General features: G+C 39.2%; 12 protein-coding genes and 1 long non-coding RNA gene across 22 annotated transcripts in view; 9 read left to right on the top strand and 4 right to left on the bottom strand.

Moving 5' to 3' along the window:
- casp7 (caspase 7, apoptosis-related cysteine peptidase) overlaps window positions 1–5740 on the top strand; it is a 9688-nt gene extending 3948 nt beyond the window's left edge. For all 4 annotated transcript variants that reach the window (XM_023268294.3, XM_035947262.2, XM_035947261.2 and 1 more), the window contains 5 exons: window positions 1–37; window positions 130–258; window positions 2209–2384; window positions 2726–2864; window positions 3049–5740. The exon at window positions 1–37 is cut by the window's left edge and continues 115 nt beyond it. In XM_023268294.3, the coding sequence (XP_023124062.1) occupies window positions 1–37; window positions 130–258; window positions 2209–2384; window positions 2726–2864; window positions 3049–3275 (708 nt within the window). In that variant the 3' untranslated portion in view covers window positions 3276–5740. The remainder of the gene's footprint in view (window positions 38–129; window positions 259–2208; window positions 2385–2725; window positions 2865–3048) is intronic.
- A 210-nt stretch (window positions 5741–5950) lies between these two features.
- On the bottom strand, window positions 5951–9619 carry si:ch211-28p3.4 (E3 ubiquitin-protein ligase TRIM39). Its single transcript, XM_035947260.2, has 6 exons — window positions 9443–9619; window positions 9216–9311; window positions 8164–8391; window positions 8032–8051; window positions 7382–7524; window positions 5951–7292 (listed from the first exon to the last, which is right to left on the bottom strand). Exons 1-6 carry the CDS (start codon window positions 9476–9478, stop codon window positions 6715–6717), a joined length of 1101 nt encoding a protein of 366 aa, XP_035803153.2. The 5' UTR covers window positions 9479–9619; the 3' UTR covers window positions 5951–6714.
- A 1635-nt stretch (window positions 9620–11254) lies between these two features.
- On the top strand, window positions 11255–20671 carry LOC111567304 (pleckstrin homology domain-containing family S member 1). 2 transcript variants are annotated; one of them, XM_055004208.1, is made up of 17 exons: window positions 11255–11361; window positions 11782–11819; window positions 12194–12297; window positions 12389–12507; window positions 12752–12886; window positions 13453–13528; window positions 13628–13657; window positions 14421–14474; window positions 15151–15222; window positions 15328–15423; window positions 15539–15564; window positions 15707–15754; window positions 15868–15993; window positions 17748–17870; window positions 18674–18760; window positions 19496–19631; window positions 19736–20671. In XM_055004208.1, exons 2-17 carry the CDS (start codon window positions 11795–11797, stop codon window positions 19805–19807), a joined length of 1329 nt encoding a protein of 442 aa, XP_054860183.1. In that variant the 5' UTR covers window positions 11255–11361; window positions 11782–11794; the 3' UTR covers window positions 19808–20671. The 2 variants fall into 2 exon arrangements, with proteins under 2 accessions (XP_054860183.1, XP_023124082.2); XM_023268314.3 differs by lacking the exon at window positions 14421–14474.
- A 469-nt stretch (window positions 20672–21140) lies between these two features.
- On the bottom strand, window positions 21141–32488 carry dclre1a (DNA cross-link repair 1A (PSO2 homolog, S. cerevisiae)). Its single transcript, XM_023268308.3, has 9 exons — window positions 31782–32488; window positions 29882–31285; window positions 29566–29699; window positions 28261–28379; window positions 27520–27663; window positions 27148–27293; window positions 25245–25399; window positions 23965–24106; window positions 21141–21702 (listed from the first exon to the last, which is right to left on the bottom strand). The coding sequence occupies exons 1-9, from the start codon at window positions 32203–32205 to the stop codon at window positions 21536–21538; spliced, it is 2835 nt and encodes a 944-aa protein (XP_023124076.2). The 5' UTR covers window positions 32206–32488; the 3' UTR covers window positions 21141–21535.
- Window positions 32489–32712: 224 nt separating this feature from the next.
- On the top strand, window positions 32713–60671 carry nhlrc2 (NHL repeat containing 2). The gene is made up of 12 exons (XM_023268315.3): window positions 32713–32895; window positions 36084–36236; window positions 41562–41611; window positions 42962–43367; window positions 44351–44472; window positions 44558–44687; window positions 48900–48993; window positions 49365–49596; window positions 53320–53442; window positions 53652–53861; window positions 54077–54290; window positions 58245–60671. Exons 1-12 carry the CDS (start codon window positions 32733–32735, stop codon window positions 58505–58507), a joined length of 2160 nt encoding a protein of 719 aa, XP_023124083.2. The 5' UTR covers window positions 32713–32732; the 3' UTR covers window positions 58508–60671.
- A 6498-nt stretch (window positions 60672–67169) lies between these two features.
- Window positions 67170–69306, top strand: adrb1 (adrenoceptor beta 1). Its single transcript, XM_023268303.3, has one exon. The coding sequence runs from the start codon at window positions 67835–67837 to the stop codon at window positions 69023–69025; it is 1191 nt and encodes a 396-aa protein (XP_023124071.2). The 5' UTR covers window positions 67170–67834; the 3' UTR covers window positions 69026–69306.
- A 4616-nt stretch (window positions 69307–73922) lies between these two features.
- LOC129347438 (uncharacterized) lies at window positions 73923–87140 on the top strand. Of its 3 annotated transcripts, none has more exons than XR_008599553.1 (4): window positions 77758–79867; window positions 80495–80653; window positions 81615–81911; window positions 83889–84071. It is a non-coding gene; the product is annotated as an uncharacterized LOC129347438 (long non-coding RNA). The 3 variants fall into 3 exon arrangements; XR_008599552.1 differs by lacking the exon at window positions 83889–84071 and adding an exon at window positions 86554–87140 and having other exon boundaries at window positions 77762–79867; XR_008599554.1 differs by lacking the exon at window positions 83889–84071 and having other exon boundaries at window positions 73923–79867; window positions 81615–83804.
- Window positions 87141–92214: 5074 nt separating this feature from the next.
- ccdc186 (coiled-coil domain-containing protein 186) lies at window positions 92215–121859 on the bottom strand. 3 transcript variants are annotated; one of them, XM_023276998.3, is made up of 16 exons: window positions 121721–121859; window positions 118986–119958; window positions 118484–118610; window positions 116844–116972; window positions 114519–114731; window positions 113555–113674; window positions 112564–112668; window positions 111978–112076; window positions 109901–109987; window positions 109675–109817; window positions 107368–107623; window positions 106738–106927; window positions 105104–105202; window positions 104637–104865; window positions 98866–99085; window positions 92215–95206 (listed from the first exon to the last, which is right to left on the bottom strand). In XM_023276998.3, exons 2-16 carry the CDS (start codon window positions 119936–119938, stop codon window positions 95123–95125), a joined length of 3054 nt encoding a protein of 1017 aa, XP_023132766.2. In that variant the 5' UTR covers window positions 119939–119958; window positions 121721–121859; the 3' UTR covers window positions 92215–95122. The 3 variants fall into 3 exon arrangements, 2 of the variants coding, with proteins under 2 accessions (XP_023132766.2, XP_023132767.2); XM_023276999.3 differs by having other exon boundaries at window positions 105122–105202; XR_004847903.2 differs by lacking the exon at window positions 92215–95206 and adding an exon at window positions 101707–103440 and having other exon boundaries at window positions 98956–99085.
- A 2057-nt stretch (window positions 121860–123916) lies between these two features.
- On the top strand, window positions 123917–134528 carry tdrd1 (tudor domain containing 1). The gene is made up of 25 exons (XM_055004327.1): window positions 123917–123979; window positions 124294–124458; window positions 124662–124699; window positions 124794–124854; window positions 125201–125315; window positions 125463–125529; window positions 125657–125737; window positions 125995–126174; window positions 126269–126412; window positions 126603–126768; window positions 126866–126946; window positions 127342–127518; window positions 127615–127722; window positions 128061–128231; window positions 128494–128985; window positions 129458–129589; window positions 129963–130070; window positions 130229–130396; window positions 130747–131073; window positions 131163–131279; window positions 131381–131506; window positions 132543–132707; window positions 132827–133231; window positions 133571–133614; window positions 133955–134528. Exons 2-25 carry the CDS (start codon window positions 124302–124304, stop codon window positions 134024–134026), a joined length of 3702 nt encoding a protein of 1233 aa, XP_054860302.1. The 5' UTR covers window positions 123917–123979; window positions 124294–124301; the 3' UTR covers window positions 134027–134528.
- Window positions 134529–135575: 1047 nt separating this feature from the next.
- Window positions 135576–153986, top strand: vwa2 (von Willebrand factor A domain containing 2). Its single transcript, XM_023276997.3, has 14 exons — window positions 135576–135736; window positions 139107–139168; window positions 142785–142859; window positions 143615–143748; window positions 143845–143954; window positions 147286–147483; window positions 147587–147720; window positions 147874–148003; window positions 148648–148703; window positions 149382–149489; window positions 149572–150153; window positions 151451–152002; window positions 152201–152323; window positions 152876–153986. Exons 1-14 carry the CDS (start codon window positions 135591–135593, stop codon window positions 153004–153006), a joined length of 2541 nt encoding a protein of 846 aa, XP_023132765.3. The 5' UTR covers window positions 135576–135590; the 3' UTR covers window positions 153007–153986.
- afap1l2 (actin filament associated protein 1-like 2) lies at window positions 153978–196400 on the bottom strand. Of its 2 annotated transcripts, XM_055004739.1 has the most exons (20): window positions 196223–196400; window positions 182052–182180; window positions 177963–178028; window positions 174536–174627; window positions 165759–165870; window positions 164802–164885; window positions 164170–164381; window positions 161802–161981; window positions 161603–161689; window positions 161346–161430; window positions 161073–161177; window positions 159699–159910; window positions 156592–156737; window positions 156380–156491; window positions 156031–156285; window positions 155630–155918; window positions 155121–155294; window positions 154853–155040; window positions 154568–154750; window positions 153978–154476 (listed from the first exon to the last, which is right to left on the bottom strand). In XM_055004739.1, the coding sequence occupies exons 1-20, from the start codon at window positions 196236–196238 to the stop codon at window positions 154450–154452; spliced, it is 2754 nt and encodes a 917-aa protein (XP_054860714.1). In that variant the 5' UTR covers window positions 196239–196400; the 3' UTR covers window positions 153978–154449. The 2 variants fall into 2 exon arrangements, with proteins under 2 accessions (XP_054860714.1, XP_023132748.1); XM_023276980.3 differs by lacking the exon at window positions 164802–164885 and having other exon boundaries at window positions 196223–196398.
- On the top strand, window positions 171245–175985 carry LOC111573036 (kelch repeat and BTB domain-containing protein 13). The gene has a single exon (XM_035951327.2). The coding sequence runs from the start codon at window positions 171448–171450 to the stop codon at window positions 172909–172911; it is 1464 nt and encodes a 487-aa protein (XP_035807220.2). The 5' UTR covers window positions 171245–171447; the 3' UTR covers window positions 172912–175985.
- Window positions 196401–204971: 8571 nt separating the features above from the next.
- On the top strand, window positions 204972–275980 carry atrnl1b (attractin-like 1b). The gene is made up of 29 exons (XM_023276985.3): window positions 204972–206151; window positions 209532–209615; window positions 210211–210324; window positions 210890–211018; window positions 211400–211608; window positions 212454–212628; window positions 213529–213616; window positions 214126–214387; window positions 215067–215244; window positions 215371–215525; window positions 216445–216529; window positions 217033–217247; window positions 217388–217506; window positions 217776–217908; window positions 218994–219181; window positions 220541–220754; window positions 220849–221040; window positions 227021–227263; window positions 228253–228390; window positions 230478–230571; window positions 237264–237316; window positions 239795–239889; window positions 240216–240294; window positions 242413–242570; window positions 246328–246389; window positions 250415–250493; window positions 262048–262155; window positions 271129–271243; window positions 272648–275980. Exons 1-29 carry the CDS (start codon window positions 205895–205897, stop codon window positions 272770–272772), a joined length of 4146 nt encoding a protein of 1381 aa, XP_023132753.2. The 5' UTR covers window positions 204972–205894; the 3' UTR covers window positions 272773–275980.
- The last annotated feature ends 12378 nt before the right edge of the window (window positions 275981–288358 follow it).

Genomic DNA, 288358 nt, shown 5'->3' with positions numbered 1-288358 from the left:
ATCATCATCAACAACAAAAACTTTGATGAAAAGACAGGTATAGTAGCCACGTTTCAAATACAACGTTCTTTCATTTTACTTGTTTTTATTGCATAAAGAGTGCGTATTCTAAATAAACTGTCTTGACAGGGATGAATGTACGCAATGGCACAGACCGAGATGCAGGTGAGCTGTTCAAATGCTTCAAGAGCCTGGGCTTCGATGTTTGCATCTACAATGATCAGACATGTGAGAAGATGGAGCGTCTTCTCAAAGAGGGTGAGTAGTGCTGCCCTCTGTTGTTTCGTTTTGGTGTCTGAGCCAATTTTCCACATTTTTTTCTTGTTCTTTCATACTGGAACTTCATGAAACACTGCGTTCTTTAATAGTGGGTAAGGTTTGTACCTAATTGGAGACTGAGTTCCTTAGCTAGTGCACTTATTCTAGCATGTGGGACCTTTTAAAATCTGTTGAATTCTAACAAAATGACAGAATGAAGTCATAGTATTTGGAACAGCATCTAGTGTGGGTATTTCGTGAGAGAGAGCTTCTTGTATTTTAAGATATTTTAAGGGCAGATTTTTTCTTAATTTGCTAACAGGTTGGTTTAGGTAAGTGTTATCAGCTCAATGTGCTGTTAGTAAACTGGTGAACTAAGTTGCAGCGTCACATACATGCATAAGCTCACATTGATAGTGATTGTTTCTTAAAACAGTCAGACAGCAGGTGGTGCTGGTGCTTAAAAGAAATTGCATTAATCTCACGAAAGTTGCACTTGCAGGGCCATTGATCAGATTTTCATATCAGATAAGAACATATGACCCTCTCAGTTCATATACTCAGGCCTATGCAGAGTCGTTCACTGGGGATTTCTGTACAATCCAGTACAACTTGCTCTGATGTCGTAGAAGGGGTATGACGGGAAAGACCTGACCCTTATCTGATTTGCAGCTGATTGGTTTAAATGTTGACTCAACAATGTGATGTTTCACAGAAAGTTTTCTCATTTTTTAAATAGGAAATTCTGATGTGATCTGTCTGTTTCAAAAGATTTATTCTGTTAACAGAGTAAATGTGTTGCTGATGGTGGTTTTTGTCAGTAAGAGAGGCTGTTAAAATGTATATTTTCATTGGACTGATTCAGTTCTGTAAGTATTTAACAACTCAGAAACTTCTGGTAAGGGATGTGAGGATCTATACAGATGTGAAACCCTGACATGCTAAGTATCTGGCGGATCAGTAATGAAAGATATTGTGTTGTATTTCAGTCTACTGTCTTCGAATGTATTCATATCCTCAATTTATTCTGGGCAGTTTGAGAAGAATACATCTGCTCAGCTAGTTTCTATACAGTGGCTAACTCATACAACAATGATTTACATAGAAATTCATTAAAAATAGAGGTTGAACCATGATTAGAGATCACAGGTCTCCTGTGTAGTATTTTAATAGGCTACACTGTCAAGATTTAAACATTTGTAGACTGTACAAACACATGTGTAGGGTCTTATGGCATTTTATCAAATTGTAATCAGATCTAACGGGATACAGGTGTTTCTCCAACATTCTGTACATACTGAGGGATGCTGGAAACTGTCAACTTCACAGCATCGTTTTCTCTCTACTGCTGCTACTTGCTTTCAGGCAGCTTTTCTGAAATTTAATGAGGTTTTTTATTCTTTTTTTTGACACTGCAAGAACTTCTTCTCTAATGCATTCTCTGGATAAAATGTCAAGTCTGGAAACATCTAATATTGTATTAGAAAGTTATTAAATAAACTAAACTAATTAAAATTTAAATAAGTGAATGTAATATAATATAGCTGGGATAGGCTCCAGCCCCCCCGCGACCCTAGTGAGGATTAAGCGGTGTATAGATAATGGATGGATGTAATATAATATACAATAATAAACACAAATTAAGGTTGTTTATGGCCCTTTAACATTCCCCGAAGGAAGCTATCTAGATGCTGTATGATTTTTGAGTACATTCTTTGTAATTTTCTTACCAGAATGCCTCATATTGTCCCTCAGAACTAACTTTAGAACTTAGGTGCTGGATTTCAGATTCTCTAGAAATCCATTAAAAAAAAAAAAAAAAAAAAAGCTTTAAAGGCTTAATAAACACCACACTGGAGCATTAAAGCAGTGAGATTACTCATTAGAGCGGTTTAATGAGGCCTGAGCTGAGCTAAGAGTTCAGTATTTGTTTGTGTGTGTATGGGTCAGCCTCGGAGGAAGACCATAGTGACAGCTCGTGTTTCGCCTGTATCCTGCTAAGCCATGGTGAGGAGGGCATGATCTACGGCACAGACGGAGCCATGCCCATCAAGACCATGACCTCGCTGTTCAGGGGGGACATGTGCAAAAGCTTAGTCGGGAAGCCAAAACTCTTCTTCATCCAGGTGTGTAAGACTTCCATGTGTAAACGATGGTGTGATAAAAATCTGTTTGTGTGACAGTTATATTGTTTCAGTTATAGATTTGTGCTAATGTTTTACCACTTTTGACCTAAATGGGCAACTTAGGGTTTAAGTCTTTTAAGAAGACGTTTAGATATAAAGGTATTTGTTGAGAACAGATTAGAATGGTTTTCAATTTCTCCCCACAGACAAATGATAGTTATTTTATAAAATGTTGCTCCTCCCAGCTTTTAAAAACAGTTAATTTTTAATTGCTTCACCAGGTCTTCGTTGAGAAAGCTACTCAGGATCACAATGAAATGTCATTTCATTTACTCCACCAGGCTTGTCGGGGTTCTGAATTTGATGATGGTATACAGACAGATTCGGGTCCGCCAAACGACACCTTGGAGACAGATGCTAATCCAAGACATAAGATCCCTGTAGAGGCAGACTTCCTCTTTGCCTACTCCACTGTGCCAGGTAAACCACAGTTTTGAATTCAAAGTCTAATTTGAAACTGTTTTTTTATTTATTGCTGAATTAAACGAATACCTAAAGTGACAATGTTTGGGGGCACCTGTAGCAATGCCTGCCTATTATACATCAGTGCACAGGCACATACTGAAGGTCGCAGTTTCTCTGTTGACTCATGATGATTTTCCAGGATATTACTCATGGAGGAACCCTGGACGCGGATCCTGGTTTGTCCAGGCACTCTGCAATGTCCTCAACGAGTTTGGCAAGCAGCTGGAGATCATGCAGATCCTCACACGGGTCAACTACATGGTGGCCACCAGCTTTGAGTCCTGGTCCGAGGACCCGCGCTTCAGCGAGAAGAAGCAGATTCCCTGCGTGGTCTCTATGCTGACAAAAGAACTGTATTTCAACTGACCGCCCACCTAACCGACTGCACTGCACGATGCCGCAGACTGACTGATTGACTGACTGGACCGACTGTTTCAGGTAGTGACTAAGCGGTCAAAGCATTCAGGGATGATTCAGGCCCGGCAGGACACTGCACGGTTGGAGCACAGACGACACTTTGCATGTGTAGTTGGGCCCGAGAATGAGCACTCTGTGAGAAAAAAAAAAAAAAAAAAAGATTACAGTGGCACTCCGCGTTCATGTGTTGATGGTGAAACTTCTTTCTCTTCTTCAGGTTCTTCCTCTTCTACAGAATAATGGCGTCACATTTCATCCGATCTTTGTCGACAGGCGTTGTGAAATATCCATGTTATTCTACCGACCCGGAAAATTCGCTGCCAGTTTCTGTGGGTTTGGGGAATCATATCTGAATATGTGTCTCTCCATTTTCTGGCATTTGCAACAGATGTTGAAAGGGACTGCTGAAAGCTTGTTCTACCGTTCATTACCTGGAATTGGATTCATAATATATTCAATGAATTGAGAGAGTCTCTCCGAGAACAGATCATTATCCTGTCCAACAGTGAGTGTACTCACTATTATACTGTAAAATAAATTGGGAACAAGGTGAGAGTTGAATGATTTAAAAGCTTGAATGGATTAATCTTGTCATTTTGATTTATCTTATGTGATTTCACCTCACCTAAACTTGTCAGTTTATTAAAATCTGCATTGGGGAAACTGAAAAACGGTATCCCAAACCTTTTAATTACTGTAGTAGAGTGCCTTGATTACGGTCCCTCTGGAATGAGTCGTTTAAAGGGGGTGAAAAAAGCAGCTGGAAAATGGATGAGACCATTTTCAGCTATCTGTGTTTTCATGTTTTCAGCTGTCAGTCGTCCAAAAAAAAAAAAAATAGAAGAAAATGACAACACTCCTCTGAGCAGAAACATGTCATGATGCTCTTGCCAAAGGCTCAGTGTCTCAGCCTTCCTAGCAAGTTTAAGTTGGTAGCAGCATGCTGGCATCCTCAGGTTCTTTAATGTCCCATGAAGTGGGTAAATGTCGTGTTAAACACTTTACGTAGTGGCTAGGAAGGTGTGAATCTTTTGCTGTGTAGTGATTAGTTCTATGAGATTTTGGGTCAAGTGAATAGTATATAGTCCACTCCCATAAAAACATTAAGGATCATTTGCAGTTTTACAATAAGGCTTCACTTGCTTGTTCTCAAAGCCCAAATAAGTGAACCTAATGTACATGCATATGATCAAAATTATGCACTTATTTATTAGTCAGGGTAAAAAGTCAGTTTCATGAATTTCCCTTTTCTTATATTCAAAGTTAGACATTCCTCTTTAATATCGTCACTAAGTGACAAAATACATGCTGTATGATTTTTACACCAGATAGATAACTAACGAATGTCTAAAACTGTTACAAATTTAGGAAATATATTGTAAAGCTGAACTGGAGCCCAAAGCACAAATACTACATCATTTCACTGTATATTAGTGTTGTACATTGTCTTAACATACACTAAACTGTAGTTAAGTTTCCAAGCAGTGTCTTACAATTTTTACTTGAAAGATTGCGCTTTGCTTTAGAATGATTAAAAAACCCAAATCATAAAAAAATACATTTATTTATATATTATTTTTAAGCACTGAGTGCACCCTTTGAATTTAATTGTGCACAATTTGGTAAATTAATATTATTATTGAGTTATATGGTTAAATTTTTTATTTTTTTTTCAAAAATCAGATTTTTTTTTTTTAGCACATAAATGACATTTGCCGATAGTTATTAGATCTGAAATAAAATTTGTTGTTGTCCCAAAGTCTGTCAATCACAGAGGCAGCTATTACTGGCAGTTACAAGTCTGAACATACACAATCCACATGTCTGCAGTACACACTCTGTTTCTGCATTGTTTTTACATTCTTCACATGATTGCACGTCAGTAGCTTTACGGGAAAAGTTCTACAATAGATTTCACTTATTGTTATGCTTTCCCCTTCTTCACACTTTGTATTTTTATCAGTCATTTTTAATTATTTTAATACCATTTACATGATATATCTAAGTGCCAGGAGTGTGATCAATACTGGCATTCCCAGTTCTTGTCCAGTGCAGCCACAACTCTTGAATCCTCTCGACACATGGATCTCTGATCAGTGATGTGGTGCCCGACCTGTGCTGAAAGGAGTGTTTGCTCCACTTGTTTTGGAATGAAATTGAAGGAGGGAAAAAGAAATATCTTTAGGGGTAAAAATTTTTTCAATGCTTTCCGGTGTTAAATGCTGTTGTCCTCAGGAATATATTTGCAAAGATTTTGGAAAAATGAATGAATGAATTTTATAAGAAATATAATCTGGCCCACTTCTTTCTTTATTTTTTTTTTAAATTTGGGGCGATACCTTGTTTAAATAACTACAAACAGAGGAATGCTTATGTAAACTTTTTATTGTATTAAACATGAAGAATTTATTGTGTATTGAAGTGTGTGTTATTTTCTTGTAAACAGTTTTTACACGGTGTTTGACACATGCACTCAAATACCAAAGACACTAAGAAATTAAAAAGATTTGGAAATATTTTCCTAAGTTATACTCAGTGTTTGGTTTAAATTTGATGAATTCATGCGTTACATGGTCAAAAAACTTCTTCTTACTCTTTACACTTTAAAGATTAGGCTCATGATATTCTTTACTTGTCTCTTGATTACATTTATTCCTTTATTACCACAATCACAGGCACATTATTATGCATCATTTTTCCACATATTGCACATTGACCTGCTGCCATGAACAGCCACTAGCACCAGTTGTGTACCAATCCACGGCAAAAAATAGATCCCAGCACATGCACAATTTAGCCATGTTTTTGTAACATCTAATAAAAACTACTACAGCCAATTGTTTTTGGTGATGACTTAGCATTTTTTAAGAGTGAAAATAAAAATGTGCTTTGTAAAGATTGGCTTGAGGCTGAGAACCACAGACAGAAAGATAGTTGAGAAATGTTGCCAGACAGGCTAAGGTGGCTTAATTGTCTTTTCGTGGGATTTGTTATTAGTGTTAATGACAGATAAACCCAAATAATTAATTCAGTGTTACGCTATACATTTCTCTGTGCCATTCTTACATCTGTTTTTTGCAGTTTTTCATCTCTATATGTTGGTTAATCACAGCAGTAAGAATAAACATTTAAAAATAACCACCATGCTATATTTTGATAGCGCTCAAGTCTGCATGTTAAGTTTGGCGTATTCACTATAAAGGAAAGTCTGCAACCGAACTACATGACCTGTGACTCTAAAATAGAGACGCTTTAAAATTTCCCTCAAGCAAATTTAGACTTGCCTAACGCGCTCAGCATCCAGAGCCGAGGCTGTGTCAGGACTTAAGAATGTCAGATGAGGCGGCTGATGCCCCCCCGTTTAGACACACTCCTTCCTTCTGCTCCGTCAGAGAACAGGAGCCGAGCGGGAAGCATCACAGATTTTAAGGGACTTCCAGTTTGTGCCTTCATTGTCGTGCCCAGGGCACAGAGCTTGATGCAGGATGTCAGTGAAGGTCCCTGCACAGAAGCAGTGGAGGGGCGTCATGGTGTCGGCTCCCAGGAAGCACACCAGACCCCCAGGGAAGCTGCAGTACACCCCGATACGGGCGAACTGTCTTCCTGCCAGCAGAGGCAGCTCATGCTGAACACCATTATGCCACGCAGTGTAGTCTCCATTAAAGTATTCCACACACCATGACTCCTTGCCTCGGCCCAGCCAGCTCTCCTCCTCGTGGCCCTGGCGTGGGATGCTGGGATAGGTGAGGCCCAGCTCCCAGTAGGTCTTCCCGCTCACCTCAACCTCCCAGTAGTGACGGCCTTCACTGAAGCCTTCCTGGCTGATTACGTTCAGGGTGTTGTCAAAGCGAGAGGGGATCTCTCGGACGTCCTGCCAGGTTTCTGTGTATGTAGCTGAATCGCCTTTGGGAGAGATGATCAGCTTGGGGTGGGCAGTGTCAGCGTCAAGGATGACATCTGCTGCATCTGTGCAAGACCAGACAAACCATGAAGATCATGTCCTGTTTGACAGCAACTGTAACCTATAATGTGTCTGTGTTTTTGGTTGAACTCACAGCTCTGAAACAGCTTCTTGGTGACAGGGACCTGGGATCTGATGAACAGCAGCAGATTAATAGTAAGACTCAGCAGTTGTTCGTTCTTGAACTCATCCGTCTGAATCAGGTCAGGGTCGGTTTGTTTCAACATCTCAGATATTCTGATTTCAAGCAAAAGAAAGAAGAGAGATTCACAGAGCTCCAAACATTCCTGTCAATAAAGTTACTGTTTAAATTACAGGACATATAAATAAATACATTTCTGCTAATGCTAATATAATGTGGAAGAACAAATACTAATCACAATAACTGTGTAACAAACAAGAATCATAATGAAATTTTATCCTGAGTCTTTTTAAACTAAAAGACGTTAGTTAATCAGCTGAGATAATCAGCTGGATAAGGAAGTATAATTGTTTATTTTCAGCAAGTAAAAACTGACTATGAGCGGTAAGTACAGTGAACTAGATACTTGGGAAATATATTTGCACTTGAATTTCCAGGTACTTTCCGCACTCTTGTTTCTCGCTTCTTGCAAGATAAAATGTTTGGTATGTGTGACTGATACTGATGCACTCAGGTCTGTTATAGCATTGACTGTAACTCCCTGATCCCGCACACGTCCCTCAGACAAAGAGCGGGAAGTAGTTCCAGCAATGTCAACATACCTCTTTTCTGTTTCTGCATTCTGTAAAAGGTGCAAAAAATTATTTTGTTAGGGTTCTTTTAATGACAAAACAGCTTGAGACATGCACTAAAATTCAATATGTCCAATGAGCTGCAATCACAATTGTGTTTACCTGGATGTCACTTTCTTGTGTTTTCACCTCAGTGCTAATCTTAGCCAGTTCCTGGTCCAGTTCCAGTGTGAGGTGGTAGCAGTCCTCTATCTTCTCCTCCACCAGCCTCTCTGCGGCCTCATGTTCTGTGTCCAGCTGGGTCAGCGTGATCCGAAGATCCTCATCCAAAACCCGCTTCATGTCCTCGTACTTCTTCCTGATTTTCTCCTTCACCGTCTCGGTCTTTTTCTGAAGTCAGAAGACAATGAGGGGTGAGAATGTTAGCTGTAACATGATGCTTTTGGATGGATGTTGTTCAGGGAAGAGGAGGCTCTTTTCAGAAGTTCAAAACCACAGTTATCACATTCGGTGAAGAAAAACTGAGCTGGAATGAGGAAATGTTTGATATTTTTGCTCGAAATGTTAAGCTAAGCAATTATTTATTAAAAAAGATGGAGATTAATTATTATGCCCCAACACCCAGTTGTTAATTTACTACTCATATCATCTAGAGCAAACAGTAAGCAAAAACAAGCTATTATTTGTGGGGAAACAAAGTGTTTAGTTGATGGATCTGCACAGAAAAATGGTAAGCTAGGAGGATTACAAAAGTGAACAGATATACGAAAGTGCATTTCAAAATCCTTAACTTATTTAACCTTCAGGTGAATGTGCAACAGCAGAACAAGGACAGACTCCACTTAGTCAGCTGCAATCAAGAAAACAAGCCACTGAAGAATGAAAAAAAAAAGAAAAAGCATGATCCGACAAATTCTATCTCTTCAGGCCAGGCATTGTGATTTGAGTAATATGACAGTGAGCCCTGGGATGTTTTGGAACACCTTGTTTCCAGACAGTAAAACTGACGTAACGACATGGACCAGAATCACTGCTGGTCTCCTCACTAACCTTTCAAAGTCAAAACGTGCACCGTGCGCTCCCAGCATGTGTGATTAAGCCTGCAGGCTAATACCAGCAACAGTGAGAAGTCAACTAAGAAACTACTGTCAGGTGTCCTTTGTATTTCTACTGACAGCCAAACACATGCAAGTCAAACAGTGGAACAGACTTACAGTGATCTCCACCTGCTTAGCTGCCAGTTTCTTCATCCTGTAGGCGATGGCATCTCTTTGTCTCTGCAAGTGCTGCTGATGTTTCAGGAGCTTTTCCTTTGAAGACATGAGGGAAATCAAACGAAACAGCACTGCAGGTAAAAAGAAGTAAAAACTAAAGGGCGGCAAGTCATCAACAGTGTCGCGGATTTTTCCTCTTGAAAAGCAACCAAAGTGGAAGTGCTTACTTTGCTCGCGGCCTTAAAGTCTGCCTTACTGTTCATTTTGTTTGCAGAAGTGCAGATTAAACTCCACTAAGCAGTGACAGCTCGACCACAAGGGCTTTTATAGGCCCGTAGATGTGAAGGCTTTGTTGACAGGGAGGGGGGAGAACAGGGTGGAAATGTGCCTCCACTGTGCTGCTGCTCTTGCCACCATGTGTCTTGTTATATTAAGATGAGAATATGAATCTAAACTTAGGAGACAAGAGGAAGAAAATGAGGCTTTAGGCAGAGAGAGGTCACAGATCGGGCAAATCATCAGCCTTGTGGAAGAGTTATTTCATGTCCTACTAAACATGAAGCCCATAAGAGGTCTATAAATACCAGCCTGGCACTGACCTTGATGTATGTATGTGTGTGTGTTTGTGACCCACATGCGCTTCTGAAGGAGTCTGAATGGTGTTTTGAAGCTCACAGACAATGCAGTGATTTTTGTGAGTTGCAGCTCTGCCCCGAGGAAGTTAAATTAGTACCACTGCTGGTGCCTGTTTAAAATGCTTGTCATGACCCGGGACCTCTTTACAAATAGTTCCCACGCACGAGCATGGGGACATCAAACGCAGCTGACTCCTTTACATCTAATGACAAATAACAGGCATGTTAACATCGCGGCATATAGAATACCCCAAAAATCGAACCTGTCTCCTCCTCCTGACACATTTCTAATCAGAGGACATGGAAGAAGAGCAGCACAGCAGGGCCTTGTCCTCTATCTGAGCGCTGCGATCACTCTGCTGCCCATTTACAAGATCATTTCTTAATCAGGGATGGCCAGTGCAGCTGCTGTAGAGACATTTGTTTTGGAACATTTCATTTTACCCCGATCCAGCCTTCCACCTTCAATTAGCTTTTATGAAGCACTTCATGAATGGTTTGGAACACTATGAAACAGTTGCAGCCACATATATGTGTTTATTGATGCATTTGATGCTGGTGTAAAAACAGGTGATGAATCACAATATAGTGCAGTAACAGTGTCATGTTGTGAATTATACCTTCATAGGAAGACAACTATTACAGGCGTGTTATATGTGTTAAGATTTGCTTTTTAAAAATCCTGTCCAGTGTGTATCAGGTCATACTAGTGAGGTTTTTTTTCTACAGTTCTGCCATCAATTTTGAAATTTCTGAAGACTGCTGCAGCTGCATGATACTCACTGATGACATTATTTACTAACACACAGACAGCTATGTGGTTCAGATCAACATTTAATTCCATGTTAATGTGGTATGCCTCTATTTTGTTTCTGACTTCTGTCCAAACTCTGACCTCTCCTTGAAAACTGCGATCACCTCCTTTGTTATGTCGGCTTGCCAGTTACAGTCATCACTTTTAATGACACATCCAGCTGTAGATCAGTGCACGTCAAAATGTTGTCATCAGTCACTTTCTTTTGTGCTGCGTTTTAATTTCAAATCGCATTCTCACAGAGCATGTAGGGCCACAGCAAATTAAATACAACATAATCCATTTTTGTAGAGCTTTTGTGCATGAATGTTTTTGATTTTTTTAATGTTCTTCACCCACCCGTCAACTTGTTGGAGGCTAAAACTAGTGCATGTGTCTTCCTTCTGATTTAGATAAACCATGAAAATCATTTCTAATTATGACTGTAAAACTGTCATTTTAGCATGTGAAAAAAATTATTTTCTGATTTTTTTGTAAAGGAAAAAGGATCCCAAGGAACCCTGCATGCCTTCTGAGTAATAACAACAAGACAGGAGGACCTTAAGAGAAGATTGAAGCAAGGAACCTGAAACTCCAGTTCCTATTATGAAAATCTTGTCACTGTTTGTCAGGCACAAGAAAACATCCAGCTTCCTCATGCAGCCACATTATTGTCACAGACAGCGAGGTGAGCAGGATCTGAACAGGTGCTCCACAGGTAAGAATATTTTCTTTTCTTTTATACGTGTTGATTAGTTTTCCCTATTATGTTGTCTGTAATGTGGCATGTGCACCGAAGAGGGAGTGAGTGTTTAATTTTGAATTTTACTTTTGTTCATACTTGCTATTGACTTTTTTAATCTTATTTCCTTACATACTTATTTCATACAAAGTAGATGACCAATATCAAGTGTAGTCATTATTTTTTAGTGTTAAAATACAAGAATATGTTCTTTTAAAAAGCCGTCTTGCACTTTAACATGGCTTTTGTATGTGAACAGACCCCTGATGTATGTTTTTGCTTTTACAGAGCGAGTAAATGAGTCTATTTTTAACATCTTTTGTTGAAAAGGTTAACTATTTTTACATTGTTTTTCAATGACACGGACTGATAGTTTCCTTTGTTGTTTTTGTTCAGGTGTGGTGTCACAATGCAAAAGAACCAGAAGCGCACAGGTATTGCATCTAGAAATCTGACTTTATTCACTGTTTGTACTGTATTTACTGACTTCTATTTTTAGCCTTATTTTGAAACCGCTTACAGTGTATCAGAAAACCTGTTTTTACAGTCATTCTCGTCAAGATGCAAAAGACACATTTGACAAAGATCACTGGAATGTGCAAATAAACCAACATGTTAACACACATATTAATAGTTTTTTGTTTTTTTATTTTAAAAAAAGTGTAATTTCCTTCTTTAGTCTTCAGTCCTAAATCCTTGGTTGTTTTTCCCTAATAGCAACAACAGGAAACTAAAGTTGTCCATTCTCTAAATAAAGCAAGCACACAAGCAATGATCCCTGAACAATAGACTTTTCTTTTGCCCTCAGGCTCAGGCGGAAATACAGTGTTCTACAAACAAGTCACAGATGTGAAAGAAATAAGATCTGGATACTTGTTTAAGTCGCCTCCCCAAAAACGGTTGACGACAGAGGTGACAGACTTGATCCAGTGGGTGCAATACATCCTAGGTCTTCACAGATTTTGCCTTTCTTATTTTATTTCTTATTAATCTCATTGTGCAGACATCATGGAAGAAGCGTTATTTTGTCCTGTTCAAAACCACTGAGCAACAATGTCACCTCATGTACTTCAAGAGTCCAGAGGAGAAGCACCATCCACTCGGAAACATTGACTTGTCGAGGTGTGTTCTGACAAATGCACATCACCTTTTAGCATAAAAATCACGAAGAATATAAACCTACATGCTATTTTCTTTAATTTTCTCTCACGTTTCTTTTCTCTTTTGTATCGCTGAATTAGTTCTACCAACAGAAACATTTCAATAGTCCTTCAGTGGTGTGATGCAAATCTAGGAGTTTGTTTTGTTTGTTGCCTCTAACCTCAAAATATTCTTATCAGTGTCTGTCTTTGCGTTTTTCTATCAGAATCTCACTGTTACACATGAGCCCTCAGCATCACCATAGATGGGCTTGGATCCAGAAGAGCTTCAAGTGCTCCCCGTCCTGTGTGCTGTACATCAGGGCTGCAAATCGGGAGTACTTTCTTGTCGGAGAAAACAGGTCCGTCGAGTGGTCTTTTGCTGGTGGCATAAAGCTGAGACGGAATTTATGGCTCTAGTACCAACTTTCATGCATTTTACTACACTCTACTGTAAAAACATTGAACATACCACAGTGGGAACAGACACAGGAATGTCTTTTTGTCTGCAGACAAGCAATAATTGGCATTAAAGAAAGTCTGTAAAAGCTGCTTATCAATCCTAGAATATTTTATTTTGAAAGTCAGTTATGGTGTTACCTGGATTCAGGTCACAGCTGGGTAGACCAGTCCTCGTCTTAAGGCCTCCACTGACACTTTCACAGCTCCTCATAAAACCCGTCCTGCTGCCCTTTGAATCATTTACTATTCTGGGAGTGCAAACAATCAAAAAAGAAATTATGCTGCTGCTCTCCCTGTTAGTAAGAGCCGATCATTCAATAATGGCTTTGCTCTTGAAAATTGTGTTAAATGTTACTATTTCCGCTTTTGGTTTCAGTTTGGTTATTGAATTTTAAATTAAATGCAGGAACCGTAATTTGCCAAGTCTAAAAATGACCTTTTTAAGTGGCCTCTTTATTTTCTCTAGCGATGATGTGGACGGCTGGTTCTCTGTTCTGTTTGAAGCCCTGAAAAACCGTCCACATAAATTTCTCAGTACAGAGGTACATTAAGATTTTACTTCTTGGTTGCTTTATTTTTTTTGTATCTTTCTCGTATGCTTACTGTCACTTAAGAATTATTTCTCTGCCTTTCGTCTGCAGGATCTGACACAGAAGCCGATGACAATCGAGGTGAATATTTGAAGGCCATTCTGTATTAATCATCTGTTCACTGAAAACTGTAAGTTTGACATTTTGTAAAATATACAAGCAAGAGTTTGATGAGAAGATCAGTACCACTCTCATTTAGGTGACTTGTAGATTTGCTAGCTGATCAGAAAGACTGGAAACAGCTAATCTATCTATGATCAATGGGGAAAAAAATCCACCTAGCAGCACATATAAAATTCAATAATTAAACAAAACCCATATCTTGTTTAAGAGATCTGTAAAAAAAACAAAATGCGAGACAGTTTATCTATCATCTGTCAAAGTATTTCTTGGTTGGGAGCGCAATGCCCCAGGCTAACCCTGTAAATCAGGATTTTTTACCTTTTTATCAGAGCCATGCCAGCTGTTTCCCCGTGTTTCCAGCCTGCTAAGCTAAGCAGACTACCAGAGACTATTACTGTACATTTTCTGGAAAAGAAAGCAAATTAAAATACTTTGCAAATGTCAAACAATTCCTTTAACTCCTAATGTTCATGTTTCTATCTAACTTATTACTCAAAACAAAGCTTTATCAGCTAATAAGTTGCTTTTTTTGTCTTTAACTGACACTGGAAATCTAGAACATGCACTTTAATAACACTGCTTCCATTTTCCCAGCGCTTGACTCTCAGTCAAAATTCCCTCAGTGTCCCTGGCAAATCCAGCAAGCAACCACCGAATCCTTTAGCCGGTCATCTATTAACTGTGCTTATCGAGAGGTTTTCTATCTCCCTGTTTTTGCTAGGTAATATCAAAACCCATAATGCGGAAAAAGAGTTCACCCGCTGTGCTTGAAAAGGTTGGTTGACGATGTTGGCAGTGAAACTCTGCATGGATTTGGTGTAAACCTGATACTGATTCAGCTCAAATCAATCAGCCTCCACATTGCTTTGGGTGAATTTTTTGCTCTTTGTTGAGGGGATTCTTTTCATTCCAAGTGTGGAACCATGTTCTTACTTTTTTCTCCAACTGCAAATGCATGTACAGAGATTTTAGAAATAAATGCTGTTACTGCAATCCCCTCTATATTTCTGCATGTTAAGTTTTGCTGTGTGTGTTTTTAGTCAAACATAACTCAATGTGAAAGCTTTGGAGCTTCAGTATTTTTTTTGTTTTGTGATATTACTCTGAATGGTGAACTGAAGAATGATGAAGTCTCTTGAGATAGCAACTCAAATGAACCTATGACACCTTTGTTATACTAGTGAAATTTGGATCAGTTTTAGTAAAATGTCCGAATAATGTTTTTTTCCCCCTTTTTCTTCCTGGATCCCTGTAAGATCACTTTTTCTAAACTAGTTTACAGCTAGGAGTTTAACTAGCAGGTCCGACCCAGGGACACTGACACGAATGGGCTGAAAATAACACATGCACTGTACATCTTTCTTGGAATTGTGGCATTTCTCTACAAAGAAAGCTAACAACCACCACATAAATGTAGGTGTTTTAATACATATGTGTGGGTTTTTTTTTAGCCAGCCCTGAAATTACGCTCCATGTCTGATCCATCTTCAGATGCTTTGGATAATGATGTGGAAAAATCAAAGGTACAACATCTTCACTTGACTATTTGCAACCAATACGTAATATTAGCCCAATGAATTTGAGAATTATTTTACCAAATGTGGTTTTGCTTTTTGGTTTGCTGGCAGGAAGAAGATTATAACAAAAGACGTGCATCTGCGCCTGTGAATTCAGAATCAGTCTATGACTATCCGAGATCTTTCTTTGAATCGCCAGTGTACAAGGTGACACCTTAAACAGATATTCAAAATATTATCATATAACAAAGCATCAAATGCAAGTATTAAAATATACTAGTCATTTTTACCCATTTTTTCTTTCCTATATGATGTGACTAAGGTCACAGAAAACAGCGAGGACTCACTGTGAGTATTAAATATTGTTTGTTTTTTTTTTTGTCCCACAAATGCAAAACTTCACACCCACTCAGTTTTGTTCCAGTGATGCATGCTGGGATTGTGGTCTTGAGTGCTACAGGATGTAATGCTGTCTGTTTGTCTCTTGTAGATATGAAACAATGACACCTATCTACGATGAAGGAGTAGCTGAGGAAGTGTAAGTTTTCATTAAATTATAGAATGACAGCTGACCGGAATACAAATGAAATCATGGTTAGTAATAGTGATAAGTGAGTTCTGATTAATGTTTTTTGTGCCAATTGCTTCCAGGGACCATAAAGTCGAGGAACATAACACCAGCACCATTATGAGGTCTGTCTTTCGGGTCTATGAAGAAAGCAAGGCCCAGGTTTTTCCACTGTCCCTGCCTCCAGAGGAAAAAGCGTCTGAAGACAGGTAGATCTCAGATTAATTGTTTTTTTGATGGTCCTGTGTCTACAGTTGACTTTTTCATTTTGCCTTTGGTGTCGCTGCCTCTTTGCTCTCTGTGCAGCTCTTTGCAACATGTTTTGTCAGTGCCCTAGATACAGAAATAGCTCAATCAACAAGCCTCATTGGCTCAAATAATTCACAACAACAGAAGTGTTGACACACTCCGGACCAGGGAAGAATCTAAAAAAAGGCTGCACCTCAGAGCCTGTTTAGCAACTTGTGTGCTTGGCCAGACAAATCATATCTTAGTGCTGTATGTTTCACTGCTCATCTGTATTGTTTGTAATATAGTTGGACCATGGACATGTGTGTTGTGATGCAGATTTCTGATGAAGATCTTCTATAAACTCAGTCTCACAGCTCAGATGTAACTGATTGAATAATTACATGTTAGCTGCATTTATTTATTTATCAGAACCTTACACTCTGCTGTGCTGTATGTTTTGTATCCATGCAGAATACTGTATTAAATATTTAAAGTGAAATTACATAACTTTTGCTACAAAGGGCAGCTATTACCTTTACTATATATAACATTTGTTAACATTAGCCTCCGTAAATTACTGGCTTTGTGCAGTAGCTGCAAAAGTTTTGCATGTTTAGAAATTGATTCCGAATCAACTTTACATTTGTGAGGAGGAATAATGTGCTATTCCTTTTTTCTAAAACTTACATTGGCTCAATTTAATGCGCATTAAAAAGTAAATTAAAGCAGTTTTTATAGCTTTATCATGTTTAAATCATTCACGAATAACTTGATTTTAATGCATCAAAGCTTAGAACAGTTTTTGCTTGTTCTGCTTCCTGGAGTTGCTTAAGGGAACTATCTTGAAGCATTAAGGCTGCAATGCCAGCAGTTTTAGGTGTGTAAATCTGACTCTCAATCTATGTAGCACTCTGTTTCCTAAGAAGACCAGGGTTTAGCCCTTCAGTTCGGCCTTCATGTTTACCAAAAGCATCGCATTAATCAACAGATGATCACTTGTTCTGGTCTGTTTCACCTTTTCTGTTACCATCTCCTGCTGCTGTCTGCTTTATTAAATCTGCTACGATGCAAACTGTGCTGTGGTTCTTCATTTCACACTATTTGATGTTTGATTTCCGGCCAAGTGTGGCCAACTGCTGTGCTGCCACTCGGAACAGCATCTTCTACGCTGCATTTGGCATATGGGTCAAAGGACTCCTTTGTAAAGTGCCTCTTAATTAGAATTCCTCCAGTGCCTCTGCGCTGATTTGGGAATTATTCGTGCTGCTTTTTTGAACTATTTTGATTAATCTCAAGACATTTGATCCCCTTTTTGTGTAACTGAAAGTAACTTGTTTGAGTTTTGGGCATGTACAATGTTCTTGACCTTCCATCAACCCTTCGTTTATTGGTGTCACTATCTGCCAAAAGGGCAGTTGAGGACTTCTGTCCACCTAAGGCTTTTATAAAAGTGCCAAAATCTGTTGTTACTCGCTGTCTGCCTGTGATTCATCCCACCACAGGGTGTTCAGATTCAGATGGTTTTCTTCCGTTGTATCATTTTTCAGCTTTTGTGTGTATATTTAGCAAAAAGCGTTACGTGATACATGACATCCTCTTTGTAATTTATTCCCTCTGTGTCTTGGAGCTGTCTCGTGGTCTTTTGTTAGACATCAATCAAGAATACACCAGCAACTATTAACTGACAGAGATCAGATGTTACAATCCCTCGTGCTGTTTCTTGGTTTTACAGAGAACAAACTCCGCCGCCTTCAGATTTCAGCAGCAGCTCCAGTGACAACGGTGCCACCTCCCCCGTTGCGATGCTGGAGACAAGAAGTGGGTTCACACTGGAGAAACACAGCTCCGCTGAGTGGTGAGATTAGCTGCAATCTTCTGACCCTCAGTCAAAGACATTACCCTGGGAACTTCATTTGAATTTGGGTTGGGTTTTTTTCTAATTAAACACACTGACTGCACCACAGAAAAGGACATTTTATGTGGGATTTGATAATCAGAGAGTCAAGAGTGAGACATGAGCACCCTCATTCAACAGTTCTTCTACTTGTAAACACCACGAGGAGACATTTGAAACCCCCACTGGGGCACCGTCTGCTCTATTGCCAGTCAAACAGCTTTGTAATGGTGACAGAGAACAAATAAAAAAAGACATCGCAGCATTTAGCATGACTCAATAAAAGAGGAATGCTCTCACTGACGCTGACATGCTGCCCGACCGGTTGGAGTCGTTTCTGGAGGTCCTTGCAAGCTGAGGGTGGCATAAAAATAGCCAATTTATAATAAGCAGTAGCCCAACATTAAACCACTTTGCTGCCAGAATTGAAAAGAGTCATCCAAAGAAATTGGAAGACCTTGTCTGTGCAGACACGCAGCTTTGTGTAATAGAGAATGGAAACAATAATAACAACAAACTGGTGTGCTTTTGTGCTTTTGCTGACCATATCCTGAGAATTGTAATTTAATCCAGAGAGTCAAAACTTCAGTATTTTCCTACCAGAATTCTATGTTATTCTCTGAGAATTTATTCACTTTAAATTCTATGAGAACAGTTAGGCTAATATACTATTTAAACTGTGCTGAAAGGGAGGTTTTTATGTATTTCTCCCCTTCTTTTCAAAATAAAATGAAGGTTTTGTTGTCTTTTATTTTTCTTTCAAGCCTGGAAACCATGGAGAGAGATATTGAGGTGAAGCAGGCAGATTTGAAAAAACACCTTTCAGTAACAGAAGTGGACGGGAGGCCAAGGTATGTTCGTCAAAAAAAGTAGGACTCTATAATTATATAAGTTGCCTATGTCTGACTGTCATTCAGATATGTATCTGAAAAGGCTCATCTGAAAAGGAACATATGGGTACAAATGCAGACTCGCATTGTTTAAATCCACAGTACACATCTGGCTCAGCCGGTCGAAATGTCCTTACTTGCTCTTTTTGCTGTTGAGAAAAATCGTAACTCTGAATCAGGCTTCATGCTGTTGCTGCAGCAGCTGTCTGATCAGTTTTACTGGATGATTTAGACCATTCAGCCGCATTGTGTGCAAGTTTATGTATTCATGCTGGGATTTAGTAACTGCATTAATTAGTTGAAATGCACAAAATTCTTAAGCCCTTTGAAATGCAGATAAAACGTACACAGATTTTGTGACTAAGCATGCACCATTTGTAACAATTAGGCCTTTTCTCATGCTAATATGGTATAAACTGAGTTAATATTATTATTTTGGCTCTTTCTGTAATACAGTATTTGACTATATTAAGACTTTGTTGATGCAGCAGTAGCTGTAAGGCTCTTTTTCGTGTTGAGCCTACAACATACATTATCTGTACAGGCCATGTAACATTTCGATGTGACCTCAAACTTTTGAATGTATATTTGTAATGTTCCAGAAAGAAAACTGAAAGTTATAGGAGACTATGAAAACTCAAGATTGCGATGATTTCTGCTACAGTGTGTATCTAAACATACGTATGTGTGTGACAGTGTGTCTGGATGGACGGGGCAGCCGAAGACCGTTTGCCTGTTCCACAAAGGAGATCAAATTCTGGCTATTAATGACCTGCATGCCAGCAGCTTGGAGGAGTTCAACATATACCTCAGCAGGTTGCTAAAGAATGAGGTACATTTACACACAAATGCCGAGACACAGACATGTTATCAAGGTGGATGATTTATGTTTATATGCGTGCATGCGGTTTAGCTAAAAGTTTTATCTATTTGTAGGTGAAAGTAACCATCCTGCGTCAGCCTGGACATCCACCTCTGCATTCACCAGACTGCCCCTGCACTGAGTGACTGCACACTCATGAGACTTTTACCTCTTCTACATGTCTGCATTAATGTACAGTGTTTTAATCTCTTTTTAAAATGAAAACATTTTTATTTTACTTCTCTTAAATGTGAAAATGATTCAAATTAGAACTGAACAGTATGTAAGGGTTAATGATTATTGATTTATTGTTATATTTACTGAAGCATTACATAAAAGTCGAACGGCTCTGAGAACTCGGCATCATGATCAGCAGGATGATAGCCTGCAGGTGCCAGGACTTCAAGTTGTGAGACGATGTGTACATATTGAAAGAGAACTGTAAAATCAATTATATTTAGCATATTTTAGCCACATTTTTTGCACGAGATTTTAATAAGCGCAAATTCTTTGCTCCTACGTGCAATCTGTTTACTTGGAGGTTACTTCAACTGATGTATTCTTCTGATGCAGAATATTGCTTAAGAATGCCTGATTTTCTGTTACTATAACAGCCCTTTTTTTTGTAAATCATACGACAGATTCCTATATATTTCTTCTCCAAAATCAGTGAGAAGTCAATCCAATTTCAGTTTGGAACTCATCCCTGAGAGAATACATTAGAAATGGTGCAGTGCAGACACAGGTAGTAATACAGTGTGTGATAAGTATGATAACACGTACATGATGTAAAATAGGAAGAGAAAGGTGCCAAGAGGTGTAATGAAATGCCTGGAGATGGTTTTAAAACAGCAGTTTCCAATGTTTTTAATGATTAACACCAAGTCAGAAATGATAGACTCACAAGTGATGGAAGTGGAGGAGTGCTTATGTATATAAATATGCCGTTCAGCCCTAATGGTCCTTTTTTGCATGTGGAACCAAATTGTGAGAATAAAATGTTTGAATCACTGGTTGTGTGTTTCACACTCTGCAATACATGATGGGAATCTACAGATACAAACCTTTTTAATGTGTGGAATCCAGATTTTATGACATTTTTTTCCTACTGAGACGGAAGACACACACATTAGTCAGGTGTGAAGGGTTGAATTTGACATGAAAGAATTCATGCTGCGACTCTGAAAAGCCTGTTTTACAGAGACAGAGAGCCACATCCGCGGTGCACGTCTCTGCTGCCTCAGAGATAAACTCCTGAAAGATCTGACGGCACACTTCAAAATAAGTGTGCACTTTCAAAGCCTCTACACAACAGCGGCAATCCTCCTCAGCACTTTATGCGCCATGATGGGGCTGCACAAACCCACTGAATTAGCTGATCTGCAGAGATGCAATTTGATGCCTTGTAACCTTGAAAACAGACCAACTAAATAGGATAATGTTGCAAAGAAAGAAAGAAAATGAAGTAAAACTTCTAAAAATGTTTAAAACATTTATTTTTCAGCATAAAAATTTTGATTACATACAAAAACAGACCTTTGAAATGATAACTGCACAGTTTCAAGAGCAGCATTTGCAGCAAGTAGCACAACCAGTTCAGTTCCAATGTGTTACAATGTCTGGAGGACACATGTTTAAATGTAAACACTTTTGTTACAGATGTGAATATTCCTGGGTGCATTTCATGTTTGCTTACTTCATCGCAACCCTTTCCTCTAGATTTAAGTGCTATTGCCATCAATAAAAAGGAATAGACTGAGTAGTGGTAAAATAGATGGCCCAAGGTCATACAGCACTTGTGAATTAATTGGCTTTGCTTTTACGATCAACAAGCGGCAGGTGAGTTCCTGAAATACATTTTACTGGAAAACAGGTTACAGTTTAGCTTTAGTTTCCGTCATCCACTCTCTGAAACACTTCTCCATGGCCTTCCTGCTGGCCCAGCTGCCAACGTTGACCGTAGGGATGATCTTTAGAGGCTGAAGCCACTGGACAAATCGCTTCATCTCCAGAAAGCTGCTGTGTTCACTGTACGGAATTCCTATCAAAGACACAGAAGGGATCATGTAGCCACAGTTTGGAACTCACAGACCTTTGCTTTAATCCTCTGAAACTCAAAACTTACAAGCAGGTTTAAAAGGCACATTAAAAACAGCAAAACAGAAAGAATTATTGGTTTTCTATATTTCAGATGGTATTTGAATTACTCATCTGTGATGTGCCAGTTTGTTGGAAAACTTAACTAAAGCAAAGCCTAAAATTGTGATATTTCATCAAAATCCCTTTATAACATCAACAAGTATAATTAAAAAAATAATAAAAAATCCTCTCCAAATAAACAATTTTTGCAAGCCAGATTCCATAGAAAAGCAAAAATTCTGCACTCTTTGGTGCGATTGTAATGTTAATGATGATTCATCTACAACCAACAGTCACGTGAGAAAAATTCAGAATTTTTTCAGCTGAACTGCAGGATGTGCACATAGCAGAAATTAAGTAAAATCAAAATAGTAATATATTGACAGTATGTAGTGTAGCCATTTTCTCCCTAGTATCAGTGACATCTGTGGGCATTTGGGAAATGTTACACATGTTGATTCCAGGTTTCTTCCATTTTTGTAACTTAAAAAAATAAAAATTTTGTTTTTCTTCTTTTTTATATATATATAATTTGACATTATAGCATTGTTGGGTTCTTTCTACTTCTATCCATGGTTATGTTGTTTCCTTAGAAGTGCAGGACTTCATATTGCAGTAAAAATGAGTCCACACTGAGGAAAAATGTGACAAAAACTGTTCACAAATGGCTTAGGGTTCATTAAAAATTAGTTTAAAAAAATAAATAAATAAATTAAAAAGCAGCCAAGCTGAAACCATTTATAAGGCTGCAGATAACCCACATTTTGTTTTTCCTCACAGGGTTCCTGCAAGTGCAGGTTGTAATTAATCGTCTCAATTTTCTGTTTATTATGGAGACACATCCTGTAGGAAAAGAGGCCAGCAGCGGTTTAGAAATGGACCACAGGGACTTCCAGACATGCTTTTTCAATTAACTCATTTGCTTTGATATTTTTAGTCCTAATTTCTCCATTAAGAAACATCGAGCTCAGTGAATACAGAGGGGGTTTGGTTTGAGACAAAAATTTGACATGGACCCAGATGTTTAAAATTATGGGAGAGTCAGTCAGACAAGCAACAGGGCAAAGTCTTACAAGAGGCTCCAAAGGCTCAATGAAGAGACCAACAGGCTCAGAGTGCTTCCCTCTGACGGGACAAGAGAAATTTCAAAATGCTGAAACATGTCTGTTGTTTCAAAAAGAAAATACAAACTGCTGCCTCTTGTTTGTCCTCACTTAATGTCACCCCAAGTTTGGTTAATTCGGCAGCTTTAAACAGATCCATGTAAAACTGAGTCTGCTCAAGTATACAGTCAGTCCTCCCACATGCAGAGAACAATAGCAGTAGTAGCATATGGCTGGGAAGAGCAAGGAGGAGGAGATAAACACAAGGCACAGAGTGAGGGAGCACAAATTGGCTTCCGCCTGAGTGACACACAAACTGCTGAGGAGGAAGAAATTATATGCGAGTGTGCATCGCAAAAGGCTCTCACTGGTGATTGTAGGTTACAAGCCAGATGGCTGATGCTGCTGATGGATCTATTCAGAACATGAAAAGGGGGCCAGGAAGGAAAACTGGCTAAATCTGCAATTGTAAATCAAGTCATGACCTGTTTCGGTGCCGGGTTTAGTGCTAGACTACTGTCCAGCAGAGCAGCAAAGCAAGATACAAGACAGAGCATTCTCCTGATTATTTATTCCATCATCACCGAGTCGAATTAACCTGAAACCGAGCCATGGTCTTTTGTGTATTCTCACGCTGCTTTTCTGATTCACTCTTCTCTTGTGCTCCATTTGTCAAAGGAAGGCGAAATTCGATGAGAGCAACATTCACAGTTTTGGCAAAAAAAAAAAAAAAAAAAAAAAGGTGCTTTTGTGATTAAGTCTTAGCGTGGGGCGTGATGACAACATGATCTACCTTTATTAGGTTCTGGTTTTGGTCAGTAAAAAAGAAATTCAATACTTTTAAGCTTGCAAAGGTCTTATAAAAGCAGCTACAACTGTTATTTTTGCAACTCTAGTTGGTAGTATGGAGAATGATTAACTCCTCGCTCACAATTCAATATAAGATTATGGACCTTACTTCATCGTTTCTGTTGACGCTCTCAGTGTGAATTGGCTTTCTGGTTTCCTCTGGCAGAAAACACGAAACTCTAAAATCTGTCAGGAAAATTGCTTTTTCATACCGTAGATAGAGACGTTGCCGCTGATCTGAGGCTGAATGTCCTCCACTGATTCCACCTGCTGGCTGAAGGTCCAACCTGTGGGCTTGAAGGCCACCAGCTGATCGTACTGTTGTGAAAAGCGCACCAGGTGATCCCGCAGTTTCTGCCCAGCAGATGAGGTTAAACAAGGGGAAATTGGAATTAAAATTTCATATTTTGACCTTCAAAAGGAGCCGCATTATAAAAAAGTAAGGAAATTGGGAGATCGGCACTGGGTCAAGAACACGAGTGGTGGTAGAATAAAAATGAGAAAATACAAAATGAGGTGCTCTTCAAGGATACGGTCAGTGGTCAGAGATGAAAAAGTAATGACTGTTCCACTTCTTATTAATGGAAGTCTTAGTATTGGTTGCCAGTTCACAAAATGTCAGGGACACACTGACTTTAAATATAAAATCCTTCATTAATTATTGGTTCATCCATGTATTAATGAAGGACTTTCATATTTAAAATTAGATTGTCTGACACTTTATGGACTGTCGACTAATATTAAGGACTTCTATTACTAAGAAAGTGGGACAGTCGTTATGTTTTCCGTCTCTGGGAGCTGCATTGTGCTCTGAGCATGCAGTAAACCAAAGTGAGAAAAGATATTTTCTACAATGTCAACTAGAATCATTGAGTATGTAAACTAAACCACAGTACAGATTCCTTGCTTATTTTGTATTTCTAAATCACCAACTTCCAAACTTGAAAAGCATGATAACATTATTTCATCTATTTCTTGTTGCAAATATAATTATTAATGTTATTTTCTGTGAATGTTTTGTCCATGTTACAGTAGCTCTTGTTGATTACGCTGCTGAAGGAGTCACACATGAAAACCTTAACCGCTGCATCCATTTCCCCCAGTTCAGCTCTTCTATGCTTAGCGATGCATGAATTATACCAACTCTGGGACTTATCTGTGGCTATACAGATGGCAAATTTAAATAGCTCAGTTCTTCTAGAGACACTATTTCCCCCCATTATAATTAGCATTTCTCAATTATTTTGAATCCTTTCCTTTTCAACTACAAGAATCCATCTCACTCTTTATTACCATCAGAGTACATGGACTTGCAGGCAGTGAATAAATAAACAGTGTGTTGGATTCAAGTCTCATGCGATATAATTGCTTGAATTTTTACTCTAGTTACTGATGCACCTAATCACATGCACTTCAAATAATAAGCATCGAGGGCCCTTGTTCTTTTTTTGATTCCGGTTTATTTAATGATAAACGGTACTGCTGCACCTACATTGAAGGAGAGCTGCATCATGGGCAGCACGTGGACCTGGGCTGCCTTCCAGTCGGTGGTTATACGTTCTCTGACTTGCTCCGACTCCAGACAGCACATTGTGTTGTATTTGTCTCTAGAGAGGCACACTTTAGACCCCAGGGCCTCTGCCAGGGCTACAAAGGAAACACAAGGTCTGTGTGAGAACCTGGACTACAGACAAATAACAACAAAGTTTACTTTACACCAACTTCGCTGGAACACAGTGTTTAAATTCGACAGGCTACAAATGCATTTATAGAGAAATACTGAACGACCCAGGTTAAAAACAAAGATTACCTGCATATATTGAGTCATGTATAATGCGTGCATCTAAGTGTACAAATGCTCTTGTGACATAACAGGGAAACAAAGTGGAGGACTACAGTAGTACAGTCACCTGAATTAGCCGTCGGCAGTAGTCACTGCAGAATGAACGCATGCTATTCTTATTCTCTCAATACAATGCTGGTTTTTGAGTGCTTCACTTTCCGATTATTCATGCGTGACACCAGAGGACAGTTTGCCTCCACATGAGGACAACGCATACTGAGCAGGTTTTTTCTCACAAACAAACTAATGTACAGATTCTCCACGCCGCTCTGCTCGCATTTCAATACAGATAATATGAGATGACCTTTTGGTGGGAGGAAAGGTCAGGTATAGATGTAAGGCGACAGAAAAACCCACTTATCTCACTGTTAGGTTTAGAAACAGCCTTAGTCTGTGTTGGCAGTAATGCCTTACTCCCATATCATCACAGTAATATTGCTATACCCAGAATTAAATAAATGCATTAGAGTGTCCTAATTGTCAGGTTTATATGGAATTATGTGAAAGCTACATCAGCTCCATACACATATTTATTTTCAGTATAATAACTCTGTTATCACAGCTGAAATGGGTAAAAAGAAGCAGTACACAAGTTTAGTTATTTATTTACTCTCTAAACTCCAACCAGTTTCTAGCATTATTTTTGCTCTGGTTACCCTTTTACTATTTTTTTTACTGCGATATAAAGTGCTGCACCTCTATAGAAACAGCACCCTATGGCTAGAAAAAAAAAAGATTTAAAAAAAAATAAATAAAAAATATATATATATATTTGTGCAGTAATGACATGTATAATACCAAAAATCATACAAAAGAAAAAAGTTGTATTGCCGTAGTTTACAAAAAAAGGTGTACAACATTTTTAAAGCGCCCACAAACACTATGGACAAACAGTGACTCAGCATTTACTTGGTTTCCATATTTATCTCCTCCCTGCTCTGTAAGCACAACCTGCAGTTCAGCCCAGTTCAAGGTTCAATATAATCTTTATTACCTACTACCTTTATTCAGTTCAGCTAAAAAAAAGCCCTGAATTTTTGTCACATTATAGTTGAGCACAGCAGAGTCAAACATGGATTCATGGCTGCAGCAAGAAGTAGAGAAGTTTTTGCAGAATCTAGTTACTGCTGGTGCTAGAAACATACAATAACAGTGATTGTGACAAAACCTCAAGATTTTAAGCTGAAATTTGGTTTCCTGACAGAACATCACATCAGTTTAGTAGTTCAAGGACTGTTGGGGGAAAAAAAAAATCCAACAATTCTGTTTTTACAGTTTCCTGCTCTTGTAAATGGAGTGAGTTCGGTACATTTTAACATGCCTTTCAAGCCTGCAGGCAGGTTTTGGAGTTCAGAGGGTGAAGTCTGCCATCTTTCACTTTACGCTTCAAATCTATGTTGTGTGCCGTCTGTGGGTCAAACTAACATCCCCAATTATTTGGTAACTGACTTCTCCTGTTTTTAAGGAGGTAACATTTTGATCATTACACGAAAAGCTCAATGGATTGTTTGAAATAGTGTGATGACAAAACTCCTCTCCTCCAAATACATACCCAAAAACACCTTCTCCTTCCCCACAGAGTAGGATCCACACACCACAAGTGTTCGTGGGTTGAGCGTCACTAATTCAAAGGCCATGCTTGCTGCAAAGTTGATGACCTCTTGCTGTCTGGGGAATGTGTACTCAGGGCTGCAGTAACTATAGGAATAAGAAAAGTCAGACAGAAAATATAAAAAAGTTAATTACTCAGTACACTAAAGGCATAGAACTGCGCATAAACTGGAAGTAAACCTTGATTGGGAATTTGAGGAAGAATTTTCAGGCACTGGTTGTAGCTAAAAGTTTAGCCAATACAGATTCTTGGTTACTGAGTAGGGTTATTTACACTAACAACTCAAAAATGATCAAACCGAGAGCTACTTACGTGGTGTCCAAGTAGAGCGTTTGCACCCTACAGCTGAGGAGCTCTGGGTAGGTCTCCATTGAGGGATCAGCTCTGAAGTCCCCGGTGTGGAGGACTGTCTGTCCATCAGGTAAGAAGAACAGCAGCATGGCAGCTCCTGGACAACTGAAAGGACAAACAGGGACTGTAGGTGAAGCTGAAATACAGCAGAAAGAAAAACTCCAGCTGAACAATAACTGAGGACACTGATGACTCAAACATAGGAAACTGTCAAAAGAAAAGACGGAAAGATTTATGGTATTATAATTACAGTTATTGAGTATCGACCTGGCCATCACAACTTAATAATCAGGCCTGAAATTTTTTTAAAAAGTTATAAATTTACAATAAAAGCTTACTGACTTTCTCTAAAAATGACAGTATCCCTCAATGACAAACTAATGGGTTCTAAGCTCGGGGCTATCTGAATTTGAAATGTTAATTTTATTATAACGCTGACAGTAAAATCTTTATTCTCTTCTCATTTATGGATCAGTTGTACATAAATGCATATTTTTATGGTCTGGCTATTTGTGGTACATCTGCTCAAAGTCTCTTCTCTGTGTCCTCTTTACCAGCTGTTTACAAGCAATCAAACGGCTAAATCTGATCAACATAATATTAGTGGCCGGTCCAGCTTTCTCACAATGAAGCTTGCATGGTGAACAAACAGTCTGACCAGTACTAAGCAGCTGATTCCTCATGATGTCATGGATGACTCACTGGTTTGCATCCACAAGGATGACCCTGACGCCCTCCACGGTGACCTCAGTGTTCATGGGGAGGATGTGGACGTACTGCTCTGCCACCTTCAGTTTGCTCTTCACCAGGTTCCCTGTGATCTGATCAGGAGAAGCAGCTGTCAGTCAACGCAAATCTTTCTGGTTTACTTATATACAAACATCTAAGTGAGGAAAAAAAAAACAATCTAATCTACTTGGAAATTTCCTCAGTGTTTCTGACCAAACTTTTCTAGGCTATGACCCATCTAGTGGCCATGCTGATTTTCTGTGACCTACCAAATAAACAAAACCCCCATGGAGCCCCAATAAGTCCATGCAAGTCTGTTTTTAGTTGTAATCCCCAGAAAACACACCCCTTTGTGATAAATCTGTCCCATTTGACAGAAGAACTTAAAAATCTTGTGTCTTTCCCCAATATGTTTTATTCAAATGATCTTTTCTGTTCAGAAAATAAGACAAATAGAAAATGCAGAATACCTAATGCTACATAATGTAAACCACTTCTGTCTATTCGCACTTGAAAGAAGAACTGTAAGGTTTAAATTAAAAATGTATACATCAATACATTTAATTGCTTTTACACACCTTAATCGGTGCTGCATTTGCACAATGACAATGAAGTGAAATAGAAAGACCACCTGAGAGCGAGACAAACTATGTTTTCTGCACATCAAGCATTTTTTTCCCCACACAACTGTATCAAAAAGCCCACAAAGGTCTTCAGATTTTAATTGACTCAGGTCCTTTGGCAAATTTGCATTCATAGCTGCCAACTGCAGGCTAATTTTTCATTACTCTGAGTCAATGGAATGAGATAAATGGATCAGGTAACTCCTCTATGAATTCTGTGGGATGAGGGCAGTCAGGAAGGTTTTTAATGTGGAGTTTGTGTTATATCACTTTCAAATAAATGAATCTCGTCCATAGTGTTGAAGGACTCAGAGGCCTTTGGACATTTATTTATTAAAAGACTGCAGGCTTGTATAAAATGACAAAGTTTCTTGTTTGAATTAGTAACGTTGAGTTTCAGCAGTGGATTCAAATTAAAATGGAGTAAAATCCACCAACTTTAGCCTTATAGAATAGCCAAAAATGCACCTGTCTTGTGCACACAGATTCATAAAAAAGGCAACACTGTAAAGCAGCCGATTACTACTTCACAATAAAATAGTGTAACTTTACATATGGCTCACTTATGCACGGCCTAGAAGGTTAAATACATTAAACACCTTGAATGAACACCATATAAAAACAGAATGAAACAATGCAGAAAAACTTCACTTACTCTGTTGCAGTAGATTGGAAATGTTGAGTTTTTGGTCAACCCTCCATAGTGGTCTGAGTGGAAATGTGTTAGGAAGTAGGCAGTGATGCCATCGATCTCTCCGTACCGAAAAGCGTCTATGACAAACTTGGTACCTGAACACAAATTTTGCATATCTTAATTACAGAACACAAATTCATTTTATATAGCGCCACATACATATATATTAGATTCAGCTTTATCAATGCACAGAGTACAAGTACTAAGATAATGAAAAGCAGTTTAGTATCTAACCAGAAATGCAAAAGTGCAGATATATACACAGTAACTGACTAACCTGGAATTTTCTTATAAAACGGACAGCGGCGTGGTAACTCAGCTTCTCCACCAGCATTCCCTCTATTCCACCTGCTTCTCCTCCATCCTCTGGTCCCACCTCTCCCTGCTCCTCCTTGACCATCCACTAAATTGTTGCTACTGACAGTTTCTGTGGCCTGTGAGGCACCTGCGGTTGCATCAGTCCTACTTCTTCTCTGCCTTTCCCTCCTTTGTCTTCCCCGTCCAGAGTTCTCACCAGCTGTTGGAATAGAGGAGTTGTTGAGGTCATCTGGTCCACTCTGAGCTGGTTTCTCCTTCTCCTTCAGCGGTTTGAGGCCAAAAAACACCCCTATGTCCGTCTGCTTGAGACCAGAGGCCTGACCCGCCTTGCTTTGACCCCTCTGAGGCGGCATAGTTTGAGATCTTGAGACAATGGAGGTTTGTGATGAAGGTGGCTGAGGAGAAGCTGTGTGTTGTTGCTCTGTTTGAACACTACTGTTTAAGTTTCTTAAAGGTAGGTTATCTGAGCTTAGAAGAGTCTCTCTGAGGCGCTCTAAAACGATACTCTGCGGCGACTGGATGCTAGTCTTACTGATTTCATTAGATTCACCGTGGGCTGCTCTTCCTCCTGAGGAATCAACCCTGCTTTCTGCCACTGTGGAGGCAGCTAACTGATTAGTGGGTGCTAATGAGGAAATTGAACCTAGCTGGGAGTTTGAGGAGGATGGATCATTTACGGGCATATTATTGGGTTCCAAATTATTTTCTATGAATTCAGCAAGGAGCTCATCATCACTTGAGAAGCTGTCGCTGAAGAGTGTCCTTGAGTCTTCATCTTCCTTTTTAAATGTATTATTATTATTAAAAAGAGCTTTTCTACAGTCATTATTATCGACTTCAGTTTCTGCAGGCAACTCTGAAAGAGGAGAGTAAGATATTGCATCACCATGGAAAGGGGAAGGTTCACTTTTGGTGACACATTCACCGTCTTCCTTGACAGGAGTGGATAAAAGTTCTTTTTTACTTTCTTGAGAAGAAGAGACTGACTTTCGACCTTTATTAGACAACCAGCCTTTCTTTTTCTTAAAATCCTCTGGACCAGGAGAGCGCAGTAACAGAAGGCCATTTGCTGATTTCGACTGAGGTGTTCCAGTGTGATTACTTTGAGGGGAAACACTGTGACTAGATGAGGCAGAAAGACTGAAAGCACTATCCTGTGATGTCTCCAACATACAGCCATCTCCCTCATTGTCTAGCAGTTGTGGGACACCACTGAGGCTGGTGTCCCCGCTGCTCTCCACCTGCTGGGACAGACTGAGGATGGCTGTGTCGCTGTTTGCTCGACTGTGGGCCAAGAGTGTGTGGTTGAACTTTTTGTAATGGTTTGGAATGGTGGAGGAGCACCGAAGGCCATCTGGACATTCTGCATGAACAGAAACACAACATTCAAGCTTCAGAGCAAAGTATAAGCTTATGGTGAAGCAAAAGCACTTTCTAAACAGATATTCAATGAAGCACTATGTAACTTTATTAAGTAAGGTTCTATATATGATTAATAATATTACTCCTATTTAAGTTGTCTAAAATATTACAAAAGACATCTTACGTTATATAAAATCTGTACAATTTTTTTGAAAACTGCAGAAAGAATTTTTAACGCCACTGAGAATCAAATTTAATGATTTTTAATGCCATTTAAGGCCTTAATTTTCAAAAAATCAATTTAATGATTATTAATGCTTTTTAATGCCCTGCAGAAAGCCTGTTTTTATACAGTACAAATACACTATATAGCTGCCATTCTCATAAAACCACACTATACTGCTGATATGAAATTCAATGGAATACTCATAACAAAATGTATTAAGTGTGATGCATTAAATATAACTTGAAGGACTGATACTTATGAATGTCTGTACCTTTCCAGGTATCCCTTGGAGTGTCAAGACATTCAGCAACATGCCATCGTGAAGACTGCACAACCAGGATGAAGAACGGCATCTGACAGATGGGACAAAAGTCTCCAGAGGATGAACCCTCGGCTGCATTGTCACTTTGGCTTGTCTCTTCAGTGGGAGATGGTTCTGAGGTTAAATTATGCACGTCTAAGCAACTGTAGTCGTCTGTTTGACCAACTGCAGAACAATCTCCACTTTCAGCTGCTTTGATATTCTCGTCATGTGACTTTACTGGAAGAGAAGTGTCTTTTTTGGATGTTTTCCTGGCGGTGCATCTTCTTTTAGTCACACTTGGAGCTGCATTCGGTGACTGACGTCTCTTCTTTTTCTTCCCAAGAGGTTTATAATTCCAAATGTCATTTTCACTGTCGTCTTTCTGTGACATTTGGACCAAAACAAACGCGCCTGACGTTATCCAACGACCTCCTCAACACTCTCGGTATTACACAAGGACTGGTGTTTACCAACATCCCGCGGTAATACTAAATGTTACAGTAGATTCGGAGACAACAGCTGGACTCCTTAAGATTCTGTGGATAAATGTCACTTCAAAAGCCGTTTGTTATAATCAGTAATTACGATACTGAGCAATTTTTCTTCTCCACTTACAGTTTAGTCCCGCACGAACATGTCAGTGCTTACCGCCACAGTGCGACAATGAATGTGGTAAAAACAGCCAGAGAAACCTAGCAGCACTTTCGACACATTTAGTAAAATGTAATTACTTATTTTTTCGAGTTTAAGGCTGGCAAAATACAGTATGTGTTCACTGTTTGTTATTAGCTGAAACCAAATTAGAAATCCTTAACAAAGCCCTCAAGCAAATAATATTTTTTTTTTACTCTTGTGTCGAAACCAGCGGTGAGAATCTCCGTTATTAGTTTACGTAAGTGGCTTGTTGTTGCAGGAAACATGGCGTCCCAGTGCAGCCTCTCTACGCTGTTTCCCATCCAGAGTCAGCTGGATTTCGCACGAGACGACGCTACGACACAAGAAGAAAAGGAGCAACTTGTCTACCAATATTTGACAAAGTTAGACGAGAAGGAGGACCTGAAGATACCCGATTTCCAAACAGGTTAGAGCGTATTTTAGCTTTAGCTTGCGTTAGCACCTAGTCTCTTTCCGGAGTAGTTTGAGTGGACTTTGAGAACTCAACAAGACTGGACATGCCCACTCAGCATACCACATTGACGGCTTTTTTTAACGAAGCATCTCCTATTTTGGTATTTAAACACGTTTTATAAAGCTAACTGATATTTTCGTCATGTGTTTCTCACAGTATTACATTCATTTTAACCACAAATGAACTCTGTAGATGGGCTAGTTAGCTTATCTACGCCCAAAACAGCTGGCGATAATGTCAGCGAGGCAATCAGCAACACCTGCTGAGCTCTGACTAAATTAAGAGCAGATACTTTGTACGGCAGGGTTTCTGCAGGGCAACCAAAAGAATTAATAGTCATTAAGTTGATTTTGCGAAATTAAGGGCTTAAAAAGCATTAAATTTGACTGGCTGATTTGTGCAGAAACCCTGGTACAGGTCTGACTTTTCGAAAGTGACAATTTTGTATTTGCTAGTTTTGTGTTAGCTCTGCGTTTAACAGTTTTTTTTTTTTTTTAAAGAAGATGTCAGTCACCTTCCCCTGTTTTTAGTTTTTTCTTGTTTCCTTTTCTTTACATCTGATTTCTCAAGACTGCACCACCATACTTTATTGTATAAGTACTGTGTCTTTAAAAAGGTGTCACATGAAGAATTAGTTGTATGCAATTTAACATGCAGAAAAAATGAAATAGTGCAATATACGCCTTTTCTTAGATAGCAACACATATATAAACCTTAGCTTAACTTAGTTTGTCTCTCTCATTTATTTTATTATTTGCTTTGCTATCACACTAAGATTACTTACTGTTTTTTCAGTTATCTTTAAATTGGATGCATTGCTAAATGCTTTTCCTTTCTTTAAACAAGACCCTCCTCAGCATAAGCATGACAATTGCAAATCTAGCAGTTGTCTTCTCAAGCTACTGTAACTGCATCAAATTATGATTGAAAATAGAGCTAAACAATTAATTGATTTCAAATTAAAATTGCAATTGAAACAGTTGAGGTTAGAAAATTCCAAAAGATGCAGGGTTTAAATTGTCATGTCAGTAGTTTAATAAATGCAACCTGTCTTTCTTGTGTGAAAACACACTTTTGATTGTGTCTCATGCGACAATACTCCATCATGTTTTAAATCTAGTGCGCAGTCAATATTGAAGTGAAGCTTCATTTTAGAAAATTACATTGGAAATCAAATTGCAGTCGCAGTCACAAAGTTCCCCCAAGTTGTTCAGCCCTAATTGATAATTTAAAAAGAAATTGTTGCCACTGTATACAATTTAAGTGGTGGTGTTTTTTTTGTTTTTTTTTTTTTGATAGTGGTGGAAATCCATTCCTGTGGGATGCAACATGTTGGCAATATCTGTTCACACCAGTAGATGGGGATCTTCAGTAGAACATCTAATAGAAGAATAAACAGGGCTTTTTGGGACCATATTTAGGCTCTCAATCCCTCAAGATTTTTTCTTTATTAGCATACAAGGCAGATGTTACTTTTTTTTTTTTTTTTTTTTTGTATGATTTTACTCAAGGAGTGAGAGCAAAGAAAGGATGTAAGAATAAGAAGAACCTTTAGGATATATGGTGCTGAGCAAAAGTTTAAGGCGCTTTAGATGTTTAGATTATTAGTCATCACGCAGTACTGTCAGGGAGGCGTCTCAGATTCATTCTGTGGGCATGACTCCGACCTCAGATAGTCATAAAGAATCATCTCCACTGGCAAGAAGAACAAAGTCCTGAAACAGATGGTCTGACCCCCACAGAGCCCTGATCTCGACATGAAATCAGTCTGGGTTTGCATGAAAGAAGCAACTGAGATAACCTCAATCCACAGAAGAACTGTGGCAAGTTCTTGAAAATGCTATCTTGTACCTTTGAAACTGTGTGCAAGTGGACATAGAAAAGTGGTGCTGTTAAAAGAAAAATAGCGAACACAACAAAGAATGATTGGATTTAGCTTTTGAGAGTTAGCTTCAAACTGCAAAACTGAGGACTTTTGACTTGTATGTCACATGACTAAACTTACTTGAATGTCTAAGGACTGAAATACACTTGATTTAGTGACCAAACTAAACATTTTACTGGTTAGCAATGTGTCTCTTGGAGCTCTGCCAAACTGGCATGAATAAATGATGACATAACTAAGAGTTGCAGCTACTGACACCAGAATCACTTGAAGAAAACTCTAAATTTAGATGAGAGAAATTAGCCTTTCTTTATGCAAGTCATTCATATATACACATAAAGGAGCAGCTTGTAGTTTACAGTGTATTAACATGTTTCCAAGCTTTTATTTTCTAAAAAGGTAAAATATTTGTATGCCACTGCCCTGTTTTATATAGAACTTCCGAGCAGTGGCTGCCTGTTTTCTGTGGACTTTGTGGTAAAAATATGGAAAATTGCAATAATCTTTCGTGATTTAACTAATGGAAGCATTTACAATTACAGACACATGGTTTTTATTCATGCATAATGGTGCATGTGTCTTGTAAAGGCTAGTCGGACATTGCAATCCCTAATCCTTACAGTGTGATGTAACTGAAACTCACACTTTTTAGTGATGTAAGAAAATCTGCTTCTTTCTCCTCTCTGGTTTGTGCTTTTGTCACATCATTCTGTGTAATAGAATGAGAGGAATAACTCCTTTTTGATCTAAACTTTACACAACCAAATCAAGTGCTACTGAAATTAACAATCACTGTGTCGCTGGATACATTGACAAGTTATGCAGAAGCACAGGTAGAACAGAGATTATGAAAACAAATTTCACGTGTAAGGGTTGGGTTTGTACTGGGTGCTGCGTGCAGGATGTCCTCGTTAAGCATGCTGTGAAATAAAGGAAATGTATAAAGCATGTGCGAGTTAAGTGTGACTAATGTTATCAGACACAAGCCAGAGTGCATGTGAAGTAAGTGTGTCAAAACTTATGAGAGTTGATCTAGATTTCCAAAAAGTCCTTTACAGTATTTAATAGAACACTCAGGCTGCTCAAGTCAATGCTTTGATCCATCAAACTCTCCAACTGTGTCCCCCATATGACATAAAAATGCTGTCAGGTCCAAGACGGATACACCCCTTAGGTGTTTTGTGATGCTTAAACTGTGACTAAACATAATTAAAAGAAATGACAACATCATTTTCCGCTCTGTGATTCGCTCCAGGCTTAGAATGGCTGAACACGGAGGGGCCTCTGTCTTTGAACAAGGAACTGGCTGGGAAAGTGGTTCTGCTGGACTTCTTCACTTACTGCTGCATCAACTGCATTCACATCCTGCCGGACCTGCACCAGCTAGAGAAGAAACACCCTGTTAAAGGTTTGTGTAGATGTTTGCTTGTAGAGCAGCTGTCACCATGAGTGTCTTGATGCTAAATGGTTGTGACATTGATGAAAGGTGCAGGGTAACAATGGCAAGTTCACACAACTAATTGAATCTACATAAAGAAATGCTGACAGTGTGTGAAGAAATATTCTATTTTACATAATATAAGAAAAAACACAGACAAAAAGTGTTTAGTGTACTGATAAAAACCACTTCCCATTATCCTCCCTGCTACCATAATGAATAGTGGGACAATAAATTAATTATGGTAAGAAATTACTTGATGTTTATGTAAATTACCTTGTATTAATGCAACCAAGGAAAGCATGTTTTATCAGTCGTCTCTCAGTCGTATGTTTGTCTTGCTGGTTTAAAATAATTATCACACAATTAACTGTGCATGCTTTAATTCAGAGTTGTTCTCCTAAAATATAGGGGTAAAATTGAATTGTCACACATGACGGCAGAGACCGTCTTATCAGTGAAATGGTTTGTCTCTGCGACAGGCAATGACAGATTGGAATGAAATGATAAGCCCTATGAGGAGAAGAAAAACAACAGTGTGTTCTTCCATCTCCCAGTACTTTCCGACTTCCTTGCACAGCGGCACTGAAGCCCAGAGCTCTGTCACTCCTGCTGAAGACCTAAATCTTTGAAAATGGTTCACAAATACATTACGTCTTCTGTGTAAAAGCAATGAAAGGCTGGAAAAAAAATCTGGGCACTTTAGTTTCTAGGAAATGTTAACAAAACAGGAATAAATAGTGTATTTTTTGGGCCCATTTTCACCTGTGGAGTAAAACACTTTTGGTGCTCCTGTGGATAATTATGGCACTAGAACAGTGTTTGTGTTTGCAGTTAGGATGTGGGTCATGTGAGGCTCAATTATGCGTTTGTAATTGTTTTTGGCAACAACAGATCAATAGTACAGAGAAATTTGGTCTATACAAGCATGTGGCTCTGGTTAGTTACCATAAACTTGCTCCCTGTTAAAAGGGTGCGAGATAAAATTAAATACGTAAAACAAATCAAGCAACATGCTAATTAGTATAAGTTTCAATTCTACCCTCCATCATCCCTTGCTACATTATTGCATTTTAAACATACTTCCAAAAAGCAGCACTGACCTGCATTTGGAATCTATTCCTTCAAGTCAGACTACAGCTAAGTGAGCCTCGCAGGAGGCAGCAGCGGTCTGGCAGGCTTTTGCAGAGGAAACCCAGTTTAAGTGCTACTGTGTTACGTGTCATGCTGCATCACAGGAACATGTGTAAGTTCACTGGGCCAGTTAAACTGTAGTACATCATTCTACTTCTTTTCCACCAGCATGAAGGTCCTTATCTGAGCTGTCAAGAGACAGTAACTAAAAATAATTACAAGCTGCAGAGTAAGTGAGCACAGGGCCCATAACTGTACTGTGTGGAACTTCACCATACTGTGCTTAATATAGCCAACCCATGTAAAGCATAGTCTCTGACATCCTGCTGGCCCTTCAACAGAATAAAAGTATTAAAAAGTCTGTTTTCTTTATGAAAAATAGTTTCAATTATTTTTTAAGTCTTAAATCTAATGTCTAGGGAGTAGAGATAGTTTAAAATATTTCTGTGTGACCTGTATCTCAAATGCTGGTTGTTTTAATAGTGGATCATACATGGAGGAGGGTATTTAATCATATTTTTTACAGTGTCAGTCAGCACCATCATATTTGCAGCAAAGACAATGTAGATAAATGAGCTGACTGAGTGGGACTGTTATTCCTCATGCTTTGGTGTGCGTCAGGTTCATTGAAAAGGAGCAACTGCATGTTTAAACGAGGTTAAAATGTAAGCATCAAACATCTGAAGGGTTGTCTGAGATCATAAGATGAATTTATGTTAAGAGTTTCGGTAAAATCAAATGATTTTTTTTCTTTCTGGTCGCTTCAGAAATGCTGAAGGCTGCATGCCAAGCACAGCTGTAGCATTTGTGGGTCAACAGTCCCCTTGGGTCGTATTCAGGGGCCTCAGGTGTTCGGTGCCTCAGACACAGCTCCAAAAAAAAGGAAGTAATAGATCAAGGCTGGGTAGCTGCAGGTTATGACATACAAAAGAAGCAGCTCTTTCTATGACTTCAAGCAAATATTGGTTGGATAATCAGCAGTGCTTTCTTTTGAGAGCTCAGACATCCTGCAAAATGAATATATTGACTTCCATAATTAGTTATTTCTAATTCATTAATCAGTCCATCTGTTCATCCACTTCCTCTAGTTTTTCCAGATTGTTTTTTGATGGTCAGTTAAACAGATGAGAAGCTTGGAACTGCTAATCAAATGCATGAAAACCAACAATAATCACTGAAAGCCACATTTTTTTATTCCGATTTGCCCATGAAATGGGTATTAAACTGAATTCCCTGTTACATTACAGCTACATTAACTTTATGAGTCCTGCAGAGCCTTTATTCAAAGGATCATCTGAGGAAGCTGCGCAGGTCGGAAATCTCGTTGCGGGCCTGACAGAACACACACATCACCGCAGTACCACCGCACATTATCATACTTGCCTTATCTCTGGCACTGTTACGGGTACATTCTGTTTGCTGCTCTGGTCAGTGAGGTGTGGGAGCCACCCAGTCCAGTTACTCCCACAGTCCACCCACCACCCACCCATCGTCACTGCAATCTGTGCCGCTGTTACACTGCTTGGCAGAGGCTCGGGGTGACGAAATCTACTGTAGACTGTTGAGTTGACGGGTTTGGGATTGTGTTTTTACATCAGTTTAGGACGTGAACTATAGGGTTCAGTCACAGAGGATGGTGTTTTTTTTTTCTCTGACAAAGAACAGGCTAACTTGAGCTCATGTGAACGAATGCCTCCTATGCATCTTATAAGCTGTTGGTTTATTCCTGTCCCTGAAATCAAAACTAAGCACACGGGAGGCACACAGTTTTTGTGCCACATATCTGGAACACACTATCACAAAAAACTTGTGGTCTGCTTTAACTCTCATGTCTTTTAAATCAGTGGTCTCAGCTTGTTTGCTCACTGTTTCATAACTGAAATATTAGTAATTCTTAACACCTCTTGTTCCGTTTTATTTCAGTTTTTTCTATTACTTTGTTTTAGTCCTTTTCAATCATAAATGTGCCTTTTTATATAGACTTTTCATATTGCCTTATGTTATTTTCTATCAAGAGCTCAGCCACAACAAGAAACCACCTGACTAATATTGTGTAATTCCCCTGCTTGCTGCCAAAACAGCTCTGAAGATTTTTTGTGGTATCAGACCCCAAGACATTAGCAGCAGATCCGGGACATTGTGACTTGAGTCCTCCATGAATTTGTGCTTTGTAGCCCAGCTCAACACATTGAGCTCTTTGTCATGTTCAAACCCTTTTTGAACAGTTTTGCAACGTGGCAGGACACGTTATCCTGCTGAAAGAGTAGCACTCTCTTCAGGGAGTACTATTCAGTTCAGTTCAATTTTATTTATATAGCGCCAATTCACAGCATATGTAATCTTATAGCATTTAACATAGTAAGCTGAAGACCTTCTAGATTTTCAGCGGAGAAACCAACAATCCAAATATATTAGCTGGAATGAAGGGTCGTATATGGTCTGCAGCAATGTTTAGGTGTGTTAAAGTAAAATCCTTCAAGAGCCATGAACATTTCCCACAGCGTCACACTGCTTCCAACAGCTTGTTTTATTCCCATTATTGGTGCTTTCATTGGTGGACAGGACTCAGGATGGGCACTCTGACCAATCGGCCGTTCTACATGCCCATCCGCAGCAAGCTGGGATGCATTCTGAAAGCCTTTTGTCACAGCTGCTGGAGGTGATCAACGCTGATTGCAAGCAGCTGGTGGCAGGCTGCAGCTGCTTGCCATCAGCGCTGATCACCTCCTGTATAAAGACCGTCTCCCCACACAGTTAGGTGTGGGATTCTACTGTGTGTCAGAGAGACAACGGTGCGTGGTTCAGCCTGTTCTGGTCGATCCGGCCCCGTTCCTGAGAAAGGACTTGCTGTAGTGAGTTTTGGCCTTTGTTGGCATTTATAGTTTTGTTGGTTTTTGGTGAATAAAACCCAGTAAAAACGTCCAGTCTGCCTGCTGTCCACTCTGTGCGGTTCTCATTTTGGGTTCTAACCCCACACGCACCATGACACCTTTCTATCATAGCAGCATTAAGGTTTTCAGCTGATTGTGCTCCAGTAGCTCTTCTGTGGGATCAGGCCACTGAGTTCAGCCTTCACTACTGTATCATTGAGCTTGGAGCGCCTGTGACCCTGCCGACAGTTTATTGGTGTTCCTTCCTTGAACCACTTTTCGTACATGGTAATCATTGTATACCAAAAGCACTGTACAAAATGTGATGGTTTGGAGAGACTCTGGTCCAGTCATCTAGCCATAACAAAGTCACTCAGATCCTCATGCTGCCCATTCTTCCTGCTTCCAACACATTACTGTCAAGAACTGAAACTGCCTTCTATATCCCACATCTGGGCAGATGCCATTGTAACAAGATGATCGATGCGCTTCACTTCACCTGTTTTTAATGTTTAAGCTGGTCGGTACATGTGGTTACATATAATTTAACTCTAAACAGGAAGGAAACTTACTGAAATATCTGCTATGCAAGTTCCCTTTTGTGGAAATTTTAGCTCTATGAAAGGCTCTGTTCAAAAAAGCATCACAAACATGCATCTTCCACAGTTTTTCGCAGTTCAGTTACATAACATTTGAATGTTTTTTCGCAGGAAGTTATAAATTGTAATTAGTTGCTTTCAGTGTCTGTACAATAAAAATAGTGTTGATAGTCTTAGGTTACTGAGAAAAGATAAACATGTACAGCCTTGAGGTATGAAAACATTTCTAGGAACCTCACATAGACAAAGGTTATAACATGCTTCAGGGTTATAAGCTTGTTAACAAAGAAAGGCCTTTAAAGTTTTCAGTGGACCATCAAATCCGTACATCTCAGTGCTTTCTGATATGAGGGTTTGTGTGTGATGTTTGTGAACTTGTTCTTGATCAGGATTCTGAACCTTCTAGAACAGTCATTTATTGTAAAGAATTTACAGAGATGTGAATGAGTTCGCGACTGTAGCTGGACATGAGTTTAACACTGCTTGTACATCTTTTCATTACTGTCACACTCAAACTGACAGTCATGTCCTGAAGTTGTAGAATGAGGTTGTTGTTTTTATATTTTTCTATAAACAAGACAAATAAATCTAAAAAGACAGCCTTTTGTGCGTTTATTTTGTTTGCAGTTCTGATTTTTGACACCCTTCTGCAAAACCACTTATTGGTTTATGTATTTGTCTCTATCTCCCAGATGGGTTGGTAATTGTTGGTGTGCACTCTGCCAAATTCCCCAATGAAAAGGTAAGTGTTTTTGCTTTAGTGTTAGTGCTTTTTTTTGTGTGTTTTCATAACTGTTAAGTGTCAACCTTTTTTTTTCATTTTGGGAATGTTGTTAAATTTGATGCATGACAATCTTATGTCACATGAACAACTCTCTAGTCAAGCAAGAAATCTAGGAACCTGTGCTGAAGCAAACATGACAATTAGATTTTAAAAGCTTACACAATTATCAGAGTTACCACAACTAAAGTAATGTTTATATATTGTGCCATTGACAGCCATGTCTAGAAGTGTATATATGTGTATTTTTGGATAGTTTTTCCTTCCCATTCTTGTGAATGAAAGAAATGCCCTGAGAGAACTGTTTCAACTTCACTGCGACTGTTTACTTGGTCTTTGGGATGAACTGATAAGATTTTTTATGGTCAAAGGCCCCTGTGACCTTAGAAAACACGTTTGGCAGAAACTCAAGAGTTCATGCGCTAATAATGATAAAATTGCACACAAATGTCTATTGGAGTAAAATGATAAAGTGGTGAAATTTAATATCTAAAAGGTCAAATGTCTGGCAAGGGAAGAATAATCTCCGATACTCTCCTACTGTCAATGGAAAGATGCTCGATATGCACAAAACTTTTCTTACTGCATTGCCAAACAATACTCTTTAAAAGAAAAAAAGAAGAAAACTAACTACAGATTACTTAAGGTGCATTAGTACATTTCCACTTAAGCTTAGGTTCTGTAAAATTAGATTTTTTTTGTAGTTTTTATGTCTACAATTAAAGATCGAATTAATAAACTCCAAAGAAGAGAAATAACAAAGAAACCAAGGCAGAAATTGTTGTCATTTTAAATAGAGTTAGAGTGATTATCAGCACGATTAACAACAGTTAGTAATGACTGAAGATATGGATTGTAGTGGGACATAAAAGTGATAGAACAGTGAAAGATTAAGAAAATAGATATCTGACAAAACAGCTTGAGACAAAGACATCAATCTCAGTCAATCGCACATAAACAGAGGAGATCATCCTAATTTACTCACTCCTGTCATATATTTAGTTTTCGTCACCCTTATTAATGAAGAAGTCTAGTTATGAATGACGTTCTCGCTGTTAAAGCGTGACATTTAACGTATATCAGTTCCAAATATCGGTTATTGGTCTTTCTTCATTACCGATATTGAACATCAGTATCAACCTTAAAACAACAATAACAACAAATAAAGCACATCGGTCATCCTTAATTTTAAACATCAGTTAATCATATAAATGTGACTCTAAATCCTGAGGTGAGGGGTTTATTCAAGTGTAGCGAATAAATTCACCAACAGATTCTCATTGGACTGCTTTTGTCTCCGAACCTTCACAGGTCCTGGACAACATTCGCAGCGCAATTCTCCGCTACGACATCATCCACCCTGTGGTGAACGACAGCGAGGCACGTCTTTGGCATGAACTGGAGGTCTCCTGCTGGCCCACGTTGGTCCTGCTGGGACCACGTGGCAATCTGCTCTTCTCCCTGGTGGGTGAAGGCCACCGTGACAGGCTGATGCTCTTCACTGAGATCGCCCTCCAGTATTATGGGGTGAAGGGCTTGCTGAAGAGTCACGCTGTCGGGATCAAGCTATACAGAGACTCCCTGCCTCCCAGCATCCTTTCCTTCCCTGGAAAGGTGGCCATAGACAACAATAAGAAAAGACTGGCCATAGCAGACACTGGACATCACAGAATCCTGGTAGTTACTTCTACTGGACTCCTGCTTCATGCCATAGGAGGTAAGAAGTGAGATAGGATGTTGGCATTCACTGCTAATATATCCCTCCTTGGCATTTTGGGGAAAAAAAAAGAAATCTTTGTGTTCCTCTGTGTTCTAATTTAAATGAGTTATCTCTGAAAAAACAAGTACCGTTCGTATTTTTTAAAAAGTAGGTACAAGTCAGTACAAGTTAAACAACATTATTTAGGCAACGTAGGTATTTTAGGATTACACAAATGCCTCAACAACCCTCAGAGGAGCCACATGGTAGCCTGTGTTGTCCCCAGATCAACAGAGAGGCTGGCAACAGCACCGACTAGTACATGCTGGGAACTGGCACCGACCTGAGTGTGGACGAACGAGGAGAAAAAAAATGAAAGATCGGTTTATTTTGGTGTCGCTGACCTCATCTCTGTGCACAAACATCATAGGAACTGATTATATGAATGTTCTGTTGAATGCAAAGTGCGGCACCCATCTTAAGTGGGAATTGTTTTGTTCCGTCTTTATCAATTACAGGAACAGAAATAAATCCAATTGAAAGATATAAAAATTCAACCTCAGCTGCTGTTTAAAAAAAAAAAATTATTTTTAGTGTCAGTGATTCATAATTTCACATTAATGAAGTTTTAATTTTATGAGCATTAAGCATGCAAAACATGTGACAATGGTGATAGAGAGAATTTGTAAGAAATGTAATTCAGTTCTTTATTCTTGGTCAAAGAATTAGACAGTAATCACACTTGAACCTGTTTTATGACACTTATCCAGGTTGTTTTCTCCTCACTAGATCCTTGCTTGTGTTGCATCTACTCTCACATGTACGTTGCTTTTGATAAATGCATCTGCTAAATGAAATGGATTTTAAAATTAGTCACTTAAAGGACTTTGGTACATTTAGTGTGCAGAAAAAATAATTTCCACACTTAATATGCGCCGTAAATGAGGTATTGTGGCACGTCTAGAACTGTAGTGCTCACTGGATTATCACTTTTACCACAGGGCCTGAAAGCGGGCGACAGGATGGCGACTTGTCCGAAGCGTCCTTTAACTCCCCTCAAGGTGTTGCCATTAAAGGAGACACTCTGTTCGTGGCCGACACCGAAAACCACCTGATTCGAAAGGTAACACCAATGTTTTTTTTTTTTTTTTATTTCAATTAATGTCTGTATGTATGTTTCTGTCTGAATACCTGTGTCTGTGTGTCAGATTGACCTGTTAGAGGGAAAGGTCAGCACACTAGCCGGAGTTGGTGTTCAGGGCACAGACAAAGAGGGCGGAGCCATGGGACCTCAGCAGCCAATCAGCTCTCCTTGGGATGTGACGCTTGGAACTGCCGGTGAGTTTCGCAGTGTGGTCATACTGGATCTTGACCAGCTTTTTATTGCGCCGCCAGCCACTGTCACTGCATGCCTTGCAGAATCGCCTCTGTTCTGCTTTTTGCATTCTTCCTACATCCTGCTATACCATAAATAATTCCTGAGAGGCAGTCCTACCTCTTATATTACCTGGACATTGTTGGAACTTATTTTGGAGTTCAGATAGATTGAGGTGACATTAAAGGAGTGGAGGTGAGTTAACAGAAAGTGACTACAGTGGAATTTATGGTCCGTCCCGACTGCATGGCAGATGGCCAGATGACCCCCTTCGCTCCAGATCTTTCTTACATCAGACAGTAGAATGTCTGAGTCGCCCATTATGTGCAACTTCCCGAAACCGATGCTCCAACTTTTACACCCCTTCATGCCACGATCGAGAGGTGACAGAGGACAGAGGGGACTGTTACTCCTCTTTCTACCTCTATTTTTTTATTTTATACTCCTCTGTTTGTGACACTTTTAATCAGTGTAATGCAGTGCAACACAATAAATGGATAGATTGTGTGAAAATGAACCCCATTGTTCCTGTTTGTAAGCAATATTACGACTCCTTTCACCTCTGTGTGATCTGGATTTGACACAGAAAGACTCTGATGTGTTCCCAGAAAGAGGTGAAAACCCTCCGCAGACATCACCACAAGACACGGTGAAATAAATGAATAAGTAGCACATTCAGTGAGACAGTAACTCAGAACTGACAGTGTCTCATTCACAAAAGTTTTTTGCCTTTTCCTGAAATCCAAACAGACTCTCCATCAATCTTTACGCAGGTCAAAAAAGATCCCATTGGGAGGTACTATCTGTCAAACTGCCCTTCTAATTTATTAAGCTCAGGCTCACAGGATGCAGCATCTACCATCACACTGACCCCAGTCTTTCAAGAGCGGAGCTTTAGCAGTTTCATTCTGTGGAATCTTACTGGAGTATGATGATATCTATATAGTTATGTAAACTTCCCTTTTCCCTCCCTTTACATATTTTCCACATTCTGCCAAGTTATTTAACCATGCCCTTCATTCAGAATATCTCAGCCACAAGAGAGCTATTATCATGGCTACATAGAGTAGTACATACAGTAGTTATGAGGTATGTTTTAAAATTAGCTTCTCGGTTTACAGTGACAACACATTCCTGCAGCAAATCCTCATAATCCAAAACGTGGCTGTCTGCAATCACTATTGAATCTAGATGATTTTTTTTTTTCTTCTTCCAAATTCATTTTTTGTATAGAGATCTCCAGTTGTGCGTGTTCCAGTAGCACTCTACGGATGATGTTTCAATTTAAATAGCTAGAATCTGCGGTAATGGAGAATATTCCTGTGTGTAATGCAATGAATTTAAATGAACAAGAATTGGATTTGCTGTGTTATCAGATTGTGGTGAAAATAGCTCATTAGATTTTAAATGGCATTACTTTATCTTGTCATTTGACTCAGTCTTCTCCTACTTTCCAGTATTTGACCACTTTAGCCATTTCAATTGATTAGTTGTATAGTGTTATGTTTGCTTCTTTTAAGGGCTGCACTGTTGACTTAGTTTAACTCCATGTTTTTTTCTTGTCCCATAGTAATAGGATATTTTCAGCTATCCAAAAAAAAAGATGGGTAGTCTTGTGATTGGCAGCATCACAGTACTGGCTTTAAATATTTTCTTGTTTCATTGTATTGACAAAATTTTTATGTGAGAAATTTTCAAAACCAGACCTTTGAATTTATAATTTAAAGGATAGTCTGGAAGCAAGTTGCCTTTACCATCTAAGTCTTTAGCTTTTCTGTCCTCTTTGTGAATTAAGTAGGCATGTTTAGAGATAGAACCATCTAATTAAGTTGTTGGAAGAGGCCTTTTAATCTGTGTAATCTAGTTCCAAAGGGATACAGTACAGCCTAGCTCTTTGCCAGTTCCTTATTTTGGTCCTACTGAATCATTTGATGACAAGAAATCAACAATAAATGGAAACTATGCAAACTACACAAACTATCTGACAAGGTCTTTTATTTTCTCACAAAGTAATCTAACCTCCATTTCACCTCAAAGCACAGTCCCTACTAATGCCTTTTATTATTTTTGCCTTCAGCATTCAGAGTCCCTTTATTATTAATCTCTTTTAATATGTGACACAATGTTTTGTGTTGTTTTTTTTTTTTTTTAATCAAAGTGAAAAGCTTTTTTTAACTCAGCTTTTGGAACTCTCAGACCTTTTATCTCTAAATAGTGTATGTCTTGTTTTGGAATGAGGTCCCATATTTGGCCATTTAGTGTGCAGATAAAATTAGATAGAAAAGAGCTGTTATACGTAGAATTGTCAGACCAGCACATCCCTCAAGTACACTTATGTATACAGTATATAGATTTTTTTAATTGGTACTGTATGTGGCTATTAAATTTCACAGAACTGTTTTATTCTCCTGCTTGGAATGCTGTCATTCATAAATGATGAATAAAAAGTTATTTGTCATTGAGTTTGCATTACCCATGAATACATTATAGATTTTTACATTTTTAAAAAGTCTATTAGTTTCCTTGTGTCACTTTAGGAGCATTATATAATCCATTATTAGCAATTTATGTATTTGTTTCTAAATGCAGTTTTAAAATATATCCAAGTAATGACTTTACTACAATTATCACACATGAATTTATTATTTCTTGTAGAATTTTAGAAAAGAATAATAACTAAGGAAAAAATCTAAATATAAAAACGGAATTTCAATCAAACATTTACTTTAAGATATTGTGTTTAAGTTTGTATATTTATAGCCAAAGTTGTCTGTTTTTCTTACAACTTTCTTGTCTCAGATTAACATTGTTTACTATTAGCTTTGTACACGCTTCCTCAGTTCAAGGAATATTGAAGTACCTGTTGGACTGTCCCTGTAGCACTGTGTACTTAAATGCATCCGACAAAGGATGACAGTATTTGGCCTCAACAGATGCTTAAAATGCGGTTTTAAAATATACACAATTAATGACTTTATTAGCAATTAACACACATGAATTGCTTCATTTTTTTTAAAGAATTTTAGAATCCAGGAAAAGCAGAGTAGTTTATAAAGGGATTCTAATCAAACTTTTGCTTTTAGTATATATTTAAATGTGTATATTTATTAAGTTGTCTGTTTTTCTTTCAGCTTTCTTGCCTCAGGTTATCATTGTTTACTTTTAACTTTGTACATGCTCCCTTAGGTCAAGGAAAGTTGAAGTACATGTTGGACGGCATTGTGCACTTTAATACATCAAAGAAAGGATGACAGCATGTGTCTTGACAGAGTTGTTTATTCTACCTTTGGCAAGTGCTGTACTCCTCAGCAGTCAGTTTATATTGTAGTCTGTTATGACTGATTGATTGACTGGTTATTATCATGACAATTTAAAGTATTAAAACCATAAGATTTCAGGATGTTGGCACCATTATTTTCTCATTATATACAGGCCACTGCGAGAGGTAATCAGTCATAGTCACATGTTGGGCTCATGCTGACGGATGACTGCTGCTTTGAAGCGTCACCACATGGTCTGAGGATGTGCTACTAGACCTTTAACTCCTCTAACATTGTCCTTTGAGAGTTCATCCAAACACTCATTGCATATTCATGGTTTTATTCACTGTGCGGATGAATAATTAACTCCCCCAAATAAACAGGATTCTACACCTTTTGAACTATAAAGTGCGACACTGACATTGATGCTGTGAGTCAGATCCATATGCCTGACAGTCCAGCAGATGTGATCAAAAAGGGCTGAACTCGGCACCGCATTAAAAATACAACTGTACGTCTGTATGGGTTGTGTATGTTGCTGACAGTGTTGCCTCTGTTGAGTGTGTCTGAGGTGGGATGTGACCTTTATCGGACAAGTTGCAGTCGCTTAAACCTGCATAGCTGCTTTTCTAACTTAATCCTGACACTCGGCATTCACCAGACGCTCAAAGCATCTTTAAAACAGACGATTTTTAAAAATAAATTCAGTTTTCTGTTGCTCAGTTTTTCGTGTCTCACATATAACTTTCAAATCAAACCTGAAAGAGCACTTGACCTCAAGGACAAATAATAGTTTCTGAACGATATTGAGGATTTCTGGTCGACAGCCAGAAGCAGTGACACAAGTTTCCTCCATCTGAATTTGTAGTGTTTTCAATTTTTTAAATAATATTTGTGTCTCATGTGTTTGTGTAGGCGGTGCTGAGGACAATGTGCTGTGGATAGCCATGGCAGGGACGCACCAGATCTGGGCTTTGTTCCTAGCAGATGGAAAACTGCCCAAAGGAAGGTGAGAGACTGGTACACGACCATCACGGCCACCTGGCAACCACAACACTGAAAATCCACGAATAACATTTTCTAAGAATATTAGGGGACACTGTTGTACTGCAGCTTTCCTCCTGTCACATCCATTTTTAGATATATGTGGCAGGAAATATCACAGGAAATCAATTTATTAAAAAATGTAATAATGTGTCCTAGTTCAGCACAAGTAAACACTTCCGATAGAGGAGATTTCCATCTTGAAAAATGATGGGTAGCTTCAACAAATAACCATGTTGATAATAAATAAAAAGTTAGATTCTGCTTTATTTGAAGTCACATCCAGAAAAGCATTCCAGTTTTTTGTCATTATGTTCCTTTGTACAACTTGAACAGTGAGTCCAAGGCTGGTATGTGCGTTCGATGGGCAGGCAGCGGCAACGAAGAGAACCGAAATAACGCCTACCCCCACAAGGCAGGCTTTGCTCAGCCTTCAGGCCTGGCTGTAGCCCCCGAGGAACCCTGGAGCTGCATGTACATAGCAGATAGCGAAAGCAGCACCATCCGGACGCTGACACTGAAAGACGGAGCCGTCAAGTTGCTGGTCGGGGGAGAGAGGGATCCACTGGTGGGTATACAACAGATGATGGATGGATTAATGGTAGTGGTGGACGAGTTTTTTCTTTATCTGCCATGTATCTTTTCCACTCTAATGCTAGAAACTGTTTACATTATTTTTGTCCATTTCTTATACGGTGATTTTACAGACTATACAGCCAACAGCAGCTTGAAAACAAGGAGGCAGAAATTAAATATGCATTTCTGAAGTCTACTGTAAGAACTGCATAACCTTGTGCAGTATCTCAATGATAATATGTCCTGTACCTGGCTGTGCCTCCATACATCAGCAGAAAACACACTCTGTAATTCCTGCTCATTAATCTACCACGTTTCCAGCCATAGTAAACATTTTGACAATTAGGAAGAAAAATGTTGTACAATTCTTAACCAGTCTCAAGGCCTCGGGGCTGTTTTTCCATAGACAGAAAATATTTACTCAAAAAAGCCACAAATGCATGTCAGCTCTCTTGTTAGCTCTAGAAGCAAAGCCTGGAAGCAAATTTTGGTAGTACTTTTTTGTCCTCACATGTCCCCTCTGCTGAAGATTTCTTGCCACACTGGGTTATTTTTGAAACGTCCCAAAAGCTCTAAAGTAGTTGCCCACAAGAACAAGGAGTAATTAACTGGAGAGTCATATACAGTTTATTCAATGTGGCCAAGAGCCAACAAAAAACCATTAATACACAGTCTGCTGCCCACAGACATTGTAGCTATTAAAGGGAGACAATGAAACATAAAACCTTAAAGAGGATTTAAACTGCTACACTTAAATGTCCATCTGAAGTGAGACTTCTTAGATTTGCACTTTTTTTTGTCACTATATTTGTATCACAGCACTGTATCTGGCAATTACTTGAATTTGAATATTTAGGTTATTTTTCTCTCTTACTGAGCTCTCATAAGACTTTTTAAGCCATCTTACTTTTGAGATTTAAACCATGAGATCTTGCCAAACTCCCCGTTTTGATTTCAGTATCCCGAAATGCTTCAGAAGAATCTGTAATTCGATTATATGCAGCTGACAGTATTGCAGCAAAAACATTAATTGGCCACTTTAATGGAGTCAGCTGAGCGTCATTCACTGAACAAGACAGTGTTCAAAGCATTTAAAGGGAAAACCAAATTCATTAGTACTCTGATTCAGCAAGAGTTGGATCAGAAGACTGTCACTGTCAAATTCGTCTAAAATTGTAGGTAGCAGCTCATTTGTTTTGCTAGACACGATGGCTGGAATTTGGGGAACAGCTAGCCTATCTCTGACCAAAGGTAAGCACATCTGGCTTCCATTAAAGCATACAAACTCACTGTTTGTATGAATTTAAGAACAAGATATAATCCGTTGCCGCTTCATATTTACTGTAAGAGTGATACTGATCATTTTAACTTTTGGCAAGAAGGTATTTCTAATAATGTCAAACTGTTCCCTGAACCCCAACACATTTTAGTAAACGTTTCTGTGTTAAAACCTGCATTTAAAATGACAGTTTTTTGCCTTTTTATGCGAGTGACAGCCATAGCCAGAGGCTTTGTTTCCAGGTTGTCCTTTCATCCTGCTGTCATGAATGCATATGAATAGTGAATAAATAGTTATAGGGAATTTTTTCAAATTTGACCCAAATGTTCCCGTCGACTAAAAAATTAACTGATTAGAAAACGGAAGAATTCATGCTCCTATTATGACAAAATATCACACAAAATATCTGGTAGGATAAAATAATGAAGTGATGCCATTTTAACGTCAAAAAGCGTCAAAGGTTAACTCATGTTAAAATGTCTGTATCAAATTTGATACTCCAGGATTATAACGTGCTTTTTTCCTGAATTGTCATGTACCATTTTTGTAATGTAGTCTACATTATACCTATGAAAATACAAACACGCACAATTTTAATTACTTAATTAACTTAATTAATCAACGAAATGCCATCTTCAAGTGCATTTTTGAGTATTTTTACAATAACAATTCCTCTAAAATCATAATCGCTATACAGTATTGATCTATTTTTAAATGTCAAAAAGACTAGAGGAAGAACAGAGAAAAAAATTCATAGAAAATGTCATCAACGCACTACTTTTGATGACTTAATTGATGAATGAAATGCCATCTTCAAATGCATTTTGAGTATTTTTTACAATAACAATTCCTCTGAAATCATAATAGCTATATTATATTGACCAATTTTTAGATGTCAAAAAGTCAAGAAGAAAAGTGAAAAAGAAAGTACACTGAAAATAACATCAAGATACTGGATGGAAACACAAGTGACATGTAGCAGTTAGCAGAAGAGGATGAGGAGGAGCAGGTTCTAGGCATGTACATGTATATGGGATTAGTACATATGTCCAGTGTGAGAACCTACTGGGAGATGGAGACAACACTCCCTGCAGGCTGTTTTGTTCTTTCTTTTAATTTTATTTTATTATTATATCAGTTTTTTGTTATGAAGTGTGTCAGCTCACTCAATGCTGACCAGTCGACTGGAGCAAGTGGAGTTTTGCTTTAGATTGTTGTGAGCAAAAAGTTGGCAAAAACGCCTAATGTCACAAATTTGATGCAAAAAATATGTCATAAACAAAATGATATGGCAAAATTTTTCTTTTGCATTTTGTTGAAAGGGGTAAAAAACATCTCAATTCCAAAAAATATGAATTTTCCGGCTATTTTTTAATGGGTCAGACTTTACAGGATTAACATCACCGTGACATCATAATAATGTGCTAAAACACTTTTCTAGCAGTTTTTCGACACAGTTACTCGGGAACAGAAGATTAGATGTAAACTGCAACCTGACTGGCTGCAAAGTAAAAGATAATGTAAAAAAATATTCCCACCAAATCAGTTTTCTTCACTGTTCAGATTTCATTCACTTTGCACTGTAGAGGAAATTCATATTTCTGCTTGCAGCCACGTCACCATCTGATACAGAGGTCACACTCATGTGGTGATGGGTAGTATCTGAGCACATGTAAACCCGCTGGCATTTGGAACGAGCCTACTGGTGCACACTAGCAGATTTTCCCAAGGATTTCTTTCTTTTTCAGCTGCTCCTCAGTGCATTCTTCAGCTGTGGAGAGTCGGTGAACCGGACAGAATCATGAGACTTTACAGAAGATTGTTATCTCACTTTTTTGTTTGTTGATCTGAGTGATGCAGGAGGAAAAGCTATTTCAATTCTTCCCAATTTTTTCTTTACAAATTGGTTGCTGATTGGCTATAATAGTGATTTATCGAGTTGTCAATGCGCAATTTCTTCCACATAATTATAATTACCTGCTCATCTGTAATATTCTAATATTAATGTTGTTGTACTTTTCTTGAAAACGTCTCAAGAATGACTCATCTCCTTTCTGCACTGTAACTAATGCGTTTGGAAGTAACAGCCGCCGTTTATTACAAATGCGGCTTATTAGTTCTTGTTACTGTTTGAATTGTGGCGCTGCATGAATTATTCAAGAGACCCAGAAATAATGAAGCCAATGTTGCTTCCATGTTTTTATTTCAAGGGTTCTTCTAATGGAAATTGATCATTTATAGCACAAGGAAACTTTTTTCTCCTTTTTGCAAAAATGATCATACTTAGTTAGAGGCAGTTTAGAATGATTGCTTGGATATACTGTTTTCTGATCGCTGTTAAGCTTGAAATAAGGGTCATAAGCTGCAGTTTGGGCATTTGTATTTATTCATATCTTCATTTGATCTCTTCTGAATGTTTTGTTTACCTCAAACCAGAACCTTTTTGCTTTTGGGGATGTAGACGGGAAAGGAGTGGATGCCAAACTGCAGCATCCTCTGGGTGTTGCTTGGGCGCCTGAACAAAGCCTGCTCTATGTGGCCGACTCCTACAACCACAAGGTAACTGATGCACTGTCACAAGGCTGCTATTCAAAGGTGTATTGTGTCGTAACAGGTTCCCGTAGATGATTAAGTGGATACCCACAGGGGTTAAATCTCTTTTTTCATCTAAAACCATCCGTACATAGCAGTGTGACCTTTTCTTTTTCATAATACCCCTTATTTTGTCTTTCACATGTTTGTGCCTGTGTGCCTGTGATTATGCTCAGATCAAGGTGGTGGATCCAAAGACGAAGCAGTGTAGCACATTAGCAGGAACAGGGGAGGCTGGAGACACTCTGGGCCCTGAATTTAATAAATCCTGCTTCAGTGAACCTGGAGGAATCTGTGTCGGTGACGGCGGGAAGCTTCTTTATGTGGCCGATACCAACAACCACCGAGTCAAAGTGCTGGATCTGGCATCCAAGACTGTCTCACTGGTCAGATCTGTGTTTGTGTGTGTTTGAGAAAAGTGCACTTCCAACCTTGAGAATGTACTTTACATTTTGTCCACGTTAATGCAATTAATCTGTCCTAAAAGCTTTTGTGCAAGGAGAGGTTGGATAAAAGGTGATGAAGAAAGGACATTTTAATTGTCGTCAGCTTTCTCCTTGCTCTTCTTTGATCTAAAGATCCAAATCTCTCTCCTATCCAGTTCCCCATCTCCACTGAGTGCACCGACTCAAGACCTGTTAAGCCTTCGGGTCCAACCAAAGCCCCAACGTTGCCTAAGTCAGCTGCCAGGAAGGAAATGCCGCCAGTAGCTGTTTCTGTGGGCCAGACTGTCGTCCTGACGGTCACAATATCACTTCCAGAAGGAACCAAACTCACTGAAGAGGCACCCAGCTGCTGGGTTCTCACAGCTGAGGGTGAGGCAACATGCAGTCATTGCTACAAGGGCAAGGTGCATGTAAATATTCCATTCCAATTGATCCCACATGTACATTTAAATTTATACCCATGAAAGGCATCTTGACTGTTGGTTAAGTCTCACCTTGTCGTTGCACTGCTGCGCAAAGTGTAGCAGCTAAGAAAAATAGGAAGTTCAGACAGTTCAGTTAGCAAGACATGCTAATGTTTGCATTTTATTGTAAGACCAGACAAACATCTTTTGTAAAGATTAAATTAGTTCCAGGTTTAGCCTCATGAATCCCAGCTCAACATGTGGAGAAACCCAAAGCTTGACTGACCTGCTGTGTCTAGTTGCAAACGCTAAGCTCTGATTGGACATTTCGTTGTTCAGGGGAGGGCTTTAGGCAGCAGACAATGCTGAAAATTCCAAGGAATTACAAATATATGCTGGAAAACTGGAAGGAACAGCTGGGAATATTGAAAAATAGAGAGATTCTGAAGGACTCATTTCACCGTTAAGCCAAAATTTAAGTTTAGACAAACCTAAAAGTAAGCAAACACTCAGAAAACACACAAAATATTAATAGAAGAGCCATCACGTCACATTCTTCAATCACCAAATCAAGTTTTAAATGCTATTCATGCATTAATAGTAACATTTTAAACACGTTTTTTACATGTTAACATCCACATGTCCATGTTGAATGTAGTAAGGCATTGCACCGGTCAAGAGGTTTTCACACACAGCCTTCATGCAACCTTGTTTTCATTTTCTAGATTAAAATACTGCACTGGTTTTACAAGCCTGCGTCCCACTTTCCACCTTGCTGGTTTGTAACACCAAGGCATTAGTGAGGGCAGAGCGAGTGTGCAGAATGTGGCAACATTTAACCATTTAGTCAAAGTTAAAACAGAAAAAATCATTCATCCACACTTAAGGAATTGCCTGTTTCTGTGAAAGGACGAAGCATGATATAATCGTATTTAGGATAGATCTACTATTGTTTTCATCAAGTTTCAAAAGGGGGAGAAAAAAACCCTTGAATTTCATGTTATGCTGAAGTTTTGTTGTTTGCCTCTTGTGGTAACTAGAGTGACAACCTACACTGGTTCTCTACATTTGTAATGACCTTGCTGTAGAAGTGAACCTCTCGTTCTCTCCTACTAGGCTTTATTTTGGTCTGTGATCCATGATTCTGTCAAAAAATAATGGCAGTGAATGATGCTTAACCTTGATGTCATTTTCACTGTACAACAAGCAGATTCTCTCTCAGGCAGGCAGCCCACGCCTGGGATTTATAGTTCACAGCTAAAGGATGGAGGAATACTTAAATCACTCAGGGACTCTTTTAAACCACCAGTGAGGTTGTATGTGGCAGGAACAATTTAATCTATGATTTTTTTTTTTTGTCCGTGTTATTGTTCAAATGGCTTTGTTTAATTTTGCCAAAGTGTAATCAATCTCAGCATGACTCTAAGATCGAGTGTGAGGTGATTTTTAGATATGCAGTCAGTAACGGTCAATGGTTCGTTCATTAGGTTTGGAACAAAAGTGTTTCTATCATTCTGAGCGATGCAGCATGCAGTCACCGATATCAGCAGGCTATTTTTAGAACATTTCGATAAGACGACATGCCTTGGTTCACATAATTAGCTACCAGGCTATGTTACGTGATCCGCCGCTGTCCCATTATGCCCAGTCTAGACTCATACTGATCTGATCAGAGCAGAGGCAAGAATTTTAATGGATAAACTTCCAAGTGCACGGCGAATCTAAATTGTTTTTTAGTGGCTTTTTAGAAATGGCTTCCCTGGGACCTTATGTTAGGCATCAGCTTCATTAATCACTGCTGGCATGGATTTCGTTCTCTCTCTAGCGTGAAATTTTCTCACAGTTGAAAGTCTAGGCTTTTCTTTTTCGACTTTCATTTATCTTTCAGTAGTCATGTCTCTTTAGATGTGAGTTTGCGTCTAAAAATATCCCAATTGTTTTAGAAAATGAATGTCCTCACCCTGACTTCATCTGATTTACAATAGTATGGTGGGACTACTGTTTCAGAGGACACCGTTTGCTGATGCTGTGTAACGCTCACGCTTGAGGCCATCTAGCACGGAGGGTGCACTATGCCACTCTCAGCAATAAATCTGGATGTCAGGCAAACATTCTCATACAAACTCTTCTGCTCTTTCAGAGTGTAGCAGAAATGAGATGGATATGGTTCCAAACTATGCACTGATCTTGTTTTCATCCATGCTGGCAGTGAATCTCTGGGGACGGGTCTGTCGCTGGGTTCACAACTTTGTTTTTAGAAAGGAATATTTATTCTACTTTATATAACTTTTGGCCACACTGCCATGACATTTATCATGCCCTGAGGTTGTATCCTGCTGACTTTGATGATTTGATTTTTCATCTAGTAGCTTAATTCTGGTGGCTTTGATTGAAATGTCTGGACAACAGTTGGTTTAGGTATCAATGACTCAGGATGAACTGCAGTAACTTTGTTGATCCCTTAAACCTTTTTTCTTCTTTTATTTCTCAGCTCAGATGACTTTGCCCAGTACTTTGGTTTATGGCCAAATACTTGCAAAATTAATAACAATCCCACCTGCCTTTACTGTACATTTTGGTTAGTGCTAATAAGCAAATGTTGACCTGCATTTGTACATGATGAATGTGGTAAACATTATACTTGCCTAGCATGAGCATGGTCATAGTTAGCATATTAGCATGCAGGCATTAGTACGGAGCCCCGTGAAGGTGGTAGCGAGAATTTTTTATTTGCTTTACCTTCCAGTGTGCTTTACAGTCCTTCTAATTCATATGAGCACTTGGTGCATTGGTCCAGTCATGATAAGCAGCCACTTTAGTGAAACACTCTGCAGACACTGCAGAGAGGAGAGATTATGTTTACATGATTCATTTATGGCTTGATATCAATTTTTCTTCTCTGACGGTATCCAGCTGCTGATGTGTGGCTGATCTGAAAGGCTGTGATGGTGTACCTGGGGCTAGATATGGTTATTGTATTGACTTTGGCTGCTGTTGGGGTTCATATGATGCTGTAGAGAATATTCCAGAAAATATAGCAAAAATTATTGTGAGATAATGCAAAAGTATTGCACGGTAACGCACAATTTATTGCAAATGAATGTAAAACGTATTGCAAAATAAGTGGAATGTGAATGGTTAATTGGTAATTGATTAATTGCTGTTGGTAATTTAATCAGTTAAAAATACATTAACTGATCAGGCAGAAGATGAAAGACATCAGATGTCAGAAAACACATTGTAGATTACCTGCAGTACCTGGTTGGCTCTTAATGTTTATCATTGTAGCGACCATAGGAGGCAGTAATCAAACTAATCACAGTTCCTTTTGGCAAGCAGAGAGCATTGTGGGAGGTAGTCTAGTAAAGTGCCAGCATGAGAACGTGTTAATGACCACCGGCCAGTGCTCTCGTCTTATTGGTGAGCTGAAGTGGGCTATGACAGTGTTCCTATGAGCTAGTGGCTGATCAGTCCATTGAGCATATGACTGCATTCAAAGCAGTTCATTCAGAAAATAGAATGATGTCAACTGAGTTCATTTTGTGTTATTGATTAATTGATAACTTGCCAAGAAAACTGTTCAAAATTTGTATCCTTAGAGGCAAACCAAAAGTATTGTGAGGTAAGAGAAATGTATTGCAAGGTAATGCACAACATATTGCAAGTGACAACAAATCTTCATGCAAGGTAACGCAAAAATAATCCTCAGAAAATTCTTGCTGTAAACTTTAGGGACTCCGTACGTTAGCTGTTAGCTCAAACTGAACCTAAGTCAAAGTACAGCCTCATGCAGCAGCTAGGACCACTTTAGTGTCTTGTTTATGAGTCTTAGGATTGTAGAGCCCCGTTTCAGACTTTGTTTCCAGTTCATTTTGTCCCTTTGACAGTGCTTTTTTTTTTTGTTTTTGTTTTTTCATAGGTAACGAGTGGTTGCTAGACGGTCAGGTGATCACTGGTGAGATTGTGGATCTGTCGCAGCCCATCAGCGTCTCAGCCAAACTTCCGGCTGTTATGAAGGAGTCAAACGGCAGTCCAAACCTCACTTTAGGTATATGGGTTTACTACTGTACGGAAGCAGGTAAAGCCTGTATGATGAAAGCAGCCTCGATTTCCCAGCCTCTTCAAATAAGCGCAGATCCTGGAAAGGGCGAGATCACTGTGGCGTTGTCTCATGCCTTCTAAAACCACCTATTTGTCCTATTTGTCTTATAACAGCCTCAGAATCCACGCTTTGCTTTGCGTTGAGACGTCAGTGTAGCTTCCAATCTCGGATAAATGCAGCACCTGTTTTGTTCCGAAAGAAAGAGGCAGATTGTTTCTGACGGAGCTGTCACTTCTGACTAAAATACAATTCAAGCAAAGCAGATTTTCAGGAGAATTTCATTTCAAACTACTAAGATGCCCCTTCCATAAAACAAAATGCATCAGCGCTGTAATGTTCTTGACTGTGTGCGACATTTATTGACAGGAATGCAAATAGTGGCATCACTAAGCATCTTGTAAAGCTGTGCAGCAAACACAGCAGCAGCCTAATAACTTGCGTCTGTATCATGGTATATTTATGTAACAAACTCTTCTGAGGACAAGCTGCACAAACAGTAAGAAAATGCCCTCATTAGTAATGGACCAGTGTTTTGTTGATGAAAAATTTGCACTCCAAGGTACACTCTTACTTAAAAAACACTGCCACAAGTCTAAATGAATGCAGAAAATAAAAGAGAATCTTTGTTTTTAATGAGAAACCGAAGAAATTATGATTATTTAATTGACTGGTAGGGGTTTTTGTGTGAGTGATTGACGGAAATAAACAGATTTTCTGTCATTTAAATTATGTTTTGGGAAACTTAGCTTACTTTGAAACACTGAATAAACCAAAACCTCTGATCAGCTTTATATTTTTACCTCGACTGCCAGACGACTGTGAATTTCACAGACATGATTTACATCTGAATGATACAATCACAACTCAACTTAGTTAAAGTTTCTGCATCCTCTGAATCCAGTTCTCATTAAAATATTAGAATGAGTAACAATATTAGGAATTAAGAAAATGGGCATTTAACAGCACTGATGTGTAATTCAGTTTTAGTCTGTCGATAATCATGTATTAAGTTACGTCCAGTTTCTCTGAAGAAATGTTATCACAAGAGGCTTTCATGGGGATTAGTGGGATCGGAAATAACAATGTCCAGTCGTTCACTTAATCTCAGCCCATTGAAAGAGCTAGTGGAAAATGAAAGCTTATGACTTTATGCCATAATAGAGTTATGAGAACTTATCTATGCATTATTTAACCTTTTCACTCTGTATTTTGTGTATTTCTTTGTATACATGTGGGGTTTATTTTTATGGTGCACTGTAATCAGTTTTCCATTGATTATTTGTCTAAAGACTGAAGCGTCTCAACCCGCTAAAGAGTTCCAGTCGTAGCCCGAGTCTTAGCTCCGTCTCTGCTCTCTTTATGACTGATTGTGCTTCTGATTATAATTATTCATGACTCAAGGAGCCCTTTTGATTTAGCCCCTAAAATATAGCTGTTATCTTAGTAATGAATAAAGTGCCTGTTTTGATGAGGAGCAGCAGCCTCTCACGAACTGACGGCACCACCGCTGCTTTGCTCTGAACACTGTGGGATATTGTGTTAAGAAAACAAAGTCTCATTAAAACCCCTCTATCGCGCATTTATACACTTCCTATCTGCTCCACAAAGGGAACATAATATGAAAGAGCTGCTCTAATAATGATCTAATGCACCACGTTGCGGGTTTCTGATGTGTAATACAATACGATAATGTGGACGCTGTTATTGTCATTTTCCCTTATTGGTTTTCAAAGTTATGAGCTGTTGTCAGAGACGGACCAGTGAGTGTTTTGATTATCGCCGCTGCCATCATGTCTCCTAACGTAATTGCGTCCGTCAGATTGTTTTATTTGGTTTCGATCTCTCGGCCCAAGTGCCTTGGAAAGAGGCTGTCGTACTGTACGGATGGTGTAAATTGATGACACTTTAACTGTATCAGAAGCAATAACAATATAGTTGTGAGATTTTTCTTTCTATTCCCACAAGTTATTTATTTCAAATGAACTGCAGAAGTAATGCCTGCGTGTTTCCTCAGCTCTGTTATCCCTCTGGCATTTCTTAATGAGCAGTAATAGGCTTGAGTGGCTGCTGGCGGGCATTAAGTTCTTGATATTGTTTTCCAAATCTCACTTGATTTCTTGTTGGAGTGCTTTTTCAGAGCCCTTTTACTAATGCTGTTCTCTTCAAGAGGACCTTCTCGATGCTTAATGCTGCACTTTAAGATGCAGCAGAGCGAGGAAGAACTAATAAAGCATTTTTATCTAGTCTGGTTTGTGTGCGTGCAGTGTGTTGAAGGATAGGTATTCTACAGAGACCTTAACTGCATAGCTGCCATTCCTTGAAACATTTCTCCGTCTGTCTTTACATATTTCCAGCCTTTGCAGATCAGCTAATTTAACATACACTGTAAAAAAAAAAAAAAAAAAAAAAAGAAGCTATTTTTACGGTAAAATTCCGGCAGCTGTTATTGAATGCTACCGTACAATCATGGTAAAACATTTTCTTCATTTACGGTAAAGAAATGTCTTGATACTGTTGATTTTATTTTAAAAAAATGTGCTTCATTCCACATTTTGCTATAAAACTTTCACCTTTTTAAAATTTTAGTTTTACATGGAAATTTACACGAAACCACAGTATAAAATGAAGTTTGTGTGATCTGTTCTATATATTGCAGCATTTTTCCATTATCAGCACAATAGTGTATTTAACTTTTAGTATGTGTATTTCTAGCAAACATTCCGGTTATAGCTGTCATAAATATTAAACCATATGTGCATTAATCAATTTGACAGGTCCAAACAGTTTTTTTTTTTTACATGAAATAAATGCAAAAATCACCACATTGTTTGTTATAAATATTACGTGTTTCCATTATCAGTAGAAACTGTGATAACTGGTATTCTTTTTGAGAAATAAATGCAAAAATTCCAGTGTTGATGATATATATATTATGGAATCAGTGTCAGTAAATCACATGAAAAGTTAACGATGAAAAAGATTAAAAGCAGTAATGTTTTAGTGTTTCTGTGTGTGGCTCATTCAGCCCCGAGCTTTATGCTGAAAGTATAAATGGTAAGTCACAAATAATCCATTTGACTTCTCTGAAAAGGCTGACTTATTTTTAAATTGTGGTTTTAGGCAAATATTTTTCTAAAAGGAGTAAATGCTGCTTTTGTTGTGGATGATTTTTAACTGTGAAATACAGTCTGTACTTGGAGCAGTGGGAATGGCGTGTCTAGGAATGATATTTTTTTTTCTTTTTTGATATATTTGGACAAGCAAACATTTCATCCCAAAACAGTAACCGCTCATAAATGTGATGTACTTTAATAACACCACAAGGAATTCTGATTTTCAGTCATTTATTGGACAAAAATATTAATAGATGTAATGTTCTTCTGTGGACAGAAGTCCTGGGTTCAAATTTCGGCCTGGGATCTTTCTGTGTGGAGTTTGCATCTTATGCCTGTGTCTGCATAGTTTCCCACCAGGTTCTCTGACTTCCTCCCACAGTCCAAAGACATGCTGAGGTGAGACTGCTTTGTTATTTGACTGTGTGTGTGTAGCCCTGCGTTAGACTGCCAACCAGCTGGTCAGTAAGTCAACTGGGATAGGATCAAGCAGTGTAGAGCCAATGGATGGACGTTCTACTGTGGACAATGTAAGTACACCTTTGGCTTCTGAAGCTAACGTTGCCCCATTTAGCAGCAATAACTTCTTATATATCTTTACATAATTATCCACGAGTCTTTGATGCAGGATGTTCTTGACAACTCCTCTATGCGGACTACCTTCAGTTCCAAGATGTTTCAGGGTTTTCTTGCATGAACTGCCTATTGTCAGGGGATTTGAAATGGAATTCAAATCTGACCTTTGACTAGCCTATTCCATAACCCCACATTTCTTTTTAATCAGGAAAAAATCTGAGTTTAATCACTGATGCAAGGTTCCCAGTCCCTGAGGCAGCAAAGCAACCCCAAACCATCACATCCACCACCATGCTTCACAGGTGATATGACATTCTTCTCCTGAAAAGCTGTTTTTGGTATCCACCGAACATGTCTGCTGTTATTGTGGGTAAACAGCTCTGTCTTTTATTGGTCTGCTCTTTGTGTATAACCTCACTGGCAAACTGTAGTTTTGCTCTAATGTTCTTTTTGGACTGCAGCGGCTTTTTCCTGGCTCTCCTTCCATGCAGGTCAAATTTGTGCGATAAATGCATGCACTTTAACACCAGCTGTTACAAGAGTCACATACAGTTCCTGTGACGAAATTCTGGGGTTCTCTGAGACTTCTCAAATTGTCTGCTCTTGAGCTGAATTTGCTGGGGTGGTAAGTGCTGGACAAACTGGCAGTCTATCTGTAGATGATGTTCCTCACAGTGGAATGATGTACTTCAAACAATTGGAAGATCTTTTAAAATTCCTTGCCAGAGTCATTGGCATCCACTGCCTTTTTTTCTGAAGGACTTCGGAGAGCTTTTAAGGTCTTGGCATAATGGCAAACAGAGTCTAGATGTGAGAGGTTTAAACAAGACAGCTTTCACATGTCACTCCCAAAGGAGGCTCTAATCCTTTCCACCTAATCTGAGACCCCTAATTCTAATTTTATGAATCTAAAGGTGTGATAACTATAGGACTGTATTGATCAAATGGCTGTTTTCTGCATCCTTTATGCGCTGTTTCAAACAGAATCAAATGTTTGAGTGTCCAAATAAGTCAGAAAAAGCCCAAAATTTCCAGGATCAAAAAACAAGATCAGACATTTATACCAAGAAAGTTGCTAGAGAACATCTTAGAATAACTTAAATGAAACTCACTGTATGAATCCAGATTTAAAGTGGTTAACTTCTCTCGAAACATCCTGCAAGTGTCACCAAATCATATTGTTAATTCATGAATCCGTGTTTACACACATGAAGAATATTTAACATTAACTGTGAGACAATAAATCTAGCAACTGTATAATCACTTAAGAAAAATCATTAGAGGAATGCAGGCAGCAGAAGTGTGGCTATTTTTGGCGTCCGTCTCCCTCTTTTTTCCTTTTCTTCGCCTGCTGTCTTATCCCTCCGTCGCCTCGGCCGCTTCCCTCGGCGTCGCTCTGACAGCATCATTAACCCTGCATGATTCTGGCTCCTGTGTACGCTGCCAGAGGCCAGCCGCACTCAAAGCATCACCACGGAGCAGCACATGAACAGAGATAAAATACTAAAGGTTATAGGCTACATGGGAGGTCTTCTGACACCCTGTGTGGTGTTGCAGCACATTTAAGTGAGTGGTAATTTAAAAATAAGTAAAGCCCCCCCAAGTAAGCCATGAGGATTGTGAATCTGAGTGATCAGATAAGAGCCTCCATGAGCTCCTTTCAGCAGCACAAAAAAGCTTTTCAATGCTATTTTAGGGGCTTTGTGCCTCTTATGACATTCATATGATGCATGAAGTTGACACTGGTTAATTGTTGCTGGATTAATTGCTCATAAAAAGGTGTTTTTAAAGCAAGATAATTTAATTGGAAGCGGAGTTATGAAATCATGCGAAAAAGCATTTGGGAGTTTAGTGAAGGAGAAAATCGCAGCTTTTTCCACCACTTTAATTTGCAGAAACATTTATTCACTGTTCATCCTGGCAGAGTGGGCTTCATTAAGATCGTATCACTGTGAGAGAAAAGTTATTACCGGTATTCCCAGCCTGTGTGACAGCGTAAGATGAATGCAAAATGATGAATCGAGCTGCTGAAGCTTCACGTGAGCACATGGAACCAGTTTGTCTGCCCCTGCTGGGATACCTGCCTTTAAACAGGGGCTTGACTCAAAATAATGAAATCAACTTTGACGTTTGACCTCTGCGCCGGCGCTGACGTACGAGGTCAAGCTGTTAAGTCAAGTTGAACCTCCTCTGCTTCTCTTTATTCGGGCACACAAAAGCCTACATGAAGATATGTGGGAGGCAGCTGCTGTTCAGTGGTCAAGAGCTCTTTGCTTTTGTTAAAGTAAGTGAACAACTGCGCACAAAAAAAAGCTGAATTACAACAAAGAGGTGCAAATGCTATAAATGTGGCCTTGAAGAGACACCAGTACATCAGCAAAGTTGAAAACTAGTTTTGAAGTGTTTGAGAGCAGCTTCTAAAAATGAGTATTTTCTATTTCAGAGTTAACATCCTGAAGGGTCACTCCACCCAAATTCAGAAACTTATGTTAATGCAAGTTTCTGTGCTAGATATTGAGATCTGTCACAGCCATGGTGAGTGAAATTTAATTTGAGATGGTCTCAGTGTTGAAAATTGTGACCGAACATAATAAATTTGTAAAACCAATGGCAAACAGTGTCCCTGTTGTGCTGGTAAAACTCCACATCCTTCACTGTGACCAGAGTTCACTGGAACTAATCTCTACCAAAGAATCAATTCCTGTATAACTTTGAAGAAATTCTCAAAGAAGCCTTTACCATTTACAAATACTGATTCACTGCACACTGCCCTTAATTAGTCCTTACTATATTGAACCTCCAGTTACTCAGCTTTTTGCAGTCCTATTATTAAATGAACAGTGTGTCACTTTAAGTTGCACAGTGTAACTGCTGCCACTTTGTTAAAACCACACATTTCCAGAAAATAATACAGGACACGACTTTATGAATTAATACTGGCTACAGACTTGGAAATAAACATGTCTGTTGTCTCTTTTTAAAATGTATGTGAGGTCTGTAGCACTACTGAATAAAACATTGTAGAGCAGCTACAACACAAAGTCTGCGTTGCCCAGTTGTGAAGGATTCCTTAAGCTGATTCCCATCTTTCTATGTTGTGATTAAAATGCTGGTATTTTATTAATACATGTTGTAGTTGTTAATGATGGGATTTTGGCCCCGATCCTCTGTAGTTCCTTTTCCATGAGGTACTTTTAATTATGTTTTATTTATGTAGTGCCAATTCACGACATAAGTCATCTCAAGGCACCTCACATAGTAAAGTAAATGAATTAGTAAAATAAATAGCAATCATACTCATGTAATATAATCATGGGAAGTCGCCCAGCAGCCTGAGCTTGTAACAGCATAAGTAAAAGATGGTTCAGAGTTACCTGAGTCAGCCCCAATTATAAGATTAATCTAAAAGCAAAGTTTTAAGCCACATTTTGAAGTAGAGAGGGTGTCTGCCTCCAAAACCTAAACTGGAAACTGGTTCCACAGCAGAGGAGCCTCTTGTTCTGCTTTTGGAAACTCAAGGAACCGCAAGTAAATCTGAACGAGCAAAGTGGGATAATCCAGTAGAAAAAGCAACCTCTTCTTATTCCTTATTAATGGCCAATATCTGATCCATGACTAAATTATTATTATTATGAAAATGGGTTTGGTTTTGAAGGCTGGTTTTAAAATTGGTACCCTACTAACACAGTTTTCAACTCCTCGTGATTGAAATTACAACCTCAAGCAGAGAACATGTGGTGGTGTCAGGAAAAACCTCCAAGGTGCCTCCTGGGCAACACGCTCAACCCAAAACCACTAAATTTGGATGTAGGTTAAGATTATTGTTAAAGTAGGGCAGTGGTTCCCAACATTTTTCATCTGATGCTTCTCCACGTGCATGTCAGACGGCCTCAGGAACACCTTTATCAACACCATGTAGGTATAATGTTCAAATATGTTCATCTAAACTGTTTTTAAACAAGATATTACTTAACTTTGGTGGGTCTTCGTTCTGTTGAATTATTACTATCAATAGGTTGGTTTGGTTGGAGCTATTTATTTGAATTGTATTCACCTTTCAGCTGTTTCCACAGTACATCCACACTGTTCAACACCTGTAAGTAGCTTTTTCACCCATTTATTCACTTTTTAAAAATTTATTATTAAGAAAATTATTTATCTGTTTTAATAATCGATTCCTTTCTCTTGGTGGTTTGTTTCTGCTGCTTATCCATTACTTTTACCTAACTGTGAGCTTTTCTGGTCAATTTTGTTCAGGTCCCCTCAATTCTTTAGATGTGTTGAGCTAATTTTTACACATACCTCTCTGCTAAGATGCAAAAGTGAACCCTGTGGGTGTTTGCACCACATCACTGCAGCAGGGAGCTACCGATTCCTAAAAGAAAAAACTTGCTAAAAAGCTATTGTTTCAGCTTCCGAAGTGCTAAAGGCTGAGTGACCCTGCTGCTGCTTCCAGCACGAAGGTGCTTTGAGTGCCGGAGGTATAAATCCACACAGTGATGTTGACACAAAGATGGGTTTTGTCATGTTGGGTCAAGTTGTGTCACAGCCTCAGGCGTCGGGTCATCGGGTTCATGAAGCAGCAACAGGACAGCAAAACGAGCACGACGTTATCCATCTTATTGTGTCGTCTGTCTGTCACAAGGCCGGTCCAAATGCTTTCACTTACTGATCATCAAGACGGTCTCTGTTTTTTAAAGGCTGCTTTTCAGTTGTAGACAGTAAACTCTTTGAAAATGTGTGGAATTTGCACACATACTGACAGCGTTTTGACTTTGCCAGATCAGATTCTGTGGCATCTTTCCATTCAATGTGTAATACGGTTTAATGTAACAAAGTTTCCTCAGCCCCAGTGCTGGCTTTGTGTAGCCCTTCTTTTCTTGTGTAAGTTTGATTTGTTTCAACTATAAGCTGTGTGTTTTTTATCAGCCAGTTTACACCTGATGTTCCTCTGCCTCAGTAGCTGCTTTGTTCAGTCGGTGTTTCAGTATCCTAATGACTCACAACTGACCCGGAATCCTTCTTCCTGCATAATGCACATAACAAATAGCTTGGCTGTGAGTCAAACACTGTTTTCTAGCTTTCTCGGCTTATAACTCGAGATAAGAAGTTTCATGTAATACAGCTGCTGTGAAGCAAAGTGCAGATCTGTGGTTGGGCCTGATCTCATGCCCGGGGAATGTATTCTTAGAGATAAAAATATAAAATGGAAAAACAAATCCTGTTTTGGATGGCAAGTGATGAAAACAGGGAAATCCCTGTAGTTCTTGATGTCCTGGTAGATTCTGGGCCTTCCATTTTTGACTCAACATGTTCCCAAAGACTGGGCAGATAAAAGAAACGAACAGTTTCAGGTAGGAGGCTGGAGAGCTGCTTTCCAAAACTGTCCTCCTCTCTCTTTTAATTAAAGTGTTTTTCAGCTTATTCATCAAAACATAAGGGGAAAATTAGACTTTTAAGTGTATTTTCTGAGCTTCAGGTGCCTCCTCAGTTGGGACCGTTTGCCTCTGTATGCTGCCTGATTGGTGGAGAAGGAGCAGTGATGTCACCGCCCGCTCTGCCGCCCCGGCCGGTGCAGCAGTCAGAGCAGGCTGACGGCTCGGCAGCAGCTTCAGATGGAGTTGGCGCGCAACGGGAGTAGAGCTGTGGACTGCATCGGCTGCTCTGCGCTGCCTTGATGAACTCGTCCTGGTTCCGCACACAGCGCAGCAGCCCGTCATGGGGGACGGTGGCGCGTCCTCGCCGGTGAACATCCAGAATGGCACGTGGAGCGAGGCGTCTGACGCGCCGGGCTCCGCAGCCGCGTCCGAGCAGTGGATGGCGGGCATGAGCCTGTTGATGGGTTTGATCGTCCTGTGCATCGTTTTCGGGAATATCCTGGTCATCGTGGCCATAGCCAAGACGCAGAGGCTGCAGACGCTCACCAACGTGTTCATCGTGTCGCTGGCGAGCGCGGACCTCATCATGGGGCTGTTGGTGGTGCCGTTCGGTGCCGCGCTCGAGGTGCGCGGCTCGTGGCTGTACGGCTCCTTTTTCTGCGAGTTCTGGATCTCCGTGGATGTGCTCTGCGTCACGGCCAGCATCGAGACCCTGTGCGTAATCGCCATAGACAGGTACGTGGCCATCACATCACCTTTCCGCTACCAAAGCTTGTTAACCAAAGCTCGGGCCAAGGCGATGGTGTGCGTAGTGTGGGCCATCTCTGCGCTGGTCTCCTTCCTGCCTATCCTCATGCACTGGTCCCGGGACAGCGTGGACACAGCCTGCTACGAGGATCCGGAATGTTGCGACTTTGTCACCAACAGAGCATATGCCATCTCGTCATCCGTCATTTCTTTTTACATTCCTCTCCTGGTTATGATATTCGTTTACGCGCGCGTGTACAGGGAGGCGAAAATGCAGCTGAGGAAGATCGACAAGTGCGAGGGCAGGTTCCACAACACTTTAACCGGACTGACTTCCAAGTGCAAGAAGAGGCCGTCCAAGATCCTTGCGCTCAGGGAGCAGAAGGCGCTCAAAACTCTGGGCATCATCATGGGGACGTTCACTCTGTGCTGGCTGCCCTTCTTCATCGTCAACGTGGTGCGGGTGTTTTGCGCAGAGGTGGTGGACAAGAATCTGTTCGTGTTCCTGAACTGGTTGGGGTACGTGAACTCGGCGTTCAATCCCATTATTTACTGCCGGAGCCCGGACTTCAGGAAAGCTTTCAAGAGGCTGCTGTGCTGCCCGAGGCAAGCCGACCGCAGGCTGCACATCAGCTCCTGCGACCTGTCGCGATGCTCCGGCGGGTTCGTGTCCCCTCTGGAGCCCGGCACGTTGGGGATGTGGACGGACTGCGCCGGTTTGGACAACAGTGACAGCAGTCTGGTGGGGACTGCGAAGGTGTCTCACTCTGAATCACAACTGTGATGGTAAAAAAAACAACAAAAAAAAAGCAAAAGACAAAAGTTTGGATAAAGAGGATTATGGCACAATGGGCACAAACCCGGACGTTTGCGCAAGAGCCATAGGACCTTATAGTGGGTGTTTTTTTACTGTTGTATTTTTTCTGCACCAGTGAACTCCAACACCAGGCGACATTATCAGAAATATATTTAAAAGCCATACTTTTAAAAACCGGCTTATGGAACAGTGCTTTTATGGTTTTTTTTGCGCACATCTCTCCAGGACTCCAATTTTCCAAACTGGCTGATATCTGTAATGTTCTGTCTTCTGTTATTCAAGAAGTCATGCATGAACATTTGTGCTGCTAGCTTCTACGAGCAGCAAGCTATTTATTTTTAACCGTCAACAACGTAGTCTCAGCTCCACAACAAAGCATTCTTGTTCGTCTATCTAACTCATAACACACTTAAGGCTATACTGCCAACTAGTGGTCACTTGATAGTACTGCTATCATTACATCTCCCTTCCAAAGTTTTAACAATACATATTTTATAACAATGTTTTAACTCATTCATTTTACTTTGTTTTACATCTTCATGTTTTTCCTTTTTTTTTTTTTTTTTTTTAACAAATAAACACTTTTACCAAAATGCATAACAAATAACAAGGTACCCTTTTTTCATAACAAACATTAAGCATTTTCAATAAGTCTGTCAGGTGGTTTTCTAGCTCTTGTCGACCTCCTAACAGGTTCAGTCATTCGAGAAGTTGCTTGAGGTTCTGTTGGGTGTGCAACTGGTGTATCTTTTTGTTCTTCAGGTTCTTCCTCAGCAGAATGTTTGTCAGTGTCCTCTTGAGTCTTTAACAGACTCCTCCTATTTCTCCTCACTGTCCGTCCATCCTCGGTTTCCACAATGTAAGACCTAGGTCCAACTTCACTGAGCACAGTTGCTTTTCTGCCCCAGCAGTCAGGTCCTTCGATCCTCACAGTGTCCTTTTCACAAAGAGGTTCAAGATATTTTGTAGCTCTGTCATAAGCCATTTTCTGTTTGAGTTTGAGCCTCTTCTTGTTGTCCATCCAGATGTTGTTATCATGTCCTTGTTGTACTTGTGGAAGTGTAGTGCGGAGTTTACGACACATGAGTAGCTCAGCAGGTGATGCTCCACACTCCAGAGGTGCAGCTCTGTAACTTAGCAAAGCAAGGTGAGGATCAGTCTTACCATCTTTGGCTTTCTTCAGCAGTCTCTTAACGATTTGTACTCCCTTTTCAGCCTGACCATTTGCTTGTGGGTACAAAGGGCTCGATGTGATGTGCTTGAATCCATATTGCCTTGCAAATTCCTTAAACTCTTCACAGGCATATTGTGGACCGTTGTCACTCACAACACTCTGTGGGATTCCGTGTCTTGCAAAGAATCCTTTCATGTGCACAATAACAGACTGTGCAGAGGTGCTGGAGAGTTGGGCAATCTCAGGATAGTTAGAGTAATAGTCTATAACAAGAAGATAGTCTTTGCCATGCAGATGAAATAAATCTGTGCCCACCTTTTGCCAGGGTGCTGAGGGAAGGTCGGCTACCAGCATTGGCTCTTTGACTTGTTTGTAGTGATGTTTCTGGCAGATTTGGCATTTTTGAATCATTTCCTCAATGTCCTTGTTAATGCCTGGCCAGTAGATGGCTTCTCGCGCTCTTCTCTTGCATTTCTCTACTCCCAGGTGTCCTTCATGAAGACGTTGAAGCATGTCTTTGTGCATAGTTTGTGGAATAACAATCCTGTCCTTTCTCAGCAGGATGCTATTAGACATACATAACTCTGCCCGCACAGGAAAAAACTGTGGGCAGACTCCTTTTGACCAGCCATTGCTTATACACTGTGTCACTTTGTTCAGTACAGGGTCCATTGCTGTCTCTTTGACAATCTTTTGCAGCATATTGTCTGTTGCTGGCAGTGAGGCTGTGATCATGTTGATGTGAGCCTCAGCCTCCTCTGTTGTGATGCACTTAGTCTCACTGACAGGTGCTGGTGCTCGGGAAAGTGTGTCAGCTAGCACTATGTATTTTCCCGGCGTGTATATCAGATCAAAATCATAGCGCTGCAATGTCATCATCATACGCTGGATTCTGGGCGACATGTCGTTGAGATTCTTTTTTCTAATTGAAATGAGTGGTTTATGATCAGTCTCTGCTATGAACGTGGGCAGTCCATAAACATAAGTGTGAAACTTACCACACCCAAACACTAGGCCCAGTGACTCCTTCTCAATCTGAGCATAGCGTTTCTCAGTCTCTGACATTGATCTAGATGCATAGGCTACAGGTTGCCATGTTTCTTTGTTCATTTGCAGCAATACGGCACCTAGCCCGTCTTTTGATGCATCAGTGGAAACTTTGGTCGGTTTTGTTGGATCAAAGTAGGTAAGGACTGGCTCAGCTGTCACAGTTCTCTTTAGTTCTTTCCACTCCTTCTCATGTCTTGTTGTCCACTCGAAAGCTATGTTGTGATGCAGCAACTCTCTCAGGCACTTTGTCTTTGAGGAGAGGTTGGGAATGAACTTGCCCAGAAAGTTTATCATTCCCATGGCTCGCAGAACTCCTTTTTTATCAATTGGAGCTGGCATGTCCAGTATGGCTTGCACTTTGGTTTCATCTGGGACTACTCCGTCTGCTGTGAGCTTGTCTCCCAGGAACGTCATTTCTGTAACTCCAAAAAGACATTTCTCTCTCTTTAGTTTGAGTCCGTACTTTTTCACTCTTCGTAACAGTTTCTCTAGTCTCTCATCATGTTGTTGTTTTGTGTTTCCCCAGACTATTAAGTCATCAATGTAAACACGTGTTCCTTCCAGACCTTCTATGATCGACTCCATGGCTCTGTGAAAGATCTCGGGCGCTGACTTGATGCCAAATGGGAGCCTCAGAAAACAGTAACGTCCAAATGGTGTGTTAAAGGTGGTGTACCTGCTGCTTTCTGGGTCCAATTTCAGCTGCCAAAATCCGTGCGAGGCATCTAGTTTGCTGAAGAACTTTGCGCCTGCCATGTCACTCAGGATCTCTTCACGCTTGGGAATTTGATAATGTTCTCTTTTTATGTTTTCATTTAGATCTTTAGGATCTAGGCAGACACGTAATTCAGGGGAATTTCTCTTTTTAACACATGTGATGGAATTAACCCAGTCTGTGGGCTCTACCACTCTCTCAATGACTCCCATCTGTGTCATTCTGTTTAGTTCCTTTTTTAATCCGGCTTTGAGAGGTGCTGGTACTCTTCTTGGGGCATGCACTACAGGTTTAGCATCATCCTTGAGCTGTATTTTGTAAGTGTAAGGCAGTGTACCATGTCCTTTAAAGACAGACGTGTATTTGTTTAATATACTTGTACTACCTTCACTTTGTGACAGTCTTTTGTTCAATTTGTCCATATTGACGTTGTCACTGTTGATTTGGTAGATTCTTTTCACCAGCCCAAGGTCCTCAGATGCCTTGTCTCCCAGGATTGACTCATGTCCACTTGGCACTATTGTGAACATTATGTTGTGTTGTTTTCCTTTTGCTGTCACAATCAGCCTGCAAACTCCCATAGTTTTTATTGGCTGGTTGTTGTACGCTTTTAATGACATAGCCTTGCCTGCGACTCTTTTTGGTTTCTCTGCAAGTGCTTTCACATCATTTTCATTGATTAGGTTTGCTTTGGCTCCGGTGTCAATTTTGAAGGTTATTATTGTCCCATTGACTATCAGAGGTGCAGTCCATTTATCTTCTTTTACTGCACATATAACATGTTCAGTGTCTCTTGTGTTTTGGGGCTGCTTGAAGTTGTCCTCTCCAGACACCATTTTGATGAAAAATGTCTCACTTAAATCATCACTATCATCTGTGTCTTCCTGCACTGTGTGTATGTTCTTTCTAGTGTGGCACATTTTCGCATAGTGATTTTGCTTTTTACACTTTGCACATGTTCTCCCAAATGCAGGGCACTGTTTCGGCTTGTGCATTTCGCCACACTTTTTGCAGCTAAACTGTGTTTGATCATTGTCTCTGCTTTTGTCTTTATGCTTAAACTTGAATCGTGACTTTCCTTTCATTGCCACTGTTTTCACAGACTCATTTTCTTCTTCACATGGCGTTGCTTTGAATGTAAGAGCGTGTTGCTTTGCTAGCTCATTAGCTTGGCACGTTTTTATTGCACTGTCCAATGTGAGGTCCGCATCTCTCAACAACTTTTCTCTAAGTTTCTTTTCATTCGTCCCAAATACAATCTGATCCCTTATCATTGAGTTTTTGAGATCACCAAAGTTACAGGACTGAGCTTTTATTTTGAGATCGGTGAGAAAATTATCAAACGACTCACCAGGCTGTTGGAGCCTCGACCGAAACACGTATCGTTCATAAGTTTCATTTTTCTTGGCAAGACAGTGTTCATCAAATTTCTGTAGGACCTTTTCAAACTTGTCTTTGTCCTCGGGTGCTTCATATACAAACGTGTTGAAAACTTCAATAGCCTCCGCTCCGGCGATGGTTAGCAAAAGGGCTATTTTTCTTGCTTCCGCCCTACTATCCACTCCTATGGCGGCAAGGTAGAGCAGGAACTGTTGCTTGAAAGTCCGCCAGTTAGCATCCACATTACCCGTCATTTTCAGCGGAGTTGGTGGCTTTACGGCGTCCATCTTGCTTCAGTTTCTTTTTCTTTCTCGACCCGCGACCTGGTACCATGTAATGTTCTGTCTTCTGTTATTCAAGAAGTCATGCATGAACATTTGTGCTGCTAGCTTCTACGAGCAGCAAGCTATTTATTTTTAACCGTCAACAACGTAGTCTCAGCTCCACAACAAAGCATTCTTGTTCGTCTATCTAACTCATAACACACTTAAGGCTATACTGCCAACTAGTGGTCACTTGATAGTACTGCTATCATTACAATATCGACCATTAGACTTTGGTGGACAGCAGCAAAACGTCGGTAATAAATCACGCTGAGGAACAGGATTCAGTGGATTTTACGCATCTAAAGAGCGCATCCCAACTCTTGTGCTTTATCCCTTTTATCTTTTCATTTCTAACTTTCTTGGATAAGCAGTCTATGTGAATGAGAATAATGGGGAAATCGGTATCCCATAAGTTAAAAAGGTAAAAATGAAGCATTTGTCGGAGTGACTGTACTGTAGTTATATAGCTCACCATGATTTTTTTTTACCTCACAGCCATCGGCAAGTGCAATTTGTAAAACAGGTATTTGTTTATATTAAACATTAATGTAAAATAGCCGTAGAGCCTATTTATTCCGCGCTGTCTTTTTACTACTAAGCGAGCAGCCCCTTTGTACATAGTATGTGGTGATTAGTACCGAAGTGAGGAATTTGAGCCTCTCTCTCTGTCTCTGGCTTTACATGCTATTGTGAGGTGGTGTGTTGACGTCTGTGACAATAAAAGGAAGTTTCACTGTTAACTATTGATTTATTATTTGCATTATTTTATTTTAGAAAGAGTTTTCTTTCATATTCTGTACTCCATTCCATTTTTTGCACAAGTAATTTACCAAGAGGGACATAAAACCTTTTGGTGATGCTAAAAAGTAAGATTTTTTTCCTAACACTGGATTTGCATGTCAGGTAAATGAATAAGGTGCCAAAGTGTTTTTATTTTTAACCTGCTTCATTATGGGGTATATTCATGCAGGACATTAGTGTTTTTAAGCAACATGCATTGAGGCTGGAGTATTTCACATCAGATGAAAAACACAGGTGCCATTGTGCTCAATGGACACTCTTCTATTCAGATTTTCCCAGCAAGCCATGACAGTGTGGCAGGAAGCCAACATGCACAACAACACGACTCTGAAACTGAAGCGTCTGAATCAAATTCAACCATTATTTGACACCTGCAACCCTAACCCGTGCTTCACCTGCTCTAGCATGGTTTTTGTTGGGGTATAGACCTGTTTAATTAATCAGTTTGTTCAAAGAATCTGAATTCAAATGTGATGATATTCAATTTAAATTGCACTATTACATGCATGTCTTTGTTGGCAGACCTTTCAACTCCATTTGGCCCCATCTGTTTTGTAGGTCTTGATGTAATTTATAAGCTGCACAGAAATACAAGTTGCAGCTCGCTGTGGTTTTCACATTACAAGTCACTGTGCTGATTTAAAATTCTAGAAATGCATAATGTGACTCATACGAGACAGATTGTCTGAGTAATGGTCAAAATCAAAGCAGCAGAGATCCTCAATGTTTAGACTTTCTTGCAAATCTCCCCTTTTGAGCCTAATTTCAAAAACTAGCTGAAATAACCCTGATGACATCACGGTGGCGTCATCAGAGTTACTTCCTTGGACTTTGGAAATCTACTCCTAAAGACAGAAAAAAGAACTTTTGGTATAAAATTAGCTGAGTGCATCTTCAAGAAGGGAAAGGTTTTTTTTCAGGTACAAATATGCTAAAATAGCGTAATATATATATAATATAATAATATTAATGTGTTTTCATGTTTAGCATTTTTTTAAAGGTCACCTATGCTCACTGATTTAACCCCTAAAAACTCACCTTTGTGTCAAAGTTAGATATCTAGAAGTTATTTTCAACAAAAATAATCATTTACTGGTTTAAAATGGCTTGGATCTTTGAAGTCCTTGGATCTTTCTCCACTCAACCTTTCTCACTCACTGCAGCTGGAACACACCTGCTCGCCTACAATACTCTGTAAAACTACTCTATAGTATACATAGGTTTGTTAAGTTACTGAATGTCTAAATAGGTGTGTTTTTGAGACTGATTTGTATACTGTGGGGTCAAGAAAAAGCTTATTTTGCTCACAATATGTCTTCCAATATATAAAAGGACACCATGTTAACCAAGTAAAAAGAACAAACTTGATTTCCACTATTTATCTTAGTGCTGCCTTTGATCTGCAATCAAGCTAAGCCCAAATGTTCTTAAGCTCTCACCTGCAAACAGTTGCACTCAGAAGGTTAATTTCCTCTTGAGTATGCCGTTTGATGGTTGCATTTTCCTCAAGCCGTACTCAGAGAGCCTATGGAGAACGTTTCAGTAAACATCATGACAGCTGGTGTTATGAAGTGGCTCTTACAGCGGAGATTTGCGCCTCTTTCTGGGGAATATTAATTAGCCCTTAAGCTGGACGTCTTTAAAATGCATTAGCATGATGTGTTTTGCTAATGAAGCTCTCCCAAAAGGGCCGAGGCAGTACATTTCAATTAGAGCAGAAAAACTGAATGGACCTGAGCTCAGCTGTTTTGTCTAATGAACATTGTTTAGATATGATTGGCCGAGCTAATGGGTGTGAATGAAACTCAGTTTTTGGAGGAAAAAAAAAAAAAACTAAACAAAAATCACACCGTCAGTGGAACCAGTACCATTGATGGCCTCCTGGCAAAGCCTCACTTCATTATTAAGCATTGTTTGTTTTGGCAGGAAGTTTGCGTTTTGGGCAGATTAGCTGTGAGCTCACAGATGGAGAGACTAATCAGTGGCTTGAAGAATAATTGCTTCAAATTGTCTGTGTATCAGTCGATATTTTGGCTGCTCCACAGTCAGAGCACATGAATTATCAACATGGCCTTTGCCTTAACAGAGGTTACTGGTGGTCTGCATTGAGTTTAGATTCAAAAATATGTCTGGTTCTTGATTTATTTATTTATTTTAACCAACAATGTATTATTGGTAATGCACCTCCAGAGCATTTTACAATCCAGTCAAGGAAATTAGACCAAGATAGATGTTAAATACTGAATCACATTCCTATTCTTTATTGAATGTGATTTATATAGCTTATACACAATATATGGAGAAGGAGGACATTGTCTTTTGCAAAGGAGTGAATCATTGTTCATCGTTTTTGAAATGCAGTTATCCGGTTTCTTGCTGAGACTGAGCTGAGTCTACCTTTTCATTGTTTTGCAAATTATATGCAAATCTGTCTGCTTGTAAAAAGAAAAAGAAAAGACTCAGTGCAGCTCATACTGGACTGTTTCAAATGTGTCCAAACGTGAATGGATTTCAACTTTCTCAGCATTAAAGAAAGTAAGACTGTTGTGTTTGGTCTGAAGGACTTGTTGGATGATCTGGAGTCACTTTTGGCTCTTTGGCTTCATAAAATGGATCTTTTGTGACAACATTTTCCTCCACATTTTATAGACAGATCAGCTCAGTTGTCGAAAGAAGCGTTTTTCAAGACTTTTAGCCAAGATGAAGGCCTATATTTGACTTTATTACTGTGTGTATAGACTCTTGTAAGTCTTTGTATGTGGATGTAGATCAGTCGTTTCTTCATCGTCTGCAGCTGATACAAAATGTGGCTGCTCATCTTCTAACAAGGAATAGAAAGCGTGATCACATCACACCAGCATTGGCCTCCCTCCACTGACTTCCTGTCTGTTTCAGGATTGACTTTAATTTAATTAATTTAATTGTGTGGTTTTTATGGTTTCAAATGGGTTGAAGCCTCCTTATTGAGCAGAACTCTTACATCACCATAACCCAGTTAGAGCACTGAGGTCGACCAACCAGATGCTCCAAGATGCTCTGAGATCCAGCCTCAAAAATAGAGGCTCAAATGTGAGAAACTTAAAGACCCACCTCTTCTCGTTGACTCAGTTATTAAGGTTTAAGGAGAATTTCATACTTAATCTTTAAAAAAACATTTTTTATTGTATTTCCATGCAAATTTGTTTTGCTGCTTTCATTGTACAAAACTTTTGGTTCAACTCTTGTTTTCAAATGTGTTTCGTGAATAAATTTGACTTTGAGAAGCTCAAAACTGAACAGCGAACATGTGGCTACAGTCAAGAGATGGTTTGGTCCAACTGGAACAAAATCTGCCTACCAGCACCTTTAAATTTCGCTCACTATCTTCATTTGAAAAGCCTAAAATGCAAAGTTTTGATTTTATGGAGGAGGTACTGAGCTTGACCAGGGCATGATTGGGTAGATATCCCAAAATTATGCTCAAGTTCATATTTATTTATGGCCTAAAGAACCTGGAGAAATTTTAGGAAACCAGCTGCAACTCATGAAGTAATCAGTCCCGCTATTAAATTCCCACATTCCCAGACGTTAATGCGCCCATAAAATAATAAAAAAAGTCAGGTTTCATAGCTGAATGAAGTTCGACATCTTCCATGACCTCCGGTGACAGGACTCACACTGTGCTGAAGCTTTAAGCGAGTGTCTGGATTCCTTCTGATCCTCTCCGGCGACAGGTGTAAAGTTTCATCCAGTTATTACATTTACTTCACCTCCTCTCATCCAGATCATGAATATTATCTCTGCCAACCACCTACTGCCATCTGCACTTGATTAACAACCAACACAAACATCATCAAAGATAATTAAAAACATTCTGATTGTAAGGCTCCTTTGTGAATCTTAATGATAATCTCCTTCTCCCTAAGTGCTACTGTCATATTGGTGCTAAGAGACATTTGCTTTGTGATATTTGGTCAGTGGTCAAGCGTTTAAATAATTGATTCTGCAGAAAACGAGATTATGAAACACAATACTGTATTGTGTATTGTCATTTTCTGCAGGGATTGTAACTGCAGGGGAGGCTGGTACGAGTACGAGAGCAAAAAAACGAAAAAAGAAATGACTGAAGGCAAGAAATGCCAGCACCTGGAGATAATTATAGCTGATTGCTAATTATTAGAACCTTATCAAACCCCAACAGAGGTGCTAAATTGTTGCTATGGGAACATAAAAGTCGACCTTTTGCACCCCTTATCTACTTTAAAATCATTTGTTTCACCACATCGAATGCAATTGTTTTGTTAGTCTCTCAAGCTCAAAAATTTGAACCACATGATAGATTCTGTGGACATACTTAAATAAATGTAGCTAATAGAGAAACAAAATATTATTTATGAATGTGAGAGAAGGCAGAATGACAAGTATGACCTCATGGAGACCCTGCAGCTGGCACACCTCTCTCTGATGCAGAAACACTGATAAAGCTCGACTTCCATTGGCTGAAGAATGCCTTGTAACCCTGTAAGATCTAATTCCCCTGTGATTTTTCCACTCTAAGTCACGCTGTGAGTGTCGAGGTGCAGCGCCAGAAGCAGGTGCTACACTTCATGTGTCCATCTGTTTGGATTCTCGTGTGAACTTGGCGCTTTGTGGTCTCCATCTGTTGGGCTTTGGCTCGCTCTGACTGTGGCTCATGTAAAGATTGATCGGATGCGGTCAGTCATGTTTAACATTAATGTTCAGTTTTTGCAATGACAACTTGACTCATTTGTGAGAACATGAACAAAGAGACTAAATATAGCATGAGCACATATCCGCTTTTAGAAACATTTGCAGCAGGACTATAAAACATGACTGAGGTACCCTTTTCCTGTTTATATCAAACATATACATCAGCACTGTTCCCTCTAAGCTGCGCGCGTGCGCGATTGCGCACTGCTGACACGGTCTCCGCGCACAGAAAATCTGCGCTGCGCACAAAAAAAAAATCCAACCTAAATTGTAAATAAAATAAACACGTAACAATTCATTCTGTGCTATTTTTCAATGTGAGTTAGTGAGTGACCGGTGACTGGCTGCTGCAGCCAATGATGCGATTCACTTACCATAGACTGTATATAATGGTATTTACGCAGCTAATCAACGTCAGGCATCCTTATGTACAGCCATCGTTGTTCTCATAGATATGAATGAGTAGATAGGACACGCCCCTTTGAGCTGCGGCTACAGCGAGGCTAAGCTAGTGGGGGCAAAGTTTCAGTGCATTCCGTTGATGTAGACGGCGTGAAAACGGAAACAACAAGTATGCCGGCTCACTGTGCTGCATACAATTACACACTACGTTGTACGATTGAGACAAGGAAACTTGGAATGACTTTTCATAGGTAAGAATAGTTTTTGGCTCTTTTTTCATTATGAAATCTTGTTGAGAGCTTCCAGTCTATGAGAGCTAACTAGTTAGCCACTAGCAAAACGCTAAGGCGAGCTAGCAGCTTGACAACCAAATACCAGACGATTAATAGTAGCTGTAGTATAGTTGTACAAGCAGTAGTAGTAATACTAAAAGTACAAGCAGCAGCAGTATAAACAGCTGTTAGAGTCGTAGAAGTAGTATCAGCATTTGTAATAGTATTACAAGTTGTAGTAGCAGTGCCAGTATCAGCAGCAGTAGTTAGTGTACTACCACTACTACTAGTAGTAGTCACATTGCTATTACTACCACCAATACTACCAATAGTAGTTATAAAGCCTAACTCATGTATATCCAGATTAACGTCTATGTTCTTCCTCCAAACCCATTTTATGATTGGGATTACAGGCAGTTCTTTAGGACTGCTCTCAAATAATTGAAATGTTACTAAACAAGGTTATACTTATCAAATTAAATAGCTCTGGTCTCCAGTATATTGGCGAATTCGGTTCTTTGTACTTAATTTATTAGCATGATTTCTTTTTAATATGTTGTGTACAGACTTAATTACTTCTCTGTCTACTTTTCTTACTCCATGTAGGTTTCCCAGAGACTATGGGTTGAGGAGGAATTGGAAGTTTGTCGGCTTAGACCTGGTGTCATTCCATCAGTGTTAAACTTCCCAGCTCATCTTGGAAGAGTACGTACCAGAAAGACCACGACCAAGCAGCCTTGAGATCTTAGGCAGCGTCTCCCTGAGGTGGGTGTCAACAGTGTTCACAGTCAGGTCTATGGTAATCCCTTCAAAAAACAAAACAGAAAAAAATCTACATTGTAAATCAACATGTAACCAAAGCACTCTGTGTATAACGCCATAGTATAGGATGTAGTTCAGAAAATGTCAAAGTATAGTAAGCTTTACTCAAGAATAACATAGTATGGCCTGTAGTTCATAGTACAGCATGTTGGCAAGAAAAAAACAAACAAAACATAGATTATTATGTGGTTCAAAAAGTGAAAAATGATAGGATGTTGCCTAAAATTGTCATGTATGATATGTGGTTCAAAAAATGTCATAGTGCAGTATATTGTCAAAATGGTATGTAATTCAAGAAAACATCAGAGTATAATATGTCATCTAAAAAATGCCATAGAATAATAATTTCATTGCACAAGTAAAAGTATAGTAACTTTTAAACTGTTCGAATTCTTATATGTTGCTTAAAAAACAAAAAAAAACTAAAACAAAAAAAAGTCACAGTAATATGTCAATTAAAAAAGCCTATAGTATAGCGTGTCGCCCAACAAACATCATAGTTTAGCATGTTGCTCTAAAATCGTCATAGTGTAGCCTTTAGTCCACAAAACGTTGTTATGTCCTGGCTGTCTGAAGTAGGTGAGGAGCAACACAAAAACAGTCCAAACGCTGGTTTCCAGAGGGTTAGACGTTTATTTATTTGAAAGAGTAAGTTTACAACAACACAACATGTGAGGGGGTTAAAAGCAAATGGGTGTTAGTAAAATAAAAATAAATAAACAGAACTAAAAGTGAACTTCCTGTTGACATTGATGGGCATTCCAACCAGGAACAAAGTAAAAGATCATCAATACGAAAAAAAACTCTTCCTGTTCACCTCTTAAAAGACAAAAACACACCGCAGTAGCACCTTAAACTAAAACTACCAATGGGTTCCCTGTTTTCCTTTGTGAACAATTCAAAGGTCCCTCTCTATCTCCCCACACATCCACCAACCACTGGAACACATCTCCAAAGTTCTGCCGGGCCAGCTCAGCTTCCCCTCAGAAGAAGTGCTGCCACCTGCCAGATGAAGGAGCCTTTTGAGAGGCAGCTGGCATCGTGATTGGACTGTACTTTGGTCTGTTCCAATCCAGCTTCAGCTCCAGAGACGGCAGGCGGGACGAGTCAACGGAGGCCGGGTGGACGAAGGCATGCAGCTGAGTACAATCCAGAAAACAACAGAGGAGGAGTGCAGGGCCAGAACAAACAGAGTAGCATGGTATGTCTCTTAGAAAACATCATAGTATAGCCTTTGGTATGAAAAAACGCCATCAAATACATCGTATATTGTACAAATAACAAGTCAAAGCAAAGAGACATACATTGTAGAATTGTAGTAATTGTGGACTGACTGATTTACTGATTATCAGTATTTTATTTTTTACTGATCTACGGTAATAAATACATTTAAAAATGGCGCTACTTTGGCTCTGAACCTTTATCTACCTGGTCGCTCTGTCTTCTGGAGTGATTTGATTGGTTATATGTCACGAATAAAACTCCTTTAACTTAACATCTGTAAACAAAACAAAAACATATCAACAAAGTCTTCTGTTAGAGTTTGTGTTCTTCTAAGTTTAACTCCAAGATTTTAAATACTTTCATTTACTGCAAATGAATATCTACTCCAAATGTCTCACTAATAATCATTATCAGCCTTAAAAACCCACAAAACACCCCTCTATACTCGACCACACTTAGTACAGTCCAGTTCCCCCTTCTATAAATCTTCTTGGAATCTTCCACTTCCTGTTTGTCAAAGTGGCCTTCTACCTGGACAGGTTTTGTTGGAGCTCATGCAACAAACATTTTGGGTAACTGCACTTTAATATGGATGGATGACACTGAATTAGAGTCTGTTTTAATGAGACTGAGTTAAGATGTGTAGCTCTGTCATTAAATAGGAAATTATTTCTCAGAATTCACAGAGAAAAGTCTGAAATGTTTGCTAGATTACTATCCCACATGTTCTTTGGCTCAGCTAAAGCTAACTCTCGCCAACTTCTGGATCTCTTGAGTTGCTTGTTAAAATATCTTGCTAGAGGTGCTGAAGCTCAGAAAGTCTGAGATGTTTGTTCAAAATTAGCTCATTCTCAAGTCTTATCTGAACTGTCCTCTTTTGTTTGAACTTTCTCTAAACTTAGGAGTTAATGACAGAGCAGCACATCCAGACTCAGTCTCATTTATGTAGAGATTAAACTTCAGTGTCATTCATTGATGTTAAAGTGCAGTTTTTCAAATGTTTGTTGCACATGCTCCCGACCAAAGCAGTCCAGGTGGAAGACGATGTGAAGAGAAAGCTCCAGAGGATGAATATCACACATTTACATTGTAAATAAATGTCCTTTAATTAGACATTGTTATGCAAAAGTTGGATTTCCCTTTAATGATGTTCAAATCTTTGAGTGTTGTTGATGGTGGTTTCTAAATGTTTTCTGACACTCGGCCCCAAAGATTAAAACCTTTTACGGCTCACAAGCTGCAACAATTCACACATTGTCAACTATCTTTCTGACTAAACTGAGATAAAAAGTGAAAAACTGCCTGATTCCTGCATCATGAACGTAAATCTTTTTGGTTTTTATGACAGTAAACTGAATATATTTGGGTTTGACATTTTATAAACCAAAACAAGAAATGAATTATTGGAGTAAACAATCAACAGATTAGTGGACAAAGAAAATGTGTTTTCCAACATGTATGGCTGAATTACTCCAACATTACAAGATACATACAATTTTAATTCAGTTTTATTTATATTTTGCCAATTACAGGTCAAATTGTCTCAAGACGCTTTATTTTTATAGTAAGAAATTTAAACCTCTTGACTAATCCAATTTATAATTTGGTTTTTAAGAGAGTAATGGACAATCAAAATAACTTTCTCCACTAAAACTCCTAAACATGAGGTCAAATAGAAGGAACAGTTTTAAATACTGCAGTCCCACGACGACAAGAATAAAGTTTCTCAACAAAAACTAAATCTGCTGATGGATTCCATTAAAGTCCTAATAAATGATAATAAAGTGTGATACTAAAGGTTTGTGGTGCTAAAAATGTCAAAGTAAAGATATCGAGTTGAACATCTGGATGGAGGTTGATAAAAGTTGACCTCCCTTCATTATTCTGTGGAGCGACTCCATGGATTTTATGGATGGTGGTTAAAGACCTGCTCTTCTAGTGGTCTTCCTTCTAGTCGCTGTAAAAAGTCAGTCCATCCTGGCCGACTTCAACACCTCTTCATGACAACTTGTTCTGCCTCCGACCTGGTGGAAACTCCAGAAACTCGGGAAAACCTGTGGAGACTCGAAGAACTCGTGGAGACTCGAAAAACTCGTCGGGCGGGGGAAGGTGTGGTGGGCCGTGGGGGGAGTCAGGGCGGAGAGTAGGCGGGGAGGTGGGTGGTGGCCTCCCCGCCTACTCCTCCACCCACCTCCCCGCCTACTCTCCGCCCTGACTCCACCCAGACTCCGCCTTGGCTCCGCCCATGTGGTCACACAGAAACTACGATGCCAAAGGGACGACGAATGTATTTCTTTTTATCTGATCTGTAGCTCAGTGAGTTAAGGATTTGCCTGTGGAGCTGCAGGTCGCTGGTTCAAGACCAGACACTTCTTAAGTTTTCTCAAAATTCTGACAAAGACAAAGAAAGAAAAAGGCCAGTGGTGGGTCTTGAACCTGCGACCCTCCAGTCCGCAGACTCTCTTCTTATCCCCCTGAGCTATTCGCTCAGATACTAATTCTTCTTTTTTTTGCGCATTTATCATCTATTTTTTGTCGTTTTCGAGTTTTTTTTTAACTCGAGTCTCGACTCGACCGTTTTTCTCAGGAGGTGGGACTTCAGCCTTTGTGCTGGAGGGTGGAACCCTCAGTTCCAAGGCTTTCCAAAGCCTCCACACCTCTCGAGTCCTCAGGACCTGAGCTTTCACACAGTCTGAGGGCTGAAATTTTCTAAGTCCCACAGTAGTTCTCTGTTAGTTTGAACCTTCAGACAGTCTGAGGGCTGAAGTTTTAAAGGTTTCTCAGTACTTCTCTGTTAGTTTGAACCTTTCGACAGCCTGAGGACTGAAATCTTAGAAGTTCTTGACTAGTTCTCTGTTAGTTTGAACCTTTCGACAGTCTGAGGACTGAAATCTTAAAGGTTTCTCAGTACTTCTCTGTTAGTTTGAACCTTTCGACAGTCTGAGGACTGAAATTTTAAAAGTTTCTCAGTACTTCTGTTAGTTTGAACTTTCTGGTTAACAGAAGCCTTAAAACTTGTGACCATGAGTCTTGATTTCACATTTAGATCATCCATCTGAGTTCTTCTCAGACCTTCACCTGTGGGTTTTTTAGAAATCCTCAACAAACTTTGATTTTCTTCACTGAACAGTAAAGTTTGTGGAGATCAGAAGGTAACATTAGTTTGATCAATGCCTTCAACTACTAGTAGACTTTATCTGGAAAGCAGTTTTCTGAAATGAGTTCTTAGTAAATCTGTCCACAATCAAACCAAGAACATAGAAAGAGGAAATGTTTGAAGAAACAACTTGATGTTTTCATTTCAGACTAGAAAACGCTTGAAGACCTTTATCTTTTCTTGCTCTTTTTGATCGTTTTATTGTCTCTTCTGTTGAATTTGATCTTCTAAAGTCTAACTGGTGTCTTTTTAAATGTTTTGTCTTTAGTTTGATTCTTCTTAAACGTTTAGTTTTGCTCTTTTCTCACCTTTTATTCTTTTCTAATGTCTGATTTGATTTCCAAATGTTTTGTCTTTTTAATGTTTAACTGTTTTTTCAAATGTTTTATCGGCTTGTTTGAGTTTCTTTTTCTTTCCCAATATTTAATGTTTCGATTAAATCTTTAAGGTTTTTCTTTTTAAATGTTTTAACACCTTTTAATGTTTAATTTTCTTTTTAAATGCTTCATTGTATTTTCTGTGTAATGCCTATTTGAAGTGTTATTGTCTTTAAGATGTAATTTTCTAATTAAACATTTAATTTTTTTAATTAAATGTTTTGTCTTTTTAAAGGTTTAATAATCTAATTAAATGTTTTGCATTTTTTAATAGAGTTAAACATTAAATACAATTAAATTATATTAAACAGACAAAATATTGAATTAGATAATTCACCAAGATACAATACATGTCATTATGAAATAATTTTTTTTTAAATACAAATATTAAAAATTACAGATAAAATATTTTCCATAATTAAACATTTAGAAAATACAATTAAACAAGAACATCAAACATTTTTTAAAAAATGCAAAACATTTAATTAGATTATTAAACCTTTAAAAAGACAAAACATTTAATTAAAAATTAAACATTTAATTAGAAACTTACATCTTAAATTTCTTAAATCTTTTTAATAATAAAACTTCTTAAAAGTTTTATTGTATTACCTTTTTTTCCTTTGATTTAATTGCTTTTTGTTATGTTGTTTATTTCTTTAATTTTCTTTTTCTGTCAAGATTTTAACCGCAACCTTGAAAATGAAATAAACCCTTATATCACAATGAAAATACTTCTGTTGTCACAATCATGAGTTAGTCAATTATTCAGTTTATCAATTCAACTTTATTTGTTTAGCACCTTTTACACAGATGACAAAACTAAACAAGCAAAGAGAAAAAACTATGCTAAAACTATGATTAAAACTCAAAAACATTAAAAAAAAAAAAAAGATTTAACATGGTAATAAAATCTGTTGTGTCCAGGGGATGGAGGGAGTTTATCGAAGTCTTCTTGGGCTCACATGGGAAATCATTTAAAATATAAACTTGATATTCAGTCTAAGGAAACTGCAGAGCGACAGAAGAACCAACAATATCTCCTGTTTTCTCCTTTAATGAGTCGACTCTTCTTGTGCTTTCAGACCAAAGAACTACAGACTCTTCACAACCTGCTCAAACTCTTGGTACAGGACCTCACCACACGGGTCAAGAAGGTTTCCATCTCATTTCTACTCTGAAGCTCACCTTCTCCTGCTCAAACTGCTGACAAATGTTTCTGCTGCTCTAAAGTCTGCTCTCCAGAACTTCCTAAAAACTCTCAAAGTCTCTTCTGCTGCAGGTTGCTTTGTAGAACTGTTCCAGAAAACCTCACTAAACCACATGGAGGAGCCTCAAGATAGTCGTCCAAATGAAACCGTACAAAAACCAAACTAACACAACCCAAATGCTAAAGTCTCCTGCAGCCTACCAGAGAACCTCTGAGAACAGAGAATCAGGACAGGAACTCTTACCTTCTGGACAACCAACGTGGGTTCACAAACAAGAATACAGAATGTGTCTGAGCAAAAACCTCTAAAGACTCACTACAGCCAAGATAAAGACACAACGCAGCTGCACCAAATCCACTAATCACTGCACACATTAGCACCATGTGCTAACTGTGGCTAAAGAACCACATTTACCAAGACAACTTATCCGGTACAAAGCCCTGAAACACACCAAGAAACACATTAAAGATGATCTTACTGCTGGAAGCTGCAAGCCAACGCCTAAAGAACAAACTAAAGCAACGAAGCCAAACCCGATTCAGTGGTGAAGAGAAACAGAGGAAATGTTTGTCTGCAGCTAAATAAAGCAGGAAGACACTGAGCTGCTCAGGTGTTCCTGATAGCACCAAGCAGCCACCTGGACAGCCAATAGGAACACAGCTTACTGGAAGTCCAGAGGGCTGGGTTAGTGAAGTAAATTTAGTTGAAAGTTGAAGCAGAAACTTAACAAAGAAAGTTGAAAACCACCTTCTGATACCTGAAATCTCTGAGTTTTCACACAAAGAACACCTGAACATGTCAAACTGGTTCCATAGTAGAACCGTCATTGTAAAAACGTCATAGTATGGTGTGTTGCTCAAAAAACATTAGGACCCGGCTGTCAGGGGACAAACATGTAAGAAACATGAGAACAGAGAGAACCCAACCAGTAGGTCACAGTTTATCATCCCCCAGTCATCTCCTGAAGTCCATATGGTGAGAGACATCAGTATCTGGTTGTTCATTTACCAGAGGATGCTTATAATCATGCTGATGTGGTCTGTACTCTACAGTACTTTAGTGACTCAATAAATGCCTAAGTTTTTTTTTTTAAATGCTTTTTAGTTTTTAATAAACATTTAATAGCCTTTATGTAATCAATAAATGGCCTTTGCCTATCTTAAAAACTTCCAAAACTTTTGCATCAGTGAAGCTGGAACGATGGTGCTTTAACTGACTGCACAGGTTGGAACACATGGAGATGCACTTACACAGAGGACGCTCATGAATAAACCATTTTGCCAAAAACTTTTGATGAACAACTGCTTAAAAATGCAGAACTGATGTTGAGGAAAGCAGCTGGATGTGCAGTATTCCTCGATATTTTCTCTCCTCCTCACTGGTTTGTCGCTCTAAACGAGAAACTTTTGGCACAGCTGCTGTTTGGGGTTTTGTAGCTCCTAAAATCTACTTTGACTTTCTTTCTGAGTCGTTCGTTGGAGTGCCAGCTCTACGTTTCTTGACCTTTTACTAAATCCTACTCTGGAATCCCAATAAGCCGATGATTCAGCGTCTGATGGTCCAGGGTCCTTCTGGATATCTTTCAGTTTAGTTTTCCGGATAAGTATGTGTGCAAACAGAAATCGCTATTAAAGGAATATTTGGACTTAACTCACTTAGAGTTGGAATAGAAGATGCTTCTCCCAAGTCTGACTCTTTAATAAGAAGCTACAGTCAGAGGATGGTTAGCTTAGGGTTATGTGGAGCTCATTGACTGCTGCTGGCACCAGCTTACTATTCAACAGACTAAATGGTATCAATCTTCTTGTCTAACTCTCAGCAAGTAAAGGAAAAAAGTGCATTTTATGACATGTTAAACTATTCTAAGTCGAAAACCTTAAAACTCAAAGGTTGACTATTGACTATAACAAACATCTCTTTCTAAATTCTCATCAAAGTCCTGGGTCTTTAAAGAAATGTGTTATTCCAGCAGTTGGCCAAGACAGTAAGCTCCTATTGCCAGATCTGCAGCAATCTTACCACCATCGCCGTGCATGCAAACCTTTCTAAAAAGAGATGTTTGGTCTTTGTGCTGCCTTTAATCCTCCTGAAAGCCCCATCAGTGCTGTCTGGATGGATGGACCATCACAATAACATCCCTGTTTATGAGCTGGACTGTGCACACCCATGATGAGTGGCTTCACAGAGCGTTCAAAGCCTTCTGAGAGGCCAGCCTAAACCTGAAAGGCTGAAAGCGCCCTTTTGCAAGACCACCGACTGACTTCAAGGTTTTTACCCCCTCACAGTAAATGCCACAGTGTCTCATCAGTAAAACATCGCAGTGGTGCATCGGACCCTGGAGTCGTCCTCCTCCATTGTTCATCGGAGCTTCTGCTGACCAACTTAGATTCCTGCTCCCTGAGAGGTTCTTAACAAGGAGGTGGAGCAAAAATGGTGAAAGGAGTCTTTTACCAACACAATGGCGTAAAAATCCTTCATGCAACGTCCTACTTAAGGAAAGAACTACACTACAAAATGAACTTAAATACTCGGATGGATGGATAATCCAAGGTATTCAGTAGCTCACACATTCCATTCAGGAAAAATAAGGAAACTAATGGTCAAAAGAATGTGCAAATAGTGCTAGTTGAAGAAATAAAGTGCTAAAATTTCTGACATTTACAGTAAAGGTGCAAATTGTTAATATATATATAAAAATAGGTGCAAAATCACTGGCATTTACAGTAAAAATGAATATAAAAAAGTCTAAGTAAATAGAAAAAACAACTAATAATAAGCATAAACATAAAGGGAGTTGCTTGGTCCTGGTGGCTTGTAGTTGTTTTTTTTTTTTTTTTTTTTTTTTTTAAACAATATCACAAAAAGAAGACATCCTTTTGCAGAAATATGGCATCTGTGACCAAATATTCTATTATTAGATTGTTTGAAACTTGGTAACCCGAGCATTGTCATTGCTTGAGTAATATTTTACTGTTGTAGCTGGAAAAGTAGAGCTAAAAGTGAAGGTTCTGGCCCCTACAAAGGGTCACAAGATAAATCTGTGGGGGCTGTGAGAGTAATGAAAGTGGACAGAGGAATAGATAAAGTTCTGCTATGCAAATCTTATTTGTGGATTTTTTTCTTTCATGTTTCCTTCTGCAGTGAAACACTGTATAAATGCTTATTTAGCCCTCAAACTGTTAATCAGATGAGAAGCCTAGATGATAAAACACTTCAGTGGACCCACAAACACCTGAAAGACATGTTAAAAAGACCAAATGCAACTTTTTTTTGCAGACAGTCGCAAGGCAAACATTTAGGGACCCACTGGTTTGTTCTTCAGTAACACATTTTGTGATTTTATTAATGTCTCAATGGATCTTAGCTGTGTGGAAAAAGAAACAACATTTCCATCTGAAATGTAAAGAATCTGAAGTATCAAGTACCTTTAAATGGAAATACTGAAGGGAAAAAACAAGTAAACGTTCACTAAACGGCAGCACTTCAAATGCATTTAGTCACCTTCAACCACTGCTGCTGAGCAATGAAACCCAACTCCAGCCTGTTTAAAAGCCTTCATCACAATCAAGGCTCCGGCGCCACCTTTCTTGCTGACTCTTTGCAGTCAGCACTGACCCAAGGCTCTGACTCTGCCCCCAGCAAAAAAAGACAGACAATATCCGGCCGCACACACTGCAAGCATGTTACATTTTTGTGTTTTCAACCCGACACAACACAACCTTCACTGACGGACTGTACTTGGACATTGGAGCCAACAAAAACTTGCAGCTCTGCACCTTTTTGTCAACCACAAATACAGATGAACAACATTTTAGGGTTTGATAATGTGCTGCAGCTCCGTTGGAGAAATATAATTGTCTCAATTTCCATCTTAGAGGCTGCAGGGAAGCGTCTGAAGAGGCAGAGAGTGGCACACAATCAAAGCAACACTGAGAGGTTCCACACGAGAGGGCAGGTTTTCTCTAATGGGATAGACCAGATGGATACATGAATATTCCCAATTAAAAGGTCTATTTTTGAGCACAGAATTACATAACAGTGAAGTTAAAAGACAATAAGTGGAATGTAATGGAGCCCCATTCATATTCAGATGGTATTTATCTTAATGTTGCTGCTGCTGTTACTGTGCTTGGATTATTGTAAACTATATTAGGCTAAAAAAAAACAACTGACAAGGACAGGACAAGCTTATTATCTGCACACCTTGAGAGCTACTATCATGGTTGCAGCTTTCCCCTAAAGGACACAAGCAATGCTTTATGAATTCAAGGGTGGTCATCTAAGCTGATAGGAGAATCCGCTATCTGCAGGCTAAAAATAGCCTGTCAGTAACCAGTGGCCTGAATTGGATGTTTGAACCTGCCGCATGTTGCTGCGCCTGCAGAGAAAATGGGAACTTTCACCCATACGTGACGAGAATGTCTCAAGAGGCTAATGTCTTATTTCCCTGCTAAATGATGAATCCTTCTGATGACAGATGCAATCAGTTGGTCTGTGGGCGTCGTTTCAGTGTGTGAACATGTGCACACGTGGGTAAGAGTGATGTAAAATCACACGCATGATGCTTGTGAGCAGACAGAAAGGGTGACTAAGGGTATTGTTCAACAGAAGAGCTGATTTTGATGGAAAACAAAAGACACGGTGACTGCCTCGGTCCCTGCTAGACCAGGGGTCCGATAAGCTCACAGTTTTTTCCAGATTCTTTTCATTTTAAGACCTGTAGTTTTTCAACCCCAGCTGACTCAAATGGCATCACTTGAAGCGGTTTATCAGATTTTGCACAGTGCCCTCTGGAGACACAAAAGCTGTAAACAGGCTTTGATGAATGAAAGCGATGTCCTTCAATGCGGTTTAAGTCTTTTTGTGTAAAAACAACAAATGTTATGGTTTTCAAAAGTTACAGGTTTTAATTTTTGTTCATTGGACCTGTAAATTTAAACTCAGTTTTTGTATTTTTATTGATAGTTTTTGTGTAGAAAAAAAAGTCATTGAAGACAATAGAAAAATTCCAAACATTTTTTACTTTTTTTTTTTTTTAAATGTGGCTGCCATTTTCAATAAATGCTCATTTTTCCACTATTTTTTAGATTTATTATTAATTCATGTGAAGGTAACTGTTAGCTGCAGCTGCACTGTGAAGCTTTTACATTTGTTTTTGAATGAACATTTTAGTTTGTGTATTTCCTGAATCCTTCATACAACTTGGTCCTACAAGAACGCTGCTGTCAGTTACAGCAAAATGAATGAATGAGTGGTTGTAGAGGACGGGTGACCCCGGAGCGTTTGGACTTTGGGAGCTGCTCTGGGTTTTAAATCATTTGAAAAGCTGCTTGGTTTGACAGACAGTGTCGCAGCGATGTTATGACCTCCAGCACTGCTGACACTGCTGCTTTTGGAGTGGGCCTTAAAGCTGCAACCAACACCAGTGAATGTGTGAGACGTTATGTGTGCAACATGAATTACACTAAATTCCAGTGTACCTGAAAAACAACCAAAAAAAAACCATGAAGTAAAACAGCTGCAGAACATTCAAGATGAAGTTAAGACTCATCTCCTTTTATTCCTCCGAAACACCATATGTACACACATCATCCGGAATCAATATTTTTTTTTAAAAAACATCTCATCATAATTTTACAGAATGGCGTATCTACAAATGTATATTATAATCACAGTTTGAATATTCCACACAACAGGGCAAAGGGAATCATTGCACAGCAGGAAAACAACAGACAACTAACTTCTCATTTCGTTTTACAGATCGGCACTCGCACAAACTGAAACACCATTTCTTCATATTCATAGAGAAACATGAGGTTCAATTCATTTGTCCACACAAAGCTACGGCATGGCTACGTTTCAAGGCTGCGGAAACGCGTAAAATCTCGGATCAGCAATCGTCTCTCTTGGGTGACCGAATCAGAAGAAACGTATTAACGTGCCTCAGATAATTATGAGGACGTAATCAGAAAATCCCATGCGAGGCTATTGCATAGGTTGTGTTTTACTTCTGCACCTGAAACAAACTGCAAAACAACAAAACGCTTCTTCAGCAGCAAAGCACCTGATTTTTGCCTTATAGATGAAATCATTTTGGCATTATCTACAGGCTTTACAGAAAAACAAAGCTTGCTGCAATGTGAGACAATGCTATAAAGATGCTACCTTGCTGAATCTGTGGAGTTTAAAAGGTTAACAACACCAAGGAGAATCTAGAGGTAATCTCCAGGTTCGCTGCCTGTACATTTACATACTGATCCCACGTCACAAAGAAAAATCAGTTTGAATGAAATTAAAGCAGAGTTACTTCAAACGCAAGAGCATTCGGTGCAGGGAGGCTTTCAGGACTCTGTGACCTCGATCCTGGAAACTTTCATCTTTATTCACATAGTGGTCCATTTCAACACAGCCTCGGGGTGTACGGGGAGGGGATCGGCCTGTAGCCATTCATGACCCGTCAAAGCCTGTTTCTGACTGCGAGAAGAAGGGAAAAAAAAGATGGACGCTTACCTTTTGTGACAGCAATCAGATCAAATCAAGTGAAAGGAGACGTGGGCATTGCGGAAATGGAGCCGGTTCCTTCTCTCCCTATCCCTCATCCTGAAGTGTGTGTGTGTGAGTGTGTGTGTGTGTGTGTGTGTACGCTTGTGGGATAAACAGGTGTCAGTGAGAGACAAAAGCATTACTGTGTATAGCTGACAGTTACTGAGCTGCACGTAGTGAGTGTGAGTGTGTGTGTGTGTGTGTGTGTCTGACAGACTCTGGTCTAAATGCAAATTGTGTTTACCCCTCTGGATGGTACAAACTGTGGTCAATCTAGTGGACAAAAAAAAAGAAAAAGAATAAAAGAAGACAAACCCATAAGCCCCGACAGCTGAAGCATGTAGACAAGGTGTAAACATGAAAGCTCGATAGGTTAAAAAGGCACACATGCAGCCATGCACACAGTTTTAAATGCTCAACCACCGGCACAGTTGCATGTTGCACAGACACTATACTGGCACACAAACGCATTCGGATCAAAGAAAGAGCGAATAAAAACATAAAGGAACAACATTGCACTTTGTCCCTGGACATATTTCTGTAGGTTCCATTGGCTTTCCTGAGCTACAGCTACAGATCCGCTGTTCTCCCTTTGATTTTTCTACACTTGACTTCCATTTTTAATGGACTCAGTCATACTAGAAAAAAAAAAAAAGAAAATAAAGAGGAGTGTGACATGAATGCCTTCAAATATTAGTCCTTTCCCCACTAAACCACTTGGATATGCTGCAAAAACTTTGAGAAATGCCAACGATGCAAATAAACCACTTTAAAGGAAGCATGATCATCTTCAAACGCTTGTGTCTGATTAAGATAAGTTGTTGGAAGTTGGCACTAATGAAGTGGCCACAATAAAGTAAGGAAAAGACAAAAATATTTGAGGTACTCATTATTTTAAATTAAAAGAAAAAAATCGAAGAGAAAGCTTTCTCCTGTGAAACACGTAACACTAAAAACAAAAAAGGATCAGGTACTAAAATAGAAACTCTCTATTAAGTCAACTTAGAAAAAAAAAAATCACATTCAGAACGGCCAAACTAAAGACCAGCTCTATATTTCAACCTTCGCGTGATTTTATATTTGTCATAGATTTTTTTTTGATGTTCCACAGCTGTAGTGGGATGTTTCCACAGTGCCGCTGGCTCCAAAGAACACTGCAAAGATTGTAGTCTGCTTCTGTAAGTCTAGCACCGGTGTCGCACAGATGGGTGCTGATGTGAGGCACCAGCTCGGACTAGTGCTGTGCAGAGCAAAAGCAGGATGAAAAAATGCACAGGTGGCACGCAAGGTGCCTGCAAGCCAAGGCTGATCTGTTCTTCACTTTTGCTTGCAATATGGGAGTCGAGCAGAAGAAGCAGTCTTTTCAAAAAGTACATTTGGCGTATTGGCAGATGGAGACAAATGGAGAGAGCATGCTGGCAATGATCATCGCAGCGTACGTACGCTACGGTGGACAGAGCTGCAAGGAGGCTAATGCACCAGAAGACAGTCCTTTTTTTTAATAGGATGAAATCACTGGCAACTCAGAATTAGTCATTTTTCAACTATTTTCCAGGTAGAATTTGCTATACATTCATAACGATGGCATCCTCAGTCAATTACTGTACAAGGCAATCAGAGCTTTAAGCTCGAAGCCACTGGCCCGAAGAGTTCTCTTGGCAAGGCTCTGGGGGGACGGACGTGATCCAGAGGAAGATTTGTTGTATCAGAGGCGAAAACGGAGGCGGACGGAATAGCGACAAGTTCAAGTAAGTTCAGACATCTTCTCCAAACGGACAGAATCAGAGATCAAGGGCCTGAGATCCTGCTGGCACTTCCAACATTCAATTTTGCTCCTTCACGTGTTGCAAGAACGAGTGTGTGTCAGATGGAGATTCATCAAGTTCTTTCTCTTCCCTGATCACTTTCTCCTCACTCCGTCCTCGGGATCTCTCTGCTGCTTTATGAGCCTTTCAATCTCAGCGCCCAGTGTCTGCAGATTCTCCTGAGAAACACAACAAGCAACATTTAACCCCCTGAATTCTGAGCATCCTGTCACATGTTTAACTGTGGGTTCATTTTTACTGCAATGTTAAGTCAGAATTATAGTTATAATGCCATAAATAATTAAAAAAAGACAAAACATAAGTTGAATTTCTTTGATCATTTCCTTTTTAAAAGTTGAAAAAAACCTGGAATTAACATGTAAAACACTTTCCCAAGCAATCCCAAATGGCACCATACTAGAAAAAGTGGTTGCTCTACATACTATAGATAATTTACTAATGTTTTAATGTGATTATATACTTGTCTCCTATCAGTTTTGGGTAAACACTGCCTGCAGTTAAGGCGAAAAGTCCTTGAATTTGTCACTGATAGCTTCTCAGTTGCACGGAGGAGCAGAATTTCTTTCTTTCTGTACTGGATCCAGTTACTGCAAAAGATGTATTTTGGGTGACTTTTAAAATGATACATGTAGAATAAAGCGACTTTGATGAACTATTACGATCTTAAGCTTTGATTTGGTTAGGTTTTCTGACGCACAATTTGTTCAAAAAGTTGGAAATCAGGTTTTTGTTTCTCTTTTTAAAAGTTCTGACAAATGGTGCCAAGAAACAAGGGCCTGTAGTGCTGTTTATCATTCATCAACCGAGCATTAAAGAGTAAAAACACACAGAAACAAAATGATTCCAAGTACTGATAAAGTTCGACTCTGCCTCAACTATTTTCTTGATGTTTTCTGTGCAGTATGGTTGAACATAGCAGATAACTTTGTAATTCCCTCTGCAGAAACCCCCTGCTGCCACATATTCTTATTCAGCATGAAAAACAGCCCTAACAGAGCCAAAGATTGAAAAAGTTATATTTACCATCGCAGTAAATTTGAAGCCTTGATTTGCCTTTTGCCAGAATATTTTTGTTTTACTGTCATTTTATTGTGCCCATGGTGAGTGTTTTTATATCATTACTTCCTGCTTACTGCCAATCATCTTTCATCTGCAGAAAGAAAACTCTCTGCCAGTAAATACTCCCACATTTTAACACAATTTATTGTCCCATTCAGTTTTTTTCTTTCAACACGGGCAACTTTTCATATAAATTTGACAGTACAGAAAGACAATAGGAAGTTGATGGGTTGCAAAATATGAAAATATTTATCAAAGCGTGTGCCCACATAAACAAAAGGGCAAACAGAGCAAAAAGACAAAAATCAAAGAGGCTGTAACAATACATGTCAGCAGTTTGGGAACATGTTGTAAGACTTCGATTATGTGGGTGTCTTGCAGGCTTAAAGAAATTCTTTCTTCCTCTGGTTTTTTTACACTGTGTCACCCTGCCCCTGTTTGGAAGGAGTGTTTCGCCCACTGTATTTGACATGGATTTAAGATACATTTGACATTCTCTAATATGTAAAATGGTGAAAAGTAGGGCAGCTGTTTTGCAGCACGTGTGTCGCACAATGACTGTAGAAAAAGCCTCCGTGGTGAATTGGTTGTAATCAGCATTGATTGTAGCCACAGCAGGCAGCATTATATAAAAATAACTATCACTGTTAGCCACCTCAGCACCAATTTAGCAGCTAAAGGGAGATATTTCCCTCAGGAGTTGGTGCAGAGCAAATGAGAGAGTGAATACTGGACTTACATTCACCAGGTGGCTAACAGACTCCAAGTCGATGCCAATGTTGCTTTGTGTTTATAATCTTTAGGACTGCTGGTTCCATCCATTACATAAAACTGAGACATGCTTTATATTCAACTGACATACAGTGACAACATAGACTATTTATATATATATATATATATAAAAATCCCACACACACATATGAGGGACATCATGGGACAAATGGACCTCTGTTCTAAACGTATCCACACTCCAGCTGGGTGGTTAATGTAAACTTTTAACCAGATTAATGCGGGAAATGTCTGTGCATTTTTCATTGAGTGGAAACAAACTCGTCATAACCGGCTGCCGCCATCCAGGCGCCACCTTTTCTTATGGGTCTGACGTACCAGCTGGTCAAACCACGTCTCGACTGTGGCTGGTGTTGCAAACTGAAGAGCTGAGACGCGGAACGGATTTATTCATTTAATACCAGCGCATCGGGAAATTGGTTCAATCGAAATCTTAATTCAATTAAACTCATCAAAAGGCCCTCAGGTGCAGATGCTGGACACAGCTCATATACATACAGATTAAATGAAGATGGACACCGAACGTAGAATTGAATCCACTATTTCTGATGAACTAGTAAGGAGGAAAACATGTCTCAGTTGCAGAAGTGAACGAATTAGAGCGTTTTCAACATGCCAGGTCAGGCTGACATGCTGACGAGGACACTGTCAGCTTGTCAAATCGCATGCAGACAATGTCACACATGCTACAGCTGACTTTGAAGACTTGAAAGATATGACCTAAATATCAGAAAACCTGAACTGATAAAGGCAGAGGGTGGTCTGACACCCACCTATACCCAGATTAAACTGTCCTTTTTATCCACACTTACAATCTCATCATGTCAGCGCACTATTTCAACTGCTGTTTATGTGTAACTGTTAATATTGTCACTTCGGATTATCTCATTTGAACTGAATAAGAGAGAAGTAATGAAACACAGCGGTTTGTTGCAGTTGATGTATAAAGCTGAAAGAATTTGTTTTAGAGACTGAAAACATGTTATTGAAAATGTATCTGAAATAAAAAACCCAGTGACATTAAATGTGTCTGATCCCTGGTTAACAGCACATACAGTATTTTCATGTGGAAGTTTAATAGTAAGTACTTCAGCATGGTAATCTGTAAAATGAATTTGAAGCTTTGCTCTCTGGCATGAATGGATTTGAGAGAGAGATTAGCAGCTGCTACTGCACAAAGGTAGGTTGGCTGTGACACCTGAGCCAGGTCTCTTTGGAGGACTGAGGAACTAAAAGAGGTTCACCATCAGTATTCTGCATGTATAGGTCACAGTCTATAGTAGCGTGCTATATAGTATCTGCTCCAGTGAAAGGATCCTGCAGTTTCCGCAGCTTGTGTAGGTGTGAGGGCTGAATGGGACTGAGTTTAAATGATCGTTTCAAACGTATACATTTAAATCTTATACCTGCTTAAAAAAACAGAACATCCCTCTATAAACAGAGACATGATGTATGCAATAAGAGCAAATTTGCTGACTTGAGGAATTCTGCAATGAGTTAAAGGTACTGTTGTGTTTCAAATTCATGGATGTCTGTGTAGATTATACAGGTCACGCTAATCCTAAGAGCTTCAGGAAAAAGCAAGGTGACATGTCCTTAAGAACCAAAAAGATCAGTTTTAGTTGCTTTTAACTGAAGGTCTTTTAATTTAAATTCATGTTGGGTTTTTTTGTGAATCCATTTCTATATTTAGATCTGACTGAATGTGTTTGTGATGGCAGCGTCTGCACACTTTAAGAACTCAGTCACATCAGGCAGCGTGGCTCCAAAGGTGGAGCATGACACTGACACAGCCAATTAATTATCCACTCAGGTCATGTAAGCCTCAGCAATCACACAGTCACGGCAAATTAAAAGCCCGTGAAGGAAACTGCTCACATCATCAGTGTTTCCGATGAATTTAAATGAGTTTTTCTGCATTTATAGTTGAATGCGTCAGTGGCATGATGCCTGCTGGGAGAGAAGTTACCTTCAGAGTGATGTTTTTCAGCAGCGTGTCCTCCAACACGGCCTGCAGCTTCCGGTTGATCTCCAGCGACAGGTCCAGGGTCAGCCCGCTGTCCGCCGGGTGGGAGGTGTAAAGTGAAGCCATGATGCCTCCCCGCCGGCTGAGGTGGGCCTTGTTAATGTCTGACGCCTCTGATGAGAGGGCCCCTGACTCCTCTCTCAGCACATAGCTCTGGATAATTCTGTCGGGAGAAAGGGGAGGAGATGAGTCAAACTGTGCGCTTCAAAAGGAGTGAAAACGAAGTGAATGCGCGGCATTGGCTGGAGACTGTCGAGCAAAGAAAATTGAGAAAGTGAGATTTCATAGTTAGGGACCACGGAGAGCTCCTACAGAGCAACAGACCATTTGCAGCAGCAAAAGCAGCAGACGTTACAAGAACAGTAATTCCAGTGGGATGTCTTATTTGACTTGTGTACATGGGATACATTCAGTCATAGTTGGGAAGACGATTATTATTGTGCCAGTCAGAGAAGGAAAGGCAAAGGCTTTAAAATGGGCTGCCAGAATTCAATTAATCAACTGCATGCCTGTGCGTGTGTGAGAAAGTGAGATAAATCATGCTCATAATACATTTTCATCTCCAAAAGAATACAGTGTTGAGGTTAAGCTATGTTTGTGTCAGAGCGAGGGAGAGAAGAAAATTCATTATCTTAACAGCTCTAAACTTCCTGTTGTTCAATTTTCCCATCGCAGTCCGGAGAACACTGACAAGCAAGTGTTTCTATTTAGAGGAAACCGGCCCCGGAGAGAGCAGTCATTGTGATTCAAATTCATTACTGCCTCCTACATTATCATATGTTTCTTAACATGCGACCAAAGAGAAGGAAAAATAGCGCAAAGCACTAATCAAGCCAAAGACACTCGTTAAGCAAATTAGTGAGATTAAGAAACACTGTGTCAAACGGTTTTCTGTGCACGTCTTGTACTGCCGTAAGAATGAGGATATTTGTGCTACACTTCAAGGATAATGGCATAGCTCTTACAATCGGAACTGAAGTCTTTAATTTTACTTAGGAAACGAGTGAGGACGGTTGAAGAGGGCCGTGTATTGTCCTACAGAAAAGGTCAACAGCCTCCTGTTCTGAAAGACGGGTCAGTAATCAATATCTTGAACCTGCTCTCAACCCAAACGTATAGCCTGGAGCACTAACCTGAAAAAAAAACTCCTGCCTCCTCCTGGCATTGTGCAGTTGAAATTCAGGGTGAGGATGAGGATTCTCAAGAAGATAACTGGGGTGTAGATTCATTGGAGGTGAATACTCAAATGCTGGAGATTCTACCACTCTACAACTATTACAGCTACTTCTACTGTTGCACCACCACGACTTAATATTTATCTATGACAAGATAGGAATGAAAACAAGAACAAACAGTTTGTGCGCTACATTCTTGCTACAAGTACTGTAAGCAAATATCTAATACTTCAGACTACAGCCAGTCAATAACTAGAAAAGATCCAATCTAGACAATGACACTGACTTTAGGTAGTGCCTTTCAATGGTAAAGCTGAGGTAAGCAGTATTTTTTTGGCGTCATTAGGTAAAAAAAAGGATAACTTTTCAGCATATTGTTATTTAAGGAGTCTGAATCAATCTATCTTTAGAAAATCGAGGCTATGACATGAGACTTTGTTTTGTTTTTACAGAGAGGGTGTCATCCCTGTTATTATAAGCTGTTTTACAAAGACAGATGCGCTGCTGTACAGATTTGGAATTCAATAGCAGAAACCCTGCAGGAAAGACTGCCAATCCAGCAGTGGCAAAAAAAAAAAAAAAAAAAAAAGCCTACACTGCGAAGCAACCCTTTCAAAAAGAGAGTCTGACATTTAATCCATACAAATACATGTCCATATCAGCAAAATATATTCACCAAACTACTGTATTCTGAGCTTGCTGTTCTCCTCCTGGACATGTACGCTGCTAACTTCCTTTTCCTGTAATATCTATAGGCCTCATTGTGGTTGGTTTGGTTGTGGAGGTGGATTTGCTGTACCAGTTGTCGAATGTTGGCTGATAGACGGCTGCCGCTAATTAAATGTCATGTTCATGTTTGATCAAGCTTGTGCTGCCATTTCTTATGAAGCGCAGGTATATACCTGTAATGTCTGGTGGGAAAGTATATAGACATCTGGTGGCTTTTTGTTGTCTTTTTTTTTCATATTTCCAGATTCTTGCCTACCCCAGCTTAAAGCACCAAGATTTTACTTGGGATTGTCCTTCTTCGGACACTAAGTTATTGCTGTTTAATATTCTTGGGAAGCATTTTAATTACATGAATATGCTATGAAGAGGTCTTAGAAGGATTGAAAACATGCTACTGATATTTTCATCAGCCCTCCATGCATTAATTGCAGTTGCAATTGCTAAAGTAAAACAACTGTGTAGTACCTACTGGTCACGCAGCTGCAGCTTCAAACTCTTGTGAAATGCAAAAATATTTATCAGCATTTTACCTGGAATAATGTGCCACATATAGATTTTCTCTGAAGGTTAAAGAGTTTGACTGATAATGTTCCTTTTAAGGACTCATACTAGTACTCGTTATTAGCTCTTGAAATCTGTGTGAGGACAAAAAAACTTGTGTACTGTGTATCGTGTACTTCATATCTAGCACTACATAAGCCTAAAACTATGCTGCAGTGTATCCCATTATGAACTAACAAAGCAAGTCTGTGGTGCAAAAGAAAAAAAAAATACAATAGCTAGGTAAGCACTACAAAAAACCACCACCATAAATTATCCTCATCCACTCACACAGAGACACACACCACCTGGGCTATCACAGACATAAAATGAAACTTACCTCTGACTAACCTCGCAAGGGTCCATATTTGGACCCCAGTTCCATCACGATAGTGTTTAGTAAAAAACAAAAAAGTGACAGAAATTAAAGATGTGACCGCATGGTGTGGATGCTGAATGGCATGCACAGGTCGGCGGAGGGGCACAGATGTAAGCAACACGTCAGAAACAAGTAAGACAATGACTTATTTTTGGAATTTGTGACTAATATGTCCTTTTGTTTCTGGCAATGAGGGCAGCAAGTCAAGCATGCACACAGTGAAAGCGGCAATTTTCAGTGACAGTTCCTTTAAGAAAGCCTCTTAAAGTGACAAAACCCTGGACCCAGAAAGTAGCAAAGAAAGAAAGATAACATACAGAGAAAGTAAGCAATGTTTTATCTGAAAAATATTCGGAACTACACAGGCTATAACTTATAATGTGATCATAATCAATCTAAATATAAATATTCTGTGTTATTTACAGAACACCAGAGGTATGTGTTTACATGGCAGCTACTATCAAAAAGCATCAAGTAGCTTCAAGCCTGGCTGGTAAAGGGAGAGAAATCCCAGATACACTTGAAATGATCCATTACACTATATTTAAAACATTTGACAGGTGTGGATCCACAAAAGCCTACAACAGAACTCACATTGCTCTGATTACTTTTTTTTTTTACACTGATTACAACTTCAGCAGATTGAAAAGGATGCTCTCCAGATAAACAGGCATCTATAGCACCTGAATAGAAGGCCTCATCCTGCTTTAATTCCCATCTGCTCTGCAACAGCATCCTTTTAATTCAAGTCACATGAGCAGACCATTTAGACTTAATAGTCATAATAACCAGGTGTGGAGCCTGAAGGACAGACATCATTGCCCTTGAGGGATGATACCGCTGTTTATGCATGTTTTAGCCCATTTCCTGCAATTCACGTATACTGTACTCTACACTTTGCAGCCAAGGACCTGTGTTTGACTTCATAGCACATGAAAATGCCCCTCGGAAAACATAATGAATGGTTGCGTGATGGGTGAAAAAAAAAAAAAGAGAATTACGTGGCAATAAAGTTGCAAAGTGGAGGAGACTGGTTGTGGTTGCAGATGTATTTTCCACTATCCCCATGATAGTTTCATGAATAATGTAACGGTCATATAGTTTGAACTGTGACTACTGGCTTCAGTCATTCTCACCACTTAGCTTCCGCTAAATCAGTGTTTTATTTTGTCAATTAGGCATGACAAAGGGTTAGTATTCTCATGGGTATGCTAAGTACTAGCATACCCATGAGCCTCAGCCACTGTTGCTATGGATAACAGGCAAGTCAAAAGCATGAAGCAGAGCACAGTCTTAATACTTTGGCATTGCAGGTCCATGCCAAATCCATGCAGCGTTCACCCAAACTCCATGTATTAATTGAATCTTTATTGCTCACCCATAGAAACAGAGTAAAGAAATGCACCGTTAAACATTTACTTCTGGAACCAGTGATAGCCTAAAATAGCTCCTCCCTCTTTGCAACTCTACATTCTTTAGAAAAAAAGAGGACATGCATGAGTAGTGAATGAGAATAAAGATGTAGAATCACAGCTATGATCATACATGGTGTGGATGTGGTAAAGTAAATCAAAAATCAGCCGCTTTCTTCACTTTCTTCCTCTAACTGCCCCTCATCTGAGACCCTCAAAACTTCTGTTTACTCATCACCTGCTTCAGGCCTACAGTTCGCTTGTCAGTGTTCACCAGGCTGTCCTGGAGGGATAAGGACAGAAAGGCAAAAAGGACAAATTCACATCCATACTCTGGGTAGTGTAACACCCCCCGTGCTTAGCTGAGATTTTACAGAGCTAAATTTAGCCCTGCAACCGTGGGATTCGTCCTCAATTTTAACTCTTAAATGTAGGTTGAGGCTAATGGATTCAATCCGTGTTTCTAGCTGGGAAACAAATTAGAAGTGGGAAAGAAGAGATGATCCAAGTAGAATCAAATAGGAAGGCTGGATGACTCAGAGGACTATAAATGGTGAGAGCTGTACTAATCAATCAACATTCAATCGACTCATTTTACTTTGGGAGAAATCTTTCCATGCCCTAAGTCTCTTTGGCTCGTTGAGGTTATATTATATGGGAAACTCATATCCACACCCCATGTTATCCAGGCGTAGATCCACAATTCACTTTGAGATCTAAAATTTATGTTAAATGACTATGTGATTGAGACACGTCCTCTACGCCGTCTCTTTTATTTCAGGTGATGGCTATGAATATGGAAGGAGCATCATTAAGGATCCATACTAAGGCGCACCCCCTGCTAATCACCTAGACTATAAATAGTTCTGGCTGAAGTTTGTCACGAATAATAATTGCAGTGTGTGGATGAATTAGTATCTAAAGCTAAGAAGGAGAGACGATGAAGGATGCAGGGGGCCATAAACTGTGTGTGTAAGCATATATTGTCTATCAAGGTCAGCCGGAGAACTGGAACGCCGACAAATGAGGAACGTTGTGCATAAAGTATTGTGTTCATGTATATATGTATGGAAATTAATACGTAATAAATTCAGTTGTCATTACCGGTTCTGTATTATCACAACACTAAAACAGAATTCCAAGTGCTGTGTTTAAAGGTGCAACTAAAAATAATACACTTTGCACAGAGAAGTTTTTATAACAGCTGCAAGAAGCTGTTCTCAGTTCTCTGCTACACTGTAGTGATGACTGATGTGAGGTGTTACTAGCTTTTTTTTTTTTTTAAAGCTAGATCACACTGATTGTTCCCACAGTGTTTGTATTGGGAGGAAAATTTTATCTGTCCATCAGTATGAGTTGAATATATTACACCCTGCATTCTATGGTCAAACTGATCCCAGTGCATTAAAAAAAACACACACACAAAAAGTTCTCCAGATCTCTTTCTCTGCTCCCCATACTTAGTTCCATGCCACTCACTTGGTCTTTTTGCGGATCTCTTCCACCAGCTGCTTGATATGGTCTTCCATGAACTCAATTTTTTCCTGCTTCCGAGCCAGGGCCTTCTGCAGACGGACAATACGCTCCACAAGCACAGCCTTGTCAACCTCTGGGAAGCTGTCCACAACCACCACTGAAGGACCTGATTGGCTCTCTGGTGACCGCTCTTCAACGCTGCCGCTCCCACCGTGGCGTGCATTCAAGGAGCCTGGGAATTGGAGGGGATGCAGAGAGATTAACTTAGAAAGCTGTTTATTGGCGCAGCTCTGGTCATGTTACAACTAGCTTTGAGCTATTACTTTCTGTAAACAAAAGAACCAATATGTTTTATACTGTATTTGTACTGTTTTGTTATTTCTCTGAGAGACTTTTATCCCAACAGATCAAAATATATATATATTTTAAAAAGTTCCATGATATTACTACTGTATGTGTTAAATACTAACCAAATCCTGCAGTAGTACCTGAGGAACTGGAGCGACTGCCCATACTGCTGGCATCCCGGTCACACCCTCCATTCTCAACCTGCTCCAGCTTCTTACGCGCTGTACAGAAACAGGAAATTAACCATCAAAACTAGACACTAATACAACTTTTGTTCTAGGTTTTGCTTTTGCTTTTGCTGGCGTATACTGTGCATGTGATTTTCTTCCTTTGAAACTACCTCCCTCCCCGTGATTATAAAGAAACTAAGAGGCTGTGGCTTAATTATTTTCAGTTGGCTATCATGTACACAACCGTTCTGGTTGTAAATTAAACTGAAAGAGGGATGGCGGTGTGGACAACGTGCCTGTATGTTTGGTCTGTGATGCTGGTGCTTAGTGCGACATCTCATGGCTGTCAATGTTACATACAGCACTCGTGCCATAATAATTGACGGAGTTCAGCTATACGTCATTGCTTGACTAAACTCAAGGAGTTTTACTCAATAAAGGTGTCTACCTGAACAAATGTGACACAGGTTACTTTTGACGAACAGTGTCCACTCAGCAAACCCTCCATGCTAAACACAAAGGCCTAAAATGACTATGCTGATAAAGTACAGCTGCAACACTGATGAAGAATCGCCTAAAGAAAATGTCATCTCGGCCCCAGGACGCAAGTGAAAATGAAAAACGTGTGCATAAAAGATAAAAGTGCTGAACTTTAAGCATTAAGGTTACTCTATGTGCCCAGAGAACCAAACAGGGGAAGCTGGCTCACTCGATTAAGTATAATCCTGCCATGATAGGAAAGTTAGCTCTTGACACTGCACCCATCTGTGCACTCTCGTCTGGTTTTTAATCACCCTGCACATTCTCCTCTTTAAGCATATGTGCCACCTTACATTAACATAGGCATGTATATACAAAGATGAGCACAATGGTCAATTTAGCAGGGCAGAAAAGCAACAGAAATGATACAATGCTTTTTGAAAATCTAATTGACAGTTATACTGTGAAATTACATCTTCTTTGTTTTATATGAACACAAAAAAGCCACGTCATGTTTGAAATATCATCTACTTTTTTTAAAAATAGAAAGACGAAGTAATTCTGACGCTACATAAACCAGGACTTAAGTAAATATTTTATCAGGTTTCCGACTACTCTGTTAACTTTATGCACTGTAGCATCTCTTTAATAGTGACATGACTGATGTTTGTAAAAAGCAACTGGCTAAAGACATTGATGTGTGTATCTGCTCAGTATTGTAGCATTGATGCTTCAACATCAGCTGTATTCTAACTAGTTTTGGTGATGACTTGATAAGAGTCAACAGATTACAAGAGTTTTGCTGTCTCATACTCATACACTTTAACCAAAGTGCTCCACACACTAAGGACAAGTCTTTCAACAAAAACTGATCTATTTCAATTGTAAAAATGCATCAGGGGGCTTGTTTCTTTCTACAATGTCAGGCACAGAATTGTACAATAAATGCACACTAGCATGGTTTTGAATTTGGGTGAAAAATGGCAGGTGGTTCTGAAGCTTTTGACTAAAAAATGTTAATGTAACACCACGTCATCGCTGTGCTAACACGTGAAAAACATGTCAAAAAACCCCAAGATTTACCATAATGCAATGTCATATCTAACCTTGTGTTAGCTGTTTCGTGAGATCCTTGATGTTTGCAGCCTGTTTCCTTTTCTGTGTCACCAGCTCATCCCTCAGCTCTTCCACTCTGGTTTTTAGTTGGGCCACCTCTACCTGCAGTGCTGCCCGCTCCTCCTGCAGACCCTGCACCTCCTGCTGCCTCAGCACCTCTTCCTGTTTCAGCTGTCGTGACTGCAGGAGAAACGGAATTAGGAAAATAATAGGTTAACAATGCAATAATGGTCATCATTGAGCGGTAACGTAATGTGGCAACGGCTGTTTGTCTAGACACAAATGACTGGACTAAAAATAAAGAAATAGGTAGGGCAGACACTATTTTATGAATTTATTCTGAATGTCCTGCCACACTACATCAATACAAAAGGACACTGTATGTTCTAGGTCAGTCAATTCAGCAGACAAGAATCACTCTATGGAGGATTTGTGACTGTTTGATTAATCAACAATCTATAAATAGGGAATGGCTGCAGACACTAGAAGCAAACACTGTGATCATGATGGAGAAATTTGATGAATATTTTTTTGTCAACTGTGTTTAGCCATTGACATCAGATTATCTGAACCCTATCAAGACCACACTGGACTTCACTGCGCACTCAGAGAACCCTGACCTTGTCTTCTAGTTGCCTGTTGGTCTCCTCCAGCTTCGCTTGGTGCTCTGTGAATCTGCTGGTGAGCTGATCCAGCTGAGACTGTAGTGCGTTGCTCTCTGACTGCAGCTGGGCGTTCTTGCTGCTCAACTTCTCGGTGAAGCCCAGTAACTCAGCCTCACGCTCCCTGCTGCCCTGAACATCACGCTGCAGGTCAGCCATCTGATTGGTCAGGCTATCCACCTCTTCACGAAGAGATGTGATCTCCTGTTCATCACTGCATACAGGAAACAATGAGACATACAGTCATCTCAAAAAAAAAAAAAAAGAAATGCAGCAATAATCTGAGAAGTTTGAATAACTTTGTGAGAAAAACTACTTCATTAAAAGGGCAGAAGTACCAAAAATACAGCTTATCATCGTTACAATCATACGTAATGCATTATTCATTCAGATAAGCCATGTCTTACACACAGACATACAGACCCTAAAAACTGAAATGTCCAGTAATAGTGTGATTCTAATCTAAAAATTACCAAGATGAAGGTCACAATCTTCACTTGAGTCGCATCTAGACCAAAACTAGACCAACAACTTAAAATGTTTGTCCACGTGATGGAAAAACGTGTGGCTGTTCCAACAGGACAGCCAGTATTTTTTGCATCAATCATTTTGGATTGACACAAGACACTTATGGCACTCATAAAAAAAAAAAAACAAATCAATGAGGGGAAAGGGAGAAGTTTCTCAACCATGAACATCTCCTCACTCTAGCAAGTTCTCTTCTCATGGCCAGCAGAGTCACACTCCCACAGAGGGACCCGAGTCCCTTTCTGCTCCCAGTTCTATATCTGTCACTGACCTACCTTTAAATGCTCTGATAAGAAAGCTGAAAAAAAGGAGCAAGAATTAGATTTCCACCTGCTCAGTTCTGTCCATGTCAGAATACTGATACAGGTGGACAAGTCAAGAATTTAAACTGGCCTACAGCCAACACAATGCATGGCTGGATTTATGGATGTGGTCTCCAGTTAATCTGGTCGATATGCTCTCATCCGACCATTTTTCACTTCTCATTTGTCAATAGCCTTCCAAGATTAATCCATTATTTTTGCCTGCAGGAGGAAAAGACTACCTGGGGAAAAAAACAAAACTTTGAACTTTCCCAACATAATGGAGACAGCTAGGACTAATTTTTCATTGAACATTTACTTGGAGTCGGCTTTAAATGAATTGACACCATGAGAGAAGAAGTTGCCAGTGAGGCTGCATTTTATTAACTGGATGGCCAAAATGTTGAGTGTAAACTTTTTTGCACATAACAGATCATCAGCCAACATGGCATATCATCTAAAATAATAAACCAACTTGTCAGCATTATACTTCTCAAAAGTTCTTGTGCTTAGGTCAGAAATTGATAAAGTAATATTTTTGGAAATCAATACAAAACTGGCTGGTTCTGACTCTGTTATCAAATAGTGTTAAATAACTGGGTTAAAATGATTTAATATCTACTTGCGTTTTTACAATAGTTTATAATTTAACTATGCTAATAAGGCTAGCAGGTAGAGTGCACTCAATGGGAGGTTGATTTAGTTATTCTAGAGCTTTTCTAGAGAATTTTTCACTGTGAGCAATCGATTGGCTCAAGAATAGCTCTGATTCCATTTGCCTATACCACCGGAATATTTTCTTTGGTTGTCTGCAGCCCTGGTTAAATTTGTTTAAGCATATGACACATTTTACACAATATTTGTCAAAACCTAAATGCTTCCAAAAATGAGCTCATGTCATGCACTGATAGCTCTACTTACAACTACAGTGATAGTAATGACTTTACTTTTATTTTGTTAAAACAGTCTATAAACCATGAATGTATCTTCTACAGAATGTCTGTTAAAATTCAACTGTAGAATCTCAATATCAAAAATTGAAGTTTACCAAGATGTATATATGTATGCTTGCATCAACAAACGCAGTGTTGACACTTACAACAAATGAAGGCTGTGTTTACTCAATTATTTCAGCACAGCGGCTTAGAGGGAAATCATCAATGTCACATGTTTGTGCATTAAATGTGTTTCGAAACTCAAACATTTTAGCGTTGTACATCGCTTCTGTAGTCTGTTAATACATGTTATCGACAAATTTGTTGTCCTTTAGCCATTTCTGTCAGATTGTGGACATGCAGTACTGGCCTGTGGTGGGCATTATTGATCTTTCTCTTCAGTGTGTGTACCATGACACTTACTGCTGCAGTGTTCCACGCTTGAGTTTTTACATTAAGTGCTGTTCCTACATGATCAATGACAGAGCAAGTGCTTGTACCGTTGGTGCTGCTCCTGGAGTGCGGTAACCTCCTCCAGCTTCTCTCTCTGCCGCCCGATTTCTGCTTTCTGCCGGTTGATGATCTCCCTGTATTTGTTCAGCTCGTCCTCCCATCGTGGGCGCTCATCCTCCAGACACTTTAACTACAAAATATTACACTTTACTAAGCTGAAGACCTGCTGACATCATATGCACAGATGTTGAAACATTTATCTGTATAACAAACCTTGGTGCGTAGAGTTTCGAGCTCGTCCATGCTTTCTTTGTAACTTCTCTTGAGGTCGTCCAGCTCCTTGGCTTTCACTCGGTGCACCTGTCAGATGCATTAAATTCTCCTTTAGACATGTATCCACTGTTATGTGTTTACTATGAACATGCAAAAGGCTGTACTAAAAAGAAAACCCAAATCTGAAAAGCTTTTTTCTTTGCCAATGCCAGCTGTGATCACTCAAATTTAAATTCAGTGGTTTTTACACGTCAATCTAACTCCAAGCCACACTTAATGGAATTTATTTCTCTTTCAAACACACACAAAACAGATTTTAGCATTATTTCACTGCAGATGCATTTCTGGGCAAGCCAAGTGTTGCATTCATTAAAGTTATTTTGCTTTTGCGCTCATTAAGCAAGTGAAAGCAATGATGTTATAATGTTTTTGTGTCATCTTTTTAACAGAGCCATTACTGGTGCCACTGCTAGTCAACTTCTCCAAGATGCTATTAAGAGCCCGTGGTATCCAAGACAACAGGCCAGTAATGGAGATGTTGGAAAATTCACTGTCCATTTCTTCCATTCATCCCTTCCCATTCAATTTTAATGTTAACCCCAACAGTAATGGAAACTGCTTTGTTTGCATTATTTATGACCGAGCTGCATCATCACTTGAGGATAAACACATATGCTGAAATAAACATAGGCTTGGACCAGTTTATTCATTAGCAGGGCACAGATAGCTGCCAGAATCAATGTACATGCTAATATCTGGCCTAAAAACAATCTGCACACAGTATTAGCAACAAGCTGGCAATGGGCTGTATATCTAGAAAAGTTTCTTAGATAACAGAACACAACAGCGAAAGTTAATTTTATTGATTCTTTTGTGATTGAATTTCTAACATAAAATAAAAAAAAATAAGAAAATTAAACAACTTTTTAGTTACAATTAAAACATCAAATTGAAGGAAATTGCATTTATACATCAAGACGTTTTAAGGACTTGTTAACACCCTGGAAAAAAAATCGACCAGACTGTGAAATGACAGCAAGAAATGGGTGATGCCTTCTGGGTTGTTGTTGAAATGCACAGCTTCGTATTGATTATTTCTAGGCCATTTATTTTTAAAGTGTGATTCCCTTTAGAGTGGAGCACAGAGAAAAACAGGCCATTGTGTTTGGATTGAGTCCATGTCTGTGCCTGCGTGCATGCATGTCTGCCTGCCGAGTTGGTGTGCTAGTTCGTTACTCATTCCAACTTAAGGCAATTACACCTTTCACACTGAGGAAAACAGCTGAAAATAAACAGTTTTTACTGGAAGAGCTGGCATCAAGGTCATCAATAAAAGGCTGAATAATGGCTTGGCGTAACAGAACGTATATGTAATTTTGAATTAATTGCAATCTTGCATTGCTGCTTATTTTGTCTTCTGGTGGATTATTACACAGACAAAAAAAAATAGAAACTAAAATGACAGAAAAGTATGTTTGCAGATACAAAGCAACCATCAACATTAATAATGTTATTAATGCTTAGTTTTAAATATTGTCAAGGATTTTTTGTTCTGTAAGCTCCATATGATAGAGCAAGTGCTGGCTTACAAAGTCGGAAAAGAGCAACTACAGGTACAATGTAGAGAACCTGAGAAAAAAGGATTTGAAGTTTAAAGGCTCATAGTCAAACAATGCAACAGATACAAGTATAATAAGGGGTCTTGAGTCTTTAATTAAACATTATTTAGAGATAGCTTAATCAATTTAAAAATCACAATAATTTTGTATAGTCAGAGGCTTCAGAGGTGGCAGGTACTGCTATTGGTGGTGTTGGTTTTTTCTCTCTATGATTAGAAACAATCATATAAGAAATAGAATCATCTGTGTTGTTTCATTTTTCCATTTAGTTTTAGTTTTTCTACTTTTTCCTCCCAAAAATGACACACTTCTGTAACGTCATAATATTTAAAACATGAGGTGAACTGGCAAAAAGTCCAGACTCAGGTTGGAATTCAGTTGAGACTGAACATGTAGTTACTGAATCAGCGCTTTGTTTTTGTGAGAAAGAGTTTGTGTGTGTGCATGATGGCTGTCACCTCTAATTGGTCTGTTTGCTCCTGCTTGTGCTTTTCCAGCTCTCCTTTGGTCTCCCTCAGTTTAGCATCCAGCTCGTTGGATTTGAGCTCCTCGGATTCCTGTGGGAGAGAAGAGTGAAAGTTTCAAAAACAGGAGAATAAGGATGAAGGAGAAGATGCAACGGTTGAAACAACAGTTAAAGAGCAGCTGGAAAGAAGAAAGACTTCTGGACACGAATGAAAGGAACCAACTGACAATGAGGCTGAATGACAATGGCTCGTTTTTTTGTGAGTTTCTCGTCATTTAATTTTAAAATCTTGCTTCATTATATGCTGGCAGTGCTGACTGTGGATGCTGTCATGAAAGAAATCTGGTAACAGAATACAGTTGCTCCCACTAATCTTTCCACCACAGAGACAAAACTAGCACAGCTCTTTACTACCATCATAAGGTACAAATGAAAACTGCCACTCTCCTGGAGCAGAATTATGCTTCTTGAAGTTCAGTTTTACTTACTTTATGACATCTTCTCAAATTCCTTATTATTGACATACAATCAGTGTCGCCCAGTCTTTGTTTGTGAAAATGGCATGTAATACCACAAACCTGGTATGTTCTGATCATATCCTGGCAGTTTTTGCGGATCTGCTCAGTCTCTTCTTTGGCCTGGGCCAGCTTGGATGTGGTCTCTCTCAGTTTGTCTTTCGTGTCCTGCACAGATAAACATACTTTTGTATTCACAACACTAAAATAAAAAGAGAATCTCACGTCAAATCAAACCAGTAAAAACTGGAGATGGTTTTCTGATTCTAGCTGATGAATATATACATAACAAAAGTAATTTACACACCCATCAGCTGTACAAACTACCACAAAGAAAAACATTAATGTCTCAACTCTTGGGGCCTTCAGCAATGACTGAGTTTTTTCTATTTGCTTCTCTGTTTGTTTTCTGTGTATTTGCTTGGAGGCAGTTAAAAACAAAACTCATTATTTTGTAATAGACATCTTCAAAAATAGCTACATTGTTAATGATAATTTCCTTGCAGGCTCATTACTGTACCATTCTCAGCCCATTTCCTTTTGTTCGTCAATCACAAGACACATCTAATCATGTTTTTTTATGGAGCATCTGCAGATAAAATGACTGAAAGAGGTGTCATTTGTATGCTGCCGTACATCTTTGACAAACAACAGGCATAGACTGAGGAAAATCAACATTAAGCAGAAGAAATATGTAGTTCCACTGATGTGCGGAATATATACACAGTCATTTAAAGCGGCAATCACTTTATGCAGGCAGCTGTATTTGGATTCTGTGTGTCATTTGAATGAAATTTGACTCCAGCATGCTCAGGTTCATACCTGCGTCTACAACAGCATCTAAAGCACAAGAATATTATCAGCAGTTAAGTAGAATATTGTTCTCTCTTCTTTATGCTTTTGATAATAATGGTGAATGATAGCTATTACGACTGGTTTGCAAACCATTGCATGTTAAATACAACTCTGTTGAAAAATTATACTCAGCTTCAGCACGACTGCTTAATAAGGAATGGATTTAAGACAAAATAAATACAAAAAGTCAATTCATTACCTTGTGTGCATCTGCCTCACTCTTTAGTTTGTTCTGGGCCCATTTGACCTTGATAAGATGGGAGTTGATCTCCTCCTTCAATTTTTCCACCTCTCGAGTCAACCTGCCAACCTCCCCTTCCTAAGAACACGGGAGTAAAGCAAGAACATTAATAAAAGGATAAGACAGCAAATAGAATTTTGGCTGAGATGATTGGCTTATCGAATAATAATTGGCCAGGAGCTACTTTAAAACAGGGATTTAATGCTGACATCAGTACACCTTGTATTCCTGCTACCAACTTTCCCAACACAATGTTTCTATGTGACTAATTCTATGCCAACAAGGTTATGCTCAATTAAAACAGATCAAAAGCAAGTTAAATATGTATGACATATAGATAATAAACATGGACAAACTGCTTCTGGTACCACTTTTCAGGAAATTATTTGAAGCACTACGAGTTGGAAAACCATGATTGCCTCTCACTGGCACCATACATTTTTAAAGCTCTTATTGGTGTCAATGACGGGGGAGAAAGATAAGCCTCTTAGGGTGAACAATGCAGGTTTTATTGCTGGTGGAATATCAGAATAGATAAAAACATGGATATTTGTCAACCAGATTTACACCAATGTACAGAACTCTGCTCTTATGTAAAAACCGGAAAAGAGGAAAGACTCGTACAAACAGCTGGAAGCAAAAAACTGAACTTCAGCTCCTGTTGATGTTGTCAAAACCCGGACTACATTTATTATTGGAGTCTCAATTAATTAACTTTCCGCTTAAAGCACCCTGGCATAAGTTCAAATGTATAGATCAAATATATCATGTAGATGATATTTTACTTCAATGAAAAGTTAATTTTGGACCTAAATGCAAATAAACCTGTTCACATCGAGCTTTTATTGAGTCTCCATGTCCTGTTGGAAACAAAAAAAATAATGCTACAACAAGGCACAATAAACTGAGACACAGCCTTTACCTTAGCATCATACAGCTGCTGCAGCCGGCCTTTCTCCTGAGCCAGCTGGTTTCCTCGGAGCGCCTGGCGGTCCACCTCCTTGGTTGCCTCCCTCAGCCTCTTTTCCAAACTCTCTTTGTCCCGCCTCAGGTCGAGCGCCTCTTTCTCCCCCCGCACGTATTTCATCACCATGGCCTCCTTCTCTTGGCGTGCCTCATCACACTTCTTGTTCACCTGGGAGGATTGTTTTCATATCATGAGATGGGTTTTATGTCATTTTCCGCAGTTCAGTCACCTCGTTGCTTGTATTGTTGAATCCGAAGGAAGATCATAAAAAAAGTGATATTTCTCCTGGGAAATCCCTAAGAGGAGATGGCAGGGGGCAAGACGCATGAACTATTCTACTTAGCTCGCTGAAGCTTTACCCTGGACTGGGACAAGATGGACAGCAGGACAGACAGTTTGTTGATCTGTACTGCAGTGTGTATAGGAGATAAAACTGCTGACTTACTGTACGACTGTTAGCTTGTCAACCTTTAACAAAAAGATCCAATAAGCTTCCACTTGGCAGCAATATTACAAAGACCATTTTCTGTTGCTTTAGTGTACAACAGTGCCTTGATATTTTGTACAAATGCACTCGGACGTATTCCCATATTTTGCCTTTTTGCACTGACTAGGATTGAAATTAATTAGTAATTATCATTCCAATTATCTTCTTGGTCAAAATTTTACAACCAAATGACAGAAAATAGTAAAAATGCCTTCCAAAAACAGAAGAAAGCATTTACAAATTGCATTTTTCAAAAAGCCTCATATGTGAGAGGCTGAACACTGTTAAATTCAGCATACAGTTAGTAGAAATTTCATGTGCATATGTTTCCACAATTACATTTTCTTTCAGAAAGAAAATATTTTCACTGTGCAAGTACCAACTGGTCTCTCCCCAAAGTCCTTCATCAGCCCAAATTTTTTAAAGATGGAGTGGAACCCTGCTACACCTGCAGAACAGACATTTCACTCTCAACCTGGTGGTTCTTTTATTGCTGTGCTCTCTTGTCTCACACCTGCGTGTTCATTCCTCAAACCAACGAGATACTTGTGTGCAGTTTGTCAGTTTGACAGACAGTTCTGTTGCTACACCCAACTTGTACTGTTTGCTGTAACAAGCTGGTGTTTTGGGAGCGCAAGACAAAACAGGGGAAATTTTACAAACTGTACAGCTGTGTGCATTTCTATGTCAAAAAATATTAAACATTGAAACCAGAAGAAGCTTTTTCTTGTGTATCTGGCTTGACAATCACTTTATATTTAAGTGACAATAAAAGACAGAAATTTTCTGTTAGTTGGGGCAAAAGCTTCTAAAAATTTCCAAATGTTTCAAAGCCTGGGGGTAACAGATGATTAGGTCTGGATCAGCATGTTACTTAAAGACGGGACTGATACAAGAGAGGGGCTTAAAAGAGACACTGGGGGCAAGATCTAACTCGTATTGCTCACTGAACGGTGAAATTAAAAATTGTGAAGTGTGACAAAACTGTCAAGGGAGTGCCCAAATGTGTTCCCAACCAGGTGTACAAAGTGTTGGATGAAAAATGTGCTTTTCTGTGCAATTCATTTCACAAGTGATTAAATTTGCAATAACAAGAGTTCAATGTGAAAAGACCTTGAACGTTTTGCGGCTGGTTTTGTGTGAAACCTACACTGAAGATCTTGATACATAGGCACCAACTTGTAGACAAAAACATTACAGTTACATAAGATTAATTTATTAAACATTGATAATCCACTTTTCTTGTATACCTACAGTATATACAAGTATGCTTTACTGACTGTCGGAAGGGTTGTGGATGACTAAGATTACAAAGTGCTTTGTTGTGATTTGAAATGTCTTCATTATCTATCAGGGTTTGCTGCTGCCCATTCCTCTCTGGGTCCGACACCAACAGATGTAGCTTGATCTCTTGTCAATACATCAATAACACTGACAGTGAGCACTTTATGTCAAACATATATTCCCACATATCCATAATGTGACTTCAAACTGGTAGTAATTTCTATTGTCGTATCTATTTTTATCATCCTCTCCTCAGAATTTCCATTTTTAATCAGATAATTTTAAAAACATGTAAGGGATTTGTGCATCAACAGTCCCAAATATAAATCTGCCTTTGTAATGATTATGTTCCTCCTTTCTTGAGGTAAAAACATTAGAAGTTAAGTGACAAACCTGAACCACTGTAGCAGCTTAAAAGGAACATGGCTCAACATGGATATGCAGGCTAAACTCAGGCAAAACTAAGTTGTGTGACAAGCTTATCGAGAAGTCTGAGGTCCCAGTTATACCTGTTCTAGTCGGTAAGCCGTTTCCTTCTGCATGTGCTGCAGGGCGGCTTTAGCAGACTGATCCTGGTGAATTAGTTTATCCCGCGACTCCTTCACTTCTTTCAGCAGCTCCTCCACCCTGCCCTCCAACTGCAGAAACAGGGAGTACACAGGGTGAGCAACTTGTTGGGCAATTTGTAAACCTGGACCACACCTGGACTGGCTTGATACACAGGATGACATGACACCTAACACAAACTGTTGAAAGCAAACTAAATTTAGACAGCAGAGGAAGAGGGTATCAGTTTGACAATGATTAATTTCCTGAAATCAGATTCTTTTACTCCAAAATAAGAAATGTGTCTGACAAGATAAGAATCAAATAATTACATATTACAGAGTTTCTTTTACTGTTTTGCCTGAAGTATAATCAGTGTCAATCTGACTTTGGAAAAGCCTTAAATGTTACAAGAGTTCAGTGAAGTGCTGCAAAATGTCTGTTAAACATTTGCTCTGTCAAGGCAAACTCTATAGTTGGAAAAAGAGAAAAGCAAGCATCCATTGGACACAAGTCATAAAGATCCATTCTATACCCTTTTGCTTGCACAGCGCCTAAACAAACTGTGTCACCTAGAAAGCATGAATCAATTATTGTTCCTTCCATGGCAACAGAAATGCTAAACCAGAACCAGTGAATAAGGAAGCAATTGTGTTCATGAGTGCCGGCCTGATAGCTTTGTAAATTACAGTCCAGGAGACACCACACAGAAAGACATTTAAAAACACATAGAATTCACACAAGTGATGATGCACAGGTAGCATGTTGAATGCCAGTGATCAGGAATCAGTATTATTTTCTTCACACCAATGGGCTGCTATGGTTGACATTATAATGAGTAGCAGGACTAGAATCCAGGCTTAATTGAATTGGAGTGTTATTATCCTTAAATTTGTCCTTTTAACTGTGCAGCAGTCTGTGAAAGTTGAACTGTCAGCTTTTAGAAGAGAAATTTCACTCTAAAATTTTCCTAGAATGCAATCCATTTTGAAATCATACCAACACTGAGGGATAACTTTTCTACCACTGCAAAAGTTTTTTTGTTTAAATCAAACTGAAAGCCAAATGACCAAGTGTGCAATTTCTGCATTTTGCATAAAAAATATTCTAACAACAAACATTTCTAAATGCCAATAGTCGACAAATAAAGCAAGCTATAATATGAAAATTTGTTCTCAGCTCTCATTTGATCCAGCACTGGGCAGGATTAATTATACAACAAGCAATCAGTGTTTGTCTAAATCTGTATGGCTGCTGCAGAACAATGCAAACTTTTGCAGCCATAAAAGCCCCAAATGGTTTTTGCAAAACTACAGGTGTAATGTGATCACAATCAGCAGAAGTCGATGTCCACAGACAGGACATCAGACAAAATACTGCAGTGGAGTATTTCCTTGTTGATGACAAAAACAGATGCTAAACAGGCTTTTATTGTTTACAAAAATCTATTAAAAATAGCTTGGAGAGACATGCGTGACAAACATAGCCCATTCTTTCACAATGCGCTTGCTCTTGACCAAGATATATCAACATCAGCTGAGTTTGTCTCCCAAACAGTCAATGCCATAAACAACATGAAAATACCCCAAAGAGTGAAACCAACCTTTTTAATGGTGGCCATGTGTTGCTTTTCTGTTTCTGCTCTCTTTTTCAGCTCCACCTTCATGTTGTCTTTCTCTGAACAAATTCCCAAGATCAGCTCCTGATGTCTCTTGTTCTCCTCAAGCAACCTATGAACACACACACACAATCCTAATTCAGGTCAAGCCCATGCAGAGTACTGCAGAATTTAGACTATTAAGGCCAAGTAACAAAACTGAACAAGAAAAACGCGGATTATACTCTCGTTATTTACACAAAATGACTAGTTTCACTATGAAAAACATTGTTAAGCGTTTGATATTGTTGTGTCAGCTTTATGGAGACAGACTTTATATATATAAGTTAATTTCTTGATAAATTAACCTATTGCACTAGAAGTAATGTACAAAAAATAACATTTTAAAATGAAAGGTGGCCCAGTACATTATAGTCTACCTCCCAAAGCTGATAACATCCAGGATATGGATGTGTATCATATTTGTTTAAACAAAGTCACTGCTTACCTCTGAATAGCTTTCTCCTGCTGTGCATACTTGTACTGCACACATTTCTCAAAAACCACCATGCAGCCCTCCTGGTCTGTGGGGAGTCCGTTGACAGGAGGGCTCCCTTTCCTCTCACCCCTGCTTTCCCCCTCAGGCAGCTGACAAGACAACAGCTCTGACTCAAGCTCATCCAGCAGTGACTCCTCTGACAGTGAGCGCTGAATCTGGGAAATGAGCTTTCGGCTGCAATCAGTGTCATAAGGACTTGACGAGGAATGTGAGGGGACCAAGCTGGTTGCACTGGTTTGCGGGCTAGAAGCAAGCGAGGAGCTGACAGTGTCAGAGCTCGGGGTAGAGGGGCCATTAGAGATCCCAGAGGTTGTTGAGTCGGTGGGTGAGTTTTTCGAAGTGCTTTGGACAGAGGAGGATGACGGACTCTCGGCTGAATCTCGATCCTCGGCAGGTGATGGCTCTGTGGAACAATTAGTAACTAAGAGTGATGGCTGCTCGCTATTGTTTGTAATGACAGCATCAAAAGTCAATATGGTGTCTGTTGTCCCTTCAAGAACAGAAGGAGAGCTTTCTACTACATCCAGAGTGGTGTCTGGGGTTACTAAAGCACCATCAGTCTCATTTGAAAGACTAAGTAGAGGCCTTTCAATTTCTGTACTTGTGTCAGCAGCCAGCTCCTGTTCGTCTAGATGCTCCTGACTGCATGTCTGAGCTTCCTGCTCTGTCTTTATGTCCATCTCATCATCAATTATAATCTTGATTAATTCACTGTCAAGCTGTAATTCATCTGTCGCCTGACAGCATATTTCTGCTTCATGTCCACTGTTGTGAGAGACTTGTTCCTCCTCTTCTATGTTAGGCGTGCTGTTGAGAAGCTGATTCACTTGGCATGATCCCTCTGACGCAGATTTAACTTCTGATCCTTCCATCATACTTGTAACAGGACCAGGCTGTTCCATGGTCCTTTCTTGGTTTAAATCTGGCACAGAGAGGAGGAAGAAGACACAGAAAAATGAGTGGGATGAAACTGATAAACTGTTTTCATTCATAATGTATCAACAGTTCTTCTGTGAACAAGCAGATGTCACCAACATGACAGCCCTGCGCTATTTGCATGTTGTGCCTTCCTGGTCATACAGCAAAATCTTGGTGTTGCTGAGCCTGGAAAAACCCTGACAATCCCAAGAGCAAGCTTTGTACTTCCTCAAGTTAGTCTGTTTGTAAATGGGAAACTTAGTGACGCACACCAAGAGGTGTGGTCCTGTCACCGCCAGTTATGAGATAGAGGTCTCGTCATACAACTATGACAGGTATTCAAGATTATTACACACCCTGAAAACTTATTCAGGAATATTCAGAATGTATCACCAAGTATTTAGAAGTCATTTTAAAAATTACTTTGAAAGATTTGCCAATTATGTTAGTGAAAATATCAAAAACAGTACGTTTGTCTTGAGTTTCGATATACGTATGCTGCTTTTCTAACCGTGTCTAATAGCCTCAGTACAATAGATGTAATATGAAACTCATGCCCTAAAATCATAAAGCATCTCCAAAGGGGCTGGTACAAGACAGGAGACATAGTCTTGGATCATTCTCAAGTTTCTTTTGAGAGGAAGAATCATAATCTTGATGGATCCACCAAAAAACATTTTTAGTTTCAAAGGTGCAAGTTGACAAGGGTTAGTGGTTTTTAATGTCTCTAATCCATTAAAATAAAAAGCTTTTACTTTTCAAATTCACCTCATGTGTCTAGACCTGGATTATTTTACACCATTTTTGTGGTCGTAATTCTTTCACTGCCCTTAACACTTCTAGTTACCGAATTAAAATAATGGTAAAGGTAAGTTAAAGAGACATTATCAGCCACTATGTCTGTGCTAAAGCCATAGAAAAATTAACAAAGTAGGCCTCAGGACATGGAATATTCAGCCGCTACCTTTGTCCCCTTGTAAAGAAAAAGGCTTTGTCAGCATTTACTGTCATAATATTTGCTGTGATGACTGACATCAACTGTCTTGAAGGACATGTAGTGGTTGAGGCCCCTTCCTCCCCTTCCATTTCAGTACCATCTGTCTATGCTCACCCTTCTGCCCAATTACATAAACAGGGATTGACATATTATATATTGCAATTAAAACCTGGAATTATTGTGCTTACAGTCAAACTATCGTGTTAAATGTAACATAGCTGTGTTTTTTCAGTTGAGCAGTGATAGCACAACAGCAACTACACATGCAGTGCTGAAGATGCTTTTCTGACAGGTGTCATACCAGAACATAAGCGTTAACGTGGTGTGTGAAACGTACTAACTTAAAGTGTCAGTGAATCGGGTTGGTGACTGCAACCAGCAAGCCGGTGTGCCAGTTGTTTTTATAGCATATTTATTACATTTCAGCTCGTTAGCACTATCTATGCTGCCTTGAGGTCGCTAGCTGTTTAGGTAGCCAGGACGATGCTTTAACGTTAAGAAAACGCGAAACCTAGCTTAAAGCACAACACACGCTAAGGAGTAATAACAGCAAACCAACGACGGGTGGTTTATATGTGTTCAGTCCTCAACAGAAGAGTGACATATTGCAATATAATGGGGCTTAGTTTAGCTAGCCATGCTAACGTTAATAAGGGAGGCGTTAGCTCGTACAGTGAAATCCGCTCACACTTTGGCCACCGTAGCTAACGCTAGCAGCTAACATGAATGCTAAACAAAGCTAAATAAAGATGGTTGTAATTTTACCCACCGAATGCATATATCCCATGGTTAGTTCAATGCAGAGACAAGCGGGATAAAAGTGAAATTAAAGCTCCGGTTCAACCAGCTGATCGCCCAACAAGTCACTTTGATATGACACATCAACAAATATGGCCTCTGCAGGGGAAACGATAAGGAAATATAAACCAATGACAACGCACAGACAAATGACGTTTGCCTGACGTTAGCAAACGGCAGGTACACCTCTAACTCCACCTTAGGTTTTCCAGAAAAGACAGCTTTCCAACCTGTGTCATAAGAATGACTCAAAATGCCCCTCTACTGAACATTAAAAGACTGAATTTACATAGATCATATTTTTGAATTGCTTTTTCAATCATCATGGTGGCATTGTTAAGCCTGGACGTCCAATGCATCAGTTCCAAATGTTTACAAACAGCCAAGTGTCTGATTTTTTGCTTATTTTTTGCAGGGGGCAGGTTGCCAATCTATTGCAGAGATATACATAGAGACAGACAATCACACTCAAATTCACACCTGCGGTCAATTTAGAATTATCAATTAACTTCTGCATATTTTTTGGACCATTGGAAGAAGCTGGAGGACCCGGAGAAAACTCACACATGCTCAGGGAGAACATGCAAACTCCATGCAGAAAGATCCCAGGCCCAGGCTGGGACGCAAACTGGGGATCCTCCAGCTGTGACAGTGCAAACCACCGAGCCACCGTGCAGCCCTATTGCAATATTTTATTCATTCTTCAGTTTTTTCATATTTAATTGTAAATATCATAGTGTAGAATGACATACACACAGATACAGTGAAAAACAGCATATGGCTGGAGATTTTTTTTTTGTTGAAAATAATGTATGAAACCCTCAAGTTTTAATTTTTCATAATTTTGTTTTATTGTTTTAAACTTTTTAGAAAATAATAAATCCACAATACTTGAGGAAGGGTGGTGTAAAACATTAAGTGGTTATACAAAACAAATTAGACAATGCTGAATTCTACTGGCTGTTATGTGTGTTTTGTGTTCTGGAAAGGACTTTGGCAGTTATCATTTCAAATGTGCCATAAAACCATATAACTAATAAATAAAGCTATGACTTTATTGTCCCATATTTTTAAGTTCCTGAGATAAAAAATAATATCAAATCAACAAGGATGGTCAGCCCATAGTTGTGAGGAAAAGTCTGACTGAAAAACAACAAAAAAATCCCAAAAAGCTATTTTTGTTCTAACTAATGGAAAACCCTCCACATGACTTGTGTTAGAAGCAAATTAAAGTTAGCAATTGTTTTTTCATATAAAAAAAATAGAATCCTCTTGTTTTATCACAATTTTCCATCAGCATACCTCAAAATCACTTCTTTAAATTTCCTCAGACCACTGAATTGATGTCAATGCTTTTGAAATGTCAGTGAGGCCAGTTTTGGAAATGAACAAATATTTGACACATGCAGACAGATCAGTGCATGTTCCATGTTTTTATAAAATTCTAATTTGCATAGTTACAAATAAAAACAGCTACAATGTATTTACAGCTGAGTAAAGAGTAGAATATTTCCTCTGAAGTGTAGTGGAGCGAAAGTATGAAGTGGAGGACTGTGTGTACCAAACCTGGCCACAAGGTGTCACCCCATCTGAATTTACTAAAAATAGTTCCTCTTTCAATCTTTAAAGATATATATATGGCAAAGGTGACCAATAGTTGATATTATTTGACTGTTTATAAAGGTCTGATATGTTTACTAAAGTCAGTGGACTCAGTGCACATTGTACAGTGACCAAAACAGTGAGCAAGTCCTCCAAAAGCATGATAGGCATGAGTGTGGACAACATTTTTAAAACATTAAGGACCCAACAGCTCTCATCTTTGTTGCGTTATCTACTCTGAGAGAAGCATAGCTCTTGATTTTGTATCGCCTTCATAAATGAGCGTAAAAATCAGACATAACTTTATGTAAAAAAATATATATATATTAAAAAAAAAAAAAAAAAATATATATATATATATATATATATATATATATATATATATATATATATATATATATATATATATATTATCACTAAAGGCAAAAACTATTGAAAATTAATTGTATGGATACTACTGTTACAGGTAAATGTCACAGCGCAATATAAACGGAAGTGTTCTGTTTCCTTCTTAAGATAAAAATACCTGAATTTATTATTTTTCTGACCTTTTGACGTACCTACAGTTTACGCTACTGCGCATGTGCAAGACTTTTTTCCCCTCTACAACTGTAGCACGTGTGTTCAGGTATGACACCGACTGTGCAGTTTTAACATCTTTAATAAATATGTTTATGTAGTTGCTTGTTGGATTGTAGCCATCTTTTAGTTTGCTTTTGAATTTTTTGCTTCATTATCGCCATTTACATTGTTCTTCTAAACGCTTATTAGCGAGCTAACTTGTCCTGCATAACCGCGTGAAGTGCGACAGAAGCTAATGCTAGCCGTTACGCAGTCGATTAGCTAGCTAACGTTGCTGAAGTTAAAACGAAAATACTCTATGCTTCTCCTGCTCATGTCATATCAAATACTGACTCGACGTATTTTTTATGTTTGTGACAGTTACCGACATGAACCGGTCATTTTCTCCAAACCTGGTTCGACCAAACCAGCCTCTGAGGAAACCGTCCTCCAGCCCCGTGGCTGCTTTCACCGCATCGCCGCCGAGACACCTCAGCATTTCTAGAGGAACACCTGTACGCCCCGCGTCAGGCGCCATTGGAGACGGTAAAAAACATATTAAACTAGCATGGTGTCCTTGCTAGACACAGCCTTTGTTTTGCTTATGTGGTCTGTTTTGCTCAGCGAATTAAAAAGAAAAAACTTAACGGCAATAAAAATGTTAATCCTTCAACTTGGCAATATTATAAACAAGGAAACATATGGTTACCTGTTTTTTAGAAGGTTCATTCCTTTTCTCTTTCTTGCAGGACTTGTAAATTCACCAAACATCAAGGATAATTCTGCAGTATGTAACAGACTTGCAGTTTTACAATAGTTAAAACTGTGTGTGTGTAATGAAAGCTCCTTCTCAGCACCAGTTTTCTTGTTTTCCTTCACAGTTACTGGGATCTGTACCACCAGCACTCACAGTGCACTTCTGCAACTACTGTGGTCAGCAAGGTGTGTGTCCTACAATTTGGGTACAAATATCCATCATGACATATCTGCACATAGTCTATTATTATCCTTATTACGGGCTGGCTATAATACTGTGTTGAGTTCCAGCATGCATGTGTTCATTTCAGCCATGTTGATGCCATTTGGTCCCAAATTGGCTACAGATTTCACAGACCTGGTCAAATTTTCTGGTAGCTCAGTGTTGTCTCTACTTTGTGTGTTAAGAGCTGCTGTTTGTGTATTTGAGTATGTGCTGTAGAATGAGCATGGTGTTATGCAGCACATTTTAGCACTGTTGTTTTTGTATCTACATTTTGGTGCAGACTAATTTACGAGTGTTCATTGACAGGGAATTTTCGGTGCACGCGCTGCAAGAAGATGCCTTACTGCTCTGTGGTGTGTCAGACAGAGGACTGGAAGGCACACAGACATGTGTGCAAGTCTGTTGATGCACAGCTTGCAAAGTAAGCTGGGTTAATCCTGAGTGCCATCTGTTATTATTGTTTCACACTAACAAAAAACAGCCATTTTTTTTCATTGATTGAAAAAGTTGAATTAGAATTTTTTGTCCAATAAATAACTTGCAGCCATTTTTTTCTCTTCCTCTAAAGTGAGAAACCAAAAGAAATCACAGCTTCACCAGTTTCCAGAGACAGAGCTAACCTGGTGGAGTTGAAGGTGAATGTACTTCTTTAATAGTTTTTTATTGCAAGTTAAAGTTTAAAGCTGGGAACTGGCATGATTTGATGCAACACTGCGTAGAAAAATACTAATGCTTATCTACATTTGTCTCTGTTTCTTGAAGCACAATGATTCTTCCAGCAGTCAGAGGGTCTATTTGAAGGACTTGCATACTAATAAAATTAATAAAGGAGGAGACTTCCAGGTACAATATCCTAAATTTTTGTCAACTAACAATACTGATCTAGTCTGCAATTTAAGAATCTGTAAGAATCTGTATAATATCAACAGTAACTGTATATTCCTTGCTTGTTTCTATTTTCTACTGATGTTCCCTACACGTTTTCACTATTTCCGTTGTTGTTGTATCACTACAAATTTTCCCACTGTGAGATTGGTGATGGTTGATCTTATCTTTAGAATACAGTTTGTTTATTTGTTTGTATCTGTGTATGTTTTCAGGCATGTGTTGTAGAGTTCTACAGTCCAGGCAGGTTTTTCCTCGTTGCTCAAAACCCTGAAATGCTGAAAGCTCTACAAAGCATCGCGAAAGAGCTTCAGAAAGCTTACAGCAGCCCCTCAGTGATGACATATGTACCCTGTGTTGGGGAGGTTTGCGCTGTTCAGTTTTCCTGTGATCTGGTGAGCAGAGGTCCCTCAAGCTATTTGACAAGAGGAACACATTTTAATATACACATTGGCTCAGTTTTTGATTTTGTCACTTTTCTTCACCCAGAACTGGTACCGCGGCCTTGTACAGACTTTGACCGAAGACCAGAAGATGGCATATATCCTTTACATCGACTTTGGCAACGAAGAGAATGTCCCAGTGGACAGGATTAGACCCCTGGCTGCCAATATTCAACCATTTTGTCCATGTGTGAGTGCATGTTTGACCCAGTAGTGCTATTTTTTTCAGCATCTCAATATATTTCTGCTCCATGAAGATTAATCATGCACACACAATCATCAACTTTCTATAGTCATGCATTAGATAACATTCACCCATACCATTTGTTGTGTCACACAGCTGGCATTTTGACCTTAAATCGTGTCTCCATTACTTTCAGGCAATGGAGTGCCGTATTGCCGGGGTGGTGCCAGTGGTTAGCAAATGGTCAGGCGAGAGCTGTATTGCAACGAGTCAGCTGATTGTTGGCAAAACTGTGACCGTTAGGCTGGTGGAAACACAAGAAGATGGTCGCATCCATGCTGTGGATATCCTTCTTTCCATGGGTGGGTTATATGAAGTTGAGTGGGCTGAAAACCACAAGGATGTACATGTAAAATAATTCACAAAAGTAGAGTCCGAATTCTCTCCTTTGTCTTTTAGGAAAGCGGCTCAGCACATTTCTCATTGAGCATGGCTATGCACAAGAAGAAATGGTCATAGCACCAACTGAGCAAGATATAAGTAAGCCAGTGGCACACAGTGCCTTTTAACCTTTGTTCACCATCCCATTGTGTTGTGTATGTTGCCAATTTAGAGAATATATACAAACTGAACCATTGACCTAAAGTCACATGGCCTAATAGTTAACAGCTCATGTACCATAGTAGGGCTGCCACTAACGGCACAGCGCGGATGCCCGCACTGTATCATGCATATATATGTGCGATGCAGCGCGGATGTCCGTCCGTGTTACACGCTCCGCTCGGACGGTGATTGCTGTTGCATTGCGCGCTCACTTCCGCTTTCGACGACGTATCACGCTCAGGCGATTCATCGATTAGTCGTTAGTGGCAGCCCTATACCATAGTGTTGCCAATAATATGAGAAGAGTTTTCATATCTGTTTTGTTTTGTCAGATGCCCTAGTGAGTGCATCCTTGGCAAACTTCCGACGTCTCTCTCTTGGAAAAGATGACAATACCTGGGCTGAACCACCGGAGCCACTCACACAGGCAGTGGGCGACAAATTATCTGTTGTCATCACCCATTTCCAGTCACCTGATGAGTTTATTGTGCAGAAGGTTGAGAATGCTGGTACGCAGAGTAGTATTTGTTCAGATTAATGCAATGCAACATAAATGTTTTACCTGCAGCACACATCTATACTGTGACTGGCATTTGGGTTTACAGGAGTGATTCAGGATCTGCAGTTAAAGCTGAGGGAACACTGCTCTCAGGTTGCAGCCCCGCATAACTTCAGACCAGCACCTGGCACTGTTTGTTGTGCCCAGTTCTCAGGTACACTTATATACATGTTGATGATATCTCACCTTTGAAGAGACTACAGTACAAGACAGCTGATTTAATGGCAATATGCATGATTGGTCCATCCAAGTTTCAGTTAAAGATGTCTATATGCCAAAACATTTATATAGTTTACATTGTGATTTGATTTCAAAATCACCCTTATGACAGGGGTTCCAACAGTCCATTTCACAAATGACCAAAATCTGACAAATACAATGGGTGTTTCAGATTTGAAAGCATTCTGCATACAGTGTAGTATCAAGTTTGTAGCTTACAGTGCTAGACATGGTTTGTGTGTACATGTTTTTACCTCTCCTTGTTTCTTCCAGAGGACAAGCAGTGGTACAGGGCCAAAGTTATGGCTTATTCATCAGAGGAGCGTGTTTGTGTCGGCTACCTTGATTTTGGCAACTCTGAGGAGGTGGATTTAGGCCATCTGCGACGTATTAGTACTTCACTACTGGCCCTTCCAATGCAGGCGATGCCATGTGGTCTAGCAGGTAGTAACTTCACCATTTTGAGTAGGTAGAAAATTCAAAGTCTGTTTTAAAGTGGCTTTAATGACTCATTCTTAAGCCTGAAGACATTTACCTTCATGATTAAATTGAGTAATAATAATAAATTGCAAAGAGTCTTTAGTCTTGACCTGCTTTGGTTAATTGGAGTGCTGTATTGAAAATCAACAATTTGTGTTTTTCACTCTGCCTCAAACTAATTGTCTTTTTTGTCAACTCAAACATCTGTCTTTGGGCTCCTTTTCAGGGGTGCGGCCTGTTGCAGAGAGATGGTCAGAGGACTGCCTTGTGGCATTGCAACGTAGGGTATCAAACAGAATACTGCGCATTGAGATCCAGGGGGCGCACGAGGGCAAGGCCTTGGTAGCCATGATTGACGAGGCCAGTGATCCTCAGGCCAATGTGGCTGAGCTGCTGATCTCTGCAGGTTACGCTGCTCCTGCTCCTGCTCCTGTTCCTGCTCCTGCTCCTGTTCCTGTTCCTGCTCCTGTTCCTGCTCCTGCTCCTGTTCCTGGTACTGGTACTGTTCCTGCTCCTGTTCCTGCTCCTGCTCCTGCTCCTGTTCCTGCTCCTGTTCCTGCTCCTGTTCCTGGTACTGGTACTGGTACTGTTCCTGCTCCTGTTCCTGGTACTGGTCCTGTTCCTGGTACTGGTACTGGTCCTGGTCCTGGTACTGCTCCTGCTACTGCCAGCAGTGACCAGCAGGCTGATGAGACAACTACTTCTGCAGAACCAAATGGTGGGAATTGTCTGAAATAAATCTCAAAATGTGGACATTATTGCAGTTTGAACAAGGAAGCATTAAATGTCTGTGTAAATGTAATATTCTAGTATTATATACAAGTAATGTGTAAAACAGGTGAAAACATCATCAGAATCTAAAAAATAATGATCAGATTGGAGCAAGTATTATGCATTTTTTGAGAGAGATCTCTAAATAGTGTCACTGACTGATTCTATCTCCTCAAGATTTTACAGAACATCAGTCACTAGACCAATGTTGATTTGCTAGAATGGAATTTAAATCCGTCGTGGCCGTCATGTCATAAATTTGCCTTCCATAGTCAGTTTATTCATAAATATGTGTGCTTCAGCTACTGCTTTCCTGAAAGCTTTGTAACTTGGTTATCAAGTACAAAATCTGATTGAACTTAGGATGACCTGTTTGCCTATTTATGATTCATATTTCTGTGTTATAATGTGCTTTTTAGTTTCTCCACCAGTTACTGAGCCTCTAGTTTGGTCTAGTATTGAGCTTCCCTGTGATGGCCAGACAGTGGCGCTACTAGCCAGTGTTGTGGAGAACCCCGGAGACTTTTACTGCCAAATAGCCAATCCTGCAGGTATTGTTTCCTTAGACTAGAGAGCTATCATTATTGATTTTTGACAGAATAATCTCAATTATGATAAATATTCTCTTTCTGTTGAGTGTTTTTATCTTTTTTTTTTGCTTAATGAACATAAAATTTCAAAGGATGATCACTTTGTGTTACTGGATGCGTTGCTCTTGATCATCAGTGATGCTGTATTTTTAACAAATTTTTAGATATTCTCTAGATCAAACACTGCCTGGCACTGTTGCAGTAGTTTTTATATCAAATTCTATCAAGGAAATAACAGATATAAGAGGCCATCGTTTTTAAATTTTGATACTTTTGATTTGACATTATTTGTGCCACCTTGACAGTGTATTTAATCTGTTTTTGTGTTTGTCAGACCATCAGCAGCTGATAAACCTGGGGGCTGAGTTAAAGCAGCATTGCGAGGCTGATACCTTGCCTTTTGTGCCCAAAGTGGGACAGCCCTGTTGCACCATATTTCCTGGTGAGACCATAGTCCGTCAAGTACACTGCCATTTAACGTTGGTTGCTCACAGACATCTTTGACCTGATTTGTAATGCCATTTAGATTGATCTTTTTTTTTTTTTTTTTTTAATGTCTTGGGATGTTTAGTTGTACATAATTTACTGTTTGCTCCCCAGGTGATGGAGCGTGGTATCGGGCTATGGTAAAAGGACTGTGTGAAGACAAGGTGGCTGTGAACTTTGTGGACTATGGCTACAGCATGACAGTTGAAAAGGGTAACCTTCGGTCCATCACACCCCAACTCCTGACACTACCCTTCCAGGCGGTTCACTGCTGGCTTACAGGTAGTGTGAATGTATGAGGGAGAAAACATCAGTTTACTAACCAAAAGTGTATCTCATAATTATGTCTTTTTCTTTGTTGGGGCTTTCTTGTCACCTGGAAATATGAATCAGTTTTTAATAATTTGGAAAAGCTCATCTACAGTGTTAAAGGCCATGTGAGAATTGGGTTTGTTGTGACATATTTGGCAGACAACTGATACTCTGAAAGAATTTCTTAACTAGAACTGTGATAATGAGACAAGAATTCTTCACAGATTTGAGTAATGAAAGAATTAACAGTTTGAGGATTCCCAATGTTGAATAAAAAGGGTGCATTAGGTTTCTATTGAATTGTGTATGTTTGAATTCAGGTGTGGAGCCCCAAGGATCAGAGTGGAGCAGTGAAGCCCTGCTGTGGTTCCAGACTCAGGTGGAGGCCAAGCAGCTCTCTGCACGTGTCCTTTCTGTCACTGAGCAGGGTTATGGTGTGGAGTTGGAGAGCAGAGGGCAGAACGTGGCGGCTGCCCTAATTTCTGAGCATCTAGCCAAAGTTCCTGGAGAGGCTGCCAAAGAGACACAAACAGAGACACTCTCTGGAAACAAACAAGAGAGCGTGAAGAAAAATGAGCACCACCAATTACAGACAGACGCCAGTTCCAAAGAGATAACTGAACGGCAGACTGCAGCGCCAGCAGAAGGTCAGCAAGAGTGGTTGATGTCCTCAAGATGAAATGCTGTGTTTGGTAATCTTAAAAATCTGATTTGATATGTTGTGGTCTGGTTTCAGTCCCATCTTTCCCAGTGGATTGGAAGACAGTGGAGTTGCCTCTCAACGAGCCCTTTCAGCCTTACGTTGCAGCTGTTATTAGTCCTTCCCTCTTTTACCTACTCTGTCCCACCCAGGGTGAGCTTATTGTTCTGTGTCTCATAAAATACACATACATGACCATAAGTTGCTATGGTTGGCTGTTGTATCTGCTGCATGTGTGTTTTTTTGTGAAGCAGACCAGCAAAAGCTTCAGCAGGTGATGATGGAGCTGCATACCTATTGCAGCAACAACCAGGCCACTTTATCCTCAGTTGTAAAGAGCAGACCAGCTCCAGGGGCTGCCTGCTGTGCCCAGTTCTCTGGTGAGGAAAAAAATGATCATTTAATAAATATATCAATTTCAATTCATGTGTGTTATTACATTATTAAATAATTGGGCCTGTAGAATTGAGTGCAAAATGCATGTTAGTCTTGTCCTTGGTCACTGATCACATATCCCCTCACATTTGATTGTGGCTTTAGTTCTGACAGTACTATTGACAGAAAGTGAGTATTTCAGGTTCAGTGTTTGCAATGGCTAAACTCTCACGAGATCCGACACACTTGGTAAAAAGTAATAAAAGGAACAGTAAATGTACTCATGCTTAATAGCTGACAGTATCCTTAAGCAGTGTAGTCCCTGTGGAGAAATTTTATTTGACATAAAAATGTAGTTGAGTGCTATGAGGTGGAACAATTTTCACATCGCATCAAGGGTTATGTAGAAATTACATCAGAGTTAATACATAATGTCAGCAGGGGAAAGCCCCGTCACTCGGGCAATATCATTCCCTCACACTGTTTAATGATTAAATGTAAGAGACAGACCAGCCTATCCATCACTGAGCTAGTCCACTCACACAATCTGCCTTTCTCTCATTTCTCTTAGTTTTTTGTTTGCTCTCTGAGAGTTCTCGAGACCCCACCTGCAGTTCTTGCCCATGCAGACCTAAGCTGGTAATTCCATGTCTGCTAGTAGATATAATTACAGTGTGTGTGCGTAGTCGAGCGTAGGAGCTTCTTAAACACAGTATACAGGTAGGTGACTATAGCCTGGCATACATTCCTCAGTCCAGCTAACAACAGGGTCTGTTTTAATGGAGTTTTCAGTGCTGTCTGTAGAGCAGCTGTATAGGTAGAATTGTCTTTGTTACCATTTAAATATGGGGTTTATGACTTTTTTTTTGTTTTGAAGTTCAAAAAATAAGGAATTTATTTTTGCGTGTTTTTGGCATTAGACATTTCCTCCAAGATGGTGTGAAAATTCTTTTCGTGGTCAAATGTTTAGTTTGAATGCTATACAACAATACAAAATTATAGAGTCGAGTTTAACATTGTACCTCTTGTTTTTCCCGGCAGACAATAACTGGTACCGTGCAGTGGTCCTGGAAGTCGGTGAGAATGACATGAGTGTCATCTATGCAGACTACGGTAACAGTGAGAAGGTGCCATTCTCCCGAATCTTGCCAGTCCCCATGCACCTGCTGCAGCTCCCCTTTCAGATCACTCGCTGCACCCTCGCTGGTAAAGCTAAAGGGATTTTAATCATTTCAGACTTGAATACAAGTGTTCTTTGTAACTTCTCTGGCCTGTAGCATTTTGCTTCCTCATACACCCTTCTGCTCCGTCTCCTCCGTTAATAGGTAAGGAGCACTTTCCACCTGAGTGGCCAAAGAAAATACAGCAGATGTTTCAAACCACACTGTTGGGTGATGTGATTGCCACTGTTCACTCCTTCGATGGTTCTGCTAACGTGCTCCATGTTACACCTACTGAGAAGGGCGGGGAACTCACCACCATGATCTTAGATGCATTACATTCTCACACCAAGAACAAGCCGTGTCCAGCTGCCTCCCAGAAGACCGACAAAGCTGACAGCAGTACATCTGTCAGCACCACAGCTACACCCGACTGCCCTGAGCCCAAGGAAGCACTTGAAACGCAGAAAGAGCAGGAAAGTAGTACTGGGCCAGTTAAAACCACTGGACCCAGTCAGACCTCAGAGCCAACAGACCTGAACCTTCAGCAGAAAAGTACTTCAGTCAATGGTTGGTCAAGTCAAAATTTTGCTGTGACTGAACAGTTTATTTGCTAGTTTTTACCATTATGCATGTTAAGTAATGCTTTTTTACCATTAAAGTAGGATGGAGCAAGCTCAGTAAATTATAGAACTAATATTTTGTGATATTTTATGGTGTGAGTCATGTTACTTTGTGTATTTATCTCAGTATAAGTTACTTGAAAGAAGGGATGCAAGTATTTACTGCAAACCTTGATTTAATGGTATTTAAGATAAACTAAGAGCTGATCTTAATCAGTGTATTTGGATCAATATGTGGCTTTTTAAGGTGGTTTTATATTCATTTGGCTCTCTATCTTATCACCAGATCCCCAGACCTCTGGCTGTTGCTGTCTGAGCTTGAAGACGAAGGTCAGAGCACATTTGACAGCTTTGCAAAGCTTTTTTTTCCCCAAAATTTTATAAAGACTGACATTGTTACTTTATTTTGAAAATAAAATATTATTGTGTCTATATATTATGTGATACTAATGTTTAATTTCATCTTTAATTCTGAAATTAGATGCAAATGGAGATGTAGCACCCAATAATGTGATATTAAGGACATTTTATTAGATTATTTGACAAGTTACTGCATTATTGCCTGTTAAGCCATGTTTGTACAGGTTAAGTACAATTATCACATTTTTAGAACTTCATTTCATTGCTGGCTGCTACAGAACATCTTTTTTTTTTCTCTCGTCTTCCACAGATTGATCATCTGGAACAGCTGATGGAAATGCAGCTTTCTCTAATCAAACAGCTTGTTGGACAGAAGAAATAACCTTTAGTACGTAACTTGATCGTGTTGTTCGCCATCTTGTTAAAATCAAAGTTGTTGTTTGTGAACCATTTCTCTAAAACTGGTTAATTCTGATTGTGGTCTCCAGAAACTGCCATCCTGCTTATAATTGAGTTTTTCTCCGAATTTAAGAAGATTACATTCAACTTTTTATTTTGTGTCCCTTTGGTGCACTTCTTTCAGAACTTTTATGTTTTTAACCTGTGCTTAAATTCCAGTCATTTTTAGTTTTTAACATTTCTGGAGTTTTTCTGAAAAGGAAAAAAAAAATACTGAATACACTTACCTACATTTCTGTTTAAGTGAGCAGGAATGTTCATCCTCAATTATCAAAAGTGTGTATGTGTGTCCTGTAAGTGTTCCATCTGTTCCTTCTTTCAGTCCTCATCACCTGTTCAGGTAGAATGTCCAGTTTGGTGGATTTATGTTTGACAGTTTGTTTCAATTTTTTACATAAAAGATGTCTGCAAAAAAGACAAAGTTATTACAGTGTTGTTTATTTAATTAGACTTTCCGTTTCTTTAGCTTTCTATCCAAAGCAGATGAATCTAAAGTGAAATTTTCTAACCCAATACCTGTGTTGTGCTAAAAAGTAATTGCAGTCTGCAGTATTCATTACTACTACATCAACCAATCCAGGCCCTTTTACCAGCCAAAACTGCTTTTAAGGGGTAGTACAACTCATGTAGTGCTGATTTTTCATTGGCCAACAAGTAACTGCAGCTTCTGTATTGTACCTGAAAAGTTATGAATTCATCAAAATGACTGGATTTCATACATGGTCATAATTTAAAGATTTTAACTTGGAGAATAATTGCAAAAAATGTCTTATTTGTAAAACCCACCCACAACGCATGTTAATTGCGGTCGAAACATTTTATCATACCAAACACATCAGAAACAATTTATATTATAGAATATAACTTAGGGCTGCAAATAATCATTATTTCCATTGCTGATTAATCTGTTGATTATTTTCTGGATCAACAGAATTTTTTTATTTTTTTTGGTTTAGAAAATGACAGAAATTGGTGAAAAATGTCAATTACTGTTTCTCAAAGCTTAGAAAAACATCCGCAAATGTCTTGATTTGTCCACATCCTAAAGATATTCTATTTATTACCATAGGGGAGTAAAGAAACCAGAAAATATTCACATTTAATATGCTGGAGTCAGAAAAGTTAGACATTTTTCCTTAGAATCAGTCGAGCCAATTAATGGAATATCAGAATAGTTGTCAATTCATTTACAACGGAACAATTAATAGCTGCAGCTTTGCGTAATTCCATGTTAAGATCCAAATAAAAGCATCTGTAGATGTTTGGAAAATGAACGAGCATCAGTTTTTGGCAGAGGATCGCTTTTTGGCACAACACCTGCATTTCACTATTCCCTAGTGGTGTGTATTAGCGCTTGATGGAGATGAAGGATTTACCAATGAGAGACGATTATGGCTCTCGGACACTCCCCGTCTTCGTGCTTGACCTGTGCGTGATGAGAGGAGGACAAATTGGAGCCCACCGGTGCAGGTACATCAGAGGTGGGCATGGCGAGTAGGTGGGGTCGCTGCTCTCCCTCTGCCCGCAGCCAGCAGCCTCATCACATCCGACCTGTGCGGAGACAAAGCGGTGCAGGGAGACCGAGCTTTGTGGAAAGACGCACCTGGATTTCGCGGATGACGATCGGCGCAGGGTAAGAATAGATTTTGTCGCTTGTGATGCCAAAGCTGCAGTGCGCTTGTTTTGGTCACCTGGTGATGGCAGGTCGCGCATTGAAGTAAAGTTAAAACAAGTTGAAGTAGAGTTCGTTTAAGTATCCATACTGTTAGAAATGTTAAAGCAAGCCAGTGTCTTCTACCATAGATAAAGTAATTAAGGTGTCATATTTACAAATCTACACCAACCAGAACAGCAAAAATACTTTTAAAAAAATGATTTACTTCTTTCATTTACTACTTAAGCAAGCTGCAAGTTTGGCTTCTTAAGTAAACTAAGGCTACTGTTGCATGTCAGGGTCACAACCTTTGGCCACATTTTAAACCTGCTTTGACCCTTGACACACCTAAGAGTGGCCAGATGTTGACAACTAACTACAAGGTAAGCTACAAGGCAAACGAACACATTTAAGACCTGTTTCAGGAGAATCACTGTCTTTGGATATTTGTTTTCGTTCACCATCTTAAAGTGGGGTATTACATCTATATGCAGGTTGATCCAGACTGACTACGTGAAGATGATCCCCCCCCTAAAGTTGATGTAATACTTAAGATTGGGTTTATAATTGAATTCATGCTGTATTCATCTGTTTAAAGTAAGGACTGAGGCCATACATCCTCTGTGTTTGTGGTTTCCAGTTTGCTCTTGTCACATTCCAAAGCTTCAGTGCATGCCAGTTCCTTATGAATTATAGTTAGTTGTGGTTTTTAACCAGACCGTCGTCACACTAGGGAGGAAAAAAAATTTCCACATTCATTCTCCCGTTGTTCTAAAGGTAGCTGTTTCAGGTGAGTCACCCTGAAACATTTTAAACTGTCAGGATGTTTCTCAAAGTGACACAGTCACTCCAAGTACAGGTTAGGAGAGCTCTGGGTTTTCTATGAAGTTCGTCCAAAAAGTAGCACTCCTTTCTAATTATAGACTGCAGAGTGGAGACACTTTCCAACCCAAGAACCGATTCAAAACAGATGCCGCATCCGTGGCTTAGGCCTTCCTTTTATTAACTGAAGAGGGTGTATTTTTTGGGAATGTCCCGATGTGTACATATATTTTTAATTTGATATCTGAAAAGGAGAATTGATATCCTTAAGGTTAAACACCTGATTCAGCTCAGAAGTGTGAGAGACATTAAAACTGGAGCATATCGGACTGTTGAAGATTTTCCTTCCCCAAGCCTACACAGGTTGATCAGTACAGCTATTTCCATTTAGCTGAAACCGCAGTTTCAGTGGAGACGGAGCAGAAAAGGTGTTCGCTGGCAGACAGAAAGTAGAAAGACAGACTGATGGAGGGTGGAGGGATCCAGAAGAATGCTTGTGAAGAGGCAGCCAATTCTGAGACAGGTGTGTGCACTGCACATGCGTGCGTCTGTCTGTGTGTTTTATATGTCGACATGCCCGGCTGCTTCCCTCTACAAGCATGCATGCTCTGAGCTGCACCCTCCTGGCAGTAATGAAATCTCTTGTCGGCAGGACGTACCGGTGGGTGCACAAATAAGAGCATCAATAGCCTCTGGTGATGTTTATCAGTCCAGGGCTTCTCAGACAGCCGCTGCATGTCAGCTCTGCAGATCTGTATCACAGACACACAGACTCCTCTTAAACAGAGGCTCCATCCTGCACACAATTCTATCTCTGTCTCAGGGAAACACACAGCTTTGCACAAGGTTCCTCTGGCACATCCGTCCTCTTTACCTACAGCAACACACACACTTGAGAAATAGGCAGGATATTATGGGCAAAGTTATCAGCAGCCAGACTTAATCTGACTTTATCTGCAGCCCGTCAACATCCTGTGTGTACCCAACAATGACCATGCAGAGCTGACAGATGGGATTGTCAGGCTGATGGAATGTTTAAGATGAGGTCAGTGTGTAGTTAAGCTTGTTATATACACATGTGTAATCAAATGCAATCCAAGACAGCATTAGTACATTCAGGTATATGTTTGATAACCCTGCGGTGGTCCTTTTTGGTGGCCATATACCTAAATTATTGAATTTTAACATTAGGGATGTCATATTTAAAGCACTTGTCAATGCACTGACCCAATCCTGGAACACTATAACCTCTAATTATGGCTTTTAAATTACCAATTTGACCTAGTTCGTGTTTGACGGTTAATAAAATCCAAACATTATGAGTTAAAATTATTGCAGGACTGCCACTGTGCATTAGACTATACTGTTTATTATTATAGGGATGGTCCATCTCCAGTCTCCATGGCTTGTAATGTTAAGCACAGTGGGTTTGAAAGACATTAATGTGTAACTCATATCCTGACAACCTACTTCCTAGCTGAACAAGCTGTCGATCTCACTATAAATATAGAGGACATATTACACATGTACACTTCCATACACATTCCTGTTAGAGTTCCTCACCACACACATCAAAAGCAGTTTACATTATGCTTTAGGAGTTTCTGGAGAGCTTATTGTAATCTTTTTGACCCAGACAAAACACTGGTATGTACACATGCTGGTGTCAAATCAGTCAAGTGCTCTGTGTAGACATCTTTGTGTAGAGAACTGTGTTTTGGCATGCACCGGTAGTAGATGGTGGTTCCTTTATGCATACTGCAGTGTGGTTAAAGAAAAAAACATGGTAATACTCATATAACTCTCACATTTCTCACCTGAAATTGTAATGATAACCATAGCTGAATCGGAAGTGGAGACTTCTTGTCAGACATGCAGATGTAGGCACAAAGTGTATTTTTTTATTAAACACCAACACCCTGGTGTTTCTTTGTGGAGGCCGACACTCATCAAGCATCCCTTTATGCAGTTCTCTTTGAACGGTCAGGGCTCACTGCCACTTAGCTGTGAAAACATGGTCAGGGTCACTACTTTACCACCTCACTTACCTGATCATAAAATAAATGTGCCTTATAGTTAGTGTCCAATAGTAGAACAAAACCAACATCTTCCCCTGTTCTTTAGCTGAGCTTATGTTGTGAATTTCAAGGTTTCTTGTTGAAGTAGCACAAAAAAAGCTTTCAAAATGGAAACAAAACTAGTTCTTTACACCCCCTGGCTATAGCAACTTTGCTCATGCTTGACATTTTGTTCTTTTAATCGAACATGGCACAATTTTTCTCCTCCCTTTGGGAAAAACTGAATGTTTTCACGGATAAAAGTCCTTCAGGTGATACATGTGAATACAAACTCACTCTTATTCAGCACATCTAGCTCCATTTCAAGGGGCCAGGTAGGAAATCAGTCCTGTTTACAGTCCAGTTTCACATTTTTCTTTGAAGCAATTATCTTTCCCGCTTCTTAGATGCATTTTGGTGCTTTTTGATTTGTGTACTTGCTAAGCTTTTGCCTTTGTTTTTCATTCCAGGTGTCCCGACATGCACCCTGATATCTGTCTCTTCCTCCTCTTAACTCTGCTGCTCCTTCAAGGTCGGTTGATTGATTTTATTACTGTTTTGCCTTCTGTGCTTCTCTGGTATTCAGAGCCATTAGAGCAAGAACTGCTTCAAGTACTATTTTGGAATGTTTTCCTCTACCCACATCACCACAAATGCTTGAAATCAGAATCCTAGAATACAGCAGGGTACTGGGTTTAATGTTTGAGTAAATTTGAGATACGTTTTAGTATGAGGCGTATGTTGAGAGATCTAACTATTAATTGTGTTGGCATTTGTGAGCACATTTGGGGTGGGACTTTATGCAAAGCATTCTGGAAAACCAAAATCTTTACAAGATATTTTATTGCTTCATGCTGTCAAGTCTTCACTCCTGAAGAATTCCCATTATCTCCCCTTCAAAGTGATTTCCTGCCTCCTGTGCTTGTTTCCAGTCATGGCAAATTTTGCATCGCTTTTATAGCTTATCGTCACTTGTTTTCTTGGACCCGAGAGTATCGGTATTCGCCCGAGGGAAGAGGCGGGAGTCATGGGGCAATATAATCTCTGAGTTGTTTTCAAAAATGACAGCTTTAGCACCATCTTAAGTATTTATTACTGACCATTTTAAGACTTTGAACTTGAGCAAACCAGACTGTTTCACCTCGTCAAGTTGGCCTCTCCTCACGTCCTGTGCTGACAACACGGATAACATGTTGCAGTGCTGGATATCCATGTAATCCAGTCTGTCAAATTGAATTTCACAGAGAGGTAGAAGCTGAGTTTTTATCGCTGAATTCAAGGGAATATTACTTATATTTCTCAGACTGTGGCAGGGATTAATGCCACTTGGACATCGGCTCCTTGCACTGAGGATTTATGCCTATTATCTTGCTTCTGATTTTCCTGCTGTTACTTTTTTCACAGACATTAAAGATAGACAGCATTTTGCTCGAGGCACTTGGCTGAACAGACAGACTTTTTGTTCAGAGCACTGGGGCCCCACTGACCATGACAAAGCTGCTTGCCAAGACCCTAAACTTTCACTGTCAGGAGGACTGAGGGGCTGGAATGATGTTGGAATCGGGGGGCAGATGAAAGTGTCAGAATTGTGAGGAGGTCGGAGCGCAGGCCTCTGGTTTGCAGGTGGTACTCTTCTTTAATGATTAGTGTTCTGTTAGTTTTTTTCCCAGTTTTTCCTGACCTAATGCACCTCCTTTCCTCTTGTGGAATAATGATTGAAGACTTTCTGGAAAGACTGAATTTTCATAGATATTTAAAGAAGGATGTGAAGTCAGTAGCTGTAGTTTTCTGTGAAATGAAAAGTCTTTTGATACAAATCATATTAATGCAGCAATACGTTTCTGTTTTTCCTATTTTTTTATTATTATTAAAGAGTAAATTGGTTTGACTACTTAAATATCAGTTTAAGTGATCTAATTTGAGTGTCTCAATTATGAATATTTTCTAGTTTCTTTATGAAAGTAAACTCAATATAATTCGGCTATGGACAAAACAAGAAATTTGAAGGCTTTATCTTGGGCTTTAGGAACACTAATTGAGATGCTACATCATTTTTTAAAATTTTAATTAAGCAAGAACATAATAAACTGAATAATCAACAATTAAATTGATCATTAGTTGCAATTTTAGATGTCTCTGGAATACAAGATTGTTGCTGTACTACAGCTTTGCAGCATCCACATGGCTATAAGTTGCATTTTCTGTCTGGAGCGGTCACTTCTGAGGAACTCTAAAGTGGGCAGAAGTTTCAAGAACTAATAAAAACAGACAAGTGACTCAGCGCTGATCTTTTTTAAAGGAAGATAAAGAATCTGTGTCGCTGTTCTGACACTCTGACTGCAGCTGAGCAGAGCACCATTTATTTCATCCATCAACTGAAGTTGAGACATGAGTGGTGACTTGTCACTTTGTACAGTAAAAGTGTGTTTTTTTTTTCCTCATGTTTATGGTGACGTTGAAAACTAGAAATTAGCTAGAAACAGATCAGGGATGAAACATTTTGCTGAACAGTCATTTGGCTGAATGTTTAATTATTGAGGATACTTATGAAGAAAAAATTCAACACTCTATTTCCGGTTTTCAAAATGTGTGAATTTGTTACTCTTCAACATTTCTTATTTAATATGTTATTTTGATGATTAAGCAAAAAGAAATGACCTTGGCCTCTTTTTTCCCACCATTTTTGTAAATGTTTAGACTAAAATGAGAAACCCAAAGTCATTATGGATAATAAAAAGTACTGTCATTGAAAGCCCTTTTAAGTTTGTCCTTCCATTAAGTCTCACCTAATTTCAATACGTTCTACTCTCCAAAAGATTACTATTTAACTCTCTCAACCCTGGCTGCTTTGAAAGGCATGTTATTTTTAAAAAAGCACTCAAAAGTACTCCATTTATCATAGCCATCAGGTTTTAAACTTTCAACAGCACTTTTACTTATCAAATGTTTCTTTCCAGTTTCATTGGCAAAATTAACCAAATCTAAGCTTTACATCATGATATTTCATCAAGAACACTTTGTTCCACATATTTCATTTAAACATGGTCATTCTCGAGTTTTAAAAATTATTTATTTTACTTTTTTTTTTGCAATTTTAACTTTTTTTTATTCTTTCTTTTATGATTTATGGTAATGCACAAAAGACACTTTTGAGTTCTTTCTACCTGGAGTCATGGTTGAGAGGTGCAAGATTTTATATAGCAGTAACAAATTAACCAACAGTCAGTAAAAATGTGACAGAAGCAAAACCACCCAGAAACTACTTGGATTTCGGAGAAGTAAAATCATATCTGTCAAGTAGCTGTCACTAGTAGTTTCTCATAATTCATCTTTTGTTTTTCTTGACATTATTGTCACTGATAAAAAAGATTTCATTACACTTAGGATTGTCAGTCTGTGCCATGTTTTTCTCCTCCTGAACAATGTCAGTGATAGAAAAACCAGTAGAGGAGGATAAAGTCGATGTTCGCACCATATTGTCCGATGCAGACATGCCTTTATTTCAGCTGACCTTTTGCACATGTAGCCTTTTTTGATGTTCTCTGTCATGTTTTTTTCAGTTCTTTTGACTTTTTGCCGTCTATTTTAGCAGACACTATATCAACATGGGGCGAACAGCTGAAGCTGATGAGAACAAACTGACAATATCTTTCTGTGCTCTGACTGAAGAGATGCACTGTGCTATTCAGAGGGTGGATGTTTATAAAATCACTCAAGTGCTTCGTCTCTGTGTTGGACAAATGCCTGTGTGACCTGTTGAGGTTACCAGGGACAACAAGGCATGTTCACAGGACATCACATGTCCCTCATTCCTCTCTGAGCTGTACGTGTGCCTAAATAGAGCAACGTCCTTTCAATGAATGGAGCAAAAGAATGGGTTTCTTCACTTGTCCACTCACATTAGCTTTGAATACACAATTATCCACTGCAGAAGGGGTCAAATGGGAGTCTGTGTTGGCTTCAGAGAAAACATCCAATTTATTGTCTTATTTTACTTTTGCTCTAATGACAGTTTTTGAAAAAATATGTGCTGTATGTAATTTCAAGCATGTGTGACTTTGTAGTGTGTAGGGTGTTGGCTGGCGTAAGTGTTTGTTCAAATGTCTGAGGTTTGTGTTATGCTGACTGATGTTGTTTGTCCCTCCTAGTTCAGCAGGGTGCCTCCGTGCAGGAGATCCAAACCAGCCATGAGAACATTGTCAAGATCAACTCAGCAGGAGAAAGTAAGCACCTTCCCAACTCCATCCTTTGAAAATGATTAAAGAATTATACATTGGTTTAGTATTCTGTTACCACACAGTTCAGTTAGAAAAAGATAAATCCAAATGCCAAAGCACATAAATGTAGCGAGGAGGTTGTGAGAGAAGCTGGCAGCAAACGGTGGCGACATGTCAGGCTATAATGATCATACTATAAACCTGCATGTCTGTACCTGGACGTTAGACAGCTGACGGCCACATGATAACTGTGCAAATGGAGCTTGAATGATATAGCAAATAGAGGATAAACTGAGGCAGTGTGACAGGGCTCCTTTGAGGTAGTGGGTGGTCTTATCATCTTATCAGCCTGGTGTGTGTCTCTCAGAGGACAGTGTGTTGAGGTGACTTTGGCATAATCAGACAACATGAATGACAGACAGCATGTTCTCTGTGTCTCTAATGGCGTTCTTCATGATCAGCTGCACATTCTAACAAGACAGCAACACCACAGATTATCTATGCCTCTGGCAAGTTCAGACACATTTGAGTGAGACGGAAGGTTTTCGCTTGCTAATGGTTTCTGAGAAAAGAAAACTGAGCCTTGGCATGCTAAGCTATTATGTTAAGGTATAAATTTCCTTTTGATAACCAGCTGGGATAATCCCCTACTGCTGATATAATGCATGAATGCAGAGAAGAAATTAAATGAATTTAGACCTACATCTTTGTGTGCATCCAGTGTATTTATCTTTTTATTCTGTGTATGTTTCCATGGGAAGTGATGCAGTGCTCAGCAGCCATGGATATCCTCTTCCTCATGGATGGGTCCTACAGCGTGGGGAAGGGCAGCTTTGAGAGGTCCAAACACTATGCAATCAAACTCTGTCAAGCTCTAGACATCGGACCAGACAAGGTTTGTTTTCTTTCAGCTCTTCTCTCTCTTTCTCCCTCCCTCCCTCCCTCTTCATATCATATCTGTCAGTATTCTTGTAATTTCACCCTTGTGCAGGTGCGAGTCGGGTTGGTTCAGTTTGGCTCCACCCCCCGGCTGGAGTTTTCCCTGGATTTGTACTCCACCAAGCAGGAACTGAAGAAGCACATGAAGAAGATTTCTTACAGGTGTGCATCTCCTTTCATCTCACTCTAAGCCAAGTAATGTTTTAGGTTACAAAAGACTATTACAGTGTAATTTGGGGTGGGTGGCAGAATGGCAGTAGTTATTAGTAGTCAGGTTTTTTTTTTTTTTTTTTTTTTTTTTTTTTTTTACTGGTGAAACAACGTGAAAGAATAGTAATCCTGAATGTATAGAAGGCAAATCAAGCACCTTTGTAGTTCATAAAGTCAAATTAAGCGCTTTAACAAACTAACTAAGCTGAGATTAGTTGTTTATTGGTGACCTCTGAGTAAGTTCTAGAAGGCAGACTGTTTTATATGTATGTGTATATTTGCAGGGTAAAGATGGAACATGTTTAGGCCTCTGTCCAAGCGACAGGTTGTCCAGCTCGTTCTTATTCATGCCATACATCAGGAACGCCTTGAGGGAAGTTCGTTATATCTTTCACAAACATTCACTGGGACTGAAGGATGAGCTTATTAAATTTTTCGCGGTCAGGGGTCGAGGCCACTCTGACCTCATGTCCGTCCCATTCTTGTAAAGGTGATGCATCAGGCACACCTGCAGGGAACATGATTATATCCACCTGGAGTCAAGGATGAACTGATTAGATGTTGGTGCTCAAAGGTCTCTGTGACTTTACAAACATGTGTTTGACCATAACTGAAGAATTAATATGCTCATTATGAAAAAATGTCTAATAGCATTTAATGATAAAGTGGTGGCATTATTCATCCAAAAGGTGAAGCCTGGACAGAACTGCAGCAGCAAGGCAGCAATTCTATTTAGAAAAGAAAAGTTGTTTGCGATCAGTGCATTTCCAGGGTCATCCGCTGCAGTAATGCATTTTTTTTTTTTGCAATTTTTAAAACCTTATTAACATGTTTTTTGGCATTTTATATATGCTAGAAGACAAGTCATATGTGAAATAGGCAGTTAACACCATGGCTAACTATTTCCACCGTGAAACAGACGATGGTCTCAAAAACAGGGATTCACACTTCCAGGGTTTCATACAGAACAAACCAAAGGAACAAATCCTGTCAGCTTGCAGGATGGGACTTTCTGCATCTTTATTTTTAGAACCCCTTCTTCTAACCCTTATTCTTAAAAATAGGCTTTGTGTTCAAACATATATTGCTAAATTATTGCAATACTACAACTGCAGTGTGTAGCCCAGCAACAGAGTAGCAATAAAGTAGTTTTACGGTGGTGGAGCAGAATCATAGGTGAGCTGGTCTGCTTGAGCTGCAACAGGCTGAGGAGTGGTGCGTGGAGAATGTAAGGATAGGAGCTGATAGAGTGTAGGGAACTGTAACTGATCCAGAGAAATTAGTTTTTAGAGGTTTAATCAGTGACTAAAGATGGACTTTAAAAGTGTGTGGAAACCAAGATGAAATTAATAGTGTGGAAATGTCTCTCAGCTGGCAGAGGCCACATTTGAGCTCCCTTTGTATCTGCTTTAGTTGGTGCATAAGGAGACACGTAGACGAATATGTGGGAGGATATTGATGTGAATGTGTAAACAATTTGTTGTGCTTTTGAAGATTTGTGTGTTCTACATTTGAAGAAACTTTTTTTAAAAAACAAAAAACAAATGTTCTCATAGAGTTGCTCATTATTAGTGCATTTCCAGGGTCATCTGCTGCAGAAATGTTTTCCAGGAATTCTTTTAAAAGGAACAAAATCAAGGAATCACAGAACAACAACAAAAAAAGATGAGTGCAAACTGGGTTCAGCATAGCCAGAAGAACAGCAGTGTCTTATGTTCTCATCTGCTTTTGGTATATTTGGAACAAATCTCTGTTTATTGCTGTGGATTTAGTTAAAACTTCTGCCGACAGCAAAACACCCATGCATGCACACATGCAGAAGCTAGGTAACACCAAATGCTGCCTGGAAGGAAAACTAATTAATTTCAGATTAGAGGCACACAACAGGCGGTCACTGGATATTGGATAAGCGCATAAGCTGAGGAAGAGGAAGGTAATTTGACCAAATCTGTGTGTGTCTGTGTGTTGTTGTTCACTGCCTTGGTAGGAACATTTCTCAGCTGGTTTAGAGAGGCTACTCACATTTTAAACTTATTTCCCCTCACTTTGCCTCAAATTATCAGTGTACATGTATGTAGTCCTGCACCGTTTTAACATTTACAATCAAAACAAGACTAGACAGAGACAGAGGTCAGTGTTTCTTTATCTGTACTTCAAAGAAATATGTACAACTGTCTAAGTTTTGACATTTCTCAGATGTGCAGTGCTTAAACTTATTACACCACCACCCAGTGTAAGGTGTTTGCCACCACTCCCCTAAATTAACAGTATTGCTGATAAAGAAAATATTTCTTTGTCTCTGTAATTGTTAATCTGCCAGTATATGCAAGCTCTTTAATCAAAACAATATTTTTTATGCTAAGATATTACAAAATTTTAAAAAAGCTGAAATAATAGTAAAGCACAGTATTATTTTCTGATTGAGATGCCAAATTACAGTTATTTGCTTGCATTCCTGAACAGAAACAATTGTTTTAGTGGCTGTATGTTATTCTTGATTACTTCTCAGAGAACTCCAGTGTGCTGGCTCAAATTTGGGTGTAAAAATGTGAATTCAGTTAGAAATTCCTCACTCCTGTTCAATTTTTCATTTTTAGTTCATATATGCGAACAGGGACTATTTTGTTGTTACAGTTTGTTATTTGTGTAATAAATAACTACAATTTTTAATTTGAAACAAGATGTTGACAGATTTCTAAAATATTTGTTTTGTCATTTACATGACAGGTGGTCTTATAAATTTGTTATGCACTGTTCATATGGTATGTGTTGACATAAATCTGAACAAGGGAGCTCAGATGGCTCAATATTGCCTCAGGGCCTCCAAACGTTTCCCTATATTGTCTTGTAGTTTCAGTGCTCCGAGCAGACATACTGTAGTATTGTTTTCCTTTTGGAAAAATGTGGCCAAACGTGGAAATGTGATAGTGCAGCACCTGAGCACATCACATTTTTGTTTCAGCAGGTCTGTCTTCTAACCATTGTAAACCATGACTGAAAGTGGCTCCTGCTCTGACTGACATTTATGTCTTTTTGAAAAAATGATTCAGGGATTTAAATGGGTTTCGTGAGCCCTGGGGTGAGGAAACTAAGCCAATCTACATTTTCAGTCCAAGAACTAAAAGAGATCTCCAACAGAAGTGTACCTTAGTGTATTTTAGTAGTAATATGCAGCAGACTGAATTCTGTAGAACAGTAAATATTCTCTAATTGCTCTTGTTTCTGAATCCTTCTTCTCACAATAACATGTAAAATCCAGCCTTTCTAAACTCTCTGCTCACAGAGGAGGCAGCACCCAAACAGGTCTGGCTCTCAAATACATCCTGAGGAAGGGTTTTCCAGGTGGTCGTAACTCCTCCAGCGTGGCCCGCATCGCCATCCTGTTGTCGGATGGGAGGTCTCAAGGCAACGTGGCACAGGCAGCTGCACAGCTCAAAGAGATAGGCGTGGTCCTGTTCGCTGTGGGCTTGCGCTTCCCCAAGTATGTTTGAATAGTTGGAAAATAATCATTGCAAGTAATAATGCACTAAACTACCAGTTGTGCGCAAAGCAGTTTTTTAAAAAAGTCTTTGTTTGTTTTCCAGGTGGGAAGAGCTCCATGCTCTCGCCAGTGAGCCAATGGAGAGCCATGTGTTCTTTGCTGAGCATTTCTATGATGCGGTGAATGGCCTGTACACCACACTGAGCACCTTCTCTGTGTGCAGTGCAACACCAGCAGGTTACAATTATTACTGCTACAGATAAGGAAATGAGAGTCTTATCATTTTAGATCTCATTCACTGCTCTCTCCTTGGTTTGTGCTGTTTTCTCAAACCTTATTGGATTCTTACCTTTCTAACACCAATCCCCACCCTCTGGTCGTGTTCTCCAGGTTGTCAGGTTGAGTCATTTCCCTGCGAGAGGAAAACACTGGAGACGGTAAAAGAGCTGCAGGGGAATTTCATGTGTTGGAAAGGCTCCAAAGGGTATTCCCCATACACATCTCTCTGTCCCTTCTACAGGCAAGTTTAAATGAATGCATGGATACAAATTGAAATGATTTTTGAGAAAATACTTTTTGCATTCCTGCACTTCTACAAGAGGAAACACTTCTGCTCTTAGATGCATTGTTCCTGTGAATCAGTGTGATGATTTTGACGACAGTCCTGACAACTTCTTATGATTGAAATTGTAGTTATGGTGGAACTACTTTCTCTTTTCAAGAATTTCAACAGTGTGAAAGCTTTGAGTTTAAGAATAAATCCTCAGCAGTTATAGTTAGTACACAATATTACAAAAACAAAAAAAAAAAGAAATATAATCAGTTACTGAAAACAAATACAAATAATTAGTAATGTAATCCAATTTGATTACAAAAATAACAATCTGAGCTGAATACTTTTGGATTACTTCAAAGTCAAACATTGAAAATATTGCATCATATACTCCATCCCACCACATTAAGTAGTTTATTAATTGTTAGGTATGGCCCAGTGACTGCCATTACATCACATAACAGGACAAATGGAGTGAAATGTAAAATACAAATTGAATTTATCTGAAAGGACAATATCATTTTGGCGCCTGTGACTCACAAATATTCGTTCTCTCTGTAAGCAGCCGTTTGATAAACTAACAAAACTATTTTAAATTGTGTGTTTTGCAGGTACAACAAGGTTTACAGAAGACACCAGACAGTTTGCCATAGGACTATCTGTCCAGGTAACAAATGCTGTTATTATATACGACCGATATTTACTGGAACCATAAATTTCCACTCTTTTGTATTGGAAGATGTGCATATTTAGGCAAAAAATGCATGAAATGTACTGTAAAATATATTTACTTTATAACCTTCTGAGCTCCAAAACCTGCCAAGTAGTTTAAAAGGCATATAATCTTTTTAAAAAATCATCTTTTATCATTGTTAGAAACTTTAACAACAGAAGGAATCTGAGATGTGCTGTTTCTTCTGAAAACTTAACACAATCTAAGCTTAAAATTGTGATATTTCATCAAAATCACTTTATTCTTCCACATATCTATTTAAAAAATTACCCCAAAAATAAATCATTTGCAGAAATTAAATTCTGTCAAAACACAAAAAATTTACAGGCTTTTGGGTTAAACTGCAGGCTGTGTTAAATAGGGCAGATGGGACATGGGTATGGAAACTATTTAAAAATGTAAGTTGTAAAATATCTACAGTATGTAGAGTCAATGTTTTTTTGCAAATAACATCCTCTACTTTGATTCTCGTGACTCTCATAACCCTTTGATGCCTAGTGTGGGTCAGGAGATACGTATTTTCCAATAGATTGGGGTCATTTTTGACCCATGTTGTGCCTCAAAGGGTTAAATTGTTTGTGCAGCTCATTTCCTTGCCTCTCTTCATTGTAGATCCCTGTGACTCTCAGCCATGCCTGAATGGTGGAACTTGTGTGTCAGAAGGTCCAGATGGATACCACTGTGTGTGTCCACCTGGCTACGGAGGAGACCCACACTGTGGTCAGTACACTTGCATGTAAACATGATGTCTAATTTTCCACTGTAAGCGAACAAAGTAACTAAACCCTCCAACCCTCCTCAGCTCCTGCGTTATCCCTGGACTGCTCTGTAGACCTGCTCTTTCTGCTAGAAGGCTCTGCTCCACTCACCTTGGAAGGCTTCCTCCGCCTCAAGTCCTTCTTAAAGCGCTTCCTACAGACTGTCATTGGGTCTGACAGCCCCAGTAGAGTCGGGCTTGCGGTGTTTGGTGGAGAGACTCGAGTTGAAGCCCCGGTTGGTAAATTCAAAGGGGACGTGAGGGGTCTTCTGAAGGCTGTGGAGGCACTTCAGCCACTTGGTGGTGAGACTCTGACAGGCCAGGCTCTTCGCTACGTCACACGTAACGGCTTTGTGAGTGCTCCGGTCTTTGCCGACGTCACAGATGACCTTCCTCGTGTGGTGGTGCTGCTCACCGCCACTCCTGCTGTTGACGATGTGGTCGAGGCTTCAAAATATGCCCGCGACAGAGAAATCTTCCTGGTAGGGGTGGGTCCGGACAGGTTAAAGGGACAGCTGAATAACATCACAGGAAACCCCCAGAGGACTCTCACCTACACATCACCTGATCGGCTCACTGGCAAGATCCCTGAGCTCAAGGCCAAGATCTGCAGTGTGGATACACAAGGTACCTACTGACTAACTTAACTACTCTTAGTCAACAAACAAGGTCTCACTCAATGTTACTCACCAAATTGCATTGTGTCTACCAAATATATAATATCTTCAAAGCTGTTTGAAAACTTCCAAGTTTCCAACTGCATTTGCAATCAAGCAGTCTTCTTCCTCACTGCCTTTGCCGGCACATTCCTGAGTATTTTGGTGGATTGGCTCCACCTGAAGGTCAGTAGGAAACTTTTGGCAGGAGTTTGCTGTTTGGTATTTGTGTCAAAGGAAAACCTGCTCCTCTAAAATGGCTCTGTAGTGTTACTAGAGGCAAAAAAAAAATGCACTTGCAACTTTCAGTTTGTCGGTGTATATGTGAAATATTCTACCCAGGTCATTTATTTTTCCTGATTGTAAATAAGCACTCATCGTATACTACTCATACTTACTGCAGCCATTAACATCCAGTCATTAGTTTTGGGTGACATGCATGCACAGGCAAGAAATGCATGAAATGTAATGTGAAATTGATTTACTTTTTAAGCCTCTGAACTCCAAATCTAAGTTTAAAATAGTTATATTTCATTGAAATCATGCTATTGTACATGTCTATTTAGAAATTCACCAAAAATAAATTGTGTGCACTAAACACTTTCTATTTGAAAAAAATCTGCGCTTCTCGGTGCAATTATCAATCCATTAGTGACCCACAGTCATGGCACACAAATTCAGGGACTTGTCAGCTGAACTCCAGACTGTTTACACAAAACAGATAGGAGACAAGAATGGGAACTAATTTATATTAGTGTAGCATGTATAATCACTATGTTTTTTCAGTATTGGTAACCTATGTGGGCACTTGGAAAGATGTCGTACATGTTGATTCCAGGTTTTTTCAATTTTTGTAACATAAAAACTGGAAAAAAGTCAACTTTTGTTTTTTCTGTTTTTCTGATTTATGCATTGTAACTTGTTTTGCTGCACAAAAGAAATTTTTGAGTTCCTTTCATTACTAGTGATGGTTGTGCTGTCACCGTAGAGGTGCAGGACTTTATATTGCTGTGATAAAAGAGCCCATTGTGAATAAAAATGTGACCAGCACAAACAAGAAAAGCACTCAGAGAGGAAAGCACAGTACTCTGCCAAGGCTGGTCAGTCGTTGTATGATTTCCGATGGATAAGTCCTGACAAGTCCTCAGTGGTCGATTTGTAGTAGGATTGCAATCATGTGATTGTCAGCAGGCAGCTGATGTAGCGTCCGCTTGTTGTCATAGTTACAGTGGCGCCGTGCTGCTATACTTGTCTTTTTTGTTTTTCAGGTTGTCTGGGTCAAGCAGTAGACCTGGTGTTCGCGCTGGATGCTTCAGGTGGTGTCGGCCGTGATAACTTCGCCATCCTGCAGGACTTTGTGCGCAGCATCACGGTCCAGTTCGACATCAACCGCGACGTGGCTCAGGTGGGCCTCGTGACTTATGGTCGCAGAGCCACCACCGTGTTCAACCTGGACACCCACGAGACCGGTTCTGCCATCCTCAAGGCTGTAGCGGACGCCAACTACATGGGTGGCGTGGCTTCGACGGGTGCAGCTTTGCTCCACATCCACTCTAATGTCTTGACTGTAGCCAAAGGTGCAAGACCTGGAGTCAACAAGGCCGTGGTGGTGGTAACGGATGGTTCAGGGGGGGCCGATGCCGTTGTACCAGCTCAGAAGATAAGAGACAATGGAGTTTCAGTTTTTGTGGTTGGTATCGGAGATGTACAAAGAGAGAGGCTGATGCAGATTGCTGGTTTAGAGGAGCAAATTATCTCAGTGCCATCTTACGAGGATCTCAAGTACTTTGAGGATGTACTGGTGCAGATGCTGTGTTCAGGTAAACATGCAAGGAAACACCCAATTACTAAACCTTTCCAGAACAGCTTGTTCTCTCCTTCTTTGTGAATAAGAGTAGAAAATGCGATATGCAATATATTGCTTGTGATTTCATCTCTGTCTTTCAGCACTTTGCTTCACTAAGACTTCTTTGCAGCTGACAAGTCAGTTTGTTTTGTGGTCATTTTCTTTCTACCAGAGGTGAAGAAGCCGGTAAATTTGTGCAAGCCCAACCCATGTATGAATGATGGGGTCTGCATCCTGTCAGGAGGGAGCTTCCGTTGCCAGTGCCGAGGATATGAAGGACCACACTGTGAAACAAGTCAGTAGAGTTAATGAAAGTCTTGTTTCCATATTTCTTTTCTTTATTTCTTCATTTCTATCCTCCTGGTATTGCCCTTTAAACCTCTTTAAAGCCACCAGGTCACTGAAGACTTGTTTAAAGCACTGTAGCACCTTATACTTTGTTAATGTACATTCTCCATAATTAATGAAAAGTTAATTTTAGGCAAAGACCCCATCAGCTTCCATATAGTTAGGCCTAGAGGAAATTTTGCAGAGATGTGGAAGATGATGTTGAGGGTATGTGGGGATTTGTGTTCTGACATAAAGCATGTCCTACTTAAAATTTCATAAAAAAGGGTGGATATTCAGACACATGTCCGTTTCACTTTCTATAGATTTGTTGTTCTTGTCTCATCACCCTTGTTGTCACTGTTATTACTTGCTGTTTTAGACTCGCCGGAGTCTAAAAAAGATAATAGTAAATAAATTATACATGGGATTGGTGGTAAAAAAAAAAAAAAAAAAAAAGCAAAATTTACATTATTTGCATCTTCAGAAGTTCTGTTCTTGTTCTGTGTTTTGTTTGTAGGAAGCAGCAGGTCTTCATCCAGAGGGGATCTTCCAAGACCTGCTGGTCTGAGGAAGAAGAGCAGACAGAGGAAGAGCCACCAGGAGCTTCTGCATCACTATAAACTACACCGACGGAGACATGCTGCCTGACACACCAGCAACACAAAGTATACACACAAACAAATCACATATGAACACCTAAGAACCAAGGTTGATTGCAGGTACACAATGGAGTAAAGGGAAGCCTAAAGCCACTGTTACTTTCTTACTCTTTCTGTATTTAAGTGTGTTGTATTTCTCCCTCCTGCTGTGTCCATTTGTGTCCTGGTTTCTTCTCGTTACATTTGTCAACCATCGCTGTGTCTCAACACTGTTGTCTATTCAAGGATGTAAACTTTTATATGACATTATAATGTATATCTGTGTCATGATTGTATTATTTTTTAAATGTGTAATCACAACAATTTTCTGTTTTTACAATCCAAAAAAATTTTTTTATTTGGTCCAAAAAATGCTTTATGTGCTGTTTTCATGCTTTACTTAATATTACAGCTGCACATTTAAAAAAAAAAAAATTATTAGATGTTAAAAATGTGTTTGTTTTGAGTAATGAACAAAAGAATTTCTTAAATATATGTATTTCATAACTATTTCTATTTGTGCTATATCACATATTTATTACTTATCACTTATTTTGTATTTGACTAATATCTCTTTTGGGGAAGAGAAATAATTGGGACAAATTTCAGAAATAATACATTATTTGTATGTGTGTACATTTAAACTTTCATTTAAAGTTGAATTATTCCTCTTGCACAACAGCTGACAAATTTTTAAATGTTATACATAAAAAGAACTCCCATTTAATACACAAAGGAAATTTTTAACACACACACAATAAGACAAGCACCCTTTTATCAATTGAACCTCCTTCATAAATGTTTTATTTTCATCAGGGAGAGGTGACTCTAATTACCCTGTAAATGTTTAATGCTGCAGGTCTCCTGTGTGCATTACCAACTTAAAACCTGATACACTGAACCTTCTGTGTGTTTTCAGGAAACTGGAATTTGTAAAGTTAAAGGCAAAGCGAGATGTTTTCAAGAAAAAACCCAAGCCAGTATTTTTGTCAGTACATTTTTATTTGAATAAAAAGTGCATTTTTAGCTAGCAATACAAGCCACGAGGCTGAATAATGGTGTAAATATATTTACATCTTGGCTACCAGCATATATGAACCAAGCTACAATCTAAAGTGTACAGAATGGCCAATTTAGTAGAGGGGAGTCTTTCTGTCTTCAGTGGGTTTAAATGGTTTGACTGTAATGTTGGAACATCCCATTTGTGCATTTGTTACGCTGGCCAAAAATGCTACGACATCACATTCCTCCCACTGCAAATGTAGAACTCAGGATTATCCAGTGGTATTCAAGACGGTTTGTGCCTCTTTCTGTTTGGCATTTAATAGTCTTGGCAAAGAGGCAATGAAGGGAAGGGAGGATGTCGGTTTAAATGTCTGTGGATGTGTTGTGGTAGATGGGAAATTAGACCAACAGAAACGTATGGATTTTAGAGGTCAAAGGAAGCTTCCCTCTAGGTGGTGGATTTCTTCTCCCATTCCTATAAACACAGAAATGAACAGATAATGCAGTGCAATCAGTTGTTTCATTAACATTTACACTTCAAGTGCATACAAAATCTAGAGTCTCACCTTTGCTTTTTGCAAGACTTTGCCTTTTGTGGCCATCATGGAGACGGGTCTGTTTTTAAGAGCAGAGGCAGAGTTAACTGGAGAAGCTGGATCTGCATTGACGATGCTGTTCGTGGGTTGGGATGAAGAGGATGATGATGAAGGTAATGAAGCCTGGGGAGTGGGCACAGGTGCTGGTTTAGGCTGGAGAGAAAATGGAAGAGGTGGTTAAATTAGAGTCCATACTTCAGAGGTTTTATTTTACATCGACTCACAAAGTGCAGTATGTTCGTGCAGCACACTGACCGTGGATGTGTCCTGGAGACTGCTGTCCAGTGTGGTTCCCAGTGTGAAAGGCCCTGACTCTGCTTTCTTCAGATTTTCCTTCACTTCTACCAATCGCAGCTCCACTTCCACCCTGTGGCGCTCTGCCTCCCGACACGCCTCCTCCCTCTGCTTCAGACGGGACTCTAAAGAGGCCTGCTGCTTGGGATCTGAGGATCACAGAAATCGGTCAGTCGCACTGATGAGCGTAAACCACAGCAGTGATGTACCACAGGAAGTGCAAACGTACCTTGGCAGGCACTGAGCTCCTCTTTTGTCTCCCTCCTCTCCTTCTTCAGGTGTGCCAGGCTGCTCCTCACCTCCTCCCTCTCTTTCTCCAGGCGATCACGCTCATCGATGTAGCGCCGCATGTCTGCCTCTGTGCGGTTTTTGCCCAGTTTGACCTCAACTGCACCGGGACACCCTGGAAATTAAAGGTTTATACTTTTAGTTGCAGTATTTTCATCTTGATATTTGCCTTAATATGCAAGACAAACAACAAAACGCCATAATAATTAAAATAAGCAAATTTATTGAAATCTAAACCTTCATCCCACTGTGAAGCTGTAGAGGCTGACTGTAGAGGATGCAACTTTTCACTAGAGGGAGCTATTGTAATGTAAAATTGATATTTTGAAAGCTATTCCAGCTTCATGTTAAAAATGTACTCTCCAAATATCTTTAAACAGATGATTATGGTTGTGGGGATAGTAAAACAGATGCATTATTGCACTACAGAGAGCTATTGTTTGTCCTGACCTATAGTATGTGCTTTGGGTCGCAAGGGTTGTGGGCTGTGAGGACGGGCAGCAGCAGAACTTTGTGCTGTCAAGGTCTTGTGGATCTGCCCCCCAGGGGAGCTGAGGGCCTGTGGGATTCCAAGGCTGGTCCTCTTAGGGGTCTCCTGGCTTTGTGGTGAGGTCTTGACTGGTTGAGTTTGTGTTGGAGTAGGAGTCTGGGGAGGCTCTTGGGCTGGTTTGCTGGTGGCAGATGCTGAATTTATCCCATTTAAAGGAGGTGTTGGCTCAGAATGGATAGTTGGAATCACCTGGAATTAATACATAATAGCACTAAATATAACTTCAAGGGTATTTTGGGATATTTTTTAAAAAAATGTTCCACATGTAGAACATATTGCTTACTGAATTCTTATTCTCTACCTCTTTATTTGGACAGGAGGAGTCCTTCTGGTCCTCTGCTGGAACTGGAGAATGTCTGGACGTTTCTTTGGCAGGCGAGGCTTTACCACCAGAGGACGTATGGAGGAAGGAGCGCACAGGGACAAGGTCCAGGTAAATCCTGTTGTCATTGTCCTGTTCTGTTCCCACTGGCTCCTTGGCATCTTGAGAGCATGTTTCATTAACTTCCTGGACATTGTTGTCCTCACAGTTTGGCAGGCTGCTCTCTTCAGCGTCCTGTGTAACATGGGAGTAGGAAGTTAGAAGGTGGAATGTGTTGCAGAGGATGTAAAAGTGAAAATGAAAGTTGCAGAACAATAGGGCAGCTCACGTCTGGATCAGCTAGAGAAGCCACATCATCGTACAGTTCATCAGAGTTGTGAGAAATGGAAGGTGTGGTGTCTATGTAGGTGTTTGGCTCTGAATACCTCCTCTGCATCAAGCTACAGACACACAAATACACAGAAAGGTCTCATTTAAACATTTTTCTGCATTTGCACACAGAACAGCGTCATTTAAGGTGAACAAAAGTGAAAAACTTACTATAGGGAAGTCTTTGCAGCATTGACGATGCTGGAGATCCTCTCAGAGTTGACGTAGTCGTACGTCAGCTCCTCTGGGTCAGTTTTGGACCCAGTTTGTGACAGCAAGAGGCCCAGCCAGTGACCCATATCTGCTGATGTCTTAGCCTGGGAGGAGGAGAGGAAATGAGGGAGGAGGGAAGGAAAGCAAAAGAAAGAATGTGGGATCAGTACAAACCATGCACTTGCAACATCAAGAGTTTTAAAACCTCATTGCTTATGTTGTATGCCATCCATCACTTTGAATTAATAAACTGATTGCCACCAGTGGTGCTAGAAGTGTTCAGATCTTTTTCCAAAGTAAAAGTGACAGTACAACAATAGAAAAATATTCCATTACAAGTAAAAGCCCAGCCTGAATGCAGCAAAATGCATCATTAGATTATTATTACTGAAACATCAGTGTGTTGGCAACATGTTACTGTTGTTGCTACTGCAGCTGGAGCTAACTTGAACTACTTTATATACAGTTTAATATACTTCTTAAAGTCTAGACCAAACTTTAAGTCAATCCAGACGGAGCCCATACTTCATGTTATAAATACAATACTTTACAAAGTGTGAGGTTTTCTAATCTAAAATACATTGTCTATTCATCAAGAAACTATCAGTGCATATAGAGTGTAGCTGGAAGTCCTCTGCCCAGATTAATGTGGTTTTAATGTGGCTTACTTCCTTATCGTTGACATCGTCGTCATAGCGACACTAACTGCTGGCGAGAGCGTTGATGCTGCCAAGTTCGCATATTAACATTACACCAGAGAATTTATTATCAGCCCCTTAATCGCAGATACAGACGTGCCTTGTTTTCTCTAGTACACAACTTCTAAAACAAGCGTAAATTAATCTGTAAGAAAATATCTGAGTGAGAAGTAAACATGGACTCACTGAGCCGTGTCTGCCTCAGTTTTAACTTTTGCCAAATCACAAAAGATGTGGCATTTGTGGTGTAATCAGGCAATAAAGTTCAAGGGTTCTACTGACGCAAGTGATTGCAGGGAAACAGTGCCATTTCTGCCACTAGACTGGAATGTATTTTGACTGTCGTGAACATGACTGCGTGCTGCTTAAAGAGTATGAGGGAGCTGATTAATTTGTTTTTGCCAGTTGTTCCAGACGGACTTCAAATTCAAACTAGATGTGAAAATCTGAGTCATAGCTTCTGATATACCGGAACAGCAGTTAAATCCGAAGGGTTGTGAGATGATTAATGGGACAGAAATGATGTACAAATCAGAAAGCATATCAACAAAGCCTACCCAAATTTTTCAGCTTTTAGATTTTTCTCTAATCTTTGACTTTTTGCTGAGATATTGAGACATTTATTGAAATGTGTGAGAAGTTTAGAGGGAAAACTCGTGTTAATTCAAACGTGACTCTAAACGCTGCTGTTTGTAGGATGTAAGAAACAAAAGCCTGAAAACCACTGATGTAACAAGAAAAGCACTCAGAGAGCGCAGTACTCCCCCAAGACTGTTCATTCCCTGACCTTGCGCTGAACTTAAGGTACATGTCCACTAGATCCAGTAATTTCCTGCATCCCTTTCATTGTCTATGTAAAACGTACTGCGTTGCATGCTGGTCTGATTGTGGTGTGTTCGAGCTGTGATCCGGTGTGTCTCCCCAGAGCCAGCCGCAGCTCATTTGCATAAAGTAGACTCAACTTCTACTTTATGCAAATTCGATGTGGCGTGTGGACGTCCAATGCATCATGAAACTTTCATTAAACATCTAAACTAGCTGTCATTGAACTACAGCGAGGACAGATTCAGCTACTGCAAAGCTTATTTCTCGCCTCAAATGCTTTCAGAAATACTTTTCGCTGATGTGTTTTTGAGATAAAAGACAAAGTTTGCAGCCGAGCCGCCATGTTGGTCTGCATGGTCAGACGCCGGACTGAAGCTCAGGTGCTGTCATGTGACCACCTAGTGGCTTGCTAGTGACCGCCCACCTAGCAGGTGATTTTCAAATGAGGCGTGTGCACATTATGTACAGATACCGAAATGTAGTAGAGTGGAAAGTACAAAAGTTTAAAGTTGCATTAAATGGCCAACTAGTCAAGAAAGGTACTTCCACATTGTACTTAATTATTGTACTCAAGTAAGTTTACTACTACTACTACTGACTGCTACAGTAACATTTCCCATTAGCGTGTTACTATACTAATCATTTAAGGAGTGAATAGCTACGCCTCAGCTGAGCTATCAAAGATAATGCAGCAAGAAACAGCAAGATACAGTAGGCACGTGTACATAGCAAGTCACACAAATACAAACTTTTTTAAGATGCGCTATTTTGTGGCCAGTAGTTGTGCATTTTTTTGCTACTTATCCCATTTCAAGTGTGAAAGAAGCAATCGTGTACTGAAGCTCAGCATTGCTAAATGTAGATGTAGCAATACTTTGAGGTCAGGAAAGTATTCAGTGTGACTGATACATATACAATAAGCCTAATAAGACACCACACGTTCACAGCCGTCTATCATATTGGGACCTCCACTAATGTCACTAATAGAACTGCTTTTTTAGAACTACATTAATAGTCTGATACATATTTCACTGAGATGACACGGGAAGTTGTCTTTTTAAAGTTGTCTTGGTAAATACTGCACCAGTTCCAGTTTGTAAAAGGAGAAGCAAGCAAATAAACGAACCCAAAAACCTCATGAGGTGAAAATAATGTGTCAGAGAGAGCCCTCAAGACTAAACATTAAATCCCACTCCCTATGACCAAATATGCAGTGCCTAATGAAAAAGGGTGTAGCATTAGTCCCCGAAATCCCAGTACATCCACACCCTTCATACACACTCATACACACTCATACACATTCGTACACCGCAGACCACCCTTGTGTGCATGCATATATTACGTAGGCCGGGTCTGATGTCAGCAGTTTCGAATGAGGACAAGTTAGTGTTGAGGATTCCAAGAAGCAGCAGTACATCTTTCTTTTTGAGAACTGCTGATGCAGTATGTTAGGTTTAAAAAAAAACCAAAACATTTCTCTTAATCTTAAACTCCACACATTTGGAGAGGGGTACAAGTAAAGAAAACACACTGATTATCTACCTCTAAGGTCGCCAGCTGTGTGCCGTCCATGTCGATCCTGAAGGAGTAGAGGTGCTCGGGGCTGGGGTCGGGCAAAACACTGCAGCCCTCCAGGGTCACAGCTGGTTGGCTCACTTTGTTCTTGCCCTTGTCTTGGTAAAACCACAGCTGACCGTTCTTTATAAGACACCAGCAGGTCCGCCACTGACTGTTCACCAGCACGTTGAGGTAGCCTGACAGAGGACGGAGGAGAAAACTTAGCAAATATGACCGCAAAAATGTTTCACAAGTCAGGTTATTTACATCTGAGCATCTCAAACTGTATTGTATTAGATGATTTTGAGGCAAGTAGACCTCACCAATGGTAAATATCTATGTCTGTGTAACTCTCTGAAATTCAAGACCACCAGGGAGTTTAAAAGGCATGTTATCTAAAAAAAAAACAAAAAACAAAAAAAACATCTACATCATTTGTCAGAGTCAGAAGCTGAAAAAAAATCCTCAGATTTTTAACTTTCAATGGTCACTGACCTAAATTTAAGCAGTGGTTGCATTCGTGTGAGTGAATGAGGATCATTAAGCTGTTTTGTTGTTGCTTTAACCAGCACAGGCAGCTACAAGGAATTTTAGGGCAATTTTATAGCAATTTCCCTGGAATTTTAGTGCAATTGTCCTGAAATTTTATGGGCATTTTCTGGCAACTATATGGAAATTTTCCTGTGATTTCATGGGAATTTTCTTGGAATTTTCTGTAAATTTTCCAGGAATTCTATGGGAATTACCTGGGAATTTTCCTGAAATTTTATGAGAATTTTGCAGCATTTTTATTGGACTTTTCAAGCAATTTTATGGGAATTTTCATGGAATTTTATGGGAACTTTTCCATGAATTTTATGGGAGTTTTCCTATGATTTCATGGGATTTTTATGTAAATTTTCCAGGAATTCTATGGGTACCATCCAGGAATTTTCCTGAAATTTTATGAGAATTTTCCAGGAATTGAATTGGACTTTTCAAGCAATTTTATGGGAATTTTCATGTAATTTTCTGGAAAATTTATGGGAACTTTCCATGAATATTATGGGAATTTTCCTGGAATCATATGGGAATGTTATGTGAATTTTGTAGGAATTTTCCATGAAAGTTTAAAAAAAAAAAAAAAAAAAAAAAAAGACAATTTCCAGGAAAGTTCATCTGTTCTTTTTTGGCTAATGAATTTAAAATGATTGAATGTAAAGAATCCTAGAGTTTTGTTGGTGTAAATATGACTACATTTACGCAATGACTGGCATGTTTACTGTTGCATAAAATAATGCACAAATACAATCTGGCAGGGGCCACAAAGAGAAACGTCGTCTGAATTTAGAATGACGAATGAAGCAGGTTTGGTCTTACCTGACAAGTCGACACATTTTTCTGGGCTCTCTAGTGAGGAGGGTTTTTTCTTGCCAATGTTCATGAGGTTGCTGAACTTCAAACCTGCTCCGTATTTTTTCTTCACTGCAGAAAAGAAGAGAAAGAGAGCAAATTGTGATTTTTTTTTTTGATTGTGTGATTTTTTAAAAAAAACATTTTTGCTTTCAAATCCCAGTGCCGTCTCTCTCAGAGTTTGTTCGGACCAGCTCGATCAGAGAAACTAAAAAAGAAAACCTTATGGGAATGACTCACCATCTTTGTTTTCTGGAGTTTCAGCATGGCTGTCTGTGCTGCTGCCGCTCTCTGACGCCACCGAGTATCTCTCACTCAGCTCCCCCTGTGTGTTCATATCTACATTTTAGTCACTTTTAACGACACATTTCTCAGAAATGCAAATGATAAAATTTCAGACAAGGGAAACTTTTACAGAAACTAATGGCTTATCAAAAAACAGCAGGCCAGATCATTTTAGAGGCAAATCTGCAGATACAAGTATGAAGCAAGTGTACCTTAGTACAAATAAGCCTTGGGGAGTCAGACACAGAGTGTTGGGAGTCACAGTTTTCAGCTGGCTTGGGACTGATCTCTTGAATAACCTAAACAGCAATAGAAAACAGAGCAATAAAGAAGTATGTCATTTTCACATTGTCACAGGATGTGTGAAACCATTTGATGCACAACATGTTGCAACCCGCTGTGAATTGTCACCTTCAGCCACTGCTCAGTCTGTTCTTTGCTCTGCAGGCCCAGCACAATGGCCTCTCCTCCTACTGGGATGATCTTCAGCTTGTGCTCTTTTCTCTTCAGCTGCTTTTCTTTGTAGACCACACTGCAGCCCAGCAGACTCACATCCAGCAGAGGCGTCTGCTCCTTGGAGCTTTTGTAGCACTGAGATAGGCAAAACCAACATGTTAACTCAGAGATCCTACAAATTCTGATAACAGGCCTCAGCTGAGCATTTTAGCATGTACTATACTTTGCATAATCATATTTATTCCAAAACGTGTGCTCTTTTGTCATAATAGAACCTTTAATATTGGTACTACCCACAATGTTTTTAAAATACTTCATAATCCATTTATTATTCAGCACATGGCAGATAATAGCCTTCTTTATCACAGAGACAAATTATGTCAACCTGATCCTCAAGTGATTTCCGAGAGTGATGTATTCAAGAGAGAGATGAGAAGTCTGATAGTACAGTATTTACACATCCTTTTAGTAATTGGACACATTGCTAAATGGTTCAATGGGCCACTTCTCAAACCAGTGGGTCTCCAGTTACTGGTTAATTGATGAATAAAAGGCTTTTGATGATGGAGATGAAAACCTATCAAATCACAGTCAGGCAGAAATAAGTTAAAACTAATCCTACTTTTCCTGGTCTGTATGCAAAGCAGTCCGCTTTCCCAGCTGATATTTGATCGAGTTAGAAAACCACAGGTGTAATTAAAAACATTAAAAGACGGGAAATGGAAAATGTCACTTTATTGTAGAGTGTTAGATTAGAATACTGATACCACTCACATGTCTATTTGCACATTAACTGAAACAGAAATGTAAAAACAAGAAGTTATAGTCTGAGAGAGAGTTATGAGTTGTTACTAGCCTATTTCCTGGAGGCTGATTAAATCACTTGTCTTCTATGGAGCATCTCTGCTGATTTCCAGGCAACGTCATTAGTTTAAATAGTTACAGCACATAACTGCTCCTAAAACCACAAATTGTCGCTTTACATTCAATCCTCACCACTGTATAAGTTGTCTGATATCATGGACATCTGTCATGGTTACATCAGTATCTCTGTATATGTTGTCAAATATATGATGATATGAAAACTTTCTTTTACAGAACATAATACAGAAAAAGATGCTTGGGGTATTTTAAAAACTCTGTCACCACATAGTCTGTCATACAGAACAGCTCAGACTACATTATTTATGACACTTTCTGCAATGTCTGCAGCACATGTAGCAGAGCATGCATCACATTTAAGCAGATGGTGATGCTGAGTCGCTAGCTGGTTTTCTGAGTTTTTATAGAGGCTAACTGCATCTTGGCTTTAGGTCTATGCTTAGTGCATTGAGTGGTACCAATCTTCTTGTCTAGGTATTTCTTTCAATATGGCTGATTTTTAACCGCATCTTCCTGTATTGTGGTATTGTGCATTTTGGCTTTCTGACTTGGCTAACTTAGACACTTAAAGTCTCTCTCTGGCCAATAATTTAACTTCTAAAAACTTATCTGTGTGTATCCAAGTTAGATCTTCAGAAGTGGTATTCATTAAAATCATCCCTCCCTGCTTTAAACTGGCTTACATGTAGCTCATCGTTACCATTGCTTCCTTTAGAATGTTAAGGCCTATGAAGCCCCCACCTCTATTTACACCCAACCTTCTCCATCCACTGTAATAATTTAGCCATACATATTCAAACCATAAAACCAATTCTGAAGAAGAGGAAGAATAATACAGAAAGCCCTACCCTGCCATTTCACACAACAGTTTTTTTTTTTTAGGATTGTCAGGTATGAAGTGCCAGAAGTTTGAATCACTGTTTTCGTCATGGTCTTTGAGTTTGGGTTTAATTTTCTGTTTGCTTCCTGTTTTATTTTGCATTTGCCTTCCCTTGTGTGTTGCTTGTATTTTAATTTCCTTCCCTTGTCTCTGTTTACCTCCTCTTTTGATTAATCTGATGACTTTCACCTGTGTCTTGTGAGTCAACTGTCTTTACTAGACAATCAGTTGTGAGTGTATAAATAGTCTTGTCTTCTGTCTTTGTCAGTTTGTTCTGTTGGTTTCCCTCCAGTTTCTTGGATTACCTTTTTTATTTTTTAATGCATTTCTTCCTGGATCGCTAGCTGCTTACTTTTCATTCATCTGTACCACCCAAGTAAGTTTATTTATTACAGTTTTGGCCAAAGTCTGTCTTTTATCCTGAGAGACCCTGACAGTTACTGAGAGTGTCATTAGCACTCTGCAGCTTGTGTTGCCTGCGTATGTCGCTCATGATGTGTCTTCCAGCTTAAAAAACACTAAACGGATGTGTCAACAAGGTAAAACACGTCTTTTACCCACCAGCAGGCGATGTTCTTTGATGACGCACAGCTGTTTGGCCCACTGGCCGAGCCACTTCTTCCTCCACAGGAAGGCACAGATACGAGCATCCTTCATCAGCTCGATAGATGCTTCTGCTGATGGCCACTGGTGCTGAGCTGATGGAGACTTCCCTCTGGTCACCTCCTCCTCATCGTAGGACTCGTATGAACTGCTGACTGCCTCTCCATCATCTAACAAACAAAAACCAGAGACAATAATTACGACATTGCCGTGATTACAAGGGAAGCAAAAAGAATGAAGATGAATCTGTTGGATGAGCTTGAAGTAGCAGATGAGGTTAATATCTGATTCCTCGACTTTGATGACTTTCTTGAATGGAGGAGGAGGATTTCCTCACAACACAATCAGGCAAATACACATTTTCAGCACTGATGGATGATGGCTGGGGAAAAGACGGCAAGTTAGGATGAAAGGGAAAACAATAAATTGAGGAAACTTGATAAGATGAGGCTGATTAGTTATGGCTATCTGTACGTAATCATGCTGGACAATGAGCGCTTTGGGACATGCTGGTTTGCCCATGCACATTTTGGCTTATCGCCTCGAACAAAAACAAACATGCCACACGCAAACACAGAAATCCAAGCTACCCCTGGTGATAACAGCATAGATCACACTGTCAGAGCTGAGCTCTCGCATCCAGGGCCCTGAGAGGAGGCCAAAACAGTCCAGATCTACACAACATCCAAGGAAACGGGAGGGAAAGGAAGAAGAACAAAGTAGGAAAATTGGAAAGTGAAAAACGCCTTAATAAATACTTCTAGAAAAGATGAATGGAAATTGCAACTATACATTTAACACTCTCAGAAGCTAAATTTCATGAAGGAAAATCCATGGCAGGTCTTCATTTGGCCATGTTGCCTGTATTAACTTTGCAGCATCATACATAAAATCACACACTTGTAACTTACAGTAATGTTTGCCAGTTACTTCAATTGAATAAAGTATTCTTCAGTATGATGACATATAGTCAAGAGCAACAACTTTGTAGGTATACCTGAAGCAGTCTTTGTGTGCAATGCTCAACAAAGAGCTGACATGTAACGCATTTCAGCAATTAAAGACACACGTAAACAACCGCACTGCAGCATTAGTAGAGCAAAGCCTGAAATAGCATTTGGCCGTGGTCTTTTAGCGCTTGATAATTATAGCGTACAGTAGCGCTTAGTCATTTTTCCCCTTTGAGAGCACCTAGGCGAGCGTCACAGTTGCATCAGTCTGTTTTTGCTGTGTTCAAACAGTTCGAGCTCAAGAGTCAAGGTTTGCTGAATGACACCGAAGCAGATAACGGTCCAACTCAATGGGTTGGGCTATACAGCTAAAATACATCAGAACAATGGTGAGCTGTGAAAGTTTACCTGCATTTCTGTGATGAAACAGCCCCAAACACTTAACATGAGGAACTGCTCTTGATGCTTCCTAAACAATACTATAATCTTTATAGTGATATTAAAACAAGGACACCGGTTCTTTTTAGCCTTGAATTTAAACTATTTTTCACCTGAGCCTGTTGAAAAGAAGAAATAAAATTAAAGCACATTTCTTACCGTTGACAGTTTCCTCATAGGGCTGAGCCTCCTCATAGTAGCTCTCTGAAGTGTCTAAACAGGCTAGAGGTGGAACTGCAGGCAAAGGGAATGGCTCCCGGCCCACCACACCCTGATGGATCAGAAAAAGAGGAGAGAGTTTTATAAAAGAAAGATATAAAGGGAGAGAAATGAGGAGTTATAGAGATATATTTCTCCTCTATAACATTATAGCCTCCATACATGGATGGTTAATGGTGCCCTGAAGAAGATGTTGTCCAGCAGCAACACACATGCACATTATTAACATGTGTTGCTCCCGCAGGCTGAACATGTGGCTAATCCAGCTGTCACTTCAAGACTAAGTAGGGAATTCCTCGTGTAACCAATCCTTGTCTGACCCGGTGCACCGGAGAGTAACATGTTCGCCTTCGGGGAAAGAGTGTATCAGTATATGTGTGTACGTACGAGCATGGAAATAAGTGGGGAAGCATGCATTTAAGTGGGTGTGGGTGTGTGTGGGCTCAGCGGCTTTCCTGAAATCATTCAGCAGTCTGGTTTCACTTCTGTCTTCCTTCTCATCTCCTGTGTGGCAAAGACTGTCTGTCTGCTCCATACTGAGGACTCAGCTACAGCCAGTAAATCAGCGACATGATCTAAGATACATTCTGGGGACGTCTGTCATCACAACAGTTCTTTTTGTTTTTCTAACTTTTGCTTTTCTTGCTGATGGTGCATTGTGATTCTTGAAGAATATATTGGAATGTGTCTGTAATATTTAAATTGAGCTAGTTTTACTTAAGTGAGTCTAGATGTGGCAGTAATTGTACAATAATTAGGCTTTTATTGAAAAATGCATTGAGAGCTTGTCAGAGGGGAAATGACACAGGTCTAGATCATTGAAAACTACATAAAAGTTTGTGTTCTGTTCACTGTTAAATGGTGACCGCCTTTGCTGGTCAGTGTTTTTCAGAGCGTCATACTGGAACAAATCTGGCAATCACTAAGAGTTTGTGAGAAATTCTGGAGAAGTCTAATCCAGTGTTCAAATTTTTTTATAGTCACTGTTAATTTGCAAACAAACAGCAGATTTTCTTCTGAGGAACTGTGAGGAGTTCTTCTGGAACTGTGACTACAAGAACATTGCTGTTTCTGTAAATGTTTGTCCTAAACATGATTAGTTAAGATGTGTGAATGTAGCTCTCAAATGTAAATTGTTTTTGTCAACTGCTCTGTGATATTTCAGAGCTACTCTTCCATTAGTTTGTTATTTTTTGGAAAATATCTCACTAATCTTGTTGCAAATGCTAAAGATTTGATGGAACAGTAACCCAACTGGGGCAGGACTCAGTAAAGGGTCAGTTGTGCACAGTGGCGGTTCTGTAGCCCATTTATCATATGTCTTTCTCTGCGAGACAACCTGTCATCTTACAAGTATGAGGTTTCTTTAAAGGTTACATTGGAATTACTTCATCAGAGGGTTCCGGCCTTGAAAGCTCACTTTCTGACTCAGTGAAAGCACACCTTCCCACCAGTTGGAATTTCATCATACTTCTTCCAAATGTCCTCAACCTGTGACCACAAGTCTGAAACTATCAGGTATCTACGGCGGCAGTCAGAAGATGGGAGATATGCAAGTTTCGTCTTGATAGGTTTTAGAGGAAAAAAATGACATACCAGCTCAAAAACATCAGCAGCTGCCAGCGAAGATGAAATCTATGTATTTTCCCTTTTAGCGTGAGGTGATGGATGATGAAGCTAGACTTCCACAGAGGGAGGGTTCCTCTGAAGCCACAGAATGAAGGCAAAGAGATGACACTTCTTACTATGTAAAAACATTTCAGATGTTCTGGTTGAAGGCAAAACACAGGAAAAGTCTCCTGAGGACACAGCTCATAGAGTTCTTAAGTGAACTTCATGCAACCCTACAGTATGAGCGGAATTACAAACTATCTAGTGTTTCCTCCCACCACTGATCTGAACACAATGTTTGTGTTCCTGCATTTTCACATCACTTTTTGTAAGACGTCCACAATATCTACAAGATGGTAGACATACGGAATGTAAGTCTTAAGGAGGGTTTGCTTAATTAAGAGTGGAGATTATTTAGATAAAACTACTTACTTTCCCCAGTATACAACAAAAGCTATTCCTGCAGTATAAATCTGAAACCATCTTTTGCTTACTCTTTCTAAAAATGAATTAGAGAGAACAGCAGCAATAAATTCTATCTGGTGGTTGCAAACCTGTGGCTGATCTTCAGATACTCTGGTTCAGCTTAGATTTATGAACTGACAGAAAATGAAAACCAAGTCTTATTTGTCTGTTTGCATTAAAATCATAAAATCATTATTTTTGATGTGGGCTGTCAGACAGTCGCAATAACTCCCAGTAAACAGGGAATTCCCTGTTTGCATGCTTTTCCCACCATATCTTGCTCATGATCTAACACTTTTCCAGTAATGCATAGCAGACGCACTAAGCTGTCATAATAACCGGCGTCATGTCACGGTCTGCACACAGTCACTGTGACGAAGACTTGTTTGTGTGATTAGCCTGCATGCCAGAACGTGGAGGAAAGGATCAAAAACAAATGTGTGGGACAGAAACGTTAGCACTGCAGTATAAGGAGGCAACCATCAGTAATACATTATCAAGATTTTTCAGAATGCAAGCATCAGCAAATGCAGCTTTCAGAATGTGATCTGAGTTACAATTTTCTGTCTTGAAAATGATGCAATGTTGAGCAAATATATGTAAAAATGAAGCAAATTGTGAGTTGAGGTTTACAGTTTAATAGATTCTGAAGTGAAACCCGCATCACTCAGTAAGAGCAGACTCAACAGGTGTAGCTAATAACACTACAAATGGATGTATTCCATTTAGATGTTCCAGCTACATTGGTTCAGTGACACTAAACTTTGCTAATTGTATGAGTTACTGCACATCTGTGCCATGTATAGCATGATAAAGTTCTCTTCTTTTCCTTATTTGTTTTGGGTTTATGCACATTGTTTACATCCACACATTTTGGCTAAAATGATATCTATTCACCTCACATCACTGCAAATAGATGAGGAGACAACAGTACACATTCTAGGTTCCAATAACTACATAACCATATAGTATGCCAGGAAAAGATTTAGCATGTCCAAATACATAGTTTATCAAATGCAGCCAAAAATATCAGGATGTGCAGCCACCATGGTTTGCTGACCATTCTCACCCACAGTCTTATTCACAGTTTAGTCGCAGCATCTTCCGAGAGTTTAAAGCTTCAGCTGTCAAAAGCTAACAGCTTGTTTCACACTATAGAATGTAGTGATCAAAGTTTAAGGCACAACTGTGTCCTGATTGAATGCATGCTGCATGCAACAGTATGTACTTTATAAGGACAGCTATAATATATGCTGAAAGTGAAAAGACAAAGTTTGGGAATTGGAATTCAGCCCTATGATCTAAGTCTTGATACAGAATAATATGGGCCATGAATTACATGACTATTGCCAATTACACAATATGATTGAGGTAAATCATCTTTTGATTAAGGGCAACAACCATAGACTGTATATAAGGCATGGACATAGTCACCATGAAGTCACCCACTGATTTATGGACAACCAGCTTGGGACTTAGCTAATGCCATCTTGTTTTTTTAAAATTGGACACGATGACTGAGTACTTGAGGATATAGGAACTCCCATATGGTAGCAATCTGCTAATCACAAGGTATACTTGGCCTAATATATACCCTACTTTATTGTTTATTTTACTCTCAATGAGACCATAACTGACAAAATAAGCATTGTGATGTATTAAAGAAGACTTCAAACTAGCAAGTGAGACCATAAACCCAATAGGAAAATGTTTGAGAATTAGGCTAATTTGCTCATAGACTTCTATACAATCGGACTTCACCTTGTAATCAGAGCAGTCGCCCTCTGCTGGCCATGAGGAAAAAATGCAGGTTTAAACTACTTCTGCATTGTCTTCACTTTTCACACCCAGAGACAAAATGCACCTTCCATATACAGTTTATGTATTCAATAAAATATGTCACTGACTGAAAGTAATACATGTATGTTAGAATAATAGTTTTTTTTTATTTATGTAGTTGTTTTTTAACTACATAATAACAAATAGGAAAAAATACTGACAACAAAATGATTAGTATTACATTACATGACACCAGAAGTAAGAGACACCATGACAAACTCTTTACAGTAACTTCCTGGGAAGAAAGTGATTCTTTGTAAACTGCTCCATAGTGAAAGAGAGAGCATTTAAAGCATCTGCTATTAATTAAAACAAAAAGCCAGACATTCCAGAGCGGCAGCAACCCCCCAGACCGCCCACCCACTCTTATCTCTATCCCCCTTTTTCCCCCTTTTTCTCTTTCCATTTCACTCATCTCCAGAAATACTAAATCTGCTTGTTGTTTGGGTCAAGGCTAAAGAGCAGTATAGTAGGTCGTTCAACTGAGGAGCTGGACTGATGAGAAAGGAAAAGACATATCAGCCAGGTGTGTGTATTTTCTCTCCCACAGGACTTTGCAATTCCCCCCAGCTCTTTAATAGTCGCTGTAGCCCCTTTCTTTTCCTTTCACTTCACACACACACACACACACATCCTCACCACAGAAACATCGACTAGAAGGAATGGATCGAGGAGTCGGAGCATAAATAACAAAGCAAGGAGAGGAAGGGGTCATCGGGGAGAAATACGGGTGTGGTGAAGGGGCTTTGAGTAAAGAGTGGGAAAAAGAACCCAAAAAAACGAATAGTCAGAGGAACATGGAAAATCCCTAGTTCCCATGCCAAGAATCCGGCACAGCAAAAACACACACACATACACACACACACACACACACACACACACACACACACACACACACACACACACACACACACACACACACACACACACACACACACACACACACAGTGAATGTGAAAGCCGGCAGGGAGCTCAGAGCAGAGGAGAAGGTAGTGATAAAAATTATCAGTGCAACTCAGCATTGGAAAACAAGATTCAGGAGAAATCTCTGGCCTTTTTCTATCTCTGTGACTTCTTACATTGCAGTTTTTCTGTTTGGAAACTCCACAGCTAAAAGTAGCAAGAGGGAAAATGGGAAAAAACAAGGCAGAACATGTCAGCTGCATGGCAGGAGATAGAAGAAGAAATTCACATGACACAGACTGTGCACATACTGCATTTATTTTCCCATTATTTTTGCCTTCTTGGGAACACTTTGACCTCCACGAAACCCTTTTTGGTTTTAGATTTGTATGAATAAACTTTTACAAGTGACCAACTTAAAATTTGTAACTATAAATAAAGAAAATCTACTTGTATAAAATTGAAATAGCGAGCTGGATTTCAAGGGGTAACATAATCATGAATAATGCAGCAAATGCTCCCGCTAGCCAATTGTATTGCGGTTATGATAATGACCGGTTGCCGGCAGCCGCATTGCCGCTTGCAGTGCATGTCAACAGTTTTCCTTTTCCTGCCTGACGCTTGCGAGTGGCACAGCTGCTATCTATAGTCCCACTCTATTTTCGGACCATGCAGACGGGACGCAATGGAACACGCACAAAACTTTATTTACCGTGCAGCTCTGGGGAAAAAATGGCTAATCTGCACTCGAGTCACATGCTGACTAATCACTCGAGGGCCTGTTTGGGGAAGAAAAGAGATCCAGGAGATCATGGAAGAGCCTGAAAGCCTGGAAATCAACCAGGATATTCACGGCGAGAATGCAACCCTTGATCCGGGGGACGGAGAGTGCCAGGCAGGCCGGGTGAGAGTGAGGGTGGAGGAGAGCTGGTTCACAGTAGAGCGAGCTTTCCTTGCAAAGTACATCGACTATTTCCGTGCTCTCTTTCAGTCTGGGATGAAAGAAAGTCAGCAGGACGAGCTCTACCTGAGAGGAGGACTGCATGCAAGGGGTTTCCTCATTGCACTCGCTGTCTGCCGGGGAGAGAGTCCCACCATCAGTGACCCGGATGAGCTCGAAGAAGCTGTTGAATGTGCCGCTTTTCTGCAGGTTGCATGTTTGGTGCGGCATCTTTGTGACATTATAGACTCAGACAACTGCCTCCTGCTTTACCACGCAGCCGCCATCTTTGGGGTGCATTCGCTGTTTCACAAAGCCGCTCTCTTTCTCTGTGATGCTTTTGAGGACCTCAAGGAAGCAGCAGAAACTACAATCCCTGAGGAGCTGCTGCAGTATTCTCAAACACTGTGTCCTTCCACTTACATCGCTCTAGGTACACATTCTCCTTCATTGGAGCTGCTGCATGACTCCTTTAGGGTTGTTTGCTACCTTGACGAAAAAGCCGGAGAGTGGAAGCATCTGACAAACCTCCCGACTCTTTGTAGCACCTCCATGGCTGGTGTAGCAGTGCTCGACAATCGCTTGTATATTGTGGGGGGAGTTTACGGTTATGGTAAAGACACAGTGGACAGTAGTTTCTGTTATGACCCCGAATCAGGGGTTTGGACTGCTCTTCCAGGTCCCCAGCAACCCAGATATGACTTCACCTTGCTCGGGCATGAAGGCCGACTCTACGCCATTGGTGGAGAGTTCCAAAAGAGAATAATTTCCGCAGCGGAAAGCTATGACACTTCAAAGGGAGCGTGGACTTTCATACAACATGCACCGAGACCTGTAGCATCTGCAGCTTGTGCTGTTGCACGGCGGCGGATGTTTGTTTGCTTCTGGAAACCACCAGACACCACAGACATCTACGAGTACATACCAGTGAAAGATGAGTGGAAACTTGCCACTACAATGATCCGACCTCAGAGCTACGGCCACTGTATGGTAGCCCACAGGGACAATTTGTATGTGATGCGCAATGGGCCTTGTGACGACTTCCTGCGCTGCCTAATGGACTGCTACAACATCACAACAGGACAGTGGACGGCCATGCCCGGGCACTACATCAACAGCAAGGGAGCGCTGTTCACTGCAATGATAAGGGGGGACTCTGCGTTCACAGTGAAACACATGTTAACTCTTGAATATGCCATCACTGGAGACGCATGGAAGCCCCGCAGGCAGATGAAGGGATTTCCAAAGAGCGGTTCGCTGTGGACGTGTTTACTCAGGCTTCCCAAGACGGGACCAGTTATACCACAACTGGATGAAGAAGGAAAGGAAGAATAAATGTCTTTGCCAGACACATCTGACGGATTTGTGGAAGCTGTATTGCACCTGTGAAATTAGTGCACAGCTGAAAAACAATGTGATGTTTTTTGTTTTTAACCCTCTGAACCCCCAAAACCTGCCGGCGGGTTTAAAATTCACTGAATCTTTTTTGAAAAATCACCAAAATAACCCCATTTGTTAGAGCTAGGATGTGTAGAAACTGAAAAAAATGTCAGATTTTCAGCTTTCTGACAGTGCTTAAACTAATCATGTGTGATGTGGTGCTTGGTTGGCATCATGAGACTTCATCAAAATCAGTTTACTGTAAATGTAAAATGATTTGCTCTAACTAGATTTTTTAAAAACAAAAACTTCCGCACTTTTTTTTTTTTTTTTTGCAAAACTGAGAAGCTATGACTGACTCATTTGTGACCAACAGTCATGGGACAACAATTCAGGGACTTTTAAGGTAAACCATGGCTTTGTGACCAGAGAGGAGACCAGCATGGAAATATATCATGAATTGAAGTAGTAAATTGCCTGCAGTATGTACAGGCTCTATTCTTCCTGGTATCACTAACACTTATGGAAACTTGGAAAGATATTGCACATCTTCACTCCAGTTTTTTTAAATGATTGTAAAATCAATAATCAAAGACATTCAACTTGTGATTTGTCTTTTGTGTGATTGATGGTATTATAACTGTTTCACTTGATGCACTCTAACAGTTAAATGCAAAAGTCATTTTTGAGTTCTTCCTATATCTAGTTGTTGTTGTGCTGTTTATACAGAGTTGCAGATATTTGTATTGCAGTGAAAAATGAACCCACAGTGAGTAAAAATGCTTGGGGTTCTGAGGGTTAAACTAGAATAGAAATGTTTGAATAAAAAAATTCCAAAAAAACACTGATGCTGAAAAAAAACCTGGAGTGTACATACTAAGAAAAACACTCATTTCATTCCAGTGCATTTACTTTCACACTCACCCTTAAACACACATGCTGACACTAAGCATTTGCTCTGATTAGCAACAGCTGCTACTGTAGTTTATATTAGAGGAGGCCACTGTGTATGTGTGTGTGTGTCCAAGTGTGAGTGAAGTTCAAAGGCCCTGACGGGATGTTCGAAACCTCTCATTCTCTGAGTTTTTCCTGAAGTCACACTGGGCAAATTCAGGAGCCACCAGTCAACATAAAACACACCACAGCTCTGTGTCTCGCAGTCTTGAGCAGACCTGAGCTGTTAAATACCTGTTTCTGTGGGAAAATACATTTCATGTAGCTTCGGGGTTGCTACTCTGAGGGTTGTGGGATATTTTTTTCTGGTTTGCACGGCTGCAGACTGTTTCAGTGTATTCAAAACCAATGGAATTCTATTTCAATATGCGACATCAACCAGTAGAAGTTTATTTTCAACACTGAAAAACCCAAAATACCGTCAATTGCATTTAAAGCTACAGTAGGATATCATGATTTCCACTGAACCTTCCCGTGCACTTTATTGAATTCAGCGGTCCTGCTGGGGTCAATTATGCCATTACCATTCCCACCACAGTGGAAGGGGCTCAGAAAGCTGGAGTGCTAAGCCAAATCATTGTTCATTTTAATCCGCTCTGATGGAAAGGAGCTGGGAATCACTTACTGTTCTCGGAGGCGGCAGGTCAGGAAGGCTCTTCTGTGGGACGGGGACATATTTAGCTCCTTTTCCATTCACGAGGGCGTCCGATCTGTCATCTAAAAGTAAAGATTATGAGGTCAATGTGATACAAGAATCCTTACTCTCACATGTATATTGAATATTATCAAATAAACACAAAAGAATTAGAAATAAATGAAAGAACTGGCTCATCATGCGAGTTTAGGTTGAGCCTATTTTTATCAAGCACGATTCCCAGATGTCCAGCTGTCTCCTAGTCATACTAACGCTTCCCCAACCGTCACTGTGAGCACAGAACCTTCATTGTTAAATTACAGTGACCACATAACCCAAATCACGGGGAAGCATTTGTAGGGTAGCAATGACCATGTTATGCCAAACACACAAGACCACAAAGCAACATTCAGGGAAATTAGGAAAGACTTTGCATCAGAGGTGAAAGAATGATAGTTTTCACTGGCCTTAACAGCGGCTAATGTTTATGTCAAGCACTGAACCAAAAGAAGCAGATTTTGAGTGTTGGTTTATGAGTCTCTCCTAATAATATTGTCTGCAGTTGGGTACTATTTGGACTTCAATTCTTTTCTTGGATGATAGTGGTCTTGCTAATCTGTAAATAGCCTGGAATTTTATTTTTTATTTTCACTGGAGGAAGGAATTTAAAAGAAGCAGTTTTGATGTATGCAGGTGTGACATTTCGACAGTCCAAAACAAGCCACTGACATCCATATGCTATTTTTTTTATTATTTACATGAGATTCATAAGGAGGGTTAGCCAAGAATGTACCTACTTTTTCAGTAATGTGTGAAACTGTAAGAGTAAAACTCACAGCTTACATTTAAAATGCAGTTAAAGTAAGAGTGACATCAAAAATTTGATTCTGAAATTAATCTGATGCACGAGTTACACCTTTGTACTGATCAAAATCACTTTATTTCACTTTAAGATTTTACATTTAGTCTTATAATAACAAAGCTGTCATCAATTTGTTCACTGAAGCATACTTCTTGTGCAAATATGTTATTGATATTTAAATTGTGTATATCATACAAGAAAATAACATTCTTCTTACCTCGGTTTCTCCTACTGCTTATGTGGATTAACAGAAAGTTTTTCAGTTTTCTCACTTTTTTGATGTGTCTCTGCCTCAAACAGGAACTGAACAGATCATCCTTAACAATCAGATAGCAAAAGATTAAAAAAAAAAAAAGAAAACACCTGCACCTGTTGAATTCATGACTGTGTTCTTAAAGACATAAAGCATCATTTCCACTTTTGCTGTAGGTCGGTGTCTTTTTGGAACATTACCAAGGATGTAGAACAGCTGAACTGCACCATCAGTATTCCCACAGGCTGAGCATGTAACGGGACTCAGATAACCTTAATGGCTTTGTGAACAGTGTTTTTCTGTGACATTAAACTCTAACATGTTGACTGGTAGTCAGAGTTCATCTCTACCACGTGGTCAGCAATTTAGAAACCTCAACTGTCACATCTCAGCCCCCACTACCCATCAGTTTCTGTGAAAGGCAAACCTGCGGCTCAGCTAGCGTCGCTGCTGAAAATATGTGTGTTAAGTCTGCTGCTCGCTGCAACCACATTCTTCATCACCGTCCAAACAAAACAGGTCAGTCTCAGATGGTGAGGAGCTACGAAGAAACAGACAGGAAGTGGTGGGCGAGGGGAGGGGGAGCCGAGAGGGCCGCTGCTCGCTGCAGCTTATCATGTCTGCTGTTCACTCCAACCGAAATTGAGCTTGAGATGTAACAACACAACAAGTACACACTGTTTGACACACTTGGACAAACTCTTTTTTGGGGGGTCAAAGTTTCACATCATTTCATAACAAATATTCTTTACAAAGGTGAAGCTTTCCAAAGTTCAACCCAGTAAAGACTGAAATGGTGAGATGGCAGTTTTCATAACAGGATTCATCAGTCAGTATCTTGAACATGCACAGAAACACTGCAAGCTTTACTTTTTTTTTTTGGTTTCATGTAGAATTCTGTGTGTTAACCATGATGTCTGATTAGGAAATGTGACCGTCTTCCATTCCTAAACAGGATAACAAATATGTAACACAAACTAAACTGATGGTCTTCTGAACAATAAACAGCCTGTTTGTGCTTTTAATTTGCACGTGCTTTCAAAATTAAGTTTATTTGTGCTGCAAATAATCTGAAGTCGCTCCCTCATGCTGATTTATTAATGTAATGTCTGGGTTTTTCTAACTGATTTCACTTGTAAAAATAGCTCAGGTGTGTGACTGTGGGTGGGAGATTGTGAGTGAATTGTCTTTGTTTGTGTATTTGTAGTGTATTTTAAGTAGTGCTGGTTTGTTTGCATGCTTTGTGACCCCACAGAAACTGAAAAATTGAAGTTCAATCATCGGATTCCATAGACATGCAAGCAGCCCTGCAAGGCAGCATTTAGTTATAATGTTTTTGTGAATATATTTCTGGCTTTTTTTTCCTTTATTTGATACTTATTTGATTGTCAAAGAAAGACAGGTAATAGGGAGAGGGACTCTAGCCCTGGTACTTGAAGCCCCCCTGCTTAGTCACTTTTAAAATCATAATTCACTACTGGTTCAGCCAACAATTTGGATTTAAAACCAAACTTTTTATCTGCACTGTTGCTGCTAGAAGAATCCAAAATGGGTCAATGAAAATCATGACAGATGGATTTAAAAATGCAGCAAAAGTGCAAATCTGGAGATGTGATGAATGAATACGCTGGATGAAGCTCTTAACTTGGAAGATTTGCTCCAAAAGGATCAGAAATTTTCTAAAATATACTACTATACCTAAGAGATTTAGGCCCTAGAATGGCTGTTGATAGTGTTCTGTGCAAAACATTTCCAGTATTCTTCTTCTGGCTTTATCTCTATATGTGTTTGGAAAACATGCCTGAGTTTAATCCATCCACACATTTGATTGTTTTTTCGAAAAAAGTACTGTGTTGAAAGAACATGTTCTCTACACAGGTCTCCATCTCTATAAAATGCCTGCTATTGACAGTACATTAAATATCAAAAATTTACTAAAGTAACTATTAATTAGAGTAGTGTCTGTAAAGAACACTTTGTACTTTTAGTTAAGTTTTTTTTTGTTTAAATGAATAGTTTTACTTGTAGTTGAGTAATATTTCACGAATGTCACCACACTTTATCTCAGATTTTCCACTCGCTTCTGGGAAAAGAAAATAAGTCAGGGGTCACCAAAATTTTTCAGCAAACACAAATATCAGATGAGACATCTGAGTCTGAATCAAAGTGCTGGTCTGACTGTTGAGCACTTCTGTAGAATCAATCCACAGAACTAAAATGCCATTCAATGCCACAAACACTTATTCTCACACTTCAGAGTGGAACCTTAAAAAAAAAAAAAAAAAAAAAAAAAAAAATCACACCTTTGTCATCTCTGCTCTTTCCGGTAACGATGACTTTGTTCATGTAGATATACTCCTCATCAGCACCTGCATGGAAACACAGCAGATGGCAGTTAACAGCAGTAGACTTCAGCACAGAGCATTTCTCTTTGTGGCCAATTATCACGAACACATATGTATAAGGGGCACATACATGTCTTGTATCTAGAATAGAACGGCTCGTGGTATTTCTGTAAATACTCTGCTATAGTCTGTAACCTCTTAACAACATGGTGAAAGCAAAATAAAGGTCTAAAGCTGTTGACAGTGCAGTGTTCTTTAACATTTTCACTTTTACTGTATAGGACAGATAACTCTCTAACCTAGGAGTCATATTAGTTTCAAAATAAACAGACAAGTCGCAGTAAAACCTTTGATTGTACAGGTTGGAGTGTAGTGAGAGCATCAGGGACACACAGCCTAATTGGTTAGAGTGGTTTTGGCATCAACACAGTATTAGAGACCAATGTATAGCCTACTAAGTTCAGCCTCCTGTCCAGTGTTGCTCTGGTATATAGGTAATGGAGCTTTTTCACGGGGTGACTCAACTGTCAACATTAACAAGAAAAAGTTGCATATTTTGCTTCTCTTGTTCCTGTGACGGTCGTAGTACACATGGAAGAATCTGATGCCACCTTAGTGCCAAACAAACTTTCATCACGCTTGTCAAAAGTCCAAGATTAAAGGGGAACTTCACCCAAACAAGTAGGCCATTGTTCAGACAGATGGGTCCATTATTCACACCCACCCTTACCGTGGTGAGCATTCATCGGACGTTAGTCAGAGAACTCCTTGAATCACAGATAGAGCACTGTGTCGCTTCTGTCTTTGAAGTTTTAAAGATCATAAAGCTGCTGAACTCCTGGTCAAACTCTTAATAACAGTCTGCATTCCTGAAGAGTTTACATTATAACCAAAACTGTGGTTTCATTCTGTTCTGATTGGTACTTCATCATGGCATCTTAAATTAATTTATTTTCATAAACAGGAATTAGAAGTGGTGCAAAAGTGCTGGCTTCTTTTCATCCTATCAATTTTGGTTTTATATGCTTGAAATGTAAGAAAGAGTAGTAATTCATTTAAATGAAAATAAGACAAAAAATCATCATAATAGTGTGGTTTATCACACACAAGACATGGGAACAGGAAACAGGGAAGCAGAACTTGCCTTCTCTGTGCACTCAAATGTAAATATTTGCAGGTCAGCATGAACAATGGTATCGTTTAGGCAAGAAGCGGAGATGATGAAACCTCATGACATACACCGATGCTGAAGTCAGCTTGCTGAGGAACAGGACTGTGTTTGGATTAATGTCACGCATCTTAGCATGGCAGAGTAATTATACTGCCATCACACTGCCGCAAAAACAATCTGATTGAACGTCTCCTCTTGAACAATAAACTTCCAACAGTTGTGGCACAGCAGGCTCGAGCTGCCTACTGTAACCTGTTATGGAAGTGTGTTCCGGTTTTGAGGAAAAAGACTGTTTCACTGAATTAAATATTTCAGCTGACTAAGATTCTACCCCGACAGGAAATCAAACAAAACTCCAACCTTGGGTGACACTCCGGAGAAGGTTTCGCCTTTGAAATAGATATCATGAGGTGAAACCAAACAGCAGCAGAATAAAATGATGTTTTGCCTGTACAGTGAAAACAGATTTTTCGGAGGGGGAACAGAGTTGAAACGCTATTTATAAACTGCTGCTCAAAGGAAGTGAGCATCCCCAGAGGATAAATGCAGCTTCGGAAAAATGATACAGCTTGGAGCCAGAAGAGGAAGTATGGAGAGACGGGTGCAGGACCTGAACATGGAAAAGCATGACTGCTTGTGTGTTTTAGGGAACATTTGTGTGTGAACGCTCTCTGAGAAAGACATTTTCAATCCAAGAGTGGCAGCGAATGTGAAAGAATCATGTCATTAAAACAAAATTACCATCAAAATTTGGTATCGTGATGACATACAGTTAATTTCTGAAGTTGCAGTAGTCATCCATTATTCCAAATTAACCACACACCAAGAGTCCGAGGTCTGGATGAAGCTCAGCGTGGCACCTCTTCCCATAGTAACTAACTGACTTCCAGGCGCCATAAATCACATCGGTCCACCAGCAGTTGCACCGTTTTCATGTTGAGTGTCAAACCCAGTCAGTAAGAAAAATAAACTCGTCTTTAGCTGTTTGACAAGATACTTTAACAGCCCATGAATCACTTTGAGACAAGACTGGTTCTAGCTTGCTTGTAAGTGCAAAACTAATAACTGAAACCCAAATAAAAACGATCAATCTAATAATTTTGCAAGAGAGGCAGCAACGCAGCCAGAAATATTTAATACTGCAACCACGCTGCGTTTTTCAGTCACCACAAATGGGACAAAGTATCCCGAATGTGATTGTAAATGGAAGTCTGCTAGAGTATAATTATTACATGGTGGTTGGTGAGATTTTAAAATAGTGAAATAATACCAGAGCAGGCTGCTTGATAGCTTCTTTCAGGCCAAACTGCAGCCGACAGCTCAATGAAACGCAGTGGCATGACCACATGTTTCATAAGGTGCTTTGCATAAAGGTCAACTAAACTGCCAGATAGTCTAAACAGCTTTTGCATGAATCTAAACATCTGCGGTTTAACCTTCAGCCTGTGCAACTCTCATGTGATCACAAAAACCACAACATTAAAAAAAATACAAGAGCAGATATTTATAGTGAGAGAAAGTTTGCTATGAATTATTTTATGAGAATTTTCTGGTGATATTTCAAATAAAGCACCTGTAGTACATAACATACCCGTTTGTCTTGTCTTAAATGCATGTAGGCAAACTGTTTTCCAACATAGCAGTTTTAGCTAATGAAAAATTCAGTAAAGAGCTAAGAGCTGGCAAAAAAACCCCCGCTATGATATACAAGAATTTAGTCATTTTCCCAAAGGTGGACATCTGAAGTGACTCTGATATGTAGCAGTCTTCATGGGAGTGAAGTGTCATCTAATCACACAAAACTGGCATCATTTTATCACCCTGAGGAATGAAAGATTGTTATTTTACTTAGTGATTCATCAGCATTCTGGAAAAACTCACAGGCTGTTTCTCAGCTCATTGGTAACTTTAACTGCTGGGGTTTTTGCAATGCAGTTATTCTGCAAAAAGTGTCTGTTTCGTTGGACACAAATCCTCGTACTGTTTATTAAACTTTCCAATATATCTTCCACCCAGTTCTAAACCAAACAGAACAAGTTTCTCTTCCTCTAGTGTAATTTCCCAAAGACAGCTGTTGTGTTTTGAGGATTTTCCGACTACAGCCCAAACGATGTTCGGTTGGCAGATGTTATCATTTGATCTTGGCCTGTCAAGGATATATCAGCATCTGTGAATATGTTGCTCAATATACAGAACATTTATGGAGCATAGTACAGAAAAAAAAGGATGCTAGGGGTCATTTAGAAATTTTGTATGTCCAGCAAAGCAGCTCCAATGTTCTCTCAGCACTGTCTGCAGCATGTGTGGCAGAGAATGTATCACAGCTGAGCAGACAGTGGTGCAGAGTCGAGCTTTGTCCTCACGGTAAGCTCCCAAGTTGTGAAATATCCGTAGCTACATTTCTGGAACGTTAATAAGCAATGACTCCATTACTTTCCCCTTTCAATATAACATACTATAAATGTAGTATAAAGAATACCGACTGGTAAATCGATATCAGAGTTTGTTACTCTCTAAAATCGATATCAGCCCCAAAAATCCAGCATCAGTCAGACTCTAATTTTAACATCTAAGACTTGGATCTAATCTTTCACTTCTTCCTTCAAAAAAATGTAAAAATTTCCCCAAAAATATCCATGCATTCAGTTCCTGAATGAATCTGAAGTGAGAACTAGGTCAGGTGGTTTCATGTTTGTATTTTCTTCTATATCTACACTGTGGACAGTTGTAATTAGTTGTAGTTAGACTTCACAGGTCTGTGAATGTTTGGTCTGATACATACAGGCTGACACTGATAGCCAGCTGTAAAAACTTCAGAAAACCAAGCAAGTAACAGCAACAAGTGCACTACTGTTGCATTCCGTTTTTAGTCATACCATTTGAGGCTTTGTAGGAGCGCAGCAGATCAGACAGCAGGCCCTTCTGGATGGTGGCGTTCCCACTCAGGGTCTCCTTGTCCAAGATGAGCAGGAAGCGGTGGAGCTCCATGAGGAGCTGGTCCAGCACTGGAAGCACAGATCACAAGAGGGACTCAGATTTACAGCAAAATAAAAATTCCTTTCAATCTCATTGCACATTTCTTGGAATGAAAATATTTCAGAGTACTAGAGCAATGGCTTAAGATCAGGACCAACAAAGTTCTCATCATCAAGAGTAAGAAGAACCACAAGGAGCCCTGTGAAGTTTCCAGACAGTTATATTCAGAATATTACACTTTAATTTATTACAGCGAACTTGTTCAACTCATGGACTTTGTTTTTTTAGCACTAATTTCAGTTCTTAAGTTTGTTAGCTTCCCCTTTGTTCCTCTAGCTACAAGCCGGATGCCAGCGTTTTACATGGGAGAGGCTCTTTAGAAGTTTTCAGCCTGGCAACAAGTCAATTCGCACTCAGACTCTATGTCACTCACTCATTACTCCCATCCAGCTGCTATTGACAGTTGCGAGTCTGTTTGAGGTTGTTTTGGGAGTTTAGCGAAAGGTCAAGTTCAGAGGAGGGAGGAGCCTGGCTCGGAGTCGGCGGGGCCACCGAGTCTGGGTGCAGCCCACACACATCCTTCAGGGGTCAGCGCTGAGCTCAGCCCTCTCCGCTGTGTGGGGAGCTCTTTGTGCTTCTCTTCACTGTCTCTTGGCCTCATGAATAGGCCCCTTGCTACAGTGGGGCCTCAGTGTGTGAGCATTTCACCGAGAGGGGAGACAGAAGGGGGGGATGGAGAGGAAAGACTTCATTAAAGGAAAAGGTGGGGCAGGTACTGGTGGACATGGATACAATGCTATGTTGGAGTTTATATTAGTAATGTAATCATCACAGGTGATGGGGAGGACCATTAATGAACGATACAGTCAAGTTTTTACCTTGCGAACATATCTGCATTTTTGACATGTTGGTAAATCATCAGGAGGAAACTAAGCAAAACAGTTTCCAAATTCTAAATTTTATCAATACTGCAGTGTATTGATACAAGTCTCAAAAATGTGGATTCAAAATTTTACGTGTAACAAACCCAAGGAACCAATCCTGTCAGCTTGCATAGTGAAGATTTACGTATCATTCTTCTTAAACATTGGTTTCCAGCTCAAAAATGCATGGCTGAATGATGCAAGAAGGATTGTTGGTGCCTTTCGAGACATATTGAGGACAAACATCATGCTGGCAAAAAATTGGGCTTGAAAATCAGAAACAAAACGAAAAGAAACTTCCAAGCAAATTTTCAGAACTCGCATTCAGTAGTTAGAAGTGGAAAGAAAGTATTCCCTAGCTTCTCTCCCAGTAAACCCAAATATATAGAGCAGAGTTCTGACTTCCCAGTTTAAACTGGCCAATCAGGACACATTTATAATCCAATCCTATTTGAGGTCCCACCCACTCAGCCAACCAATAAAAGAGCTGTTTTGGAGGCGTGCCCCCTTCTAACCTCCAGGACAAGATGGCTTCTGCAAGGGAGAAACTCAGGTGAGGACTTTTATGTATTTTTAAAACAGGCTGCTCACTTTAATCAGTCAAGTAAACTTTAAAAAGTACAATTTTCTCTAAATAGAAAACCAAAATGATGTCATTCATGTCCACCTGTCTACACAAAAGGTATACATGTAGTCAGGTAGGGAACTGATATTTCATGCGCAGAACAGTTTTACAGTGTTTGAGAAGCGTTGTGGGTGAGCTGGTGTGCTCGTTCTGCACATTTTAGAGGAAGCAACGATATAGAGTGACATCAAAGTCATTTTAAAGCTGGAAGAAACTATTTTCATGGCAAAAACTTCTAAATGTGTAGCTTTGATTGAGTTTTTAGTGGTTTAATCGACAACTAGAGAGAAACTTTTAGGAATAAAGTGGGTCAACACGCTAAAATTGGGTCTTCTGCAGCTCAGGTGGCAAAGCAGGTTGTCCACTAATCGCAGGGTTGATGGTTTGATCCCCATCGTCTCCTGTCAACATGCCAAAGTGTCCTTGGGCAAAACAATGAACCCAAAGTTGCTCTGAATGGCAACTTTTCCATCACTCTGTATGTGTTCATGGAGGAACACACTGTAGTGCAATTTGGAAATGCTAAAATATTAACCACAGACCATTTGCCGTGATTCAGTGCAGTATAAAGTCTTGCCTTCTTGTTCAAACACAAATTATTAATTGGTCATCAGAGAGCCTTCTTACTCACGACAACCAAACTGCTGTAACTAAAGCTGAAAATTTGTCAAAAAACAGAAAACAAAACTACCACTTGTATGCAAAAATCATCCGACCCTTCAGTAGAACTGAACTCTGCTCTACATAAAATAAAAACTAAAAACAAAAACAAGGGCGGTAAACTGCTCCTCTCTGTTTGAACCCTCTTAAAACTGTCAGCTATCTTGTTTTAATGGCTCCTTCCGGCTCAAACCGATCACTAAGCGAGCCCTTACGGGGGCGTACTTTCTTGCCCTCTCCCCTCCTTCCTGCACTCCCGCACATCAAAGCAGCTCGAGAAAAAAGGGGGGAATTTTTTTTGCAGCATAAGGTGTCAGGCCTCAGTAAGCTTCGCCTCTCGGAGATGACGAGAGGCTTTTCCAAAAGCTGCAGCAAGCTGGGTTGTTTTTAATGACTCCTACTCAAGCTGAGTCAACTTCTGCTGGGAGGCGCCGTGTGATGGAGCTTCACCATGGAAAACATCACACATATAGACACACATGTGCTCACACAGGGGATGCAAAGTTAGCCTAAGTGAAGATGAATAGGTTTAAACACGGCCTCCTCAATAATGATTAAAACCACATTCAATTCATCTCTAATTGTTTAGCTGCTCATGTTTGGCCGCTCAATAAGAATCTAAACATTTTTCCAGCTTCCCCTCCTTGTGTGTTTGCAGAGATTGACTCAGATGGCCTTTTGGATTGGGGGTCTTGGGAAACGGAGTCAGCTGACAGGACAGGGAGGTCTGCAGCAGGCCGTCTCTGTGGGCTATGGGTTGGCCAGACGCCCACAGCACATCCAGTGAGTGACCGCAGCCTCCACAGCATAAACAGTTCACTTCTGTAGAATGGCCAAAAGGAATTCCAGAGTCCATCGGAGAGTGAGACTGCTACAGTGGTTTTAACTGTTCCAAGTAAAACACTGTACAAAAAAAGGCAGGTAAGAATAAAATTAAGAGTACACTTGACTGCGTAAAGTTTGTATGATCAGTGAAATTTAAGGTTTCCAAACCCCTACACTGTGCAAAAGGGGGATTTGTCTTCCTGGTGCTTGAAGTTTTGAGTTCCTGGTTGACTTTATTAACAACAATGAATGACCACCTCTTTGGTTGAGTTGTCACACACACTGCACATGTCCACATCTACTGGGCTTGATAAGGTGCTTTGGCAGACCCATGTAGTGCATTGTGACGGTTGGGGCCAAAATATAAGAATGAGACTGCAGTGTGAGGCTGAGTCCCAAACTCTCAAAAAAATTTTTTAAACCAGTCTGACTCGAATGGCTTAAACAGGGAACTTTACCATGGTATGACAACAGATACGAGGAAAAACATCACACCCTAGATTATACAAAACAAATGTTTCGTGCAAGATTGGATGTCTCTGTCTGAAGGTTGTGCAAGCCTGGCTGTGGTCGAGAAAGAAAAATTTGGCTGAAATCTTAACAGAGTGAAACCTTCCTTTCACCAGTCACCCAAAAATAACCAGCAGAAAATCTGAATGTCTTTGCATTTATGCCTGATTGTGCAGCCATCAGCCAACTGATACGTTATTCCAGCTTAAAGAAGAGTGGAGCATTTAGTTTGGCCTCAGCTGAGTTCTTGACTGGTGATTTTGACTGTTCACCAAACCTCTAAGGTGCCACACAAGTCCTCTAAATTGCAGGGAAGGCCTCAAATCACTTTCTTTTTTAATGTCTAACCAGTGTGTACAACTCTTTTCCTTTGATTTTATCCAAATCAAACTAGCCCCACTTTCAAGCTTCTTCTCATCTGTGCATCATCTCCCTCCATCTGTCCTACTTTTAAACCAACTCCATAAGTCCCGGCATGTCAATTTACGCTCCAGGAAATATCCTGTGTTTTACTGATGCAATATTTGTGCTGCTTTCAAGCATGTTTCTGATGACTTTGATCAATGGTAAAGGGAAAAAAAAAACATCATATGGGTGGAGAGTTAAAGAAAACAAAAACAAGCCGAAATATGAAATTATAATATTTCTTCGATCTGATGATGCAATAAAAACAGCTGCAGTGTAAGCTGGGCTTCCTGCTTGCTCAGCTTGGAGCTGCTGGTTAAGCTCCGTTCAGGACACTTCCTTTACTCTCTGAATCACAGTCATATTTTGGGATGTGGTGCAGATGTTGAAAATAGCTGCAGATGTGCTTGTCTTTCTTTTCGAGCTAAATTCTACATGTATTTTGCTTTTATATAACAAGTTCTGTCTGTCTGCATATTTCCACATCTCTGTTGTCCATGCACATGTGTCCCCATCAAATTCATCCTTTTATTCATTATTTCATGAGGTCTGTTTGCAGAAGTGTTTCTAACCCATTTGTTCTTCAGATCAGACTGGACTTAGCAGCAGAGAAGAGTGTTGCCACGATAGATGCGAGCCCTTGAAGGCTAGAGTCATTTTATAACTCATACTTACTCTAAGTAGTTTATAAGTGACGGCACAAAACAACAGCAAACCTGCTCTGTTGTCATTCATGAATCCACACATAGAAACACTAGAAGCATTTCCACATTTAAAACTGCGCTCAAAAATATGTGTATTTTTCAATGAGTTAGAGTACTTCTAAATTATCTCTTAGATTGTTAGTTAATCGGAATGAAATCTTCAAAATTTGCATTATAAAATATCCTTTTAGAGGAAGAGATCCTCCCAGTGTTTATTGTTTTACATGATAAATTATTAAAGTGACACTAAATCTGCCTAAAGTGGATTAGCTCACTGCAAAACCATTTTCTCTTTCTTTTTCTCCTCTTGAGCAGGCATTCTGTCAACTCATTAAAGTTGTTTACAGCACAACTATCTCCATTATCCATGATCAAGATTAATGGGTAGTTTATTTGAATCTAATGTCATTTGTTTGACTCCATATTTCAGCAACTGTCTTCGTCTCCTCTATAAAGGAGACAGCTGCTTAAGGCCACTGAGGTCAACAAAATTTAACAATCAACCAAAATGTTTTCCTTCAGATCTAATCTCTAATCTATTTGTATGAACATACCATTAAAGAGGTCAAGTCGAGATAAACTTATACACAAAATATTCATTGTTACAAATAAGAAAAGGAGTTTACATGATTCCATTTTGAAAGAAATTGATTTAGTAAACTGAAGTTGCACCAAATGAAAGGAAGCACTGAGTCCATCTGGGTCACCTTGTAGCTGACATGAACAGAGCTACAACTCCATCTAAAAGGGAAGTGGTGGCAGAAGAAGAATTGGAACTAGTGACCAAACATGACAGTAATATGATTAGATGATGGTTTTTTTACGCTGTCGCAGACTGAAGGTGCTTCTGCTTCAGTAGACTTGAAAGCACTGCCAGAAGCAGAGCTGATTTTATTTTTTTTGGCAAGGGAAAACACATAAATGACATTGACCTTTCGGTCAATTTTAATGTGCTCAACTGCAAGAAGGAGCCACGTCTGATTGCTTTGTTCCAGCCTGTCCTTGCTCTGGTGAGAGTGGCTGACAATTAGCTAATGGCAGCGCCTGAATAAAGGACCAAACACCAATTTGATTTGTGCTTGATCGCTACTGGCAAGCATCGGTCTTTCTCCCTGAAGCATGCCGGGTTCAGCTGTGGGGCAGGGACTGCATGGACATGGCTGGATTAATACAAGCTGTGTTTTGGTGTTATTGCCGTAGAAACCAGAGCAAAAAAAACAAAAAAAAGCAGGTGTCAACTTGATGACTTCAGAAAAGGGGCAGTATGTGACCGATAGCAGAACTTTGGAACTTTGGAAAGAAGTAGACAAAGTGACACTGGGCAGAAATGAAAAGTGAAAGAGTATATTAAGGTTGAAAGCAAGATTTGGCATGAAACATTGTGGGTAAATGCACAGTTCCTCGTCTAACAGGATGCCAACATTCCCAAGCTTTATCACAAAGGTGGGGGAAATTAAAGGCTTTAATATGTGTATAAGTGCAAATAAACTCATTTCTAATCAGAGTTTGCAAATAATGTTATCTGGTACAAGTAGCATGAACACTGAAAGAAAAGTCAAAGACTGCCTTAGTGAAAAGCAAAAACTTACAGAGGAATCTCAAAAGAACAATAGAATGTTGACCTTACAGTTTTCACAACACTTTCTATGTCCGCCTTTATTTCAAGCCTCCTCAGAATGGATGAAACCAGTGTTGAGCAAATTTCTGGAGAGATGTTCTGCCATTCTTTAAGAGACACTTTTTCAGCTGATCTTTGCTCTTTGCATGCCCCAAAGGTTTTCTACTCCATTCAACTCAGCCGACTTAGCCAGGTCATAATTATCAGTGTTCCTTGGATCATTATCATGCTGGTATTTTCCTCTTCTGCCAAACTTCTGCAGAATGGAATCTTGTCAGTCAGTACTTTGGTACGTCAGGCAATCATGGTGCCATCTTTCAGTGATATCATCACACTCCAACCTCCGTGCTTCACTGTCAGGACTACGCATTCACTGTGGTTGTCTTTGTCAGGTTCATGCCAAACATACCAGACACCATCAGAACAGACAAAAATAGTCTTGGTCTCATCTGACTTCTCGTCAAACATCTTTCCATGTAATTCAGTGAAGTTTAATCCTGTAGTTTTGTGCCAAGTGCGAGCAAGGGTTTTGTTCTTGGACATTGTCTGGCTGATGTTACGCAATGTCTTTTACACTGTCTGAGCTGTCACAGAAGACTTTGATTTTTATTAATAAGCACTGGGCCAAGTCTGGAACGCATGCCTTGCCTGTTTGCATAGACGGTGCAAGTAGTGCAAGTCTGTGGCATCATTTTAGGAGGACAGCCACTGGGGCTCTGACTAGTAGTACTACGGATCAATCTATACCTTTTGGTTACTGCTGCAACTGCTTTTTGACAGAGTTTTTTTGTTGATCAATAGTCTTCTTATATCTTTTTTAATCTCTGTGAAGTCTCAAAAATAGTTATTTCCATCTGGAGATTTTATTCTGTGTGGAGCCATGATGTAGAAGTTTAGATAGACCCACCTCATATGTCCAAAATGGAGACAGGTCATTTCATAACCATGTTACAATTAAGCTAATTGGAAATCACAGGTGTACTCAATATTGTTTTAGTTATCACAGGTTTTCTAGCTTGGTCACAGGTGCACCTACGATTGTTTCAATGAGATTCTACCTTGAGGTCTGTAGTTTCAATATTCTTCTTCTAAATGCTTTGTTATTGTTTTTATATGATTTGGTTGCAACACTGCTCAACTTTTGTGAAGGTTATTAGTGTCTACAAGTTCCTGTTAGAGTGTTGTTTAAAATTGATTGTGGTTTTGGGAGATCCTGCTACGTTTCTTACACTCCAGCCAATTATGTTAAGCAGCATCACAACAGCTTCCAGAGTGAGTCGGTGTTAATGGTTTCAGAGCTGTTCCTGTTTGTTTCATTTCTGCTTATTCACAGTCTAACTTGCTACAAGGATTGACAACAGCAGCCCTCTCAAGTCCAAGGACTCATTCAGCTAGACAGTGAAGAAGCAAAACAAGCTGAAAAATTATAGGAATTTTTACCTCAACCCATCACTACAAGTCAATCTTGCACTTGAAAACTTTAGTTGAGTTAAATATAAACACAATTACTAGGAGGCAGGATTGAATTATCGACTCACAAGTTGGTAATTTTCCTCTGTTACACAAATTATGGAAACAAACGTTGGCATTGTAGTTGCAAAGTGTTCCAAAAATAAAAAATCTGTGACAGTCTCAGCATCAGAAAGGAGATGTTGGTTGACAACAAACATTAGTGACAGGAAGTGTTTTGCGCAGTGTGGGTAAAATTTGAAATGACGAGGGCTTGGGGTTGTCCAGTGGTTTGGTCATGGTCAAAGAGTCTGTGGATTTAATTGACTTTAACATTGCAGTAGCTTCTCTGATATACATTCAACCTCTCCAAAAAGAGGAATTAATCATAGGAATCAGCTACTGTATGTTTAGTCAAAATGAAACTCTGCAGTCATGACAGCTCATATAATAGATGGCTATTATAGTTACATTTATATGCAGAGTTTCTTGTTTTGGTAGATGAAAAATAACATTTTCCTAACAATAACGCTTGAGGCAAGCTGCTATGGCACCATTAATTATTAAACAGGTTTGATCAATGTGATTAGAACAAGGGAGACAGCATGAAAAGAAGCAGAAACTCCAATATGAGAGAAAAGATAAGAGAGAGCGGTGAAGGCTTTTAGACACTCTAAGTAAGAAGGAGTACAAAGAATCTGAGGGCAGAGTTTTAGCAAATGTTAAAGCACTAGCATGAGGTTCATGGAAGCAATTAATCCCAGCATGCTGAGCCACAGATCCAGTTGTTAACTTCAACAAAAGTAAAAATACTGAAGACAAAAGCTGCAAAAAAAGAAGTCACTTATCAAGTGGAGTTCCACTTTCTTTTTCAAGTTTCTCGCCTTTCATCTTCCCTCTGCCCCAGCTATTGAATCTTGCCTTTATTCGTCTCACACTCAAGCTTTTCCTAACGCTCTTTTCTTTTACTGCCGGCTTTCTTCAGATCTGTGCTGTCTCAGTTATATTGAGGCTTACATCTTGGCCCTTGGAGAAATCAGGCAGTTGTTCACAGCTGCAACATGCTAATGGGCTCTAAAGATTCAAGTAAATCTGGGTTGTTTATAAGAAGGAGGCCCTGCTCTACTTGAACAACTTTGTCTCGATTAGGATGCAGTGCAGGTTACAGTAGTCTCTGCAGATAACGGCGAAAACTGAAGATTCAACAGTCTGGCTAAGTGGTAGGATGACATGTGTATGTGTGTGAGAGAGTTTGTGCAACTCAAGCAGAGATTTATTCGGGTTGAGAGAAAAAGAGAAGAGTGAAAACAAAATATGATAATGCAGAAACTTTGCCAACAAAAAAGAAATCTGTTATTTACTGACATAATATAGTAGAAATAACACTGCAAATGCTCAATGTCTAATGTTAAAATGCGTTTTTCCCTTGTAGCACTTTTGTCACTGTGCGTTTTCAGATTCTGAAGATACATTTCTGTTGACAGTTGTTGCTCTGCTGCTCACAAACATATTTTATTAGGTGATGATTTGTCACTGGTGTGTTTTCAGCTGTTTGTGCTGCCCCAAGTGGTGTTAAATCTGTTAATGCAATAATGCAGCACACGAAATAATGTGGCATAAAACGTGCTGTTCCCAAACAAACAGTCCTTTAATTCTTCCCCTTTTCTTTCCCCACAAAGACACATAGAGATGAAAAATCTGAGGAGGCTCAGTGTGTTTCAGCTTGTCTTATTCTACAACTTTCCTGGCTGTTTTTTTTTTTTTTTTTTGTTGCCTCACAACAGTCAAAAGCTTCACCCTCTACATGTATACAGTGTATATGCCACTCTGTGTGGGCATTAACCATATGTCATTGTTCAATTAAGACACACTACTTACTAATAAACAGATTCACGTTCAGCAAAAATGTAAGCTTTACAAGCCTCTGCAGTCTTGCCTTGATGAGAAAGAAAGTGACAGATGAGAAGCAGCTGCTGACAAATAAAAAGTAACTAGCAATGCCGCCTCAGAGTCACCCACATAAAACCTTCTGTGCTTTGGTTATTATCCCACAGAACAGTGGCCAGGAGGGCTGCATGGCGAGCACAAGCTGGATGAGTGTGCACACGTGTGTGATTACAAGCAGGTAATCTCCTGTACCGTTTTCATCAAACGTCTACCTGGTGAGAAACAAACACAATGCAGGTCTGATCCAGAGCTCCTGCAGCCAATAAACAAAGGCACGTTTGATGTGTTGGAAATGAACTAGAGTAAGACCCAGAGGGCAGAAAGGGCCAAACTCACAGGGAGCACCCCGCTGCCACAGAGCAGGAAGACCGTCTTTCTTTTCATCATTTTTATAGCCCTGACCAGCTTCCTGAATTAGCCTCACTCCACTCGCTCCCCGTTGACAAGTACATCCCCTGACACACATACGAGTGAACCAGAAGACCCCATGCCAGCCCTGATGGCCTACATCTGAGCCTGAAACTGCTGCTGAGCTTATGGCAGGTCAAAGCCACTAGTCCTGTCAACTCTGTCGCACTTTCATGCTGCACTGAGGCTCATTTTGACACCTGCTGGCAGAATAAACTGTAGTTCAAGCTACGATTAATGTGTTCAGTAGATAAATCATTTAACAAATTAAAGTTCACTTAAAAGAACAACTTTTAATGACAACCTTAATGTGTCAGTTGAGATTTAATATGTGAAATAATGGGGAAAATAATTTGCTCTTTATTTTCTTCAATTTTTTCATTTAAACGATTTTGAAATTGTGGAGTTTTCACATTTTTACATGAATATCAGATTTAGAGTTTTGAAACTACATAACTGCTTGCATGATTTAGATTTAAGATATTTGTCTGATTTCAGGGATAAATTAAGGACTAATTCATTGTAATTTAAGGGATTCTTGCTTCATATTGATTACAACACAAGCACGAGTGCTACAAAAATTAAGCAAAAATATCTTTTCACGCTGTACATGACAATTGTTCACTACATCAAATGACACACAGCACACAAACTAAAAACACAATGGATTTAAAGTCAGAATACTATTATACTGTTGATCCCTTGATTTCTTTCTTTCAGCACCTGCAAATCTTCTCTTTCTAAGATGAATCAGTGAAATCCACATTGGACTTCTTCAGTAAAGTACTACAAGCCACCACTGGGACAAATCGGCAGCAAAGCTTAGTGGCATCCAAACATATGAGATGAATCATTTATCTTTCTGCTTTGGTGACTGCAGTTTACTTTGGTAACTTCAGATTCCACTTTGTCTCTTTAAACTGATACTATAATTCCTGAAAAAGTGCAAAAAATAGCTTTGCTACTCCTTTAGCTTTGTGTGTCTTAAGTCTCAACGTCTTGGCTTCTTCAAAATTCATCCAATTTACATTTTATGTTAAAAAGCAAATCCTTAAGTTGGAAAAATTGGAAAAGTTCAAATGGATGTTTCTTAAAATTATATGAGAGTATAATTTAAGTACATCCAGCTCAAACTAGTGGCATTAGTTGTACTTAACAACTTAATTTGGATAAACTTGAATCAGTTGTGTTATACAAATGAAATATTTAAGTTGGTCCAACAGTTGTCTTTATTTCAGTGTCGGTAAATATAGCACCTGCTAAATATCTGCATGATAGCTGCAGGAAATTAGCATTTAGCTAATCTTAGCACAAACTTCATTCACATTCTATTGGCAGCAAGGCCTCTTGTCTTGTTTCGGTGTCAAAAAGTATACACAATGCTATTCATATAAACTTTTTATAGGAAAAAATGATAGCATCTTCCACCGCTCCTCAAAGCTATTGACTGTTAAACTGTAGTTAATTCTGTGTTCACTGAATCAGCCACTGATTCAAACATGCTCATCAATACGTCCGTCAGCCTGCCTCCATTTGTCTTGCATTTTATTTTGGCACGAGCCAAAGAATCATATCATTGTTGGAGGAGACGACTGACGCTGGAGGCAAGAAAAGGAGCCATCATCACAGAGCCAGTTGCTTTTCTGGGCGAACCCCAGCTGCAGAGAACATGAGGGTTCAACATGGACCCATAACAACACAGGAAGGAAAACAAGCAAGCATAGGCATAAGACAGAAGAAACTTATTGACAAGGATGGAAGATAATAAATACTGCAAAGGATCTTTCAAAAAGTAAACATATGCTTCCATTCCGATCTGGATTACTGTGAAAATATGCATCATTCATTTGTCAGCTAATCAAGACTCACTTAACCAGACAGCTGGTATAAAAATCCTGTGAAAGAGACTGTATAAATATTTCTGCCAATATGGTTATTTCATAATCAGTGGACTGACACATTAGCATGTGGGCTGTAATTAGAAGCCAGGCAAAGTGAGCAGTTGGGCCAATAACTGCATAAAAAGTGCTCTAATCATCTCTTGGCCGAACTGCTGAAGTAGGCACTCTGTCGATTCTCCAATGTACCCCATCATCGCCCCGGTGTCACTCAAACCAAACAAAGTTCCAGGTGGTTTGTACTAATTTGATCATCATCTTTGGCACGAGGTGTGAGAATCAGCGACATGAGCTGCTGGAGCTGTTTCTCTGGAATAAAACATGCGCGAGTCAAGTTTCAGAAACACAGAGCACATCCAGAATACTAAATAATGCCTTTCCTTGTCATTGGCCTCCCTGCATTTTCCCAGGTTTCCCTTTACTGTACCCCCTCCGCTGGCTGCCTGTGGCTGTTAGTATCTAATTCAATGTCCTGGTGCTGCTGCATACAGCTGCCAAAAGAGTACACCAGCCCTTATTTCAGCCTGAACACACCGGCTCATTCTCTGCAATCTGTGACTGCCAGGTGCAGGTTTCTTACCTTGCAACAATCTACCTGCTGTCAGCTCTACCCTTCACCAATATATTGCACCCCTATTGCGAGTGTGTCGTCTCTGAACCGATCATTGTAGTTTTGAAAATCCACCCTTTCCCTTTGGTTCCAGATCTACTTATGAAACCTGCCCCTCTAACCACTTCAGCTTTTCAAATACTGACACATACTGCACAGGAAGTCCTTCTTAATCTCATAATTGCTAAAACACCACAGTACAAAGCCTCACTCTTGCAAGTTTTCTCAAAATTCAATCTACATACAGTGAGACTTTGCATCTTATTCAACACAATATGAAGAAAAAAAGCCCCAAGTGAACCGGTGGGTCTGTAACATGTTGATTTATTACACAGCTGTCTTCATCGCAAATTACTTTCTGTCATAAAACTGTGGGGAAACTTCCATCATAACTTCCCACAGCCCCATAATAACACTTTCAAATTCAATTAAACAAACAGAAAAAAAAGATACAAAAGAGAGAAAAGCCTATATGCAAAGACTGAAACCAATGAAAGACATGGTACTTGTGCTTGAAAAATGGCAATTATCACAATGTTTATAGAACAAAGACCAGTTATTCCAGCTGTACATGTGAACCCAAAGCCTCCAGTCTCAAAAAAATTATACACAGAACACCTCTGCATTCTGCTGTTTGCAACACTGACTATTTACTCTGACAGGCAGTGGGAGTAAACAGACGGGGCTGTCTAGTCAGCTGGCGGAGGGGAATGTGGCAGCAAGACTGTTTTCATTCAGATTGTGGTGATTCCATTCCAGTTTGACTAGTCGCCATTGTTTTCGGTCCAGCAAGTTGCTTCTGTTGTCCACCCGGACCGGTCAGTGAAGCCGGCTGGTTCGTAGTATCTTTATGTCCCATCAGTGCTGGGATCCAAAGATAACGGAGAAAATGTTTCCTGTGTTCTGCTCACACACCGAGGTGAGGCGCAACTAGTGGTCAATTAAGGCCCAAGCTCTTTGTTTATATCAATCAGGAAGTATTAAAACGGCCTTGCTCATCCCTCATGGACAAATAACCACAGGAATTTCAGGAATGCTGTGAGAACAATGTTGCAGCTATTGGAATCCATCAGTGGCCACAGTGGGAGCGACTTTACAGACCATCAGGGATAAACCATCCTCATATTGTAGTTTCACTGGGATGCAGTGTGGTCGGGCTGACTGCCTACTACTTGTCCACTTTAGTAAGTCATCTGAGAAGTGGCAGGTACGGTGACCAATACTAGAGTTATTCTGCACAAAAACACCATCCAGCCACATGTAAAATCAACTAATCTGAAAATGCTTTAATAATCTGAGCTAAACCACATCAACAGATTCACTGTCTGTCTGATCAAAAGCATCCAGATTCAATAAATGTCATGTAATGATTCATAATAGGTTTGGGGAAACTGTTGTGCAGCAGCTGTGTTCCTCCAGTGGCTTCATAGGGAAGCTCTGTCAGCAGCAGCAGCAGATCTGTCTCACGTTATTGACACTAAAGTCTTACCTTTGTGCTTCTCCATTCGCTGCCTCGGACACTTTCCAGCCGCTGTCCTCCTCTCATACAATGAAAACAATCCCAAAAAAAAGTTTGGCGGACTAAAGTTTGAGAGTGATGGGGACGGCAGCTTTCTGCGGAATGCAGCTCGACCCTCCCGACTCCGACACAACAGTGAGAGCTGAAGACGGAACAACAGCGCTCTCCTCTTCTTCCTAATCTCTGTTTTTTGACGCACCTCCTCCTTCTGCCGGTTTGCAGCATCCAGGCAGTCGCTCCTTCACACTCAACCAGGTGTCATTTAGAGACGCCTTGACAAAACAAAACAAAACAAAACAAAACAAAACAAAACAAAACAAAACAAAACAAAACAAAACAAAACAAAACAAAACAAAACAAAACAAAACAAAACAAAACAAACAAAACAAAACAAAACAAAACAAAACAAAAGTTGGACTGTTTACTTCTCACAGGAGGCTAGTGCACCGACAGGATGGTAAAATAAATAATCAAAGAAAGCAAAAGAAACCAAGCTTCTTTAAAAAAACAAAACAAAAAAAAAAAAACTATGGCTGAAAATGTTACACACTACATATTTGACATTTATTAGCTGTCGGGGTTGTACTGTTTCCATAGATGTGCAACTACTGTTTAAATAATATTTTAAGAATGTTTTTAACTTCAAGTAATGTTCATGTATGGTTAATTATTGACTATGATTTACAGGAAGTTGTAGAGACTTGAAATGACAGAATGTTTCTTATAAAAAGACCCTGTGATGTTTTACAATGTTAACAAAGGTAGAACATTTTGCCTGTAACATTCTTAGGATTAAATAACGTTCTTTTACAAAATGTTTGCGCAATGTTACACAACAACAGATGAACATTCTCAACCAAGCATTTACAAAATGTTAGGGCATAATGTTGGAACAATATTGTCACTGAGATTTTACCAGCTGTTTTTAGAATGTTTTAGGGGAATGTTGTCCTCCTTTTTAAAAGGGAACAAACAAAAACCTGCGCAGTGGAGACACTGAACAGTACAATGTTCAATGTTGTCAAAAGCATTTCAACAATGTTACCACGAAAGATCATTAGAGGGTTTTCAAAGAATATTGCTCTATAATAATAACATTCCCTTAACAAACACAAAAATAGCTTCCTGCTGAAAATGCTTTGATAATGTTAGTGCATATTGTTCTCACAATGTTAACACCAAACATTATTAGAATGTTTTTACAGAATGTGATTGTACCTTAAAAAATATCAGTCTGGGAACTAAAAAACTAAAATATTTCCTGCTGAAAACATTACTAGAACATTGCACAGTAATATGCTAAGAACATTAAAGGAATGCAAAATTTCTAGATGACTAATTTCCATGAGTAATTTTGTCTACATATTAAAGTTAAGACCTTACAGTATTACATATACTAGGATATTCAAGTTAACCCAGCTAACTTAAATGTTAAGGTCAAGAACCTACAATATTATATATTCTAACAAATTGCCTGACTAATTTAAAAATTAAAGTAGAGACCCCCAAAAAATTATGCACGTAAAACACAACCACGTGGAGAGGAATGATTCCTTTTAACTGGAAGAAACCTTGAACAGAACCAGGTTCAGGGAGGACAGTCATCTGCCTCGACCAGCTGGGGTGAGGCTAATATAGATATGCATTCATATATAATATCAGCATTAAACTGTGCATTAACCTCAAAACTAAAGGAAAACCTGCTGTGCTCCACTTAAATTGTTTAGCGATCTTGGTTTGACAAAAAAAGCATAATCTCCAATTATTTGGCAAATGGAATCAAAAAAATTCTGTGAATCCTGTCAGACATATGGGTCATTTTTACAAATAAATATATATCTATATGTAAATTCTTGTCAAAACACTACAGTTGATCCACAGGTCAGTATGAGTACTCCTTCAGATGACACAGAAACACCAGAATTGTAGGATGTTTAAGGGCAATAAAACTGACATAATTGGCTACATACACAGAAAATGCTTTTCTTAAAAAAGACTGAGTCCTGCGCTGTAGTTTTCCAGCCATTGCTTTGTCTCTTGCAGCAGAAAAGTGAAGTTCCCTGCCTAAACAACTGAGCACCCCCGTGGGAGAACCGTGACCGGGTGGAGGTATGAGAGGAATGTCAAGCAGAGTAACACAACATATTCCAGAAGATGATTAAATGGCATGACATGCATCTCAGGGTTTTATATAGGGCTGGTTTTAAACATTAAAAGAGTGAGGGCACATGCATACATTCCAACGCCACCTTTACTGTGTTCTGCATGCAGTTGAATAAACAAGTCCTGAGAGCCACTTGTATTGTGGTTCGCTTCAACTGCAGCAGTCCCTCCCCTGACAAACCACAGCCAAGGCAGGTGGTGATCCTGTGACATCATCTGATGTTGGTTAATGATTTACTTATTATAGGCTCACTGCAGCAGGCAGGAACTGGGGGTGACACAGAAGTTCCTTGTAATGTAAATGTGCCTCTCATTGTTGAGGCTGTGGCTTGAGAAATGTAAGGGCTGGACAGGATCAGAAGTTGAAAGCAATGTGGAAAAACCTCCTCGACCTAAAAACTTGCAGGAGTTCAGCAATTTCAAATAAAACATCCTGGCTTGTTGCATCTCTTCACCCTTGAAAGATAAATGAAGCTCCTGGAGGATTGTGATCAAACAAGAAAATTGCGTTCAAAGTAATCATATGGAGTTCAGAACCCAAAAACATGCATGAATTGCATTTTTATGCACATAAATGCTCTAAGCTGTGAGCTGCTCCACATTGCTAATCTGATCCATGACTGGAAATGCAAGAAAGTTTGTCCTTTGACACTGCATTTATTCTGTATCTTCTCAGCTTAACTGTTAAACAATAGTGATCACTTTTCAATAGTTCCTTCAAGACACTGAAATAATACAGCTTTACATCCATCTCTGACTGGCCCCCTTTGACACTATTTATGAACAGTGACGTTGCATCTTTGCTCTGTGTTATTGTGCTATTTTCAGACCAGCATGTGAGCTATAAAAAGTAAAATTCCACTAGACATTTTCTCATGTGAAAGTACATGTCCTTTTTGTCAAATTTGAACTCGGTTTAAACTCCATTGAGATGACCAGTCCCAGAGCAAAGTGTTTTTAACAGAAAGTTTTATTAAAGCAAACCTTTAAGGTCAGACCTATATTCATCTCTGCAGACTATATTTTCCAAAAATAACATTATAAATGGTTTGCTTAAAAAGCAGCAAAAGCACTTTAATGCAAAATAGCACTGTATGTATTTGATATATGAAGTAAGTATAGTCTTAATAATGATAAGTGCTTCACTCTACAAGATTGCCGGTTATTACAACTGCAACAAAAGAAATATAAAGAATGGATGAGTCTGTGGAAGGTTGGCACTCATGAATGGAGCTTTGAAATGCTATTGACAAGAATCACCTGAGTTTGTACATCTCAATTCAAGGCTATTCTGAATCTTAGCAGTAAACATTCAACCATTTTTACAGAGGTTTCATTCATGTTTCCTTGTCTTCATCAGCAGATGGAGTCTTCCTAAAGATAGCTCAGATTGTCATCATGTGACCTTTATATTTCTTTCGTTTTTCAAACTGTTGTTTCCCAAAACCAAGAATCAACATCCTTTGCCACTATTTTGCTCCCCCCCCCTTTTTGAAAAAAGAAAATTTGCACATGAACAAATCTTTTCAGCCTTCCGGGGAAGCTGCTGTCTGCTCTATTCAGCCTTGAACTTGTCACTGAACAGACTTCACCTCGCAACAAACAGGTCAGTTAAAAGTCAGCAGATGATGTCACTTTTTTTCTTCACCTCATCGTATGGCCTTGAGTGAACGGTGAAAGTGTGAATGTGAGTCAGGCATGATGGCTCAGCGTGAATTGAAAACAAGGGTGGTCTGGCCTTTCTCTCCTCCGCTCATTCTTTGTCTGTGTGTCCACAGCAAAAGAACTGTCTAGTTAATCCGGCAGGGGAATTCCTATTGTGCAGCAGACCTTTAGGAGCCCTTTGCTGTATGGAAGATTTAAATCCTTAAACATTCAGATTTGGATGATTTTGGGTCATTATGGTTGTGTTTGAGGCATTTTTATACGCAGGTGTGGGACAAATGTGCTACAAGTTTCAGAATGTGTCAAACAGACACTTGAGCTTTACTAGATTGTATTTTTGAGTCAAAGGTGCGACTGCTCTCCTCAGTTCTGCTGCTGGTTGTAACACAGAAAGCATTCCTCAGCTGTGAATCAGAGGACAAAAGGTCACCGCCTCAGCTCCAAATTAACACTGGAACCTCTTTGATTCCAGGGTCCCTCCCATGTTTGCACACATATACACAGAGACGTGATGCACCTCCTTAATCCCCTGGAAAGAGACCTCCCAACCGTTTAGGTATTTTCATCTAATCAGTGCCTTCTCTTACTGTTACGTCTGGGAATTTCCAAAGAAAGTCGAACCCACTGACTCTGCTGTACCTCCCCTGTTTTTTCAAGAGCGTTTTGAGGCCCAGGAATGCAGAGGGCACCGGCTTCAGACTTACTACACCTTGTAAAGACGGTGTCCGTTTCCTTGCTGCACAGAGGTGTGTGCACCTGACTAAACGTCGGCAGGCTCTCCGGTGGCTTAAGTGGAGCAGCGTTGAGTCATCGCCCAATGATGTTGTTTTTAGTTCATGTGTGATCAGGCTGATGGTAACCTCTGTGGGAAATAAACAGGGCGGTTCTTCAGATTTCAAAGTGTGTGTGGATGACTTGTGAAGCCTGAGAAAATGTTGTCTTGTGACAGCTTAAATATGGCCTGCCTGATTTTTGATAGCCGAGCAGGAGACAGCAATTTAGACAATTTACAAGGTATACGAAGGTGTGATGGAATATGTGGACGGAAGCATGAAGGATTTCCAACTGACCATTTACGTAGTAATATACAAAAATATATATGAACCAAGCAATATATGTATTTGAGTGAACATCAGCACCACACTACTACTACAGTCCAACTGCACCTTGTATGACACTTTGCACTGCTGTGAATGACTGCATTTCAAATGTAGCACTGTGCCACGTCCAGAAGTGCATTATTAGATACACTGTTGCTTTTACAGTAATCTTAACACGCCAAATAAGCTATTTTATCAACAAGCAAAGTCAATGTTTTCTTAGCTTACACTCACATAAATTACTTTTACTACGTTTTTGTCTTTGCACATTTTTTTATCCCACTTTTTAAACTGTGTATATGAGTAGGCATATTGATAAACATCAAATATATGTAAATGTTGCTAGAAGGGCACGTTTTCGTTGGTAGTTACTTTGTCTGATGTTGCTATGTATTCAAAAATAATGAATATAACACAATATGTACAACAGTTAAATCAGCCTACACTGTAATTAAAGCCTACAGTACTGATAAAAGGCAGATGAATATATTTAAAAACAACACATATAATGTACTTCAGTCGTCCAGGTGTAGTATAGTCTTGTTAGAAGTGTTGCTTAAATGAATAATAGGACAGAGACTCTCTACCCAAATGTTATATGATTTTTTAAAAATTGTTTTATGGTGCATTTTTCAGTTTAGCACATTTTTATTCATCGTATATCTTACATTTTTTTGTGCATTTTGTATCTTCGTATATTTTTCTACATGTATATCATATTTTTTGTATTCTATTCAAATTCCATTGATATGATGTTGACAAAGAGAGAACAACATGACTGAATGGAATGTTTCTGTGTGGGATTGTGCACTCCTCCTTATTTCCTCCTCAAGTCTCTTAAGAGGCCAACTTGTGTAAAACAAATAAAATAAAATTACAGAACAAAGACTAAAATCTGTTTTAGTTTTAAGTACTGAAAACATGTAGTGACCCAGTAAAATATGAATTTAGCATAACATTTACCTAGACAAGACGGTCACTGTGCAACATTGCCACCTGCAGGTGTAGATGTAGAAGTGTGGAGAGCTCCAGATGAAGACCGAACAGAAAAGATAAATAAAGAATATTCAAGTTTAGTTCCCACAAAGGTGAAAGGTCAAAAGTGCTTTTGTGTCATAGTGTGTAAAATATTACCAGAGGTTAGCACTGCTGCCTCACAGCGCGAGGGTTCTGGGTTTGAACCTGCAGGTTGGATTGACCTTTCTTTTGCATTTCTTCCCAGGGCATGTGTGGGTTTTCTCCAGGTGTTTCCTCCCACAGTACTAAGACAAGTACAATGTGTCAATTATTGATTCTAAACTGGTCATTTGTGTGGGTGTGAGCTGTTGTTGTGTTAGCTGGGGTGGACTCCAGCACCCTGTGACCCTCTATAGAATAGAACGAGTGTAACTGATGAATGAATGGATGGATGGGTGGATATTACAATGCAGAAAAAGAGGAAAAGCCTTTGTCATCTCTGCCTTATTTCAGTCTGTCAGCACAATCCAAAAGGCTACAGACAGCAATGTCTACTCTCACTACACTTGTCACAGCAACTAGTGCATCAGGCTGTCACTTACAGGGGCTGGCTGCAGCTAAGTGTTTAATACAATGAGCTGAAATTTCTTTCAGAACTTTTAAACAAACTAATTGAAGATGTCAGGGTCCATCTGCCGTTGAATCACCATCTGTATGACAGACACAAAAAGGAAACACAGATCTCACTTCTGCACTGTTTGCCCTGCTTTCATCAAACAAATGCATCCTCCGCTGTGTGACAGACTCTTCAGCCTGACAGCTGGCACCACCCTGTCAAGCCTCATCTCAAACGGAGATAAGTGCTCTCTCTCAGTTAGACACGCTGCAGTCGATGTAGGGCACCGTCATAAAAGAGCCTCGTCAACCAAGTGAACAGAAAAATGACTTTCTCAAAAAGCGCCTGTCACCCCTTGACCTTGTCACTGATTTATTTCCCCAACCATTAGTGTCAGATATAGAAATTTCCTGCCAGTGACAGAGCGTTCACAGACAAATTGACTCAGCAGTACATGCACATGCGGAAGCTAATTCTCTCTGCTGGTTCAGTTCAACAAAGCGAGTGAAGCTGTGAAAATTACCTCTTAGGATCTCAACCACAAGCCCCCCGAGATAGAGCGTCTCTGAATATTTTGTGCTAATTTTGTTGAAGTCCTTTTCACTGTCATCTCCCTGGTTATAAAGTTCAGTTATGTCCTATAATGAGCCCAAACAAAATGTATGAATATGAGCTAGATTTTTTGTTTTCACTAGCATATAAAGCCAGCATATTTCATTGAATAGCACAACCCGATATTTTTAACTGATTAAACTCAGTGTTTAGCTGGATTGAACACCTTCACCTCAACTGCAAATAGAGGATTGTGTTTTTAACAACAAACCCATATGCAACAGAAATATTGCAAATGTCTGCAAAATTTCATATTTTTATATACAGATGGGTGACAAATTAAAGAAAAAACTTAACCTTTGACCCCTTTAGTGAAAGGATTTGGTTGCTCTGTTATATTGTAGGAGCATTTTGCTGCTATATTTTGGGTTCATATGCAACAAAGGGTCACTGCAAATCAATACAAGGTTGTTCTGAGTGATTACCTTTATCTTATATTAAAGCATTTTTATCCTAACAAGAGCTGCCTATTTCAGATTGACTAAGCCTCTATCCAAAGGGGCATGATGGGTCACTTAAAGGTTTGAAGAAAATGAAAATGATGTGACTTATATGCAAATCTCACCCCTACTGAACACACGTGGGACATTTTGGATCGATGTGTTAGAAAGCTTTCTCTAAAACCATCATCAAAACTCCAAATGAAGGAATATCTTGTTGAAGAATGGTGTTTCTGGCACCAGTAGAGATCATTGCTGAGATGCACTAAAGCTGTTCTGGCCCAACACCTAACAAAGACACTAAGTTTGTTTTTCCATGGATCTGTCACCCATCTGTTCATATAGTACATCTACAATATACTGTTTGATTTGCTGATTATTTGCAATATGCCACCAGCTGTTACTTTTACAAACATCTGAACTTAATATATATGACATCATATCCAGCTTTTATATGTTCTTAGCTTCCAGAATGTTTCTCTTTAAGGCAGGATGTTCTCAAAAGGCATTCTAAAAAAGTTCTCACAACAGTTTCCAGACATTGCACTGATATTGTCTATCCTTTGTTACATGTAACATTGTGGGATATTTTTTTTTTGACAGAACGACGTTCTTAACAGCAATATCCTCAGAATATTGCAGGCAAAATATTGCACTTTTGTTAATATATTAAATGACAGAAACATTTTCGAAAAACACATTCTGTCCTATAAGGCCTTGAGAACATCTCGAAAACATTTTTGAGTCTTTTGTTATCATGTAACATAATCAGATATCCTAAGCATCCTTCAAACATTCTCTGAATGTTGTAATATTAGAACCGCATATGCACATTATTTAAAATTATGAATGCCCTCAAAGCATTCTTTGAACGTTAGATTAAAACGTTTTTTGCGAACATTTTATTATAGGTAATGTTTGCCAGTGTTGTGGGAACATTTCCCGCTTGCTGGGCCTGTGTCTTATGGCTGATTTGGGAATAAGAAATGTTCTTATAAAAATGGAAATCCTTGCTCTTTGACCTACAGTATATTCATATATCAATATGTATTAATACATCATATCCAGCTTTTAAATGCCGCATAGCACAGCTGCTAGGATTTGGGTCACTGTCCCTTTAAATGGAACCCGCTCTCAGCACGCATGCGCAGCCTGTGTTTGGTTTTCTCCAACCTGAGGAACTGTCTAGTGTCGCTGCGCTAGCAAATCCATCGCAGCCTGTTCTTGTCATGTTTTCAGAGCAACGGCAGTGTTTTTTGTTTTTTTTTACCCCACAACTGGAGTGTAAGGACACAACAGCACACGTTGCCGACAGCGAAATCTACGCCTGAGGATGCTTAAATCGCCGTGGAGGTAGACGAGCGGGACCAACAACAGTTCAAAGTGTTTGCTCAATGCCCCCCTAGTCGGCAAGAATAGCCCTCCAGTTCCCACGCCACACCACATCCATGTTGACTGCGGCAGCCTGCTCTCGGAGTCCGCGGCTACAAACGCCACAACCCCTTTGTTCGTCCATGGACAAGATCCGGCTGAAGTGTAACGGCTTGTGGAACGACCGTCGTACGGTGAAGTGCACATCCCCGGTTCAGTTTGAAGGATTGTTTACGCATTAAAATGGCTGCTGAAATGGCATTTGGGAGAGAATGGTCTTGAATCAATGCAGGGACGTTACATTACCAAGCAGAGGCCAAACTGCAAATAAGCTAACTAATAAGCTAACAAATGATGTACTAGCTAGTGTTCAACGACTTAGCTGCTTCACTAGCTTTAGTCGATGTTTTTAGGTAGGTTCTTCCAACAAGAGGTAGGGTGAAGGGAATTCCTCCCACTCCAAGTCTATGCATGCGGTTAACCGAGCAGCTTTTATGAACACTTAGCTAACAATTTCTTAGCCATTTTTCCCCTCTCCAAAGCTTTGTAAAGCAGGCTTAGCTGAGCCTCAGTTTGAGTATGCACAACCTTCAGCAAATATGCAGGACTTCTTTGTTATAACGGAAACATCCTGAGTAGCCGAGGCTTTCACCCAAAGTAGACCTCAAGGCCCCGGTGTTTTACTCGGATTGGTCGACCTGGAGAGGAAAGAAAAAACATGGATCCTGGGGGGAAATGTAGAGCTAAACTCTTTCTTTTTGGGCCCAAATTCACCATCCACAGCGATCTGCGGATGGTGAATATCAACAGATACTTGGTGGTGTATGTTTTGTTTTACTTTGTGCTCTTCACTCACGCCTCTCCGGCCAAACCGTGCGACAAGAACTGTCTCTCCGGAAAATGCATCAATGGATCCTGCATCTGTGATCGAGGATGGGTTGGAGATCAGTGCCAACACTGCCAAGGGCGCTTCAAGTAAGTGGCCATGCGTTAAATCCACACTCTTTTATCTGTGGCCAACATCAGATTACTTGCAGTCACTGTTGCCAGATTGTTATGAAATGATCTGAGCCAGTCAAAGTAGGTTAGGATCCAGTTTGACCCAGTAGCTGCTGTTTTCCTTCCAGCAGCGGTGTCATTGGCACTTGGCAAACACACCTATGTGCAGCCAGCTTTTTAGGAAATTTGCTGTAGTAGTAGTAGTGAAAAAAATGGTTGCATGCTTGCAAAAATAAACTCTACTACACAGTAAATAGATTCCATTCTGATCACCACTAAACGGTGTTTGTGAATAAGCTAGCAGACCTGTTGAACCCTGTTCTCTGGTTGCAAGGCTTTTGGTCCATGCATATGTACCCAATATTATCACCCAAAACTGATATTTTTTGGTGTAATTGCTCTTTTCATAAGTAAAGTAGTGATAATTTCTGTAATTAATCATTTTGTCTTTAAAATGTCAGAAAATTGTGACAAACCTCTGCACTTTTTTGCAAAAATTGAAGATGAAGCGCAACAATCCAGTATCACAAATGACAAGCAAAAGCATGAAATTGATGCAGTTAATATGCTACAAGAAGCTAATGTTGGGCAATTTTGCTTGAAAAATGAAATACAAAGCCCTTTTTGCCCCTCAGCCAGTTGTTAGTAATTCATATGTGTTTACTGGAGATGTATGCAAGTGTTATCATATGCCAGATGTTTATTTTCTTCATCTGGTTAGGTGTTTTATTTAGTGTGATGTTCTCTCCCACACAAGAAGAGAAAGTGAGAATTTAAATGAATGAGTGTCATTGCTTTGCACAGTCCAACCTGCACATGCAAGTAAAGACTGGACAACCAAGCCTCTCCTGTCATACTGACCTGTGGCCTCGTATGTTTGCATGGATAAACTCGCTAAACATATCAAATCTATTTGCTTTTGTGAGAGGAAGGAGCCTGCAGTGGCTTCAAGGGAACATCTGTAATCAACTTGATTTTAAAATATCCCCTTCAAACTATGTAGTGATACAGCTCCAGTAGCGATATGTCTGTTGAAGGCACGGGTAGATGACGGCAGACTAATAGGCGCAGTGAGTTAAAGATTGTGTGTAAAGTGCTGAAGGAAACGGCAGGGATGCAATGACTAAGAATAAATGCTCAAACTATATGGCAATAGTGATGCTCATCCTGACAGGAGCATATTAATGGCCTTTCAGTACACCTGAGGAGCACTCTGTGGTACAGAGGTGCCTCAATCACAGTAATTACCATCGCTCCTGATGTGTCTGAGGTTTAGTGTGGCTTGTCATCAGGCATGTTGTCAGGGAATAACCTCTCATCACTAAGAAAGGAACTACTGATTGTGCTGAGAAATGAGACTTTGAAATTCACTGGAATAGAAACGTGCACCATGGTTCGCACAAGATCAATTATGTATTGCTGCCGAGCTCCAACAAGTGTGGATTCCTATCATGAACGTGTAAATCAGCATCATAGATGAATTTCTGGTCATGTTGTGTTATCGTAAAGGAAGAGACGTGCAGAATCTTGATGCATTCAGGGGTTAGAGTTTTGAAGGGGGTAGTGTTTCCCCGGGAAATCCAAAGTGCAGCATGAAAAATTCATCATTCACAGATGTCTGTACAGCCCTAAGTCAGTGGCACTTGCTTGCTGCTGGGTGTTTATATCGTAAGTGTTCACCTCAAGTCATAAGTAGTCAGTGTAACTAGATGTTTAATGAGGAATTGCTCACAAAGCTGTGTTGTAGCTGTATATCAAGAGAAAATCTTACATGGATACTGTTGTATCTTTATGAAATTACGATCCATCTTTACTCCATTATCCTGTCAACACATCTGAGCTGAAAGTAATCTTTTGTCATGCTATGCATCTAAAACAATTGCCAGAGACACAAAGACAACACAATTCAGTTCATGTGTGTTTACTCTAAGCACCTACGAGAGCCTGGTGTGAATTTGTGATGCTTCTGTAATCAGAAATAAAACAACCATGGCTGCTGTCTGCCTTTGTGGTCATGGAAGAAGCCTACCACTGCTGACAACTACTGCTAATTTTGTTGATTCATAACAAAGTGCGATTTGTGCACAACTGAAAATGCATCACTGTGTCTAATCTTTCTGGAGCTCAGTGGGAAATATTCATCTAATATTTCTTTTGGTGAATTTCCATTCAGAAGTAATCTGTCATTGTGGTTTTCCTTGGTCCACATACGTTGTGTGAGGGTAGAAGAACCTTTTCAGAAGATGTTTGATTGAATCTTTCTGTTGTTTGAGACTGACCTTGAGCTGACTGCTATTTTTTTTCTTATCTTGAATCTTTTAAATTAAATGCACTGTGAGACTACAGTCAGACACCTGAGTCCACATTTATAGGAGTCTCCGAACCAGGATAAGAGATCTGCTTATTAAAGAAAAACACCCACACACAGTAGTTCCCCTGAACACTTTCCTAAATTCAGTTGAGGACACGGAAAATGTTTGTGTTGCTACAACTTGATGTCTGTTCCTAATACCAGTGTTGCTGATTCTGAACTACAAACTGTCCTTTCAGCCAAGAAAATCATCAAAATTGTTGGCCGTTTTTGATCACCAGATGAACAGTCTGACAACTAGTTGGGTGTCATATTTCTCCAGGGCTGTTTCGGGGACATAAAAAGAGGAGACTTACTGCCAGGCTGATTTTAACTTTCTGCAGATAAATTGGTACTGACGTGTATGCCAACTCATAAATACCAAGAAACTGCTGTAGAGAAATGCCAAACTTGGTTTGAGGGTATTTAAAAAACGGTGTCCCCATTACGTAGTCTACTCAGCTGCAAAGAAATTTCCGATGTAGTTTAGTCACGATTTGAAAAAACAGAAAACTGATCTGCAATGAGAATTGTTTGAGAGTTATGTATTTAGGCTGGAATAAGTAATATTGCAGGCCTCTTAGTTAGAATTTTGAATATCAGTACAGCCTTAAAAACTCGGTGTCAGTGAAGTTATAGCACTTATTCCCTGCCTTTCTGACATTAGCTTACTTTTAATGCTCTCTTCTTTTTTTATTAGATATTATCTCTGGAAAAACACACATTTAGATAACAAGACAGAGTGCAATCATCTGCTTTTTATGCAGTAAATTCTCCTGTACAAAAGATCCATTGCCTGTGGATAGCCACAACAGAGCAAATGATTACTCCTTCAAATGTTTTATTAAGAAATATTGACTTTAACCTTGTGTGGGCAGCGGTCTGACCAAATAAGCTCTAGATTAGATAAAACTGATGATTGTTGCCACTAATTGTTAATGTTACACACGGTGCTTACATACCTGCCATTTGAATTATTGTTTTGTTTGAATTTGTGATCTTCCAGGTTGACAGAACCCTCAGGATACCTCACCGATGGTCCAATCAACTACAAGTACAAAACAAAGTGCACCTGGCTCATTGAGGGCTAGTAAGTACTTGTGTAAATTAGTATGTTCTACTGAAGCTTAGCACACACAGCCAAATTCAATTATGGAGTGTAAACTGATTAATGCAATTAAATCAAGCTGATCCGCATCTCTGTTGAGGGAAGTTTACTTTTGGTGCTTACGCAGTGTAATGCTAAGCTGGGTCTTGCATTCTGGAAGTTCAGTGCGTTTGTGTGTTGAGCTGTGTTTTACTGCTGCGTTTTAATCAGCATTTATTCGGAGAAAGAGAGAATGCCTTTACCTGTTGATGCTTTTAATTGTCATGGCAACCACAGCCGCTGTGAAGACAGAGCTGCTGGGAAACTTTATTACCAGGATGGTAATAAATAGAGAGGCAGGCTGTTATTCTTAGACCTTGATACATTTTGGAAATGAATATTTCAGTGCACCAAGAGTGCAATTAGACTGAAGCAAAATCAATTTGTCAGGAGTGCTATCTATTAAAACTGCAATTAAAATTTGGCCCGCTCGTCGGCATCATGCAGGGATCTAAAAAATGTGAGTAGGTTTTACATGCTGTTCGACTGTTTATCCATGAAACCTTCATGATTATTTTGTTGCATCTTCTACCTCCAGTCCAAATGCAGTTCTTCGGTTAAGATTCAACCACTTTGCTACAGAGTGCAGTTGGGACCACATGTACGTCTATGATGGAGACTCGATATATGCTCCTCTGGTTGCTGTTTTCAGGTGAGAAACCCCCAGATTAGGTTTTTTATCTGAGCAAAGTCGATATTGTCATCGAATGACGTACTACACTGATGCTTCGTACATCATAAATGTGTACTTGTGAAATCACAGTTATTTTATAGCTCATTTAAAACAACAGATGATGAGATATAAGACTAGTTTCAATATTAGGGTCAAGGTTAAGACCCTATGGCATTACTACTAGTAAAATGGTGACAAATCTGAGGTCAGTATCTATCATTCCTAAAAATGTGTGTAATAATTGAAATCAGTGGCTTTGTCAGAGCACATATATTTTTCTGAATTGAGAGACTAGTGTGCATCAACACTTTAATGTTAATTTATATGCATTTATTACAAAACTGCAAAAACATATTGGTTCTTCAGAACATTTTGAAATTAATTATGATTTTTAGTGATTTGCCTTTGTAGTGTTCTTAACATCTTATTACTGTAGCTTGTGTGTAGACATTCTGATTTAGCAGAAAGTTATGGGCTTGTTATTGTAGGACTGGTGCGGGTTTCAGTAACATTATGCTAATGCTTTTTCTGCCTTTCTTCAAAGTGGTCTCATTGTGCCGGAGATACGAGGTAATGAGACGGTTCCTGAGGTTGAGACAACTTCAGGCTACGCACTACTACACTTTTTCAGCGATGCTGCCTATAACCTGACAGGATTTGAAATATTTTACTCGTAAGTGCTGTGATTTGTATTTTTCGTGCTGGTTATCTCAGCAGGAACCCAGTTTCTCACTCTTAAAGCATGCACATCTACATGTAAGTGTTAAGAGTGAAAAGATTTGTCCAACTTATTGTAGACTACATTAACTATTCTTGTGTTTATGTGCTTCTTGCAACAGAAAGACTATTATAAATGCTTTCTGTCTGACCAGACTCTATACCAATAATCGCTGTTAATAACCAATGACCTCTCAATAGTTTCTCATGCATTACCCATCTTTATATCCCACTCCCTGTTGCTTACAGCTAAATAACACAAATCCTCAGTCTGCTCGCCCCAGTAGAGTATAATGTGTTGAAGTCCTAAATGAAAACATACTGTATTGCTGTCCAGGATCAACTCTTGTCCGAATAACTGCTCCGGCCATGGGAAGTGCACCCCTGGGAACTCGGCTGCCAGCAGAGTGTACTGTGAATGTGACAAGTACTGGAAAGGCGAGGCCTGTGACATCCCTTACTGCAGGAACAACTGCGGCAGCCCCGACCACGGCTACTGCGACCTCACCGGGGAGAAGCTGTGTGTCTGCAATGACAGCTGGCAAGGTAAGGGCGAGCTCTCTCCAGATCCTGCAGATGCTAAAAAGCCTTTAGGTCATTTAAACTGCTCCAATATCTTGATCCAACCCAAGGAGGAATACATTTCCAACTGGGGGATATTTTTCAAGCAGTATATGGTGACATTTACACAGAAATCAGTTTAATAAAAGCTTCTCGGGCACATGTGATCCTCAGACATCAAATAACAGTGTAGAATAGTATCCTTCAGCTTACAATTCATCACTTCTCCGTGTTTCCTCACATGAAAACCCAAATAACTGCTCCTGCCATGTCTGCGGTGCCGATTATGCAGTAAGATGTAATGAACAATGTGCTAGCAGACAAGCATGAACAGCTGTGTTGTGTTATGTCGCACTGTAACGCTGATTGGTAACATGTCGATAAGCCCGGTGACAGTGCGTTATTATGTGCCTCCAGCTGGAGGGAACCGAATGCTTTTGCATGATGAAACTTGACAGAATAATTAGCAGAGGCATGCGCTTTTCCAGCATGGCCTCCGTTCACACAGTCTGACATGTTCACACCTCCCTGCCTGTCATGTTCGCTTAAGGAGTGCCCATGCCCGTGTTGTGGTTTGATGGTTTGCGGGCGGCATGTTTGCTCTTCAAAGTTTCAGCGAGTAATTATGAAAATATTCATCAGATGCTGAGGGGAAAAATTGCATCATAAAAGCATTAGATGAATATGCATCTTTGCCTTAAAATAGTGCAGCTATAAAGAGAATTTTAATAATGTTTATTTTGGAGATGTTAATACAAACATTGTTGTATTTTTAAACTTTAATCCTCAGCTCTAATCCCTTTTGTTTCCTCTCTTGTATGTCCCTGCAGGCCCAGACTGCTCTTTAACTGTACCTTCAACCGAGTCCTTCTGGGTGCTACCCAGTGTCAAGCCCTTTGGCACTTCACTCGCCAGAGCCTCCCATAAGGCCGTGGTGCAGGAAAAGGTCATGTGGGTGGTGGGCGGATACACCTTCAACTACAGCTCTTTCCAGATGATTCTCAAGTAAGTGGCTTTTTCTCAAAGTACTGATTTTTCCTCTCACCTGACAGTTAAATGTGCCATTTGTATGTGTTGGAGGTGACTTTGTTCAATCGAGATCCACTTACAAATTCCAAATCATACTCTGCCCAACCAAACTCTTACCTTTATAGCCATTTACATGTGGATTGTGCTGATTTTACTTTGAATCAATGTGTATAAATCTAAGCAAAAATGACTAAAAGTGGAAAAGGTGGACACTTCTCTGGCTACTGTCCTTTTAGAAAACTACCGGTTTGTCTTTTTTTTAAACTGCCAAGTATGGGAGTTAAGGTTGCAGAGGTGGGATTCATGATTGCAGAGGTGCTGCATTCGCTAAGTTCAACTGAGAATTTAGTATTTTACATACTTGGGTGGATCTGCAGATGAAATGCAGTACTGGTTTCAGTGCTGATTCATATCCGTTTTCAGATTATTAACTGTTTTTATCTCTGTTGCTCGGACAAGCTCTCGGCATCTGCTCAATGTTTGTTCTCCAGGTGCTATGATTCCTGATGCTCAGAAAGCATCTTGTATGAATTACTAATGTGTGATGATGTGACCAGGTGTTTTGTTTCATTGTGAACGACTGCAAACAGGAATTTGTTTTAATATTTATGTTGTCAGTTTGCAAAACCTGTAACTTAACAATAGCGCTTCTTGTAGGTGTAAGACTAAAGTGATGCTTATCGCATGAAGGAAAATACTACTTCTGTTTGCCTTTATTAAATGAAGTAAACATCTATTTATGTACAGTCACAGAGGAGCAAAGTCAGTGTGTGCAGTGTTTCTAGTATGAAGATAATAAATATGTTCTGTACGCTCTTTGATGTTGTGAGTTGGGGCTGTAGTTAAAGTGTAATGTCCTGATGCTTTGCTCTGCAGCTACAACCTGGAGAGTGGCATTTGGAACACAGTTCCCATCAATAGTGGCCCTGTGCCAAGATATGGCCACTCAATTGCTGCTTACCAGGTAAACACACACACACAGATATGCCTCAACCCATCTTGGTACAGAAGGAATTTAAATAAACCGCAGCTGTTACTGGGAAAAAGGGAGAATTGGATTGAGTGAAAAAGCAATAGAATTTGAGCACAAATAAAGGAAAGTGTCACTTTTGAAGGGAAACATTTCCACTATTTCCACGTCATCTTTGAATACATAATTGTAATATAGTTCAGACACAGAGTCATGACCATACCTCTATAATTAAAAAAAAGGGCAGTTTTTATTTTTATTGGATGTCTGACACATTGCCCATTTTAAGATGAGCTGGTGTGCGGTTTGTGGCTCTGTACACTGAACAGTAAGTAAATGAAGCACTGAACACAGGCTCTTGTGAAAGGCACATTTTATACTATTATGCTTTTATGCACGGTAGCAGATTCTGCCACTTTTATTCCTGTGTGCATCAGCTTTTCTGCATGCTTGTTTGAACATGAATCTGAATCACTAAAGCAAATCATTCCTTTTCTGTTCAGGATGACATCTATATGTTTGGTGGGAAGCTGGAGGCCGGGTGGGGAAATGTGACAGACGAGCTGTGGGTGTTCAATGTGCCCAGTCGGACGTGGCAACGGAGAAACCCTGTGGTTGGCCCACCGGCTCAAGCTCAAATTTATGCTGTGGAGGGACACTCGGCACACTGCGTCCAGCTGGACAGTGGCGAAACGATCATGCTGGTTATCTTTGGCTACTCCCCAATCTACAGCTACATCAGCAACGTTCAGGAGTACAACCTGAGTGAGTCACAGATTTTAATGAAGACACCCTGACGTTTTGTATGTCTCCTCTATCAGCTATTTATAGCCTTCCCTCCTGTCATACTGTTAGGAAAGGTGTCTACTGGGAACTTGAGTTCGCTCAATCACAGTTTGTTGACTTTTTTCTGAAACAGAAGTATGAATTAATTTAATAAATAACAGTATATCTGTATTCATTTATGTAATATCCTCTAAAATAGATCTTTGGATTGTGCTTTTATTTTACACTGAAGTCAGTTTCAAAGCCACAGCAGACAAAGTGAAGATGGTTTTAGTTCCAAAAGGCAATAGGTTCATAACTAATCATGAGTTTAGAGTTCTTGGGAATCCTTTTTCTCTTGAAAACCTGCCAAAAGACAATTTATGAATCCAAGAGCACCATATTTTACAACATAGTTTTTGGAAAACAGAAGCTTGGAAGTACCGTGGCCTCTTTTTCTGGTGTCAGTGGCATGTTAATGATGATGAAAAACTGAAGATCAAAACTTAGAAATCACATAAGTGCAGACAATACTACAATGTTAACCATCCCTGACAATTTGACTTTGGAATATTGAGATTGATGAAGAACAAAGCTGTCTCCAAATGATTAGAATGAAATTGGTTGAGAAAAAATAGATTTTTCTTGGGTGTTAATGCTGTCCATGCTTTCCTGTTAGGGTCCAACGCCTGGCTGGTGCCTGAAACTAAAGGTGCCATTCCCCAAGGAGGTTACGGCCACACCAGCACGTATGACAGCGGCAGCGTCTATGTTCATGGTGGCTATAAAGCTCTGCCTGCCAACAAATACGGCCTTGTTGATGACCTCTACCGATATGACGTTAACACTCGGACATGGTAAATCAACACATTCATGTGCCGCTTTCATTATTCATTATGCATCCCAGACTGCGTATGTCACTTTGTGTTACATGCTTTCTTGTTACCGTTGTCCTTGACACCCTTGTCATGCATATGTTCCAGGTTCATTCTGAGAGAAAGTGGCTTTCCACGGTACCTGCATTCAGCTGTGCTGCTCAGCGGCACTCTGCTCTTCTTTGGTGGCAACACGCATAATGACACATCGCTCAGCAACGGGGCCAAGTGTTTCTCTGCTGACTTCCTCGCCTACGACATTGGTAGGATTCATGCTGCTGTGGAATCATTTTCATTTGTTAGTTTTAGTAATTCATTAGTTAAACTCCAATTTTTTTGAGTTTGAAATGCTTCTATGCTTGAGTCTGTGTTGAATTAAAAAAAAAAAGTCTAGATATTTAAGAGCACCTACTGAGATTTTGTGGGCTGTAGATTAAGTGAATATTGCAACATTCAAATTATTTACTTTATTATCAACAGAATAAGAAATTCAACAGAAAGTACATTTAACCCTCTGAACTCCAAAACCCTCTGGCCAGTTAAAAGGCATATTCTTTTTAAACAATTTCCCAAGTTACACGATTCGTTATGGTCAGAAACTGTACAACAGAAAGAATCATCAAATTTTCAAGAGTCCTCAAGCAAATCATGTTTCTCGTGCAGTTTCATTGAGATTTGGAAATTGTGAGATTTCATCAACATCACTTTATTCAAAATATTTTATTTAAATATTAGTTCACTATAATCAGATTCTGGAAAAATGGGATGTACAAATAGTAGTAATAGTAATGAAATACCTATACCTTTTCCATTATTTGTAGCACCTGTAGTGACTGAAGGTTTGTTCAATTATTGTAAAATGAATAATCAAAGAAACTGAACTTTCATTTAGTCTTTTTTTAACTTATGGAATTAAAAATATGTCATACTGCACAGAATGTATTTTTTTTTACTTTTGTCTACTTTAAGCCATGGTTGTGCTGTTTCCATACAGGAGCAGGACTTTAAATTGCAGTGAACAATAAGCCCACAATAAGTAAAAAAAGTAACCGGAGCAAAAAAACACAGGAAAAACTACTTGGGATTCAGAGGGTTATGTTAGTCTCCTTAGTTAACTGGGTCACATTAAAGAAGACAAATGAAGAAAATAGACTTGCACTCATGACCTTGTGTTTTCCTCAGCCTGTGATGAGTGGAGGCTTCTGCCAAAGCCAGACCTGCACCGTGATGCCAACCGTTTCGGTCACTCTGCTGTGGTTAGCAATGGGTGAGTCTCTACTGGAATTAGAGACGCTGGCGATGGTGCAATCAGCTGTTTGATCATTTGTTTGATCTAGTAATTACACTTCTGCCCTGCTCATGCTCAGTACAATTGTGTGACCACAAGTCATTTTTCTCCAGTAGTTGGATATTTTAAACCAAAAACAGTGGTTCACAGTACTGGATGTGTAACAGTCATTTAATCAGAATTTTGATTCTTTTCCTTGTGAAGGAAATATTTGTATTGTATTTGTATGTATAGTATTTACAAATAACAGTAATGAATAAATTCTCATAACTATCTATTGCCTTGACAAGAAAAGCTTGTTTAACTTCAATACTTTTGTCTAGTGGCTTGCTTTTCAGTGTCCCCAGCGTATCATTATTATAACTGTTACATTTCTCTCTCCATTTTTAGCTCAATAAAAACTTTTAAAGACTCCATAGTAGAACTGCCATGTTTGCTTTTGTTTTGTTTGCCATTGTTGACACTCTTGTTTTCTTCCTCAGGTCCATGTATGTGTTTGGGGGCTTCTCCAGTGTGCTGCTCAACGATGTGCTTGTTTACCGACCTCCCAGCTGCCAGGCCTTCTTGGCAGAGGAGGGCTGTGTAAAAGCTGGGCCAGGGGTCCGCTGCATCTGGAGCAGAGGCCGATGTCTCCCCTGGGAGCCCAGCATGGCTCACGGCAGCCTGACTCCTGCCTCATTCTGCCCCCCTAAAGCTGGTGAGAAAGACTTCAAAAATTTTTTTTGCGTATTTGTTGGAGCTTTAATTTGTGGTTGATTCCCAAACTAACTGTTGTTATGTAATGTGTTTTCATATACACATGTATCATTTTGCACTTTTATTCCTGTCTCTTTTTAGTCACAGTAGACGAGTGGTGTTACAGGTTCTCGGACTGTGCCAGCTGTACAGCAAACACCAATGGATGCCAGTGGTGTGATGATAAGAAGTGCATCGCCGCCTCCAGCAACTGCACCTCTGTGAGTGTTCCAACAGGAGGCAGCAGAGCGCTTCAGCTCACACATGCACACAAAGACACTTTTTCCTCAAGATTTTATGAGCAGAGAATGCTGGAGTGATGATTTTGTTATAATTTCTCATTATGTGGTTAGGAGTACATAGTTTCCTTGTGAAATGTTGCTTAAGGTAGCGAAATTCATTGCGTTATAGCAGAAACAGGGTTGTTTTTTTTTCTGTCTGGATTTGTAATTAATTCCTATCCTAATAATTATTTTCCCTGCGGCTGTAGAATGTGAAGAACTTCACTGAGTGTCCGGTGCGGAATGAGCAGGTGTGCAGCAAGCTTGCCAACTGCAAGAGCTGCTCACTGAATCTCAACTGTCAGTGGGACCAGAATCACTCACAGTGTCACGCATTGCCTGGTAAGCAAGTCATTGGAGCAGCAAGCGCATTTACGTACACATGAACACACCATCTTATTGAAGGCTTTGGATTTTTGGTTCCCACACGTGCATGTCAACAGGGTCAGGTTTTCAGTATGTTCCAGTCAAGATTGTGGACGTTGTTGGGAAGCAAAGATAAATTTGGAGTTTTTTTTTTCCCGGCAGCTCTAAGTGAGACACATATGGTTGTAAATACCCTTATCCTTGATCTTATGTGTAGATATTGATAAGTGTGAGCACTTAACACAAAAGAGTCACATAGGTTGTTGTGTTCTTTGTAATGAAGAACTCTACTGACATTCAGACGTGAAAGATATATTTAAACCTATATTCAGTGATTTGTACTGTGAGAGTTTGCTTTATTTGATCAGTTTTAATGTCCGTATGTGATTGAAACCTTCCAGTAATTCTAGCAGATGTTAATGATGACTTGCTTCTTTATTTCTTCTGCTCCTCTTCATGTGGCTTAAACACTGCATGTGGTATTTGCAGAGATGTATTTTCAAGATGTCATCCTGATGTTGTTTATCAGCGCTGGCAGTGTATTTAGTTTACCTCTCACCAACTACCCCCCCTCTCCCACCTGTCCTGCTGTTGATGTTGATGCTGGCTGAATCTGAAGAAATAGTGCTGTCACTTTATCCATAATTTTCAGTTCATGAAGCCTTGTCGCCTAAGGGGAGTGCAGTGGGAGCTGCACATAATATCTGTGTGTGTGTGTGTGGGATTTCTGATGCCTGAAAGGGAGTTGCTGATCATACACACACTATGTAAAATCAGTGACAGCCGCACACACACTAAGCCCTAAATCTTTAGTCTCCTGTGGTTTGTTATGCTTGCTGTGTTCTGTGTTTGCTGCTTGATTTTACTGAACCATAGCACTCCCCGTTGAGCAGTATTTAACTAACGTTCTTACTTAATGATTCAATGTTTTTCTTACAAATGAAAGAAAGTACAAGTGATTTTAGGTAGGTAAGGCTGTAAAGGTTAAAAGAGAGGGAGTTTTTCAGTAGTATCTTCCATGCTTTTGCTTACTGTCAGCATCTTCTCTTTCCGTCTTCTAGCTCAGCAGTGCAGTGAGGGTTGGAGCCAGGTGGGCGAGGCCTGCCTGAGGATCAACTCCAGCCGCGAGAGCTACGACAATGCCCAACACTACTGCAAGAACCTTAATGGCAACATTGCATCACTCACCACCTCCAAACAAGTGGACTTTGTGCTCGAAGAGCTCAAGAAACTCCAACAACAGGACAAGGTAAAGATAAATAAGTGAATAGATGGAACCAATGTGCTGGTTTTACAATATATTCAAAAGGAGGTACAGAGTGTATGTCGTTTTGATGCTTTATTGTGAGTCATGTTTGTGCTGCAGACATGACTCACAACATAGCATATTAAATTCATTTAGAAATATTTTCCTGTATTGAACATGGAGCTTACAGCTCGGTGTTCAGCCGACGGAAATGAGCAGGCAATTGTAATCTGCCAGTGCGGCCTGTCAGTAATGCTGAGCACTTCTGAATTCTAACATGATTCTCTCTTGATCAGTTTTGTGCTTCTGTACAAGTGTTCTGTCTGATTGCAGCTATCCTTTTAGCTAGCGTAATTCGCGCCTTTCAAACATTGCTCATTAAATTGTTTTTCACAAGGCTGTGCCTCAAACTGTACAGTTTGTACATAGTTTTGCATCTGAGATGGTGCACCTGACAAATTAGACGGTGATAATTGCCCCTCACTTTGCTGCATATATCAAACCAGGACCACATGACTTCTAGTCTGTAGGAACGATCATTAGCACTTATAGTGTCTAAGATCTTGACTGCTGAGGCTGGTTTGTTTTAACTTTCATCAGAGAATTTGCTTTTATTCAAGGCTTATTCTAAAATTTCTAATCATAAATACGTCAACACATGCACATTGAATATGCACGTCAGTTTGTGGCATTGGACCAGCTTCAAGTTTCGATTTTCATGTCTACCAGGCTGTTGTTACTTTTGAGTCATACTATGACAGACTGAAATTGGAGATGTCCAGTCTGCTCAGCAGTGCAACTGAGAACAGTTTGTAAAATGTAAATCATAAATAATGATTTGTTCACAGAAAAAAAAATAACAGTGTAACAGCATCATAATTCAAGCCTCTTCATCTTTAATGGAAATGCTGAAATGCGCTTTTGGGCAAACACTCACCTTCTCATCTCTCACAGGTACACATCGTTCTTGCTGTGACAGAAAATTGTGGAGTCTGCTGATGATTTAAGTTTGGTCATGCCTGCTGTATTCATGAGAATATCATTTGCTGTCAGTCTGCCAGGCTGAAACTCGGCTGTTTGTTCCAAACAAAACCTTGACATGCCATTCCACATCATTTTACCATCACATTAAAAGTTGAATCCTGAAGGCAAATAAGTAATCATATCTGTGAAATTATTTTCAGTAGACTTTTAATGGCAACTTTGGTTCCCAGGTGTAAATGCTGCAGCCGTTCTCCTTTTTTTTTTTAAAAATAGCATGATGGCACAGAAAGGAAGCCACATTTATTAAACTGCATCTTGCATTTGAAGACCTTGTAGCTTTTCAGGCATTGCATTTAGTCTTTTGCTGTGTTCCCACAGCGGCTATCTCCCTGGGTGGGCCTGAGGAAGATCAATGTGTCATACTGGGGTTGGGAGGACATGTCTCCGTTCACCAACAGCAGTCTGCGCTGGCTGCCCGGCGAACCCAGCGACTCTGGTTTCTGTGCGTACCTGGAGGAGCCTCAGGTGTCGGGCCTGAGAGCCAATCCATGCACTGCTACTGCCCACGGCCTCATCTGTGAAAAAGCTACTGGTAAGAGACACATGGAAGCATATACTACCTTAATATTTAGAGTAGTTTAAATTATTTTTTTAATGTTCTCCTGCTGTGTCATTTGTTTATCCAGGAAACCCCAATCAGAGTACCCGTCCATCTTGTAAGAAGCCTTGCTCGCTGCACACCAACTGTGCCAACTGTACTAGCCAGGCCATGGAGTGTATGTGGTGTGGCAGTGCGCAGCGCTGTGTCGACTCTACTGCCTATGTCATCTCTTTTCCCTACGGCCAGTGTCTGGAGTGGCAGACTGCAGATTGCGTGGGTAAGTGTCTTTTACTGAACTTAATCTAGATGAGTCTTCCTGGAAGTCTGTAGTCTGGCATTAGGGTGGCGAACAATAAGCTTTCCCAGATTGGCTTCTGTAAGCAGTCAATATTCATCATGGAGAGAAAAGAGGTTAAAGCAGGGTAACAGCTTAAAGTGGAAGGTGTTTTTGTCAGTGGGAAAATCGTATTAGTTTTCTGTGATTGGCTTTGGAAGCTGTTTTTGCTTTGTAATGGCCAATTACTTTTGCATACAATCTAGCTCCAAATGGTAGATTTCCCTGCTGACCGAGCTATAGACAGACTCTTTACCATTAGCTGGCTTTAAGTAGTTTAAAGGCAGTCTCGCACCAAGGAACAAAGATTGTAGATAAATCTCTGGGAATGAGCAGCAGGCATTATGGAAATGCTCACACATGAAGTAATGTAAAATTGAGCATTTTTGTTGTTGTTTTTGTAATATGAAAGTCACTGGTAAACTGTTTGTACTTATATGGTTATACAAATATTAATTTACCATAAGTGATCATCAGGAATGAAGCTGTGTTCCACTGTATTATGAAATTCTTAACATAAAATTTATTACCTTATTTACTGATAAATAAGAAAGACAAATGGTTCTATAAAATGTTATAAATGCTTACCCATTTATTGAAATACTTGTTGATATACTACAGTGAAAAAACTGCTTGCTGCAATAAATATGTGACCAAGAAATATGCAACATTGTGCAACATATGCATGTGTGTCATTTGCATGTGCTTTGGAGCAGGGCTTCCCAAACCTTTCAGCTTTGGAGACCCAAAAGAAGAGCTTTATAGACCGCCACTATCCCTGCAGGTGGTTGAAGGAAACGTGTGTCGCCATGGTCATAACAACGATACAAGAAAACACATCAGCCTGACAATTATAACAGTATTTCATAGTATTTCAATATAGGCTATTAGCGAAATACTGCAGTCAGAGTAATCCCTGTGTAAAAATTGTAATACTTACTGCCCCTTCATACTTACATACAGTATGCAGGAGCAGCAGAGTCAGTCTGTCTTTATCTTTTGTAACAAGTACACAGCATACAGCAGAAGTGAGTACTCCCATGTGCAATGTTAGTTAAATGTCAGATGAATCAGAATGGTATCATCTCTCAGTATGTGCATTATTTGTAAGTCAACAAGTACAGTATTTGCTCTTATGAGCAATCAAAAAACAAATACCTCAGAAAGACTGTGTGGAAAATTCAGACCCCGAAGTAGAGATTGAATGCAACAAAAATGAATACAGCTGTGATTACTGACACGCAAGTTAGAAAACCTGTGACGACTGAAACAAAATTGAGCAAACCTGTGATTTCTAATTGGTCTACTTGTATAAACGTGGTTTTAAAAATGGCCTGTGAAGTCTAGATCTTTCTCAGTTTTTGAGCCTGTGGTCTCTGTCTATTTGCATGAATGCATTATGTTTCCACATATAAAAAGAATTACAAAAGGAACTGAAAAATATGATTGTAAGATGTCACAAACAATTAAAGGAAAAGAAAGATCAGTGACCAGCTAAAAATGAGTTGAATCACAGCTGGAGAGATAAAAGATTAATCTTTACTGAACAACATGAAAAGATGCCTGATGAATGGTGGGAACACATTCTGTGGTCAGATGATAGTCCAGATTAATTAGTTTAGCTCAGATGTGGCGCATCAAGTTTTGAGTGAACCTGGCCAGAACTACCACAGTCAGTACGTAGTCTAGATAGTAAAACAAAAAGGAAAAAAAAAACACATTGCTACAGTGTGGTATGGTCTTCTTGTCTTTGCTTTTCACCCTCTAAGTAGTATAAAAGTATACAGGTCAAAGAATTTGGTACCTTTTTTGTTTCAAATGCTCACAGCTCATAGAAATATTTAAAATTTCATGAGGGGTGACAAGTTCCCTTTTTAATTTTTTTTTTTATGGGGTCACAAACCAAAACGGTTTAGAGACATAAACTCCCATTACAATACAATCCCAGAGTTTGGCTTTCTCTCTTTGTAAAATTTGTAGTCATTTCACCCTCCACAGCTTGTTGTTGCATATAATACGTCTCTTTGAGGAAAACAAATGAATATGAATACCTTTCATTGAGCATTTTGTTCTGCATACTACACAAATTGCAGGCAGTTTTCTTCACTCTTCGACAAAGAACTCACAGGGCAAACAAGAAAAGCACAAAGAGAACGCAGTACTCCGCCGAGGCTGCTCAGTCATTGTATCATTTCTGACGGCTGAAATCTTGAAAGAATTCGTGGCAGAAATCACGGCACGATAGAATGTGGCCATTTAATATAGATGTACCCACAAACAAAATGACCTTGCACTGAGCACATGCATGTGTAAGTTATGTACGGATACCGCATCATGTGACCTAAATAAGTAGCGGGCGGCGAGAATTGATGGGACTTGGAAACACCCCCACTATTTAGTCAATTCTTCCTTGTATCATTTCTGATGGATAAGTCCCGATAAGTCTGCAACGGTTGATTTGTAGTAGGATCAAAATCATGTGATCGTCAGCAAGCAGCTTACGCAGTGTTCACTTGTAGTCATAGTTACAGTGATGCTGTACCATTATCTCGCAGTGATACACAAATATTTAACAAATCGTAGATCCAGATCCCAAAATCTAATCACTTGGCCCTTGTGTCATTTCTGACCTCCCCTGAAAATTTCATCCAAATCCGTTGGCCCAGTTTTGAGTAATGTTGCACACAGACAAACAGACAGACAAACATATGCCGATCATCACATAACTCCCCCTATCACTGGCGGAGTAACTATGAAGAAGAAAGCAGCAAAAATACAGGCACTGCTGATCTGTCATGATAGGATAGATAAACATGCTTCCATTGCTATTCTCCTGATGATCACGTCCACAGCCTTAAGTCGATCGGAGAGCTTCTTCACCTGAAGGTCGGTGCAGTTGTTCAGGTTGATGCTGTTGTGCAGCCTGATGTATGAATTATACCCACAGTTGTGTCAGATTGTAAAAACATCTCTGATCAGTTTAGCGAGTAACAAATTTAGAGAGCCCAAGAGTGCTGTCTCAAATTCATTTGTGTCTGTGGGTGTCAGGTAACACAGAGATGTTTCTCTTCGCTGTGGATATTTGTCTTGAGGAATTAGTCCCTGTTGGCATGAAGGACAGAGAAGGTTGTCCTATAAATTCTCTTTCTAGTTTCTTGCCTTTCTGTTTGCTTTGTCAGGCTTTGCCTCTTCAAATTCAAGTTTATATCCCTGCTTAAGTCTCGAATTTTCTCACCTGCATTAGTTCTTCTGTACTTATTTTTAGAGCATATAGATTTGTTTAAAAAAAAATGCATTTAAATCCACAATCCTGTGAAAAATATATGGTAATGCCTTTGCTTGCTACAGTGCTGTGAAAGGTCTGTGCTGTTTTTGCTACTTTCAGTAGAGAAGAGGCTAATTTTGCAATCTGAGTTTGGGCAGGTAGTTATTACTTTTTAGTGAATAGTTGTTAATAGTTTCTTGCTTTGCAACTGGGGACTTCGAATTGAGTATCTTAAATATCTCTTCAACTTTCTGTGTAGCCATATCCTCCCAGATCAAACCACCAAACCAGACGCATGGTCATCTGTGCCATTAACACAGTGTCTGCCTGTTTCATCATGGTAGGTCAGGAAAACAAACCCCCTCAAGCTGTGTTCGGTTCAGACAGAATTTTAAACACGCAAGGTCGAGTTGACTTTCCTTTCAACCCTGCAGCATTTTCCTTGGTCTTTGATTCGGTCTTTAGTAATAGGTGTGCTCCCTACACCCACTCCACATTTTTTCAGGTGGTTTACAGTAGGTGAGATGGGCTTTAACTATTCGACAATTAAAACTTGATTGGCAACTCTTCTAAAAACGTATTATTCGTTTCAGTCATTTCTCAGGCTCACCGATTTCACATGTGAGGATTAATTTCTTTTTCTGTCATTTATTACAGCAAAGTTAATTTTGGGGTTATGGACTGGAGGTGGGTTAAGAGAGACTGATTGAAGAAGGTACTTTGGAACCTTGGAATTTAAAGACATTTTCCACAATTTATTAGAAAAATATACTGAATTAATGAAGAACATAATCCCACAAATATTTGTGAGTTGCACCCCTAGCTTTGTGAGACCTGTTGAAATTGGATTAGTGTGCAACTTTTTGGGTGGGCAGTATATCTTCTTGATTGATATGGAAGAGCTGTAAAGAGAGAACACAGTTTTACGTGTTTCCTTGTGTTGTACAGGTGCAAACTTTGATTGTTTGCGAAGAGCTGTAGAAAAAAAAATCTGTGTTAATTGATGATGTGACACGGGAAGAGCACAGTGTTAGATGATGATGTTGCAAACTGGAAGTCCTGTGGTGGAAAAAAAACAGTGATTAAAGAATGGTATTGTTTAGACACGGAGCTATCTGATTCTTTTCACACTACTCCTCTCAGATAGGCAAAACCAGGTATTGAAGTGGTAACGTTGTCATTTTGATCAGTAATCTTTGTATCTCGAGGAAATCCAGAAAGAACAATTTGAAGGCTGTGAAACAAGCCAGCAGACAGATTTAAATAAATGCAACCACGGGAGACTTTGAACAGCAAAGTGAACGCACAGTAAACTGATTCTGTAAAATCTGATGTCCTCGACTTCGACCTCAAAAGTCGCATTTTGATGTAATTTGTGATTGAATATAAAATTGCACACATATTTGAAGTTAAACTTATTTCCATTTTTAAAACTCGCTGGGAAGCTCGCATAAATGAATTCAATTTTGTTGAGAGAACCTGGGCAAGGAACAGAGGTTATATTTGCTCAACTGATGAAAACTGGCAACTGTGGATGATGCAAGACTTGTTTTTCTGTACAGACGCTCATCCAATTTATGTAACACCTCCGGGCATCAGATTTAGTCGTTCGTGTTCGCTCATATTGATTCATCTGTCAAAATCCAAGGGAAAGATGTGGATTTAGTTTTTATGGCGGATTTTGAATTCCAACATGCTTTTGTGTTGTGGCAAGACAAAAGTCCTCATCCAGCTGCTTCTTTTCTCAGAAGGGCATGTTCCTTAGAAATCTGCCACTTATGTCCTGTCGTCAAAACAAACTTAAATGGCCTTACTCTGTAGTGATTGCTCTTGTGTTGTCATGGCTTCACATCCATTAGCAGAATAGCTCAAGATTTGTTTGACATAAACTGAGGTAAAAGCACTCAATGTTTGTCTCCTTAAAATAGTAGTGGCATTTTCTCCACTAAAGTGTCTGTCTGGCAGACAAGTGGTGGCGCTGAAACTTGTCGAGCGATTTAGTGGCCTGAAAGTTCGTCCCTCAACTGACAATTCGCTCCCGTGGGTTTCTGAGTTTAGGACGAGGTGTCACTTCACAAAATACATTTAAGCCTTTTGTTGAACTTTGCTCGGATCACAAACTTTTCGCTAGTCCCGCTTTTCTGACACGTTTGCCTTCTCATTCACTGGCCTGCACCCGCCCCCACCTCCGTCAGCTGTTTAATGCTCAACACTTGTTCCTTATCCTCTTATCTGCTTTCAGATCTGCCAGCCTGACACCTCACCAGATAACCAGCTTGCGTTTTAGTGTAAAACACATTAACGCTCCGTAATCTGCAGCTCCTATAAAATCCTAAGAAATGATTTAAGTTGTTTGTTTAAAAGGATGAAGCAGAAAATCCTGATTGCAGCATCCTTCAGGATTTTGTTTGCCTTTGCTGTTGTTGCTGTAGAATTTTGCTTTTCCTCTGCTGGTGTCAAGGTGACAGCTCTGGTAAATAAGTTGAAAAGAAATGGACAAGTGATAGCTGATGAAAGAATACAAACAAAGCAGGAAACTCAGAGTTTGACTCTTTTTGAAGTGAAGCAAGGAAGGTAGTGGCAATGGGTTAAAACACCAAACTTTCCAGCATGAAGGTAAGAAAATAAAGTTTCTCATGCTTATTTGCTCTTCTTCAGCCCAGAACTGTTCGGGCCTGCGGACATGTTCCCAATGCTTGGAGCAACCCGAGTGCGGCTGGTGTGGAGATCCCAGCAGCACAGGGAAGGGCCTGTGCATGGAAGGTTCATATCGGGGGCCGATGAAGAGACTGGCGAAGCAGGGCCAGCAGAGCCAGCAGGGCCAGTCCCATGACATGAGCTTGGAGCCCGGCAGCTGCCCCAAAGACAAAGGCTACGAGTGGGCCTTCATTCACTGCCCTGGTGAGTAATCAGCTTCCTGTCCGTCTTACTAAAGTTACAGCTCACGCGTCATGTCGGAGGTTGTTATTACCTATTGACTGTCAACGTCTTAAGTTTGAAAAGATGTTCTTATCACGGATTCCTGTTACAGCTTCTCTATGCAACTAATCCCTCCCTGCTGACTCCATGCAACCTTATGCTAGTATGCCATTTAATTTTTCATCAAGCCCCAGTCCATATAACCACATTATGTAAAATGATAATATACCCACTGCTTGTAGTAATTGGAGAACCTTAGGAGTACTCAGTGGCTCATTGGAGCTGGTTATGTGTAAAAAAAAAAAAAAAAAAAAAAACTCAGTCTGATTTATGTGTGATTCTTCTAATTTATTAATTCTACAAGTCATTTGAAGAATTTTGGTAATATTTTGCCTAATTATTAGATCTGAAGTCATTATTTAAAACTCCCAGTTAGATACAGTTAGTTTTACAAATTGACGTTTTCTGGCCTTGAATCTGCGATGTCATCTTGATGAAGAGCTTCACATAAAAGCAAGAGTCTGTGGCCAAGACGAGAGCGATTTTTAAGAACTAGAATATTGTAGCAGATCTCAAAGCCGCACTCCAATTCACTTACTTTGGCTGCACAATCAATGCAAATAAGGTTAATATGCATATTTGTATTTTCAGCTGGAGATTTATTGCAGGTTAATTAAAAGGTGTAGGCAGTAAAAATATTTTATAAGGCAGGTGTGACTAAATAATAATTAAGATGACATGGCAGACACAAGAAACAACAACTGTAGGTATAAAATCACTCACATGTGCCTATGTGACTTGCAAGCAAATGGAGATTGTGATTGCAAGAGTGTTAGCATAGAATTATCCGCCTTGTCTCAAAATATTAAACCCCGACTTACTCAGTGTGCCAAGATCGGAAATTTCTGCAACAGAAGATTAAAGCAGTGAAAGTTGCATTAAGACATTAACCGTTCTGTTTCTTTTCGCAGCATGCCAGTGCAACGGCCACAGCACATGTGTGAACGGCAGTGTGTGCGAGCAGTGCCGTAACCTCACCACTGGTCCTCACTGTGAGACTTGCATGCCCGGTTACCATGGAGACCCGACCAATGGTGGCAAATGCCAGGGTGAGTGCCGCATCGCTACAGACATTAGTTATTCTGCACGCATAGCACCTAATGGGGTTTACTTATTGTTTTGGCGAAGCAGTCAACTGATGTAGTTTCACCCCAACCCCCAGAACCTTGTGCTCATCATTTGTATACATTTCACTTCACTACAAGAGATCAGTGCTATTAAATTTAAAGAATAGGACAGAAATTGGTTTTTTGTTGTATTTAGACTACCCTGCAGTGTGTAAATGATAATTAAGCTTTTAGAAAAATGTGATCAACTTCTTGATTTCTAATTACTGCATGATTAGTATGTTGTGATACAGCATCTAAGCAACAGAGGGCACTATTGTGTATTGATTTCAACTTGTGACAAATTGTCTGCCCCATTTGATTGATGACATATGCTGGTTTTATAAAGTGTTATCAGAAAACACAACCACAATCATAGTAGGCGTCTGGTCAGGCAGTGAAATGTCAAGGTATGTATGTGTTTGTCCGACACTGGGAGTGAGTGTAGAGCATATGTGGTACACTGTGGGAACTGCAGGTGAAGCTGAAGGTCAGCAATCTTGTGTTCCCAATGTTTTTTACCCGTAAGCACAAGCCTCTAGCTTTCTAAAATAAATAAATAAATAAATGAAAACACACCCACACATATCTTGTTTTAGTATTAAGGTATATACTCACAGCCAGGCATACAGAGCCAGGTACTGTTTTAAAAGCAGCTTAATGTAAATTTTAACAGCTGCAGCTCAAATGCTTAATTGTTTTACTAATGTACTAGGTGTGCTGCTCAGTTTTTCTCCTGATATAAAGCTGTTTTGATAGAGTCTTTGAATAGCGTATGAAGCAGATTTATTATCTCATTCTCCTGCTCGATGCGGAATAAATTTTCTTGAGTGACTCCAACCCATAATTTATACAGGACTCCTGTTTTCAAAGCAAAAGCACCTAATGTCTGCCGAATTTAATGCGGAGAATGGGTGTGAACACAGAACGGGAATGGGCACTAAATCAAATATATAATGATTATTAGTATCTGATAAGTGTCTGGAGCTGTCTTTTCTGTTAAACGAAATACGGACTGATTGAAGGAGGATTGTCGGGAGGAGATTTACCTACAGTCTTTCGTTATGAAACATGAGTAGCATTCCTGAGAAATTACATGTAGGCTTTTGTTTGAATTGTCAGACGGGAGTCACACACACATGCACACACAAACGCCCGCACACATGGGAGCGTTACGGTCTCAGATAACATCTGTTACTGCACAGGCTTTAGCTTCAACCTGTAAAGTGAAACTACACAGGTGACAATCTGTGAATATTCTCCTCATTCTTTTAGAGCCTGGGGGACAAAAATCATTATGTGTCATTACATGCGAAAACATCTATGCTTTAATTTGAAGTGAGTGGGATCCACTGCATATTCAGTGTGTGTTTTACGCACAGTGGGCATTTTTTAAAACCCTCCCATCTAGTGTGATTTGCACATATTAAAATTAAATCCCTGTTATCACCAGCTGTCAATAAGGAGAAGTGTGGGCGAAGTATTCCAAAAATATTCATATGTACAATTTGGGAGAGTGTGCTAAGATTGAGGTTTAGCACTTGGAAAGGATGTCATTGCCTCCTGTCTGGGGCTTGGGTGCAGTTCTCCTCCGTGTATCAGTTCACCCAATCTTTTGTGAAATACTGTTGTTTACAGTCTTGCACAGATCAATATCAATTTCCGCTCTGAGTCGTTCAGTATAGCAGAAGGGATGTTTGTAGCCTAGCTTGGCACAAACGCTGCAAGCAATGGACAACTGTTAGTCGAGTCCTGAAAAGTGGGAAAAACAATTGCTATGGCGCAGATTGTGGGAATTGTAGACTGGGATGTGCCCTCAGGAGAGTATCAACTCAAATGTTTAAACTAAGGAAATGAATTGCTGATCATGTGCATCAAGCACACGGACACAAATAAGTCAAAGCTTCACTGTATGTCCATTTTTGACTGTGTAATACCATTTAGTAATGTTTCTGTCCCTGTGTTCTCTTTTTCTTACACTCTCTCCCTCCCCTGCTTTCTTTTCCATCTGTGATTATTGCCTGTTCCAGCCTGTAAGTGTAATGGCCATGCAAATGTGTGCCAGGTGTTAACTGGCAAGTGCTTCTGCACCACCAAGGGGATCAAAGGAGACCAGTGCCAGCTGTGAGTACACCGACCACATGGTCCCACACACAAGCCTCATGAAAACAGAAGCATAGTGCAGTCTTGTAATTTTTAAACTGGCCTTATAATCTAAATCCTGAACTAAAATCTCACTTTTGTGGCATACCAAGTCAAGAAAAAATAAATATTCGCTTCTTTCTGTTAACACCACAATGCAGTTTCAGTGAAGGGGAAAAAAAGCAGTGTCTGTTCACTGACCTCCCTGTTGGCTTTTTGCCTGATCAAGACCTGGCAGGGTTGAAATGTTGCCTCTTTTCAGTCCAATAATTTATTTGAAGCTGTTGACTCCTGAATCCTATCCCTAACCGAAACATACATAGTACTTTCCTTTTTGCTAATTGTCACGTCAGTATCAGGTTCGTGCTTCCCAGAAAAGTTCACATCTGCAAAAGAAAGGTCATATGAGAGATATAGAGACACAGTTCCAAGTGAATTTCACTGAGTGATGGTAACATCAGGCAGAAGTGAGTCTCTGGGCAGCTTGTCACCAGGTCAGTAATCACTTGGGATGCAGCCCTGATGAAATGCTTTGGGCTGCTTTAAGGGAGACCCATTTTGACAAGTGTGACAGCCACATGTAGCAAGGTGTTATGTGCTGTTTATGATGTTTTGCCCGAAAAAAATGAATGTCGGCTCTGTCATTCCATCATCTCTATGACCTGTCTTTGTGGACATAAAATAAACTTTTGTTAAAACGCTGAGTTTAAAACTCACCCTGGAGATTTAAGGAGGATAAATTAAATGAAATGAAATGAAAAGAAAGGTGGATTCAAGCAAGTGATTTACTATTCTGAAGTGCAAGCAGTTTCTGGGCATTTCTTGCTCATGTCACATTTTTGCTCATTGCAGGCTAATTTTCACTGAAATCTAAAGTCATGCAACTCTGGAAACGGTACAGGCATTGCTGGAAGAAAATGAAAATTTAATTCTTTATTTATTTCTCAAAAATTGAAGGAACCTGGAATCAACTATACTAAAAAAATGTGTAAAGGAATTTTAGCTCTACATATTTGAGATTTCAGCTCAGCTGAATAGTTCCCAGATTTTTGTCATGTGACAGTCGTTGATGGCTACTTTTTAGTGCCAAGGATTGCAGAATTTTTTTTGCTTTTCACAGAGTATTATTTCTGAAAACGTTTTATTTTTGGCAAATTTTTAAATGAGGTGTCTTGAATACAGTGATTTTTATGAAATATCAAGACTTTTAGCTTATATTTGGTTGTTTTTCCTGACAAAACTGAAAGTCAGAAATGAATCGAGGATGAAGACTGTTTCTTGCCACAATAAATGGTGTAATTTTAGTGATTCAAGAAACAAAAAAACTAAAATGTGTATTAAAACCGCTGGTGGATTTGGGGGTTCAGAGGGTTATAATATAAGAGGTAGTCAGCCCAGAAGAACTCTTGTTTTTTTGTTCAAAAGGGAACTTTTACAAAACAGATCTTTTATATTTTAGACATAATGGAATGAGATTTTTTCTCCCAAGTGGATCAGTGCATTAATTTATCTGTCATGTAATAAGAGCTCACTCAGGCAATCCTTGAGTGATGTCACAGATGAATCATAAAGACGCTAAAAAGTAAGTATATACACATTTAATGGGAATTAAGTTGATCTGATTTTGAGTAACGGCATAGTCTCACTTCAAGCACTCACTTTTTTTAAATTATATAATAGGATTCATCATAATATGATTAATGCAGTACAGTGATTCAGAAATTTCCTGCTGTGGTTAGGAGCACTAATTTCTGACCACATAGAGCATCCCTGCTTTTCTTCATATGCTGCTGATTCTGTGATGTAAAAACAGAAGCATCCAGTGACATTATCGGACAGAAACTCCACCTCCAGGACCATTTCTGCTGACATAGGGGATTCCACCAGTGTAGGAGGACCATCTCATCTTAGCTATCAGCTTTCCCAGTTGTAAGCAGAATGGACACTCATGTTTTTAATACCCCTAATGCACTGAGAGTTATGGAGGGGTCACTGACAAACGTACACACCCTCACCCAATGCAGTCATTTTTTCCTTTTAGTTTCTAAAATAGATCAAAATCACCAATTCTCTCTTCCTATTCAGGTTTTTCTCTCGCATGCACAAAGAGAACATGGCCAGGACATGAACAAGGGATCTTCTAGCTGTGAGGCGACAGTACTAACCACTGAACCACTGTGCAGCTCTATTGCAGCCCCAGTTGCGTTTAAAAATAAGAAAAATTATTTTAATTACATTATTAGCATTTTTGTTTATTAGTTAGTCCTCCTTGGAGTTGTCTTTACAGCTAAATTTGTTGACACTTCACATCTGCAGCCCCGCTCACTTTATATTCAGAATCTGCCCATCACTGATACCATTTTCCTAGATAATATACGCGTATTGTAGATCTGTGTAAGACTTCTATGAGGCTTATTGACCTTTGGCCAGTGAACCTGTGTTAAATTGCACTGGGATAAACTAGGACAGTGGTCTTACATTGTAGTGGAACTGTTTTCACAGCTTTTTTTCTTGTATGTTGGCATAACAACAGATGTAAACAAAGCATCGGGCATAGGTTAGTTCCTGTCACTTCAAAATTCCCATAATCAATTCCAATCCCAGTCTTGGGTCAGGTTCGAGGCATCCCTAATCTGTGTCACCACTGGTGGTCGAAAACTTTACAGCTACATAAAAAGTATAATGCCAAAGCACGTATTCACAGCGTACAAGAAAAACACTGAGCAAAAGAACCCATGAATGTAAAGAGAATGAAGGAGGAAGATGGTGAAAAGATAGAGGGAAAGAGTAGAAATGAAAGTGAAGACAGACAGGCTGTGGCAGAGTGAGACTTCTGCAAACCCTCAATGCTTTCTGTCAACTTTGACAATGACACTTTGCACCATTGACTAAATGTCAGATTGGTTTCTGCTACCAGATGGAATGCAGTGCAGCACAATGAAGAGCAACAGTGGGATGGCAGCTGGCAAACAGTTGATACAAATAACCTCATTTTCTACCCAACAGAATCAGACTGAGGTATCAGGCCAGACACAGGCCGGCCAACCGTCATCGGCCATTTAGAGAGAGGGGATGTGCTCGTACAGCTCTGGAGCCAGCTTTGGGAAGGTTCCTGCAATCCCATTAGTGGTTATCAGCTTAAAATTTAGCCAGCAACATCAACCTCCAGAATATGTTGTTAATTCAGTCCCATTTACACAACGTAATTAAATTAGTGTTCAGTGTGTGTCGTCTTTAAACTCAAAATCAAAATGCATTTTCCCATTTGAACATGATATCGTAATCAAGTAATCAGTCATTGTAATCTAATTACTAAAAAAATTCTGGGTGTGGTGTTTGCTGTTCCATCTTTGTAATGTAATTTCTGGTTCTCATTACATGTAATCAGTGTTACCCCCCCCCCCCCCCCCCCCCCCCCCCCCCATGCACGGTTTGCCTCTCACTCGCACCATCCCCAGCAGTAACCCTTAAACAAAGACCTCTACACAAGGGTACTCGGTCTTTTCTGCAATGTACACAAAAGTACACACATGCACTCTTTCACACATGCATGCACCGCAGCCACCGATGCCATTAGGACCTCCAAATAATAGCTGCACTAATGAAGTGAAGGGTGCATCAGTGCAGAATAGAATTGTTTTTGAAAACAATTGATGAGGTCTACATTGGGTTATAGTGACGAGTCAAAAAAGAGGAGTGAGAAATATTTCTTATTAAAGTGCTCATTTGGAAGCATAAATTATTGTGGATGAATCTCATGCTGGGGGTAACGGGGTAGCTACTGTGCCTGCATCTGTGTGAAAGACATCGCATAGGTTCGCAGCACATTTCTTCTGCCTGTGTGTGTGTCTCGTCTGCGAAATCACAGTGTGCACAAACACAGACAAAGGTTCAAGCTGAGTGTAGATCAAATTAAGATACAGTGCAGGGGGATTGCCTGAAGTTCAGATGAGTGCATGGATGCATGCAGGTGTAGATTAAATTAAGATACAGTGTAGAGGAGCTGCATTATACCGATGAGTACGTGTTTGTTTTGCCTTCTGCAAATGCCAGGCAGCTGAAATGCCTCGGGAGTGATGTTCTGTAAGGTTCAAAAGCCTCTGGCGGCATTTGTCCTCTGTACCTTGGTAAAAGAGCACTCTACCCTGTCCTTGCCTGTTTAACATTAACAGTGAAGAGCAGCCGAGCTGGCTCTTCTCCCCGACTAAGTGTCCTGCCCCCATTAGATCATTCAGAGCACTGATCCTTGTTCTTCAGCCTTTGCTGGTTTGGTGAAAACTTAAAATCCATCTTGATCACACCAGTTAATATTGCTATTGCATATAGTTTCAGCTTGAATGTACTCCTGAGTGTCTGGAAGAAGTCGACAGCAAAACAGCTGTTGGTGACATGAGACGTGACCATAAGCATTAAAGCTGTAGTCACATCAAAGACATTCTTTAATTAATAAAACATACCCTTAGGTCATAGTTTAACAGTTTTTTTCTTAAGTTATTTTGCATTCTGACGGTATTCCTCCCTGGTGATATTTAAGGTGTTGAAAGACGTCAGATGTGTTGCCTCCACCATCATCTGACTGACATTTTTTCACGTAGTACCGTCAATGGTGATACAGTCTGTCTTGCGAATCCAAAATGCTGCAAAACAACCAATGCTGAACTATTTTTAGAGGCAGAGTCATGCTCATTCAGTGTAACATCACTAACAGCCACCTCCTCCTCAGTGGCATTCGTGTCTCTCAGTCGGCTTGCTTCCCTCCTTCGTTCACTGCCTCTCTGACTCCTCTGATATTCACATTCTAACAAGTTTAATTGGTTGTCTGTAAGGCAAAACAACTATGAAACACAATGTGATAATACATAGCTAATGTTTAAATTGCCTTGACATTTTTCCTGTGTTTTTTTGCTGTCCAAGTGCGTGTGGTGTTACTCACCTTGTTTATCAGGTAAATACCTGAAGAGCAATGACGGTGTGGTTCAGAGTGAGTTGTACATAGTTAAGTGCATTAAAAAAATTGAGAGACAGAGTGGAGAGATGCATTAAAAGCGAGATAAAAAGCGGTACAGTCCAATGAACACTGCCATATGTTCCTCCTCATTACAGGCCTTTGGAAAGCCATGAGCCTGATAAAAGACACTCAAGCAGACATACTCTCAGAGCAGTTGATGGCATTCTGTGGATGTTAACAAATCATTTTGCTTGGCAGCACTTCATTTAAAAGACAGACTATTTTGGCTGATGCCACAATATCGCTGCTGTTGTTTTGAAAACTGTGTGAACTTTTAAACTGCGGAGGTTTGAGCAAACTACATGACCTCACAAGACCTAATAAATCTATTTGTATTTTTTGGCTTAACAAATACATATGACAAATTCATGAAGGGCTGTTGCTTCAGAAAGGTACTAAGACAACTCTGCAGGGCCATGTAGAGTCTTAGGTTCTGTATGTGACATTTAGAATAAATGGATGTTGCTCAACAACATCTCGAAATTAAATCAAGTGAAAGGTTGTGTACACAAGAGTCATATGTGATCAAAATGATAAGCCCACACTAGCATTAAATAATACATTAAATTGCCATAATGAGTTGTTGGCAACATCTGCAGCGTGGAACTCCGCTCTGTGCTGCAGACATAGCTGAGAAGGAGGAGCAGAGGGCAGCATTAGAGACTCTCACACTGAGCTGGGTGTGCGCAGAAATTAGGTTAATAATAGGGGCGTCTGGGTCAAGTTTTTTTTTACCTCGATCTGACTGAGCCATGTATTGCTTAGTATCTTCCACACCGATCCAATACCATTTTCCTAGGTAACGTACAGTATTGCAGATTAGTGGTAGTACCTGGTTTTGTCATCAGGTGGAGCCTCTTAATGTTTAATCCTATAGTGAACACAGAAGGTGGTTACTTGGACAGGCAGTTCTGTGTTGACAAGTAGAGAACTTCGTAGGGCTGTAACTACTTAAGGGAATCCGCTGAATTCTCAGTACCGTGCTCAGCTTTTACAGTGTGGTGTGGGGGTCACTGTCGGTCTTTTTATTACCAAGGAGGGGGCTAGCAGTTTCAATGTGAGGGACTCATATGCATCAGCATGTACTAATATGAGCATACAGGTTGTATTGTGTATGTGTACTGTTGTTTCCTGCTATATTGATATATTTTTATATATATGTGCATTGCACCATTAAAGAATAGATCCTTTATATTTCAGCACTTTTGTAATGGCTCTGTGGCTCATTCCAAATTTGCACTCACAACTTCTGTTTTAGAAAAAAAACAGCAAATATTAAGAGAGACAATGCAAGCCGCATATAGCTTTCCAAATAAATATGACTTTCAGTTGTGTTGTTTACTCCAAGGATTTTAAGGGACTAAACTTAGTACATTACTTTTAGATGCCACACTCTGTGTGATCAGGTGAAACCTAAAGTTTGTTGCATGTCACTGTGTTGCTTTGATAAACAAAAGTTTATTAAAAAAAAAAAATCTAATTAACTTTTACAAGCTATCAGATTTTTTCATCTTTGTCAGAAGTACGAAACCTGATGAGGCGCCAACAGCAGGAGCTAATGCGCTGGCACTTGGCATACACTGCTCCTGATAAGAGGCATTCTTGCTCTCAATCTGTTAGCACTCTTCTTCATCTTGTTCACTCCTCTCTGTTTTCTTCACTGCAGATGTGACTCAGAAAACCGTTACCTTGGCAATCCACTCAGAGGAACCTGTTACTGTGAGTAATTCTCCACTGGACAGCTACTTGCTGGAGAGACAGCCCATATGCATTCACACTCACACATAGACACGTACACACACATGCACACCTCCTTGATTATTCTTGGCTATTCTCTCTCTGCTTTCCTTTCTCTCTCTCTCTCTCTCTCTCTCTCTCTCTCTCTCTCTCTCTCTCCACTTCTCTACTTCCACTCTTCCGCTCTGGGCAGATGGAGCATTTTAGCACTTTGGCACCAGGGGCGCTTGTTCGGTGACAGAATGACTTGTCGTGAAAATGTCAAGTGCATCAGAGGGAGTGAGTGATTGAGCTAATCAAGGAGACGGAGGAGTATAAATTCTCCACTTGTCTACTCACTCAATCACGCACCTACTCATTTATTCATTTAAAAAGTCGACTAAATGATAGTTTGACTTGTAAAGTAAAAGGAAAATCTATCAAGGCGTGTAATGCAAAAAAGCTGCACTGTGAATAGAAAAAAATAACATAAAGCCGACAGCCAGTGCCGAGTGGCAGCACATCTGTGTCTCTACTGCTGTGTATACTGTACATGCTGGTGTTTGTGCTTTGTGTGTTTATTTGCATGATGTGGTGTCCTTCACGGTGCTGCAGTACTTACTGATTTGTTATCTGCCTTTCAGCACTCTGCTACTGACAACAGAGCCTTTGCCAAGGTTTTGTCCCTTTTGAAATGCCATAGCCTGACAACAGGCTCAATGAGGGGAAGACAGAAAGCTAAAAGCCTGAAGCTTGTGTTAACCTCTGGACACCACTGGGACTTGTTCTTGAGCTTTGTTACGCAGTATAGTAAACATAACACTCCTCACCATCTAAAAGGCCATTCAGTATAGATTAACACGGTGCACTAATGGTGACATTATCCAACTACATTAGAGTGTATTAGGTGATTTCTCATGGTAACTGGTAATTACGATCTTACTTCTATTATCTGCCAAGCTGTGAAACTGATAGCATTTGACTGTCACATGCGAGCGTAACCGCTCATGACATCAAACAGAAAACTGTCACAGCGGAAGCAATTTGATTTTATGGGCTGAAAAATCACATATTCCTGATGCATTTTTAACTATTTGCTCGTGAACACTTGCACACACAATTATCCATCAGATTTTGGTATAGAAAGGTCAACAAAGCAGCTCTTCAGACAAATTTAAACAGGATGCAAGGATTCACTATTCTACTATGCAATTCAACATCCGCATGTAAAATTATATACCCCCAATTTAAACTAGAAGAAGTAATTTTAACCCTCTGAGCCCTAGGTCGTTTCCGGTCGTTTATTTATTACTATCACAGTTTTACTCACTGTTGGCTCATTTTTAACCACGGCATCTTTATTCTGCACCTCTATGGAAACACACAACCATAGCCAGAACTCAAGGGAACTCAAAAATGTCTTTTGAAAGCATAACAAAGTTAGAATACCATTAATCGTGATTTTTTTTTTTTTTAATTATTATTCATTTTACAAAAAATTTTAAAACCTGGAATTAACTTTTATGAAATTTTTCCAAATACAAATTTGGTGCTACATACTGTAGATATTTCACTACTTGCATTTTTACTTTTATTCAATACTTGGCTCTCTCTAAACACAGCCTGCAGTTCAACCTAGTTCAGTTGAAATAGAGTTGAACGAGGCGACACTGTGGGCTGAAGACTGCATTATTCTTTTAGTTTTTTACTGAATGTGGTTCTTGCTATGGATTTGTTTTTGGCATTTTTTGAAAGAGACATGTAGAATAAAGTCACACTTTATTAATTTAGGTTGAAATCTGACAATTTATCCTGTTTTTGCAATTTATTGCGATGGTAAATGGTGTAATTTGGGAATTTTAAAAACAAAACAAATCCTGTCTATCAGACCGGATGATGGGTTTTGAGGTTCAGAGGGTTAATGCACACATGGTTATATATTCATACAAGTCAGGCTGAGGTTGATAAATTAGACTGTCTTTATTACTATAATTTTCATGCTGGAAAATGCCTCCTGAATATTCAGTCATCCACTGTTTCAGTCCTCACAAACAAAAATACACATCCATGGTACAGTCATAGATACAAATGTACATTTTGTGTATATATTAATGCTTTATACTCATTGATGATGTGATTTATGTATGTACTCTATACATGTGTGTGTGGAAAATTTGGCATAATTTAGTGTCAAATTGACGTGAGAATTCTTTAATAATGTAATACTTCATTAATCACTGTTGAGTATTTGCTATCAGAGTCAGGTAATTCTACTTGTCCTGTGCTTGATTAGAAAGTTGTCCACTCTGATTGCAAATTGGAGTTTCCTCAGATACTTATGCTCTCATTGTAGTCTCTGGAAGTCCCAACTGGCAGCTCAGACTGAGCATATTCTATAGAAGGCTGCCCTCTGTGCAGAATACAGGAGAATATATGACAATTCTTTCTTTTCTTTCTTCCCCAATCTGATTTTCTAAATAGATAATCTCCTTATTGACTACCAGTTCACCTTCAGTCTCATCCAAGAAGATGACAATCACTACACTGCCATAAACTTCATGGCCTCTCCTGAGCAGGTAACTTCTTCAAGAACAGCTCTCACTCAGGCGACAGGGGCAGCGACGCCTTAAATCACTTACATTTATAGAGGTGACATGAGCGCAGCACTCTATCAAATCTCAAGTCATGGACTGTTACATTTAATGATGATGATCGCTGACTGGTGATTCATTTTGATCATTAGAAAGCTACACTTGCAAACTGCCCCAAAAATGGCTTAATTTTAAAAACCTCTTTACATTATTACTTCTTTTGTGGTGTACGTTACTGTAATGTGCAGTATTCTGTGCTTATCTTATGTTGTGCTTAACTGATATTGTGCATTTATGTTCTTCATCTAAAGGCAAACAAGAACTTGGACATGTCCATTAATGCATCCAATAATTTCAACCTCAACATCACGTGGTCGGTGGGATCAACAGGTACTGACAATGAGCTGTTTTTCTATTTATATGATTTTGTAGCAGAAATGCCTTTGTCTGTTCTTGGTTTTCTATTTGACAGCAGACACACATTGAGGAGACATAAACTGTGAGCTTCTGCTGATGCTATTTACATACTGATTCCAGTCATATTAGTGTAAAATGAGTAATCAATCCATTTAAAGGCAGGTTTAGTTGTATACTAAATAGCTGTTTTTTTCTGTCAGTTGGTGGTGAATCAGTTCCCTCACTTCACTCTTTGAAAATATCTTTTTCTACTCCTACCAACCGGCATAGGCCATAAAAGCTGTCAGGATTTTGGCCAAAAGTTGAAAAGAATTTCATTGTTGGGGACATTGTCTCAAGAGTGACATCACATTTAGATGCTGTAAGCATTTCAATAAAATACCTATGATATTTTAGCCGTATTGGAAGATCACCAAAGCAGTGGATGCTCACCATACTAGCCTTTTAATCCACACAAACTAAGGCTCATTACATGCATTTGCTTTATTTATTCTCATGTCAGCACCACAAAAAAAAAATGCCTCATGCACTTGCATCCACAATATTCATTGAAATATGTCATTCAAATGGAACTAGATTGCATTTTCACAAACCCATGTTTAGTCATTTCCATTCATTTTTTTAAAAAAATTGCTTGTTATGACAAAATGTGATGGTGTTAATATACAATTTAATTTTCAACACATTTGCAACTGTCACTTAGAATGAGGCTTTAGAAGTTGAGTTTTTAATGTAGATTTGCTTTAGCTTTTTTCTTTATTGTGTTTTTTTATTATTATTAAGGTAATCCTTTAGTCAGTCAGTATAAGAGATATAATAGGAACACTAAAGCACCCTCTCTTGTTAGTGTGTACTGTGTCACTGTTGAGTGGATATTATAGGTCCCTTGAGGAAAGACACCCAAGGACACTGCAGTCGTCCAGTGCCACTGTTTATCTCCTGCCCTCCCTCTCCTCTCAAGTCATCTGCCACTTTCTCCATCCCCACAACACTGACATTTTCTAGCCACTAAAACACGTTAGCCTCCCGTGCTCCTCTCTGCCACTTTAACCTTTTCGGAGAACCGTCATTAATATTTGAAGTTGGGTCCCCTTTTCCCCCCGCAAAGATACTGTGTCTCAGAAGGAACGGGAGCCTCTTCACAATCGACGAGAGCATGAAGCGCCTTTAGGTGGGGGTAGGGGGGTGATTTCAATTAAGATAAACGTGCTCACGTAGCCACACTGAAGCTGTCATTTTCACTGCTTTTGTTTCAGAGATGTGGGTTGGAATGCCAATGTTGAGGAGCCACTGACATGAGGAAGAATGAGAAATAACTTGGAACATTTAGATGGATGGAAAATAGACTTTTTAAAAGCATGTTGGTCCTAAATATGTTAATTTTGGCTTCATGATGGTTATTACAAATCATATATATATATATATATATATATATATATATATATATATATATATATATATATATATATATACTTCACTTTTGCCCTCATTGAGTTTTATTGAAAGAAAATTCCATTATTCTGTTTTGAAATCTTGTCATCTGACATTAACTCTGACATTTTGGGGCAGATAATAACACCCCGCTCACAAATACTGAGCATAAACAGACACAAACAAGTATTAATAATTAATGACATTATCTTAACAGACTTTGCTCTCATGCCGTCTGCTACTGCACCAAGGATATTTAATACAGAATTCTTGAAATATTCTGCATACAGTCGATGGTGGTACAAATGATTCACATGATGAAAGTATGTTCACATGGTTCAGTCATTACCTATAGTCAGCAGCAAGTCCTGTCTCACGCTGTGCTTTTCTCCCACACCCATGTTCATTTAACAATGAAATACGGCCGGTGTGTGTAATTATGCAATAAAGCACCACTCTATTATCGGTCCACCAAAAAGAAGTTTAATGCAGTTAAGACATAATAATCATCGCTCCTGAGAGCTTTCCTGTTGCTCCAAACGGCTTAGTAGACCCATTAATGTGTTCATAATAATATGTTGCAGCTCCATCTCCGTATGTAGGTGCACTATCTGAATGCTAAATGGCAGTGTGCTGAACGTGAACTCTTTACCCCAACAGCTGGAACCATCTCTGGAGAGGAGGTGCCCATTGTGTCCAAAACCAACATCAAGGAGTACAGAGACAGCTTCTCCTGCGAGAAGTTCACCTTTAGGAGCAACCCCAACATTACTTTTTATGTCTACGTCAGTAACTTCTCATGGCCCATCAAAATCCAGGTAAGGACTGAGCCTGTGACCTTGGACTGACTCATACGAAGCAGATAACTCAGTGAGCTGATCTTCTCTTATATGATGTGCTGTCCTTGTTTTCAAATTGCTCACATGATATACACGCTGTGTGGAATAATCTATAAAGATCCCATTTACGAATAAGCAGTCTCAGTTCAACATACATAAAGAGAGCGGGAACAGTCGTCTTTGCAGATGCTCCATTGTTTCTCCAGTTGATTTCAAGCACTACATTGTAATTACATATTTAATGAGCTGTAGTTAGCGTGCATAGGTGCACAGCTGTTTTTTCACAGACAAAAACAAAGCACGGTTAATATTTTTACCCCTCTCTCTGAGTAAATGAGATAGAGGCTTTGATTGGTGAACCGGGCCAAAATACAACACAGAAAAATAGTCTATTTGCTTTTAGTTATTTTGGGGTTTGCAGGAAAACAACAATGACAATGTTGTCCAAAATGCTCATGGGTTAGTCTTGAATCCAATAAAGGAAAATGAGGCTGAGGCTGCTATAATGTGGCTGACTGCTACAAAATGACAGACTGAGAGCGATGAGCAGTGATTCATTGTAGGGAAACCAGTGAAGTTAAGGAGGAGCATCAGGCCAATACACTTAGGCGGTACCTTCTGAGCTGTGATTCTGACAAACAAACAAGGTCTCGGCTTAGACGTAGATAAGTTCACTGATGACTACAAGGCCTCAACTAACTACAAGTTTCTTTTCAATTCATGTAAAGTTAAAAAAAGTATTAATTATAGAGGTCACAAACTATAGTTTTTGAAGTTGAAAAACTACAACTAAGCCAATGTAAAAATCTAGTCAAATCTAAAATAATAGTATGATATGGTGTATATTAGTACTATAATGTCAAAGGTTTCACTTTTACAAACCCACAGAATGATCACTCAACTGTGCAGCAACAATCTTACTGCTAAATTTATACGTTTAGGAAAGAAGCAAAAGCTTTTAAAATGAAATGTGATACAATGAGATAACAATTATCATTCCTAATAATAGCACATGCTACCCAGTTTGCTAATTAGCCCACTCCTAAATATTGATTTTTATATTCTGTCCCACCATTTCACATTGTAGATGACTGGACCACCTTGGTGTAATAATATCTTTGGGGTCAGTCCATCTGTGGAGGTGGCCCAGTAATAGTTTTCTATTAGATTTCCTTTCCAGCAGTCACTTATTTATTATGGACTGGCTGTAGCTGTTAAAGCAAATAGCTTCTGTAACAGGATAAGGTCTGTCTTTCCTTGCTTGCCTTTATGATGTAGACTGGGATGAGATAGGGTAGAATTTGAGCATGCACTCAAGAGCTATGTATTTAAGGTATGGGCGCATAAAAGTAAGCATTTAAATGTGGATTAAGATATTAAAGAGATTTTTGCGTTACATCATCATGTGTTCGTATTCTGCTCCGTGTAAAAAAAGTCCACTTGTAACAGAAGAATGTCCTCAAATGATGCAATTGATTGGCTGAGATGGATGCGTTGAAATTCAATTAACCCTGCACATATTGCTTCGACCTCATATGATGTGAAAAGCAGGTTTGCAAGCGCTAAATAGAACTGTCCCTTTTATTTAAAAACCAAAAGAAACGTCTGTGCAAAGTGTGCTTTTGAGTCATGTTAGCCATGTCAGTGAGCATAACATTTCAGATCAGTGATTCTCATTTTCTTCTTAAAAAGACTGGAAAAAGTCAAAGGTGGCAAAAGTTTGGGATAAAGTTGCCAATAAAGAACATTAAGCCAGTGAAGACCCTGCTCTCCTGTATAATCTTAAACATGTACATACCTCTCTTCTGTCAATTGATGAAGCCAAAAAATCTGCTGTTTGTTGCTTTTAATTTATAGATAATAAAGGAATAGTTAGAAACAAGTAGAGCAGTTTAGAAATAATATACCTCCTCTAAAAGCACAATTTGCACCCTATTACCTAACCCTATGTGTTGCCGATCAGACTCGATACTGTTGCAGATGACGTTGTTTGTGTGTCTGAATGCTTTCAGGGCTGAATGCCTTCAGAGCATCAACAGTATATAATGACCTATCACTATGATGTGACCTATCATATAAGATTTAGCTGCCAGGGCTGTGTGTAATCTGTCTTTTAATGAAGATGAAACATGTTTCTGACCCATTATTCACTGGCCATTATGCCTTTTAGACATGAATACACAAATGGGCTATATAAGGGATATCAGGGATATGTGTTATTCACCTCAGTGGCTGCAGTAACTTGTCATGTAACCTATGGTCCCATTAAAGCAATGTTCTAGTTTCATCTGCATATAGAATTATGTTGATTTGTGATGGCATTTGTCTTTGTATCTAAGTATAGAGAAGAATTTAGCACAAATTCTGACGAAATCAGGCAAATTTTAAACTATATATATATATATATATATATATATATATATATATATATATGATTAATACTCTCTCTCTCGCCCGTAAGTGTGCAAAAGATTTAGCCAGTTGATCAGATTAATTCTGCCGTCTCCTGGCAGAAACTTTCTGTTTCTCTATCTTGTTTGTGTCTAGGTCTGATACATTCAAGCAGACAGATTTTCACAGGCAGCTTCAGTAGGTCCTTTCAGAGAGCCTTGTCAGTGACCTTTTAGCTGGTCCACTTTGTTCTTAATGGCGACTTGACCTCTCGACACCATATCATATTAACCCCTTCACAATGTTCCATATCAACAAGGGGAAATCAGTCAGAATTCACTTGACATTCTCTAGGACCAGGCTGTGTATTTTGACCCTCGAAATAAAGTAATACTATACCCACGTTTTTGTTTTTAAAAAAAAAAAAATAATAAAAAAAAAATATATATATATATATATATATATATGTGTGTGTGTATGTTATTGTGACATTAGAATGAGGTCCCATGATCAAATTTAGATTTGTTATATTTTAACCCTCTGAACCTCAAAACTATTAGGTTTGAAAGGTGTTATTTTATTTTTAAAAAAAGACAATTACTGAAACTGTAAAAACAGAAATAACTGTTGGGTTTTTAACCTTCCAACAGTACATGAATGAATGTTGTGTGACATTGCTTCGCTGGGAAAATCGACAAAACCTGAGCTTAAAATTGTGGAAGTTCATCAAAATCCTTTTATTCTGCATATCTGATATCAAAATTTGCAAAAAACTAAATGCATTGTTTTGCTTGAATCAAATTCTGTCAAAACAACAACAATAGAAATCTGTGCCTCTTGTGCAATCGTAAATCCTTTCATGACTCAGCTTTGACCAACAGTCAGGTGACAAAAAAATCAGCGACTGAACTGCAGGCAGTGTTTACACAGAGCAAATAGAGGCAAGAATGGAAACAAAATAAATATGTAAGCCATAAAATATCTATTGTATGTATTGTCATATTTTTTTCTAATTTGGTAACAGCTTTAGGCACTTGGAAAATGTTGCACATGTAGATTTTTTGCATTTTTTGTAAAATATCTGGTTAATTAAATAAAAAATATTTATGTTTTTTATGATATATGGCATTATAACTGTGTTATACTGCTCAAAAAGCATCTTTGAGTCTGCTGCATGTCATTCTTCTGCTTTCTTTCCCCCACGTTTCCTGTCTCTCTCCATTGCCACTTTAAAGGCAAAAGGCAAAATAATGCCCCCAAAAGAAACTCTAAAATATAAAGATTTGAAATTGCTATTATGGTGTTTGTCTTAATAGTAACTCGTTGTCTTCTTTTCCTCTGATAGATTGCTTTCTCTCAGCACAACAGTATCATGGACCTTGTTCAGTTCTTTGTGACATTTTTCAGGTAAGTGTGTCAGATATTCATACAACCTAAATATACACATTCAGTCGTTTGTTTTAGCCCTTAAGTGTTCGTCGGTCAAGAAACATTATCCTCCACCTCGTCATTCTCCACTCCGTCTCTCTGGGCTTATTGAGTTACTTGAGCCTGTTTGGCCAGTTCTGTTAACCGAGTGCTTGTAAATGCTTCTTGTGTCTTCAAGGCAGTGATTTTCCTTTTTCAAGTAGCAAATGAACTGCCAGTAGCAATTTAAATAGGTGCATATTTCTCTGCAAGTGCCATCGAAAGAGAAGGCGTGGGCGATCAAGATATGAGGGCTCTTAATGATTTTTCATCCTGAGAGCTGCGATGGAAGTCTTTCATCATTGAAATGTTTAAAATGAGTCAATTGGGCTGTCTAAAAAGCACATCAAAGTCTGAATAAGTTAAGAGGATGTGAGTATAATTGCAAAATTTATGCTTTAAGTTACATACTGGCCTCTTTGAAAAGCTTGAAAAGGAGTTCACTCACAAAGCCCTGCTTACAGTAGTCATACCTGTGCTGTTCTGAGCATCTTTGATCCGTAACAGTGCAGGCAGTAGGTCGGGTTTTCTGTTTGTGTCATTGGTGGGGGCAATAATTTTCATGCACAACGCTGACTTACAACCGTGGTGCAGTTTCTGTGTATATGTTCATTTTCTGATGGACGAACATTATCTGTGTAGGTGTCATGGAGGGAATAGAAGACAGTCTTAGCCCAAGGCACCTGCCCATCATTGCCCAGTCCACAATAACTTTCCCGAAAAGCTGTCACACAGGCAGTTATCTTCTGCCTCCGACTGATCAAATTACAGTTGAATAGCCAAATTCAGGAATCCTTGGAAGGAAAAGGGAGAAGGACAAAGCTTATTTTATCTAAAATGTGTCTGACAGCTGCTTACATCATTCGCACAGGAAGGCTTTATGAATAGGGTCGCAACACAGGCACAAAGTAGATACAGTGTTGGTGTTTTCTCTCGGAAATTGTTGTTTCAGTCACACTTGCTAAACACTGTTTGCTTTAACTGGGTTGCCTTTTTCAAATTTGAAAAACTGTTGAATTTTCATGCTGGTTTGCTTTCCACAGCCAAAGGAACTCAGTCCAAGCTTTCCATAACACGGTACACAGCTTTGCCTTTTTTGCCTGCCTAATTTTGTGCACCTACTTCCATTAGTATGCATTGGATTTTTTTCCCCCCACATTGCCAGGCAGGTTATTTTAATTCTGCTGAGCCTTTGTCTCCATTCGTGTTGTCCAGTTCTCAGTGACCCATAAACTCTGAAAAAGTGAAAGGCTTTGATGGAGTATAAAGCATTTGTGTGTGTGTGTGTGTGTGTGTGTGTGTGTGTGGGTGTGTGTGGGTGTGTGGGAGTTTTGAGGAGGGATGAACCTGCAGGAAACATAATCAGCCTGATGACAAAATGTCAAATCACCCCACAGGGTTTCTAAACCTCCTTGTAGGAGAGATAGAGGGTGAAGAAATGACAGCGTGACTTTTCCTCTGCTGTTGTTTTCGCGTCTGAGTTGATTCAAGTATCAGTTCACCTTTTTTACTGCCTTCTAGATACCCAGTATTTTTCCTCTATTCCGCATTGATTTGTCACCCTAGTGACTTCATAAACAATGTCGACTTTTACAGTTTTCTTTATGATATAATCTAGTTTGAGTCTGATTGTTTTAAAGGTTCTGATTAGATAAACATTTCAAAGAGGATGCTGTGGTATAGCTTTATTAGATTTTTTAGGAAATATTTCCCCAACTTCACTGGTATTTGGCATCACACTGAACTAAACTGTGAATAGTTGTCTTCTTATTTTTGATATAGCATTCTTATTTTCTGCTTTGTAGCAGCCATAAAAGCCCATAGAAAGCAGATATAGACATACATTGATTGTTTTCCCTTGTGATAACTCTAGCCATGTGCCTACACAAAGGAGAATGTGATTAAAAGAAAGCAGCAGAACAGAGTTCAGTTCATTATTGGGAATTTTCTTGTGCATTGTATGACTTGACTGCAAAGAAACTGAAATATTTACTCTACTATTTAAGTCACGTAATGAAAATATAAGTACTGCTTTGAAGGACAGTAGGAAATTTAGCTTCCTTTTATGAACGCTGCTAGGTCGACAAAAAATTCACACCTGCTGTTGCTCACTCTATACATCACCTTATTTTATATCTCTAACAACCTATAGAAAATAGTTTTGTATATTCACTTTTTGTCCTTCATTCCCTTCAGTAGGGACCGCATTGCTTCTTTTATTAACAGCAGAAGCAAACAGCAAAGGGGATTTAAGCTTCTTTAGCGTCTAAAATACAGTCGATGAAAGCCAAACTTCTGTCTAGGAATTTTTGTCACTTCTGTCACCTAAAAATCTCATTTAAGCCCCGCAACCCCTCCTCTCCTTTCACTGTTATCTTCAAACATGTCTAAGCTGCTGCAAGTACTTCTAAAAAAAAATCAAACAGAGCTTGTGCACCTGTAAAATAAATTGTGTGACCATGATATTTGAAGCTCAGAGTTTTGTGCCAGTCAACACTTAAATCCCACTTTCCTTTATTATCACCTTCTTCAAACATCCTCTCCAATGGTTTTAGCAGGTGTGGCAGTCTAAAGTTTACATATCAAACAAATTGGCCTGTGATATCTGAGCTGGTTCATGTGTCTCTGCTGAAATGTGCTTATTGGATCAGTCTGCCCATGATAGAAATGTGGTACGTCCCTAAAGACAAGGCCCTGCTGGGCAAATTACCGCATGTTTTTTTGAATCCAGATAGAATTATCTTTGTTCCTGGACGACAGGAACAAGTTAATGTTTCCTTCCAATTCAGTGAATTGAGAATAATTAGAGGAAAATTACAAAATGCTTAGCCCTTTTTATTTCTAGTGGACAAATAAAGTGTTCTAATTTGAGGTTATTTAAAGATCATTTGTTTTCTCAGACTGGTCGAGTTACAACAAAAGTGACACCCGACAGTTTCTCCTGACCACAATGCATGCAAACGAAGCTAACCTAAAAGACACAGACAGAAAACATCATCCACCATTTTCTAGAGCTTAATGGTTAAAACTCACTGTCCACCCTCTGTGAAGCTCCTATAAAGTGCAGAATGTCTCTTTAGCACATAATAATCTTTACATTCTCATCTGTCACAGGGATAATGAAGTGGAAGCTCTCAATCAGTCATATTTTTCTGTCCCAGTAGTGCTCGTACTGAATTTCCCTTGACTAATGATTGTGCTGTTGGGTTATTAATTGAAGTAATCGGCCAAAATGTTCAGTCTACTGAGAAATTAATGTGCTATTTCTTTCATATCATCTCCACTGTTTTGTGTTTTCTTGGAGTTGGAAGGAATTTTGTGGATTCCCATCCACGCCGTTTTAGCCACTGGTTCATGGTGTCAGTGCTCTATAAGAAATGCTCACAGAGTTTAAGCGATAGTTCACCATTTTTGGGAAATGCGTCTTAATCACAGACGGATAGAGAACCAGTTAGCTTCGCACAAACACTTCAAATGGGGGGAAAGTAGCTTGTCCAAAATTGCAAAAACTAACTAGTTAGCAAATTGTATGTTTTTTGTTTTATCTGTACAAAACCAAATGGTGAAAACAAAATGTTTGTGTACTATATCTTGGTGTAGAGGTGACCCTTCACAGGTTGAACTAAAGAAATTCTCTGCTTTGACCGATTCCAGGCAAAATACAAGAAATGGTCTTGAACAGCTGCACAGACACTGTTCTCCACCAAGCCTGCATTGATCATTTTCTGCATTTAAATCTGCTTTTATACTTGTCCAAGCGAGTCCTGTATCAAGGTGACAAAAATCTCATTCAGGTCGGCTGCAGGTTTTGCTCTCGGTAACTGCTCCGCTCAGTAAACAAAAAGCCTTTAAAAAACCCGATGGTGGCCTACCCTAGCATTATGTATGAAAAATATAATTTCCACTGACAGCTGTTATTACTTAAAGTCATCTTGCCTCACATTGCGCTCTGTCTCTCATCACAGTTGTTTTCTGTCACTACTCCTGGTGGCAGCAGTGGTGTGGAAGATCAAACAGACCTGCTGGGCTTCACGGCGGAGAGAGGTGAGTCCATAAAACACTTCTGTTGACATGTACACCTGACCATGACAATATGTAATTACCTTCCAATTACCTCTATAGAAAAAGTTCTCAGCAAATTCAGAACTGCTGCTGCTGGCGTCTCCGTTCTACAGAAACACTTTTAGACAAGGATGGAGAAGTTTATCGTCACTTTATTATTATTTCTGCGTCAAACTACATTATATTTATTTGACGTGCATCAAATTGAATTATCAATCAAAACCCAGTAATATGGTAAGCAAGATTTGTCCCCAAGTCCTGCAAATTTCTTTTTTGTTTGACTTCTCTTGCTGGTTTGTGTTGGCACTTACTCCTCTCCAAACTTTATTCATTTACAAAGTCCAGTGTGATTAATGTTGTCTTCTGCTCTGTAGGTCGTAGCTGCAGTTACATTACAGGAAACTGACAATTTTCATCAGATTTCAGTCAAAATTTTCATCCTGTTAGATTCCAATTTGACCACTTTGATCTGTTCAGCTTGCCCGCAGCATCTAATTATTATTGTTTAAATTGTGTTCTCCTGTATCACAGCTAGCCCATTGAAAGGCTAAGATCATCATGGCAGCATTTCTGTTTATTTAACCTCTATGTCAAAAACCTTACATTTGATGGTTTCTGAATATTTGTCAATGTCAGGATTATGCTGATGACTGTTCTTAGTGTCTTATCATTAGATTAGCATGATTTTACCACATTTCTGTCACAAATGTAAATTGCCATCTCTGTAAGCCACACACTATTTTTTGTTTTTGAGAAACACATCCTGAAACAATGACTCTGAAATGTGAAGAATGCGTATAAAAGGAAACTTCTTCAGAATAGGAAAGAGGTATGGTTGTTTTTTTGTTCTAGTCTTTTGATTTAAATTTAAAACCATAATCAGGTTGATGTAGAACTGTAGGAAAACATCATCTAACAAACACAATGAGTTATGCCATCTGATTGCTCAGTTGCCGCCATCAAGCTGGGAATGTCTGTGACTTAAAGTGTAAGATTCTCAGCATGGTGCTCAGAACTTATGTTCCCTAGAAGCTTTTTGACAGAGCGTTTGTGTCTGTTAATAGCAAATTTGTCAGCGTCCTGCTATTTGATTTATTATTTTTTTCAACATCAAATATGGTCAGAGTAAAGATGATAATTCAGATAGATAATGAATTTAAGTGTAGTGGGCCAGTGGAAAGATGTGTGAATGAAGCAAGTAGAGATACTATGAATAACATAAGGAAAAGGCAATATCAATCATGAATATTCAGTGTTGGTATGAAAGATGAGGTTGAAAAAGATGGGGATGAAAAAGGGTGAGAGATGAGATGATTGGCAGAAGAAATTATAAAAGAGGCTAAGGAAGATACTGTGCAGGAAATTGAGGAAGAGAGTGAAAGTATGCAAATTCACTGCCCTTAACCCGCACTGCATTTGGTGGCTTCTGGTTTCTGTAAGAGCAACTGTCATTTCCATCACTTCTCAGAGAATCCTGTCTTCTCCTAGATGCTGTTTGATACTCAATTGCAGGAGGTTTAATTTGGTGCACATCCAGCCTTATGACCTGCAGTCTACTAATAAAGCTCTCACGATTTATTTCCCCTTTGGGGATGACATTGATAATCATAGGATCTGAATTTTATATCCTCTAATTGATAAATGAAAATAAACAAGAATGATAGCTGCCACGACTCCAAATCATGCCTATCCAAAAAATTAAAGCCAATAAAAATTAATGCAAGCAGATGGGCTTGAGCTATTAAAATTCTGCTCACTTTTTCTGTCTGCTCTTGCCATTCATTCCATCTCTTTGTCACTGTCCTTCAGCTGCCAGATAAAAACAAATACATAGTTAAATAAAAAAAAAGTTACATAGTTTAATTTCAGTGGGTCGAAAAATTTTCTCACAAGATGTTTTTCGGGGAATGAAAGATTTCAACATCAGTTCATATCAATGAATTGGTTAAAGAATATAGAAGGATATGAAAGAATATGGAATTGGATTATACACACACACACACACACACACACGTGTGTGTGTGTGCGTGTGTGTGTGTGTGTGTGTGTGTGCGCGCGCGTGTGCGCGCGTGTGCGCGCGTGTGCGCGTGTGTGTGTGTGTGTATTTTCTTACTCATTTTATATCAGGATATGGTATGTTTTCCTTTTAAAAGCATGATCTAATCATTAAAAACAATGTATATACTGTCTTGCACTCATTTTTCTTCTTAAAACTATCCTGCAATGTACATCAGCTGGGATTTCTTTCAAGCTCCAAAAATGAAGCTCTTAGAGGCTACAGTTTGATGAGAGTGAATTCTGTAGCTTCAACCACAGATCTGACCAGCCGAGGGTATGAAATTTTGATCAAATGTTTTTCTCTTATGCAGTCAGACCCTGTGGACACAGACAAATTTATGATTAATTTCAAGTTGTGTTACTGTCACATGGTTTTGTGGTACAGGGCTTTATAAACCTGTGAAAAATAATACCCAAAGGTTCGTGTTGTGGCATTTTCAGGTGCCCTACTTTTAAAGAAACATTATAAAGAGAGACTGCGTGTTGGTAACCTTTTCCTGAAAGCAGTAACAGCCTAGAGGGTGTTCTTCAGTGCTGTTATTGGTACTTCAGCTTTGCAAGTAGTCTTTAACTACTTCTCATGTGGCAATTCTCCTGGGCGCTCTTGCGTAATACCAGAATCAGTAGAATCATTTTAGAGATCATTACAGGACTAGTTAAGTAAAAAGGTTTTATGTATCAAATATGGCATCCAGTGCATCACTTGGCGACTTGAAGCACTTCTGTTTGAAAGCGTTTTTAAAGCTATAAGGTCAAACAACAACTTAAAGTCTGCTTACCTCATCCTGCTGTCTTTTGAAACTTCTCACATGGCCTGTTTTCTCACCATTTGTAACAATACCTTTTGTTATCACACTAGAATAAGCAGATCAGTGTATAATTTGTTCTTGCACATAAAAAATACAAATGATCCAACTGGAAAAAGAAGTCGTCTGAACAACCTTCAGCTTACATCTTCTTCTTACTTTTGTTTAATACGGTCTTATTATCAGTGTCTGACAGAGTGCAGACATAATCAATCCTTCTTTAAAAAAAAAAACACCCACAAAACAAGGTCTTCTGTCTGTAGCATTGTCTGCTCTGAAGACAATTACACAGAAATCACTTACTTGCTTAGGCGTAGGTGTTTTGTTTGTTTTACTTGAAACAGGGCATTAAAAATACTGGTCTCCATTTTAAAATGAACGCTCATTTATCTTAAGGTACATGATACAGCTGGCAAAAAGAAAAATATAACTGTAGATGTCAGTTCAAAGATAAGTCGAGCAGATGTAAATTTTTTCACGTTTTTGACATAAATACAGACGTACACTGCCACAGTTTTGATTTCAAATGCATGAATACAAACAGTCAGCATCATTGTTATTCTTTTGGTATTTCCTTTCATATAGACAATATAAAAAGGCATTTTATTAGTTTTTTATTACCAGTGTCATCAAATTTTACAAGCTCTTGAGCAGTGTGCATTTTACAAGAAAATAGAAGTGTTAAGTCTTAGTTTCTGACTCAGCTACCAATGTATTTGATCATGTGTAAATATAATTCTGTAGGTCCATAACATTGTTTTCTTAATGCAAAGTCTACAGATAATTTCAGACCAAGCAAGTAGAGTAGTGGAATTCAGAATAAATTATTTGCTACACTGCTTGTAATAGTAAGTACTTTATGTTGCATAGAGAGTCTGCCACATGGTAACTGATGTGAAGTTATAGTCATGTTGCGATTACTCGTTTGTGTTGTGACAGAACTTGGTCTCATCGTATCACATAAAACTGATTCGGCGCTGCCAGTCTGGTCTCATCGGTGAACTGATTTTCTCGTCACTGAACATTGTGTCCGGTTAATTTGAAGGAGCGTGTGAACAGCCCTTGCACTTAGGAGACTTGTCCAAAATAAGGGATGGAAGGATTTGGGCTGGGGGCCATCTAAGCCTCCATCTGACATAAGGCCGTGGAATGAATGAGTCTTAATGAGGCTTTTAGAAATGGCACAGACAATAATGAGACTCTGATCCAGCCAAGTGGCATATGGATGTCTGATACTGATTGAACTTTTGACTGTTTTTTATTGGTTTTCTGGTGTGAAATCTGTCCTGGTGCTTCTGGGTTGTGCTCCATCTAAAAAGCAATATGTTGATGTGAGCCAGATTTTCAGTGCAATTAAGGAAACATATTTGACACAAGTGTTTGTATATAACCATGCAGTCATTATCTATATGTGATTCTGAAAATTAAGTGGGAATAGAGGACAGAACAACAATCACTAAGAGCTTCCCAGAAGTGGCGCATGTGTTATTCCTGGTATTGACATAATCTTACAAAGCTGAGTGTTTACCACATTAAGGCAGTGATTTGAATACGAGCTTTCTGTTTGTTGGGCACATGAAAGGACGCGGTACCAAAGGTGCAGCTGCACTATTTGAATAATTTTAGCTGGGGATAGGTGACGAGACTTGGATTCTGACTGGGGACAAAGGGAGGAAAAGACAACAGCTGTAAATGCCACGGAAGAGGACAAGGGCTGACCTCTTTGAAGCTACCTATGGGGGGAACAGAAGGGAGGGGGCGCTGACATTTCACGAGACGACAACAAGAAGATGTTCTACACACCAACATGTGCATTTATCTAATGCACCCCTTGTACACACTTGCAGCATATGGAAGTGCCGATGGTTACTGGCTTTCGAAAAATTCAACGCTGTTATTGAGTTACTTTAGAAAATACCAGTATTTTACTATTACATTATTATTGCAGTGTAGTAAGTCCCCTAACTTTTCCTCCAGTACACTAACAGATAAACACCTTATTTTTTCACCCACCCTCAATCTACTAGACTGTTTCAGATAAAACATATGGTTCTCAGACTGTATATTTTAATGTGTAGCATATTAATTTGTTGACATTGTAAACATTTTGCCCACTTAACATCAGCATGTGAGCATTTTTAATATGAAAATGGCTTGATGCATACATTAGTGTTAACCTCGGTCCATCCGTAAGTCTGAAAACTTATCAGGCGCCAACACTGTTTATTATAGTCCTAGATAATTCTGGGAAATAATCACAGTGACAGTCATTTTAACTTTTCTTGTGGCAGTCACAAGGTAAACATTTAAATACATCTCTGGCATTACAGTGCAGTTTACCTAGACTGCACATATGTGATTGGCCTGTGTCTCGCTAAAAAAGCTTTAGTCAAGCAAGGTTTCTTTCTGTGTTTTTTTGTTGTTGTTTGTTTTTTTGTGTTTTTTCCCCACGTTTTCACCTCCTGATGCATTGCCAGACTGGCCTAATGAATATTTTTTGTTTGTTTGTTCTGTTTTGTTTTTGCTACAGCCACCAAAAGAGTCCCCTGAGTTGTTGTCGTGTGACTGTTGGTTGTATCTCAGTCAGTAACGGCTTCTCAAAGGACTGTAGACATGTTTTTTTTTTTTTCTTTTTCTTAAACAGAGTCTGAGTATGACAAGCTATTCATTCAGGGCATTTTTTTAAAAATGAGACATGTACAATACATTGATTTTGATGAGGTGTTCTGATTGTTAATTAATTAAATTTCTAATTTGAACTTGCTTATTTTCCCAACTAAATCCAAAAATCACAAGTAATTCAAGAACTGTCTGAAAGTTGATAGTCTGACGATTCTAAATTGTTTTTACAGTTTCTTGTTATGATAAATGGTGTCATTTTGGCACCATTTATGAACCCCAACGAGCTTTGGGTTTCAGAGTTTTAAACTGGTCACTGTATACTAGTGCTGTCACAATGACAGAGTAGCACTATACAGCCATTGTGGTCAAAAGACGTTATGATAAGGATATGGAAAGACGGAAAGAAATGTGAGGGGAAAAATGTTATCCATCAAATTTATCTTTAATTTTTTCTTTTATTTTTCTTTGTTTATTGTGTTTTGTCCTTTTTTTGGCAAATGAATTTTCCTGAAGTGTAGGGAGGTGGAGAGAGAAGTGTGTTGCTCCCATGTTGGAGTGTCAACCAAATACTCACCAACACTTTGCTTCATCTTCCCATTATTTACCTTCTTGATCATTTTGCTAATTTAAATTGTTAAAAATCACTGTTATTAAAAACCCAACATATTGTAACACCTACTGTAATAACACATATGTTGATCATCTAATTTATCTTTAATACTTGCATTGACAATGATAAAAGGAACCCTTTACTAACCATATAATTTGCACGTTGTCCCTCCGCAGACTTGGTAGTCTCGCGCTCTGCTCTTGAAGAGCTCAATCAGCACTCATCGATTGCTGCAATAAGATTATCCTACTCTTAAGCCCCTTGTCACCTTGATTGTCCTTTGTGCAGTTTAAAGTTTGCACTCAAATAATTCCCTCTGAAGTTACAGATGCAGCGTGACTGTGATTAGTACTCGACACCAAGTTGGAGCTGTATTACTACTTTACACATTATATTCTATGATATTTCCGTCTTTAAGTTCCTCAGCTCACACACTACAGCTCAGCAACACTGACATCATATCAGCATGATGTACAGTGGCAGTGCGCTGGGATGGATATCTTCATGTGGTGATCATTAATCACAGCATGAGTGTAGATTGTCAAACATACATCAACATACACAATAATAACGTGCTAGCAGGAAAAAAGTGGCAGCTCAGTATTTTGTTCTTACGTTTTATTTTAACGTGTGTGTACTGAGTTTATGTGATTCTTGAGGACAGCGCCGGTGGCTACAGCCAGTGATCTTTGAAAGGGACAGAGTGACCTGCTTAGGTGTAGAATGTGCTCAGAGGCGGGATGACACCTACCCTTTTATAAAATCCAGTGAAGGGAACAAAATGCTGTATTCACTAGACAGATAATTCATGCACTCACTTGCCAAATTAATCAAGTTGCACAGCAATGCACTTCATGCCCACCCTTATCAAAACCGTGAATGGCTCCAGCTTGTATTCTTGACAAAATCAGTCTGTCATTGCACAAACGTTAATTGGTTTTACAGAGTTCACTCTTGCCTTTTGTCGTTGACTTAGTATTCATCCCTAGAATCTCTCCGGTATTGTATTGGCCGTTTGATGATTGTATTCCCGGCACATTTTTGATGCATGTTCTGGACACAGAGCAAAGCGCAAGCGTACCCTGACTTTGCCTCTGCTCTCTCCTCATGCTTTAAATGAATTCGGCAACATGATAAATAACATTACTGCTATCTGACATTTAGGATGAATGTTGTTGGATTTGAAGCTTTTGTGTTGGAAACCATAATAAGCCGTGAGCTGTTTTCTTGTTTTGCCGCAACCTCGCCGGGCCCTCCATCCTGCGTTTATCTTTTCGAAAAGGGCAAAATTTCTCATTTTGACCCATGGTGGCCTAGCAGCTCAAATCTATAGGTTTTGTATTGCCGGTTTGATGGTTAATAGTAGAGATGTACAACAATCCAACGTGGGACTTCAGATCTAAAGTTTAAAAATCAGGGCTACAAAAAGAAAAATCAATCAGGTGATCAATCTCAATTTCATCTGGCTGTTGTTTTTTTTTTTTTTCCTCAGCTTTACCTCCCCTAGGGAATGTTTTCACAGCGAGTCAACAAAGCCTCTAGTCCACTCTGCACCAGCGAGTCTGAACAAGAGTAAAGTAATGGCTGAGTCTACAAACTGCTTCGACATGCGTGTTGCATCATTTATGATTGTATTTGCCATTTTTAAATTTTATTAAACTACACAGGGAGGCAAAAAGACCGAGCATTTAATAGATAAATAGTGCAATTCAGGCTGCTGTATTCATACTGACTAATGCTCCAATGATCTAAAGTTTCTGAACATTTCATAAAATTAAGTAAACAGCAGCTATAATATTGTGTCATAATATAAATTATGCAAATGCCAGTCATACTGAGCTGGAAACAAATAAATTCCAAGACATTGTTGTTTTCCATTTCATGTCTTGCAGACAGGTTAGAGTGCATTATATAAAAAGTTTATTAAATTTCAGCAGTATTTCAGAACATGATCCATTGTTTTCTGAACTTGCGCAAGGTTGTATTTAATTGAATTTCTGCTAAATAAATAAATAAAAAGCCACAAATGATCGAGGCTCTAGTTGAAGGCAATGAGTCGCTGTTTTCTCCCAAATATCTTATCAGGGTTTTGACTTCTTTCTTTTTTTTCTTCCTGTGCACAAAAGAGGTACAGCGGTGATTACAATGCTCTGACAAAGTCTCTTTTATTATAAATTTATCAAACAGGTTGAGGTCTTGATGTACTGCTAGATACAAAATCAAACCATTTTTATCATGTTTCTACGATGCTGTCAACCTCTCCACACCTCATATGAGTTTTGCCGATTATTAGCCAGACTAATGAATACTTAATTATATTCAGAGTGAGTGGAGGTGGGGGTCTGGACACAAGATTTTCAGGGTTCATTACTACCCCAAGGACAAATTCCTATGCAGGAATGAGACCACCAGAAAACTCTCAAGCAGCTGACCCAAACAGGCGGACACTGTTTTATTAAAGGGATAATGTGAGATAAGTGGAAAGTGCTGAAACTGAATATTTTAGCTTAAATCACAGACTTTGTTCTTCTTTTGTAGGATGAGCTAAAGAGTTTTAATGTTAGGCTGCGAAACGCCCAAGTAAATTTTCCTTCCTGTTAATGCAGCATTTAATGATAACGGTGGCATAATTACATGTGGAATTCTTATTTATTTAAGAGAGAATGGGTCTTTGATCTTTAGACAGAAGTAGACAAAAACAAATTTCTTATTTCTCGTTGGTGTATGTTGCTTTGTTGGCTGAAATGACAGCTGTTGCTGGAAGATTTTATTAACTTCAGCTAATGTTAGCTCATGAGTTGAAAATGTTATGTCTATGGGACATTTTAGGGTTTTCAGCTGCCTTATTTTAAATTGAGACCACAGAAAAAAGGGATCTTAAATATGCTCTTTCATTCTAATGTAAGTCTGTTTTTAGATTTACGCCCTCTGAACCCCAAAGAGTTTTTGGGTATTGGTCATGTCACATTTTTACTCACAGTAGGGTCATTTTTCACTGCAATATGAAGCCCTGCACCTCTATGGAAACAACACAACCATAGCTAGAAGTAGACAGAGCTTAAAAATCTCTTGTTTATAATATAACCAAGTTCCAATGCCATAAATCCTAAAAAATAAGAGTAAAGCAAAATTTTTTATTATTATTATTTGATTATTCAACACTATGAAAAATCCTAGCTCTACATATTATAGATTACTATTATACATTACTATTGGATTTACAATTGCACCATGGAGTGCAGAATTTTTTGTGTCGCCAAAGAGTCTTATTTTTGGAAACTTTTAAGCAAGACGTGGGGAATAATGTGATTTTAATGAAATATCACGATTTGGAGCTTGGTTTGAGCTGGTTGTTTTTCCCAGCATAACTAAAAGTCAGACTCATTTGTTCAAGGACTGTCAGAAAGTTGAAAATCCAACGTTTCTTTTATGTTTCCCACTTTATTACTTTGATAAATGGTGTAATTTTGGTGATTCTCTTCAAATGCCAGATATCATTTTTGCTCCATCCACATGCACCCTGCTTCAACATATGCAGAAACCTAAAAACTTTTGCCATGTCTTGTTGCTAAGCTGGGGTTGGACCATCGATAGTTGGAGAAGGGTTTCTCCACAGATGTTATGAGGAAAAGACTCACTATTCAAAACATCCTGAATAGAAATCTATGGGAGAATTCCCATTCCAAATTGTGTGCTTTGCAAAAAACGAACCAGGGACATCCAGCCAATTGGACTGTTGCACTGTCAAGTATAATGTGTGGGGAAATATGTTTTTTAACCTTATTTTGAGGCAAAGTCATCAAACTTTCAAAGCGTTTTTATGAGATATGACTTTTGTAATTTTGTACATGCAGTTTTTATGTCCTCTTGACTAATAAAATTGCAGTTATATCTCTCTCCCCTTTCACTTAGATAGGGATCTGGTCCCGTTAGCCTGAAATAACATTGCCAAGATGGCTGCTGAGTGGTTAGACTTGCCTATAAGGTTGGTCTCACATCCAACAAAATGGCAGCAAATACATTTGTTGATTTTACTGTTAAATGCTTTTACTGTAAAATGTAAAGTTGCTTGGATATGGAATTGTATACTTGTGCACATGTGGAGCAGCATTTCTAGGAGCACAGAGGAAGGGCAGGTTATGAGGCCGACCATCACAACCACTCGAAGTGCTTAGTAATCTGAAGTACAATTAGATCTTAATGCAGCACACTTAAGCTCATCTCAAATCCAATAACAATCAGTGATGTCCTTGGCACTAAAATGGCGGCCTGTTTAGATATTGATCAGACAGTGCGTTGCTGATGAAAGTGTGGCGCTAGTTGTTTTACAATATTGATTAGTGGGGAACAAGAGAAGCTATTTTCTGCTCAGTCTAAGGAGCAAAAATTGTGTCACACCGTGGTAGTAATGTAACCGCAGCTTTTCTGTGCAGAAGCTCTGGCATAAGTTTGTCTGATGGAGAAAAAACATTACGGTAAATACATTGCGGGCTGTGTTGATGAAATCAGCAGCACAGATACAACAATTGATTTGTTTTAGCCTTGAATATTATTATAGAATAAATCTCGTCCAGCTTCACGTCTGTTCCTAGATTTGCTATGGTGATCTTAATAAAAAAATGTTCAGAATATGTATGTATGGAGTAGTTTTGTATCTCAGAAACAGACTTCGTAATAAATATTTATTTTTGCATTTTTTTTCAGTTGTGTGAAATCTTAAAATTGGGTCTTGGTGGAAATTCACATGTCCCTAGGTCATGGATATTTATGAATAGTCTCTCAGTGTTTCCTCATCAATATCTGCTATTGATTTTTTTAGCCTCCTACTGTAATTGTCCTGGAGGTGTAAATCACAGTGCATGAAATCATTTTTTTAAATTTTAAATTCTTCATTCCTTTCTCATTATAAACCCTATGAAGTGTATTACTATGGCACAGAGCATTCCAGGTGTTCTGCAACATCATTTACTATCATTTTCACCATATACATCAGAATTTAGATACAGTATCATAATTACAATGATGATCACTATCAGACTAACAACTCTGTAACTGTATACATAATAAAGTGGATTTCTTTTTCATTATTCATGCTGATTTTTGATTACAGTTCTGTATTCCCCAAATGTATGGTATATATTTAATTACAAAAAGCCCCATACATTACTAGCAGTAATGTATTTATTTTAAAGAGCTGGCTTGAATTTGAAAACTCACTGTCAATTTTTGATTTGATGCATTAATGGGATTGCTTTGAGTGATCCTGGTTTAAATTCCTTATTAATAAGGATATTTGTTCTACGTACACAGCATGTCTATGCATTTATATGTTAGTATTTCAGTAGAGAGTATTTCTCGAAGGCTCTGTCCGTGCATCTATTGTTGAATTACAGTTTGACATATGTTTTGCTCATCTGTCATCTGTGTTTTGATATTTCAGCAACTGATGAGAGAGCGTCAGCAGATGGCCAGTCGTCCGTTTGCCTCGGTTGCTGTTTCACTGGATGCCAGAGGAGAGCTAACAGAAGTTTTGCAGCCTGTGGTTGATGTGAGTCTTATTTCCTCGCTCTCACACACACACACACACACACACACACACACACACACACACACACACACACACACATTATTAAAATGATGCCAGTACAGCTTGTGCATAAAGAAAAAGAGAGTTACTTTTTGATTACACCTGCATTCCTGTAACATTTTGCAGGAATCTTCTATACTGATTGCTGACAGCAGAACCTTCTTTCGTTCTTTCTTTCAAATGTCTTCAGCTAAAACAACACTGAGTTCCAAAACTAGCTAAAAATTGCAACATAACAAAGGCTATATGTGCTTCTACTGACATAGAGGATATGGCAAAGTAAAGTAGAGCTAGAGAGTTCTGTGATAAACCTATCCAGCTCCTGCCTTCTACTCCAAATATATCAGCCTTTTATCCACTGGTCACGTCAATAAGAAATCTGCCAGTGATGCTTTTTTCCTATGTCTCTCTTCTTTACACAAATTGTCGTCTACAATCAGAGCTGCCGACTTTCTGACAGTTTTCAATTGATTTTGTTTTTAAAAGGTCTTTTATGTAAAATGATGTCATGATGCCAAGATTTTTTTGAGATTTGTATAGATTTTTTAAAACAATTTTTATGGTTATTTTAACCTTTTAGCAAGAAAAGATATATGCTTTTTTCATTATTCTTCCATTTCTCACAATGTTTTTTTACTCTGTTTTCATTTTGGATAATTTGTCCTATTAGGTTGTTCATTAGCAATATGCTGCATGGCTTTTTTGCATTCCAAATGTAATTGATTAATTTATAATTATACCCTAGATGCTCATCTGCTTTTGCACTGTGTGCTTCTGTCATGTCCAGTTGTTCCATATAATTATAAAGTAGAGAGGAAGTCTGGCGCAAAGGACAGTGTTGGGCTTGATGCCACATGGAATAAAAGTATAGTTTAAAGCAATACGGAGAGCTACATCCTCAGAATGAAGAGCAATAGTGATTCTCCAGCGAGGACCAAGCTCTGTGTCACCTGCTGCAGAGAGAAATAAAATCACTGTGGCAACCAGCAAAGAGGCACCACATTAGCTATTAGTGTGCCGCTGAGTGGTACTCACCATGCATTATGATATTGTGAAGGGCAACGTAAAGAGCAAAAGGGGACAAAAACAATGCTTCTTAGTTCTTTGAGCACACTATATTGTTGCTCTTTTAAAGCAGTTGAGTACAGTCTAAACCTGAATGGTGTCGGAAACCGGTGCTTTGCCTTGATTTAAGTAAAAATGTTAATTACATACTTGTCAGAGGCATGTGTGTCCATTTGCTGTTTAATAATTTATTGCGCCGGCGTTCCTTCCCCTCCTGCACAAAAATCAAAGTCGGTGTTCTTGTTTCGAGGCACATTAAAGTAGAAACTTCGTACCCACAGGAGGGTATTGCTGTAAACAATGTTCCAAGCTGTTTTGGAAATGATAACTGTGAAAAAAACACATCTGCAGTCTTCTGTTTGTCGACCCTTTCAAGATGCAGGCTGGACCTATAAATGCGTGACTTTGAAGACTTCGCTTAGATGTCCAGACAGCTTTTAAAGAAGTTATTATAAAAGTACAAATGCAGAAAACACCTGAAAACTTGTTGTCTTTTGGAAGTAATTTACATGCTTGAAATTTGGGTTTGTACTCTTTTTAACCATGTACTCCCTTTCCAATATAAAAATACAATGTTGAAATGTTTTTCAACCATAGATATAAGTATGGATTATGAGAATTAGAATTGCAATGACGTTAGTTAAGTGTTGTTCAGTTAATGAATTCAGTTCTGGATTTTCCTGTAGCACACAAATCACATTTAACAATATGTAAAGAGAGCATTGCCTTATTGTCTGATAAGACGTTAATACTCAATATGCATTAGCCAAACCCTTCATTAACATATGGTATACTTACTGAAAGGTCATAAACCTACCTTCCAGGGAAACTAAAGACATCAACTATGCTAATAATATATACACACAATTGTATGCATTTTGAATATGTAAAAAAAAAAAAAAAAGCAAAGACTTTCAGAGTTGTTGTGCCCAATTATGCAGCTGCTTTTGTATTTGTTACAGTTAGTTCCTTTTGTATTTTTTATTCGAACACTGACATTTTGTACATTTTGTTTATCCAACATGACATTTCTCATGTATTTGTTCCCATACGGATAACGGAATTCTATTTTAAGCACCCATGAGTTAAAATGATTTGCATAAAGGACTTACAACTGATATATTTGTGTTAACTAGTGCAGTGGCTGTTAAAAACAGACCTCTTTGGAATGAGAGGTTGTGTTGGCCTCCAGTATTGCTGCTTGCAGCATTCTCAGTAGCATCTAACAACTAATCCAAACTACTTCACACCTGACACTGACTGCCAGGCCTCCCAGGGTTATCTAAACTTAAAGACTAAAACTCAAAGTACCCGATACCTCCTTGGGTAGAACCGGCACTGCTAAAAGACAGAACTAATCCAAACCATTTATCTACAAGGCTCTAAATCACAAAGGATGCACCAAACAATTGTTTTGTTTTCAGTTAACCTAACGCTTGTTTTTTATCAGTTGACAAATGTAAAGAATATTTTCCAGTACTCACTTATATAGAATGACTTTACCTGCAATAAATACGTAAAAGCTCATGTATATTTCAACATTTTATTCAATCACCTAAAGATCATCATCAATATTTTTACTGAAGCAATTGACTTGAAACTTTTTTTTTTTTAAGTTTACCATGAGCAATTTTTTTTTTCATTGTTGTCTTGCTAGGATAATAATTAAAACGATTTACAGACTGTAACTACAGTCTGTGATGTTGTCACTCACATATGGCTGTTGCTGTAAACTGAACATATAAAAGATCTGAAAAATAACGTTAGATTATGCATTGTATAATATGTTTAAAAAGTCAATTTTAAATATAGTAGTGCTACTAACAGGACAGATTCTGTTCACTGATAATCCTAACAGTCTCTTTAATTCTGTCTCATTAGGTCATTCTCAACAAAACGCTCTGGGGTTTGGGCTGTTGAGTTTCTGTCTAAAATACTCCCACGCTTCAGATAATTGTATGAGGTTTTTGAGCTTATTCCCTGAGGGAGTCCATTCTTTGACTGGGTGCAGCCATATTTGCAATGCACCGTTGTTGGAATTAATGACGTCATTATGTTGCTAACTTACTCTGACCCTTCCATAGCCACCAACTGCCCTTAATGTTTATTTTTGGTCGCTTTTTTGAGAAAAATGAAGAACAGACACACTCATACAGGGATTCCTTAATTTCTTGGAGAGATGGACCACATAATCCTATTGAAGTGGCTTTTACCAGCTTTTCTAATGTGTTTGTGTGTTTTGGACATGTGTGCATTTGGAAAATTCTAATCTACATAGTTCCAAATGTGCAAATGCATATGTTGGAGCGTATACAGCTCCATCACATGCGTTGGCACCAGCTGAAGGTGAACCATGTGAAACAAGCCTAATTCTCTTCTGTAAAGGTTAATTGGTCAGCATCTGGCACCACTTAACTACTGGAAATATTTGCTGATGTCAAAGAGGACACTGATAGCGTGTTAAATATTTGTTTCACCAGCTCTGTCTGTACTCCTAACTGCGATTCACTCATTTAGTAATTTAGAAGCTTAATTATACATTTTTGAATATACACACTAATGCGATTTGTATAGGAAGTAAGAAAACACAGGAGCTGCATTATTAGAATGACCCATCACGCCCTTTCCAACACATGACAACATTTAGGACCTTATTCTCGGACTGTATTGTCAGCACTGATCTCGCTGCATTAGTTAGTTCGCTACTTTACAGACCCTCCAGCTGGTCTGGAGAGAGAAAATTACAACAGACTTTGTGCCCATTTCCTCCATTTGGCCGCTTTAAACCCCCAAGATGGACATTGCTGTTCGTGACCAAGATGTCAGCAGTCGTTGGACAGAGAGCCGTTCGGGCCCAGACACTGCAGACCTAAGCCTCTCTATTCACTGTGGCCGACATTCAACATATGGAACCACTAACGAACAGCCAGTATGATGGATGACACCTGTCAGCGGGGAAAGGAAAGCAGATAGACGTTTTGCGTGCATGTTTGTGTGTTTTTCTCGCGTGGGTGTATGCGTGTTTATGCGCTCGGATGGTTACGAGTGACCACAATACAGTGCTCATGCTTCATTAATGCGTAGTAAAAATGCAGGCCGTGTAAACCACCATCGGAGGATCTAAAAATTGGACACGCCATTTTTAAAAGGTGTTGATAGAAAAGGCAACCCCTGTGACTCAGCTGGAATGAAGTGATTTATGAATGTTTTTATTTTATTTTTCTTTTCGTTGCAGGTATGCTTCCATTATTCTAAATAGTGAGAAACAGAGAGGGTGCTGCATATCACACAAACAAACAAAAATGTGATATTTATGGCTCAATTATTAAAAAACAATGCAACATCAGTGCCACAATACATACTCAGTTTAGTTAAAAAACATCCAGAGAATGACAAGAGTGTGCAAAGCTATTTTGAAGAATCGAAAAAAATAATACATGCTTGGACTTATTTCACTCTTTTTTGTTTACTACATAATTCCATATGTGCTCATTCATGGTTTTGATGCCTTCAGTGAGAATCAACAATGTAAATAGTCTGGAAAATAGGGGAAAAACATTAAATGAGAAGGTCTGTCCAAATGTTTGACTGGTGGTGTATATTGATGCAAATAATATTAATATAGTCAACCTATTGAACTAAATATTGTGCAAATGAACCCAAATGTCCACCACCTTATTGCATTATGTCAGTGTACACATTTTCCAACAGTCAAACCTGAGCTCATTATTCTAATACTGTATATTTAATATGTCCAGTTAAAGGGTTAATTGTTAAGGTTGGTTAAACAGTGCGGAGAGAATATGTAAGCAAGTAGTCCTTTAATGAAAACAGAGTTACCGCTAATGATATGTAGAGTTGGCAGGTTATACATTTACAGAGTGACCTGAAGAGCTGATGTTAGAAGCTTTGGTTTGGAAAATGGTGCAGTAAAGGAAGTGTAAACAGAGCTGAAGGGTTTATCCAGTGACTGACACAGCCCATACCCATGTTCTAAATTACACCAGTAACTGGATATATGGCCAGGTGACAAGTGAAGCACAGAAATGCAAACAAGAGTCTGGGGCTTGTGTGATGGTACATGTTGCAAAAGTAGCAGCAGCCGTGCTTCTGTAACTCCCTTATATGCACATTTTGAAGTATTGCATTAGAAAATGTTAATGGGAAGAATTTGATGAATCGTCCTAAAATTTGGACAAAAGCTTATATGCTGACATGAGATAGATGCGACTTTTTTTTGCAGAACAGCTAATGCATTTCATGGAAGATGGAAACACCTTTTCTAAATAAGTTCTGACTTTGTGAACATTTTATTCATCAGTTGTTTCCGTTTCAAAGGGAATCCGGGCAGCATTAAATATTTCCTGTACTAGCTGGCATGAAGGAATAATTACAACTTGGTCAGCTGAGCAGAATTTCTGAAGACCTCTCTCCATTTTTTCAGTTGGCCAAGGCAGCTGGTTTTGCTTGTTTCTTCTTCACATTTTATATACAACTACTGCAAAAAAAAAGCAAGCAGAATATTTATCAAATGGAGAATATCTAACTAAAGGGAACTGAATATGAAACAATTTTTACACAGTCGTTCTATTCAAAGGTTCACAAAAGTAAGAATCTCCTTGCATACAGGCCTTGATTGCCTGTATGTGACGTAAAACTTGGGGACAGCAGTTCTTTAAGCTAAATGCTAATACGTGTTCTCACCACATACAGTCACAAATTGGAAGTCGAATTTTTAAGAGTCAATTGATGTGGACTCTGTCAAAATATTTGCTTGGAAACTGACCAGCTAGTGGCGCTAAGAAAAGATGGGCTAATTACCACAAAGGATTCGTCTTCTGGAGTGCAAGAATGTCTTCAAAATTTCATCTCCAGCTGTTTATTAGTTCTTGAGATAATTCTCTGTGGACCAAAGTGCTCGACCAACACCGCTATCCCTAAAGCCATGCTGCTTTCTTGGCTAAAAATACCACTTGCCATGTATTTAAATACAACATTACCTTTAACTAATAAATTCCACTCTGTTGTATTGCACAGTGACCTTGCGTTGACGATTGTGTTAAGATTAAGTGTTTCGACGTATGCCATCCAGCAATGCTACAGTCTTAAGTGTTAACAATATAGCCATCTTGTATGGATCACCCGATGGTCCATACAAATGCAGCTTGTAAATCATAAAACATCAAAACGTTTAAATGAGCTCCTTCATATGAATGCAGTAAATTTAGTGATTCAATAGCAGAATTGCTTGAGTTGTCATGAAATGGCTGCAGTTTAATTGTGCTTGTATTGCTTGTATGTCATGCCCCTTTGGAATCTCTATGTGCCTGTGAAGATGCATGAGAATACTGTGTTCTGGCTTTGTGCACTAATTGGGTTGTGTAAGAATGCATGTAAACAGTCTCTAGGTCCGACATAAAGACAGAAACATATCTCTCGTGTATAAGTTACTTTAAAATTTGATGTTAGCCTCCCTGTGCTTCCTTTCACATGGTGCTTTCGAAAGTTTTTAGCTCATTCAGGGCATCACACTTAGTCTAATTGTAGGTTAGAGGCAGCGAGACTTAATGTGCAGTCTTGAAGATACTTGAGGCTACCTGGACTGATCCCAGGTTGTTCTGACAGTGTCCCAGCGTCACATATAAATTAGTTTTAAAGCCTTTAATGAAACCTATAATGAAAGGAAAGATGTTTGAAATCAGGCGTAGTGATGTGTGCAAACATTATGTTCCTCGAACAGCTTAGCAATTGATTAACAATTAGAATTTGCTGCTGTCACTTTTAATGTACCTTCTGTTTGTACTTTGGTCTTTAGCCTACCCTTCCATTTTCATTTTAGTTTTTTTCCCCTTCACCTTTGTCCTATTCTCCCTTCTCCTCCTCTTTCTGTCTCTCTGTTTTAGTTCCAGCTGATTGGTAGTACAAGCAAATGGATAACATCTAGGGACAATGTTGACAGCATTCATAACCTTCTGCAAATGAATAGTATTCTACAGAGAGGGCTCTCTTTTGAGAAAGAACACGCCTAGTACATCTTAGATTCACCATTCTGTAGCATATCTATTGAATTTTGGTATATTTGTACGTCAGATGATGTCACATAATTGGTTAAAACTTTCACTGCTTTGACTACAGTTAGGTCAATGGAAAGCTAACTAAGGTTAAACTTCATGAATTGACTCCTTAATGAAGGCTAATTTAATCAATAAATAATTTACTTTCCAGTGTGGCCCAAAAGATCTTGTGTAGTTTTTCCTCTCTTGTCAGTGTCACTAAACTAAAATTAATCAAGTAAGGAAAAGTAATGTCTTAGTAAGCTTAAAATCCCCAACATATAGTGTTTCTGCTTGTGTGACGAACATGCAAATAAAACAGCTGATGCATCCAATACCATTAGCAACTATTAACGTTAAGAACACTCATACTTTTGTGTCTTTTAGCTGTCCATGCATTGATACCAAAGCTCATTTCTTTGCAGAGCGCGATGCAGAAAAAGTTACACAGAGTATTGGTGTCATCACATAGTTTATCGAGCAAAGCAGCGTCAACTCTATTGTTCACAATACATTTAGCACCGTCTGCAGCACATGTAGCAGAGCAGATAGTGGTGTGGAGTCAAGCGGTATCTTCACTGGAAGGTACTAACTAGTTTGTGAAGTACGTTGCTCGAACGCTGATGAACACTGACCAATAATTTCGCCTTTTCAATGCAAGTCTAACATACTGTATGGTTGTGTTATTGGGGTCTAGGTGTGACCACAAAGCCTCAGGGATGTGACAAAGCCTTCATTGTCACTGAGTAACCAGGAAACATACTGTACGTTGTGAACTGTGGCATTTCACACAGCATACGTTAATGGCAGTTGCATGGGAAATTGCACCACATGCTTCATAGGAAACACGATTGCACTTACTTGTGATTATAGGACTCACAGTGGGTGAAATAGTACTTCTTCATATAAATTTTCTTGTTAGGTGTTTTTGGTCATTCGACAGTAACAACTTATCCGTATGCATTATGTTCCCTGTATCTTTTTCACTCAGCATGCTGTTTACAGTATATCGAGTGCATCAAGGTTTTTAGAGTCTAGGCTTGTTTAAAATACATAAATTTGTGTTTTGTTTTCGCCGGCAGAAATCTACGGCAAATTTCAGTGAAACAGTTAAAACAAATTAGCATGTCCCTCTTGTGGTGCTCTCATGTTTTCATGCAATGTGCTTATGCAGACCTGATTTTTCTACCATTTTGCCTCTGCCGCCTCTCTCATATCCATTTTAAATTCAGCTACACAGAGGGGGGAAAAAAAAACAGTCATTTCTGTTCAGACATGTTATTATTCCACAATTTCTATCCTCTCATCCAAAACATGCTGTGAAACCCTTGACATTCATTATCAGGATGACATGTTTTTCACGCTTGAGACAAGCAGTTTTGGCCATTAAGTCCGAGGGTCGGTCATTGCCTCGACACTTGGACTGTCTGACAGGGACACAAGTGTTTTTGTTGTGTGACCAATCAAAGCATTTGTCACAGGAGGAGGGTGTCTTGTCTTAAATGCAGCGACTCCAGCAGCTAATATCAGTGACTTTTGGTCTGCTGGTTCCAAAAAAGAAAATTCGACATCACACATGCCAGTGCAGAAAACAAGACATATTGATTTGAGCTCAGATGTTAGAACAGGTGTGAACCAACCAACAGATCCTGGGTTCCTGGGTGGTGAATTACTGCTATTGTCGATATTGTCTGTGCAGGACAGTGTGCAGCTTTTCATTGTCCAATATTTTATTGTTTTAGAAACTGACTTTCTGTCGTAGTAGTCCCGAAATTGTCATAATAGTAGTGTTTTGTTTTTCCTTTGTGTTTTTCAGGGTGTCCCGAAACCTGTTGCGATGGAGCCTTGTTCAGGAGGGAAAGCTGCTGTGTTGACTGTCCTCATGCGTCTGCCCTCTGGGCCGTCAGGTTTACCTCCACCAGGACAGTCAGGTAAGAACACACAATCAATTTTTCTTGTTTTGGTTAAAAAAAAAAATCAATCAAAATTAGGAAAAAACTGTTCTGAAAAACATTCATATGGTGTTCATTGGAGTGTTTGTTGTGGTTTGTGATGTTCGTGATTCCCTTTTGAAAGAGGACATCTGTAAATGCCATGGTAGCACAGCTGGTGTTGCCTCCACTTTGTGAGTCTGTCTGTCTGTGTCATCATGACAAAATATGGTCCCGCAGACACCTGCTGTCACATGAACTACCACAAAGGCAATTTTGAAGATTCTGGCAGGTCTTTATATGTCTGTCTGTGCGTGATTTTTGTCATCACGATCGCACCACAGCAGGGCAAGATGAGGTCACAGAACTTTACAGACATGTTGCTGAGGCCAAAATGAAGGCAGAGTTTGACTTCTCTTATTTGGACCCCAACTGCCATTCAGTGCACAAATACACTCAGTTGTGCTCAGTCAAACGTCATTATATTTGTTAAAAAACAATACTATATTAAAACACACACACACACACACACACACACACACACACACAGTATTGAGTATATGAAAAACAGAAGCGTAACATCACTCGTCTACGGACTGATTCTGTCAATACGATAGCGTCACAGCTGTGCAAATGCAATCACAGTGATTTGCAGGTGTGTAATTAATATGAAACTGAAGATTTTTTTTTCTTTTTTGTGAATTTGTGTTGTCCCTACATGACACGAAAAAGTGCATTGCAACATAAAAGCAACACATTTCCTGCAGTTTGCGACGTCAAATGCACTTTATATTTGTGCTTTATACTGATAAATGTTTCTGAGTGCACTTGACGATATCAGCAGAATTCATTATTTCAGTTTATGAACCTGTTAACTTGTCAGATGGTGACATTTCGTTACATACCAGCAGTAAGCACAGCTTTACTAAAAGCGCTTTACATTTTAATGAACCACTGATGGCTGTAAACCTTTTTAACTCTGCCTCAATATCATGTATTTTACCAGAAACATCTTTAGTTTAAATTCTAAATCCCGCCCCCGTTTCTAATGAAGATTAAGCAGTCTACAGATAATGGATGGATGGATCTTTAGTTTATTCTAAGTACCTGGAAAAAAGACTCATTGAATTCCATTTACTTTAGTTTGTAGACTGCACTTCCATGTAAAAAGTAGATATAAGGCTGTATATATAAGTATATACAGCCCATGTCATATCAAATCGTACATACTCGTCCTCTTATTGATGATCTTACCAATTATAATGCATGATTGCGTTTCATATTTTTAAAAAAAAAATACCTGCAATATCCATTTGTTTTGTCAACTGAATTTGTTAATGCTGCTTGTTTTTTGACCACCCTTATATTTTTCTTCCTGTGTTTTTTTTTTTCTCTCTTCTGTAGGACTCATTGTTGCCAGTGCGCTGATAGACATTTCGCAGCAGAAACCATCAGATTTTAAGGACAAGTCCCAGGCTTTAAAGAACCGAAAAGCCCTTCCTCCAGCACACCAAGGGACCTGCGTCTGAATCTCAACCACTCGATCCTTCGGGTCCCTTTTTAACACCGTCTGAGGTCACATCGCTCCAACACGTCACCGTTGGAAGCCTTTTCAGAGACATGAACATGACTACATGTAGATTTCATCCGGCTGCTACCACTCGAGTTTTCACGTTCCAAGAGCACAACCTGCGTTACCTTTCCTGCTCCCTTTTTGCTCTTCTGTGCATACGTCAACCTCAGTCTCCAACTTGTGCAAAAAACTTACACCTGCTGGGCTTCTTCCCTTCAGCTTGGACAGTCATCACGGCTAAGCTACACGTCTGTATTCAATGGACACCTGCCAGATCTGTGGCTGGAGGAGTGACAGATTATTAAGGAGGATCTGAACTTAGTGAAGCTTCAGTCGTGTGTACTTTGTGACACCATCCATTTGCACAGCATGAGGGAATAGCACAGGTGTCTGTATATTAGGTTGTATCAAAGTTTTCCCTCACAGGAAATAGAAGCGATGATTGAAAATGGCTGGTAGATATCCAGTACGTGCTGCCTATATGGTTTTTGACATTCTTTTTGCTTGCCAACAAGTGGTATTCTATGGTGCTAAAGCATTTAGTTTTCACGACAAGCCTGACTCAGCCTTTGCTGTATGGACAGAATTCATTATGCCTTTTTTTGGGAAGAAGAAAGCTATGCGCTGAAACCCGGACTCTGTGTCAACGAACCCCCTAAACACATGCAAGCGTTTTGACAGCTATAGAATATTTTGTCATACCGCTTTGTTAGTTCGGCATCTCCTGCACATATGTATCATCCACCCAGCTGAAGCTAAAGTCTGTATTTTCTGTGGAATACATGTACAAAACGCTGCAGAGACATGACTGCAATCGCTACCAGCAGCATGTGGGTGAAGAACCGGAGGAGGCACGAACAAATCATCCATCATCAAACTAAAGCATGGACATCTCCAAAACCTTAAGAAAAGTTAGATACGTTTTATTAGCAAACTGGAAGTTTCCTTTGTGTTTTTTTTTCAGTGTGGTCACTGTTGAGGAAGTAACAAAACACAGAAAAACACTGAAGCTGTGGTTGACTCTTTGCTGTAATTTCTAAGTGTATCATTTTGCCGTGCAGCTTGGACATTAGGCTTTTGAACCGGCCCTTGGATTGATGTGGTGGGTGGATGACATTTAGGAGAAAAGACGTCTGCTTCGTGAAATTAGACCAGGGACATAAGGCTCCTCTGGCTGTTTACTAGTTTGTTTTGTAACATTTTTTTTTAACTGTTCTCTGAAGCTATGACTTTATTTCGATCTTTGAGTACAAGAGGTTTCATTTACCTTTTTTATGATGCCTTGGCTTTCCATGAGCTCCACAAAGGGGGCATGTCGATCTGCAGAATTTTCAAAGCTGTACAGTGTCTTGTTGGAACAAATGTGAGTCTTTGTCACTCTTGTCTCTTGAGATTTCATGTGTTTTGTCAGGTTTTTATGACAGAATGGCGAAAGATTATCATTTATTTTAGGCCTTGTCACCTGATACTATTATATCTATGATAAGTTGTCTTTTGCTACACTTGTGAAAAGAGCATTTCTGTTAATAATTTGTTTTGATATTTAACAGATTCCTGTGTAATAGCACATTTAACTTGATTTTATCGTTGACTTCAATCAGTTGATTTGATGTCAACTCCTTTTGAATTCTGCATCTTTAAGGACTGTTTGGGCATTGTCTTGCTTTTCCTTGCAAAGTGGTCATTCTGATGCATTTCATAAGGATGGTGTGCCAGCTAATGTGTTTTTATTTTGTGTCGATAGAGGAATCCTATAACAGTGTCATTACACAGGAATCGGGGTCTCACTGTACCGTGAAAAAAAGATGAGAAACTGCATATCAGTAATCTTCAGTGTATTTTAAAGATGGACAACATGCCAGAAAATAAAAAAAAAAATCAGACCTGGAAAGCTTTCGTGCCATTAAGTCTTTTCACACACATTGTAAATAAAATAACTGTTTCAAAATGATAATGTTTTGGCAGTTAGAACGCCAAAAATATTGTAACGGAACAGAAAATAGGTATTTTATTAAAATCAAGTCCTTTTCCATAATTAAAATACAGTTTTGAGACTTGACTTTACTTTTTTTTTCTGTCTATCTATCTAATCTATCTTTATTTACCAATATTTATAGATATAACATGTTCATTCAGCATTTTATTGTGAAAAACCTAGCTCTCAAACAAAATCTGTAAAATTACAGAACCAAAACTTTTTTTCTGTTGCTTGGCACTGAATGCATTGGATTGTATGAATATATTTACAGTATTAAAACTAAACAATTTTATCTGTCAAAAAGGTAAGTATTTGTGATATTGTAATATGTTTGGAAATGTATTTTAAGAGTCTTTTTGTAAAAAAAAAAAAAAAAACAACCTTTTTTTTCTTTTTTTACAGAGTACAGACAGGTGACAAAAAAAGGGAAATCCAGCCTAAAATACCTTAGTTGGGCTGCTACATGCTGTCAGAACAGCTTAAATGCACCTTGATATTGATTCTCTGAATCTCTAACTCTACTCGAGTGATAAAGCACCTTTCTTCTGAAAGATATGCTCTCATTTCATGTTTTGATGGTGGTGGAAAGCGTTACTTAACATGTGAGCCCCAAATCCCCCATATGTATTCAATACGGTTAAGATCTGGTGACTGTGAAGGCTGTAACGTATAATTCACATCATTTTCATACTTATCAAACCACTCAGTGTCTCCTGGAGGAGACCCCTCCAATGGGGATGTTCCATCATGAGATAAAGACTCAGAAACTCCTTTTCTTCCCACTAAGAGGACAAGTGGAGGTAAATCATCTTTACAAACTGCCTCTCACAGCTTCTCTACATCACTTCTTCTGTCTGTCTACCTGAAGCTCGCTGCTTCTGAAGCTTTAACCTCTAATTTGTAATTTCATTCTAGGGGTCACCATTCAACACTGGCTGATTGCCTCAGCTGAACATAATTGCTCCCTTTGAAAGTGAATGAAAAAAACTCTAAACCTTGCTGTATTTTGTGTCAGTTTAAGATGATTATTATAAACAGGTGTAATGATAGTCAAAGTTGCCCTAAATATATGTTGTACAGTGTAATTTATATCTATGTTAAACTGCCCTTTTCTAAACGTGTACTCTAGTTTTTTGTACATTTTTTTTTACTTTAAAAGGATTAATAAACAGCTTTATTATGCACACTTGACTCCCAAGTCAAACACTGAATTGCAATATACCCTATGAAAAGATTACAACATCTCTTAAATGGATGTGGAATAAAGTTCCACGGTTAAAAGGTGAAGGGGTCACATTCGTATTTGGACTGGAACTTTAAATATATATATATATATATATATATATATATATAAATAATATATATATATATATATATAAATTTGCATATACCATTTTCTCACAAATGGCATTTCAGACATTTCAATGAACCCTGCTTCTGAGTGGTTTACATTTCATCTGTATTGTAACAGTCCTGATAAGACACTGCTGGCTTTACATTTAAATATTCAGCCTGCATGCTTTCAGATCAAACAAATGCAAAGTGATTCAGTCAAGAAGGTGGCTTAATTAGACGCATTATAAAAGCAAATTACGCTTCAGTAGCTGTTTGAGCTGTAGATGAGCCGTCAGACTAAAGGTGTGAGAAACTCCAGACAGCAGAGTCTGGTAAATGACATTTTTCATTTATTTTAATTTCCCCCTGCAAGGTGCACCTGAGGCGAAACATGTGACAAAGAATACACTGCATTAGTCCTCTTTTGAAGTTCAGCCTGATATGAAGAGGTTTGTCCTTCAGTGTGCAAACGCCTTTTTAGAGTGCTTGTGCTTCCCTCTTCAATGTCAATGATGTGCATTTGATTTGAACAAGGATGTAAAGGAAAGAGATGCAGCCTGCCAAAGTGCTCCTCTGGATAATCCTCACTTATACTCAACAGTGTACTTATTAGCTGCAGGCGCTCTTGGAGAAAAGCCACTAGTCCCCTAAAGGACTGTTCACCATGTGGATATATTCAAATGGATGCCAAGAGCTAGATTAACCCATTTAGTGCTACTGTATAGTATATTTAAAGCACATATGTGTGGCATTACAAAGATTTTCTATTCAGATTTTACAGAATATCCAGTTATTTCAGTGTTGTTTCTCCTTCTCAAGCACCAGAAATCTACTCTGAGCCGAGGACTTTTCAGCCGAACTCTCCTCAGTTCATCTTCTGAAAGTGAATCTGCATGTCGTGAGTGTGTGTGTGTGTGTGTGTGTGTGTGTGTGTGCGTGCACTTCCAGCGTGTTAAAGGAAGGTGACAGCACTTGGAGGTGACAGGTGGTCTTAAGGCTCTATTGTCCCTTTGCAATTGTTGTGCCACTTGTGGCTGCCAGTCGTACATGTGAAGTGCTGCCATGACTCCCCATACATGCCCTCCTGCTCTTTTTCCACTGCTGCTGACAATAGACGCGATGAAAGATCTTCAAAAAATAAGTACATTAGCGCAATTTTGGAGCAGCAGCCGAGTCACGTAATGATTTGCTGGCGCGAAAGGTGTGAAAGGAATCACACTTGAAACCATTGGCTCAACTTGACTTTGGTAAAAGTTGTTTTTTCTCTGAGGTTTGTGCATGTCTTTAGGTAGCCTCCCCAGGACGTTTTCAGCATCAAACACTTTATTTCCTGCATCATGGTGATTTTTTTAAAAAATATGCCAATATGTGTCCTTCAGGCTTGTATTTAAATTTATAGTGGAAATGTCTTTATTTGTGTAGAAGAAAATATTCAATTCAGACACCATGACTAAAAATTATAGCAGCTTGTTTATTTGATGTTTTTATTGAGGGGACGAATGCACATGTTCTGAATATTTTGTAAATTTAAAAAAAGCTCAATATCAATATAAATTTCTTTACATACAATGCTGTGCCAAAGTATTTTTATGTAGATTTTCAATAATTCTTCAAGAAACCGTAATTTTAAGAGTGCATTTTGTGATTTGTGGATAATCTCTGTGTAATATTCAATAAATATAAATATCAGTTTGCTGATCTGTAACATTTCAGCGTGACAAATATGCAAAAATAGAAGATTTCTGGCACTGTATATGAGAATCCACTATTTACTAGAATCTATGCAATATCATTAGTTTTTTATATATAAATATTTGCAATATCGTTATTTTCCACATCCAGAGGGATCAGTGCGATGTATATATATATATATATATATATATATATATATATATATATATATATATATATATATATATATATATATATATATATAAAAATAAAAAAAAAATTTTTGTTTTATTTCATTTATTTTTTTCTATGTTTGGGTCCTACAGGGTTAACAAGGTTTCCAGCTGGTAGCTTTTAAATGCACGGGCTCCTGCATGTACCTTTACACGGCAAACATGCTGCTTCTACATTTTGTCAGCTGCTAATGTGCATGTTATCACCAGGACCGGCTAACTGGCTCAATGGCTGAAAAAGATGCAGGAAGCCGCTAAAATCAGAGGAGCTTTTGACCAAACAGGCTGTCGGCTGCTGCGCGTGTGACTGGCTGTTATTTTTCAAACTGACAGCTACGTGGACAGAGGTCACTGCTAAGTACTGGAGAGGGATGTGCTGAAAATATTCACAGTGACTGCTGTGCTCAACCTGAGTCACAGCTGGGAAACTGATGTCCACCCCTGATGGTCATATTTTCTGACTTTTATAAATAATAAATTGTACTTTTATCCCTCTGATCCGGCTACTTGGTGAAGTCCTTCGTCACATTGCATTAGATTCCTACTTGATCGTATCATGCATTGTTGTTAATTTAACTTCCACATTCCCGGTCAGAAGTTTGTTGTCCATGTCAGTGCACCCTGAAACTAACAATGCCTCTAGAACTGAAATACCTATTTGATTAGTAGATTACTTGATCAATTTGCACAATAATACACAATAATCTTTCATGCAAAAATGCCAAAGATTCCCTCACCATCTTCTTCACTAGGTTGTGTCTAATAAATTATTTTGGTTTTTGACATTTAAAAAATGTTAATATCATATTTGTCAGTATTTGCAGCAAAACATTTCTTAGTTTTCAGCCAGTCTTTGGTGGATTTACTGGTATGTTTTGGGTCATTGTCCTGTTACAGGGTCCAGTTCCACTTCAGCTTTAATTTTTTTACAGATGGTCTCACATTTTCCTCAAGCACCCTCTGATACATGGCAGAATTCATGGTGGATTCTATGATGGTAAGCTGGCCAAGTCCTGCTGCAGCAGAGCATCCTCAAACCATGACACTTCCACATCCATGCTTCACGGTTGGAAGGAGTTTTTTTTTTTCCTGCACTAATATTTTCAGAATACACTACAAATCTCACACTAAGTATCAATGCAACAAACTAAATTAAGCATTCACACCAATATTTTTGAATTGGCTCTTTATTTAGGTTGGAATATTGACAGTAAACATTCAAAATCAGGTTCCAGAGCTGGAGGCTAAATTTTGACTTTTGATTTTTGTTGTTGCCTCACAGTAACAAGGGTTCAGACTTGAACATACATTTTTGTGGTATGTTCTGTGTAGGTGCTCCCACTTCCTTCACAGAAATAACTATTTAATGCTAATTCTAAATAGGCTTCAGCACCTATTGACCATCTAAAGAATAAAGCAGGTTCAACTGATGGATAGAAAGTCAGATCATGGTGTATCAGGGACAAAATGTGTTCCATCCTTATAAATATTATCTAATTCCCTTCTTGTTGCCTTGATAATATTGTGAATGTTAGTGAAATTAAATGGATTAAGAAAGTGCTGTTTAGGTTGGCAGAAAGCACTGATTCTGAACCACCAGAAGGCATTCTTTAAAAATCTAATTAACTATCTTATTGTCAGAACTGTAATAAATCTGGTGTTTAGACGACACTTGTCAGTTTAAGAATTAATTCCCACACGTCACTGTTGAGGCCATCTCAGGGAAAAATATGAGTCAGTGCAGAAATTAAAGGCTTCTGGGTTCCCTGATGCACTTCTGATGGGAGAGTATGGATTTTTATTCATGTTGGTTCATCTCCAGTATTACCAGGAGATAGCGATTAGTCTGTCACTCTCAGCGATATAATTCTTGGAGGAGTGTCAGAAGACGAATCTGCCAAACCATCCAATATAATCCTGTTGTTTGTTTTTTTTCTCCCCCCACTAATGGAAGAACTTGGATGGAGGCGACAGCGTAAATCAAAGTGTCCAGATTTAAACTTCAGAAAATATTAATGTCAGCGTGCTTCACATATAACAGAGAAAGTCAAAGAAACGAACAACTGAATATCTGTGAGGCTTTATCTATCATCTGCACTGCTTCATCATAGCTATTGCAATTCACTTTGTGTAGAATCTGCATGTTCTTATGCAAAGATTTGAAAGGCAAATAAGATATCATTTTAAAGTTTGTTACCTAGCACTGCATTTTCACCTTAATCAGTAAAGGCTAAACTTTTGTCCAAGGTTTCAAATAATTAAGGTTAACCAATAGTTTGCTGTCTTATTCTTAGATCTGTGGTTTTGTGTGTTGTACTGTCATATCAAAGCTATTATCAGTTGTGCCAGCCGGGTTTAAGTGTATGATACCTCAATCATTTTAAAACTAATTGCATTATTTGACGAAAAGGTCATAATGCTTGTGTTTTGATCCAAAATTTTAATAGAGAAATTTAAATTCAATTCAGGCTTACATGTATCTATTTACAGCCTCAACACGCAACATAAGTTATCTCAAGGCACTTCACTTAGTAAGGTGAAGACCTCAGAATATTACATTATCAAGAGAACGCCATCATATCCGTAGTTTTCTCTTTGAGCAGCTCTTTGGTGACAGTGGGAAGATAAACACTCACAAACACATAAAAACCTCCGACAGAACCAGGCTCAAATGCACATCAGAACCTTTTAGCTTTCAGAGAAACTTGCAGGATAAAACTCAAACTACAGAAGAGAGAAGACACAAAGTTATTGACATGCTATTGTGGTAAATAAAGGGATTGAGTGAGAAAAAGAGAATGAGGAGAGGAAAGGTGCTCAGTGCATCACGGGGAATCCACCAGCAGTCTAAACCTACTAAGCATAGCGAAGCAATGGCTCACCTGAACGAGCCCAAAATATAAGCTTTTTAAGTCTAATCCTTAAAGTAAAGATGATGTCTGTATCCCGAACCCAAACTGGGACCCTGATAGCTGAAGGCACTGCCTCACAGTCTGCTCTAAGAAACTCTAGGAACCACAAGTATACCTCCAGTCTGAGAGGTAATTGCTCTATCGGGATAATATGGAACCGTAGCACTTTTCAGGTAAGATGGAGCTTGATCATTGAGAGCTTTGCATGTTAGAAGAAGGATTTAAAATTGTAGATTTTACAGAGAGTCAATGAAAACAAGCAAATATGGGAGAAAAATAATGTGTTGCTAGTTTCTGTCAGTGCTCTTGTTGCACTATTTGACCACTATTTGATTCACCAATGTGCAAGAAATGAGGTGAGAAAGTTTCCTAGGGAGGACACTCAGTCCTCTGATTAATGTGCCCTCCTCAATGTTCAAATAAAATCTATGTCCATGACACTATCTTTCATGGAGACAAGACGAGAGGCCCAGTCGTTGTGTTTGCTGTAAATCTGATTGTCAGACTACATCAGTTCTCTAAGGTGTTGGGTTCAAAAGAATGAACAGGACGACATAAAAATAGACAAAAAAAAGTGTGCTTTGGTGTGATTAAATCAATTGTTGACATCACAAAAACAAAACCAAGCAACCGTTGTTGCAAAATCACCTCTTTCACATGGAGATAGCAAAGTTTGCCTCTGTCCCACTGCCACATATAAAAGTTGTGTAAAGACAAATGCCTGCCAAATCCTGTGAGATTGTCCAATTTTTTTTTTTTTACATGGGACAATACAACAGGGAGATGTGTTATGCGTCATCACAACCAAACAGCACTGTGATAGATGAAGGGATTTTAGCTTGAATACTGATAAATCCATGGTTATGTAGCACATTTCCATCTTTAAAATATCAACCTTATTCTGTACATATCTAGTTAATAGTATTTACAAGCAAGTACATTTTTGACTTCAGTCTCTCTTGGAAAAAAGCTTTTTTTAAGATGTAAAACTTAAGTAATGTTTTTTAGATGCCATAGATTCAGATCTGTATAAAAAGATATTAGAGGAATTTATCTGTTGAAAAATGTGACAAATATATTGTATTTTTTTAAGTTAGACATATGGTGGTCACTTAAAAACTGTAACTTTTATCACCTTAAGAATAACTGTGTTGCACACAAATACTTTTTATGAATTTAAAGACTTTTGTAAAGGCACATAATTTAATAAAATACATTATGTATTCAATCTCTGATGCTGTGATAGACATAAGTTAGGTTTTAAAAAGAGCATACTCATAATTCTTGTAGAGATGAATGATCATATGTTCAAATATGAAAACATACTTTTCTAACATAATAATAAAAATACAACAATAAAGAAATTTCTAATAGGACTGTGAATGTCCACATTTTAAAAAAGCATTTCCAAAATGATTCTGAAAATTAAGTAGAAAAATTGCATTTCTAGTAGGTCTATGAAAATTCTAATGAAAAATAACCTCAGTCTCCCTAGTAGGACTGTGAAAATTCAAGGTGAAAAACAAACAACATTTCCAACATAACTGTATGAAATTAAACTAGAAAAAACACATCTTCAATAGGACAGTAATTTCTAAAACAAACAAACAAACAAAAAAAAAAAAACACGTTTCCAATAGCGCTGTGAAAATTCAAGTAGGAAAAAAAATGCAGAATTTCCAGCTGAACTGTGAAAGTTCAAACCTAAAAAACAATCCAGCCAGACTGTGAAAAACATATTTTTTTAACGGTTCTGAAAACAGACGAAAAAATTTTCTATAAAGTAGAGAGATATTTATATTTTTAGTGCTCCTGTAGAACTCAATCTGAAAGGTGAAAATCCAATTAGCTAGGACAGAATTACTGTTCTCATTTTTTAAAAAACATATTCTACAAGGAAAAGACGCCTATAAAACTCTGTAGGAGACTACAGTTTTAAATGGTGTGTTGAAGCTAAAACAAGTTTCCACATTTAGGAAACAGCCTCTTATTAAGCATAACTTCATTAGTATAATGGACCAAATTTATACATCTGTATTTTTTTTAAATTTTACTTTAATCAACCAGTATATACATTTGCTGTGTGAGAGTCTTCCGTACTGCAGTGTAGTTTTTTATTTATTTTCTAAGTTTTTCTTATTTTTTTCATCCTGCTGGTCACGTTCACGTCTTTTGTACCACGTGACCCACACACCTGTACCTCTGCGGGTTAATTAACCTGCGCACAATTAGCTGCTGCTGCTGCTGCTGCTATCTTTCAAAGTCCTCTGGAGAGCATTAAAACTCAATTTTGCCTGCCAGCGATACGCTAATTGTACTCCAGGACGGGTTTGTGGACGAATACCTGTTTGTTCCTTCGCTACGAGCCAGCTTTTTAAAGCTTGAAGCTACGTGTTTTGCCGGGACAGTGTGAAAGTTTGGGAGCTTTTGAGGATTCGCTTCTCTTCAGCAAGGTAAGACTGTTGTTTTTCTGCCAGCTTGTACTCTGACTTGATGTTCAGTTTGTGTTTGTGTGCCTGGGAATATTAGGTTATGCCATGAGGCTGCTGTTGGCTGGTTTGTTTGGCATCTACTGGTTGCTGCTGTTATTTCTCTGCCTACATGCTGTGTTTCTTTTTTTCTGCTTTGTGGCCTGTGAATGCGGCTGGGCTCATTCCTCTTTGCCATTTTACCTGACATAATAGTGAAATATGAGTGCTCACATTTGAGTATCTTGAGTGTTGAGCACATTTTGCTTCTGGGCTGTTTATCTTGTTTTGAGGGATTTTTTTTCTACATACTCACATCTGTAGTAGAGGGATGTAAGCCAGTTTGTTATTATTTCTGTGTAGTGTTGGCTTCATGGCAAACTTCAAATAGCTGCTGCATCCCTGTATCTATTCATATTTGCCAAGCATTGAATTTGTTTTAATATAAAGGTCTCATAAGGTGAAAATCCATTTTTATTGAGTTTTGTGGTTGTTATAAACTTGGACATTTAAAGTAAAGGCTGTTGAGATATGAAAACGTTTACCTCTGCCATTCCTAAAGTCCCACTGCAACTAGATATTCTCATAGCTTTACAAGCCAGTAAGAAGTTTATTGAACTGCTACATTCCAAGTAAGAAACAAATAGTCATCTGGCTCAAACTCTGCATAATCCTGGTAACTCACTTCCTGCTGCTTACAAAGTGAGCCATTCAGAAAGAGCAGCTGCCTCATAGTCGGCCAGATTTATTTACTTCATAGAGCTGCTTCTGTTAGCTTTAAACTGTCTCAACCACGAGCAAAGCACACCAAATGTTCTGTTGTTGGCTGCAAGAGTGAACACAACGGTCTTTATGCACTCATAGCATCTGAGGAACTGAAGACCTAGTGGATTTGTTTTGTTTTTGACAGAAAAATCCTGAGTGTTAGTGCATTGCTTGGTTAATGTGGCTAACATTTGACCTACAGATCAAAGTCCTGTGGAAATCACAATGCTGAGGAACATTTACAGATGAGGAAAACTTTAACGCTAAGTTGAAACCAATAGACAAGGACTGGTTAAGTTACCATGTTTTCATGTTGCCCGTTGGCCTTCATTGCAACGTGATTTGAGCTGTGTCAGTCCTTTACATCTGTTTGCTTCTCACTGTGCTCACATAAACCACAATTTAGTACAGCTGAATTGTCAATAAAGCCATTTTCTACTGCATTTTCTATTGTCGGACAATGGAACAAGTTCAAATTAGAGACTGAAACGAATCGCATTAAGTCTACTTGCTAACTGATATTCGCTTTAAAACTGTTTCCAAGCTGCACTGATTTTATAACAGCAGCATTGTCTGACAGTCTTACTTGCACATGAGTATAAAACAAGTCTGTCGCATGAATTCTGCTATATTTCCATTTGAATGTAGTTAATTAATTATTTAGTTAAGTTATTTTATCCCTCAAAGATAAAATTAGACATGATAGAAAGTCCTGGTGTTGGGTACATTCACATCTGTGTTCACTGCCTTTTCTCTTTTTCCTCCATGCTGTCAATCACCTACTCAGTGTCTTCTTCCTCAACAGAAATAAAACTTATACAGTCATGGTAAAATTAATCATCTTTGTAGTAGTCTGAGCTGAAACATGGGGACATGTGACACATTTGCTGAAAAGAGTCACAATAATCTTTAAACAAGTCTTTTTTTTAAATTACATCTAAGTTGGTGAGATCTACGTATAAAGTTGATACCATACTGACATAGGACTAATTGCCAACCTTAAACTTTATCTGTGTACTCATGATCATCTTCTACCCATCAATGCTATGACATGTGTTGAATATATTTAAGATAATACTTACTGTGTCTTGCTTATCCATTTAGTTTTGTATCATTCAACAAGGATGATATAGTAATACAAATTTAGATACAGATGGATTTCTAAGTTTCCATTTGTCAGTTTCAGTTCACTAAACAGAAGGCAATGATTGATTCCCCTTTTCTGATGAGTAAAATGGTTCATATCTGGTTCTCTATCTAACTTGGCTTTAAGGAGGATTCCTGTTGTTGCTTCTCTCCAATAACTGCTGTGCTTTGTTTATATTAGACTGGAGGGAACCAGGTCAACTCTGCACATACTCTGTGGTCACATAAATAATCTGTTCTGTTGGAACTGGCTGCTTAAACTACAGTAACCTGCGGGTATCAACAAAACACAAGCTTTACTTAATCAGAGTCCTTTAATGTGTCATGTTTCTGTAACTATCAGTCACCAGATGGGTGTGCGCCCCTTGTCATGAAGGACATAGCCACTCTGCCAAGGTCTCAAGGTAGCAGCTTATACGCAACACTGCCTTCAAAATATTCTTAGCTGAACATACAGAAAGAGAGGATAAATACAATGCCACAATGCGAAAAGCAGACGGATTGGTACCTTTCTGAAGAAATGGATGCAGGCTCCAAGAAGGCTTTGCATTATAAAATGCACAAAAACATGACATTTTCTGAGCCCTCCATGGAAAATGGATGGACATTAGCAGTTTAAAAGGAACAAGAGCAAATTCTCATGTGGAAGAGTCATTACTTTGATTGAGAACAGCTGGTATCGTACTCTCCAGTCTCACCTCAGGCTGCCCTTTGTGGAAATGGCGCTCTCCATGGTGCTGAAATTGTGGAAAAGTGGCACGATGTTCGTTCCACAGTTTTGTGCTTAGTGCTGCTCAAACAATGACCCAGGTTCCTTATTAAGAGCTTTATTTTTGAGATGTTTTTGAAATTGTTTTATTCAGAAGAATGACAGGTAACTCCTATCATACAGCCTATTGATTTATTTCAACATAAGAGAGCTTCCTAAAAGGAAGATCCATTGTATTTGTACACTGTGACACCACAATCATGCCCTATTATCAATTAAAATTATTCACTATTGGCACTGTTGTCCAACAGCCTCAATAGCAATCACATGAAATCATTGGCTGTTTTTGCTGTCTCTAGACACGTTCAACTTCATGTAGTTAGTAAATTAGCAAATTAATGTAATAGGAAATGAGTGATCTTACCTTGAGCTCTCATTGCTGAGCAACTGTTTTTAGATCAGGTGTGCCAAATGGACGCAGTAACATTTTTAATGTAGATGTAGCTGTAATGTCGAATGACACTGTCATCAGCTTACTGTACCATGCAGTCTGAATAGGTTATAGCAATCTTATGTAACGCCATTACTGATTTCTTAATTTGAAGATTTGCCATTCTTATTGCTGATACAGATTTTCCGTGAAGCAGTGTTGAAATTATTAATCATTAGCAGTTTTGATAATCATTTAATTCATTTATTATTTTGTGATAATATAAATGATCTGGTTCTGGCTTTTTTTTTGTCTGAGAATTCACTGCTTTTCTCTGTATAATACAGCAATTAGCCACAACAATAGAACCACTTGCCTATAGATATAGGGGTGGCCTGCTGTATTTGGTGGATCCTTTGGGTCCTGTTTGTTGTTGGGAAGGGCCTCTGTGGATCAAGATTTGGATATAAGAAGTCTGGGGGCTAGGCCAATGCCTTGGGCACTTTATTGTGTTCCTCAAGTCTTTTATTGAGCATTTTTGTGGTGTGGCAGGACTCACTGTTCTGCTTGGGGACAGTGCTGACTTTGTGGATTGCTATCAATGTCATTCCCTTCACCTGTCAGTGCTTTTAATGTTGGAGTTGATCGGTGCATTATTTTAAAATTAATATCTTTGGGTGCATCAGACAAAACAAGACATTTGAAGATATCATCTTGGACCTTAGACATCTGCAATGGATTTTTTTGTCCCCCTGACATTTAACACATAAAAAAATAAATATCCACAGGTTCTATGAATGATGTAAAGTTTTACTTTAGTCATAACTTCACTGTATAGTCTTCTGTTTGCTGGCCATTTCAAGAGCTAGTGATGTCACAACATATCCTGTTGTACATATCAAATCCAGGTCAAGACACAGTGATGAGTTTGTCCCCAGCCTGTACATGAAAAGGTCATCACCATCTCTGCTATATTATCTTGGTCTATTTTCTTGATCCAACCAGGAATTTAAAACGTGTTTGGTGTTTTAAAGTTCCATCAAAACCGTAAGTGGAGCTTATGTTTTGGCTTAAGTGTGCAATCATGAAGCAGCATTATTATCTCTTATCTTTGCCCCTGCGCTGCTCTTGAAAAGATGTGAGGGAAAGCATCTCAAATACCCGATGCCATGGCATGTTTACTGTGAAAAGTCAGGCACATCCTGACATTTGGGCACAACAAAAACACAAAGTAATAAAGTGAAATTGCTGCTGCTCTCTTCGTTAATGGAAAAGGTGAAATCCACAGAGTAGTTTTGAGGTGCTGAAACAACGGTGCTGGAGAGGTCAAAGTTGCAGTAATTAGATGTGATCCCACCAGGCAGTGCTGCTATGATTGAACTGTTTTATCAGTATCCGCTTTAATCTATGCCAAGGGTGCACATTCGAATTGAACAGACCTGCAGTGGTTTTATAGTTGTGGGAGGAGGAGGTCTCGAAACACTATCTCTGAGTCCTCAGGGCTTTATGGCAAGAGAACAGTAAACCTGGAGAGCAATAATATTTATCATAGGTTTAATGACAGCTATATGTCTTGAGGCTTCAATCATTTGCTGTGTGTGTTGCGTTCTTTAAACTAAAGCAGTTACTGTAGCGTCAATCACACCTCTGAATGCAATAGTCAAATCCTACGAGGAGGCACAACAGGTTGTACATGTAGTATAGAGTGCTGTGGTGTTTGAGGAGAGTTTATTTCCTTACAGAATTTCCAACTATTAAGAAACTGAGACAAAGAGGAACATTGGCTTAAATGAACCAGTACAAAGATACTGAAAATTAAAGATTAAAAACACTGGTGCTTCATATTTTTCCCCACATTGCAAAACTGTCTCTTCAAAGAATAATACTTTGCGACT

Source organism: Amphiprion ocellaris, chromosome 18 (assembly GCF_022539595.1).
Source record: "Amphiprion ocellaris isolate individual 3 ecotype Okinawa chromosome 18, ASM2253959v1, whole genome shotgun sequence".
Taxonomy (NCBI): Eukaryota; Metazoa; Chordata; class Actinopteri; family Pomacentridae; genus Amphiprion; species Amphiprion ocellaris.
The sequence above is the reverse complement of the archived record's forward strand: the minus strand, read 5'-3'. Positions and strand labels throughout refer to the sequence as shown.

Coding starts and splice junctions, on each gene's coding strand:
- si:ch211-28p3.4 (XM_035947260.2), bottom strand. CDS start 9,478: ATGAACAGTAAGGCAGACTTTAAGGCCGCGAGCAAA. Junction 8,392..9,215: donor CTAAGCAGGTGGAGATCACT/GTAAGTCTGTTC, acceptor TTCTGACTTCAG/AAAAAGACCGAGACGGTGAA. Junction 8,052..8,163: donor CACAAGAAAGTGACATCCAG/GTAAACACAATT, acceptor CACCTTTTACAG/AATGCAGAAACAGAAAAGAG.
- LOC111567304 (XM_055004208.1), top strand. CDS start 11,795: ATGCAAAAGAACCAGAAGCGCACAG. Junction 11,820..12,193: donor AAAGAACCAGAAGCGCACAG/GTATTGCATCTA, acceptor TTTTGCCCTCAG/GCTCAGGCGGAAATACAGTG. Junction 19,632..19,735: donor GCAGGTTGCTAAAGAATGAG/GTACATTTACAC, acceptor ATCTATTTGTAG/GTGAAAGTAACCATCCTGCG.
- dclre1a (XM_023268308.3), bottom strand. CDS start 32,205: ATGTCACAGAAAGACGACAGTGAAAATGACATTTGGAATTATAAACCT. Junction 27,664..28,260: donor ATCCTTGTGGATGCAAACCA/GTGAGTCATCCA, acceptor TTGTCCTTTCAG/TTGTCCAGGAGCTGCCATGC. Junction 21,703..23,964: donor CGGCAACGTCTCTATCTACG/GTATGAAAAAGC, acceptor TGTCTTTGATAG/GAATTCCGTACAGTGAACAC.
- nhlrc2 (XM_023268315.3), top strand. CDS start 32,733: ATGGCGTCCCAGTGCAGCCTCTCTACGCTGTTTCCCATCCAGAGTCAG. Junction 49,597..53,319: donor GGGGAGAGAGGGATCCACTG/GTGGGTATACAA, acceptor ACCTCAAACCAG/AACCTTTTTGCTTTTGGGGA. Junction 53,862..54,076: donor CATCCAAGACTGTCTCACTG/GTCAGATCTGTG, acceptor TCTCCTATCCAG/TTCCCCATCTCCACTGAGTG.
- adrb1 (XM_023268303.3), top strand. CDS start 67,835: ATGGGGGACGGTGGCGCGTCCTCGCCGGTGAACATCCAGAATGGCACG.
- ccdc186 (XM_023276998.3), bottom strand. CDS start 119,938: ATGGAACAGCCTGGTCCTGTTACAAGTATGATGGAAGGATCAGAAGTT. Junction 106,928..107,367: donor ACAGGCAACTAGAAGACAAG/GTCAGGGTTCTC, acceptor TTTCTCCTGCAG/TCACGACAGCTGAAACAGGA. Junction 104,866..105,103: donor AGGTACTACTGCAGGATTTG/GTTAGTATTTAA, acceptor TCCAATTCCCAG/GCTCCTTGAATGCACGCCAC.
- tdrd1 (XM_055004327.1), top strand. CDS start 124,302: ATGAACCGGTCATTTTCTCCAAACCTGGTTCGACCAAACCAGCCTCTG. Junction 130,397..130,746: donor GGTTCACTGCTGGCTTACAG/GTAGTGTGAATG, acceptor GTTTGAATTCAG/GTGTGGAGCCCCAAGGATCA. Junction 131,280..131,380: donor CCTACTCTGTCCCACCCAGG/GTGAGCTTATTG, acceptor TTTGTGAAGCAG/ACCAGCAAAAGCTTCAGCAG.
- vwa2 (XM_023276997.3), top strand. CDS start 135,591: ATGGCGAGTAGGTGGGGTCGCTGCTCTCCCTCTGCCCGCAGCCAGCAG. Junction 139,169..142,784: donor AACTCTGCTGCTCCTTCAAG/GTCGGTTGATTG, acceptor TGTCCCTCCTAG/TTCAGCAGGGTGCCTCCGTG. Junction 147,721..147,873: donor GTGCAGTGCAACACCAGCAG/GTTACAATTATT, acceptor CGTGTTCTCCAG/GTTGTCAGGTTGAGTCATTT.
- LOC111573036 (XM_035951327.2), top strand. CDS start 171,448: ATGGAAGAGCCTGAAAGCCTGGAAATCAACCAGGATATTCACGGCGAG.
- afap1l2 (XM_055004739.1), bottom strand. Junction 164,886..165,758: donor CTATGAGGAAACTGTCAACG/GTAAGAAATGTG, acceptor GATGTTGTGTAG/ATCTGGACTGTTTTGGCCTC. Junction 159,911..161,072: donor AAAATGTGTCGACTTGTCAG/GTAAGACCAAAC, acceptor GTCCTCTGTCAG/GCTACCTCAACGTGCTGGTG.
- atrnl1b (XM_023276985.3), top strand. CDS start 205,895: ATGGATCCTGGGGGGAAATGTAGAGCTAAACTCTTTCTTTTTGGGCCC. Junction 228,391..230,477: donor CAATGGTGGCAAATGCCAGG/GTGAGTGCCGCA, acceptor TGCCTGTTCCAG/CCTGTAAGTGTAATGGCCAT. Junction 262,156..271,128: donor TTTTGCAGCCTGTGGTTGAT/GTGAGTCTTATT, acceptor TGTGTTTTTCAG/GGTGTCCCGAAACCTGTTGC.